At 40.1% G+C, this 268,427-nt stretch overlaps 2 protein-coding genes across 2 annotated transcripts; both read left to right on the top strand.

The window, feature by feature from the left end:
• The first annotated feature begins 38,307 nt into the window (after positions 1-38,307).
• SDC2 (syndecan 2) lies at positions 38,308-97,934 on the top strand. The gene is made up of 5 exons (XM_054632944.2): positions 38,308-38,656; positions 86,770-86,881; positions 94,465-94,598; positions 95,373-95,508; positions 96,734-97,934. Exons 1-5 carry the CDS (start codon positions 38,597-38,599, stop codon positions 96,895-96,897), a joined length of 606 nt encoding a protein of 201 aa, XP_054488919.2. The 5' UTR covers positions 38,308-38,596; the 3' UTR covers positions 96,898-97,934.
• An 11,165-nt stretch (positions 97,935-109,099) lies between these two features.
• CPQ (carboxypeptidase Q) lies at positions 109,100-254,661 on the top strand. The gene is made up of 8 exons (XM_054644625.2): positions 109,100-109,213; positions 127,353-127,809; positions 138,716-138,923; positions 161,352-161,559; positions 201,413-201,524; positions 215,710-215,801; positions 226,785-226,986; positions 254,170-254,661. The coding sequence occupies exons 2-8, from the start codon at positions 127,383-127,385 to the stop codon at positions 254,328-254,330; spliced, it is 1,410 nt and encodes a 469-aa protein (XP_054500600.1). The 5' UTR covers positions 109,100-109,213; positions 127,353-127,382; the 3' UTR covers positions 254,331-254,661.
• Positions 254,662-268,427: the final 13,766 nt, after the last annotated feature.

Raw genomic sequence — 268,427 nt, 5'->3', positions numbered from 1 at the left:
AGAGTCTAGACTTCTGCCAGCACAACACTGTTGTTCTAGGACCAGGGGTGCTTGCAGCCCTGACAAACAGGACATCTTTGACCAAGGGGCCAGGAGTCAGAGCCCTCCTGATGGGCTGTTCATGGCCTGGGCAAGGAGGTGGTCAGGGAGGCTGAGCTTACTGAAGGCAGTTTCTGATTAGTTTATAACTCATTCAGGAGTTAGCTGGGATTTCAACAGTAGGTTACAAATCCTATTCAAAGACCTCAATTCTGTCTGCTCCTTCACCTTAGAGTTAAGTGCATCTGTGCACCTCAAAGACCAGAGCCAGCCCTGGATTCAAAGGCTGAGGCAGAATTCAAGCTCTGAAACTACAGGCTGTCATTCCCATTATTATTTTTTGGCAATCCTATTCACATGTACTCACCTTTAACTGAATGGAGGATGCTCCAAGGCAGCAGTACAACACTGCATGCCCCCTCTCCATGCCATTTCTTGCAAGACCAATCTGCATTAAAAGGGGCTGGTGTTTGCCTGCTTGGCTGCCCACCCTCACTCACTGTGGGACGCTGGGTGTCCCCACACGGCTGAATGGGGCACTGTAAAGCCACCCCACCTCTTCCAACTGCACAGAGCCAAGCTCAAGATGGCCCTGCCATATGGTTCTGCTGCTAATTGTGTAAAAACTGCAGAGATGCTAGGGCTGGTTGCACAGATTTAGCAGTTTAAACATAAGCCTAGCTAGGGCTTGCACTGAGGTCCTGGCCCTGATGTAGCACCAGACACGAGGACACCTGTGGCTCTGTACCTGGGGTCCTCCTGCTGCAGAGGTGGTCCCAGCTGGATCTCTCAGTGGTCCTTCTCACTCACATGTGCTGCAAACTCTTCTTCAGTGATTAGATAAGAGGAATTGCCCATTGACTTTCATTTCAGTTGTTCGTGACTGGATCAAAGGATGTATGCTCTCTTTGCTTCAATTATGTAGTTTGGGCTAATGTAGTCCAGATGGCTATTTCATCTCAGCCTTTATATTTATTCATGGCCTTTCTATTTAACTTTCCTAAAACAAATACTCACTTGTAGGCATATATTAATTCAGGGAAAAGAACTGCCTCAATCAATATGGTGAGGTTAAGTTTCTATACCACAATAGGTCCTATGTACATAATTTCTATTTTCATTATCCCACTTCTAGCCTCAGATATATGAGCAATTTCTTTACCGTGTTTACTTTGGCTTTTTTACAAATTTACACAAATTACATCTTCTCTGATTATTAGATTTACAATATGCAGATATTCTTTCATTGACCTTTTAGCTAAACCCTTCTGCAAACTTTGGCTGAATATTAAAAAATTTACAAAAATACCAAGGAGCCCAAATGTTTGCCAACATGATATTGCACCATCCCTGACCGCAGCATGCCTGTCCAGCTGAGGATAAAATTTGTTGTTGAATTTATGTGCTATCTTGCAACCAATGTGTGAACACAAAGAGTGGAAAAGCTCAAGAGACCAACGAGACAAAAAGTTTTCAGTTAGCATTTACATCATCTTTTACACTGGATCTGCAGGTTGGGTGTTGTGAGTTGGCTCAGGGGCTCTGGTGGAGAGCCAAAGGCAGTGCCTGGCAGGAGGTGTCCAAGGAGGGGCAGTGCCTGGCTCTGGGCTCAGCAGGAGGGAGGGGACATGGGAAGCCTCAGTTTAATCTGTCTGGTATTTGATTTGGGCTTTTGGCCCTTGTCTGGATAACAGGGTTGTGATTCCTCTTGGTACACTTACAATAAAAAATCTGAAACTCAGCGGCAGCCAGGCAAGATTTTCATTTTGGGTAATCTGATTTTAGCTTAGGTGATTAGCTGCTCCATAGTCAATGGCCAAATCTAATTGTCATTGTAGTTTTTCTTCTGGAGCCAACAACTGTTGATGTCTTACAAGCTGGGCTTTACTTCACACCTTTTCTTCTTAAGCAACCTCTCCCAAAGCATTTGTAAACAGAGGAGGTGATTTCAGACCCAAGCATGAAGAAAATGGTAGCAATCGCTTATCAATTTTTCTGTTGTGTGAAAACAACACAGTGTGCCACCTTTTAACATTCTGGGTATTAATATTGCCCTGAAAATATTATATATATATTTATATTTAGCATTTGTAATATAAACATACTTTTCATGACATAGGTTAGATGAAGTTTTCCAGAACCAGATCCTCTTCAGCATTTTACACCCATATTTTTATGTGTGAGTGAGTTCTTCAGAAATCAGTGTGAAACTGGGACAAGACAGCTCTCCAAGTTTCATTAAAGATTATTTTTTTGGTTTGTAAAACAGTTTCCTCCAAAGTTTGTTTGATTTAGAATAATAATAAAAAAAAGGATGGTGAAACAATTTATGACAGCTCTTCCCTGTCCTGCCAACCCTGTTAAATCAAAAAGACAGTTAGAAATGTAGAGTTAACCTAAGTACAAATCCTAGCCTGAGAAGAAAATCCTATCCTTGAGAAGAAAAGGGAACAGCAATGATTGTATGAAGACAAGTTTTCTGTAATGCCACTTTCCTTTTGGTTGGATTTCTACACCAAATGAAGCTAAGGTTTAGATCCATAACCTGGCTGATATGAGATCAGCCAGGTATTTAGATCCATAATTTCTCTGGCTGCTCTCAGAGAAATTATTCCAGTCTTTTCTAAGGCTAAAAGCAGAAAAAAAATGTTGTGATGGCTTGGAAAGGCAGATGAAAGACAGCCTGCCCTGCTGTGTGTGGAGGGATAGCCTTGCTAACACTACATGTATGTAAAACAGCATCCACACAGCAATGCTCACCAGTCTTCAGACTCTCTGCCCATGGAGCTCCCTGGGGGAACCCTGAAAAACCAGTTAAAAATCCCTCCCAGTCCATGCTTCAGAGAAAACCCCAAAAACTCCCACCTGAGAATCTAAGTGCTTCCCCATGAAATTACCTCAGACTAATTGGAAAAGCAGGAACAGTATGCAATTGCCCTCAATGCAGTGATATTTAGAGTTTGCCTGCACAAATTAAAGTCCACCCATGTGTCAATATTTCTCCAACTTGCAGGCCAGTGGTGTGCTTGCTTATCCCCAGCTCTGAGCAGTTCCAGCTGCTGTGGGTGAGCACACCCTGCCTGTGGCTGCTGGGATGGATGGAGGCAGGACCTGCTCAGCTGGGTGCCCTCCACCCACAGCAGCCTGTGGAAGTCTCCAGGTACCTAAGCTGCTCCTGCCCCACTGCCAGCCAGCCTGAGTGAGAGGTGTCTTGTTTGTATCCAATGGCGTGGGTAAGACTGGGGCTGGCCTCAGGTGCTTGACCCTGGGCAATATTTGTCCTTTCAGGTGGGACTGCTCTGCTTACTCCCGTCAGTTCCCCATCAGGAGTAGCTGCCTCTGGCAAGGAATCATAAGTCCTGGTGGCAGCACGTGCACAGATGGTGTGGGAACAGGGAACAACAGGGAACAGAAGAGAGGATATGGGATATTCAGAGCTTAAGAGAGAGTCTTTCCAAGGAAGGATGGGGAGATTATTTCACTCCAAAGCCCCCACTGGCAAAGATCTCAGTGAAGAGCCTAGGCAAGAAATTCAAACTTCAGCTTGGTTTCAGAGTCACTGTGCATACCCTGGGCAGTGCAAATACTTTCAGTTACTGTGGATACAGGAAGAACTGCTAATTAGTCTGTTTTCTGGGTAAGCAATAAGTATAAGTATTATGATAAAATCTGGCCACAAATTTGCTGGTTTGAATTTCTGTGTCTTAAATAATATCTTTGTGAACATGTTTTCTAGATCTCTTCCCAGACTTCCCCATGGCAAACTACCCAGTACTTTGGAGTGGAGGCTCGCCCAGGGCCAGCAACATGGGAAGTCAGCACAGCAGAGCCTGCATTAACAGCTGAAATCTTCTGCAAGAATTTGGATTGTAAGTATTGATGCTTCCTGTGTTCCCCCCCACCCCTGTAATGATCACACAGAATTTTCATAGCCATTTATGTGTTGAAAAGAGGAGCCAGGTCTCTTGCTGTTTACTGTTATGCATAATTTCTCAGATTCACTTTCCTTTATTGCTGTAGTTTTCTTTCCTCTGTTTTAACTCATCCCCACAGGCTGTCTTTAGCCAGATTACTGACAACTGATTTAATCGGTGTTATAGGGATGAACTCTGAGAAGGCACAGCATGAGCTGCCTGGAGCTGGCAACCAGTTGTAACATACCTCAATAACTATCCTTTTCTATTTATTTTTGTAGTCCTGAGTGATGATGCTCTTCTTCATAAATGGATTTGTTTTGGACAGCAGAATGCTACACTATTTTGAGACTTCGTTATTGTTTTAAATAAACACCACTGAAGTACCAGGTGGGAATTTAACTAATGGTTGGAAATCAAGTCCTACACCCAGCTTGGACAGGCCGAGTCAAATCTTCTTTTGAGTACCTCTTATGGGGAAAGATAGTGTGAGTGCTGTGCTATGGAGCTGGAAACAAAGCAGGCTATTAGGAGCCTTGGGAAGGGTGCTGGGGAAAGGACTCTGCATGGGCCAGCTTGCACCTTAGGGCAGGCTGACTCCTTCTGGCAAGGTGCTGCCTGGGTGGAGTGATGCATGCGGCTGGCTCTGAGTCAGTGGTGTTACCAGCTCTTCTGGCATGACATCACTACTCAGGAAGCATTAATTTTAGCAACAGAACGTGACTTTGTCTTGAGGGGAAGTACACAGAGAGCTTTGAGTAAAAAGCACATGACTACAAAGGAGTGTGATTACTTCCGAATTGTGAAATAAATGAAAGTGGCTTGTGTATTGTCTTTGTGGTGCTGCTTATAGACAGCAGTTGTACAGCAGCACTTGAGTTTCCTTTCTGGAAATATGCTGCAGACCACAGGAAATTGCTAAGTTTAAATAAATGTGTTTATTAACTACATAGGAAAACTACCAAGTCTGGACCCCTTGTGATCACATTTCCCATTACATTCTGGTAACTGAAACTCAGGCAAAAACCCTGAAACTCCAAATAGTAGACATGGACTGTCCCTGGCTTAGCAGAACTGCATGAGGATGTGAAGAGGGACTGAAGCATGGAGTGATGCAGCCTTAGATATCTTGTCCAAGCTTTGCAGCATGGGATCTCAGATGGCTCTGGCCACATAAAATTTTGGATTGCAGCTGTCCAGTTTCCTTGCCATGTTCTCAGTTCCCTTACCTTGAATGTAGACTAACTTTGCATTAAAGAGGTAATTGCTTCTGGCAAGTTGGAATGTGGTACTTGCCATGTGCCAGAAATTGCTGCAGTCAATCATGCCTGCTTCTGAGATCCTGCCAAAATTACCTGACTCACCTTGGAAACACAGCAGGTAATGGCAGGATTGTATAAACTTAATACTGCCAGGAGGGGAAAAAGGAATCCCGCGGAGGCAGGCACAACAGGCTGCTGACCACAGGACATAATGGAAAAATATCATGCTGAAAAAAATTTGGTTTAAGGTCATTTGATTTATTGGTTTCCTCTTTGGAAATGTAAAAGAAGTGGAGAAAACTACCTTAGAAATAGAAGAGAACTTGACAATACCCATAATGAGGAATAAGGAGGAGACTTTTGTCACCATAGTGTGGGCAATGACTGACTCCACGCCATCATCAAAGGTTAATATCTGAAAACAGTACTGGCCAGCATTTCTGTGATGTACAACACTCCAAGATTCAGCTGTTTGATGCTGCCTGTCATCCTCTGGGAACAGAGCCAGTACCACACAGATAGAAAAACACAGAGCCTATAGCTTCCTAGGAACTTGGGTCTCCCAGGTTGCTACAAAGCAAACAAATTCATTCAAGTCCTTTACTAAAAGGATCAAGCTCCATCTTAAAACTCATCAGCTTATCTTGTCCCTACTGCCTGACTAGGATGCTGACCCATGACCTCCATGTCCTTGGATGGCCAGGTAAGAATTTACAGAGAGCAGCTGCTGAGGTCTCACTTTGTCAAGCTGAAGCAGCCAGCTCCATGCATTCCTGTCTATTAGGAGGAGACTGGCACAGACAGAAAGGCAAAGGGGTGGAAATGCTCTTCAGGAAGATTTTGAGGTGTAATTCCCTTCATTACCAGGGTCAAGGAGCTGTCTAGCAGTGCTGCTTCTGTCCTGAGCAGCTGTGCTGGTGACATGCCAGCTCTGTGCCATCCCGTGAGCACACGGCCATGGAGGCAGAGCCGAGCCCTGTGCCGCTGAACAAGAGGAAGTGTCTGACTCTGCCTGGGAGGAAATGAGTCCAGGCCTTAAGGACAAGAGTGGCAGGTCACTCTTCCTTTGTGGAAGGAGCTTTGGTGTGCAGTTATGATGTCCAGTTATCTGTCTGTCCGATTAAGAAGCCAGGCTCGTCGTGAGGGCTGTCCTGCGGAGGCTGCTGGCCCGAGCCACTGCACTGCCCAGATTTGCAGCTCTGGGGATGAACCCAGAGGGGTCAGCTTGGCTGACAGACACACAAACACCCTGCAAACCCCTCCTGAGCCAGCCTCTCCACCAACTTTTTAAAGAGTTGAATCTCAACGTAAATTTCAAAGAGGTTTGAACTACTTGCAATTTTGTATTAAAGCTATGTCATTGCTTGAAGGCCAAGTGTCCATGAGGGTTGTTCAAATGCTATTTTTGCTTCTGCAAACAAAGGAACCCTTGATATCAAATGAGTGACTACATCTCCCAAGTATGCTGTCCTGTCTAAATATGGAGATATTAGTAAGCATTTGTTTTCATTATCCGAAAAAGGAGGAATTGCTATTTCATTTTTTTCCCCTGAATTTTAATATAGAGAAGAAAAAAACTTCTGGATGAGGACAGTTTTTTATTTTCCCAAGAAAAATTACTTCTGTGTGTGCAACACTGGCCTTGCTTCTGCAACAAAAATATTCTTTCAGGATATTTTGATGATGTCCCCTGAGGGGACATCATCATCAGCTGTTTTCCAGATGTTTTAGCCTTTCTTAATCATACTCCTTCACTGGCCACGAGATCTGATTCAAAGCTGAAGAACGTCATTCCATCCGGCACAGCCCTTCTGAGTCCGCAGGAAGTATTTGGGTTTTGCAGCTTATAAACATGAATTTAATTAAAAGATAAACTGAAATAAACCTTTTTACAGTGTAGTTATGCATACGACACACCATTGGCAGTCTAGACCTACCAGCATTGCCACTGGGTGATGCATGTTCAGTTTTTATCTTGTGTGCTTTATGCATCAGGTTGAACTTCATAAGCCTGCCCTGGTAAAGCAGGGTGCCTTCCTATCCTCAATACTTACTATGATCAGAAAATGCCCTGTCTTGCTGCTCACCTCTCTGTCTAGATCATTTATGAGTCTATTGATCAGCAGGTCCCAACACAAATTGCTAAAGTCTGTCCGTGACCTCCATCCATTGTAAAAATGTTGTGTTTTGTTTTTTGTAACAGAGCCTGCAGTGGCCTGAGGGTTCTGGTGAGGAGTATTGTCAGAATTCATTGGTCAAGAAGCAAGATGCTCTCATTCTTTGCATCTGCCAAGAGTTAGCACACAGTGCTTTCCCCACCAGCTCCACGACACAGGGTCTGCCTTTACCCTAAACACCAAGCTTTGCCTTTTAGCCTGAAGATCTCCATCCAAAAGACTGTTTTGCCCATTGCTCCACTCTCTGTGCAGTCATTTATTCCTCCATGTAGGAGCGGTAAACTGCTCCTTAATCAAAACCGTACCCTCCACATCCATTTCCTATTGAACAATAATAATAATAGTAGTGACTTGTACATTTCTGCTCTTAAAAGTAAATTGGCTGTGTGTGTCTCAGGGAATTTATGCAGGGCCTAGTTTGGAAGGGGGGGGCAAGCTGTGAATGAGGTCCCTGGGTTCTCCCTGGGAGCCTACCATGGAGATGACAGCCCTCTGTGTGACTGGAGCCATGTCTGCTACACACATGGCCTTCCTGATGCTTTCTTTGCTCCATCAACAGATGTAGTCTCTGAATAGCAAAAGAAAATGTAGGAGAATTTTTGAAAAACTAAGTTCTGACTATTTTTACAAAGAGGCTTGGGGATTTTTTTGAAAAGTAGTTTTTTTGAAGCTTGGTGATTTTTCCATAATTTCTGTAAAAATTGAATCACTTCCTTTTCATTTTTTTTATATTGTTTCTCCAGAAATCTTTGTTTTAAGGCATGTTGAATTCAATGAATTTTTCTTGTTTTCATTCATTAAGGACCAAGTCCTACAAACATCAGAACACAGCAGAGTTTTCTGGGAAGTGGATATATCCAGCTTTGTATGCACTCTTGCTCTGGTTAGCTTCCTAGAAATATATCAGCTGATATTTTTTTCTTTCAGAGGGGAGAGAAAAAGAGAAAGATCCTGTTTATGTGGACAATGAAAATAAATATTTTTTTAATGGATGCCAAATATTAGGCTGACAACCTTGAGAGTTTGATCACACCTCCTAAAAATGCAGATGAAGGAAAAACTCTGTAAAAAGTTTTTTCATGTTTCACTCTGGATTTTCCCAGTTATCAGACTCCTGGGATTTGCATTTTTTGGAACAATGATGTGGTGTGGTCCTTGGCTTCACAGAGGCTGAGAGTGAGGTGTCCTTTTGCCAGACTGGAGACAAGACTTACCAGCTCCTTCCCACTTCCCTGGCCCCTGTGCTGGCTAGAGCACGTCAGAGCAGAAGTCACACCGAGGTCACAATGCCCCCAGCATCCTAGGATGAGCCCAGGGCTCATTACTTGCCTGTTCTGAGCACACACACTGTCACAGTTTCATCCTCTCCAGCCATCTCATTGTTTATCCAAATATGCCAGCCAGCTGGCAACTGAGATAGCACCATCTTATTTTTGTGTCTGTGCCTCAGCATTTTGCTTCTGCACTGGGATTGTGACCCCATCCTTGACCTGCCCATGACAGGCTCAGACAGAAGGAAAGAGTCCAAACATGAAAATTCTCAAAAATGTAATGCAGAATAATTTTCCTGCCATTTATTTTTTCTGCTGTCTACCGCTGCTGTGGGAGAAGTCCACAAAAGTGAACAGCAGAGTAGATGGATTATGCAAGCCCACGGGCAGTTCCTGTTACCATTGACCCGTCTCCAGGGGCTACAGAGTCCCATAGAGTCGGAACAGGAAGTTTTTCTGATGTGGGAATGCTTGAAATTGTTTAGGCACCTGTTCACATACTTCCACAGGTCTCAGTTAGAGGGAGGAAGAGCCACAAAACTTAGGATGAAAACACATACATTGGAAAGTAAGAATTGGTGGGGTCTTTATTTTTTGATTTTGTAAAGGAAGTAGATGCAGGAAAGTAAAGAAAGGAATGTGCATTCTAATTTCTTGGTATTTGATTATTCAAGGCAATAAGAGGTACCACAAAAATCCAACCTGCAGTTTGGCAGAGGACAATACCATTATTCCATAGGAAGTAGAGACCATTTATTTCAGTGCTCTCTCTTCCTGATTTGTAACTCCCATGTAAACTTTATACAGACTTCACAGAGCAGGACTGTGGCAGGTTCAAGGAGTAAGGTCTTTCCTGCACACTTACATTAAAACAAACCTTGTATTTGCCAGAGGCAGCCTCCAGTTTGTTTTCATAAAGAGGAAGTGCAGTGAACCTCTTCATGGAGACTTCACTTATGATCTTCCTCATTTTATTTGCCCTTCATATTAAAATAGACCTTTTAGGCTGAAAGTTGATGATTCCACTTTGTACATGCAAAGCAAAACAGAATGGTGTGAGATGAAAAGTAGAAGCTAGCCCAGAATAATACACGGAAGAAAACAGCTTCAGCTGCAAATGCTGAACCAGTCAGGATGTGAAAATAATTTCTCCCCTTCAAGTCGGAAGAAAAATGTAGCAGGAAATATAATGTCCCGGTGGCACGAGCAAAAGTCCTGGGACAAGATGCTTAAAAAAAAAAAAAAAGGAAATTTAAGTATATGAAGTTTGTCTTAGGAGCTGTTGGAGGGCAGAGAGGAAGGAATCATTTACTAATTGTGCCATACATTTTAGAGGTTCTCCTCATTTATTCTAGTCACATACATATGCACTCTTTTACTAGGGAGAGCTATTTAGCCTGCAGAGAACCACATTTCAGTGTGCATGCATTGTAAAACCACTATAGGAAGAGTGTTTAGTGAGCAGCTAATGACTTCCTTAAAAGGATAATACAGTTAACAGTTGAGAGGATGTACAGCTAAATATGGCCCTTGTAAAACTTAGCAGATTCCATTAAAAAACAGACATGCAGGAAGTGTCTAGTTCCTATTAGAACTGATTGTACACAGTTGCATGGGAAGAAATAAATTTAGTGTACAGAATTTTACATCACATCCTTTGAAAGCATTGAAATTCTCTGGGGTCTGCAAATCTGTGCATCTGGTCCACATACACACACATACACACACAAACAATTAACTGGTGTGCACTTACTTTGAAGGAAAATGTGCATCTAAAACTCAGTCTGCACATCCCCAAGTGAAGGGGAACATCTTACTGACTGCAGCAGGCCTGGGTTTGGGTACACCTGAACCTGTAAGTTAGGCTCTCCCTTTACAGATCCAACATTCACCCAGAGGGAGTCCAGGTCCATGTAAAGGAGGGGGAAATCCTTCCCTGTAATTTCTGTGTTAGAAAAGCAATTCCATTTTCTTATTTGATATAATTTTCTATTTTGAAAATTAAAACAGAGCTAATGCTAAAATTTCCTTCATTGGATTAATCATTTATTATGAATAGCAATTATGCATTCAATCTTACTCAAGTTAAATGATTTTATGAGACAGTGTTTATTTTCAAGGTATTTTCAAGGAAAAGATTTGGAGCCAGAATCATTTAGCATTGAAAGGTCGCTGTTCACAGGAACCTGAAAAACCTTTCTCAACTGTATTTGAAATGATTTTTTAATTCATTTGCAAGGACATCAGAGAATCAATTTGCCTCCAGCCACAGTTCTGATGCCAGCAGGTAAAGCCAAGGAAATGACCCAGAGAGCATCAAGATAAATCTGTGATGAAATCCAAGGCAAAATTGCTTACTGGAAACCTAATGAACTGGGCTCAGAGGACATTCATGGACCCAAACAAAAGCTTTTTCTTCCCCCAGAAAGACTCAATTTCCATTGACACAGTGAAACTTCAAGCTTGTAGTGTGAGGATGCCCCAGCTGAGTTCAGGACCTTAGGAAGGAGGGAAGTTTCAGGCATTTGAACAGCAAGGGCTCTCCGGTTATTTGTGCTGCTCTTCAGACCACAGTGGGAACAAAACTCATGTGGGGCTTCCTTGCTCCATGCTGCCTTGTGGTCTGGCAGCTGAGGAGTGATCAAGGAAAGAAATGTTTAAAACAAATAGTTAGAGAATTGTTTATGTTGGAAAAGACCTCTAAGATCGTTAAGTCCAGCCATTAACCTGGCACTGCCACGGGCACCATTAAAATAATGGCACATCTACATGTCTTGTAAATACCTCCAGCAGTGGTGACTCCACCACTTCCCTGAGCACCCTGTTCCAATGCCTGACAACCCTTTTAGTGGAGAAGTTTTTCATAATATCCAATCTAAACATCCCCTGGCACAATTTGAAGCCGTTTCTCTTGCCATATAGATAATTACTTGAAAAAGGAGACTGACCCTCTCCTCACTACAAACTCCTTTCAGGCAGTTGTAGAGAGTGAAAAGGTCACCCCTGAGCCTCCTTTTTTCCAGGCCAAACAAGCCCAGCTCCCTCAGCCACTCCTCACAGGACTTGTCCAAACCCTTCACCAGCTCCATTGCCCTTTTCTGGACACCAGTCTTTTGTGTAGTGAGGGCCCAAAACTGAACACTGAACTAATTCAAGTTGTGGCCTCACCAGTGTCCAGTACAGGGGGACAATCCCTGCCCTGGTCCTGCTGGCCACACTGTTTCTGACACGGCCAGGATGCCACTGGCCTTCTCATCCACCTGGACACACTCTGGCTCGCTCCAGCCACTGTTAACCAGCACCTCCAGGTCCTTTCCAATGGCCACCTTCCAGCCACTCTGTCCCCAGCCTGTAGCACTGCCTGGGGTTCTTGTGACACAAGTGCAGGACTCATCACTTCACCTTGTGGAACCTCACACAATGGCCTAAGCCCAGCCTTGGCCCTCCTACCCTCCAGCAAATCAACCCTCCACAGCCTTTAAACATCCTTTAAACACCTGTCTCTGCAGCACCCCAAAATAGTTCCCTTCCTCTGCTGCCCAATCCATCATAAACAGAGAAGTTAAAAACTCAGATTGACAGAAGAAAGCAGCAGCTATAGAATCATGGAAGGAGTCCTTCTTTGGCAGGTTAATAACAATGTATCACTGGTAGCAAATATTTTTCATATTCCAAAGAGAATATTAAACCAGCGTGGCAGAAACATCTGGGCTCTCAGTACCAGTAAGCAAGAGGCAAGTGAAGGATATCACTACTGCAAATAAGAAGGTTTAAAAATGAAGTGGACTTTTCATTGTGGGGCCTGGGTTTTATGTTGTATTTTTATTACTACAGATGGTTTTGTGGGGAATATGATGGCTATCCTGCTGTGATGGATGAATTACATTCAATTTAGAAGCCTGAATTTCCAGTCTGCAGGTTTTGAAGAAAATAAATAAACAGTTTCACACAGGAAATGAGCAGAAGTCTCTCTGTGGCACACAGCATTTGCACATCATTGATTTGTGATCTGATATTTAATGGACTGCCTTGTGTAGAGAATATGCCACTGACATAAACTTCACAAACAGCACCAACAACCAGCTTCCTAAGAGTGCAGGCAAAATGAGTGCAGTCCCCAGCATCTCTTGTCATCTGTCATCTCTTGTCATCTCTTGTACCCTTTTCCAACTCTGCTGAAGTGCTTGGGCTAACAGCTACTCTACCTATGGCTCTGGCATAGTTTATCCAGAATTGGAGTGATACACTTATGTTTTTACACACATAAAAATACAAGCAGGTTATAGATGTGCTGCTCAGAAACCTCTTTTAGCAACAGAATCATCATAGATGTGCTTCTGCTGAGTCTGAGCCAAAACCACTTAACCAGGGCTAACATGAGCTGCTGTACAAGACAGTGACTGGCTCTGGTGGGCCTCTTGTAGGGTTGTCACCAAGCTCTCCCTTGCCCTTCCCAGCCTAACCAAAAGGTCACTGACTTTATTAGCACAACAGAAATCCCAGCATGTATTAAAAAACCCTTAGAATTTGCCATATTCGTCCAAGATGTCAGAGAAGGCTCAAGACTTTCTTGCCTCTTCCTTCCCAGAATCAGAGCTTCTGGTGGGATTTAGGCTCCTGGTGCAAGGGCAGGCAGCAGCTTGCCCAGTCTCATGTCTCTGAGGTTTACCTGGTGTCACTGTGGAGGGAGTTCCTTAGCTCAGTTCTGTAATGTCACATCACTTCATGCTCTCAGGCATAAGATCACCAGCAGCCACGGCTGTCTCTGGAGCCTTCTCAGGCAGAGTGGCTGTCTCAGGAGCATTTCTCCCCTCTCCTGCAGTCTGGAGAAGTTGAAACTTTGCACACCCAAGGTGACATCTTCATATAGCCTGAGCAGGCACGCCCAGTTACTTGCTCCACTTTCTGTGAAGATGTTAGTCTTCTTTCTACTTGATGCTTTGTTCACCCTGTTTCATCATTCTCTGTTGCTCCAAAGCAGCAGCCCTTTGGGTGGGGACATGGCAGACACCCTCCAGGCTTGTGACATGCTCTTCACAATGCCCTTAATGGGTGGAGAACCTGTAGTGTCCCTTTTGTTTCACATGGCTCCACGTAGGGCAATGTGGCTTTTCCCAACTTGTACCATTTGGTGCTGCTTCTGTGTGCAATCCCAGTTCAGGCTCCCCAGATTTTCTGCCTGATGCCTCTTTTCCAACAGAGCCATAACAGTGCCTGCTCCAGCTCAGGACCAGGTCAGCCTGACCTCTGTCAAGTTAATTCTGCATTGAGTGATTTCCTTTGCCTGTCACACATTAAACAGGAGGCTTCCAGCTCCCTATTACAAATGTCTTCAAGACACAAGTCCTCCCAGTAAAGGTGATCAGAAAAACATGGGAGAGGAAGAGTATCTTTATAGCAAGGAGTGAAGAAAGAAATTACAACTGTCAGATCTGAAGTGACTTTTTCTCACAGTCATTTTTATACATTAACACAGTGGCATGTTGAGACTCATGAAGTTACACCACCACACTTTGCATTAACACCACAAAGAGCCATCAGCCCCTGTCTCTGCAGCAGTGTTTGATCTGGGAGGGTCAGTCCTTCAGGAGATGCCCATGTTACCTGCTGGCAGCAGGAGCAGAGGGAGGCACTCCTATGATCACATCATGTCTCAAGATCACACCTTGGGCTGACTGCCTGAACGATCCTTAAACAATATATAGGATGTCCCAAGTGATACAATCCTGTGGAAATCTCAAGTATATCTTCAGGGTAAGGGTGTTCTCCAGCAGCCTCAGCAGAAAGCATGGGTGCCCATCCTTCCCCCAGACTAATCCACCAAGACTGTCCCAAATCCCTCCCACAGTCTGCATGGACACTGAGACCAACACCTCTTTAGCATGGCTTCTTTTACCTATGGAGATGGACTACACCATCTCAGTGATTTGGGAAAGCTGTGAGGCCACAGGCTTCTTTTACCTATGGAGATGGACTACACCATCTCAGTGATTTGGGAAAGCTGTGAGGCCACAAAACACCTTCCAGAGGGCTGTTATCCTAAGAAAGGCTCCATCATCAAAAGGAAGAGCCAGGTCTCAGCTAGGTTCAGGACACCTGTGGTGGTCTGGAAAGCACCAGGTAGGCAGGCCTGGAGGTCACACAGAGGGGTAATAACCTCGCCTGTTACTTCCCTCCATCTGTAGCCAGCCAGAGTGGATGAAGGTGTTGATGAAACCAGTTCTTGCAAAGCTGACATAAAGCAAACAGCCCAGCTGAGAGCTCATTAGCCATAAAAAAGGATGAGGAGTGGAAAGTGCTGGCCACTGCTGGTGGTGGTCTGCAGCCCAGGCTCCAGGGCTTGGCCAAGGAGAGCCTGGCACTGAACCAGAGTCTTGCTCAGTTCCCTGATGAGCTCTGGGAGGAGAAGGAGAGGAACAATGTCTGAGGTCTCACCCAGAGTGTCCGAGACCCAGACCAACAAGCCACCATGAGTCTCCACTGGCAGTTTAGTTGAGGAGGAGGTTGGAAATGTAGTGCAGCAACAGACCGTGACTGATGACAGATATGGTGACTGTGCATTTAAGTGTGATCTTCTGTCTTCATCTTACTTTTATGCTCACTCTCTCTTGCTTGCAATCTCTGAGTGAAGCCAACATTTGTTAGGGTGGGAATGTAAATACTTATTTTTACGCATATAAATTCAAAGCCAAATCATGCAGCCATAAAACTGGAGATAAACAGGACATACCATGACAAGCAAAGAGAAGGGACTCCTGCTCAACTCCTCAGAGGCCACTGGCCCCTTGGAGGTCTAACCAAGGAGAAGCCACCCTGCCAACCACCCTGAGACATGCCCCAGCACAGCAGCATCATCACTGATGCCTTAAGTCTTTTGCTTCTATTTTTTCAGATCCTGTACTGCATTAGTGTACAACTCTGAACTCCATATAGAATGTTAGTAAGCTCTCTTCATGTTTTGGTCAGACAAAACAATCCTTCCAGGCCTGAGAACCAAGGTCACCCTCACAGCCTCAGGCCTGAAAAGTATAAACAAAAGTGAATTGGAGAGGAGCAAACTGGGGAATATGACTTCATTACCTGAAGCTGCAATTGGACAATTAACCTCTGATATGCAAAAAGACCAAACTTACAACTGTCTGAAAAACTCATGACCATTGTCCATTTTGGGTGTAGTGTCTCTGCAAGGCTTTTGCACTGCAGAGACACTACTTTAATAAGGCCTATTGAAGGCCTTCAATAAATACCTACTTTATTCTCTAACTCTGTGTAGCCTCTGTTCTAGGTAGCCATTCCAAGGCATCATCAGCCCTCATCCCCAGGTGGCTGGGGCTCCTCTCTCTGCAGAGCCACCTGGCCTCAGTGTCCCTGTGCCCTGAGTGTGGACAGCACGAGCAGTGCTCCACCTTCAAACTTCAGAGCACAATCACGCATGGGGGGGGGTTTGAGGGTCTTTCTCAGGGAACCACTAGCAGATTCCTCCAAGTGAAAAACAGCTGCAGCAACACAAAGCAGGGGCAGATCAGCCACTCAGGTGCTGCAGCAGCACCTCCACAGTCTGTCACCCACACTGAGTTCCCAGGGAGCACATCAAGGGCAGCCCTGGCTAATTACTGGTGACATCCATGCTTAACAGGGGTCAAGCCCTGGCCCTGTCTTTCTCAAAACAGGCTTAATAATTATTAACTTCAGGTTGGATGAGGAAAAAACAAATGTTAACTAATAACCTTGATTTCCTAGTACACACAAACCATGGTTTGTTTTTTTTTTTTTTAAATTGGCTCTGCTTGACTTTCTATTTGCCTGGGAAATACTGATCTGATGCTTTATCCCCTTCCTGCAGTTTTATACCAAGGGAAGGACAGAAAATCTGCCGTGATGAATCAACAACACAAAGGGAAGTCACAGATGTGCCCGAGTCAGTGGGTATGTGGCCGCACTGACAGAACCAGGACTTCCTTTCTTCTTCTTACCTTATGAATTAATTTGCCTTCATGTCAGCTCACTTGTAACTAAACTGGCTTCTTTTCATCCTATTTTTTTAATGATGTACTCTGCAGCGCTTCATATAGCCTGAGGTGCTCAAATGGCACGTAAATGGCTATTGCCCTGCAAGCTGCACTCTGCCATACAATTGCTATCGTCTCTTAAGTCTTAAAAGCCTGGGCACGATGTGAATTACAGGCTTTTCTTCTCCATGTGGGGCTCACAGCTTATAGTCCTAAATTACATTTTGTCAGCCTGTTGTCAAAGCAAGATAGAAGACCATTAAAAATAAGCTGCAGTTATGTAAGTGTTCATGAGTGTCTAAATATTAATGTCAGGATTTTGCATAATGGCAATGCTCTAAATAATCCTTTTTAGCCTTTGTAGTTTAATCTTTGTTCATATTTTATCCATTAGTTACCTCTAAATAGCATGGTTCTTTTGATAAGTAAGAGGCTGTGAATAACATTTACTGAAATTTCAACATTCTTGTCTTTCACGGCCACAATTGGAAATGACTCCGTTCCTGGGGCCGCTCATCTTTCGTATTTTAATTGCAAATGAAATACACAACCTGCAGCAGTTTAAACAAAACCCAAACACAAACCAAAATAAATTTTAAAAAAGTATACATCCCAGTGCCCATCTCCTGCTTCTACCATCTGCAGAGGTATTTGAAATCTCAGAGTGCTCACAATTATGAGCACTTAATTCACACCACTTTTCCACACAATGTTATTTGCTGACTTCCAAAGCTTACCAATAAAATGCTGCCTCCATGACAAGGTGATGAGATTAAATGATAAAAGGCAGGAATTGAAAGTTTCATATTGTGCCTAACTGCCAGTGTCCCCATCTGATTTGTTGTGTCAGTAAATTGCTGGCCTTGACTGGAGGCCCCAACAGTGGGCCCCATGGATGCTGTAGCATCCAGCTGTGGAAAAGGAGGGTTTAATTTATTTTATGTGATCTTGATATGGTACAATCCTACCCTACCAGGGCTTTAATCTAGAAAAAAAAACAAAGATCAATACCTGGATGCAAGAGGTGTAATGTGCTGTGAGCATGGTTTTGGTCAGGGAAAAATAAATTCTCTAAATACCCTAGCCCTCCCTTTCTCAACAAATGCAATGAGAATCTCATTGCTTCAGTACTTTGTAAACAGCCAACTATAATCAGCTGGTTATAAAGTTTTGAAATTTGTTTCTAAAATCCTCAGCAATTCTTTTGTTAATTTATGTCACTTATCAAAATAAAAATAACCAGGAAAGAGAGACTGAAAAAGTGCAAGAGGTCTTCCAGCAGGAGAAATGTTACCATTTAACTCACTCCATTACCATTGTCTAGGGCCATAGACTTTCTCATGTCCCCCCCACTGTCAAAGGAATGTCACACATATGGCTGAGAAAAAAGTTAAGGAATTCTTCAGCATTAGATTTGTTGACAAGGTTATCTTCTAGGCTGAGACAGTCTCATGTCTGAAGACCCTACTTTGTAAGGTTTGCCATTGTGGTTGGGTTCTAAGAAAGGTCTGACATGGGTACAGGCTGTTGAGAAAGCACTAAACACTGGTGCTGAATGATTCATGGTATCACACTGGAGCCTATTGCAGAAATAGCTACTGAGAGCAGAGCACATCCCAAACTCTGGCCTACAAAGCAGATTCTACAGTGTGAATCACTTGGGAGTGACTCTCTCTCCTTATTTCCAGATGCTAAATTATTTATAATGTTGCTAAAAATATGACTATTGCCTAATATTACCCTTACAAGTAGTATTTTTGCAATATCATCTTGCAAGCTGTATGGGGAAATTCTCCCACCCATGTGACAAATATATTTGATAACTCTTCAGAATCTAAATTTTCCACTGAAGGCATTCACTTTCCCTATTTTAAGCCAATTCTTACTACTTTGGTCAAATGGAAGTGAGCATTAGATCATGTATGAGGTGAAAAGGAGCCCTAACCTGCACTTTTTGTTAGCTCTGGAATCTGCTGATGTAGGGAGGACTTGCAGGAAGGATGGACTTCCAAGCTTTGCTTTTCCAAAGCCTCGAAATCCTGGGGCACTGGAGCTACTCAGCCCTAGCATGAAGAGTTGTGGAGCAGTGAGAGGGGCACAGCACAGGGCAGTGCTGCCCAGACCCAAAATGTCTGGGATGACTATCACCCTTTTTTGGAAATACCCACGGGGAATAGCTGGTTTTATCTTATATCAGAGCTTCTGTTCACTGTAATGACTCATAAATTTTCACTCATATTACCCTGGCTCTCTAGAGCACTCCAGTGTCCTGAACAAAAGCAGAAATAATTAGGTACCACTGCAGTGGCTAAATAGTATTTGATTCTGAACATCAACTTTGAGGAAATTGACACTAAAAATTCATCATCTCTCTAACCTTTTTTGACAAGGATTTTGGACTGCTAATGGAGTACTAAATCAAAGCAGCATTAACAGATTCTGCACAATAATGAGTAACACTAAACATTTCCTCAAACTTTGCAGAAGGATTGCAAAATTGTATATTTTTACAGTAAATGCCTACAAACTGTTTGTACATATGGTATTTGCACAAAGTTAATATTGTTTTTCTGGTTTTGCATCCACACGAGCCCCTGTACAAATGTGGGTGTGTATGCAGACACAGGAGGTCAGTTGGTAAGAGCAATCTACATTTTTAGTATGTTGTTTTAATAGCCTGGGTACAGTGGAATTTTCTTACTGACATTTTGATGGTATTTGTACCACTGTTCATGCCTACAAAAATTCCATAGAAGTTGATGATGAGCTGTAGAAGAAATGTGTCTTTGCAGCAGAATGGCATTGTTTTCTGTCCGCTGTTCTCTCCGCTTCTCTTTACAGTACTTCAGCCATCTAATCCAGGATCAGAAATGACACTGTGTCACTTACATTGCCAATTGCATTAAACGAGTCCTGAAGAGTGAGTGGCTAAACAAAAAAAAAAAAAAAATTAAAAAATTTGTGTGGTTGTGTTTGTGCACAACCCATATTCTACAAATCATGTGTTCAAGCAGTTCAATGTCTGCTTACAAATAACAAAAGCATCTGCAGAAATGGGTGGGGGCTCACAAGCTGACCTGCTAACCACCATCCAGGACAAAGGATTCACACAATCCCATAACATATTTTACTATCATGGAAAACTGGAATGCAGTACCTAGGAAATACATCTAGGGAAGTCTGCAGAGACTTCTCTGTGCTGCCTAATATTTTGGACGGGGCGAGGTTTTTGCAGTCACTTCCTATGAAGCTCTGATATCACCCTGATGTGCTGCTGCCTTGGGGAGGAAGGCTGTGGGAGAGGGGATGGCCAGACACCATGCAGTCCAACACAGCTGAAAGTGGAGGAGGGATGGTGCCCACTCCATGCCTCTGGATGTTTCCAGCACTGTGTAGGATGTTTTACTGGGAAAGGTACCTGGAGACCTTTGCAGGACACACAGAGAGGGATGGAGAGAGAGGAGGGATGCAGGGAGAGGAACAGTGATGTGGGCAGGGGAGCAAGAGCTATTGCCCAAGCAAGGGCTGAGGCACTGTACCCATACCCCAGGCCAAGGAAACTCCTCCCTTCCTTACCACCACATCTTACACAGGGCCTGCAAAAAGCATACATGAAGACACGTGGAGCAGTTCCTATTTTCAGCAGCTGCTGCATGCGTGCCAGAAATAGGCTTTTAGTTCTTTCCTGGCTTCCAGTTCATGTAAACGAAATACAATGAAAGCAATTGCTGAGCAAAGGCAGAACTGGAGAGAGATGCAAAGGGCTGGGAAACTGTAAAAAATGAATGGCATCCCTGCCCTGCTGCCCAGCAAGAACCACTGCACGGTGTCGCTGGGATTCTACCAAGTACAGTCACTGACCAGGCATCACATAGTTTCCACCTTTCTAAGCAAAAAAAAATTGCTACTTTCTCTTTGAAATCCTTGGAAACTCTGCTAGAATAAACTCTCTAATCCTGTTTGAACAAGTGTGATTTTATATTCTCAGTGTTTGCTTTGTATTGCATTACAAACTCCCATAGCCACTCACTTGAAAAAATGCTTGTGGCTCAAATACATTGAATAGTCAAAACCAAACACTGTTTACTCGTGTGATTGAATTAAAAGCATTCTATTTAAAGTGTTTACAAAATCTTCTACATGTAATAGGGATTCACTGCAAAGCCAGAACAGCGCTTTTATGACTTTTAGAAATCGTTGCTGAGGAATCAGGGTAATTTGATTATGTTAGCAAGACTGTTTAAAAATTCAGGAAATTGGGACTCTGTTCAGTAAAATGAAAATAGGTTGTAGGAAAGAGATACTCAGGCATTAAATGCTACAAGACGTTCTGCTGTAAATTGCCAGATGTTCCCATTCGGGGAACTGAACATAGTGAAACGTTTTGATTGAGGATTGCAGCATGCAGTACAGAGTCATCAAACCTCCCTCAGGCACGGGATGGAACTCCTCATACCCTGCTGGAATCATTCAGTGCAGCAAGTTCCTGTAAACTCTCAGCTCAGTGCATGGAAGTGGCTCACACAACCAACTCAGGTCACATGTTTAGAGTTTGTTTGCATCTCATCATCCTATGCATATGCTTGACAATAGGTACTGGATCTGGACATCTGCTTCTCATTCAAAGTCTGCCTGTGTGCATGAGCCATTTAAAATGAAAATTGCTGTGAAGTTCGTCCTAAGGAATTTGAGTTTGTATTGAATTTTTCACACTTGGGGTATGTAAAATTGCAGTGGATATCTATCAGCTGGTAGCAACCATACAGCAATGTTGCATAGGTAATTCTCAGGCACGGCAAATCCAGTGGGTCTGGATGGCTCTTTTATTTTGTTTAATGGTCAAAAGGAATTTTGGTGACATTGCTGAGGTTACACATTCACTCTTCTGTTTTCTAAGTAATGCCACAGGATTGATCCTTGACCTGGAGGGTGACACAGAAGTGACCTCCACCTCTGACCGCCCCTTCCTCCAAAGAACCCAGCTGGGTGATGGGCAGAGCAGAAGCCTGCCAGCCCTGGGCTGCTCTGCCAGTCCCACTCTCAAGAACAGGATTTTCTGTGATTCTGAATCAAATTTTACCACTTGCCTGTGTTTCAGTTTTAGTAGCAGATATACTGAGACCCTCAGCTGTTTGGAAAAGATGCATCACTGGAGGAAAAACAGGAGGATTTTTATGCAGTAGGCACAGCTCAAGAAGATAGCAATGCACTGAACCCACTGTGATTTTAGCCCCATTTCTTGCTGAGATAACTACAGAGCTTCTGAAATTGCTCTGCACCAGTGTGGTGTCTGAGGGGCAGCACCACAGGCAGAGGAGTGTCCAACAGGAGAGGTGCAGTGGTTCAGCTGCTCTCTTGAACCTTTCCTCAGGGTCTGGTTCTGGTACCAGAGGGCAAGTGAGGACTATTTGAGCTGGATTAACACTGAAATCCATAAACCACTAAGAAAAGGTCATTCTTCCCTGAAATAGCTGTGGCCATGCCCAGGTCTTCCTTGAACCCTTCTTGCTGGTGTCAATTTTCATGGGAGGCTGAACATTTCCCTCCCCTCAGGTGTACAGATTTTGGATCAGATACTGATGTGCAGGAAAATGTCCAGTTTCCCTTAAGTCAGCATGCCAGCACTTGTGCCTTCCTCATGTTCACCATGGTGTGAGCTGGCATTTCTGACTCCACATGATGCTCACCCACTCTTTATAATCAGTTTCTACCTAATCTGTTAATTCCTCACTTTTGTAAAATTTACTGTCAAGCTGATACAGATGTGAACCTCCACCCAACAGGTTATAACTGGTGAAAATCCCTACACTGTTTATACCTCCCAAGGGTTTTTCTTGAAGCACTTTTATCAGCAGCAAATTTAAGATCAATTTCAGATTTTTATTAAAAAGGCACACCCCTCATCTCTTGCATTGTCACTACTTGGTACAGCTTTCTAATAATCTTCAAACAGCAGGTTGAGACTAGAAAAATGGGGCTTATGTAAACTTTAACAATTTCACTATGAAGCTGTATCATGATGAGTTTAGTTTTCTTAATTCCTTTTTGTTGCTGCCGTGACCATAAACTCCAGTACTCCTGGGAGAGGAGGGCAGGCAGGGCAGGCAGCTCAGCAGAGGAGGCTGCAGAGCAGAGCAGGAGGCCCAGTCTCCATGGCTGGGCTCATACTGTGCTGCACCATGGACCATGCAAACACCTGTGAATTACAGAGGCAGCAAAATGCAGCAAGAACTCACAAACACAAGTTTTGCAAGCATGTTGTCATCACAGAGAGCTGGGGGTGCAGGATGCTGCTATTGGATGTTGACATGAGGAAAAGCATCCTTGTGAGGCATTTGTGGAGTTCAGCCACATTCTAGCCTGCCATTGACACCAGCCATTCAGCAGGTTTGGGGTCTCTTCAGAGAGAAAGGACTCACAGTATCATGTTTGGAGAAAAACTCCCTGCAGGGGCTTGCCTGTCCTCATCAAGTCAGATCCTCAGCCATCTACAGGTGGAGGGACTGAGTCCACCCTGGTCTTCTTCCTTTCCTATCAAAATCCAACATTGATCCTGGCAGTAGCTCTTTCTGTGCAAATCTCTTCAGCTGCCAGTACCTGAGCAGGGTTGAAATCAAGCTAAATGTACTCATTCAGCTTCATCTTCTCCAGGCAGGCCTGCCTGCAGAGGTTGGAGTCATGCCCCATTGCTGCCCACTCAGCACTTCACAAAGCCCTGTGAGGGTGCTGGTTCTGTGGTGCCCCATGGGCACAGTGATTTTTGCACATAGCTTCTCATGGGTGAGATACCAGAACACCAGGAGACAGCAAATTGAATTTAGCTTCTTAATAGCATTTATTTAGATTTGCTTTAGTAATGGGCAAGAATAAGGGCCTAAGAGCCCAGGAGACTATAATCCTTTTAGGCACTCAAGCTCCTGAGCAGAGTGAGGTGAATCTTCCAATGTCATGTAAAAGACTTGAGAGATGCAGAACCACAGGAAATGCAGGGAATCCTGTTGCCTCTGAACGAGGCAGCAGATGATGGATGGCTCAGAGGTGTTTTCCTCTCCTGGTTTTTTGGTACTGCTAGGCAGAAGAACAGAGGTCATAAAGACAAACTGAACAGGCATGAAAATTAACTTTCTAATACCTATAACAAGCTGTCTCTCTTCTCCAGAAATTTTGTGAGAAACAAGAGAGATTTTGCTAAAACTGCACCTTGACTATTAAGGCTTGAAGACGCAGTGCTCTAAGCTGCTGAAAAAGTATCAAATCCTTCAGCAAGGGATTTATCAAAACATTTAAGTGTACTCTTCATAATGTGAAGTGGAACTAGTATGCTTGATAACAAGCCTTCTTACCAAGTTAAATAAGAATGTAGGACTTTTGAAACAAATCAGCTCTTGGAGACTACTACTGTCACTGTGCTTTTTCATCTCAGGAAATTTCTGGGGACTATAACTGGTGAAGATTTATTTCATTGTGTACTTCTGAAGAAAAATCCATGTTAGAAAACAAGGGCTTGAGCTGTGGCAGATGGTGCTTTTCTGAAGAAGAAATTAGTGTTTAATAAGGACTGTAATAGTGCAAACCAGATGTTCATCTCACATTTTATCTTTGAAAGGATTTGGGAGGATGCCATATAGATACATATGTGCATCACAGATCTTGAAAAAATACACAACTGGATCCCCAGGGGCTCATTAAGGGAGGAGTAACTTTTTGTGAGCCATCACACTCCACTGAAACAGCAAGGTCTGTTTAAACTATGACTAAAGATCTCTTAGGAATCCCCTTTCACCTCTCACATGGACAGAGCAGCAGTCCAGAAGAATAAGGGTAGCAGCAACCTGGTTTACCAAGGAAAACGGTGATTCTAGTTTCATCAAGTATTTTTGAAAATAATAATTAATTAAGGAAGGAAGGCTCATCAAGAAATGCTACTCTTACTGGGCTTTGTCTAGCTCTCCACTGAGATGCAGATGTGACTTCCTAACCATTCATACTGTGACTTCCAACAAAACACAAAGCTATAGACACATTGCTCCTGCTGCATGACAGCCTCTCAGCCTTCAGTGCACTGTCCCTGTTTTTTCCTGGGCAGTGGAGAAGTGTTCCCCATCCTTCTCCTTCCACCTGCAGCTGAGCTACCTGAACGTTCAGCCTCATGGAAGGTGCTCCTGGCAGAGCAGAGGCCTGAGGTCAGAGCTCCCAGCCTGGTGCTGAGGTCGTGCAAGAAGACAATTTAAAGCCACATGTGGCTGTCACTCCCTGCCTGGGCCATGGACACCTTCCCACAGTGACACTTGGCCTCAGGTGCCCATGGACAGCACAACTGTGCCTGCACCAGCCCCTCCTGCCACGCATCCCCAGGGCTGGCTGGTGTGAGAATGGCTTCACTGGAAGTGCTGGAGAAGTTTATTACCTTGGCCTTGTTTCCCTTTTGCACTTGCACTAAACAAGGGCTTGCTTCCAACCAAGACTCTCTGCTTTACTACCTTCACTTAGCAAAACCACATCCTGCTGTAGAAAATCAGCCATGGATGGATAAATGTCTACTCACCTGGGAAAACTCCAATTAAAAATGCAGGTGGCAAATGCTCCAGCTGCAGTGCAGCTCTGCAGCTCCTCCCAGTGCTGGGAGCAGCATCCAGGGACAGACAGAGGCACCCATGCAGCCTCTGAAAAGAATTACTCCTTTGCTTGTGCTGCAGGCCTGGCTCCTGGCTCCTTGCAGGGTGGGCAAATTTCAGGGATTTTGTCCCGTGCTAGGGGCATGGCAGCACCCATGGCTGCTGGCCTGGGAGTGAGAGGGGCTGGGAGTCCTGCAGGAAGAGGCTGCTTCTCCAGCAGTGGCTGCTGACCTCCTTCAGTCCTTACTACTGCAGCAGCTAGAGTTGTTCTTTATTCCCAGTTTTTTAAACAAAGATTTTTTCACAGCACTGACATAATTACCAAGAGGCTGAGCATTTTAGTTGGCTCTGCAATGATTACAGGTCTCTTTCCTGCAAGCCAACAGGGAGACCAAGTGGGTACACGCTCCATTTGTTGAGGAAGCATGTCTGAGTTCCTGCTGCCCTCCTTTTTCACATCTCTGCAAGCCTGCCTCAGCATACAAACAAATTCAGAAAGCAAAGATGCTCAAGTTATGTGAGGCACATTGGAGAAGGACACAGAAAAATATCTTACCTAAGAATCCATGGTGGATGTAATTACGAGAATACTTTTTCTGGGAATGGCATTTGTACTTCTGCATATTGCTGGGACATTCAATGCCATGGTTGTTTTTGCAGTCAGTGTTCAAGATATACTACACGAAGAAGTTTGCAATATGTATTGTATTAACACAAAAAATACATTAATTAATAGGTTTTTCATTAAGACGATGAGATACATCTTGCACCCTTAAATTGTTTTATAACTGGTTTACATAAATTCCTTTGCTATTAGTAATTTGTAAGTCAATTAAATATGTCTGCACAGAGGACCTGGTTGATATAGAAGGCAAGAATGATTCTCAGATTGCTTGTACTTTCATTCCAGTTCAAGGTCTCCTCGCAGTGGGGCCAGACACTATCCCATAAACAATAGGGTTATCTTTTTCAGCTAATTGTTTTCTTATGACTCAGATACAAAACTGAACTACTGTCATTCAGTTCTGGAGGAAATGCTTTAGCTTAAAATGCTCCCACCAGAGTTCATGCTTAGTTGTCTCACCTTGCAATTAAAGCAGGTGAGGAGTGAAATGATTACTGACGTCTTTAGGAGCTCAGCTGATGCAAGGTTAGTTACTTAACTCAGTTATCTGCTAGAGCCCTTGAACTAAAATAAAGGTTATTCTCACTGACAGCATCTTTTGTGTGTGCAAAAGCACAGGAGGACTCATTAAGGACTTTTATTCTTTGAAATTCTTAGGAGTTGCACCAAAACCCTGCGGCTGCTAAATGTGTCCTTCCTGAGTTAGGATTTCATGAATTTAAAATGTTGTTCACTACAGAAAACAAGAAAGAAAGAAAAATAATAAGTGTCACCATGTAATATTAGTGAAGATTTTGGAAGGCAAATAGATATTATTTTTCTTCAATGTGAAGATATTTGCAAGTTTTTTCAGCTTTCCTGGGGTTCTACAGAAGGACAAGCAAATCCTACTTCCGTAAATAGTTCTGTAAGTTCCTGTCAAGCAAATCCTACTTCTGTAAAGAATTTCCTAAGAAAAATAGAGTGAAAGCATCTGTGATCTCAGAAGTGAGGCTTACTTTAGAGAGACCTCACCAGTATTCAGAGCCCTCCAGCACAGGCTGGGAACATGGGCTCATTTCTGACCAAGTCACAGCTGGCATTACACCTGAAAATCAGCAACATCCTCTGCCTTTGTAAGTAAGTCTCTAAGGCTTTGAAAGAACAAAATTATTCTCCTTCTTCATGCCTATTGCTGTTAACATGGGAAAATCATACCAAATTTCAACTAACTGGTTGGTTGAAATAGGAACATCCCTATGTGCTCGTTCGTCCCAGATGTGGCTGTCCCTTATCCCTGTTCTTCATTCATGAAACATCTAAACCTTGTAAAGTGAACCTTGTGGGACAGAAGCAAGGATCTTTCTTGTGCCTAAAGAGCTGTAGCTGTTGTAGCATTTCAGGCAATGTCTAAGCAGATAATTTGAATAGCATGTGTGTTTGTGATTTTCTTGGCTGCAGAAGAGCTCTTCTTCATCTTTGTTCTGGATCCTGTCCTGAAGGATTCCAACACTATGCAGTGTCCACTGCAAATCAACATGCAGGCAGAGCCTGCCACTGCAAGCCAGTGTGCAGAGGAAGGCACTCACAGAGCAATCCCAACAAAACATGTGGGAATATTCAAGGGACTTCTGTTGCTCATATGGGTTGCCATTCACAAACATGAATCTTCACCATAAAGTTTATGACTGTGCCTACTACCCCATGTAAAGAAAGAGGGGAAAGAAGAAAGCACCCACTGCCTTTGTCAAGGTGATAATTCCCACTCCAATGCACATTAGTCTTTTTTCTCCCTACTGCTTGCATCCTTCTCCCTCCCTCCTATCCTCCCATTTCCTTCCACCACTACAAAGCCCTTCAAAGATCAAAGTCATCATTGACCATGAGTTTCCACAATGTTTCTGCTTCAACACTGGCTGGGAGCCAGCTGGCATGTGTTGAAAACCATCATCAGAATCTGTTTAATTACTGTTCCCAATGCAGTGTTTTAACAAAACACTGGAACGGACACAGCTCCAGCAACCTATTGCCCAGTGATGAGACACTGCAGCAGCACAACCATGACTTTGATGTTTGCTGGTTTAATTCTTTTTTATTCCATACTATTAATCTACTTTTTAGCCTGTTTTGAAAAGATTCCTTTGCGAGAATGAAAAAGGGTATCTCTAAAATTTTCTTCAATTTAGTATAAATTTACTATTAAAATAGGTTCCACGTAGATTTGGATTGAAAATATATCACTCCCAAAAAGAGACACTCTTTCTCCTATGTCTCCTCGATCTGTGACCTGTTGTTGAATAAGGACACTCTCCTGCTAGCCTTGGAGCTGCATGTTGGTGTGATGATTGGCTGCTCCAGGCAGTGCTTGCAATTCATCCACTCGTTAAATTAAGCCCATTGTGGCTGCATCTAAGCCTTTTCCTGACCTTTGATAAATGTCAACTTCTGGTCCTTCCCAGAAGCACTAGGTGGTGTCTCTGGCTCACACCTTCTCTGGGTTCTACCCTGATCCAGGCCCACATGGTTTTGCTGCCTCAGGAAATCACAGACAAAAGGGGCCAGTCAGCCACGCTCCACCTAGACAGTGGCTACCTTCATTGAAGGACCTCGTGCTGTACCAGTGGCACTCATTTCCTTTCCCACCACAGTCTCAAACACCTGCGGTCAGCCAGCCTGGCCACATGCTGCCTCAGTGAGCAACACTGTTTGGCACCAGGGTGCTCACAGTTACCATTACCATTGCAACAGGACAACCAGAACCTCTACCTTCCTCAAACTGTGCAGCTGGACGCTCTTAAGGTCAGTCTCTGCATTGTGTCTAAGACTTTGCACCTCCAGGGACTCTGCTCGTGAGCCTCTGTGTTACACCCCCTGGGTCAGACTGGATCTCCTTGAGCATCTGCACTATTGCCTGGAATTATACTACAGGATTGACAGCTGCACTGCTCCAAACCATGGAAACCCAAGGATTAGTCTGAACTATCTGATAGTGGGAGAGCGTCCATCCCAGGGTGCAAGGGAAAGGTGACAGTTCCACTGTGCCACTCAAGATGGAAATTATGTCAGTGAGGCAGCGGCACCATTCACTGAGAGACATCATCAGAGCAGCCTCTGGCTGATGCACAAGTTATCTATCTCTCTTTTGAGGAGTGAAACTGTGTTCTCATGACCACTTTGACAATGGCTATATACCTGTTATGCTTCTTGTCACCCAGAAATTTGAACTGCAGGTGCCCAGGACTGGATGGCAATGACAAGGCAAGTCCTGCAGCTGAGGACACTGCTGTCCTGGCAGACATGTCCCTCAGCTGAGGACATTGCTGTCCTGGCAGACACATCTTCCTGTGAGCCAGAGAACCACTCCTGCAGTGGACAGCCTCTTTGGCAGCTCGAGGGACTGTGAATAATTCTTTTGAGCTCCTGCCACCAGTCCCAGAGTGTGATCAGTACATAATGACGCCAATGGCAGAGTGTGAACCTTCTGCTTTGAGTGGCTGGGTTTGAACAATAGTGACAAGAAAGAGCTGGATATAAGGGACATTCAAAGGGCTCTGTCCTCCACACAGATCTCATGACAAGAATGTAATCACCCCATCAGATTCCAGGGCAGTGTTGCACACAGGTCATATATTCGGGACATATTACCATGGCATCTTTACCTTGCCCCTGTCTCATGTGACAAGTACATCTTGTCCTGCTTCACCTGCTGCATCACACAGCTGGATGTGGAACTCAGCCCTGAGAAGTCTCACTCCCAGCATCTTGCCACAGGGTTTTTGCCAATGCCTGGAGCAAACAGACTGGGGGGAAAATGTGCCTTCAAGACAACCCTGTGGTTGGACTGAGAACCTCAGCATCCAGGGTCTGCCAGCAGGACACAGCACGTGTGGTGGCTGAGGCTCACAGCACTGTGCCCTGTGACATGATCATTTCATAACTCCTCTGCTGCTCCTTCTTGTATACTAATATGCTTCATCTCTTGCATGGTGGATTTAATCGAGGGTTAACTGCTCAGGGCTTTTGTTCAAAAAGACATCAGGATCTTCAAATCCTTGGTCACTCTATCTCAGCAATTAGGGTCTGAAAAACAATCTGGGGACTATCCTGAGGCTGAGCATAAAATCTTGCCCTTGGAGAGATCAAATGAAAATGTTACCATAGATTTTATCATATCCCTGGAGGTGGGATTTTCCCCAGAGATTTCTTGCGCCTTAACTGGGTGTTCAGTTAGGAAGACCGCACATGGTGTTTAATTTTTCTGCTTCCAAGACTTGCTTGACCTAAGATGAGAGCTGTGAGTGGAGGGGAGGAAGGGGAGACAGGCTGGGCAGGAAACAGAGTCCAGTGAACTTCTACAAACCTTAAACAACTGCAGTTGGCTGGCATTCAGTATGTGAGATGGACCAAGGTTCAGGGTGATTTATTTTATCTGGAATTGTTTCATGGCTCTGGATGTAATGTGTGGGGTTGGTCCTGCTCCAAAAGCAAGGGGTCTTCTGAAGAAGGCTTTCAAGATGATCTTTCATTTATCTTTAGTGCAGCATTTGCCTTCTCCACATTCACAAATTTGGAACTTATTCCCTGTATGACATAGCATTTAATGAGTTTGTCTCCTGAATTCTGCAAAGCATTTCAAATACTTTGATGGCATTTTCTCTTTAGTAATTAATATCTTATCAGTGAGTTTTGCAGAGAACAATGGCCTGATTCTCCCCCAATGCTGTTTTACATCTCTGTAGCTTCACTGACTACAAATGAGTTACTCCTGCTTCACATAGTGGGAGATGAGAATTAAGACCTTAAGCCTACCACTATTTAATCACATGCTTTGAACTCATTTTCTCTCATTCAGAATCTGTCCTTTGCTTGCAGCCCTGCATAATTGCCATTTTACTATCTTAGAAAGCTGGTCATTATTAAGAATGTGTGTACTAACTACCCTTTGATTTAAGAACCCTGAAATGAGGGATACTCCAGCCAGGGGAAGCCCCACACCACTCCATCTCATGGCAGTAGGTGGTGGTTCTTCTCACCTGGGTGCCAGACTTCCCTGGAGACTGTTCTACAAGCTCTGAGGGACACTGGTTATTATTTCATTTCACCCATAATAAACAGCTTTTTCTACACACCTGAGGAGTTTGCAATTAGACTCAAAAAATAAAAGCTTGCTGCAGGAAAATGAAGCTTTTCCTCTAGCACGAAAAGTCCAGCTGCATTTTCTCTTGAAAACAGCCAGACCATAGACTCTCCTTGTACTGTAGACTAATTTGTTTTGATGCTCACAGGATGTATATCCTGAAGTTGGAATAAATATGCTGAAACATGCACAACCTGGACACATCTTTATTTCATTCTTTTGGCTCTGGATCCAGTTCCATCCTGAGAAGGTAAAAGCAACACCAACAGAGAGAGAAACAGAAATGCAAAAAAACCAGATAGCTGTGATAAGGCTTGACATAGACAGATACTCTCTTGCTGTTGGAATATATGTTTATTTAAAATATATTTATATCTGAACAACAAAGCAGGAGCAGGCAAGAGGTAGCAGATACTGTTTTAAAATACTTTCATTAATTACACACAAATCTGGACTAACTTTAGCATGTTCAGTGAATTAAATGGGCAAGTACTTCAGGATCTGTTTACTCTCGTAAATTAGGAGGTGATAAGTGGTGTCAGCTAATTCTGGTGATTTTTTTCATGTGTGCAAGCATTACTCATATGGGTACAGATTTCCAGAGCCAGACAACAGAAATTAGTTAAGTGGAACACGTTGGGCATTATATATTGAGAACAATATGAAGAAAATTTTTGCTGTAAAACCATTTAAGCTACAAAACAAGGTGTTTGAAGTTGAGAAAAATCAAAATTAAGGTTGTCCTTGCAACTAATGCTTTTTGATACCATCTTTAATTATAGTCATCTGTGTCATTGTCTCCATAGCTTTTAATTTCTGCAAAAAGGTACAGCATGGATCTTGCTGCTGCATGGATATTACTGACAACATTATCTCTCACTAAAAAGCCTATTATTTATACTGATCAGCCAATGCAGAGCGTTGGGGCTGACAGACATCTTCCCTGTGCTCTCTGCTGGCAGCAAAGGAAGATGGTGCCTTACGTCTGGCAGTGTGATTTCCAGGTCTGGAGGAGAAGGCAGTAATTCAATGATGGAAGTACCCTCCCCCTTCTCCTCCCACCACCCCAGACACTGCATGGTCCTGCTTTCCTCCCTTGCTGCCCCCAAGGGTATCACCAACCATGGGCCTGATGTCCTGACATTTGCCCCTGTGTGCCAATGTCTCCTTCTACCCACACTCCTGTCCTTCTCCCTCCCCATATCCCCCCCTATATCCCCCCTCTTCTTCTTCAGTCTCCACCTCTTACAACCACTGAACCTCTTTTTATTCTTCCATGAGTAAATCAAATTCCCCTCTCTTTCCCCTTGCTGCACAGGCACACAGAGCAGACCTTGTCTCGCAAGTGCCAAGGGGAGACACTTTTATTTGGAGACCAAGCACAGAAAGATTTCTATGGCTCTGAGCTGAAACACGTTTGGCCTAGATGGGATTTTTAGATGTCAGAATTTAACAAGTCTCTACTGAGCATGTACAAACTGCAAAGACAGTAATGCTTAGACATGGTCCAAAGCTGGGAATAATTTCCCAAATGTGTTGAAAAGAAAATTTCTGGTGTTTGGTTGACTTCTTTTGCCAAATTTTTGTGCTTTCCTTCCATGCATGGAGGTAAAACATCTTCTTAGGGAAATTTTGGAGGGAATTTGTATTACTATAGACAAAATAACATACTTTCTCCTAACCTTGCTCTTGGAACCAGATGCAGCATTCTTGATAAAACTTGCAAAACAAAAATAAAATTAAACAAATGAAGTCAGCTGGAGGTTGCTATCCAGTATAGGAAATTTCAGCTTGCTGCATTAAACTTTGGCAAATGTATAAGCAACTGACAACAAGATATAATAATGAAAAAGTGTTGGGCAATCACTGCACCTCTAATTCATAACTCCTACACATTTTAAGATAATGGAAATTACTCATGTTCATCAGAAATTGAATAGATGCTTCTGTAATTACTTGTATTATTCAGTTAGTAACAGCAGCCAAATGTATGTCTGACTTTCATTAACTTGAGCAGTATACCTTGCAGTATTAAAATCTATTTCAATTCAACCCTTCTGTATTTTTCTTCTGATGTACTGCATACAAACCTTAACTATGATATCATCTTCTGGGATAATAAACTAAATCAACAACGCATTTCATTTGCAGAGATCATCACATATGAGACACTTTCAGGTATGCAAAAGTCTCAGGCAAATATTGAGCCATGGCTCTAAACAGAACTTACAGAGACAAAGAAATACTACTTCTATTTTAAAGGTACATTTTGTCCTAATTAAAGAAAAAAAAAAAAAAAGCTCAATAGCCTTGGCTAGAATTGTCAGAATGGTAAATTGGTAAATTTTACCCTGTTCAGGAGGCCAGCACAAAGTAACACTGAGTTTCTTACTGTAGTTAATGTCCAAAGACAAAGCTTCTGTACCCAGGACAGAAGTGGGTTTTGGTCAAGTTTTATAATTTTTGGTAGCTCCAGCTGTCAGCATTGTGTCATTCACTTTACTTATGGTTCTTGGTAGGCACCTACACTGGAAAAGAGATTCTTAAATCAGCAAGACACTTGGGGCATGTATTTTACATTTAAAAGATTCAGCGAGTTGCTGAATGGCAGGGAATGAGCCCTACTCCAGGAGTGCTGCCAAAGCTGGACTTCAATGCCAGGTGTAAAGGCCATCTTTGAATCTGGATTAATGACTGGTTCAGATGTTCCCCTCTAGGTAGAGGTTGGGGCTTTCTGAAAGTAGCTCTCCTGGAAAGCTGGCTGACACCATTCTCAATAAGCACAGATGACTCCAGATCCCCCTGCTGCCCTGCACATCCCCCTGCATCCCCTCATTGCAGCAAAGCCCCCAGCCCAGGTGCATGTCTCTGTCTCTTGGCACGGATAGTCACTCCTTCTGTTGCAGAGTGACAAACACAAACCAGCCCCATTTGCAGGCTACTTCTGGACTGTTTTACCCAACCCACCATCTCGGAGGAGGCTGCTGCTTGTGCTCTGCCTTTAATGCCAGCCTTTTATTTTCTTATTATGTCTCCCTACTGCTATACTTGTCTATGAAAAATTAACAAAATAAAGTTTTGTCAGCTGCATGTTTCTGTTGTCAGCTGTTGCAGGCATGCTCAGGCTTTCTGCTGCATTCATATAAAGCCTATCACTATAAACCCCCATACAGTCCAGCTGTGCAGCCCCAGAGGTGCCACAGCAGACACAACAAGCACTGGTTGCTCAGCAATGCCCTTAGCTCCTGCTGCGTGGTTGTTTCAGCTATCAGGGATGCCTGGTTTTGTGCAGACATGTTTTGAACTTCATATCTAACCAAAGTAAAACTATAGATACAATAAAAATTAAATAACCTGCATATGTCTATGATTCAGAAACTGCAGAGCAAAAGAGGCCTCTGGATCAAAGAGAAGCAAGCATGTCCTAAGGTATTCTGGGGCTGCTCAGAAGAACTACCCTTTAGAACAAGAGCCTGTTGAGGAAGGATGCATGTTCATGTAATTACACTGTTAAGAACTGATGCAGAAAAGAATCAGTCATTGATGTGTTACCAAAAATTGCTGGCACCTCTCCTGTGGTTCAATGGCCCCATAAGTAACAGTTCCATTCTACCACATCCCTGAACTCAGATTATACTACAGAAATGAACACAACTACACTTAAAAATATTACATTGAATAATATTACTTAGAAATGTTTCTGTAGAAGAGATGAGCAGTTCTATTGTTCTTAAATTAGGAGGATAAAATTTGGGAGTTTGGGGATGTGGTAATAAATCTCTTTGAACTGTCCTACCAACACATCTTACCAAGTTTTTTCAGGTCATTGTTAGTGTGGCTTCAAACAGATTTAACGTCAGCTGTATTTTTCCTTTTCACAGGTTCTGTCTTTCTTTGAATAAGTTATTTGAGAAAATTTGACCCCTCTTATGATCTTTGAATGTGATGCCAAGTCTTTCCCATCCTGGGCACAAATACAACCAGTCAAATACAACAAATACAACAAATCAGTCATTTACATAACAAACAGCTCCAGTCAACACCACCTTGTCACTCACTGCAGTGTGAGGCCCAGGGCTGTGCTTTGGGTCAAGCATTCTCAACCACAACTTGTATTACATAGAATAATATCAATAAAAAGAAATGGCATGATTAGGAACTCTCCTCCCCATGTAGATCCCTTTCCTTAGCCCTGCTGGTTGTGTAAGTCACCTGCAGGATTGGCCATGAAAAAATAAATGCTTGGGAAGCACTCAAAAAAATTGTGATGCACATTTATCCTCAATGTTGCCTCGGCAGTCATAGGCTGGAAACTTGTTCCCAAGATTTCCCAACTTGCTTTCAGAACAGTTCCTCTGTATTTCTAATCATGACTCTTCCCTAAAATTCCAGTAACACTCCCCTTAGGAGTGACCCAAAACTGAATTTCTAAATTTGCTGGACATTTGGGTCTTCTGTAGTTGATCACCACACAGCACATGCTACACTTGAGGTCTTCTTGCATCCTTCCAGCATATAACATATTTTGAAAAAAAAAAAAAAATGGCCTTTGGTGAAGTTTGTCCCTTAATCTCACCTGAATCCCACTCCTGCCTGGTTAAACTCAATGTGAGTGTGGTGACAGGGTGGCCTGTGCCCTGCAGGGCTGGGGGTACCCAGGGTGACACAAAGGCAACACAGGGAACACTGCCTGACAGTCTGTGTAGAAATGCCCAGCCCTGCAGCTGCTTCTCCATGGGACCACATGTGGAAATACTCTTAATGCTCTTCTCCGATGGAAGACTCAGGAGAGTGGGCAGGGAGTAAGTGGGATACAGGATAATATTTTGTTATTTCTGTGAACTACAAGGGTTAATTGTTTTCTATTTTTTAATTCTCATGCTCACTTCTATCTTTTCAAATCATCTGTCTGGCTTCTGGTCTTTAGCTCTCCTCCTTCTAGCATTAATGTGTTGTGTCTATCTTCATGTTTGGCATCAGACATCGTCCCCACAGAGGCTTAAGGATTTGGAGGTTTTGTAGGTCTTAGCCCCAGATCCTTCAAGGGCACTGCCCATAAGAATACTGGTGGTCCATGAGGAGCCCATTTGTTCCCATCATCTTTGCCTGAGAAAGGCCTTCTCCTTGTTTCTTGCAGATGATATTTTGATCTGTGATATATTCTGCCAAGTATGTAAAACCCTGATAATCATGCATTGTAACATTGAAGTAAAGCTAAGCTTGGTTTGTAAGTTAAAAGACATGCCTGTTAAAGAACACTAAAAAAATGTTCAAGAATGCTAAAAAAAATACTCTAATGTAGTAAATCACCTGCCCCTTGGTGTCTGATGACCCTTAGGATGCTTCCTGTATGCAGCATCTTTGTCTTCACATTTGCTCTTTCATGTTTTTTGTTTCTAATATGGTGTTCTGTTTTCCTACTGTTAAGGAATGCTTTTTCTATTTCCCCCTTGAATGGGGGCAAGTATCAACCTCTTCATTTCTTCCCTCCCTGCAGACTGGGCTGCCTGTAAGACCCCACATCTATGTGAGGTCCTACAGATTTTGCCCAAACGGAGTTTTATTCCCTTTTCTTCACTGTACTTCACTCACCCACATCAAACAGTGCTGAAAATGTTGCTTAGTTGAATTGAAATCCGTCTGCCTACAAAAGAAGAGGATACACAGAATTAGGTTTTAAGTATTTGCAACATACTTTGAAGGAGAAAGATTATATTAAACAATCTGTTTAATATAAGGAATATATTAAACAATCTGTGTGTGTGACACCAACAAGGAGCAGACCACTGAAAATCTGGTAGGATTGCAGTGGGGAATGCAGCCTAAAAATCAATGACATGGCATGTCCAGAAGGTGGATCTAGAAATAGCAAGTGTGGTAACTGCTGAGAGGTATCACGTTCCTGGGAGTGGGCTGCACACAGTAAGAGCAATCCAGGCATGGCCACCCCCCTCTCTGAGGAGAAGGGTCCTGCCTTGTCCCAGCACAGACCCAGCCACTGTGCCCACACTGGGCAGGGATCGCCAGGGATGTGTTTGTCTGGGAGAGGCTGGGAAAGTGATGAGTGGGGTGAGAGACTGCTTGTGCCAGATTATTTTATTTTCTTACATGGCATGCCTGTTTTGATAGGAAGGCAACCAGACTGGGAACTGGAGGCGGTTGGGATCTCAACACAACCCGTTGGCCAAAGTCCTTCAAAGAGCACAGGGTAAGCAAAGTGAAGGGCACGGAAAAACATCTGCCTGGGAAAAACATCTCCCCAGGGTTTCTCCCTGGGCTTTTCTTGCCCTCCCTGGGACCTGGGTCCTCTGAGAGAGAGAGATTTTGCTCAAACAAAAGAGACCATTATGGTCCTTGTGACCATTTGATTCAGGCTATAAAATGCTGTTTGCTACCTTCTGACTTGAATCACCAGTTGTAGTTTGCAAGTGAGACTGAGATATTTTGCTTTCCTGGTTATTGCTCCTTTCCCATGTCCAATGACTGATCTCATGTATGTACATGTTCAGTGGTGGTAACATCCTGGCACATGTAAGTGGATCGGACTGAGGCTCCTAAGCTATGCAAAAGCCCCATTTTCCCCAGTTGAGAAATACCATGGACTAGTTGTAGCAAGACTTCTTGTTTTGACTTCTGGAGCACACATTCTTGGTGCTGTCAATTCCTGCAATATTTATTTTGAAGACAGCTTCTGGATCCATGTAACTAGCTACAAATCGCAGCCCTCTCTTACTGTACCGCCCCTCACTCTTAAAACTTTCTAGTCTTCTTGTTCTAAAAAACTCTGAAAAACTCTAAAAAAATGAATCCTGAGGCAAAAGCTAAGTGGGTATTCACAATGAGCTGGCATGTTCGGGATAGCCCCGCTTCCCGTGATTTTTGACCCCTCCATTTTGCTGTTTTTCTGACACTAGAAGCTGCCACCGAGGCTAATCGGGGAGGGTGGCGCGGAGCAGCGGAGCGAGCCCCGGCAGCACAGCGCTAACAACACGCGGCCGGATTTCTCTTGCGAAGGGGGAGCCTTTCCACGTCCCCGCTTTTATATGGGGCCAGCCTTCTCTCAGTCGGTCCAGTCGGTCCGCGGCGCTACTCATGTTTTCCACTGGGGGGGAGGACGAGAGAGGGGAGACGAGGGCGGAGGAGGAGGAGGAGGAGGAGGGAGGGGGGGAAAGTTGCTTGAATTTGCGAGGGGCGAGAGTCGGCGGTGGCTGCGCGCTGCTTCTTTCCACTGGCTGGGGGAGCTGCCAATCTGTGTTGTAATCCTGCAGGAATTTCTGCGGGGTTTAACTGGGAGCCGCGGCGCCGCCGCCGCGCACTCGGGGCGGAGGGAGGGCGGCGGAGCCGGCAGCGCGCAGCCTGCAGCCCGCGCGCCCCAGCGCCGCGAGCACCGGGCCCGCCGGGCAGCGCCGGAGCGCAGCGCGGAGCCCCGCGGCAGGAGCGCGGCGGGCCGGATCCGGGGCGCCACCGGCCCTGCCCCGCGCCCCTCGGGCGCTGCCGAGCGCCGCCGGCCCCCGGTTTCTCCTTTGTGACCGGCCCCCGGCGGCCGCCGCGCCGGCTCCGCGGGAATAATGCGGGGCGTGTGGCTGGCGCTCACCGTCAGCTTCGTGGCCTGCGCCTCCGGGCAGCCGGTGAGTGCCGGGGCAGAGGGGAGAGGGCGGCGGCAGCCCCGCGGGAGGGGACGGGACGGGACGGGACGAGGGCGGCCGGCTTGGTTCTGCCAGCGGAGTGCGGGGCGCACAGCCTGAGCCTTGGCCCGTGGCATCGCCGTCCGCGGGCACTGGGCTGGCTCGGGGGGCATCTGTTGATAGTTGAGCGGGCTGCAAACGGCAGGCACCATTCCGTCCCATCCGCCAGAAAAAGAAAGCGAGACACACACCTCCCCCCCCCCAAGAAAAAAAAAAAAAAAGAAAAACCAAACCCCCGAAAAACAACAAAACCCTAAACACCCCCACGAAGCCGAGAGGACCACCCTGCCGCAGCGGAGCACCCTGCCGCCCTCCAGCGAACCTCGGCCGAAGTTTGCCGCGACGACCCAGCCGCCAGCCGGCCCCGGAGCCCCCCCGGTGCCTCTCTCCCTGCCTCTCCGGAGGAGGGGCGGCTGCCCGGCGGCCGTGGGGCGCCCGAGGGGCCGCGGCGCGGGGCTGGGTCCGGGAGCGGGGGCTTGTGCCCCGTCCCGGAGCAGCGCCGGGAGGCGCCGGGCCGCCCCGTGTCCGAGCGGCCGCCCGAGGACATCGCCGCCTCCCCCGGCTTCGCGGGCGAAGGTGGGAGCGTCCCTTGCAAAATCCACTCCTCACGGCTCGTGGCTAAAAAGAGAAAAAAGGCAGCAAGTACCCCAGGCTGCGCGGCTCAGGAGCTCCCAGAGCCCTCAGACAGAACGCCTTGCGCGCCTCCCGGCCAGCCCCGGTCCCGGCTCCGCGGAGCCCGAGCCTGCTGCGCACCCGGCCGGCCCTTCCTCAGGGGCTCGCCGCGAGGTGCTCGGGATAATGCTGCTGTTTACACTTTTTCCGTGCCACGAGTGTATTCGCTAACTGGGCCCTCTGCTTAATGCAATTAGCTTTGTTGCCGGGATTTGTACCTCTGGGAAAGCCTCTCTCCGGCGAGCCTCCCACCCTTTCGTGGCAGGAGCCGGCGAGGACCGGCCAGAGGGTTTTGGTCTTTTCCTCCGGTTTCCGTCTTTTCTGTGGATCTGAGATTGTCTTGAGGGAAAGGGTATGCAAATGACACTGATGCAGTGTTTGGGCAAATATTAGGAAATGATAAATTGAGGTTTCAATATGAAATTTAAAAAAAACCATGACAATTTAATCCAATTAAAAAGAGCCGCTTCACTGAACTAAATAACGTCACTAGCTTGGGTTAACTTTTGAAGTTCTCTAGCTGTTGTATAAATTAGCCAAGTCACAGCCTTCATAAAATCTGCCTCATCGTTAGGGATTTCTAAGGGTACAATTGCAAAACATTTTCTTAAAGACTGATTTAAAAAGGGTTGGGGAGAACACTGACCTTTGTTTCCGCTAAGTATAACTGTGCTGCAGAAACACCCTTGGCTAATGAGATACAATATCCTTTAATTTTATAGAAATGCTGTTAGTACGAAGTTCTCTGATGGTGGAGTAGCTATTAAACTGCCACAGTAATTAGCAGAGTATTAAGTTTGATGGGTTTTTGCCTTAGGATGAGCGCACTGTGGCAGTGTGAGGTGGTTGTTGGGGCATATCCCGTGCGGTGTGGTTCAGGGGGCAGGGGGGAGAGCGAGGTGGGGGGAGCCTGCCTGGCTCTGCTGCAGCGCCCTTACTGCTGCCAGAAAGTCGTGGAGGGGCTGAAAAAGTAAAAGGAGGTTGGTCCTTCTCCTTTTCTTTCACCTCCCTTCTTTTTCCTTTAACTGTACCTGGCAGCAGCTTCATGGTCCCTTAAGATAGGATTTTGTAGACCAGTCTCTGGGAAAAGACAGATGCCAAATCTGTGTTCTCTGCAGAAGTCTGTCCTTGTCGTAAGAAGAATTCTATACGGATGCTTAAAAAACCCTCCCAGTTCTCCGTGCCACTGTTAAATGGATTTAGCTCTAAATTTCTTCATGTTTTTAAATTCTACTATTTATCATTATCTAGGCAAAACCGTACTGTAAAAATCTTGTTTCTGATGAAGTAAATTATCCACAATAATTCTGAGCAGAGGAGCGGGAAGCTGCAGCAGATTTTGTTTCTTAAAGCAATGGGTTCCCTGTGTTTGGTCTGCATAACCACCCAACATTTTTACTGGGGTGGGCCAAGGAGATGTTAGCACTGTGTTAAGAATGCCCTGGAAGTGAGACCTGCCACGGAAGGACGCCGGGAGTGGTTTGTGGTGCTGGGTGCGTGCTTTGTGTGCCGTGGTGTGGGCTGTCGCACCGCAGCTGTGCCGTGCCGTGCCGTGCCAGGCCAGCTCCCCCGGGGGAGCAGCTGCTTCGGGACAGAGCTGTGATGGAGAGGGAGAGAGGGAGCCCAACCTGTTAATGCCAGCCTGCACACGGTGGCAAGTGTTAGCCACACCAAAGCTGGTGGATTGCAGCTGGGGCTTGCAGAGTGCTCTGCTGCCATCAGCGCAGTGTGAAGTGAGACATCAGATTACAGTGGGTTCTGGTAACCTGTGTGGGTCTGGAAGGACATGGGGGATTCACCCAGGCTTGGCTGAATGGCAAAAAATGTGCTTTCTAGCTACCTTAAAAGTTTCTTGGTTTGCTTATAAGAGAGGGAAAGACAGTGACGTGAAACTGTTGGAAAGAAAAGGAAAACTGAGTGAGAGGCCTGATGCACCTTTTAAAAGGTGGAGCCCCTGAGCCCAGTCCTGATGATGCTGGGAGCCAGCTTTTGCTGATTTTAATAGCACCAGAGAGCAGTGCCAAGTATCCAGCTGTAGTTGTCAGCTCCCATTCGGAAGAGGCTGATAAACCTTTCCGTTTCGTTCTGGTTTGCAGCAGTGGGACAAATGGTTTTCCAGAGCTTGTGTGACAGTCGCATCCTCTCTGCATGCGCAAGTGCACACTGAGAAACTTTGCTGGCTAGCAGGTTGTACTGCATACTGCAGTGTTATGGTGCTGCTCTCCTCACAGCAGGGTGAGTCCATCTCTCCTCAGGAAGCTTCTGGAGTCTGGAGACTGCTTCACATCATCAGTACATGCCTGTGGGGCTGGATTTGGGACTGTCAGTGAAACAGCATCGTGGCATCACCTGAGTGTTCTTTCGGTTTCTTGTGTAAGCATCTGACTGCTGAGTTGTTAGCATAAATATAATCATTGAACGATGACCCAAGGGTGATATTTGGTATATTTTTTCAGAAGTATTTAGTATTTGAGAACCATGATGCTGTAATTTCCCTACATTTGTTACTAATGGTTACTTTGGTTTTGGAATTTGGAAAATTGATAGTGTGCTGGAGAGGAGGAATGTTTTTTTTGAAAAAGGCAGACTTCAGAGACAGTAATTAGAGGACAAGAAGGGCTGAAGAGATAGCTGGTATTTAGATTTATATGCTGTGTGTGTCTCTCATGTGCATTAAATTTGCTTTGTCAAATAAGTTCCAAAGAAGAGAGGAAGTCTTTTCTGTCTTCATTTATTTCTACCCACCTCCAATTCACATGTACCTTTTCTTCTCACTATAGAATTAATAAATGTTTATCCATTGCTTTTTGTGGTTTGGCAACACCTGGAATCTGCCTTGTTTGCTTCCCTTGCTCTGACTGAACTTCTGGGTTCTGCCATCAAACAGCTGCCTGCACTGCCATGCACTGGAAATTCTGGGGAGCTCTGGGGTTTGCCACCAGTCTTGGGTATTACAGCCACCCCTTAGATGGATGTTCTCAGGAGTTACTTTCTGGAAATGGGTTTCTCTCTCAGGTTAGATTATCATTTAAAAATTAAAGAACAGATGAATCTTGACCCCAGATCAAACACTGAAGTTCCTCTTTTTAGTATCTTAGCCCTGAGGTCTGCATTGGAACTGACTTAGTATTGAGGCCTGAAGTGCAGAGATGTTTTCTCTGCATTTTTTCCTAGATCCTTATCAAAGAAGTAGATGAGAGCATCATCTTCAGGAACAAGTCAGGACAAATATCTTAGGGTTTGAAGTTGGGTGCAGGGATTGTGGTTCTTGGGCAGGTAACACCTCTGTGGTAGGTTTGAGACAGTTACTGCAGCTAATGGAATAAAGATGGTGGACTTTGGAGTGTCGGAGTAAGTCTGGATTTTGCTTGGAGATTTGGTGGATCTAAATTTCTGTAGTCCTAAATTAAGTGTAATCTCAGGATGACAAGATAAAGACCTAATTTCTTGGCTATTAGAGGTGCAAGGCATGAGAAGTCACATGTCAAACACACAGCCATGATCTAATGCCTCTGGGAGGGTGGGGTGGATGGTGGAGAGCTACTTCCATCCTTGGTGGGGAACGTGGCATTTTGGCAGGGCTTCCTGAGCTTGGAGAAGAGCCTGCAGAGGAGCCAGTTGTTTGCAGAGTTCTCCATTTGCACTGCTCTTTGTGGCGAGTTGTCTTTATAAAATGTCAAGCAGAGGCATATAGATGGCATTTATTAATTACATTTTCTCACCAAATTGACTTTTGCCATTGAGCAATTTAACCATCTTGCTTATGGCAAAGAATTGCAGGCTTTAGTAAGGCTCAATGGCTGAACAAAGAGCTCTTGTCTAGTTATGGAGAAGTGCTCTTTTGTCTTCGGAATAGATTTGACAGACTATGATTTTTAACATAAATGTTGTATTTGAGATTGGCAAGCTTATTTGAAGCCTCATATAAGACCCTACTTGAGTCTGAATCATAAAGATGCCCTCTGTGCTGCTGCATTTGAGAGAGGATGCACAAGTCATAAGCAAGTGATTTGGTCCACATTCAAGTCACTTTCCAGTCAGTGTTGTAGGAAGCATGAGAGAATTACTGGAGGCTGTTCTGTGAACAGCCTGTTGTTTGGTTATCTTCACTTCAAGCTTACAAGATGGTAATAAATTGCTATCTATAATCTTTTCAGGACTAGTAATTTATTCATAGGTTACATGACACTATTCAGTGATTTGGGAACATTATTTCTCCTGCTCACATTGAAGTATAATTTCCAAGCTCTGGAGTACAGACTGCATTGGTGTTTGACCCTCTAATAATGACAGTTCTCTGTATGTATGTTGTTTTCTTGATTAGCTCAGCCCTGGGGGATGCTTTCAAAAGCATACTAGATATTTAGGCAGAAAAACAGAATATGTGTAATCCTCAGAAGTACTGGAATACTGATTGCAGTGGGAGAAAATGCAGCATTTAACAGCCATTTGCAACAAGTGCATTTGCGCTGAGCAAATTATTTTTGTTGATGTCTCAAGCAGCAGTTTCATTTAAAGTGAAATAATGACTAATAGGGTGGTGATGAATCTGCAGAAATTGGCCTTGTCCATAGATAGGCTATTAGAGTGTAGTATATATAAGCTGTGCTTAACTAAACCCTGAGCTGGTCTGCTCCATCTTAAATCACTATTTTTAGTTTATCTATAAACAACTTCTTCAGAAATCTCCCTTCTAAGCTAAATTGTTTTGTTCCCAAGGTGAATTGATTTGGGGAAGTTCAAATAAAAACCTGTTTGGCTGTGTTTGAGTTGTGAGGGTGAAGATAAATACATTGTACTTTTATTAATAGTAAGGAGACAAAGGGACTTACAGAAGGTCAAATAGCCTGTGGTATACACAGGCACAGAATCAAAATGTTCAGAAGCCAGCATTGTGATTAACAACCAGAATATATTGCCTGTATTTAAATATTATGTTGTCAGACATCTTTTGTTCCCATTTGATTAACTGTAATAATGCATAATTTTCTCTGGAGGTGCTTCCACACTAATGGAAGTCACTTGTCACCTTTGAGATTGGTGTGAGGTGACCCATCCCTGTTATCTGAAGTGTATTTCAGAAGTGTGACTGTCTGTGTGGACTGAGAGGGCTGATTCTCACAGAGCTGTAGGAAAGAGTGCTGCTAAAGTAATATAGCCTGGGAGGTGAAGTACTTCCCAGGGAGCAGTTGGGTGCATGACCAGTGTAGCCTCAAGACTAAGGATGCTTCAATAGAAAACAAAAAAATGCATCATACTTGCTGCCACATGAATGAATAACCTAACCAGGTCTTCCCTCTCCCACCTTCAACAGGATCTCTTCTCGTATGTCTTTCCATTAATTGTACAAGTAGAAGCAAGCTTTCCTCTTTCTCTGGGCTGAGCTGTATTAATTCCAGCTGTGTTGATTGTTCAGTATCTGCAGAAGTAGCTGGCTGGACACAGTACCTGAAGGGCACAGCCAAACCCCACCCACTTGATATCTTTTGGCTTTAAGAGCTGAGTCCTGTTTGCTTTTTGGACTGGGGTCTGCAGGGGAAGGCTAGAAATGGATTTGAATACATTGTGTGTGTTGCAGGCTGCGGAAATGAGCGATGTCCAGGAGACAGATTCTTCCTTTTCCAGGTTGCTTATTTGTGCTCACTCTGGAGATTCCAGAATCAGGATGTCACTTAAACTGTTTACCAGGGGAAAGCATCCACAAAGCCTTTCCATTCAAATCCTTTTCAAGTGTGGTTCCATGTTCTAGCACGTAGTCACTGAGGTGTGACATTAATGCTGTTCTTATAATTCAAAATGAAAGCCTGCAAGGGAAGCAAAGCGGAAAGGTGAAGGTAGTTCACAGCAATGGAAACACACCATCTTTGGGACAGCCAGAAATTGAGCTTCTGTTGAATATAAATTTGTGACATTGTATAAATAAAAATAGAAATGCCTTAGCCCTATAAATAATAATAATGTGTAATTCCTACAGCAAGGATGTGCATAAGATAATGCTGCTGAGAAGCAAGATTCTGATGATTTTTGTGGAAGGCAGATTGCAAAACCTTTAGGTCCTGTCCTGTCTGGGGACTGAATCTTCTCCCATTTGGGAGCTCAGAGGCACTTGGTACTTGCTGGTGGTGGCAGTGCAAGCACAAAGGAAAGTTTTTGCAGCAAGGAGAAGGAGCGTCCATGAACAGCGTGTGTGGAATTTGGTTGTGTTCGTTACGGGCTTGTGTAAATGTCATTGAGGGAACGTGTAAAGTTCTCAGGAACTGCTGAGGCAGTGCCCAAAGTTAGAAGATTAATGCTTTAGAATAATTGGTAGCTTAAGCAAATGTAGCATCTGCAACTCTCAAATCTCCTTCTCCATTGTATAACAAGAAAAATGGCTAGTCCTGGAGATAGACAGAAAAAGTTATTAAAGTGCCATGTGTATATTCTAAATTCCTGTCTTTGGTGAAGCTGTTTATGATTTTCCAGACATGTGCTCTTTGATTATTTCTCATCCATGAAGGCTGATTTTTTTTTCCAATATGATATCTAAAATGTCATGAAGTGAAACCTCTTGGGGTACTTTTGAAATTGTGTTCACAGAGACTGTCTTCCACAGAGCATTCAGCACTGACCTCTCTCCAGCTGTTGCAGTTCTAGCTTGAAAGGTCTTTGAAACTTTGTGTGTTTATGTGTTTTATATAGAACTTTATTCTGTATGGAGCTCTATTTTACATACTTTTTATTTCTTTTTATTTTTTTTTATTCTGTTGTGTGTGTGTGTCTTTCAAGTGTCAGGACAAGAAATGCCCCAGAGAACATGCTTCCCAGTTAAATAAACAGAACAAAATTTCTCTCAAAATTGAGTTAATAATTTTCTTGGCCTGAATTAGTGTGGAAGGGGCAACCTCTCTGCCTTTACTTACTAGGAAGAAAAGCTTTAAACAAAAAGGTGTTATTTTAATTTTTTTTTTTTTGTTTCTTCACTTGTAATTTAATACAGCAGTTTCATAAATTTTCCCCCATGTGTCTGATTTGATCCTCAGTAGCTCCCATTGGTGCTTTTGGTTTGATTCTCCAGCACAGCCTTTTCTCTGCCCTCAAAGCCCTGGTAAGGGGACCGGCATGGTCATCACTGCAAAATGTGAATGAGATGGAGAAATTTGGGTTTAAGAAGAAAAACCAGGAACAGTGGTTAGCATAGGTCTGTATGCGACCTGACCAGGCTGGGAGGTCCCACCAGAGCTGCTGTGACCTGAATGGACTCCTGACTCAGCAGAAATTGTCTGTGTTGCAATTGAATTTGCCTTTTTATGGCTTTTGACCAAAATATTTCAGTGGACATATCTGTCTGCTGCATGGAAGCATGACAGATGTCTCCAGAAATTTTCAGGGAGTTTGGCAGTGACCAAGCCCTCTGGCAAACTGTGAGATGGTTTTTGCTCTTCTGGTAGGAGCTTTGGCCCTTCCTGCATCACAGAGCATCTGTTGGTTTGCAGAGGAGAGGAATGCTATGAAAGGTGTTGGAAGAAGGAACAAGTCTGGTAACTGACTATAAAGAGATACATTATTTCACAGCCTTAAATAATGAAGACTCATGATTGGTGTTTAGATAATGTTTTGATATCTCAATATTGCTTGATGGTCACTGTGCAGTGTTTGAGGGAGAGGAAAGTAGGTTCCCTGGCCACCTGGTAAAAACAGACTTAACCTCCTTTAAGTCTGCAGGTGCTGGAGAAGGCAGGGCCTTGAAGGGGAGTTGGCTCATTGTCTCCACTCACACTGCCTATTGCAGATGTTTTTCTCTGGTGCTGTTTAGCCCAGCCAGCCATGCCCTGTTGAGGAGCAGGGCTGTGTCTGCAAGGGGGATCTCTGCCTTTGGTGGGGCTCAGGCTCAGTAATAAAAAGCCTTTCTGCTGTGGTGGAGAGGCAGTCCATGACATTGTGTCCCCGTGACATTGGCTCTCCCTGATGGAGGGAACTTCTGAGCTCCTGGTAACACAGAGCAATTGATTCAAAATGGTTTGAGATAGTACTCTTAATAGTATTGCTGCCATGAAAATGCCACTTCTTGTCTATTTCACAACTGTAGGGCATGAGAAAAGGGAAAATAGCTTTCTTTTCTTTTGTTTTTGTTCTTACAATAATTCACAGCTTGAAAAGCTTGACCGTCTCTCTCCTGTTTAACCAAAAGCTGGTGACTTGGCATTTTGATGTTGGTCTCTTCTGGTGGACGCCTTGAATTGGTCTTCTGCCTGGTGACATAAGCTTAATAGTGATGTAGATTTTCTGACACTTTTTTGAGAACCATTAATGTTATCTGTGGGTTAAAGAAGTCTTCTGCGTTTCTGAATATTTTATGATGGTACTGACTTCATGTGCCAGTCAGCATTTAATTTTTGAGTTTTTTCCTCTGACCTCCTCTATCTGCACTGAAAGAATTTGGGAGCTTTAGGTTATGACAAAAAATCCCCTTACTTTAGAGAAAGAAATGTGGTGGTTCTGTAATGTACAGGTAGGAGTCTCTGTGATTCTTTTTTGCCATTTCTTGTTGTTTCACCGAACATCTGAGGCTTGCCTCCTCTGTATTACATGGGTAAATGTATTTGACTTGAGGAAACTGATGAGGACTGAGAAGAACTTCTGGCAGACACTGTCATTCTTTAAAAAAGTAGGTAGGATCCTTTGTCATGAAGGTTGTTGCTGCACAGACACTCGGAGCTGGCATAGTTTCCACATAGTAAAGTTGCTCACATGGCATTTCTGTATTTGTGATCAGAGATGGAGGGTCCTAAGGGAGGATTAGCAAGAGTATTTTTGGGGATTTCTCTATGGCTTCCTAGAGATGCACAGAAAAAGCTAATCTGTCTCTCTCTCTCTCTCATTATTCAATTCAGCTAATCTAATTGGAAAACCTCCTTAGAGCAGTCTCTGGCAGCTAGCTGTAGCAGCTGTACAATTAGTAGTGTCACCTAACAGGGGAGCAAAACAAGGAGCAGTAGGAAACTGGAGTAGGATGTTTTGGTGTATCTTAACAACCCTCCCAAGGACCAAGCTTGCTAGAGTGAATTCAGCTGTGAATTTTAAGAGCTTAAAAAACCTGAGGAAACATCTGAATTTTCAAAGACTTAAAATCCTGAATGACACGATGAAATAGTTTTAGTGTCTAGGCATTGTTGCAGGTTATTTATAGATTGATTTTTTTTTTTAAATTAAAACTTCCACAAACATGACTGAATATGGATCTGGTGGGCTCTACTGCCTATTCCTCAGGGTGTGAACAGTGAAGCTGAGCAGGGAAGAGGCGTATAATTAACTGCTTTATATATTTGGGGACATTTCTGTGGCCTTTTCCCTCCCTGCTTGGCTGCTGGACTGTTTTATTTGCAGATAGCCCTGAAGGCCATCAGGAGCAAGAGCTGGCATGGAGGAGAGCACCAGCCCCATCAGGAAGTGATGGAGCCATTGGCAGTGATGTTCCCTGGTTGCACAGTCCAGGGCTGTACCTAGGCACAGGAGGGGAGAGGCAGGTTTGCATTTGAATCACCAGCTTGGCACTTTCCAGCTTCACATCATTAATTACTGTGATGCTAATGCCATTTAGCCATCTCTCTATATTCAGGAAGCATTTAGATAAGAGCATGTGTGGGGCAAGTCATGATTTAGCAATCTCTGTGGAGTTACGTGGTTGTCATATTTGGAATGTGTGACCTGTGGTTATAAAGGATAGGTTTTGGAAGTGCTGTTAACCAAGTGGCATATGTCAGGGACTGGAAAATCTAGGCTATTTATAATTATCCACAGGTGGAGAGGGAAGCAGCAGTGCATAATACCAGTAATAATTATCAGCAGTATAGAAGTTCATCTCTTAAGCCGTTGGGCCTAATGCACTAAAAAGTATTTGATCTGAAGTCTGGCACAGCCTTCAAATGGAGCCGTTCAAAGGCGTCCTGACCTAATTTTGCTGCAGAAGTGTGTGAGTCTTTCTCATTCCCCTAATTTCTTGCAGAAGGTTTCAATGATAAAGTCTTCATCCTCTACATGTGCATATATTGTACTGCAGAGCTTTTGAATAAAAGCAGCCCTTGCAGGCCAGGTGGTAAATATAGTGCTCAGCTTAACAGAAAAGATATTCAGTTTATCAGAGACATGTCCTTCTCTGTTTTGCAGTTGTCAGTTAGCCTTCCTTAAGACTTCTTTTTATTTGCTGGATTAATTTTTTATTTTTTGTGGTTAATTGAAGTTCAGTGCTGGCTCTATACCTGTGAGTAAAGGCTTTGTATTATGCTGAACTTCTATTTTAGTGAAAACCTCTAAAATGTAAAGCAGCTTATAAATAAAAGTTTTGCTTTCTTTTCAAGGGAAATAAATAATGAAATTATAAGGCATTGTCCGTGTAGCTATGTAAATTTATCAGTTAAAGCATAAAGCATAAGTGCTTTGACTTTCCTCTGAGTAAATCAAAGCAGATGGAAGACATGTCTTAATGGACTTTTGTCTTCAAAAGAAAATAGGGAGAAAACAAATTTATTTTTCAACAGTGACAAAATAGAGTGTACTGCAGGGATGGGCAGTGCTCTGTGTTATTGTCTGTATTGGTGTAGACTGTTTCTGTGAGAAGATAAAAACTAACAGAGCAACACAAACTGAAGGCTTTTAAATTCTGTCTGACCTGTCACTTGTGCAATTTCTCATGCCATTATCACCACGGTGGTGGTGTAAGACTACCAGTTTCCTACCAGAAGTATTGCTTTTTGTTCAGTGTGGGGTGTTTTAATATGTGCTGGTGATATTTCTGAACAATACTGCACAGTACATGGTAACTGTAGTGCACTTAATTGTAATTTATACCTTAAGTTATTTATTTGCGCTTTTTCTTTGCAATCTCTTGTGCTTCCAACCTCATTAGACTGATTTTTTTCTTTCCCTCCTGCTGCTTTTGTGCTATCAGGCACAAAAGGTAACTGTTAGCATTGGCAGGGCTCTTCAGTCTCATGTTGCAAGTACAAGATCCAAGAGCCGAAGAAAAGGTAGATGAAAATCTGGGCTGACTCTGGGCCTTTGCCCACTCTCAGGTATCCTTCTGCTCACTCAGCTCACAGCAATGAAAAAGAGGGAGTGGGGAGGAGTTGGTTGTGAGTGACCAAAGTATTGGCAGAGCTGTTGGCAGGAAGGGGATGCTGAACTGCTGACATGTCTTGGCCAGACCTTAATTAAAGGAGAAGCCTGGAGGTGACTGGTTTGGGCTGGAAAAGAGTTGCTGTATCAGGCATGCTAATTCCATCTTTGACTCATCAGCTGTGTCCATTCGACAGCCCTGGAGCACGCAAACCAAGCGTTTAAGCAGACATGGATCATTTGAGCACTGCATCCCTCACTGCCTTTGCTTTTTGGAAAGTGAGTGTGTGGAGCCAAATGTTACAGCTTGGCATTTCTCTCTGTTCTTTGGATTTTCTTGGAAAACTTCCGTGTTCTCCCTTCTGACTGCGGAAGGATGGGAATGATGAGTGCAAATTGCTCCTCCTCTGATCTACAGCCTCGCTTCAAAACTTATTTTGTGCAAATGACCATTTGTCTGTTTAAGTGATCAGTAACTGTGTTCGCTCAGATGGAGGGGGAGCTGTCTGAAGTTGGGGCTAGCTGAAGTGTCAGATTACCGAGGGCACTATAATCAAGGTGACAGCTGCTTTCCTTATGCTATACTGAAACAAAATACCCCAACCATTCAACAGAGCCTCACCAAATACATTAACCTCAGTGTTTTTACTCCTTCCACAAGTTGGTGGATTACTTAGCACTCCTGGCTAATGAAATACAGGAGTGCTAATCTCTCTCCATGGATACCAGAGGGGAAAATGTTGAGTGTTGCTACCCCAAGAGTGCAAACGAGTGTGTGAGCTAATGACCATACTCAAGGCCTGCAGTGCAGGGAGGGAAGTGGTTTCTCCCCGGGTGCTTGTGCTCCCTCTGGAGATGCTGAGCCTGGCACAGGGAGGGCTGGGATTATCTGTGGCTCAGCAGCTGCTGTGTGGATGCACACCTCTCTATACCCTGCGGTGAGCAACCTGTTAACCCAACCCTGTCTCCCTCCCACCTCTTCAAGGTATTTGCACTTGGCCTTAAGTAGCCATTTCTTTCTTTGGCTTCTTAAGCTGACACACTTTGACGTACTCAGGGGTGAAAAATGGGAGGTGCTTCTTGAAATAGCCTTGATGTGCTGTACAGGAGAAGCCTTGTTTGAGGAGCAGGCTATGAGAGTCCCTCCAAACTCTTTTTTTACCTCCCTTTGAATAATCCCAGTTTGTTTTACTTTAAAGAAAAACTCATGTGGGTGTCTTAGCCACAGAAAAAAAAACCCACAAAAATACATTGCTGAGGTTTGGGTGCAGTTTATTTCCAGTAATGAAGGGCAGGCCTGTGTAGGGAAGATGTTTATGTGAAAGAATGGGATAAATAAGACTCTTAGAATATGCTGGTCCTGGGCTTTATCATGGCACTTTGAGTAAAGTTCTGAGAATAATCATCTGGTAAAAAGCCTTTTCTTAATATTCACCCCTTCAGAAAGAATTGATGTTTGGCCTGCCAGAGGCTTATTCCGAGAGCAGTCGGAGGGCTGTAAACTGAGGTTTCCTTTGAGGCACAGGGACCCTTTCTCTGGCACCTGAGGAAGGGTCTGCATGAGAAGAAGGGAGGTTGAAGTGGGAAGCCTGAATCTGTAGAGACAGCAGGAGTAAGAGACTTAAAAATTGCAGGGGGTAAAGCTAAGAATAATTTTACAATTGCTGAACTGCACTGTACAGAAAGCATAGTTTTAGCTGTAACATCGAACTGCCACATCCCCTCTTGGGTTAGGAAAGGCAAAGAGAAGGAGTAAAGAACTCTGAGAAAATCATCTGAGTCAAACTTGACTCACACAGGTCTGAAAAAGTGCACTAGGAGTTTCACTGAGTATATTTTAATAGCTGGCTGTAACAGGAGGGAAGCTGGGCAGCCTCCAGCTGCAGAGTTTGCAGGAGACTCCTTCCTTGCTCCCTAAATACAGCCCTCCTGGTCCTCTGCACTGCCAGTGTGACTGAAAACCCACCTTCCCCTGGCCAAAGAGCCTCCAGCTTAGGGAAAAGCACGTCTGTGTTGCTTCATTTGTGGTCAATTACATGAAATGTTCCCAGAGTTGAGAGTATGTGCTGAGCAGTGCTGATACTCCGGTCAGGGCAAAGAAAAGAGATGAGAGTTAAGTTATTGGCAGAGCATGAACTTAATGTTTTCTGGGTTTCAGCTCCTCAGCTGTTTCAAAGCACCCAGTTTATCCTTTTATCTTTTCTCAGTCACACCTAACTTGAACAAAGCCTGTGCTCTGCAGAGACTCTTGGAAGATACTCATTTTGAAGTGGAGAAACTGCTCAGTAGTGAGAGAGCATGAAAATCTGACAAACAAGTTTGGTGCCTCATAACTTTTGCTCATAGAAGATCTGGAGCACAAAGCACCCCAATAGCAAATTCCCCGTCAGCAGAAGACTGGGAGATGCATCCAGGCTTTCCTGGGGAACTATTTAACCTTTGCAGAAGGTGGCTGGGGTATGCCAAGTCCCTACTTGTGCAGCAGAGACTCCCATATGTCCATATTGTCCAAATTCTTGAGATTTTTTTTTGCTTTAAAATCCAAGCAGAATCTGAAACTGTAAGGCTGACTTACTGCATGAGGAGACATCTTCCAATGGAGGAGGAACAAACCAAGAAAATTAGAATTGTTTTAATAAGATTTTTAAGGCTGGTTTTTTTTTTTTCTTTTTCCATAATTATTTTTAATCCTCTCCAAGCAATGTAAGATGCATCAGAAGAAGGCAGTGTGTTCCTTAGGTGTGGTGCAGGACTTATGATGACTGACCAAAATGAATAGGCTTCACTGGATGGTCATTGAGTACATACTCTGGAAATAACTCCTCCATTTTCTCTTGGGATTTGGGAAATGAAGGGGGACTTTCTTTCAGCCCTTCTACTTATTTAAAATAATACACTGGCATGCCAAGCAGAGCAGGATTAATTTTTTTCTAATGCTGGGAGAAGAAGCCTGTGATTAAGAAACTTGGCAGTATGTGACTCTTAGTTTTCTTGTATTTTTGATGCTTGTGGTTGTATGCTAGGGTGTTCAGAAAAGCATAAGTAAGGGTATTTTTGGGAAAGTTGTGAAATGGATGACATTTTCCAAAAGGACAGTGTGTCTCTTGGCAGCATCATGGTCAAACAAGTAAATATGTAGTTACTATGTCATACCCTCCTCACTGTGATTGCAATTCCAGGCAGTCTTGGAAATACCACAGATATCAAATCCAAGTATATTTCCTCCATATTTCATTAATTTCAAATTACTTTTTAATTCAATGATAATGGCTGGATTGATGCACAGTAAATCAATACACTGGATTTCTAGTAAAATTAGAATAAGTTAGGGGTGAAGTAGCATGGAACTCCAGTGAAGGTATCTCAGCACTTTCTGTGAGAAAAAGGGATCAGCTTCTGTTCACTTTTACCTCACAGCTGACTCCTGCTAACAGAGCTGGCTTGGGTGTCTGTATTTCCAATATGGAGACATCTTCCCTCAATTAATAAAAAGTGTCAAACTCTGCTGAAGATTTTGTAGAGGAGATGGTGTAATGCTGTGTTACTGCTGCTGAGCTCTTGTGTGTACAGAGGGCACTGAGAAAGTCAGGTGGAGAGACACAAGGAAAGATAAGAGCCATGGTGTGACTTTACATGCTGAAAACTGTTCTGTGACTGCTCACAACTGTTAATTAATGCCATTCCAGAAGATTATGCATGTTTTGAAAGTGGCTGCAACAGTAGATAGGAGAGAGGCAGCTTTCCCTGAAAACAAGGGAAAGCCTTTAAGGCAATCTGTGTACTGTAACTTTTGATTCCTTCTACTTTTGTTTTTGTTGGGTTTTTGGTTTTTTTTGGTTTTTTTTGTTTGTTTGGTTTTTTTGTTTGTTTGCTTGTTTATTTTTGTTGCATGGAGGATGTGACTGCAGTCATTTCCTCACTCTCCTCTGTCCAGGAGCCAAGTGAAGCACTGATGGAAAGTGAGTGGGTACATGGCATTGTCATTCCCACTACCTGTGCCAGAAGGTGAAAGAGCTGACTTCTCATCAGGCCCTGAGCTGCTCACCCCCTCCAAACCCTTCCTTCATCAGGGAAGCATGATGGTGTTACAAGTTATGTGAGAGATGAGAGAGATGGTGATGGTAGAATTGTTTGTGGGACTTCAGAGGATGACCCAGGGAAGTGGGGATGTTCTTGTGTAGCTCTTGTGAAAACAGAGGGCCACCTTCACTAGGAGCAGAAATGGGACAGACTGGCAAGTTGGAGCTGACTGCTTGGGTGGAAAAAACCACAAATACCCCTTGTGGTATTTAACATCTGAACTGATATGGCTGTCATGGCAGTACTTAAGCATAATCCAAGGAATTTCTAGCTCCTTCTCCAGCAACAGCAAATCAGTTACTACTTTGTTATGCTCATGTAGGAAGTACACTACCTGTATCTCATCAGTTTTATCTTAGAAAATCTATGTTATTCAGGGCTTTCAACATATGAATTAACCAAGTTGAAGTGCATGTGTTACAGTGCTTATGGTTATAAATTCTTACTTACATGGTGAAAATTAGCTAATATTTTAAATGAGATATTAAAACTTACTTAGCTCTTATCTAATAAGTATTTATTAGCTGATAATATCAGTCATTCATGCCTGATGAATGAGGTTCTCCAGGAGGCAGCTTCAGCTGGGAAGGCATCTCTCTTCCTGCCCTCCTCTGGAATTGCCCAGAATTGTATTGGCTTGTTTCTTAAAAAAAAAAACAGAGTAGGTACAAACAAAGCAAAAGATAAGATCAGCCCCAAAATTTGAGCTGATTTTACCATGATCAGCAAAGGTGTAGCAATCTAGCCTCAACAACTGCTTGGGATGTGTTGCTGGGTCTTTTGAAAAGAAATGATTGGTAAGTGGTATTTTGCTTATGCATTAAGTGGCAGTTTGCTGCTGACTTGCCTTGAGGAGTCAAAACAAGGTAGGGACTTTACTTTTTCAAATGTGCAGTTCTTGTTGCACAGCAGTTCAGGGATTTCCACGCATCAGCATGATCTGCCTGGATTATGGACATGAATTTAATTATATACTTTTACCATATAAAAAAGTCAATGCTTCTTATTTTATTAATTTCCTTTTCAGTCAGTGTGTTCCCTGTGAGGTTTTATTTTTTTTTTAAAGAAACCACAGCATATGAAACATTGAGGATTAAAAGTAACTTTCAAGGGCCTAATTCTAAATATAAAACATATTATTATACCAATCAACCTTCTAATAAATCTATATAATTTCTTACTCAATAACCACGCCTAATTACAAGGCAGTTCTGTGCTGCATTGCACTTGGTTTGTAAACTGTGAATGTCACTTTGCAGCTGAACTTGCCCTTTGAATAAAGCCTTATGTACCACCGGAGTTAATATTTAAACCAAACCACCTGCTTAAAATTGTACCCCAGTTACATTAAATTAGAACCTCTCATAACAATGTGAGAAGGTTCTTGTTTTATAGCATAAGCTGCTTTCTACCCTCAGGCAGCAAACTTGAAGTATTTTAAGTCTTCTGCTCAGAAAAAAATAGAGTCCAGACCTCCAGCTGCACATGGCCATCTCAGCACCACAGAAATAGAAACCGGTGCTATCCGAAATGCATAATTCATCTGGTAGCTTGCAGGCATTCATGCAATGCAGCAAGCTCAGTGGCTCCTTCTTGAGCATGCTGTGGGTGAACAGCAGCACTGAGGCTGTGGTACTTGTGTTTTGGGGCCTGTTCCCAGACTCTTCTGTCTTGTGCACAGTGAGAAAGGTGCCCTATGGATGAAATGGGCAGCCTGGCAGGGTCACCTGGGTGGTCAGGGACTCTGCTTTTGGGGAATTATAGGCCAGCCTTGCAGACAGTTAAGTTATGGAAACCTAACCTGATGATGTCTTGGTTGAATGTAGAGAGAAGAGTTGTAGAAATTAATAAACTCAACTTTCTGGTATCCTGGATGAAAATGTATTGGTTCGGGCTTTGTAAAACATGATTATGTTCTGAATCTGTATAGGAAAAAACAGTTTTCTAAGCTATATACTGCTATATGATGACTTTTTTCCTTCCTTCCCTCTTTCCCACAAACCAGTATTTGTTTCTCCCCCTCCACCATATCAGTGTTAGTCTAATTACTGAAGAATTGGGATGGTGCTCAGTGTTGAATATTAGAGCAGTGCAGCATAAAGTAGCTCATGTTAATAGCATCTTTCACCTTCTCTACTTCTGAGCAAAATTTACTGGAGCATTTACTAATTTCCATTGGGATACTTAGTATTGCTTTTACTGTTGGTTGTACCTGAGCAAATGCCATTGACTTCAGTGAAGTTTGTGTTGTAGGAATTGGAAATCTTATTCCAGAGGGGAAAAAGAAAAAAAAAAAAAAAAAAAACAAACCAAAAAACTAGAGCTTTTTTTTCTTAGAGATGCTGAAGGATGGAATAACCTCAGGTAGGAAGCAGCGTGTGGAACGGTGTTGTTTTTCTTAGAGTGAAAGCATGACAAAGATAGCTGACCTGTTACTTGTTTTGATAATAAATACATGCACATCTATTTCTCGACTGCTTTGATTTATAGAGAAATAAACATTGAGCAACAAAAATAAATATGGCGTGACAGAAAAAGATAGAAGTTTAGGTGGCATCTCAGCAAAGAAAGGAAATGCTTTGAAGTATGTCCTGTAAAAGTGCATGGTGACAAGCACGCAGAACTTCATTACAATGCCTTTCAAAAGAGATTTATTTTAAATAGACTTCACCAAAGTGATTCTTAAACAAAAGTTCCTTACATGCTCACAGCTCTCTTCACTTTTCTCCCAAGCCATTTTCTGTAGCTATATCTCTGTGTGCACACAGGATGTAGATTTAGCAGAACTTCATGTATATGTGAAAGGAAGGTGCTTTGGTCATGCTCGGTATCCATTGATAACTTTGATAGATGCAAACAAGTATTGACTGTTTGACGCTTATGGCTTAATGAAATTAACCCCTAAATTAAGTTGATGCTTGACCTGGCAAAAGGGCATTCAGAGAATGGTGACCATCCTAATTTCCCAAGTACATCCTTAGTGCCCACAGTGGGGTGGACAGCTCTCTTGCCTGAGCCCTGCCACCAGCTTCCCCTGGGGATCATGCCTCAAGGCCCCTTGAGGAGGAGGGCTGGGGTGGCTTGGAGGCTCATGGCTCTGCTGCCAGCTGTGTGCTTGCAGGGGAGCAGGTGAGCTGGGCATGTGGCTGGGAGCCCCCCAGTGCCCATGGTCCCTGAGCCTTTCCTCGTCCCACGCTAGGGGGTCTGGGTGGCCCTGCCATTGGCATGTGATGGCCATGTGGGATAAGTGCTGCTGTGGGCCCAGAGGCCATGGCTTGGCCATGGGGCATCAGTAACAGAAGCCAAGATAAATTAGGATGCTTGAGGATTTCAGTCATCAAGGGAGAGAGGCTGAAATGGCAGTGATTCCTTGTGCAGGACTCTACATCTATTAGTGCACAAGCTTTGCTCTGCTGGATGATGCTCTTTATTTTGCTGGGATTTAGGAAAATCCCAGTCTCTGCTTATGACTAGATTCTGCTGAAAAAAAGTCTTTTGGTTGCATAACACTAAATATAGTTGATCCATCACCTCACTTGTATCTCTTCAGCTTCTGATGATTGTTGACCTTTAAATAAAATTTGTGTCACTATGATGGCGTTCATGTTGTGACAGGTGGGCTCCTGCTGGGCCTCATGTTGGGTGTGTGCAGTAGGTACTGTCTGGAGAGGCTGGTGGTGATGTTCAGGTTAGATGGATCCCAGATGTATACATTGAAAGATGTATTCTTTCGTTTCTCTTGCATGTATCTCATTTTTAGGACTGATCAGTTGTTGATGATGCTAAATACAAAGATCTTATGGGTTTTAAGTGCAAGCACTTATTTGTATGGTGTCCTAAAGTATTTTGGAGTTGTAAATAAGTAAATAAAAGAAAAAAATAAAGAGAACTTGTATTTTCAGAGCAGTTTATTTCAGCATGAATTAAAAATTTAAGAAAATCAGATGCAATCCATGACTTAAGCACATGCTCTAAGTTAAGCACATTGAGCAAGCCCAGATGGGGTCCCTGGTGGGACTCCTTGTTGTGCATAAAGTGAGACATGAGTGCAGGCATCTGATAAAGGTCCAAGTTCAGAGTCACAGGTGCAAAATCCAGAAGTGATAGCAAGGTAGAGGGCCAAAACTGACCAGATATGTTCCTTAGAGGGTTTGTTGGCTCTATTGCTCCACAAAGTGTTTTCACAGTTTTGGATTGATCCAAGACAGGCCAGAGCTTGCTATTGTCTGCTGCCTATTTTATTTATGAACTTAAAAAATAATACAAGCAATTTTAGTGCTCTGGAGGGAAGAGAAAATGATACAAAATTCAGTATAAATATGGAGTGGTGTGAACACTTAAAGTAACACTGCACTGGTTCCTTTATTCAGTGTTGTGTCAGTGAAAAGATGGAAGTAAGGCGAAGTTACAAAGTGTTGTGTTGAGAGGAGCAGGCTGAGCAGGAGGAGCTGAAAAATGCAGAGAACAGGCAGCTGGCTGCTTGCAAGTTTGTCCTAGGAAGTGTTGCTTCCTATCAAAAGTAAATTCTGTATACTGAAGGCAGTTGATGTGCTGTGTTTGGCAGTAAAAGTTAGGAATGCAACTGAGATGGGGGATGCAGATCGCTGCATACAAACATGGAATTATCTCAGTGGAAAAGATGAGTAACTCCAGAAGAAAGTGCTGTACAAGTGGCTCATTTACTTTGGTCAGCTCTTGAAAGGGAAATCAAAATTACAGAAGTTTGTGAGTTTTAACAAATCTTCATTGGAAGAAAGGATGTTTCTTCTGTGCTTCACATGAAGGAAACCAGTGATTGCCTGTGTAACTCTGTTAACTCACCATTCCTATGTGTGACTGAATTAAAACATGTGTCATGTTCCCGTTTCAGTTAAGTAATGCTTTCCATTCCAAGCTCTCCTAGCTAAGTATTTGTAGAGCAGTCATGCTTTTCTTACTTGGTAACTGGCAATTCTCTGCTCTTCTCGCTTTGCAGATCCTCACCCCTGCCCCAAACTCAAATTACTGAGCAATGAATGTAGGGATAAAGCCATGGGGTCTCTCCTGACTCTGGTACTGCTGCACAGGCCTAGCTGAAGCCCAGGCTTTTGGGTGGCCACTGCCGTGCTCTTGCTTAAGGATACTTCAGGGCAAGATAAGTGCATATTTGCAAGGGCTGGAGTCTCACTGTGGCATCTGGGAATCTGCAGCTGAAGACTTTGGTCTAGCACTGAGCAGGCCAGCTCACACCAGCTGTAGGTACTGGTGCACATGAACCTCAGCAGCGTTGCAGAGTGGGTCCTCCAAATCTGTGTCATATGTGACACAGGACTGAGACCCTAATTCTACTTTTACATGCTCACTGTCCCTGAAAGTTGTTGATGTTTCTGGTTCTCCTGTTTCTTACCAGAGGAGCTTTGGTGCTTTGTCCCATGTAGATCTGGCACAGATGAGTTCTAGTTTATTGAAGTCAAGCTTGAAGCTGTGCTCACGCACGTGTTCCTCTGGAGCTGGATGTTTTGCCCCTGGCCTGGGGAGCTGGCAGGATTTGGAGGCATGTACACACACACACACACACACACACACACACACACACACATAGTGAGTGCAGTAAGGGTATACCTCTGAAGCCTCACTTCTAGTTCTGAACTGAAGCAGTCTGTTCTGCTCAGTTTCAGAGGATTTGGCTTTGTCAAATCCTTCCCTCTCTGCTGTTAGGCCTGATGACAGATGAATGTGATTAAAAAGAGATCTGGCTGCTAACTGTTTGAATTCCCAGGTGGCTGAATTTTCATGTAATAGGACTTTCACCATGATTTATCCTCTTGGGGTGTATTAGTGATGAAACGCTGCCTTTCTGCAGTCACTGTGTGATTCATCTTTGCTACTGGGTTGGTTTTGCTACTGTAAAATTTGAGGTACTCTATTGAAGAGAAGCTATACTGACGAATTACCCCTTTATTTCACCTGCCCTAGTACATCCTTTCCTTCCTTCCTTGTCTCTCAGTTTTTCTCGCTGCCATGCCTGCTGCTCCTATGGGTGGGTCTGTCCTTGGCAATGGAGGGCTGAGCTGCTCCTGAGGCTGCCTCGCCAGCAATGCAGGGAGGCTGGGGTCTGTGAAGCAGAAGTAACTGGTGTAGGCTACGTGGCAAAATGATTTTTGGTTTTGGCAGATCTGCTTTATTTGAGGAATTCCAGTAGCCATGCTTCTGGTGTGACTCTTGGGTAAGCAGGTTTCCAAATTGTATTGGTGTGGTGACTTAGCTGGTGCCAGCTGATGTTATGACCTCTATTTGTCCTTCAGAGTTTGTGGCACCTGCTGGAATAATTCTGAGAAAAGCAAAATAGGCAGAGGAAGTTTTTCCACCTCGCCTTTTCCAGGTGAAGCTTCAGCTTTGGACCTTTCTCCTCTCAATTATGCCATGGGAATACACCTCAAAAAAAAAAGTGTTCTGTAAGTTTGAGAGTCCAGTGTAATCTGTAGTGTGGGATTTCTGTTAGCATGTCACCTCACTCTGCTTTACTGGCCTTTTGAAGAACTTCACAAGGAAGGTATAATTTATGGTTTATTACAGGTTTATATGGAGACAACAATATTTTACCATTGTCTCCTATTTTTAATTCTCTTCCAATAATTCAAACTACTCAATTTTAGAAAGTGTATGCATAAATCACTTATAAATCAGTTTTCTGTTTGTATTTCCCCCACATATATTTTGTGGGAACTTTTTATAAAATATACCTTTTTTAACATTGCTTCTTTCTATAATTTTTTTGGTGCTGTGCAATGCTGAATGAGCATTCCTCCTGTTTCTTGAAGCATCTTGCCTTTGTTAGTGTATAATGTTTCTGCAATTCATTAAGCTTTATATGAGTTTCTTCCTAGTGAATGAAAAGAATTGCAGGTATTTCGGGAATCTATGAATAGGTATTTCATTATAAAAGGCTAATAAGAGGGGAGCATTTTTTTCCTGGTAATCTGAGTTTCAAGAGAGGTGAGTACTGAGAGCTCAGTGTTACAGCCTCCTTGCTAGAACTTGATACTTCAACTGTGTAAAAGAAAGCTGTAGTCTTCAATGAGATTGCAAAGAGATAAAAATACAGATCCACGCTGTGTCAAGAGTATTTCTCTCCACAGCACTGAGTGAGCACTGAGGTCTCTTTATCTAAACCATAAGTGACAGCACTGTTGCCTTCAGCATGACCAAGAGCTAAGGTAGAAGGAGGAGGGCTGGATAACAAGTCCCATTTGAGTGCCTGTAAAATGTAAACAACTAAATTACTTGCAAATTCTATAGTATGCTACAAGTCCTTCTCTGTAAAGAAGCATTAAATAATTCTGATTTGGAAAGACATCTCAGGATGACCATTTTACTTTTTAGAAAAGGAATTCTGCTAGATTGCTTTGCTTTGTGTAGTGAATTGTGGTAGCTGCTGTGAGAGCCCTTCAACTTAATGCCTTCCTTTTAGGAAGTGGTATTGGTAACGGGAAGTTGTTCAGATTAGGTTATATAGGTGCCTGGTTCCTATCAAACAGCTTGGCAGGAATTGCTGCATTCTCTTCTAATAAATTTCTTCCTCTAATGGCATCTCTTTCTAAACATAATCTTAGATGAGATGCTGTAGTACAACTGTTGTTTCATGACTGTTTTTAATAGAACTGCCTTTAAAATGTGGAGGCTTATTGTGCTTCAGTTTATTTATGTTTAATTTTTAAGCAGGGGTTCTCTTGAGCTAGGTACTCAGTTTTACTTAAGGCACATAATAAGTAGGTATTAGATGTGGATGGTTGTTTTACCGGCTATGGATTTTCACAGTATAATTAAGGTTAATGTTTTCCTAAACTTATTTGGTTTTGTATCCTTTTCCATTAGTGTCTGATATAAAAGATAGGTTTGTATGCTACCTCTGCTCTTTTTTTTTTCTAATGTGATTTAATTATTTCTGAAGGAAAAAAAAATCCCTCAGGTTTGGCTTTGGTATTTCCACAACCTATAACCTTAGAAGAATATGCTAATGCCTGAACTTTCCTTCCTTTTCTTTTGTCACTGGTTGTCTGGAACAAGTTCCCATAATTTAAGGCTGCCTCTCCAAGGGCAGTAATATTATCTGTGCTTTGGATTCAGTACACACAAGATGGGGTGTCATGGTTTAATGCCATCCAGCAACCAACCACCAAGTGAGATCAGGGAGAGAAGAGAAGCTGAAGGGTAAAAGCTGGAAAACTCATGGCTTGGAATGAGGACAGTTTAATAGGAAAGCAAAAGCTGTGCACACAAGCAAAGCTAAACAGGGAATTAATTCACTGCTTCCCATGGACAGCCATTCCCAGGAGAGCAGGGCCCCATCAGGCGTGACGGTGACTTGGGAAGACAAACGCCATCATTCCAAACATTTCCCTTTTCCTTCTTCTCCCCACTTCATTTACTGAGCCTGATGTCATGTTGTGGAATAGCTCTTTGGTCATTTTGGGTCACCTGTCCTGGCTGTGTCCTCTCCCATATAACCCCAGGCCCCTACCACTGTGGCAGGACAAGAAGCAGAAAAGGCCTTGGCTCTGTGTTTAAGCCCTGCTCAGCAATAACAGAAATGAGATTGTTAAAACTTTATAGCTGTATTGTCAACCTGTGTTCAGCACGAGCTCAAAACACAGTCCCCTCCTAACCACTGTGAAGAAAACAAGTTCTGTCCCAGCCAAAACCAGCACAGAGAGTTTCATTACAGGTGCTGAAGAGGGGAGATCTCTCACTCAGTAGCTCCAACAAAATGAAGGTGGTTTTTTTTCCTGTTGCCAGAAACCGCTGTAAGAGTTTGCTGTTTAAGAAAGTTACCCCAAATAACTAAGTCTAAATTTATGTGTAGTACTTATGCTGGATCAATTTTGAAAATAATGCTTATTCCTTCCCTTAAGTAAGAGACATTTGATTTAATGTTGCTGGTTCAAGGCAATATCAGGAAGACACAAGCAAGCAAATCTTACCTGTGTATTTGAAAACAGTAGAAACATTTAGATGATGTCTTGCTTTACACAGGAAAAAATTTAGGCCCAGGTGATAGAGTTCATTGAGCAAGTTTAAACTTGGACTGTGTTTTCTGCCTATAAAGGACAGAACATAGAGCAAGCAGCTTGCTTACATACCTGGGACTGTTACTGCAGCAACCACACTTTATGGGAAAAATCAAAGAAATTTATGAGTATAGCAAGTTTTCTAAATTTCTAAATAAAGATTAAAAAAATTCCTCTGTTCCTTCCCCTGTGCCTCAGGCTGTGCTGTGATCCTCAGGCTGTTGTGAGGAGTTTGTGTTTTGTTTTTTGTTCATCACAAGAAGTACTTGTATTGAAAAGAAATTAAAAGCTCCTGTGGGAATGGCTGTTCTGTAGGAAGCTGTCCAGGCTTCCTAATTGTATATGCAGTAAAGCTTATATGATACTTGCACAAAAGTTAATTGCTCATATGTTTAATTTAATCACAGAATTCAAGCTTATAAAAGAATTAAAATCTGAGACTTTTCCTTTTCTGGTGGTGACTGGACTTTGTGAATGGGGTTTTGAATGTGTTTCTTTTGTGTGTATATGTGTACACAGGTTTTGGGTTTGTTTTTTTTTTTAATCTAAAATTGTCTTTTTATCCCCTTTGGAATAATTGCAATAAAGCAAAATGCCTGGTTTTTAATAGAACTGAATGAGGTATGGTATACAGTATTTTTTCTTTTTCTTTTTTTTTTTTTTTTTTTTTGACTGCCTGTACAAATTAAATTCTACATAGCATGCTGCAGTGTGTTAGTAGACAGCCTGATTTATGGTTGAAGAAAAATACCATTGCTAGTGTTTCTGAGAGCCTGGGAAGGAAGGAAATAGGTAGCCTTTCTGGTTGGTCTTTAGTGGAGTGCTCTGAAATGCTTGGACTTCAGTCAAAAAAACAAAAGCCCTCTTGTTGGTTTCTGTGGTTTTGGGGTGTGCCCACACCCTAAAAATGTCGTAGTAGGATTTATTTTGGAAGTCTTATTTGGAGCTTTCATCACCACCTTGATGAGGAAGGGAGAGCTACTATCGACTCCCCTGTCTGGCCAGTTTCTGGCTTAATCCAGCCGAGACAGAAAGATCAGTAACAGTCTGGGCAAATTCTGCCCAGACCTGTCTTTCTGGCCTTGAAGAAAGAATGAGATGTTCACCAAGATTTTTTGCTGATATCTGTGTAAGTATGGCTGATGATCTGTACAATGGGAAACTCTGGAAGTAGAAGATCTACCTGTGTTTTAATACAGACAACTGGTAATGGTTCACTGTGCTGTCTTCAGCTGCTAATTTTATACAAGATCCAGTTTGGGACTGCAGCTTCAAGTCCCTCCTAACATATTTTTCATTATGGCAAAGGGGAGGAGGATTGTTCCTTCTGCAAGAAGCTGTGGCTGATGCAGCAGCCTGCACTCCCACAGCCTCTGACACGGATGTGTTGGAGGCAGCAGGGGGTGAAGGGACCTTGGTGATCTCTAGAAAAGCTCTACTGGGAGAGCTCAGACATGTCCCTTCACTGGTGCAGGAGTTACTGCAGATTCTCAGGATTCTCTTGCAGATTCTCACAGAAGCAAGGATAACCAGTTTAAGCAAATCAAAGTTGTGGGGAGGAAGGAGAAGATTTGGTTTCTTGATTCCCTACTTGTTAAAGAAATTGTCTAATAGATTTGTGTTAAAAAGATATTAGTGTTCTTTTCACTTCTTGAAGCTAAAAGTTACTTAAATTAGCTTTGAAGGTTTGGAAACTTTCTGTGCCTGGCATTTTTTGTTAAAAAAAACCACCATGATAGGGAAAAAAAATCTGAGCATAGGTCTTGTATCCTGTGTAATCATCTTGCATACATGGGATGCAGAAGTTTAGGCTGATGTCTGCTGCTGTGAGGAGCAGGTGGGGATTTGGCTCTCCAAAGCTTGCCTTACAGTGCAGGGGTCCTGCCCCTGAACGGTGATAAGCTGAACTTTGTTTATGTTGCAAAGCTGAGCATTCCAGAAGTGTTTCAGACATCTGCACAACTTCATTCAGGGTCTTCTGTCTCGTATGCTATGGACCAGTCCCCAGTTCAGAGACAGCCTCCTACTCCTCCTGCCTGCTAACCCAGCCCTCCCAGCACAGGACACAGAAGACAAATAATCTTAACCTTTTTGTGATACTTGAGATAGCTTCTGGCACTGGGAGGTTTGCATGGTCTGTCCTGGAAGGTGTGATGGGACCTGCAGGAGGCACTTGTCCATCTGAAGCAGGAACTGGGAACAGGGCAGTGTGCCTGAGGCATCTCAAACTGTGCTAGGTGCCTGTTTTGAGGAAGCTCAACAGGACTCCCCTGGCCACAGCTACAAGATTTCCAGTGATTAAAATAGGATTTTGGCCATGGAGCTCAATACAAATACCTGCCTAAAAGTAGGTGTCTGTGAAGCTGAATGCCACACTTCAAGCCTGGCCCTGTGGGCAATTTGGGCTCTCTAGGAATGGATTTTAAATTCTCTGTGCTTGTTTGTGCTTTTTCTCTTTCCTTTTTCCCTGTTGCTGATGAACAGCTATGGTACTTTTCCTTGGGGCCAGGAAGCACACCAGTATCCTGTAATTGCCTCTCAGACCTTTGTTGGGAAGTTGCTCTTGTATAATTGTTCTCGCCTTGTTTGTTCCCACAGCCTCCTCTTACATTAGGACAGTTTGTCCCTTTTGGAAGGTTTTCTAAGCTGCTGTCAGGTAATTTCATCTGTGCTGACCAGGACACCATTGTTTGTAAATGCATTATATGCAGGTATCCTTAGGGGGTTTTTGTAGTGTGTGGGCATTTATTTTGTAGTTTGTGGGCCTGGGTAGAAAGTGAAGAAGGTGGCACAGGAATAGGAACTGGAGTGCTGTCTTACACTGAGGGAGTAAGTTCTTATTGTCTGCAGGTAGAATAGGCATGCATAATTACAAGAAACTTCAAGCACTTTTTAACACTGTCACAACTCCCTTTTAGAGGTTGGCTTTAGGTCAACTTTTCTGCTATGCTGTAACTGATAGGTATACAAGGCTCTTTTACATAGAAGACAACTGTGAATTTTGAACTGGTTTGACTGGTTTCTGTCCCATGGCATGAGAGATACAGGATGTTTAATTTTAAGCCTTAGTAGATTATACTTCATTCTGATTGTGCATGAGACAGTACAGTAAAATACACAGTCTGCAGGTTTTACAAACCATTGCATCCTTCTGGGATATCACAAGTCTGAATAGTTGTGTGTCTTGAAGATTTCAGTGACTGTATCACAAAGCAGCTACTCCTTTGGTTTCTTTTCCTCCAAGTGGCACATGAAAAATCTTGTTTCTAAAGCATTATTTTCAGCGTGCTTTGTCCTCTACATTTGGATGGCATTTAGAAGGGATCTGTGTTACTATTGATTTCATGACTGTACAGGGTAAAATTAAGAACTAGAGGAGAGTTATAGTTCTGCAAGTGTGGAACAACATAATTTTCATATCCATCAACAAGTGACTATAAGAAGCAGTGGGAAAGGTAAAAAGTTTACCTGGAAGAAGTTTTTTTGGCACATAATGCTGTGCTAATTATCCAGCAGAATTGGTTTTCTATACAGCCAAGTCTGCACATTTAGTTTCATGACAGTGACATCCAGGTGCTTATATAGCTGGAATAGCTGCTGTTGTACATGGCCAGAGAAATACAGCTGCTTCTAGCTGAAAGAGCTCTGCAGTCAGGAATTATGCTGTGGTTGCTATTTTCCCCCTTCCCTATAAACTGTCCAGAGAAATGAGTACTTGCTGTTCCAGCCCAGGACAAGTCGCCTACTTGGCTGGGTTATACTGTGTCATTGCAAATGAACAGAGGTCTCTTACTGAAACCATCAGCTGCACAAGTATGTGTCTGGAGCCCCAAGTCATGGGGTTTGGGTTTTTCTTCAGCACATCTCATGGCAGCTCTGAGATACTGAGGTTTTTTCAGAGTCTTGTAAATGTGCTGCTGTCACAGTAATTGTTCCCTTGGAAGATGCAGATAATATGCTGGTTTTGTAATGTGCCTCTCTACCATTATTCCAAAACTCACTCAGGCCTACTGGAACCTGATGTCATACATGCTGTTTCAGTCAGAGTTTGATTCCCTTGCTTACCATGTCTTGGAAAGACTGTTCAACTCTTAGCTGAGGAGTCTGAATTCAAACATAAAATCAGGAATGTGAGCACCCTGCTGGAGTATGCCTCTCTCCATTGATGTGTAGAAGGACCTTTTGGTCCTAAATTTAGCTGCTCTGCATAGATGTAAAATTAGGTGCTTGAAGTACAGAGTGACTTTGTCTCTCCACCTCCTCAGTCTCATCTGAGAGTGCCAAAGCTCTGAACTGGATAAACCAGCACGAGGCCAGTGGATTCAAAATTTCAAGTGAACTCTCTCTGTAGTGATTAAACCTAATTGTACATGGGTGTTGAGAGGGAAAGGCATGTGTATGTGACTCTTCAAGGACTTGCTTTGATCCTTTGTCTCCCTGTGCCAAGCAGAGGGACACAGTGAGTAGGAGTAGATGCAGATTACACTGGAAAAATACCTTAGGTTTCATCCAAGGCTTATGTTATGTTTCAGGCTGTGGAACTTCCTGTGAGGCTGGCTGAAACCCCCATCCCATGTAGGAGACACCATTGAGGTTTGTTGACTGCAGGCAACAGCAGAGCTGAGTGAGGAGCAGTGCCCATCTTCTGAGCTCCTGGTCCAGCCCACCATGTTGGGCACTTGCTAAACACTCAGAATTTATTGATGAATAAATACATAGGGCAGGGGGTGCTTTTGTAGTAGTTGTCAGCTGTGACATGTGAATTCAACCCCTGATATCCCTGTTAGGGAGAACTGTTTCACTTTTGCCACGCTGAGCTGAGTGGTGTAACCTAGTGTGTTTGTGGGACAACCTGTATGACCACTTCAGTAAAAGCAAGGGTCTCTGTCACATGAAGCCTGGCATTGGGGCAGGGCGAAGGTGTCACCTTTTTGGTATCAGAGGGGTGAGCAGGTGGTGATCTTAGTCAAGCTTTATTTACCACGTCAAAGAGAACTCTGCAACAACCTGAGCACAACAGAATTAAGGAAGGTGGAAAGGCTGAGCATTAATCCACTCTGGAAGCCATCTCTTGCATAAGAGGGCTGGCCTGGGCCTGCTCATGTCCAGCTGAGGCAGCAGTGTAATCCAGGTGTGACCCTGTCACAAGGTACACTGAGGCCCTGGGAACTACCTGTCTTTAGCTCTGGCCTCGCTCCAACCTGGGTCAGAGTGCCCATGTCTTCTTTTTGGTTTTCCCCTGCTTAAATGGAAACACCTTCAGTTTTCTTGAGCAGGGAGGTCAGCTGCTGATCTGCAGAGCTTTTCTGCATAGTGTCTGTAGCTCCCTAGAGCAAGGGACACTTATACATGATAAGTAAAATTTGTCAACACAGATTGCATTGTTAAAAGAAGTAAGCCTTTGAATCCCCAGCACCACAGTCTTAATCCCACAGTCACTACAGCATCAAGCAACAAGTCTGAGAAAGATGTTGAGTTTGATGCTGTTGTTTGGGATGGCTTCCCAAGCTGGAAGCAGCCAGACTCCATTGATGTCATGGGACCACAGCTGCATCCTGTCCTTTCTCTGAGCACTTCTCTTCTGAGGTGCTGAAGTTTCACAGAGTAGGAGGATGAGGGCTCTGATGGGTTACTTTGTTTTGTTTTGGCAAGTCCTCAGGGTATTTATTGCAATGGTGCATTCAGAGGGGATGTAAAATGCCAAATAGCTGCCATAACTGGATGTTTCACGGTACTTTCTGTGCTTTGCTTTGAAAATACAAGCCTGAGACTTGACGTGTGCCAGGATCACTGTGAATGCAGGCTGAATCTGTGTTTAATTCCTCTTTAGTGCTGGGGTATAAATAAGAAGTATGTGCCCTGGAAATTTTTCCATCTACTTGCAGAGAAGCAGTAATGGGAGCTCAGCATTGAGAGATTGATTACCCACAGATTATAGAGCAGAAATTGCAGACAGTTATACTGTTTAAACACTGCTTGGTATTAAACCACTTTTATAGCAGATTGGAAATGCAGATGTCCATTTAATCTGTTTGGCTCCTTCAGTGCTGCATAATGTCGTGAATGACAGCCTTCTCCAACAAAATGGAACCTTCAGCTGTGTGATTCGGTGGAGGAGGCTTGAAAGTCAGGGAGAAGCTCGCTCCTTTTAGCAACTCTTTCAGTGACATGAGCTTAAATTTATAGATGATAGGGCTGATTATAAATTGATAATGGCATATCCCAAGATATATAGGATACTGTATATCTTGCTTATACATCAATAGGGATATTAAGTTAGTTTCCTAAGATATTGTAAGATAGAGCAATGGGGTGAGGTATTCTAAATTATACCCTTATTTAAATCTCATGTATTTATTTTAAAAGAGAACAGACCAAAAAAAAAGCAGTACTGTTATAGCCCTCTGTCACGGTTTGACACTGGCACAATGCCAGTGCCCCCATGAAAATACATTCTCCCTGGTTTCTGCTGTGAGATGTGACCAGGAATAAGCAAAGCAGGCCCCCACTTAGAAATAAAGAAAAAAAAAACTTTATTAACTAAACTATAACTCTAATTAACAGGAAACACACAGGGAAAATGAAAACTTTCCAAAAACATCTCCTCCCCCCACCAAATTTCCAATACATCTATCGCCCAAATCACCAACTCTCGTTCCATCACCACCCTTCAGACAATCAATTCTCAGTTCATCAAGGAGTGAGGAGTCCCTCTTGTGCCATCGGCTTCCCCAGGAAACACCATTGAAACCTCCTGTGTTTCCGCGTCACTCGTGGCACTGCCCGGAGAACATCTGCCATCGTGACCTCTTCCTTCACTGTCCAGTGCTCTCACCACTGCACATGGACCAGAGCTGCTTCTAGGGTCATCTTTTTAAGGATGCTTTGTCCTGTACCAAAAAGAGCGCAGTCTCACCTTTGGGACACCTGTCCCCCCCAAATTTCACCCCCTGGGGCCAAGGGGTATCAACACTGAACCCTCTTGGCTCTGAGCCATTGTCTCCCCCTAGATGCAGTCTCTGTGTCACAGGTAACATGGTTCTGTCCATGGCTATAACAAGAAGAGTCCAGGTAAAGCCACTCCATCATCTCTTCCCACCCAAGATCCTTCTCTACTCTTCTGACATCTTTTACTTGCCCAAACCTTCACACTTGCACTTTTCCTTCTTCCATTTCATCTCTGTCTCTCTTCTAGGAAAGGTTAATGTTCTGCAAAGTTTTCATTGACCAAAAAAGGGTTAAAAGCTCCTACAAGCGGCTGGACACCTTCTTGCTGCATCCCCCCCCCCCTTCTTCTCCTTCTCAGCTGTGCTGCTGGCACATGTTATCAAGTTCCAAGGTAGCAGTCACAGGCACAGGCTGTACTCTCTCTCTCTCCCCTGGGGGGGCTGCCCAATACCTCCTGGTGCTTCTCCCACCCTTCCATGCCTGGGCCTTTTCACCTCCCATCTCTGTCCAGAGCCCCGGCCTACCTCACCCGGCTGCATGGCTGCCCCTCCCTGCCCAGCAGCAGCAGCTGGACGGGGGAGAGATCTGAACCCTTTCCCCGCCGAAACTTCCACGGGAGTGCTCTGCTTTTTAACCCCTGTGTTCTCAGACGCGTACCCATTGTCCCCAGTGGCCACACCAGGTGCCAATATTAAAATCTGAACACCTGTTGGTGACCACAGCATATCCCAGAAAACCTACTTCCTGTCAAACCACAACACCCTCCCTCCGTATGTGGTCTGTATGTATTGGGGTTTTGTGGTGGGATCTTTAAGTGCCACTTTCATCCTTTTTTCCAGCGAGTGCCAAAGGACTGCTTTTGGCTGCTCCCAACCCAGCTGCTTTCCATTTTGTGTTACCTCTGAAATGTGGCACCAAGAGTAATGAACACAGAGAGGGGAACAACACAGCCCTCTCCCATCCTCACAAAATGGGGTTTCAAAAAAGCAACTCCCAGTGGCTGGCCAGTGCCTTGCTGGGCTTGCGTTGGAGCTGCCACAAAGCAAGTGGGGACCAATTAGTGTCCAGTGGGCATGTGCCTGAAGATAGCTTGCTGGAAATCCATCCACAGCTTTCTGATGACAAAATGAGGTTTTTTTTCTCTCTGAATGGAAATGTTGTGCCACTACTGGCCCTGCTGGGAAAGTAATGAAGAAAATGCTGCTGAATTTTTCTGTAAAAGCAGGCTGCAGCTTGCCCAAAGGGACACCTTTGGCTCCCAGTGCTGTTTGCTGCCTGCCTGAATCCAGTGGCTGCTGAGATGGTGCACGTGAGAAGCAGTGGTGTTACTGTGGTGTGGCCAGTAGCTGCTGGCACTGTGGGCAGGGGTCAGGTGGGATGTACCTTTTCCTCTCCTTTCTGCCCCATGGTCTGCCATAGGAAAGGGAATGACCTCCAAAGCAGATTTTGATAATATTAGACCTGCAGAACGTGGCTTAGTCTTTCTTTTAAAAATTGTAAACCACCTCATGAAGGACATGGTGTTTGGGGAGAAAATAAAGAGCAAGTTCTGCCTTTCTGGGAGGCATGAATGCTTCTGACACGGACCTCATTCCAGAAAGTGAGACCTGAGGCATTATCCCCCTGCTTTGCGCTGTGTTTTATGTCACTTTTTTGGTGATGTTCTTCATAACCATTCATTTTCCTCCCTTCAAACTAACTTAAAAAGAATGAAATGGAGGCTTGTTAAGCCTTTCAGTTGCACACATCTGAGCTGTAAGCCAGTACTAATCGGCTCTCCCAGCCCATTAGAGGCTTCCCAGGGGATTGCTGTGTGGGCTTGTGTGTGTGCACATGTAATTAGTGGAGGAAGGACAGTCCCTGTCAGGAGCTGGGCTGGGGCTTTGGTCTCCAGAGGGGGCTGTGCTCTGTCAGGCTGTGAGGTGAGCAGTTTCAGCACAGCAAACTCGGGAGGTATCAGCATATCTTGATAAGACAATTTTTTTCTGCAAGCGAAGTGCAGTTACATATTTCACTGGACAAGTATCATTACTTTATGTGGGATGTGTCCAGTACAGAATCATGTTTCTTAAATGAAATGGGTTGATGGCTCTCCTTTATCAAATGACAGTAGGACAGTAGGTATTCTGTTCCTCTGCCTAGTGGTCCTTGTTTATAATGTCATTATGAAGTAGAATGAAGTGACATGACTTTAATTTTCAGCAGAAATGATCTTCACCTTCTCAGTTCTCAAATGCTGCAGTCATCATCTGCCCTTCTTCAGTTGTTGTCCCTGAGAAAGACGTAGGGAAGTGTTTTTCTGATCTTTTCTGTCCTGTCAAAGCCAATAATCAAATGCTGCCTTACATGATATAACATGTTGCAATTGTCTCCTTATGTTCTTCTTCCTCAACTTGCCATAAAAAGCTGCTTCCATTTGTGTTGTTTGAAGAATTGTATTTATCGACAACTTCTTGATCTAATTTGCTCTTGTATGTTTATGAGGAAACCTGATTTACACACTTCTTGCCCTGCCCTTTGAAGAGAGGTTTATTCTTGATCAGTCCTGTACGTTTTCTACTAAAATAACATTACATGAGCATTCTATACTTCTAGCTGTATAGATGCTTCTGTTTAAAGTTTGTTTCGTGTTGATTGCTGTCATTTGGAATGCAGTTCTTGACCTCTGTATTCTTAGATGTACACATGCAAGTTTGGTGCTACTAACGTTGCTAAACTATTCTGTGTTGTCTTGGAGTGGTCTGAATGTCTTACTGTATGGTCTCCCTAAGCAGAGTTTTTACACCTTCCCTCTTTGTCCCTGGATTTTTTTTAAGCTCATAGAATCCAGGGAGGTGAGCAGGCTTGTGCAAGGTCAGGTCTGTTAAGCAGCTGACATCCATAACACTTAGACTGATGAAACCCCTTTTTCTTTGCTCCATTTCTAAGTGCTGAGTGACCCTTTTCTTGAAGCAAACAGAAGCAGAACTAAGAAGCTTTCTAATACCATCAGTGTAGCTACCTTTTTTATTGCTTGCAGAGAAAAATGTGTGATTTGAATTAAAGTTTTGTTCTTAATCTTGCGATATCCTTGCAAAGTGTAATTGCTTTAGACATATCTGCAATGAAAACTGAAGGGAGTTTGTCCATTTGATTGACAGCTATATGGAGCAGATTATGTGCTGTATTTTTGAAGAAGAACTGTTGGAAATAAGGTGCAGATAATTGGAATACATCTGCACTTTATCTGGAATAACACAGGATTGACAGGTTACTTACTTGTTTTGTCTGCTATTTTTGCTAACCTTTAACCATGGTAAGTAGCAGAAAGATGTCAGTGCTGAATTAGTTACTTCCATAGGACATTGGTTAAAAGCTGTTTTTATAGGACTTGAAAGCATTATAGAATTTATAACTTATAAAACATCCGTTCTTTCCATTCTCTCCACAAGGTTTAACAAGGAAATAGGAAAGTTGATCTAATACCCAGAAACAAAAAACCACTAGCAAAGACTTCATGGAATAAAGTTCAAATCTCTTTCTTTTATTTTTCTCCCTGGGCAGCTTCCACAGTGTATCTTGGTTCTCAGCTTGGAGTCTATCATCAAGTGTGATACAGAAATTGGTATCAAATCTAAATCTTCTCTGTGCCTGTGTGGGCTGTCAGTTTAGTAGATTTTATGATGTGCCCTTGGATTAAAACAACGTAGGTCCTAGTAGTTCTGATGACACCAAGGGATAGTATGGGTCACGGGGCACACAAGCTTTCAAGATGCAAGGCTTCAGAGTAGAAGTACAAGCAAGAGCTGCTCCCTCAAACAGAATCACCAAGTAAATATTTTTGTTGGTAGAAAAGTAGAAACAGCATGGATGTTTCAGCTGTGGCTATTCATAATGGATGTTTCAGCTGTGGCTATTCATAAGTTACATCCAAGGAAGAGTGCTGTGCTAGCACTGGCCTTCTCTGTGGATACCTCCAGGCACAAGCCTGCAGAGGACCATGAGATTGCTTTTTGATGTATGTTGATATGTATCAGGTTGAGATTTGCTTTTCCTACCATGCCAAAGAAATCTGATCCTCAGGCTGGAGACCTTTATCTGATAAGAGATTTAAGAATTGACCAGAGTGTTCAGAGTTTGAGTTCCAAGTATGAGAAATTTACCTCTCTTTATTGTTCTCTTCCTCACCCCCCCAGCCAGCTGATGTATTTTCTTACTCGGGAGGTAAATGCACTTGCCAGGTTCTGTTTCTCCACTGTATGTATATATATATATATATATATATATGTATATATGTATATATACACACAAACAAGGCAAAAGAAAGTGTGCAAGTTAGAAAGTATGGTGCCAAAACCACATGGATTCAGTCTGTCTTGTCTGTTGGATGTGGCTTTAGGATGTGGCTCAGGTGCGTGGAAGAATTCCTGGCAGCAGGGCAGTGATCTGTAGGGTATTAGAAGCATAACAGGAAAGTGGAGGAAAAAAAGAAATAAAAAGAGAATTTGGCAGACCTCATTCTGGTTTCTGCTTAGTTGCTCCCTGTTTTGTGCTGTATTGTAATCAGTGCTTTAGCAATCATACAGACAAAGCCTAACAAAGAGACTTGCTTGCTGGCAGAAAGTTGCTTAAAATAACTTACTGAGGATAAAGAGGCTGCCCAGGTCAATAATGCTGTGAAATCCTCAATGTGTAACAGCTCCCGGAGGTTTTGTAGGCATATAGATTTTTAAAAGCTGTAGACTGTTGATAAGGCAGTAAAGATTGTAGAGTGGTGCTAACCTTGTATTGATGGTGCTAGGACAGATATATGAAGATTTGAGATTGGGCTATAGAAATACAGAAATCTTTGTTCCCTCCAGCAGAACTCTGATTTAAAGTATGAATGCTAGAAAGAAAGATAGAATTCTTCTTTCTTAGAAGATACTTAATACCGTTAAAGAGTCTTTGTTGTATTTTACTCTTCAGTCAGATCTATGACTGTTTAAAATCCTGTCAAACAACTTACTTGGCTTGCTTTCCATTGAATCAAGGGAAGTCAATTTGTCAAATACAGTGTAATTTATCCTTACCTTCATTACAAATGTATTAATTCTTTTGGTGCTCATTTTATATAGCATTATTTTTAAAACATTGGCTGAAGGTAATCAATATGAAGCTTATTTCAGTTCTATTAAAAGTAGTTGCTTATGAAAACTCTGAGAGATTGTTATTAGTAAAACTTCAATTAAATGAACATCTTTCTTAACCATGCTTTAAACCAAAACAATTGTGTGCTGTTTGAAATTGTCCCTTATGTAATTCCCGTTGAATCTTTAGTTTTGAGAAATTCCTACGTCTTCAGGTTTTTTTAGTCCATGTTCTGCCATGTGCACAATTCATAGGGAGGCAGTAGCATAAGGGAAAGAAAGAGGAAAGGGGAACCTGTTGGAAATCGGGTGTCAGCCCTTCCACTGCTTGTGGAGTAGCCCTTTTATTTTAATGTACCTTCTACAGTGCAGTTTCAGCTTGATGCTCTCCATGTCCTTATACATTTGTGGGGGGTTTTGAAGAAGCAGGGAAGTCAAGAGAGAGGGAGGGTAGGAGAGACAATCCTTCCTTTCTTGCCTCAGCCCCAGCTGGCTAGGAATTTGTCTGGCCTTGCTGGCAGGATGCTGTGTCCCCCCCAGCACAACCTGTCTGCTGCCTTTGGCTGGGGAGCCAGGTGGGCTTGTGTCAGTGCTGCACCAGTTCCTTCTCCCTGGTGGTGGAAGGAGGGGAATCATGCCTGAAGGGCACCATACCAGACAGAAGACTGCTTCTGAAGCCACATAGCTTGTACAAGCCACCCCATCTCTGATTTCACTCAACTGCTTTTATAGTGGAAGTTATTAGAATGATGTTATATCCCATGTGAAGTAAACTCATTTCTTATCTTTGTAGGCATCAAAGAGGATATGAAAACCAAGCCTTTGTAGCAAAAATTCAGTTAAGTAAGATGGGATCAGAGTGCTGAATCCAACAATTTAATCTTGGAAACCAGCAAGATGAGTTGACACCAGGAAATAGCAATCAAATCATCTTTGTTGTCTTTCTGTTTGGGGATCTGGAGTACAAAGAGATATCTCACACGGATGTACCTGGTGTCTCAATGCTGTCTGTATTTGCTGTTGGTGTCTGAGAAGCCTATACCAGTGGAAGGAGTAGCAGTGTTACCATTTATCCATCTGGCAGCAGAGACTGTGGCCTAATTTAACCAAGTTTTGAATTTACCAGTGCTTTTGACCTAGGACAAGCTAATCCTCTACCTCTGTGCTTCCAGACACCACCAAAGAAGCTGGAAGTAGTTACCTGAATAAATAAAGTGATTGTTTTCTTGGACTGGAGAAAGAAGTCAGCATATCCAGCATGTTCTGGCTAATACAAAATTTACATTGATCTGCAGTTCAGTTTGCATTTTGCATCATTATACAGTACCACTTTTGAGCAGATTATCTTCTCTACTAGCACCTGAAGTTATATCAAGATGATGATTTGGGTGTTTTTTGTATATTTAAAGAGTGATTAATTGTTCTTGTGTTGAGTGCCCAGTCTACATATTCTGTTGCAGTGAAACTGAGAGACCTGGTACAAAGGTGTTCCATGTAGGCATACTTACAGCTTATTTGAGCTCTAGTTACCTTAACTTAAGAATCTGGTGAGCCTGAGATATAAATGTGCTACTACCAGCATTCCTCTCTGTTCTAGAGAATCCAGGATTTCTCTGAATTTAGTGGAGTTAACATTCTGAAATAAGTTGAACGTGTTTGTGGGAGGGAGGTAAGTTCCTGCAGCTAATTGCTATAACTGCACATAATTTTAGAAAGATCAAGCAGTAGATCTGTCAGTAGTCATTTTTCTGCTTGTGGGCAGCTTTGGTGGGATGTCACCAGAAGTGCTGGTGGCTGCAGGTGACAAACAGGAGTGTCCACTGAGGTAGTCACAGAGCTTGTTGTTCAATGAGTAAGGCCCTGTTGAATAACAGATTATGCATTACAGAACTGGAATTGCTCCTTGAACTGTGAAATCTGATTCTTCCTCATCTCTGACAAACTTCAGTTGCTAATATTTGCTAGCAGTATTTAACTGCTGATTAATGTAACCATAATAATATAGTTGTTTTATATGTAACTGTCCTATTTATGCAGAAGGAATGTAACTGATTGAGACAGTTTATTGCTAATTCTTGCTACCAATGGCAAAGAGATCTTAATTTAAGTGATTATGTGTTAGTTGACTCTCAGTTCCTCACGTGGGGTTATTTTGCTGAAATCTGTGGACTGGAAAGGAATCGATATGGGGCTTCTGAAACCTGATGGAGGTTTGCAGTGCTCCCACTAAGACTGATTACAGCTGCTTTTGTAGAGCTTTAAAAAGAACAATCTGTATTAAAAACATTATTCTTTGGTATGAACTAGAACAACTCCAAATAGGTTTCCATGGGTCTGCCCTGCAATTTGACCACTTCAAGGGATTGCAGTAATCACCAGTGGGCCAGGGCAGTGAGGCAGAGGAAAGGCTATTAGGTGGAGAGTTATTGGCATGCATGCCAAAGAGTTACCCTGGCAGCTTTAATCATTCATCCACACTCTCAAGGGGAGGGAGGAAAATGTAAGTGTTAGTTGTTCTGATTGATTAGCAAAAAGGATCAGTAAAGCTTGAAAGGAGAGAGGAGGTGTGTGTGGAAGAGCCAGTATGCATTAGACTTAAAAGACTGACTGGGGCAGGTACTTGCAGTTATGACCTCTACACCAAAAGCTACCTGCTTCTGCTGTTACTGTCAGACTTGTGACTGGTGACTCAAAGACAGGCTGACCTCTGCATTCACCATTGTCAAAGGAGCGCATTTAACTTCTCAGTCTTAGCTGTGCCTTAAATTTAACCTGTCTGCACATGGGCTGACATATCCTTAAAAAAACTGATTAGCATTTTGAGCTGTGACAACAATTTGCATGGTGATTTTGATCCTATTTTTAGGGAAACCAATGGATGCTTCTTGGAAAATGTGCAGAAAATTGCTGTGCTAATTAAGATTAATCAATCTGTGATGCACATTGCTGGCTTCTGATGCTGTTTCGCCGGTATATTGCCCTTTAATATTTCAGTCTGGAGTAGCACTTTGGAAGCTGATCCAGCTGTAGCCCCTTTAAAATAGTTTCCCTGTTGCATTGTGCCTATGTCAGAGGCAAAGTTGAAGAATAAACTCTTCTTTGCACTGATTGATGGCTTGGCATGAAAGCTTGGAAGGGCTTTGAATCTTGTAATTTGGGGATACCCAGAGAAACTTTGATACTAAATTTCTTCTACACAGGGAAACAGAATTCATGTGTACTCTAATTGACTGTTAAGCAGTCTTGAGGTTTTCAAGGTGAAGGAGACTACTGCAGTGTTCGTTTCTGGGTTTCACATACAAGAAAAGACCATGTGGTGTGAAATTAGAGAACATCAAGCTGGGGGTTCACATAAACAGCACAGCAGTACTGTTTGACTCAGTTGACATCAGATTTGGCGGGCCCCTCTGTAATTTTTAAGTAACCATTTTGAAGTTGAGTAAGTTTTATGTGGTCATGGAATTAGGAAGGTCTGTTGGTCCTAACCTGTAACCTGTGCAGAACTGCTCTTCAGTGTACTGTAGTGGTGGCAAAGATCCACAGAGGTGAAGGCTGATTTTTGCAGACAGTTATTATAACTAAATGAAGATACAGGTAGCTTTCTCAGGGTAGATGATGAATATATCTTTGGAGTGGTGTAACTATGGTCTCATTCAGCTAGGAGTCCTTTAACACTACTCATGAGCTTGAGCCTAATTTAATAGCCTAGGCAGGCTGTAGGGCAACTGATGTGTAGACCATGGACGAAGTTTGATGTGTCCTTCATCACAGATCATACTGTTGGTATTCCAGTAAGGACAGAAAGCTCTTGCTGCTATTCTTGCTCATCTCCCTCCTGCATCTTCATACAGCAACATCTGTCCCACCATGGGCAAGACAATTTCTGGGTAAGGACTAAAGTTTGGTCTCGTTGTGCATCTAGTAGATAAATGATACACAGCTGGAAATCAGATGCTATGAAAATAAATGGAAAGAGAGGCTTTTTCCTTTGGAATTCATCACAAACAGTCCAGAACTTCAGAGAATATTTATCTTTCTCCTCAAGATAGGACAGGCTTCAGCTCCAAATCTGTAAGCAGGCCAAAGACACGCTGCACAGATTGGTGAGTCTGTATAATGGGAAGAAAAACATTGAAGGTTAAACAAGAGTTCCTGTTGCCATTTTAAGTTCTGTTACCACACAGTGTGCCATACGGCATGTAATTGCACATTAGGGAATATTTCTAAAGGCACAGATGACTGGTAGAAAACAGGCACATGAGTTTCTGTGGCTTCCTGAAGGGTGTGAACTCAAACATATCAACTGCAGCACTGTAATTTCTTCGGTGCATGACCGTAAGTGAACAGTTGCTGATGTGGTGGTGGCCTGTTGGTGTCTCCTTGGATGTGGTGTGGTTTTTTTCAGTGTGAGCCATGACACAGACTGCTGAAATTCCTGACACCAGCAAGAGTTGTTTTATTAATGCCATCCCTGTCAAACACGCCTCTGTTTTGGTAATTAGTCTGGCGTAACAGATTGTGTGCATCCTAAAAGCCAGCATATTTAGACTCTTGGCTCTGACATGAGGCAATCTCTGTAAATCAGCTCTTCTGGTAGACTTCTGTATTGTTGTGCACTAGCAGTAGTAGAAGCAGTTTGCAGTACTTGTGTTTATTTTGGGCTTTCTGCCTTTCCTCAACAGCCACGAATGGTCAAACCCTTTCTTTATCTGTCGTGAGAGATTGGAGGCCTAAGGCTATAGTTTTGTGCAGGATCAGGAAGTTATACATGAGGTACAAGGAGCGTGAGTAATCTTCCTGGCAGGTGCTCCAGCCATAGCAGTGGCTCTGCTGTGCACCGTCCAGGATGACAGTGCCACTGCGGGCACCAGCGCCATCGCCAGAGGCAAACGCTACCCTGGTAGGGACACCCATACAAAGCCAGTCTGCTCTTCCACTCTTAGCTGAGGAAGGACAGCAAATGTCCTCTAAGATTTTAAAAATACCTGTGGAAACAAGCTCTCCAGAATGAGTCAGGGCAGTCAAGGCTTGTTATTTAATTGGCCAAAGGCAGCAGTGGAGGAGGGGCTGGCTTTTGCAAATCCAGGCAGTTGCCATTGCAAGGTTTCACAGGGCGTGCGGATAGGCACAAGGATTGTCAAGGATTTAAAGCCATTTTGAGGTAAAATTGGGAGATGGTAACTGTCAGAATGATTTTGAGGAAATGAACAATACCGATATTGTCTTTTGTATAAAATCCTTGTTCTCAAACTTGGAAAATTCAGTCTGGGGCCTGTCGTTATGGAAAGAATATTTCGGCTGTGATCACAATGACCCAGACTGTGGTGCAGGGCAGGTCTCCTGCAGCCAGTACCTGTTCCACTAATATCAGCATTGTGCAATCAGGATGGTTCCTCCAAGGAAGAAAGCTGGGAGTCCTTAGAGTATTGTGCTTAAAGGATGTCACCAATTATTAGTATCTTCTCAGAAAATCCCACAACCATACATCCCACCAGCACTTCCACTGAAGGCTCCACTGTGGTTGGCACAGTGCACCTCAGGTGGGGTTTGCTGGGAAGATTTTGTCCTGTGAGTCCTTAAAAGTGGACAGTGGAAGGAAATGGGGTTTACTCCTTCACCTTGGAAGGAAATGGGGTTTACTTCTCTCCTTTTCTACTGTGGCCAACCGTAGGACATATCAGTGCAAGGAAAGGCAGACATCTCTACGAAAACAGTTAGTGGTAAATGTACCTTGAAACACAAAATCCTTCATCGAAATTACATGTTTGTAGCTGGATACATGTGGGCAGCATAGGAAATTGCAGACTGAGGGAGCCAGGAGAGGCAGATCTCCGAGAACCAGTAACACAATGAGAAGTGGAAAGTGGATGCTGGTCTGGTTGGCGTGCTTCTCTGGGAAAACATGATGTTTTGAGGTGGAAATCTGATTTTGAAGTTTTGTACTTTTTTTTTTTTTTTAAATCATGCCTCTCATTCCTGGACAAGGTTAACAAACTCTTGATGGGACAGTTTCACCTTTCCTAGTGTGATGAAGGAAAGCAAACAATTGGCAGACAATGATAGGAATACACCTGTTAGCTGCAAGGTCAGCAGTGCTGAGGTCTGTTAGGACTAAATCCTGTTGCATGGCAGATGATAGTTCCTTTTGCAGGAAGCCTAGAGGGAAATAGAGCTTTTTCACACAAGTGCCTTTTCTCCAGCCTTCAGTGGGAACCTCTGCAATGACTCTCAGGCTTTAGATGAATGCATTCATATAGTTAGCTTTCCAAACATGTAGTGTACAACACTTCAGTGAACTCAGACTCACCAGCTGAGCATGCTTTTATACAGGCATGTATCAAACTGCACTGTGTGTTAATACAAGAGAAAATCTGTTTTCTTTCTCTTTCTTACATGGAAGAACTCTGCCTAATCAACAGCTGTAATGCTTGCAAGTTTTCAGAGACTTCTGGCTTAGAAATTTGTAATACAACATCACTTTTAAAATATTAGTCTCTGGTTCTCCGTGTACTAAATGGGTAACATCTAAAAGAATTCCATCTGGGGAAAAAGAGAGGCAAAGTATCATTAGTAACACAGCTGTAAACCTCAAATTCTCAGTCCCATGCATATACCCAAAGACAGAGAACAAAAATTTGAGTTGTAAATAATAAAGTGTTTCCTTCCACGTGTCATCTACTCGTTGCTCCAATGTCTTGAGTTTGAACAGCCATGACAGCCATGGTAGACATTACTCCTTCATTGCTGCTCACACCAGCTTTCTTGGCTTCATCCATCTGGCATGAAAGTCTTTAATGTCTTACTCCTAAACCACCCTCATGGAATGGGAGGACTGACAGTAACAGCAGCACTGCAAAAGGGAATGGCTATGACAAGGCACTTTGCATTTTTTCAAACAAAATATGCTATCCATTCCCAAACCTCCTATTGTCTGATAATTGTTTTAAATTTTTTGTCATTGTAATTTTGATGGATGATTTATATGTTTAATGAGATTATGAGACAAGAAAAAGGGGTTTTTGCTTTGTTTCCTCTCTCAGTGTCAAAATGAGGGGTTTGGGTTTTGGTTTTTTTATTAATATGTCCTGCATAATCCCAGTTTATTGAATCAAAAATTACTGTAAATGTAAAATAAAGTAACATAAAGACATTGAGATTTCAAATTCAACATATTATTGGTATGGAAATATATTTTATCTAGTACTAAATGGGTGCTAATCTACGCTACTTCCATGAGATTTAGATTTATGCCAATGTAGCCAATAACCAGGCAGGAATCTGTGATCATTGGCATGTAGCATGTGAAGTATTTAGGTCACAGGATTTTGCAGCATTATATTCTTGGAATAAAAATGTAAGTGGGATAACAATGATAGACGAGAATGCAATGTCTGTCAAAAGGTAACAAGCAGTTTTGTGGCTTCAGGGCCAGATTAAAGGGCTGATAGCAGAGACATCCTTGCCTGGTGTTCTGCTGTTTTAATAGGTCTGAAAATAAGGCTGTTACATAAAAGTGACATGAGTGCTCTCATTTCAATTGTTAGCCACAGGAAATAGTCACTGAAATATTTGGTCTTCATAATACCTGAAAATAGTTTTATGGAACGAGAATTTGCTAACTTTTAAAAATTTTCCTCCCAAGTATATTGAAATGCTAGTACAGACCTTTCTGTGTCCAAGCCTACTGACAACAGATTTGTTTTTCCAACTTGTCTTTTGTGAACATCCTGGAAGTAGTCCATGGACCCCCATGGATTCCCAGCTGACAAGTGAGAATACATTTCTAGAGCAAATACTAAATCAAGTTTATTTCAACATATCTTAATATCAAATTGTAAAGCATGGCTTCAGTGCTTGGTACTGACTTAAACACCATAAGGTATTCCTTTCTTTTCACTATTTTTCTCTCATTTTTCTATGCTTAATCTTCACTGAATTCTTTTAATGGCTGTGGGTTTTTTGTTAACTGTCAGGCTTTTCTTTTTATTCTAAGCCTTAAGGCAGTTTTCATTCCAAGTGGCCTAAGGCATCTGTGTGTTTCTGAGCAACTGGGATAAAAGGTGAAAGCTGTGGGTGTAGAGGGGGTGCTTCTGCCCCGAGTCTACTAGCCAGCTTGCAAAGACAGTGCAGTTAATGCATTTATCTGTGCAGATGCTTGTAGATTTTAAGCTAGAATATGCTTCCTTTGCCTTTGATTTGAGAGTATGCTTGCATCCTGCCTGAGTTCCACCAGACAAGAATAATTTGTACTGAAACAAGCTGAACTGAGGCAAGGGGCTCTGGTCAGAGAGGCTGCAAAGCATCTTCCTCAAGTGGAGCTTGATGGCTGATCTGAATGCACTTGCAATTCACTGTACCATATATTTCTCCCTGTAGTAAATATTGTGCTGGTTCTGTAAGACTGTGGGCAATAGTTTGCTCATTCTGATGGAGTTGTGCCATCCACAGTACTAGATATTAAATAATTTTTCACACTGCATTCTTTGTATCCTCAGAATAAAATACAACAGATACTCAAATTCCTGCTGAAAGCTGCCCAGAGTTCTCTTCCATTTCTGTTCCTCTGTGTTCAGCTGGTTTAAATCCTGAGAACATCTCAGCATAGTGAGAAATGAAAGCTCTTGGCAGCCAAAGAGACATAATTCATTGAAAGAAAGGGAGTGAATATGATGGTGGGGAGCCTGGCTGACCAGGCACTTGCAGCTTGGGCTGGGTTGGGTTAGCTGCTCATCTGTCTTACAGAAACTGAGTTGTTAGAAGAACTGTCACGAGTCATTTCTGTCTTTTCTGTGTTCTCTGAGGCTGGAAAGAGCAAGAAAGCAGGTTGGTTGTTTTGAGTGGGGAAGGAGGAGTTGGTGTTTATTTTTTGAGTCCTCCTGATACAGTTTGCTTCTGGTACAGACAGAAGTTGGAAATGGTCTAGGGAATAAATTTATTGATAAGTTCATATTTTTACTGAAGATTAAAATTCTGGGCATGGTTGTGTGATGCTTCTCTTCTCATGAAGACTACCTTACTTTAGTAAACTCAGGCTGTTTCTCACCTTTTACCAAAAGCAACTTCCATTGCTGGGAAATTCCTGCATGTAGATATTCTTTTTTTTTTTTTTTCCCCAACTTAGCATTGGGTAACATTCACTGCCTCTGATACCGTTTGAATATTGTATGCCTTTTCTATACTCACAGCCAAGCACCTGCATGTCCTTTTAAAAAAGTTTTGTTTTTTCCTGCCTGATATTGAGGAGTGATCTGTTTTGTACCATGATTGTGTCTGAAAGCAAAACAGGGTGAAGTGGCTTGGTCCATTGTGGCAGCTGGATCAAGAGCAGGATATTTGTCCTGTGACAGGGAGTTGTTTTCCTATACGGAAGCAGCCTCAGCTGTGTCTTAATTACAATACCACCTATACACCTACTAAGGTACTTCATGACTTCCCTTGGAGACATCTTTTAAAGGAATTAAATTGTTTGACAGTGACCAGACATCATCTTGAATTTCTGCTTTGGACTGCAGGCAGTTCCAGGCAGACCATGTGAACTAACAGCAGCAGAATCAGAGCAGGTTTTTGTAAGCTTATCTTAATAACAGGGCACTTTCCCCCCCTCCTATATATCCCCCACCTAAGAGTGGCCATAGGAGGAGTAGACTTTGACCAAGAATCAAGTGGGTTTTCTTTTCCTCTGTAGAGGAGATCTACAGGGGTAATATTGTTTTAGTTCAGAGCTGTTCAGAGAAGTGTTAAGTATCTCCCAGATCTTTTACTCTGAAATACACTAATGATCAGCATGGCCTTTCTGCTTTTCATAAAGATGAATTTTTTATTGTAGATGAAACTGAAGAGCAGTGTTCTGCCATAAAGAAGCTTTAAACATGAATCTGTTGCCAGAAGAAAATCGTAAAAAGAAATCACAGATGTCTTTAACAATAATTTTAGACCTCTGAGGAAGAAGTTACCTTGTAAAGTCAGATATGAGTCTTAGCATACAGGAGTTACCCCATTCACAGTTTGGTACTCCTTTAGGAAAGTTACAGTGAATGTGGGTGGAATGCAAGGGGCAGTCAATGCCATGCAGTAATAAGTAAATTGGAAAACTTTGGGACTCAGAGCAGCAGAATTGATTGCTTATATGAGATACTGAATATATGAATTTTGGTATAGCATTTTGTTATTTAGGGTTTATTTTTACTTGAAATTCCATTTATAACTGTCATATTTTCTTCAAAATTCATGACAAACACGTTGACAGAAGTTCTGGTTAAAGTAATAGGGGCAGGTACCTTCTCAGCCATCCAGGATACCTGGCTCTCCCAAGAAAGTTTATTCTCTGTTAAGAAAGCACAGGCTGAGGTGGAGGCAGACAATTCTCAGTCTTTCTAAGCCTGAATTGTCATTTTAAAAGGTGGCTGATACCTTGCTCTATTTTGAGCTCATTTTAAAAGAATCTATCTTTAGTGGGGAAATATCTGCAGATGTAGAAATGTGGTGATAGTCACAAGAAACCTGATTTTTAGCCTGTTGAAGATGCAGTTAAATTTTAGGAGAGATATGTTCATTTAGGAATTGGAGCATGATGCTGTTTGATCTGGCTGGAAATGTCATAATCCTTAATCAATAGCACTGTCTTAGAAACATTTATAGTCATTCATTCTAACTACTGCTAGAGAGTTTAGTGAGGTTTGGCTTGATTAAACTCTGAGATAGTTTTTCATACATGCTTTTGTTCCTTCTCATCTGAGATCAAATGAACAGAATTCATGTGACAGGCTATAGATTTGTATATTTGAGATCCTGAAAGAAGGCTTCAGTCCTGGGATTTGCTTCTTGTTACAGAAGCTCTGCAGAGTATATTTTCAAATCCTATTTATTCATTCATGCATATAATGAGATGAAGTGTGGTTTGCATTGTGCAGCCTTGGATTTTTTTTTTTTTTTGCACTGCTGTAATTTTTACAAATTTCTTTAACAACTTAGATGAATGCGTGGCATAAACTGAAAGTACAAACTTCAGTGTGCCACCATCAACTTAGAAAATAGAACTGAAGATGAAGAGACTGCTGTGCTGGAGAACTGGTATCTTTTTAACCATTCCCTCTTATCTGTTTTCCAGAGAGCAGATTTGACCTCTGATAAAGATTTATACCTTGACAACAGCTCTGTTGAAGAAGCATCAGGCGTCTATCCAATTGATGATGATGATTATTCTTCTGGGTCAGGTTCAGGTGAGACAACATGTCACAAATTGATTTTTAAAAGTGTAAGAAGTAATGCAATTATTTGAGGGAAATACTCGTGGTGAATATTGTGAGTGCTTTGCTATTTACAGAGCACTGGGCACCCCTGTGGGCTGGGTTTTAAGTATTAACTTTCTGCTTTTTTCTCTTACTCCTGAGTTGCATCATTTCACTGCGTTATTTTCTCTCTGCTGGCTCTCTCCATTCCCTCTGATTTCTGTGTAGGTCTCCCTGGAGTTTAGAAATAAGGATTAGAGAAGGCTTAGTTCTCCCATGGCATAGTACTAATTTAGCACTCTGTAAGAAAACATAGCAGCAGCGTTCTTGTTTTCTCTTATATGCAGTCAGGTTCATGTAAACATGTCCATTCCTTTTGTTGTTTTCTTTTACATTTAGAAATCTAGATACTGCCAAAACTCTGAATTTTCTCTGAGGAAATTACATCCATATAATGAATAAAGAAATTCTTAAATACAACATCCTGAGTTCTCAGACTTAAACACTCATTAGAGACATGTAGCTAGCTCAAAATTTCTCAAAAAAAAGTGTCAGTGAAACCTCCTTAATAATTTCTCTTTGAAAGTCTCTTTGAGGAGTATCTTCTAGACTTGCTTGGAGACTCCAAATGTTAAAAGCTAAATGCAGGATTTTATGGTAGTTCTGGAAAAGACATTTCCTTATTGTTGTATTTGCTGAGCTTTTGTGGAAATCCCGTTTATTTTCCCAGTGTGTTTGTTATCCTACTTTTTTTTAACTATGTCTTGATGCTTATGTATAATTTGTGTACTTTCAAAGGATGAACCCTTCTTCTGGTGCCTTGTCTGTGTTACCTGTAAGGCACACATGATATTTTTCAGATGGATTTTTGGGGTTTTTTCTGCAGACATCTGATTGTGTTGCCAGGCAAATCCAGGCCCATCATCCATACCTGGATGATGTCCTGTGTTTTGGGAGTCTTATGTTGGGGTAATTTGACATCCCAGAGTGATCAGAGGCTTAATTGGACCTCCTTGATGTAGACATGTTTGAGGAGAAATTCAATATTTAATTTGAAAAGAATATATTAGTGAAACAGTGATTTCATTCAGTCCCCAGGACTGTCTGAGGGCTATTCTGATCTCCAGAAAAATGTGCTTTCAGTCAGCATCCCATTCTGTCACGTCTTCAGATGCTGGTGACTTTGTAAGCTTCGGAAAAGGAAATAGGTTGACAATAAATAGTTGTATGAGGAATGGTCTAGTGTAGTTTTTTTCCATCCCTCTGTGGTGTCTGGCTGTTTCTAATATGGAAGATTCAAAATTCAGACCTGCTTTTGAAGTGAAAAAGACTACACAAGGACTGGCTTCAGATCTTACTAACCCAGGATTCAGCAAAGGAAGTGTAGGATCCTGCACCTGAGGAGGAATAATAACTCCAAGTACCAGCACAGGCTGGGGGTTGACTCAGCTTTGCAGAGAAGGACCAGGGAGTTTTGGTGGGTGAAAAGGTGACCATGAGCAGTCAGTGTCCTGTGGCCAGGAGTGCCAATGGTATCCTGGGGTGCATCAGGAACAGTGGCCAGCAGGTTGAGGGAGGTGATCCTGCCCCTCTGCTCAGCCCCAGTGAGGCCACATCTGGAGAGCTCTGTCCAGTTCTGGGCTCCTCAGTACAGGAAAAACAAGGAGCTACTGGAGAGGGTCAGCAGAGGGGCACAAAGATGATGAGGGGTCTGGAGCACCTGAGGAGAGACTGGGGGGGCTGGGCCTGAGAAGAGATCTCATCAACTGTAGGTGTTGATGATATCCCTCCTCATACCTCAAAGGCAGATGCCAAGATGACAGTGCCAGACTCTTTTCAGTGGTGCCCAGTGACAGGACAAGGAGCAATGGCCATAAACTAGAACACCTCAACAGGAGGAAGAACTTTTTGACACTGAGGGAAGCAGAGCACTGGCACAAGCTGCCTAGGGAGGTTGTAGAGTATCCCTCCTTGGAGACATTCAAATCCCACATGGACACATTCCTTTGTAGTTTGCTGTAGGTTACCCGGCCTTGGCAGAGGGGTTGGACTGGATGATCTCCCAAGATCCTTTCCAAGCCTAACAATTCTGTGGTAAAAGTGAAGCCAAAAAGACAGAAACTACCTCTAGACTTGACCAACAGTAACACCTTGTCTTTCTTCATTCTTTTCCTGTGCTCAGCTTTGAGCCATGGGTGGAAGTTGGAGTGCTGCTGCTGTCTCTGGCAGGCTCTGTTTCTTTCCTACAAGAAAACAGGAAAGACTGAGACAAGCTGGATGCCCCTGCAAAGAGCTCATGTGACAGTATACCCAGATTTAATATTTTTGAACCAAGCAAAAAGTCTTTAGATCAGGGAAGCAAAGTAGCATCCTTTGCACCCTACTCCAGCTATACTTACTGCTCTCTGTTTTCTGTAGAAAGTGTCCTGCAGATGTACCATTGATCAATGTTTCTCATTTTATGTTCAGTCTCTCTTTTACTTGATACTCAGTGATGTAATGTAATGTTCCTAGCAGGAAGAGCCTTCCCACTCAAGAGTGGTTTTCTTGCTATGTAGCAAGCATAGTCCAAGCAAACAGATCCAAGATGACAACATTGCTGACTCCTTTCTTTGCTGTGAAAATTGTTAGCTGCCAACCAGGCCTATGGAGATAAACAGGAATTGTCAGCACCACCATTAATGCCCTTGCAGGTCTTCAAACAGCATTAACATGGACAAATGTCACTGTAGGCATGACACATTTCAAACTAGAAATTGGCTGAGGGCTTTTTGTAAGGAGTAGCAAAGGTGATGGTGTTCTGATTTTTCTTTTCTTTCCCTTCCCATAGCCTCTTCTTTTTTCTTTTTTTTTTCTTTTTTTTTTTTTTTTGTGTACATTCAGCTACTGTTGTGCATTTGCCCAAGTGTTGAACCTGAATCCATGGGTCAACAGTTTCCAGAGAAGCCATGCCTGCCTTCTGATTCTCCTGTATCAACAGTAGAATATCCATAGTGATTTAATTAGTCTGTTGTTTCCTTCTTGTAGTCTCTGTTTCTGAGGAGATGCTTCAATCTATCATCACTCTTTTTTGCATTGGTGTTTTATGTAACATAATAATAAAAAGTAGAAAGTTTTCCAGTCTATCTACAACTTGAAATGCTTTTATAACTATTACTACTTTTTCATCTGGCATAATAGATTTTAATAGAGCCTTGGTCTTGGAGATAAATGAAAGTAGCTGCTAAGCAGCAGGACTACCCATTACGTGAAGGAAAGGTACCACCTCTGTCAGATTTATCTACAAGTTCTTTGAAAAACCTTCTGTCTTGTTCTTGTGTCCTCTCTAAAATTACTCATGGTAATATATATCAGAAATCAAGCAAACTTTTCCTTCCCCTTCTTCTCTTCCCCAACCTAACATTTCTCCGTCAATAGCAGCTTGAGTTGAGAACATTGGCTCAGGATGAACTGTGTGTATTCTGACATTGTGACTGGGGACTCTTCTGGGAGAAAAGTTGTGGTGAGGTGGAGATTTTTCAAGAAACACAAGAGCAGATCTGCTTTGGCTCTTGACTGGGAGGGAAGCTGACGCTGCACTCCAAGGCCAGCAGGCAGTTCGGAAGTCCCGTGGGAGCAGGGTGTGGGGCTTGGGGACAGGGGTGATGTGGCTGGGGGTGGCTGGGGCACCATGTGTCATGGTCATGGTGCTGGGGAAGCTGCGGGGCACGGGCGCTCTGCAGGGCTGGCACTGGGTGCCCTATGGCAGCATGCCCAGCAGGCACACCTCTCCTGGTGTGCTTCCCTGCCATGGTGCAGGCAACACAGCAAGGATTCATCTTGTGTTTGCTTCAGTCCCACTCATAAGTGCCTTTCAGATTGTCTTAGAGCAAGAACTTCTTCTGTCCACATGCTAAACCAGCCCCAAGCATGCTTCATGATATTGACTGCCTGGCTCTCCAGGTCTTCTGACATAGAAATCTACTGCGATACTGTTTGAAAGTGTATTTTTGATGTGATGGACAGAACCTTATACTTCAGTATAGTTAGGACTATTTCTTTTAATCCTCCAAGTTTTGTTGATTTCTTGTTTTTTTCTTCTTTGTGTGAGAGCTATCAGAGATGTGACATCCTTGCGCTGTCTCAATTTATTTCAGCTGCAGTTCCCTAGCAGGGCACAGAGTTATGTTCACAGTGTCATCTCTGGGTGCCTAACACTATGTTGATTAAGGGTTGCTTTGGGGACTGTTCAGTGAATGGAGGTGAGATAAGTCAGCTGAAAATATGTAATTTTGGTGTGTGTCACATTGCTGACAGAGATGGAAGGCGTGAAAGAGATGGTGGTTATGTGTGTGCCCACCTTATCACAGATTTGCTTGTGGTGGTGGTACTCCCAAAGTGTGATGTGTGCAGCAGACAAAGAGGATGCCAAAAGATAAGGTGAAATGATTTGATTTTTTGATAGGAGGTGTTAATCACTGCCTGCTTTGCAAGTCAGAGTGCTAACTACTGTGGGCTTTTTCTACAAAAAATACTACTATCTATCAGTAATTTCTACTTTCTGCACAGTAATTGAAGGTGGCACAATCTTGATTTCCTGACAAGTCTCCTCAAGCACTAAGAGTGTTAAAAAGTATTCCCATTCCTGTCATCCAAGGGTGGCTAATAGACATGTCACTGAGGGTTAGATTAGGTATTTCCAATACTACAGCACAGTTTAGAGCTATTTTTGCCATTATAAAGACAGCAGTTGGACGTCCTGAAGAAGTTTATAGTGGATAAAAGAGGGTGTGTGATGGTTGAGAGCTTTCAGCTCTACCACAAAGATGGTTTTGGGTTTAATTACTGCAGGGTTTTTGTGGTGCCCTCAATAAGAGGGACTCGGGGAGGTGAATAGCCAGCACCAAAATCTGAGCTGACCAAATCCAGAAACCAGCTATAGTAACAGTGATATTTTCCAGAGGAAGAAGTAAGTTCTTATACTCCAGCCATTTCACAGTATTCCGCTTGACAACCTGCTTGGAAGTCACGCTCATGACACTGTAGGCTTTTTCTTTCAAATCTTACTTGGATTTGGTGATGCTCTCTTTTGTGCTTTTTAGGGAACATGATACTGTGTGAAATGCTGTTGCTATGTTCTGGAGAGGACTAGTGAGTAGTTTTTTTTGGTCTCTCAGTCCTATTTACAGGTAATTCTAAAAATACTACTGTCAGTTCAGCAAGGGAAGTGTCTTCCTTGTTTAGATCTATTCCATGCCAAGCAGAGACCTGTTTAGATAAAGCTAACTAGAAAGCAGGAACCATGGGGGATGTGTCTTAGCTGGTACCCAAATCAAGCCTAAATGATAGTTGCTTCAACTTTTTGGGGATTGTCAGAATTCCCCTGAGGCTGCATGGAAGAAGAGCTGGGTACCTGTGGTGCAAATCTAGTGACTAGTCCAGGGATTAGATTAGTTGCCCATTTGTTGAGAGAACGTGGATCTGCACCCTCCTTAGCCAAAGGAGTTCAGGCTGTAATGCTCTCCATTATGTCTGGCAGACACAACTATTGCCTGCAGCAAAGGTGGCATTTAAGGATTTGGAGGAGCAGTTGTGATTAAGTAGTACTTTTCATTTCATAAAAAGAAGAAAATACATTTCTGTACTTTGGAGATGTGTTTTATCAGATCTCTAATCTGATAATCAATTTTAATTTCCTTGGCCTGTGAAAGCTTTGTGTAATATGGAGGAACTTCAGAAGATAAAGTAGGTTGAGCTATCCAGTGAGCCATTATTTCTCAAAGAAAACTCTTGAATCAGAGCCAGAAAAATTTTCCTGTTGGATGCCTTTCCACACCTCTGTTTTGAAGCAGGATGTTGATTTTTTGATCTTTGAGTTGCATTTCAGGAAAATACCTGATTCTTGTTGTGAGGTCTCATTCTAGAAGTTGTGTTGTAATTTTGCTATCTCTGAAAGTTTTTTTCCCTGTACTATTCTGTGCCAGTATCTTTTTTTAATGATTCTAAATTTTCTTTTCTACCATTCAGAGATTGTTTTAGATGTTGTCTTGTTAATGCCTCTCCTTTAAATGCCAGATGTATATAATTCTTGATCATGACTTCAAAACATTATTGTGCTCAAATTTTCAGCCTGTCTTCTTTCTTTAAAAAAACAAATTAAAAAATCAGTTTGGAATGAGTGAGTCATACTATTCTGTTGTAGGACGTTTTATTTGTTAGGAACTATTCTTATGCACATTTGCTAGATTTATTACCCAGGGGTTACTTGGGCAACCGGTGCCTGTAACGAGCAGAACACATTGAGATTCCTAAGGAGTGGTCCAAGAATGGGCCAATTCTTTTTTTCTCTTTCAGGCCTTGCTAATAATTTAGTCTCTTTCCTGTGTCTTCTTCCTTTCACTATCACTAAAGGATATTTATTAGACATGTCCATTACCTTATTCTAAAGGAGCCTTCATACTCCAGCACGGCTCTGAATGTGGAGGAAATTAAATTTAAGGTAATCTTTAGAGAGTTTTTTGTCCTCTTACTCAGTTCAAAAGAAAAGAGCTTCTGAATTATGTGGAGTTTAAAGCCATGTGAATTCCTAGTGACTGAAACATAACGTAATAGTAATCTTCCTGTAGATAAAACTGCTTAGTTTTTTAGAATTCAACAGATGTGCTGTAGAAGAGAAATTCTGTTGAAACAGTATGTGACAGGTAAAAACAGTTCAGTTCATATGGTTTAAGTAAGGATAAAGAAGTGTATTGATTTATTTATGGTATGTAATTAACTAGCAATTGCTGAACTGTACTTTTAGGCTTACTATCAACAGTACAACAGACAACCACAATACCTGCCATTTATCAAATGGTAACAAGCAACTACAAATTTCTAAATCACTTTCTGTAACTGATCCTGTGTGTGTCACGTGCACACCCCTCTCACAGGCCATGGGTGTGGAAGCTCCCCCTGTCTGAGTGTACAGGATCCTCTGTTCACACACCCTTGCTGTTGGAGACTTGGGTACCTCCATATGAGCCCGAGGCCCCACCAACACCTCCTGCCATGCCCAGGAGGAGACTCTGCCCCCCAGGGTGTTGTGGGTTCTGGGGGTGCTCATGGTGGCTCTGGGGAAGCTGGAGGTAGCTGCTGATGGTAACCACGGGGTGGGGGCTGGCACTGCCAAGCTCCAGCAGAGCCCCTGATGCTGTGGGACCTCATCAGAACCCCTGGCACTGGGGTCTGCCCATGTCACACAGGCCTGATGGCTGCTGCTTTCACTCCACACTTTCTGCCCCTATTGCAAGTGTTAAAGCTTTTTTCATACCCATTTTCAGGAAGGGTTCTTCTGTTTGAAAAGTGTCATGGTAATTTCCTGGTTGCTACTTATACCAGCTGATGCACTCCCTTTTTCAGGGGATCACTTGGGGCAAGTATCCCCCTGGCAGTTTGGGTTTGCACACACATCTTTATCTTAGTAGGCATTGTCATCTAGGCCCTTGCCTAGGGAGGGCTGTGCAACCATCTCTACCTTGGTGGTGTCATAACAAAAAATGTAATTGGTCTGAAAGAATTTCACAGGTCAGTGAAGTGTTACATTTTGTCTCCAGGTGCTGAGGAAGATGAGGATAGCACAGTGGTAACAACATCCAGAACAGTTCCAAAGTTACCAACAACTAGTGATGCATCCAGGGCTGAGACCACCACAGTGAAAATGCAGACCAAGGTGCCTGCGCAAACAAAGGTGCGTGGCTGGAGAGCAACACCATTTAAAATGATTCCACTGTACATTTTTGATGGTTTGATGTTAAGTCTTCTATTTATATGGATTAAAAAGCACCCCTAAACTTCACTTACTACTACAGCCTGCTAAATGATACAGAGCTGCTTGTTTTCATTCCTGCTAGAAAGTCTGTATGGCAACATCTGGATTTCACATGAAAGAAAAGAGATATGCCAAATAATGTATCATGGTACCTTTGAGTCAGTGCTGTATGTTTTTTTATATTTCTCAAAGAATTACTTAAAAATTCTTTGTGAAACTTTCCTTCTCAAAAGAGAATGCTGTATGGTTTGGCTGTAGTTTGAACACTCTGCAGGTTCCATTAAGTATTTTAGTATTTCTTTCTATCACCATAGATGATACTGTCTAAGTTACTCTCAAAGGTGTTCTGCATATAACATTTCTGATTTGTTAATTTCAGAGTTGTTATTTCTTTCAGAGGCTGTTACTCTGATAAACACAGGCAATATTAAGAGCTGTTTGCTAAATGTACTTTTGGAGGTTTTAAACTTATGGGCAGTGTTTTTCATTCTGACATGATGATGACAAATAGATCCAGTTACAATGTCTAGACCAGCTTTCTGTGCTCTAAAAGCTTCCTATGTGTTGTGTTGGTATTGTGCAGTATGTGCATGAAGCCACAGCTACGTGACTGCCCACAGCAGGCAGTGACTGTGCCAGCTTGTGGTCTGCCCTCTCTGTAAGCAATGCTCAGTTTTCTTTTTTGTGCCACAGTCACCTGAAGAAATTGATAAAGAGGAAAGGCCGGAGGTGGATGGCAAGAAAAAGAGCGATGAGCCAGGGGATGACACGGACGTGCTCACTCAGAAGCACTCAGAAAACCTCTTCCAGAGAACAGAAGTTCTGGCAGGTGAGGCAGAGTTTGCCAAGGTCTATCTCACCAGAAATAAAATGAAAAACAGAGAGGATCCGTATCAAATAATGCAAGCTCAACATTTGAGTCTTCTTGGCAGATTCATACCATTAAACACATTAGTACTAAGCACATTCATAGTGGGTAGCCATTGGTTGATTTGATGAGAATAAATTTGGCATCTTGGGGAAATACTTAATAGTGAAGTCTGTTGCTAATTGATATGATGCCTACAAGTTGAACACTGCCAGCTGAGTATCTGGAGCTTTCACATCTGAGAAAAGGAGTTGGAATTTGATTCATGCTTGTAATGAAGAAATGTATTTCTCACCTCCCAAGAGCACATTGCTGTCTGGTTGATGTTGTGCAGATGAACACTACTTGGGAGGAGCTCATGGCAGGCATGGGTGGATGGAAGAAGGGGATGGATAGGCACAATCCATTAGGGTACAGAAATCCCTTCAGTTAAATAGAATATATTTCTATGCATAACCCAGGGAGGCACAAGCTGGTCACTAATGTTTTCATTACCTGTGAGATTTTTTTTGGCCTAAGGACAGTGTTTACAGGTGTACTTCCCCCCCATGTATTTGGAAAGGGAGTTGGGAGCCATGAAAATCACATAGTTTTGGACCACATCTTCCTATGAGAATCAAAATGCGAAATAACCTTAAATCCACATCAGTGGAGGCACATGCGTTTCCTCTTGAAGTCGGTTGGGAGTTGATACTTCTCACACGCCCACAAATGCGTGAAGTGTCCTCTCCTATTATTGATCAATAGGAAGCTTATTTCAGCATAGAGTCAGAGTGAAAACTGACAGAGAAAAGTAAAAGCCCATTTCTTAGCTAGGGTAACAAAATACTTTAATGTTGAAAATGTAACTGTTGAAAAATGAGTTTGAAAGACGGCTTTATGCTCTGGCAGTACTAGTGGTGGTCTTAGTTGAGGTTTTGAAAAAAACTTTAATAACTTTTTTAAAACTGGGTTGTTGGATCTCTGACTTGTAAGTGGAATGTAATTTTAAATGATTGCCTTCATGAATGCAAACAAGCTTTCTGACAGTATATTTCAGGATACTAATAATGAAGACAGTTGCATAATGGGAGCCCTTTCCTGCAATTTGAAAATAATAGCAAACTTACTGTGTGAGATGAAAAAGAAGTATGGTGCTAAGCTTGTTTTACTGGCATATTGTGAATCTCTGTTTCTTTGATTACAGCTGTTATTGCTGGCGGAGTTATTGGTTTTCTTTTTGCAATCTTCCTTATCCTGCTGCTGGTGTATCGCATGAGAAAGAAGGATGAAGGCAGTTACGACCTTGGTGAACGTAAACCATCCTGTGCTGCCTATCAAAAGGCACCAACTAAGGAGTTTTATGCATAAAATTCCTATTTAGTGTCTCTATTTATGAGATCACTGAACTTTTTTAAATAAAGCTTTTGCATAGAATAATGAAGTTTTTTTTTCATTAAAGAGCCGTTATGGCACCTTTATGATAAAACCCCATTGTATTTAAAACTTTTCACATATTCGTTTAAAAATGTAAAATTAAAACTTAACATTTGCAGTGTTCTGTGAATAACAGTGGCAAAGCATTATTTTATAAAACCATTGATGTTCACTGAATGATTTTTAAAACTTTATGCATAAATATAAAATAATGAAAATTATTGTTTTATCCTATGGTTCAATGAAAGTTGTTTAATTTTGGTCAGCATGTCTCAGATTGATCTTACAAGTTAGTTTTTATTTCATTAATTTATCTGTTTCCAAAAAATGCCTTTTTGTAGTTGTCATGGTGCAATTTGTCTTCAGATAATTCAGATAACAGTAACTTTTAGTGTAAATGTAATTTTTCAGCTATGTAAACTTCAACCTCCACTTTGTATAAATTTAAGTGTCAGAATATCAATTTTACACTTTGCATTGTTTCTCAGCTTACCTGTAGCTTCAGTGAGATTTGTAACAGCAATTAATGTGTAAAATTGGATTATTACTACAAACTGTATAGTCATATTCTTACTAAACAAATCTCCTGTCAGGAAGATTTGTAGTAAGCTACTGACGAACCTAAGCAAACCCAAAGACTCTAACAGTATTTTGAGAAGTTGCTGCAGATTTCTATGGCCACTGTATTTGTTAATTATTTGCAATTTGAAGGTACAAGTAGAGGTTTAAATTTTTGTTCTTTAAAAATGCATTTAAGTTGTAAACGTCTTTAAAGCCTTTGAAGTGCCTATGATTATATGTGACTCGTTGCAGACTGGTGTTAATGAGTATATAACAGTAAAAGAAAATGTTGGTATTTTATAAGCACAGACAATTCTAATGGTAACTTTTGTAGTCTTACATGGATAGACATAATTGTAATTTGGGAACATAAACACTACTGAATAAATCATGTGGCCTAATACTGAGAATTCTATTGTGATATACTTTTGTATGTTTTTCATTTTATGTCTGTTTGCTCATGTTTTAATGTCACAGAGTACATCTAGTAGATCTTAAAAATCCAGACCAAAAAAGAAAGTCTGTTGATGAGGGTGATCCTCACACCAGATTTACTGCTAAGGTGGCAGAGAGAAGTGGGATGTTTAAGTCTTGCATCTGGTGTATTAGCTGTGAGACATTTGACTTTTGCATTATGTTTAATGGCAGTGTTGACACAGGCCTGTTCTTCCTGCAAATGTTTTTTTCCCTACTGTAAAATTCAAAGGAGTACCCCAGTTCATTTACTGTGTGTATTTGTTTTTGATTTGTTGCTCGCGTTTGTTTTTTCCCTGTCTCTTTGAAGAATTTTGGTTTGTTCTGCTCAGACTCCAGCAGAAGAGTTGAGACAAGTGGAATGTCTTCATAAGAGAAGAAAGAAATATTCTGAGTAGAAGAGAGAAGTGTCTGTTGCTTAGACCTTAGATAGGTGCTGGATAGAGGGACACAGGGAGAAGACGACAGTCTGCCTCCTTATATTATGCTTTGTAACAGACAAATGGCTTCGTCTTCTGCTCTGCTGACCTCCTGGTTTTTTATTTTTGAGATTCCCAAAATACAGGTGTTCAGGATGTCAAGCTGAAGTGCTTTTCAGAAATGGCAATGTATTGTAAATAAGATCTGGTAGCTCTTCAGATAAGAGTTGTGCAACTTTTATTTGTTGCTGTCCCAAGTTCAGTGGTCATTTAGGAACCAACGAATGCTATCCTGTGCTAAAATATTTAATATATTGCTTTTTACTTATACTTAACTGGCAAGTTTTTCAAAGCCATACAAGTTCAGCAAGTAAAAACAGGGTAAGAATTTAACAGGTATATCTTGTGCAATATTTAGTGAACTTCAATTAGTAAAATAACTGCTTGAAATAACTGTGCCAAGAAAAGAAAATTTCTGGCAAATGCTGTGCCACTGCTGTAAAATAAAGCATTTGTTAAAGTGCCAAAATAAAGTCTACTATGCCTAAACTAATACTTTATTTGTATAGTCTGACATCCAGTTTTTTGAAGCTCACTTTGCTTAAGGTAGTAGATCTGAATTTCTTTCAAGGGTGCAATGAATATTGCTGTAAGTATAGCTATAAATATTAAACACCAGATAAGCTGTCTTCTCCTTGTTCATAAGCAAATTGATAATAAGTAGCTGTTTTGATTTTATTTATGTATGTTAGACTGCCTCTATATCTACTGTACAGGCCACTTTATCCAGCATAGACATCTGTTGTAATTATGCAGACTACCAAATATTATGCTTGTCTGGTTCCTCCTGCATCTGTTTACAAACAGAAGCAAAGGTCAATTTTAAGCTTTATTTCACCATTCACCTTTTTTTTCCTGCACATTCATTATCCACTCTGTTATATGCAGAAGAGGTTTAATGCTTCAGCTGTGCATGTGGAACTGAAATGCTGCAGTCTTCCCACCCTCCCTAACAAAAACCTGAAACTTTTGAACATGCAGTAGGTGTGTTAATAGGATTTATCATCTCATGATCTCTTTGCTTTTCTGTTTTCAGTGCCAAACCATACTATTAGGGAAAAATTCTAACAGTTATCATCTTAGTTATAAACATAACTTCAGTTTTCATCAGTCTGATGCAGACACTGCACTCCCAGCAACGCTGTTCAGAAGAAATTGGCAACCCAATGTGTGTCTCTTATGCTGAGGCTTCCTAGCACGAGTTGGTCTTTGGTTTCCTTTCCCTTTTGTTCTCTGCTTCCTGGATGCGTTTCTAGCAATACTCTGGCTGCTGGTGGATGTTGCTGGGCAGCTGGCAGCCTGGGTGCCAGGCTGTGGTGCTGCGCCACCTGCCCTCAGCTAGCGATGGCTTTTCCTAGAGACCCTCGGCTCTGCTCTGCCAGAGCCACTCTAGCAGCTCTGGAATTCCTCAGCAATCTGATACAGTGTCTCCTTGTGATTGATAAGCTCTAGTGTTTATCAGAATGTCATTTTGCTTTGATTTACCCTGGGTTATAAATTGTTGCTTCCTCTTAGATTCTTAGTAAAAGAAGGCAAATAGAACTAGTGTAAAGCTTACGTGAAAGAAGGCTCTCGCCTTTGCTTTATTCATGGCAAAATAACTTCAGCAGTTGGTACATGGTTCCTCTGCTTGCCAGCTTTATGAGTGAATTGTAGCTCTTGTTTACAAGCTGCATAGCTAGTTTTTTCTTCACTTTGAGCATTGCACTTCACTGAAATAGGATAAATTAAAATAAAAATTGTTCTCTTGCATCTCCTAACAAGAGAGAAACATATTTGTAGCTTTGACTAGTTGTTTCGGTTTTTTTTTTTACTTAAAGCTATGTATGGAAATGATGGTGAAGTGCAGTCTTAAATGACAGATACTATTCTTCAGCAACATATGGAATACAGGAAGCTTTTGTAAGGAAACAAGTACCCAGATAAATATTAAATAAAAGCTATTGGAGTGAGGCAGATTATATATTATGCTGGGTATTTATGTATTTTGCTTAAGTAAGCAAGGGAGGAGGAATCCAAAGAGGAAAGCTCTGTGTGGAAACCGTTATTCTTTTAGGTGGAAATAATGTAGCAAATTTTTTTAGACTTTCGATCAGTTTTATTTGTTAATTAGCACTTGCTTAATCAGATTGGCATAATTTCCTTTAAGGAAATACTTGTTGTCCACTTTTAATGAGCATTAATACTAATTTTGTTATACTTAAGCTCTTGTCTGTGTATCCCAGAGCTTTGAACTTTGGTGTGAAAGCTCTGTGCTGGGAACCTTTCGAGTATTGCCTTTCCAAAACTTCCATCAGGCTGAGGGAACACGACTTTGCTGTACAATTCATCTGAGAAAAGTCACAGCTAGTACACCACTCCCTGGCATGTCTTCTGGTACTGGGATGGTTCGTGGCTGGAGCAGGAGAGGGGGATGCTGACATGTGCATTTGATTTCCTCACAGCTCTCAGACTGACCAGGCACTGGGTTCAGCTGCGTGGGTGGGAGTGGGGGATCAGTAACCCAACCCTGCTGGGGGAAAAAAGATGCTTTGCTGAGGTTTCTTCTTCCGTGAAGTAAAGTAAGTTGTGTATTTTTTGCTTTGAAATCAAATAAATGATAAAATTTAAGCTCAGTAGAGCTAGAAATGGAGATGTGGGTGCCTGCCCTGGCCCCTGTGAACCAATTTCACATGTGCATCAGATGTGCCAAGTAGCTGCTTACGTGGGTGGAAATCTGAAAATCCCTCTGTGTACTTGCAGTATCTGAGTTTACTTTATAGTAGGAATGAGGGGGAGGGGACAGGGCTCCTTTAGAACTGCAGACATTAATTGGGGGTGAGTGGAAAGAAGGCAGGAAGAGAAACTGTCCTGACAGCCCTTGTTTTCCACTGAAAGTTATAAGGCATTTTGTTTTCTTGAATCGTTACCACTGCACTGAAATTGTCCTTCCCAGAGAGAATCTGTAGGCAGGAGAGCGAGCAGGTGCTGGTGTCACACCCCGGCAGACGCTCCTGGATGCACACAGCTTCCCAGCACAGCAGGGGTGTTGCCCATCACAGCTTCTGCTGGTGGCTCTACCCTGGAATTCTGGCTACAGCAAAGCAGGTGAAGGACCTGCAGGGTTGACCCTGCTCATATCCTGCTGCCTGCACAAGGTGCTGGCAGGCTGACAGGAGGCTGTGGTTGGGGTGCTGTGCTGCACATGGAAGGCTCTGGGTTGTCTTGTCCGTGGGAGGTGGGAAGAAAGGGATGAGATGTGCAACAGGGGCTTTGCAGTTGAGACATGCTGTGCCTATTGAAGCAACTTTCCATTTCTTTCTCATGCTTGGAAGATGTCATACTTTGACTACATCGGACTCTTGATACATCTTTTGGTGGCACAGCTTGCACTACTCTTTAGTTTTTTTTAATTCAAATTGCAGCTTTAAATCTGTAGATGTAATAGATTTCTAAAATGCTGTAGTTTTACTGAGGCTGAGCGCCTCTGTCTCTCGTGACTAAAGGTCAGCTCCAAAGAATTCCTCCATCCTGGCAGTTCTGCCCTGGCCTGGAATGAGAGGAAGTAGGAATGTTTGTGAAAAACTTCCAGAAAAATATTGCAAAACCTGTAATAGTTTGTTGAAAATAAACAGAGCCCAAGTTCTCTGTAGGGGGTGACTTTAATTAATTTAGATTTCTTCTGGGGCATTATGCAGGTTTTTTTCCCATGGATTTTTATTTGATGAAAGCAGAGGAAGCTTCTGATATTTTTCTATGTTTAATCCAAGCGCTGACGTATAAGGAACAATAATTCCACCAGGCAACCTACTTGAAGTTTATCTAGTGGTGGGAAACTTAAGCTCAGTGGAGGAAAAAGCTCTGTGTCCTAGTTACCCACCCACCTTGTATGGCCATATGTAGTCCTGGAGAGAAAACAAAGTTTGGTACCCATTTTCCTAAGTTCCTGTGGTGGAATAGGAGCTTTTTCTAAACATTGCAGGTCCCCAAAGGATACCAAAGAGAAATGAGAACAGACTTTCTTTTTGATGTTTTTGTGTCATAACCCATAATACTAACACTCATCTCCTTCCTACTCCCCTTTCTAAGTATAGCAGCAGGGAGAAGTCAAAAAACATCACACTAAATGGTACTGAAAGAATGTAAAACAGCCCAAAGTGCAGTTTTCATCATTCATCCCTATAATTTTCAATACCACAGAGCAAACACAAGAGTCTCTTATGAAAGGAACAGAAGCAGAGCATGTGCTTTCTTCTGGACCAGCCCACAGTGCCAGATGAGTTACTGCTGACTTGGGAAAAGCCTCAGATGGCAGAGGGAATGGCTCACTCCTGCTCAGACCAAAAAAGCCTGAAGGAAGGACCCTGCCTTGCTGTATTGCCTCACTGCCAGGCTGGCAGCTCTGCCACTTCTGTGCTGGTGAGCCAAGACTCCAGGAGCAGTTCTAGTGAGTCTTCATGATCTGAGCTCCATCCTGCAGGAAAAGCTTCCCTGAGAATCACTGTAAGCCTTAATTATTGACTACAATCAAAGCAGCAGCTAGAAACTTGCCTTTAAATAATCAGCTTTCACCCTGTTTTGCATTTGCTCAGATATTTTCCGAAAGAAAATTTATTTTTATTGGCTAGTAAACAAGATGGCTTGTTAACTCACAGTTTATTTAATCTTTACACTAAATTTTACTCTGCAGTAGTACAGCCTATTTTCATACTTACACCATTACAAAGCTTAACTTCCATTTCTTTATATTTTAGTTTCTCCATTCTGTTATGTTAAAATAGTAAATATTTATTTACCAGCTAATTCCGTTTATAGCTTTTATTTGTTTCAACTTGCTTTTCAATGTAAATTGAGAATTCATTATGAATGCATGAAATTAGCACTTATAAAATAAAATACATTAGGCCCATCAGAACAAAGATAAGCAAAACTGTTTTGACTATAAAGCAAATTGTGCAAGTTATTGTAATTTCTTTATTACACAGGAGCATTTCTGCTAGTTACTGAATTGAGTAATCCCAATCACAATGTTAATACTTTAGAACCAGCAACTCTCAATCTGTCTTCTCTTTTTATCATAAGTAGGAGAAGTAGAAGCTTTCCTCTTTTTCAGCTTCTAAGTGGTTTTATAAAAAAAAAAAAAAAAAAAACCTGAAAAAAATATACCCACAGAAGAGCTGTCAAAGTGTCTAAAGTTTTCTTTTATCATCTCAAAAATTGGTTACAGGTGCCCAGCCATGTGACTTCTCCCAGTTCATGGTTTGATTTTTGTAAAAGCTCTAGCAATAGAAATCATAACTTTTTCTCATCCAGTCTGTGCTTTTTATCACACACTTTCAGCCACTAAAAGCCAAGCAGAATTTTACTTCAGCCTTTCCTAATGGGACTTTTAATGCAGATTCTGAAATTGCATAGACTTGTTCACCTCAGACTCTTCTAAGAAATGCTGTACCTGTTCTTAAAGAAGCAAGATGTTATTTTAGACAATCTCTCAGTTTATAAAATTTGCACTTTTCAGCATTTATCAAAACTTTCAAACCATGATCAGACAGACTTTGCAAATTTGAATAGAAATCACACCACCTTCTAAATATATACCATAGAGGATCAGGACTCCAAAATTTTAGTTAGTCTTGGAAGTAACACATTAACTCTCTTGCAGAGTCACATTTTTTTTAAGTTTAAATGATTAATGTGTGACTTTAACAGCCTGTTCAGAGTCTTGAAGTTAAACCCAGAATGAGATATTGGGTGAAGCTAGGTCTCAAGGCATTGAGTTGTGTCTGTGCTCAAAACCTATCACAAAACATAGCACCCTCACTTTTGGGCCTGTTCAGATGATAACAAGCTATTTTAGCACTGAGTTTCTGTGCATCTGTCTAGTATCTGCCACTCCAAGAACATTTCCCTTCCCAATAAAATGGCTGGCTGAAGCTTACTGATAGAAATCACACTTCCACTCAGCCTCCCATCTGCCTGTTAGATGGAGGTTTTATGTTCACATCCTGTATGAACACTAATGTGAACACATCCTGTGTGAACACTAATATGAATACTCATGCAATGTGTTCATAGAATCATGGGGTGGTTTGGGTTAGAAGGGACCTTTAAGATTATCTAGTTCCAACACCCCTACCCTGGGCAGGGACCCCTTACACTAGACCAGGTTTCTCAGAGCCCCGTCCTGGCCTTAAACACCTCCAGTGATGGGCATGGGGTCTGTTCAATACAGTTCAATTCAGGCCAAGTCCAGAAATAAAGCATGTATTTTATATGCATTTTAAAAACTATCCATAAATTTAAACTTGTCTGGGACAAATATGGCTGGAATAAGTCACATTTGGATTTTGAGCAATTTGAACCTGGGTTTTATACTCACTAAAATACTGAGAAGAATGAAGGTACCTAGCTCTAGGGAAGAGAGTTCTTGAGAGAAACTATAATTTAATTGCTGCATTGTAGGGAAAGCTCTTTAGGGCAGTATTTAATGTATTTTCAATGCAAATATGTGATAATTGATGTCAAGACATGCAAATACCTTTGTATTTTGCTGGACCCATTGCTACCTGAAAAGTGAAAATCTGCAGGAATGAACTGGGCTCCTTGCATGTCTGGTTTTATATCAGGTGCCCATGCTCCATTTTCCCTCCATGGCAGCACAAGTCACACAGTTTATTAGGAGATTTGACAGGGAACATGTTACCAATTTTTACCCAAATCCTGTCTGTGATATGGCAAACCCATTGCCCCTGTAAGAAAACATGTAGTAGTCTGCAGGAGAAATCACCCTGCCAGACTGTGTCTTTAGTAGCAAGTTTTGCTTGCCAGAACTTTTGTGGGGTCATGAGCTGCAGACATTTTTATGTCCCTGGAGCATGTGTGTTCACCATGGCTTTTTGGAGATGCTGTGTGCCCTCCCTGCAAGAGGCTGTAACAGCAGAAGTGCTTGCAGTTGCCAGGAGCATGAGTACAGTGGCATTTTGCTGCTGGATATTTTGGCTGGTGTTATTCAGAGAGGAGACTTCACTTTGGCAGGAGAAGGCTCATTTTGCTGGCTTATATCAACTTTTGTTGGCTTATATCAGCAATGCAGAGAAACTCGAGGCAACTAAGGCTGACTTCTGACTGGGAACCTGCATTGCACTGGCCAGGCTGCAGCTACGATGTGTCCCAAGCAAGGACCCCCTACCAACCCACTGCTGGCAGATGTTCTCACCTGATGATCTGATCTTGATACCTGAAAGAAGCAAGTTTCTGACACAACAGCAGAAAAGCAAACAGACCTGTGTAGAAAAATACATGTTTGAGGTGCTTACTATTTTTCTTTCACAATGTCTCTGCTTTTTTCCCCTGTTCTGTGCTTTACTAGGATATATTTATTTGCTGCTAGGCTGCATAAATGGAGACATATAAGTCATGATCAAGCTTAAGTACTTCCTTCTACAAAGAACTGAAGAAAAATTATTCTTTGAAACTTACGAGTAATTATTTTCAACTCCTTTAACTGAAAAAAAAAAGAAGAGGAAATAAAAGCTGAAGTTTGCATTAATTAGCAATCCATTTTTACCTGCCTACAGTGCAAAGCAACAGAAAAAAACTTTAAATGACGAAAACATCTTGTAGTGATACTAAAATCCATTGTGAACTTAGATGAGACTTTTGGGAGACTGAGTCAAAAAATAAAAAATGCTATGCTAAAGTAAATAAGTGTCATAAAATGATAATTGAGAGCATACCCCTAAACAAGGGTAACTGGTGTATTGGTAATTCTTCAGTCTGGTACAGTGTGCTCCCACTTCAAACACCTTTTGTATTTGGTCCTGTGCTGGCAGCTTTTCAAAGGAATCTCATACTTTCTTCCCTCCCCCTCCCTACTTTGCATAATAATTAATATGTGAATGTGCTTGTGATTTCTTCTTATTATTTTAGTACAGTCACATTTTAGAGACTTCAATAAAGTCAACCAAGGCAGTTCTTGCTCCAAAAGCCATACAGTCTAAATGGAGTGGAAAACCAAAGCACAGCAAAGTAGCATCATGTCACTCCCCCTTCTTTGCAGGGAGAAACCTTGTACCAAGAAATTTCCATCAGAAGAGATTCAGGAGCCTCTCAGGCAGTCAGTGTTTTGTGCCTAACAGCACACTCCACCAGTTGCTTCATATGTTGTATAATAGGAGGTGAAAAAAATCCAACAGTAAGTAGTCTCATATGTCCTCATTTTAGGTTGAATTCCCTTTTCCAGGAGCTAGGTACCAGCTTATTCCTTGAAGCACCAACTTTACAATCAGATGATTCTGATTATTATTGACATTCATCTATATCCAATCCCTATCTTTAACAGTAAATTCTTGACTCTGACACTGTTTCTACCAGTATAATCACAGCAGTCTTGTAAAGATGCATCCATGCAGAACCCTTCAAGCACCTGATAGCCTTTATGAGTTCAAGAGTATGCAAGATGCATGACAAAGATGATTTCTGGATGGTGGGGCTGGGATTTTGCCCAGCATAGTAGCCTATAAAGTTTGTGAAACTGATCACAAGACTCCTCAGCTCCAGACTCTCCCAGATTTACAATTACAGTCCTGAGTAGGGAAAACCAAGCAATCTGAAAGTCCCGAGGTTGTAAACAAATCTATGTATTTAGTGAATAATGCAAAATAGAGAAAATCACGTAAGAGGTGGGTGTAAGGGAAATACCTTTCCTGAGGCTAAATGAGTATTGATGTGTTTCAAACCTGTAAACAGATTTTGTGCATGTTGCTGGCTGAAGAGGGGTGGAGCTCTAGGTTTTGCTGTTATACCTCTTAAGTTGCCTTTGTCACTCCTCTGGCAAGGACAGCAGAAGACTAAAGCACTGAGTTCTCTGCCCTCTGACCTGGGATTAATGACAGCTACACCAAGATATCTCTATCCTTCTGACTATTTGATGAAGGAGGAAAAAAAGATGGCCTGACTCTCAACTTCTTGGTATAGAAGGATTAACAAAGGAAGCTAATTAAGAAAAAATAATGGGAAACCAGTTGGGTGAAATGATTTAATTGCTAGGGGAGCAAATGAAAAGAAATCACTCTCATGAATCGATTTATATACTTTATATACTGCCAATACAGTTTTACATGAGCTTGTTCATGAAGACATGTCCTATGTTCTCTTGCTGAAAGTGAAAAGGAAGGCTGTACATCGGCAGTTAAGCTCAAGGTGTTGTGGGTGTAACAGCCAAACTTTGAGGATAGAATATTTTCTTGCATGACTCTCAGTGACATATTTATCACATTAATCACTGTATAATCTCATTCCAGAGGTACAGTACTAGATGGATACTTACAGCTTATAGGGTACTATATGTAAAGAATATCCAGAATGTGCAGCAAAGAAGGAGCCAGACAGGAAAATATCTGACAGCCTTTTCCTTGTGTAATATTTTTGTTGAAGCAGTTGTTTTGTTACCCTCAATGGAATAGGACTCTTAAGGACTGTGGCAGTTTGAGAAATATGTCGTTTCATCCCACGAGCGTGCTCCCTGATCTGTATTGCAGAGGACAAAGTTCCAGCTGCAAAAACATACTGTTCAGAGGCTGTACTGAAAAATACAAGTGAAAAAATACAAATGAGTCACCTCAAATACAGAGGTGGAGTCAGGTTGGCAGGATCAGCCATTATCTTATAATAATGTGTTTCAAACCCCTCCTCAAGGTACACACCCATGAAGCTCATTAGTGTAACAGTCATTTCACTGAGGCAGAAAGTTCATTAATATTGGAATACGGTGGTGAATATTAGAGGGAAATTCTTCAATGTCTTCCTACTACAGCAGCTTTTTGGAAATGCACCAAGGGCTTTGATCCTAAAAACCCTTACCTTTAAGCACCTGGGTAGTGCCATTGACTTAAACAGAATAAAATGAGAGCTTTAATTCAAGTGTTTGCAGATTAAGACCCGTGTTTGTATTTTAAGATCTTATCTACAGAAGAAATTGCACTCATTTACCTAAGTGTTTTATAAACACACCTTTATTTAAATGAGTGCAATGTTACTTCTGCAGGCGGCCACCGTCTGAGGAGCAGTGGCCCTGCCTCAGTTCCCAGGAGCGTGAAGGCAGCGGGAAGGGCTCTCAGACAGCTGGAAAACATCGATGAACTACCCAAGCAAGAGCTGCCATACTCTCAAATACTCAGAAGGATGCTGTCACCGTGCAGCCAGCAGGAAAGGCTCCTCATGCTTCATCCATTTTCCATGTGCCCTTGCACCAATATCACACATTCCCTATAAAAGTACAATCATAGAATCATCACAGCATCACAGAATAGTTTGGGTTGGAAGAGATCTTAAAAACTGTCTCATTCCAATCTCCTGCCATGGGTAAGGACACCTTCCAGCAGATCACGTTGCCCAGCACCACATCCCACCTAGCGTTGAATATTTCCAGGGATGGGGCATCCGCAACTTCTTTGGGAGGCAGCTTCGTCCAACGCCTCGCCATGCTCACAGCCCCTCGCACGGAAGCTCTCAGTCCCCTGGAAAGCCCGCTGGTGACGGATGATGGTTTTCAGGCCCCCGGGGCTGGGCAGCAGCGGCCGGGCGGGGCGGGGCCCGCCTGACCTCGGGGCGGGCTGCGAGGCGCCAGGGCCGGGGGCACCGGCGGCTCCTGGGCGGCGGCCGGGCCCTCCCAGCCCGCGGCGGCTCCGCCTTCCCCGTCCGCAGCCGCCCGGGGGTCAGGGCTGTGCCGGCGCCGCCGCCCGATCTGCACGGGGAAGGTGCGTGTTTGCTCTGCCCGCTGCCTCATCCTCCTCCTTTTCCTCCTCCTCCTCCGCCGCCGCACTAGGCGTTCCCCCGGGCTGCCGGCGCTCCTCCGCCGGGCTGCAGCGCTTTTTCGGGAGGCTTCTGCTCCGGAGGAGGGGCACCTCGCCGCCATTCCCGGGCCCGGCCGGGCTCAGCCCCGGCTCCTTGTCTTGCGTTCGAGCCGTGCAGCGTGTGCTGCCTTTCCCCACCCCGCAATGGGGCCTTCGCCCGCTGGGCCGCAGCCCCGGTGCTGCCGGCCCTGGCCCGGCTCGGCGGGCTGGAGCCCCAGCCTGGCAGCGCGGCTCGGCACCTCACCCCTGCTGCTGTTCGCCCTTTGCTGCAGGGGTGGCTGACCCTAGCATGGTCGTACTTCAGGAGCGTGGACGATCCATTGGTGACACAGCAGAAAAAGATCTGGAGGTGCTTGTCGACAGCTGGCTGAACGTGAGCCAGCAGTGAGCCCGGCGGGCCAAGGATGCCAATGGCATCCTGGCCTGTATCAGCAAGTGTGGCCAGCAGGAGCCGGGCAGGGATTGTCCCCCGGGACTCTGGTTGGGGCACATCAAGCACTGCATCCATTTCTGGGCCCCTCAGTACGAGAAAGACATTGAGGGGCTGGAGCGTGTCCAGAGAAGGGCAACGGAGCTGGAGAAGGGTCTGGAGCACAAGTCCTGTGAGGAGCAGCTGAGGGAGCTGCAGGTGTTTACCTGGAGAAAAGAAGGCTCAGGGGGACCTTATCATTCTCGACAATTACTACCTGAGAGGAGATTGTAGCCACTTGATTGGGGGTCAGTAGCCACATTGATTGGGGGTCAGTCTTTTTTCCCATGTAACAAGTGACAGGACTAGTGAGCATAGCCTAAACTGTGTCAGGGGAGTTTTAAGCTGGACATTTGGAGGAATGTCACAGAAAGAGTGATTAAACATTAGAATGGACTGCCCAGGAAGTGGTGGAATCACCGTCCCCGGAGGTGTTTAAGGAAAGACTGGACGTGGCACTTTGTGCCAGGGTCTAGTTGATGTGATGTTTGGTCAGAGATTGTACTCAAAGATCTCAGATCTTTTCCAGCCTAATTGATTTTGTGATTCTGTGAAACAAAATCCTTGCTCACCCACTTGTTCCTCTTAATTTGAAAACAAATATGTACTCAATGTTGGCAGTCACACAGTGCTTGGGGGATGCATTGTCAGTGTTAGGCAAAGCATGATGCTCTGCCATGATCCTGCAGTGAGCGAGGTTGACAGCAGTCATTGACCGAAAGCTAAAAAATATATAAATATTGTGAAAATAATAGATCAAAATATTAAAAAACATATTAAGAAACATGAAAAAGATACAAGTTCTGTGAGCTGAACTAGATTTGACTAAGGAAGCATTAGATGCAAAGGAACCTTTTGAATGTAGTGGTTATATCTGCCGAGTTGTACATGTGCTCGAAACTACAAAAGAACAAATTCAAGATACAAGCATAAGAATTCAGTTTGTGTATTAATTACTTGTTCTTTCCTCCAAACTGCAATATTTCGAGGACCTGACTTTCCTAAGTGCTGCATGAGCACCAGAAGTGCCTGCTTAGACAGTGCCATGCACAATGGCACCTAAAATCCTAATGTCTTGTTATTGAGCCTTAATTTCAAAATTTTGCCTGTCTGTTGTTTTTGCCCTGTTCAAAATTAGATTAGTTTTTACTAATTTTTTGTTTTACTAGTTGTTACTAATTGTGGAGATAGTTCTCTAGAACTGTTGTAGGAGTGTTGTAATCTCTTGATTAAAGGGGAGCATGTGAGCGTTTCTTCTTACAAAGCAATATTTGGCTTGGCTGTAGAGCAGACTTCCTGTGTAGAAATGGAATAACTGCTTGTATCTTCATCTATCTGTAATGTATCTCTCTATTTTAGCCTGTGAAAATTCTTAAGATTTAAGTTAAGGTGACAAAAGCTGGCCTTGATTTTGTTCTGGTTAATTTTTTGCAGGGATGAAAGCTTTTATTAGAAGTCTTTCTCATGCTTACCTGTCAGTTCTGAAAATCACTTTCCAGTCCTGTCTGTTGTTCCTTCTGTTTGATTATTGTTTTTAATAAAATCTCAAGCCCTTATTTCCTCAAACAAGCTCCACAAAGCCTGCCATATGCATGAGAGTTCTTACATCCCTTCTTTCCTTTTAAATTTTGTCTAATTCCCTTATACATATCCACTCTACATTGAATAGCATCAATCTATTGTCCCTTACCATTAGTTTTACTTTACTCCAACTTCTGTCTTTAAGATGAAGGCTGTGCAGATAAACTTGGATCAAAGCCACCACAGCTTTAGACATTCATACAAAGCCTTTGTCTTACCTGATCTTGTTTCTTGGTGTTTAAAATACATATAATTCTTTTGAACAGCAAAACAATAAGATGCTGAATCAGATAAGAACAGATTGCAAATCTGGGCTGGGGAAGAACAACCTGTCATTGACCCCTGTTGGGAGACATCTGTTAGCAAAAGCTCATATAAATCTGTATTTGTTTTACAACACGATTTTGCAAATGCCTGTGTGTCTTTAATGCTGATTTGAGAAAGGAAGCAACTTATAATATCTTGATATAATTGCAGAAACTCATCATGCACATGGGATTCTTTTATCTATTCCTGTTATATTGTATAAAACTTTCTTGTTTTAAGGTTGAAAACTTTGCCTTGTCATTTCTTCCTTTCTTCCCAATTGTGGGAAGATGAAGATGAAGGGTGGCAGTACATCTAAGAGGTAGCAGCTGCAGGGGTGAAATATTTTGCCTAAAGAAGCACTTTGTGGGTAGAAATGTACAAAACAATTACAATCTTGAAGCTCTACAGTTCTTTCTGTTCTGTCTCGACAGGAAATATTATCTGTCAAAAACTGCATTGCAGTAATCTTTCACTTTTTTGTTACCAAATGTCTGCAGTAATCTCAAAGTAGTGAAATAAATGTAAATTCTTTCTTCAGCTGACCCCAAGTCACTTACATTTTCACTGTGATGGCAATAGTGAAGTTTTAGCTCAGATTTGTAATCTCTTAAATGCCAATTATTCAATTAAGTCAGTATTTTTGCTAAAATCTTTGAAGAATGCTTTGGTCTTTTTTGTTTCGGTTTTACAGTACAAGAGAAAATTGTATGTGAGCTTGAGAAAAATGTTCACCTTGTTAGCCTGTAAAGAATGTTAGCCTTTTTTAAAAAATGGTAATCTGGGTACCTTGGTCTTACAAGAGACTTGATTTCTGATATTGAGATAGAGAGAATGGACCAATGGTGGGAGGTTTGCTTTTAAGCTATCTATCTATCTGTCTATCTATCTATCTATCTATCTGTCTATCTACCTACCTACCTATTTTTTTTTTTATTTAATGAGGAATATTCAGATGCCTGGCTCATTTGGATTCTTTCCTTTTTTTCTGTACTGGTATTAATTATAGTAACATTTTATCAGACTCTTTAGGTCTAACTAACATAGGCCTCTTCTATGAATTTTCTCCACAGTGGATGGGAGAAAAACGTAGAAATCCCTTTGGTGCTGTTGCTGCCAAGAGAGACTTGATAGAAGTGTCTAATGAATAGACATGTAGTTTAAAATACATCTCTAAGAATTTATGTATTTTGGCAAAGTGTTTTATTGTACTACACACTGCAGTCAGAGGTATGCAAAAGACTTGTGATCTTACAACCTAAGAGAATAATAATGCTGTTTTAAAAAAGAAAATATATCAGTCAAATTTATCTCAATTCTCTATCTAAGATAAATTTTAAATTGATGATCATTATGTTATAGTAAGAGGAGGTTAATCTCAGGTCACCTATCATAGACATTCCTTGCATCATAGGAGTTATAAACAACAGATTTGCCCAAACCTGATTTCTGACCCCACAGACTCATCATCTTGTCCAACTGAGAATTGTTGTCACCCTTTTAAAGCCTGTTTTAGTACTGATATAAGTAAACAGTTCTGGGTTTAAATCTGTTGTTGTCTATGTGTTTGGGCTTTCTTCTTTCTTTCTTTTTCTCAAGTTGCTGGTTAAAGTGACTGATCTTTTACTTAAATGTAGTGAAATTACATTTCCTATTTGAATATACTGTATGAAAGGGAATGAGACCACTCTTCTGTCCTCCCTGAATTTTTCTAGCTTTCATCTGCTACATGTACATTGATACACCGTGCCTTTAATTTTTTGTGAGGTTTTTTTTTCCCAGAGGAGGCACTTGACTATGAATTTACTTAAAGCAAGTGAGTCCAAAGGAATTTTATGTTTCAAGTAGCCCCACAAAAAGGGGCTTATATAATATTATGCATGTGCCAATAGTAATTTGAGAAAGAAATGTTCTTTCTGGAGGTCTGATATGATCTGAGCCAATAGTCTCCATTGGGAAAGCATCCACTATTTTATCTGTAAAATTTGCTGACCAGAACTTAAATTTGATTTGTCTTAAATGGTTTCCCCTTCTACTCTGCACACGTTTTGAGATTAGTGTTTCTGATTCTGTTTGTTTATACTGTTTTGAATCACAAGGCTGATCTAGTTCTCTCTCTGGTCATGTTCTCCTGTACAAAACACAAGTCCTCTTTTGTGGCAGACTATGGAACACTTCTTGGAGTTTCAGTTTAATGAAAATCTTTATTGTTTTGGAAGCAGAAAGAATTGTAAGCTACTAATTTCTTTGGGATTGACCATATGATCAATCTTTAAGAATGATTCTGTATATTACTGCAGTGGGCTATTAATATTTTCTCCTATGACAGCTAGGTAAGGCAGACAAGTGCAATACTAATCTCAGGTAATCTGTTCAGTGCTGTTGAAAAATACACAGAGCAGACAATTTCTGCCTCAGCAATGCATTGTGAGATACTCAAGAAGGAAAACCAAGTCAACTTGGTTTTAATTGTTCAGTTTGGTTGTCTTGAAATAGCCATTGAGTTAGGAATCTCTAGAGGGTTTTCAGTCGAAGAAAGTCTCAGGAATAGGTGTGGAAAATTCTATGCAGGCTCTGGGTTACTGCCCTTGTGCATTTTACCTGCAGCAGCTGCAGAGTTTTCCACCCCAGCTACCCAAGTGGCCTTTGGTCAGCCATTCTCACCCAGTGGCAGTGAAAAAGCAGAGCTGTCTGCTGCTCAGAGCACAGGGACTTCTGCAGTGCAGCCTTCCCTTGAGTAGTACATCTTCATTTTCTCTTTGGCAGTAACCTTCCAGTACTAATGCTCATTATTAATTTCTGCAAACAAAGCAAAATTGCTATTTATGGATTGGTTCTCAGCTGCTAGTCAGATGGACAAGGTTCTGGTGTAAGTGAATGTCAGTTTGAAGGGCAGAATGATTGTAGCTGGGATCTAGATGTACTTCAAAATCCAAATCCAAATCTGTATCCCACTGGTAAAATACCCAGGCTGGTAAAATACACAAACATTCATTTTAATATACATTGCTCCAGCAGGTAGAGTCTGTGATTCATGCTTCATTTTGGACTTAGGTCTTACAGCTGAGGAGAAATCTTGCAGAAAGAGTGGTAGTGAGCAGGAATGTCTTTGTGGCTTCAGAGAGTAACTGAATGAGGGCAGATGGTGCTTCTCTCCAGCAACCAATGCCACCCAAGTCAGCAGATATATTTTGTTTGCAGTGTTCTCTGGTGTACTCTACAGTTGTTAGAAGACCTGTCATAGCCAAATGCAATGTATCCAATACAGATGGATTGTACTGGGCTCTTTGGTAGTTGTACAGAGACTGTTCAAGCAAAGCTGGCAATGAAAGAAGCTTATAAGAAATATTGAGAGAGACTTTAATAGGGCATCTTGTGATAGAACAAGGGGTAATGGTTTTAAACTAAAAGAGTAGAGTTTCACTAGAAATAAAGGAAACATTTTTTATACTGAGGGTGAAGGAACTCTAGCACAGGTTGTCCAGAGAGGTGGTAGATGCCCCATTTCTGGGGACAGTCAAGGTCAGGTTGGGTTGGGCTCTGAGCAGCCTGATCTAGTTGAAGCTGACCCTGCTTGTTGCAGGGGGCTTGGACTGACCTTGAACATGTCTTTCAACCCAAACCATTCTATCACTGTGTAGTGACTTTCTGAAAATCCAGAGCAAGAGCAGTTGAGCAGTTGAAGACAGGAATGGGAGCATAGCAAAGTTCCTTTGAAGAATCTTAAATAAAAATAACTGTTGGAAGCTTATCAGTATGTGAACTCTAAATTAAAAAAAAAAAAACAAAAACAGATGCATACTGGATAAATAAAAATTAGTTAATGTTACCTCCCAAAATGATCAAAAAGAAACATGCTGTCTTACATTGCCTGTCCCTACAGACAAGTGACATAGGAAGGATGAAAGTCAGCTATTTTCCCTGGAAAACATTTTCAGCTGTGATGTAATAACAACTGGGCTGTTTGCTGCAAGCATCACTGCAACTGTGGGTAACTGTCTGTGTAAACTCAACTGCTCTTCTGAAAGCAAAACGTAGCTGCTGTAAAAAAGGCCTTAATCTACGAATTAAATAGGATGGTAAACTTGAGAAATGTAGGCTTCTTGCTGACCTTGCTTGCTCTCCAGGTGTTTATATTTAAGTACTTTGTGCTCAACAGGTATGACTTGTTGGTAAAGGTGGGTTAAGGGGTGTAGGGTTACTGTTGCCATCAGATCTGTTTCAGGGAATAACTGGGAAGTTGTCATAGAGGAGCAGAACCAAAACATAAGTGTAGTCACACGTGGTGAAATCATCATCCTATTTTCACCAATTGCCTCTGCTTGCAAGCTGATGTATGTGCTGTGTATTTTCGATAAAATCAAAACCAAGTGTACATGATCCTCCAGTACCGGTTCCATTTTAACTTGGAATTGCTTTTAATTAATCAAGAGACTGACATTTGCAACATCTGGATTTACTGAAGGATGCGGAGGCTGCATTTTTAACTCACACTAGTAACAGTCAGAGTCCCAAATGTTTGATAGTTGCTTTTTTCATGCTGTGGATGAAGCCCTCTGAATTTGATGTAGTTATGATTGAGCAATTGTGAGGGTTTGAAAACCAACATTTATAGCTAAATCAAAGTAGACTGCTCCAAGTGCTTTGTTTCTTCAAGCTTTTCTCTCCTCAATGGTTGGTCTTATGACTAGAAACAGTTTAAGGCCACATTCCCAAAGTTGTGCTTGCAGAAGGCTATTTTGGAGGAATAACCAAAGCCAGAGATGTCTTAATTCTCTGAGCTCTCTGCTAATTTTGGTAGAACTGTATATAAATATCAATTTAAAGAGTGTCAAAGTAGTTTCACTTTTTGTTGTGTACCAGGCATAACTTGTCCAGCAAAGCCAGGAGGAGTTTGTGGCTGTCACCTGGAGTAGCAGAAGGATAGGAAGAGCAGTGGGGGTATGGAAGTGAAGCTGTGGGCTCTCTGGACTCTGTTTGGCTGAAGTCCCTGTGTGCTTCCTGAGCTCAGGTGCAGTCACTTACCTGAGCCCGGTGTGTTCTTGTCAGTGCTGATGGGTTGGTTTTCTCAGAGGCAGGTACTTTGGAGTTTGGGAGCTGGCACCTGTGTGTTCACTTTGCCTTATGCAATCTGAACTGTGCAGAAGTATTTAAGATCTAGGGAAAAACTCCTGTCTGTTTTGTTTCCTCCCATAATTTCTTGACATAATCTAATCTCTGAGTATTATTGTTCAGGTGCAGTATCAGAATCAAATGTAAAGTCAGGGAGATGTCTTAACATTTGTAGAGAAGGTTGATCACATTTTGTCACTGTCCTCTCTATATAATTAGTGTGTTTACTCTATGGTATGTTTTGGGAGTTGCTTGGGCTTTTTGTTGGTGGTTTGTTGTTTGTTTGTTTTTTCTTTTTTCACTTTGATAGCCAGTTGACATTTTGTAATGTGACCATTTGCTTCAGTGCAGCAAGCTTTTGGTTGTCTGCTCTTGGTAGTGTCAGAAGAAAGGGGCTGAGTGGTTATGCTAATGTCTTTTCTGTGGCAGCTGAAGCACTTGGAGGTGTCACTTCTGGGTGCCTCCTTTTCCAGCTGTTGGTTCTTTTTGTCTGTAGTTGTAAGGCATGTTTCTGTTAGCGTGTCTGTGCAGTGAGTAGCACGGGGTACCCTGATAGCAGGGCTGTGTTGAACATTGCTCAAAATAAAATTTTTTAAAAAAATTAAAAATAAATTAATAGTGGTATATGTCTGTTGTCCTAGTTGGCTTTTTCATCCTGCAATAGCAAAATGGTTTGATAATTTTTGTCTTTTAAATGGTAGTAAAAAATAATTAGAAGTTAAATACAGAGTCAGATCTGCCATATGCATAGTAAGTGTAGTGCTTGATGATCAAATGTGTGCTGCACTGGAGAGTAGCTTTGATGAAAAAGTGGTGCTGGAGCTTTCTTCCACATCAGAAAAAGGTCTGGTTTTGCTAATTTATTTCTCAAAATTGGCCAAAACCCAGATTTCTCTCAAGCTCTTTAAGTAAAGTGTATTTATCTTGCTAGCAGTCTGTTACATTCAAGCTTTTTAAGATTTTTTTTCTCTTTCTTTTTTTTTTTTTTTCACATTTCATTGCATTCTGCAGTTGGATGGTGGCCCCAATTGTACATTGCCACTGAACTGTAGCCACTTGTTTCTAATGCTGATATGTTGGAATACAGGGTGATATTTGAGTACCTGTATTATTCTCTAGTGAACATGATGAAATCATAAATTACATACTTCATAATATATCTCATAGAAATTAATATATATTTTTTGCCCTTAATATAAGTAAAGAAATATGTGCATCATAAAGATAATTTTTCTGTCAGTTGTAATGAGAAATCCCTGATCCTTCACTTTTTTTGTATAGTTGCATTTACAAATTTTTGTTGTTTTGGAAGGGGAAGATTCAGTGGGTGTATCCTACAATAAGGAGGGGAAAGAATAAAATAAAAGTTCTTAACAAATCTAGCAATAGATTTGACCAGACTTCTCAGCTTCACAAAACCATTTTATTGCTTTTTACTGTAGCAGTATGAGGAACTTACCTTTTCTTGTGACTAGAGAAAGACTGTATGAAAAAAACATGACAAATGAAATACTCAACAATTGCAGTTATTTTAATCTAGAAATTTTGTTTATTAATATTCTTAGATATCTTATATTCAGCATTGCTGAATGATTATTGACATAATTTGCAATTAATATGCTACTTATAGTTTGTACACTGGGACTGTAGATGTATGAAGTAAAGGTGCTAAAATGGTTGGATACTTTTGAAAATGTTGGTATTGCCCTTTTTTGGTCTTTTTCTTTAAGGTGTTTCATGTACGTAACTTTTGTCTGAATCCACTGACTTAAAATGAAATATTTTGTTCCATATGCAAAGCAAAAAGTGCTTTGTAGATGTGTGGTTGTAGAGGCATATTATTCTTGTCATATATGAAAATGTTAAGAATTTAACTTAGAAGTTTCTAATTGTGGGGTGGTATATAATATATATGTAGCTGCAAACATCTGGTGCAATTTTTGTTAAAATTCAGTAGAAAAGTTGGTCTGTTGCACTCCTGTTACACATTACATAATTAGTAACAAAGGTTGCTTAATTTGGTGATTCATTTTGGCAAATGTCCTGACCGTTAGTAGTGTAATCTGTAGTTGTCTTTAAAACTGAGATTTAATTGTGGGAAGGAGAAACTCCAAGTATTTAGATTTTCTGGCCAAAATCTAGAGCACACACGTGTTCTGTAGGACTGAGCAGCCTTCTGCTGGAACGCTGCTTGGAGGCACATTGGGAAGTACCTGCAAGTGCCAGATGCATGGCAGTGGGATTCCTTTTGGCTTTCACAGGAGTGGCAGACCAGCCTGTGTCAGTAACAGCCCTGTACTGGCTGCTGCTAACAGAACTTGGTTTGCTCCTGTTACAATGTCTGTCCATCAATTTTAGCAGCTCTTGCTATCCAGAGGTGTGGATGGATCATTTGCTCATGGCTCATACCTTCTGTCATAGGCTTCCTCCTGGTAGGGAGATAGGTTTCATCATTTGGCTGGATGCAGTCTGCTAGTTTTTCAATAAAAACTCAGAAGAAAAATATTTAACATCTGATTTGTAGGAATGATTTAACTTAATACAGGATGGAAGATGTCTTGTTGAACATGTTTTCAAAAAGAAACTTAGTTTAGAATTTTGGTTAAGCATAAGTACTGAAGAGGTTGTGAGAGAAGATTTCTGTGGTTATGCTGCTTCCTTAAAAGGGGAGCCCTTTTCACCTGTAGGAAACGCTGACACAAAAATATGCAATTCTGAAGAGTTTGTGTCTCGATAGTTTAGGAATTTTGTGAAATGGTACAAGATACCTGTCTGGCTTTTTACACTAGGGCAATAGTGGATTTGAATGAAGTTGCACATAAAAATACCAGATAATTGTAGCCCTGTTCTTGTATGTATTGATTTATTTGTCCAAAATCATTCCCTTCTCCTCCCCTCAGTTGTCTTTCAACATTATCAGTTGGCTTTAGCTATACGTTTTGGCATTTAATGTAATATGAACAACACTGTATTTTGGTGTCATTGTTTCCTAACTGCCTTCCATTCATTAAGTATTTCTCTTCAATTCTCATTTAAAAATCCCACTGAATTCCTATCTTTTGCCTCTGAAAAGATAATGTACTCCCTTGTGAGAACTATATTTTCCATGCTTATTAAGAAGAATAATATCAGCTGTTGTGTGGCTGAGGCATTGTTCAGTGCTTGTGGGGTTTTTTTGTTATTCTTAACTTAATTTTTGTCTGGACCACACCACTTAGAGAAGTAGCTGGCTGATCATTTCTGTGGTTTTGCTGATACAGAATTTGGATACAGTATGCTGGATACAGTATCCAGCACATGGATTATGGTGTGATTCTTCAGGATTATTGCCATCCATTTCAGCAGCAGTTATGGAATAAGAATATATCAAGGTAGCCTGTTACTATTCTGAGGCTTGGAGGTGAAGAGAGAGGGAAGAGTGGCTCCTTTTGCTGCTTCCTTTCTATGTTAAGCTGTAGTACTTCTGCCATACTGACTGTAAGTAGGGTATGAACTTCTGCCAACTGTGGCTGCAGTGTCTCTTGGAATGTTTGGATTTTCTCAGTCTTAATCTTTACAGAGTTCATAAAACTTTTCACTTCCTATTATGTCTGCATAAGTCAGTATCACTACTAGAGCCTATATGGTCATAGGTCACGCATTTCAGTATGTATCTTCAGTTGCAGAAAATCAAAATAGTTCTTCTGAAGTTGATAAAAGTAAAACAGCTCAGGTGTTTCCTTCAGTATTTTAGACTTTTTGGTCCAAGTAATAACATTATCCAAAACCTTATATCCTTGTTGTGTTGTACTCTTCTTTACCTTAGTTTTATGATTCAAAAGGCTAATTTTAAGGGCTTTGTGATGTAAATGATAGTTACAACTGCGTGTGTTCCCCAGCCCAAGATTTTCTAACTGATTAAATGTTCCCAGATGAGGAATTATGACAATTCTGAAAAAGCAGTCTTTGAGGAATGTCTGCTTTTCTGCTTCACTCTTCAAGATCATAAAGCTTGTATTTCCCCCACCTCCCATTCACCCCTCCTCCTTATCTTTATAAGTGATGGAAGAACTCTATGACTTTATTTTTAGGCAGAAATCTCCGCCTCGTTTTGCAAGTTCACCTAGCCTCCCAGTCATCCTACTCCACAGCTGTCACAACAAACTTTTTTCCAGTGCTATTAAACGTATCAGACATCACTCTGCAGCATGTTAGTTTGTTACCCTGGGGCTTTTCAGTCTATTCTCATGTCATCAAAACCACTGTGTGATTTCAAGATTTCCTCCAGTCCCTGAAGGAAAATCAAATGGTGGTTAGGAAACTGATAGATACTCTGCAGATATAGCAGATGTCTAGCAATTAAGTGGTTAATAGCCTCAATTTATTGTTTTCATTCCTCATTTCCCATAACCATGACTTCTGTGAATTCTCTGTATCCTTTTGTCTGTATTTTCAACTGGGATTTTGGGAAAACCTTGCCACACTGGAGAAGAAGCACTGCTCTAGCTTTGTTTATCCTATTTTTATGCCCTCTGCTCCACTTTCTGTTATCTGATTGCTGTAGACAGTAATCAATCAGATAGTAATCAATCTCTCATCTGAGTCTTTTTTCCTCTTCCTTTTATTCTTTTCCATCTGTAACATAAGTAATTTATATTGTAATGTTTTTAATGGTGGAAATGCCAGTTAGCCTGATTAAAGTTTGGATGTGCCCTTCTTTTATATAAGGGCACCATTGAAAGATTAAAATCTCAATGAGCTTGCACTTTAGCATCAGCAGTTAGGTACAGACAAGTTGGCCACACAATAAGTGGAAGTATCCTTAAAGTAACTACTAATAAATGTATCTTCTGACACCCTCTGCGCTACCTGCATTGTATTGTTTTGTACATTTCATTCTTTCATACTAATTTGAGCTGGAAAAGACTTATTTTCTGCCTTCAGATTATCTTTTTCTTCTACATATTTAGAACCTTTCTTCCTTGATTTTTTTAAACCCTTTCAGCTTGTGTCTCTGGTCTCCTTTCATTTTCCAAATTACACATTTAGTTTGAAGGATATCTTTTGAGCTCTAGTCCAAAGTGCCTTTTTAAGCAGGGTCAGCTGAAGCCAGTTGTCCAGGCCCTAGACAACCATGACATTCCATTCCTAGACAGGTTTGGAATATGTCCCTGTATTGACACTTCACAACCTCTCTGGGCAACCTCTTCCAGTGTTTGACTACCCTCACTTAAAAAAAAAAAAGGCAAAAAACAAAGGTGCCTTCGGTGGAATTTCATATATTTCATTTTGTTTCCATTGACTCTTGCTCTGTTGGTGGGCACCACTGGAAAGAGCCTGGCGCTGCCTTCTTTGTTCCCTCCCATCAGGTATTTCTATCCACTGATTAATCCCTCCCTCTCCTTCTGGAGAAGAAAATAATATTTTCTTCTCTAGACTGTACAGTTAAAGCTTTCTCAGCCTTTCCTAATAGGGATACTGGATACTCCAGTCCCTTAATCATCTCTGTGGCCCTTTGTTGCACTCTTCAGCATGTCCACATCTCTCTCATCATTTCTCATGCTGGGAAGCCCAGGAATGAAGAAATAATCCAGGTCTGGCTTCTCTAATGCTGACTAGAGGGAAAGATCACATCCCTCTGCCTGCTGGCAACACTCCTGATGTGCAGCCCATCAGGCTGCTGGGCTTTGCCAACATGAGGTTTTCCTGACTCATTCTCTGCCAACTCCTTTCCAGCTGGGTATCCCCAGCCTGTCTTAGTGAATGGGGGTTAGTCTTCCCCAGGTGCAGGACTTGTTGAATTTATAAGGTTCCTGCCTGCCTGCCTCTTCACACAACCATCTACACAGCCACTCCTCCCATCTTCCCATCATTGGAAGCCACACTCTGTCAAAGCATCCAGATTATTAATGGAGATTTATAAGAGTTCTGGACCAGGTATGGACTTTTAGGGATCACCACTAGCTACCATCTGCCAGCTAGATGTCACTCAGAATCCTCTGAGCTTGGTTGTTCAGTTGATTTTTAATCCACCTCACTGCTCATCCAGCCTATACTTCATCAGCTTCCCTGAGACTTTTATGGAGACTCTCAACTGCCTTACTAATGTAAAAGGGAAACAAATCCACTGCTCTGTTCTCATCTACCAAGCCAGCAATTCTGTCCTAGATGGGCATCACTTTCATTATGCAATTTCCCCTTTGTAAATCCATGCTAACTATTCTGAGTGACCTTCTTGTCCTTCATATGTGTGGAAGTAATTTTCAGGATTTTTCTCCTGTCCGCTTGCCAGAGCTTGATGTGAGGCTGACTGGTCTGTAGTTCTTATTGTAGCTCATTTTATTTCTTGCCCTTCTCAAAGATAGGAGCGAGGTAACAAGAGTGGCCTCACAATGATATCAGCTCTCAATATTTGTGGGTGCAACCCATGAGGCCCCATGGATTTATATATGTACAGTTTGTTTAAGTGCTACTTAACTTGGTCTTCCTCACTCCAGACTTTCCCTTTTAAATGTTCTGCTAGTATTTTGCAGGGAAAAATCTCTCTTCCTGTGAACTATATTCAGAGCATTCCCTTCTTTCTGTATGGATCCAGGTACTGCTATGGCTGGATGCTCTCTTTCTGCTTCATGGACAATAAAACACATTGAACAATTTTGATTGCCCTGTTATTTTTTATTAATTCGGCTTGCATTGTGAGGTTCATTTGCTGAGTCTTAACTAGTTAGATGTGGAAAAATAAGTAATCTCCTTTGCTAGATGATTCACTGGGGTGATAAAGTTGCAGAGACTGGGAAAACAGATGTGTGATTCTTTCCCTGGACTAGCAGTGGAATGATTCTCTATTGCAGTCTGAGTATGATGTTATTTTACCCAGCAGGGAAATATTTCAGATAGCTGCTTTTGAACAGATTATGCTGGAGTATTCAAGGAAAGCACAATAAATTACATTCCTTTTTTTTTTGTTCTTGACCAGGGTTTGAATTGAGTTATGTTCCTCTTACAATGCATTGGAGGCAGTGAAATGCTGTGCAACACAGAAGTGTTACATCCACAAAAGTTGTGAAAACATATCTGTTCTCAGTGTTGAGTGGGAAATTCCTGGAAGAAGTATATCTCCTAAATGCAGGTCCTCTGGGGCAGTCTTTGTGCTGCTGGTTTTGAATGAGGCTAGGAAGAATAAAGAAAACATTTCTTATTTGAGGGAAATGTGATAACTGCAGTCGCATCTGTCCATTGGAAAAAAATGCATGAAGTTGGTAGCTGGGGGCTCTTTGAGGTGGCCAGTGCTATTTAGATAATCCCTCTGTGTCTTCTGTGTAACAGCTAAGTGTGTCTGCTTTTTCTGGTAGATTTGGCAAACTCTTAAACAAACAGACCCCCAGACATTAAGTTTTTGAAACTAAGTCTACAGAATTGTGTTACTTCAGTCAGCACTTACCCATTTTTTATGCTGGCTTCTTTATGCATGATGAACTTCACAAAAATCAGGGAACAAGCATGGTCATCCTGAGAAAATGACTGATGTCTCTAGAGGAGGATGTCTAAGAGCATGTAATTAACTGGCTAAGGGAAAGTACATGAAGAAAGTGCAGAGCATAGCAATAAAAATACACCAATACTCTCTGTGTAGTATAACCACAAATAAACAGTAACTCAGACTATAAAAGGCATTTTGCAGTTCTCAGGCAGTGTCCTGACATAACCCAAGTCTTCTGCTCCTGATTGTGTAAGACCTTTGCCCTGTCTGTCTCAGAGAAATCTCTGTGATAGATTTATTGTTCACAGATGAAATCAATAATGATTTTTTGTAATTTTGCAAAAAATGATGCTTCACTGTGAATAACTTATTACTTCCTTGATCTCAAGCTTTGGGGACATTTGAATAGTTAAGGAGAATACCTTAGTATTCCTCTATTGCTAAAGTTAATGTTTAAATTGCTGTTTATGAAAAGACCCATAAAGGTCTATGGAAGGCTGGCAGTTTGTGTTGGTTGTCATATGATCTAGGCTTGGTGACTCCAAAATGATTGCGTGAGTGGTTTTTTTGTGGGCATTGGGGTGTTTTAGTTTATTTGTTTATGAATTCTGGTGGTTTATTGATCCTGGAAATGTGGTTAGTATTTTGACTCTTTCTGTGTTTTATTTCTGCATTGCACAGCCAGTGTTTCAGATGGCATCTTATGGGTGCATGCCTGATGGATTATCCCCCCTTTTTGGGAGCTGATCAGAAGCTCTCATAAATGCTTGGGTTGCCCCTTCCCACAGACAGCACAGGGAGACAGGGCATGGGGGTTTTGGTCAGTTCATCACTAAGATTTTCTTCTGCTGCTCTGGGAGAGGAGTCTGTCCCCTGTGGGGCCGTGGGGTCCCTCCCACAGGAGACAGCTCTCTGTGAACTGATCCAGTGTGGGTGCACTCCATGAGCAGCAGCCAAACCACACCTGCTGCACCGTGAGTCCCTCCCACAGGCACACAGTCCTCCCAAAACTGCTGTGGTGTGGGTCTCTTTCCATGGGGTGCAGTCCTCCATGAACAGGCTGCTCCAGCCTGGAGCAGGGGCCTGCTCTCTCCACCAGATCACCCATGGATCACAGCCTTCTCCAGGCATCCCCCCGCTTCGGCATGGGCACCTCCCCAGGGGCTGTGGGTGGATCTGCATCCCCCATGGATCCTCACAGGGGCTGTGGGTGGATCTGTGCATCTCCCATGGATCCCCAGGGGCTGTGGGTGGATCTCTGCATCCCCCATGGATCCTCACAGGCTGTGGGTGGATCTGTGCATCCCCCATGGATCCCCAGGGGCTGTGGGTGGATCTCTGCATCCCCCATGGATCCTCACAGGCTGTGGGTGGATCTCTGCATCCCCTGTGGATCCCCATGGGCTGTGGGTGGATCTCTGCATCCCACAGGGGTCCCCAGGGGCTGTGGGTGGATCTCTGCATCCCCCATGGATCCCCAGGGGCTGTGGGTGGATCTGCATCCCCCATGGATCCCCACAGGCTGTGGGTGGATCTCTGCATCCCCCATGGATCCCCAGGGGCTGTGGGTGGATCTCTGCATCCCCCATGGGTCCCCAGGGGCTGTGGGTGGATCTGCATCCCCTGTGGGTCCCCATGGGCTGTGGGTGGAACTCTGCATCCCCCATGGATCCCCAGGGGCTGTGGGTGGATCTCTGCATCCCCCATGGATCCCCACGGGCTGTGGGTGGATCTCTGCATCCCCCATGGATCCTCATGGGCTGCAGGGGCACAGCTGCTTCACCTTGGTCCTCACCATGGCCTGCAGTGGAATCGGCTCCAGTGCCTGGAGCAGCTCCTCCCCTCCTTCTCCACTGACCTTGGTGTTGCCATGTTGTTTCCCTCACATGTTCTCACCTCCTTCTCTGATTAGAAGCAAAAAACCTGTGACTTTGTTTGGGTTTTCTTCTCAAGAATGTCATCACAGAGGTGTTACCAGCCTCTCTCATTGGCCCAGTTTTGGCCAGCAGCATGTCCATCTTCAGAGCCATCAACCATTGGCTCTGCCAGACATGGTGGGAAGCTTCCAGCAGCTTCCCACAGGAGACATCTTTGTGGCCCCCCTGCTGCCAAGAACCAGGCCATGCCAAACCAATACAGGTAAAAAAAACCTCGTGGGTTCAGGTAAGAACAGTTAAGTAGATGAAAAGAAGTAAAGTGTTATAATAATAATGATGATGATAATAAAAAAATTAAAAAGCCCAAGAAAAACAAGTGATGCACAATCCAATTGCTTACCACCTGCTGACCAATGCCCAGCCTTTCCCTGAGAAGTGATCAGGCCCTTCCAGTCAACTCCCCCAGTTTGTGTACTCCACTTGGTAAGGAATATCCCTTTGGTCAGTGTAGGTCAGTTGCCCTGGCTGTGCTCCCTCCCAGCTTCTTGTGCAGCTTCTCATTCACAGAGCATGAGACACTGGAAAGTCCTTGATTTAGAGTAAGCACTACTTAGCAACAACCAAAACATCAGTGTGTTATCAATGTTATTCTCATGCTGAATCCAAACCAGAGCACTGGATCACTTACTAAGCAGAAAATGATCTCTATCCTAGCTAAAACCAGGTCACTGGAGGCATCGGATCTAAAGCTTAAATCTTTTTAGTACAATAGAAAGTACTTTTCTGATTATGAAGATGGAGATCAGGAAGAACTTTTATTCATGAATGGTATAAGAAAAGTTTTTGTCTGGATGTTTTGTGTAAAGACATTTGATTTGACACTTCTGAAAAGTCCTGCTCCTAACAGAAAGGAGATGCAAAACTCCTTCGGCATGGGAGCAGCCCTGGGTTTTGATGCTTTGAAGAATGTGTTTATTTAAAGAGATGCAGCATTCCTAGGATATTTCTAAAGACCACAAAGTTTGTGTCCAGTGGTCTAAATATCTTTTTCATTTGCTTTCAATAACTCTGTCTTCAAGTTGAGTTTACTTTTCTGCTAGTTCTGATCAAAGCATTTTCATGATAAACTAATTTCTTTTCATTTCATTTCTGTCTGCCAATCCAAATAACTAAAAGTATTGCTGATAGGTGTATGGTTTTTTTAACTTTCTTTTTTTTTAAATTTTTCCTCTCCTACAGGCCATCTGTGGAAAAGAAGAAAGAGAAAAAATGAAGCACTTATTCTTAATATTTCTCATTAATTTATTACACCAGTATGCTGGGAAATCTTTGAGAAGAGATGGAAGTTCCCTGAAGTCATTTGAAGACATTAAAAATGAGATAGCTGGCTATACTGATATTGCTAAGGCTATTATTGATCTTGCTGTTCATGGAAAGGCTCAGAACAGATCCTATGAAAGATTAGCAGTTTTTGCTGACACCATAGGACCTAGACTCAGTGGTTCAAAAAACTTAGAGGCAGCCATCAAATATATGTTCAGTGCCCTGCAGAAAGATGGGCTGGAAAATGTGCATCTAGAGCCTGTGAAAGTACCACACTGGGAAAGAGGAGAAGAGTTTGCAGTGATGCTGGAACCAAGGAATCATAGCATTGCTATTTTGGGACTTGGGAACAGTATTGCAACTCCTCCAGAAGGTAACACTTCTTTTTGGAATTACATGTGACTTGCTTTTTAACATAAACTGTATTGTACCCCTGATAACTTCTCTCAGTGGTCAAACTGTGGTTTTCTTCTTGCTATAATAGTTCTGCAAAACAAGGTGCTGTTTTCCTAGGACTTTTCTATATGGCATGGTTGTGACTGGTGCAGTTTATGTTAATAGAGTCTGGTTGAACAGACTTATAACATTAGAGTTGATTCCTGGAAGAAAGAACTTTCCATTAAATTTATACCCTTTTTTTTAACACTGCTGAACATCATTTGCAAAGATTCTGGTCCTCCATTGTGGTTGGTAGGAAAGAAGTTCTCCATGGGGTGTCAAGTTGACACATGATTTTTCCTTCTCTTCATATGCCCTATTTTGCCAGGCTCAGCCCTTCACTCCATTGAAAAACAAGGCAGCAGGAAAAGGAGGTGAGCTTGGAGAGTTCAAGCCCCTCACTAAACATAGCAGTTGGTATCTGTGTCCCTTCCTTCCCCTTCCCCTTCCCCTTCCCTTCCCCTTCCCTTCCCATCTCCTGTCATGCTCAGCTTGTAAGTTACTGTTCACATTGTTTACATGCTCACTTTGTCCTTTTCCTGTCACTGAACTGTGTGCTGCCTTTTAGATGATCATGTGTGATATGTTACTCAGGAGCAAGAATAACCATTAGCTGCACTTAACAAGATTCTGGTCTTTTAAACCCCAAAATATTAGATTGCCTACAAACAAAATGATTTATAAGATTCTCTATTTGTACTTATTGATGTGAGGCTTTGAGGATTGTTATTTAAAGGCCAGATGAGAACCTTCTTCTGTGACTGCTCTCCATAAAAAACAGTATACTTATTCCTAGACCACTTCAAAAGCATTTGTATTCCTTTATAAGAAAATAAATTTAGTTTAGGAAATAAAAGGTAACATGATACTCATAATTGTTTTTATGAATTGTAAATGTTTGTGATAGAGAGCTTTCTGTTTGAAATGAAACAACACATAAAACTGTTAGGTTTAGAAAAAAATCTATAGCTTGTCAAAATACAACAAATAAAACTGGGTAATTTAAGATATGCTTGGAATGAGTTATACTTGGTTTGCAAAACTGCTGCTGTGAATTTTATCTGAGATGGTTCTGTTATATTGAGGTAAACACATGCCTAAAATGCAAAGCAACTGGAACCATTGCTATCCGTTTGTCCCATTATATGTGCAAGGTTTAGTGCTTTGATAGGAGAAAATTTAGAGGAAATTTTAAGCCTACAACTTATTTTGTATTCTTTCCAGTCTTATTCCAAGCTTCCTAAAAAGTAAGCTAAAATTAAAAGGTCTTTTTTGGTGTTTAGCAAGTGTTGCTAAACCTGAAAAGAGAACCTGCAATTTAATTTTGGCAAACATCTTCACATCCTGAAAAGTCTGTTTTTCACTTCTCTTTCTTACTTGTGTAGTTATTTGCACTTGCCTGGTTTTACTCCTAGGTTTGCCTTTTTTTTTAGTGATATACTGAATTAACATGTTAAAAATACTCAGGCTAATTATGTCCTTCTCTTTCATCTGTAAAGATCCTGTATCATGAAAGATATGATTGTATTATCCAGTGCTGGTTCAAAACCCCCACATTATTCTTTCTCACAATTTCACTTTCCTCTGAGATCTGCCATGTTTCTGAAGAATTATTTGTGTTGGTACTGGAAGACTTTATGGCAATGAGATCTCTCACAAAAGACTGGGTCATTTCTCACACTTCATGGAATAATTTTGATTAAATTACTTACCTTCTGACTCTCCTACCATTTGTGCCTGTTCTGATTTCTGCTGGTCTCATCTCGCTGTATGCAAACTGTGACAGGTTTTTTGTGCTTGGGAAGGTTGTGTGGGGTAGCTGGTCCCTGGTGAGCACTTGGCTCTTGTTCTGATCACTGGACCATTCTCCTGGCTGATGGAAATGTCTCATAAGAGCTGCTCATCACCAGCCTCTGCAGGCAAGAGAATGAAAGGCATGCTGTTGGGAAAAGTGCCTGTCCTAAAACTCTCACTCATACCAACCATGGAATAAAAAAATGTGTTTATTATTATTAAAACCACTGCATTATCACTTCTGAGGAGTGTCACAGTGCCTTATTCCTAATAAAAAGGAATAGAAGGCTGCCCTAAATGGCATCAGAAATAGTTGAACAATTTCCCTCATTGAGGGATTATCAGCAGTTCTGATACATCTTGTTCTAGGCATGAAGTTGTGGGGGTATGACTCTTCCTGTAATCAAAATAATGCAACTCAGTATGAGATGCCTGATGCCAGTTATCCTGTTGTTCCAGTACTGTTGTTACATGGGATCAAACTTGGGAGATCTGCTGCTGTGCTGAGCTTTGGCAGAGGGATGTTTTAAAGGCTGAAGGCTGTCCTTCAGATGTTGGCTCTATGGTGATTCTTTGCCTCTAAGAATTCCGCATCTGGAATGTGCAGATGATTCCTGAAGTTGTTTGCTGTTAGCTTGATAGTTACTGCTTGTTTTAAGTCAGTGTTCCTGTCAGGATATGTTTCAGATGCCTCAGTTTCCAAACCACTGTCTCAGTACACCCCAAACAGATCCCTTCCTTGACACTACTGATGCCTGTTAGAGACAGAGTGGGACTTCTTGTCTTTTAAGGTCTTGGAATGGGGTTAAAATTAGAGGGGCTGACTCTCCCATCCCAGCAGGAGGTACAGGAGACCATTTCTTGCTTTTTCATCTTTTCAGCTATGTCCTGTATTCCTCTCTTCCCATGATTTGGCCCCAGGCTTGTGGCCCAAGAAGCTAAGAAAATAGGAGACATTGGCAGAAGCTTAAAACTTGGTGCTGGACTTGGTGGCCTTTGGTTCTCTCAGAGCCCCTCCTGAAGCTCAGCACCCCAAGCAGGTGCTCAGGAGGGCTCTTCATTACCATAGCAATAGCCTAAGGGCAATTAGAAACCTGGTGTCCTTGGGGGTGCTTTATGATGCTGTATCCCCAGTTGTCTGTTCTGTTTGTGCTGGATATTGAGTTCTGCACCTTTAAGACTGGTTCTGAGAGTGAAGAAGGGGGAAAAGAAGTGCACAGTTTGTTTTCAGAAACTGCACTCACTCCTCGGCATTCCTGCTCCTGGTCTGTGTTGTGTGCAGCACAGACAGACAACCTGAGAGAGCTCTTCTTTGCTTTTTAGTTAGGTTTTTTTTAGTTAGCTGAGGCAGAGAAGTTCCTGGACTGTGTTTTTTCTTTTTCTTGAAACTGTTCAAACCTGCTCTGGACTGAAAACCCAGAAAAACATCGGGAGCTCACACCTGTGGCCCATCAGTGGCTGGGACACAGCATTCTCCAGTGCAGGAGATAAGCACTGATAAGAGACTGAGCAAGCTGAGTTACACCCCATGACAAGGACTTTTCTCAATTTGCCATCTCTTCAGAACAGCGAGAGGTTTTATTTTTTAATATTATTCATTTTTTATGCTTGTAAATAATTTGCTTGTTAAATAAACAGTATCTTCCACTTTTCTCCAAGGAAATATTTTCCTGAACCAGTTGGGTGAGAATTTGCTTTCTAGAGGGACCTCATTCAGAGGTTTCCCCCCAAATTTGCCCTAAACCAGGACACCTGGCTTTGGATGTTGGAAATGCAGGGTTTAATTTCCCTTCTGTCCATGGAAATTCAAACCAGTGTTTTCTAAGAGGAACCCAATGGCTAGAGCACATGCTGAGGTTGGTTACTTTCCATTTCAGCATACACCATGCAAGTGTAGAAAAAATCTGCAATCCTTCAGGGCAGGAACAGGAAGCCCTAAATAGTAGCAGTATTTTTAGCTCTGAAGTCCAAGCCAGTCCATTGACTCCAGGATACCAGGAGTGTCTCTTCCTGCAGGTCTTCTAACTCATGCCTATGGCATTGAAACCCTATTGGGATGTGCACAGAGCTTTTCTCATTTACTTGATTTTATGAGATTTGCCCACTTTGGCTCAGATACAGAACAGTTGGATGATGTGCAGGAGGCTTTTCAGTACCTTGTGATCTTGTGGATAAAATCCTACTTTCTTCTTCATGACTGGGAAATATGCCAAGATGTCAAGTTCCCAGATTCCATCTGATTTACACAGCAAAAAAGGAGAGTACAGAAAAGGTTAGATTTTTCTATTGAAGAGGAAAAACCTCCAACATTCTCCCTCTACAAGTGTATTCCAAGATATGAAGGTGTTGGGTCAAAGAGAAAGTTTTCACTTCCTTTGATCTCTTTACGAGGAGGGAGTCACTTCACTGCCTGCTTTGGTGACAGGGAGAGAAGAAACATAAAAGAGAGTGACCTGGATTTCCAGAAATCAGCAGGGGCTGAAAATAGTCATCACCTTGAAGGAATGGATTCCTAGGTAGCAAACAGGATTGAATGATAGAAAGTGCTTGGTTTTGGGAGCTGGAAAACTGGAGATTTACCATATTTAGTCAATGGCCTTGTCTCATTTTCAGTTTTTCAACATTGGCAAAACATAGAGATATATATATACAGAGAGAGAGAGACTGTGTTGATTTCTGGTGGTACTGATTATATCCCCCAAATATAATTATTGTTTTGAGAATCCCGTAATTGAAGGAAAGTGGTAGTTTAGCAGATGTTTGACCATAAAGTATCAAAGAGTTCATTTTTTTGCATGTGTTTTAAAATGCACATTTTTTTTACCCTGATGGGTGACCATGCCCTTTAATTTTAAAGAAATACTGACAAGCAGAACCAACTTCAGAGAAGCATGCCCTGAAATGTCTCCTCAAAAAAAAAGGAACAGTCTCTGTTTTTTTATATACTGTTGGTTGCAGCAAAACTGAAATAATATAAATATGAAAATGATCCATTGGCAGACTTTTTCCTATTTTTTGTGTTCAAGTTATGGGGATTTTTTTTTTGTTTAACTGTCAACATTTGCTCCAGCTGTGCTCTGAAGGCAGGATTTAAGTATGATTTTCTGCATGTGTGGGGTATGCAGACACAGCTGGATGGCCACATTACCTTCATCCCAAGGGATAGCCAGCAGTGACTGGCACCTTTGGCTCACTGAGGAGAAAATGGTTGTCCTCAGCTCTTCCTGCCTTGAGCACCTGTGTCCTCAGAAACTGATTTTTGTGGATCTTAGTTTTGGGTGTCTGATTCTCCCTACACATTGCACAGCCTGTGCTCTGTCCAGGGCTGCTCCTGGGAGCACCTAACCTGTTACCCCACTCTTTTGGTATCCAAGGCTTTGTGCTGGGGATTGGGACAAACCCATTTTCTCCTAGGATTTGTGCTGCACAGTAAGCTACATGTCATTGAAACCAAACTGTTCAAAAGAGATCCAGTACTTGCTGGAAATTTTAAGTCATATTTGTAAAAAAAACCTAACTATTATATAGTGTATATTTTTCTCTATGTTCTTAAGGAATGGTACAATATGTTTAGTCTCTGTACAAAGCATCAGAGCTGAATAGCCTCATATCCTTTTTCATAACTGTCCTATGCAATTTTATTTTCATGAAGTATTTCTCTTTGCTGTTCCACAGAGTAGGACAGTCACATTTTCTAGAAGTAGTGTTCATATTTTACGAAATTCTTTTTCCTGATAAAACCCTCTTCTTCATTTCACAGTTCCCTTAAAATATTTAGTATTTTCTTCATATTATAATTATTATATTAGTACGTATTTATATGTGTGGACAGAGCAAATGTGTTTCTAGGTGTTAGAATATTTCAGATTTTCAATACATGATAATAATTTTTGAGTGAGAAAAAAAAAAGGAGTGATGATATTAATCTTTCATTTGCTTCAGCCTGACACAGAGCCTTAATTGGATGAGGTCATTACAGACAAAGAATTTGGGTCGGTTTTTCTAAAAATCTAGTTGAAGTTTGTGGAGCATTGCAGGAAAGTTGAATGAATTCCTGGAGAGTTTTAGAAAGCAACATGTTTTTAAAAGTGGTATGTTAAAAGTTGAGGAGGAAAATGTTTTCTGAGCTGATTTTAGAGGATGTTGAACTTAAAAAAGGATTTAATGCCAGGTCCCTAATCTTACTTAGCTTTGAAGCATATATTTGCATTTCCCCTCCACTCCCCATGACATTCTTTCCTTTGACCTGTCCCACCAACTGCCTTATCTCCAGACCTACCTACCTACCTACCTACCTACCTACCTACCTACCTACCTACCTACCTACCTTTGTATCATATGACCCATGCAAAAAAATTCTAGGCTCTGTGAAAGAAGCTACCTTGCAAATGGGCACCAGACAGTGCTTGTAGGCTGTGTCTGAAAGAAGCAGGGGCATGTTACTTTTAATCTGGAGAGATAATCAAGTCTGAAGGACAATGGGAAGAAAGGTAAGAAAGGGTAAGAAAAGCTTGGGGCTGCTGCTTGCATGTATTCAGGATCAGCATAGAATACAGGGTACCTGATGAAGCAGCTCAGGGCTAAATTAGCTTTGTGGGGAGAGCTGAAGTAGAAACAGAGAAATCTGGGATGCTGCAGGAGATGAGGCATGAGAGTGGCTGGTGTGTGAGGCAGGGCTGCAGTCACCACATGGGGGTCAGGCACTGTGGCTGTGGTGTGTTGTTGCCCCTGCTCTACCATGAAGAGCTGTCTTGATTTCCTGTCCTGATATCCTGATGCCTGGTTCTGATGAACAGGGAGGTAACAACCTGTCTCCTCCTTGCTCTCATGACTACAGAGGCCAGGACATGTTTCAGATACATCTCCTCCAGTTTCAAAGTTTCCACTGTTGTCAGAACAATTAGATGTGTTGTTGACTTTTTGTGTTGATACTTCTTTTCTAGATTTGTCTTGTCTAGGCTTAGAATTACTGTATTTTAGTTGTTTTCAGCAAAAATTGCCTTGCCTATCAGCTTATTTATTTGACACCGGTAACTTCAGTGCATTTGGGTCAATAGCATCACTGTTCCATACTGTGATTTGTAGAAGAAATAATAATTCTTACTTTAGTGTGAAGTAAATGAAGTTTAGGAGGTCTGTAGGAATGAGTTGTTTGCTTGCTGCTATTGAAAAGAATTTATTGTCAAATTAATGATGACTGCATTTGGCTTTGTAACTGGATCTCTAAGGTACTGATTCTATTACCTGAATGACAAAAATAAGAATGGGGGAAAAAAAGAAGAGAGTAAGGCCATAGTTAAGTAATGAGGAAATTGGTATCTAATAAGATTAAGCAGTATGCAAATAATATTTCTTTCTGGGTTTACTAAATATAAATTCTTTTAATATAATAATAGATTATAACTAACTTGATTGAATTTCTTTGTGTTGTGGATGAAGTGTTTCTGGGATAAGTAAAAATATATTCTGTATGAAATTTCATTGATGTTTTAATGAAGATCCACCAGTTTCTAAAAATCTGATCATAGGGTTTTTCTTTTCCCTTTTTTTCTTTCTCTTCACTGAAACCTGTTACTAACACAGACAGATGCACATCTCTAGATACTGAAATGACTTAAGTATTAGCTGCAGTTCATCTTGGGGAGAAGTTATCTTGTGAGGAATCCCCTTTGAACTAATCTGCTCCTTCACTGCTGGCAGGTAAACAGCTGTGAGGAGGTGACTCTCCAGACAGAATTGTTGATGCCAGGAATCAGACTTCTTCTATATAGCAGTATTACACACAGCTGATTTATGGGTGCTTTTATATATATGTGTGTATGCATGTGTATATATAAATATATATATACATATATAAAAATATATATGTATATATATTTTTATATATACACATTTATATATATATATATACACAATCAGTCTTGTGTTCATCCTGCCTGTGACAGATTTTAGATTGCTAATGCATACCATACTATTATTTCAACTGGCAGTGTGATCCTCAAAGTTGTGACATATTCAAGTTTTGAGATAGAAACACACATTTCAGTGTACAGAGGACTTTGTAAAATAAAATTTTGTTGATAAAATTTTGTTGCTTGTTCCCACCATTAATACCCTTCCTATACCTTAATTCTCAGAAAGAAAAGCATACAATTTTCTGTTTAATATGAGAAATGAGAGGAAACCCATAGTACTACCTAGATTTATTGTTCAGTCACCCAACCCAACAATATGTTTCATGTGATGAGATCAAATGAATAGTCTTCAGCTTTACACACTTAGCCAAGTTGGTCATGTTTGAAATTCTGCTATGATTCATGCCCTTTACTTTGCTAATTCCCCAAATACTCTGTATTCATCTCTTAGACTGTCTGTTTTATAATCTTTATATCTTGCTTAAGTAAGCAGGCAATCTGTCTCCCTCCTTACATGGGGTTTCTGAAGAATTCTGTTCAATTACACACAGCCAATAAAGTACTGATAAGTGTAAGAGACAGTATCTTTTAACATGGGAAGCAGAGCCATGAGGCACTGAATTGGTAGGAGATGTTAGGGTAGATTTCTATTAATTTGCTTAAAGGCTCAGTAAGGTGAGACATTTCTAATTTCTAAAGGAAATAACTCATTCTCCTTAAACAGGTAAACTGTTGGGATTTTTGTTTTTTATTTCTCCTTTTGCACAAAGGTTTAAGAGTGATTTGTGCATGTATGTCCACATCTTTGTTTAAGATAAACATTGCTCTTGTAACTTCAGTCAAAGAATCTGAAATGGTATAAAATGGCACTAAAATGCAAATGAGTAATTGAATTAGTCAGAAGCTACACAAGAGTGAAGTTTTACGTTGTTATGGAAAGTAGTGTAATTCATGTTCTATGTATACCATGCTGCCATTAAGTAAAACTTGCAGAAAGAACGTTTGTTTTTTTCATTTTATCAAAGGATGGCTTTATTTAGCTTCTTTGGGGGCATTTGAGGGTAGAGATACTGAGCTGGAATTTGCAACTCTGTGTTCTTTCCATTAGCTTTCCCTTAGCAGAAATTTCCAGTAATTCTCACTGTACAAACTCCTGATGCCTGTCATCTAGGAAGGGCCATAAATCTATTTCACCATCGTATTTCTTAGGAATTTTAATTAGGAATTATATAATTCCTAATTCTTAGGAATCCTTATGATTCCTATTTCTTAGGAATCATACTTACTAGCTGTGTTTAGCTTTCTTAAAAAGCTTTGCAGAGTTGGTGTTTGTTCATGTGTGCAGTAATGCCCAGAAGAGTTACACTCCTTGCTTCCCTTGACAGCCACCAAGACATTTGTCCTTCCAGTGCCTGCTGCATGATCCAAGTGGAGCACTGGGGAGAGATAAAATGAAATAGAGATTGCAGTATCAATCCGACTTCTCTCGTGGAAAATGAAATTTTGCAGATACCTGGATTTATTTCCAGTTGCATGGTTTCCTACCCAAAATTATCCTGTTGCTTGGAGGTTCCTTAGCTAGGTGGCTGAACCTGCCATTAATTACAAGCAGTTGGAGTCTGCTAGTATGCTCAGCTGCCTGCCAACAGCAGCTAGTAATATGTGAAGGTGATTCTTTGGTTTGCCTTTCTAAAACATTGCCAGGTTAAGGTAAGAATCTGAATAGTTAAAATTTTGATCCCTCTCACACTAGGCTATTTTTGTAGCTGAAACTCACTTTTGTTGTAGCAGTCTGTCCTACTCTTAGTGGTACATTCTAATGAAACCAAACTTCTGGAATGGTTTCTTTAAGGTTTTGAAGTGTAATTTCATTTTAAAGAAGCCGTGAGCCTGGGCACACTGATGCTGGGAGACATTACCTTCCTATTTTTCTAAGAGTTTTTCTTGTTTATTGTGGTTTTAAATACAAGTCTTTGAAATCCTCTAAATAATTCTTATTTCACACACAAAAAACCAACAACCAACCCACGGGAAAAAAAAGGAGAATAATTTTGTTCTTATAAACATGATAATTTCACTTCATTCTGACAAATCCTTGCTAGAGGATTTGTTATTAGTTTCAGTTTCCATTTATGTATTTTGTGACTATTGGGTGAAATGTAGAACACAAAAATTTCAGACATCCATTACTTCTTCTATATTTAGAAGCGAAGTACCAGCCCGCGTTGTTAAGCAGTCTCTACTTATCTCTGTAACCAATCAACAAAATTGAATTTTCAGCATTGTGGTCATTTTAATGAATTACTTCTCAAATGCTGTGAAATATAGTTCCTCAATTAATGTCCTTAAAAGTTAGAAGGATTCTCTGGCTTATCTGTAACATTCTTTGTTTTTTCAAGTAAGATAATAGAGCAATTTAAAACTATTCCAACTATTAAAAACAAAGATCGGGGTGGGATCTAAATGTGTGTGAATTGTCCTGCACAGGAGCCTGCCTGTGTTTTCTGTATCATGAACTGGGAAGTGTAGATTCCTAGAAAAACTCCCCAAAGGAGATCCAATAGAACTGTTATATTCTCCTGATTTAAATATGAAGATGATATTATTATTATTTTTATTAAGCACATTGCAAAATTTGTTGACACTGCAGAGCTTTAATTTAATTTAATTTATGGATTAAAGAATTTTAGAGGAGTTACAGTCTAAAAAGATGGGCTTCCAGCTGTCTTATGTTAAGCTAAGTTGTTTAGCAACATATCAAAACATTTCCATGAAAAGATTACTGTCTTTTTTAAATTAATCCCATAGGCAGCTTTTGCAAATGTTTTGGTACTACAAATGATTACAGTAAGACATTAAAGCCTATGCAGAGAGCAAATTCCCCCCACGTATCCTTCTTGCCCTTCAAGTTATGTTTTAATTCCAGCCTGATAGCACAGTTTACAGGGTTCTATTGCATCTGTTTAGTACTGATCCCTGATGAAGCAGTTCACATCATCTTCCTTCCTCAGGAATAAAACCTAATGCTGATTTCCTGAGTTCTGCACAGTCCATGCTTTTCTGTCTGTTAGAAGTGGCCATAGGAGAGCTATAGGAAAGCATTGCTAAAACCACTGTAATACTTTCTTTCAGGAATTACAGCAGAAGTCATAGTGGTAGCCTCATTTGATGAACTGCGCAAACGAGCTCAGGAGGCCAAGGGGAAGATTGTCGTCTACAACCAACCTTTCATCAGTTATGGTGAAACTGTGCAATACAGGTTACAGGGAGCAGTGGAAGCTGCTAAAGTTGGAGCAGTGGCATCCCTCATTAGGTCTATTGCTTCTTTTTCTATTCACAGGTAAGCATGTTTTCTTTTCTTCCTGCAACTCACATTTCAATGTTAGCTGACATTTCTGGGCAGGAATTTTTGTTCTCTGTGACTTAAACCATGCCAGTTATGAGGGGGTGTTTGGTTTTGAAACTGTTGCCTTCACAATAGTTCTTTTCCCCTGTGCTTTGTCATTCTTTCAGAATGTTTTCATTTTTTTTTTTTGTTCTTGATCCAAGTTTTGTATAATATTTGTTTTAAAGAACTTTCTGCATTCTCAAGGCTGCCATAAATATTCTGAGAAGAACCAAAACCAAATGTCTTTGGTGACAACAGGCTGTCAGTGATGACTTGTACCAGATAAAGGAGTAGTCTGCTTTCAACATAATTATTTAGAACTCTTTAGCAGCAAGGTTTGTAATTCTCACACTGCTTTTTAAGTAAGGTATGTGGAAATACTGAATTTTTCAAAAATGTAAATATTTTTCAATTTCTTAGTACATCATTTGTTTAACACTGTAGTGTTATGTTACTGAAATTATATATTTTTGTTTTCTGATTGGTAACAGAATTCCTTTTTGATCTGGGAGTTTTTTCCAAGTCTGAAAGCTTACACTTAAAATGCTTATTTATTGTGAAAAAGACTAGTTGAGGAGTAGAGAGGAAAAGGAGAAGGGCTCAGCCATACAGTGGAATGCTGACAGATGCACACTGTCCTTTAACATAGTATTTGTAAAATCTTACAGTGTTATTGGTGACCTTAATGCCTGCAGTGATCTTTGTGTAGGAGCCTGCTGGCTGTGATGGGAGTTCTGGTCAGGCAGGCCCAGGCAGCAGAGCTGGACTGAGGACTGGATCAGGAGAGGCTCATCCACCTGCCCACCATCCTGAGCTGCAGCCTGAGCAGGACTGGCAGTGCACAAGTGATGCCACACACAAAGCTTGAGTGCTTAAACTGTAGAGCTCTGTTAATAAAATCATTTACATAAGAAAATATGAAAGATACACAGTTTATACAAGAGGTGCTATATTTTGTAGCATTCTTTCTTTGGCAAGTACATGTTTAGAGCAATACAGATCCTTTATTCCTCCTCTTAGTTGCCTGCCCAGTAACTCTAGCCACAGAGGAGTCATTGGCAGTAGCTAACCTGTCCCTGAATGTGTGCCACAACATAACCTGGACTTGTGTTCTGTTTAGGTAGCACCATGGCTTCTTTTTGATCTCTGCTCCTAGGTTTTCTTTCTGCAGAAGTCTGGGCTGGTAGGTGAAAAGCATGATATAGCTTTGGGTCTTTTTTGAGGCTGGGGCTGAGAGGTGATTTGTGGGGGCATTTGGAGGCATGCATGAATCCACCTCTTCAGAGAGAACATGAGTGGTCACACATCAGCAATATGAAAAGTGTGCAAGCTTCTCCATTTGTAATGCTTCAGAGAGTCAGAAAAGTCAGTAAAGCCAACTAACTGTATTGGAACACATGCAGAGAACAGCGCTGCTGCCCCTGTACTTGCTTGGTAGCATTTTTATATGCTTGTCCTGGTTTCAGCTGGGATAGAGTTCATTTTCTTCTTAGCAGCTGATCCAGTGCTCTGGTTTGGATTCAGCATTAGAATAACATTGATAGCACACTGATGTTTTGGTTGTTGCTAAGCAGTGCTTACCCTAAGTCAAGGATTTCCAGTGTCTCATGCTCTGTGAATGAGGAGCTGCACAAGAAGCTGGGAGGGAGCACAGCCAGGACAACTGACCTACACTGACCAAAGGGATATTCCATACCATAGGATGTTGTGTTCAGCATGAAAACTGGGCAGGGGAGGGAGGAGGGGAGCTTGGCTGGAAGGGGCCAACCCCTTCTTGGGAGCAGGCTGGGCATCAGTCAGAGGGTGGTGAGCAATTGCATCGGGCATCACTTCTTCTTCTTGGATTTACTTATTTGCTGTTGTTGGGGGGGGGGGGTGTCATTAAAATTATATTTTTTATTACAATATTTCACTCTGATTTTTCTGAACTGTATAACTGTTCTTAGCAGTGCTCAACCCATGAGTTTTTGTATTTCTTTTTCTGAGTCTTCTTCCCATCACACTCAGGGAAATAATGAGCAAGCAGCTGCATGGTACTTAGTTGCCAGGTGGGGTTGAACCATGAAAATGCTCCACATTCCCCTAAAGTCAAAATTACCTTTTAAAAGTGCTTTCTGAAATGTGAAGAACTTGAATTCAGATACTATCCAAACTATTACTAGTGTATTTCTTGGTGTCCAGCAAATGTGATATTTACAATGTATTTTCTAATACTTGGAATTTTCTAATAAAGCTCATAATAACGAACAGATAGTGGAATGTGTTTCAGAAACAGTTTTACAAAAAAAACCTATGGTTTTGAAATAGCCTTAGCTGGTATCATCAAATAATATTGCAATGTGTTGATTTTCTGAAAACCAGATGATGATCTCTGTCCTGGCTGTAGTTATGGGGCTATGCAGAATTGTTCAATTGAAAGTTACTGTATCTTCTGTTTGCTACAGTATTTATGGAAGTGCATTTAGTATGGAATGAAAAGATTAGAGGTAAGGAACAGAGGCGGAGGCTGAAGGAACTGGCATTACAGCTATTTGAAAATTGAATGGAAGTACATCCCAAATGCATATTTATTTAGAAGTATTGAATCCTTAATTGATACTGGGAGTAGAGGTGACATTCCCAAAACTAATTTCAAATGTAGATGCTGCCATGAAGCATTTTTATGGTGCACTTTCTGTACTCTCTTCATTTACCTTCACTTAGGGTTTGGTTGTTTATTCGTTTGTTTGTTTGTTTGTTTGTTTTTAATATGGAATGGACTGGTTAATGTATTTTTTCCTATAATACAGAAGGTACTCAGGTCCAGTCCCTCCCTTCAGTTACTCAGTGATGACTAGATCTGTTTCTCTTATTCTTAACAAGTAGGTACTGCTGTAGGCAGGATGGATTTTCTTATCTCTATGCATTCTCCTGTGTTTTCTTCTAATCATCAGTGGAGTGTCTCCTTGTTTGTCCTAGCAGTGTGCTCTGCTGGGTGGACTATGTGCTGGATGTGCTGCTTCTTATCTGTCAGTGTCTGGGGCACTCTTTGTTCAAGTGACTTGCCTTTTTAATTGACTGGTGGAAAATACTGCCTTGCTGCAGGGAGTAGTGTGTTAGAAGGGTGAAAGATGAAAGGTAAAAAGATAATAAAAGGTTTCTAAATATTGTGAAAGTAAGTCTTGCATTCTTGCAATTTGTATGCTGCTGCATTGTTAACCAGAGCCTTTACTTCTTTGGCCTGTGTGTTTACATGTTCATTGATAATACAAATAAATGATAATGGGATTGTGGAGCTTTCCAAAAAATCCTGGAAACATCTTAGAAGAAAGTATCCTCCTTCTCACACTGCACTATCCCAGTTTAAGGTAAATGAAAGATGTAATTTCACAATTTTTCCTAAACTATATCGAGTTTGGTAGATGGGTTTTTTTGTTTCATTTCTTTGCTTGATTGTTTGCTTGGTTTTCAAATTTTTCAACCCCTTTTCAACTTATTGTTATTATTGCTTATTGTTATTTAGTTACTCAATTTGCTGTAAGCCAACATGTAAGCCAACTTTGTGGTGTGATTTCTAGGTGATCTTGCAATATGAGTAATATTGATAGGTTAAAACTAGGTACTGTCATTAGCATCCTAGGCTTATTAGGGCTCATTATTAAAGCTTACTTACAAGGTGGAATTGGTGAAATCCCAACATGACTTAAATCACTTTTTGCTGGTAACTTGATGTTCCTTTTCCCAGAAATGGCAAGTGGCTGCCAGTTTGTCAAGGCAAAAAGTGTGAAGGGATTCTTTGACCTGGGGACAGTTTATTTTTCTTTAAGATGTGGTAGTATAACTGTGGAGCAATGAGACACCTGACAACCCAAGCATCCCAATTCTTAATAAGGGCAGGAAGGGATGAGTGTCATTATACTCAGGAAAACTTATTGATGTGTTTGTACAAGGACTCATGACGCTCACTGGTGACAAGTATTTGCTGTTGAGTTTCAAGGAGTTGATTCATTCATTTTGAACAGCTTTGCTAAGCAAATAGGAAATAAAATTAGCATCCATCTTGACCTATGAAGAGATGGTATTAGTTACATGGTATTGCAATGTTACAATGTGCCACAGTTATGTCTCATGGCATTGTCTGCCTCTTGTGTTAAATGATTCTCTTGATTTTCTTATTTCTCTTCTCTTCTCTTCTCTTCTCTTCTCTTCTCTTCTCTTCTCTTCTCTTCTCTTCTCTTCTCTTCTCTTCTCTTTTCTTTATTGGTAGCATGTAAGAGTGGGGTTTTTTTTATATGTAGGAGAAGGTAACTGTAATTAATAGTTAATTTGTGTAAGGGGCACTCTCCACTAGACCAAGCTGCCCAAAGCCACATCCAACCTGGCCTTGAACACTGCCAGGCATGGAGCATCCACAGCTTTTCTGGGCAACCTCTTTCAGTGCCTCAGCACCATCACAGTGAAGTTCCTAACATCTAATCTAAACGTTTTCTTTTAAAATTTTTTGCAGAAAAGCCATGCTGTGAAATGCCAGTGTCCATAAAGGAGACAGAGGAGTCGTGCAACTTTATTCTAATAAAGGGAGAGAGTCAACTAGGCCATTCCCCCACAGGGTCTCTCTGGAGGTTTTAGAGGATGCAGCCTCCTTTTATCCTAAACTCTTGACCACATCTTGCCCTCTTCCTTTCCACGCTGATGAAGGTACAGCCTTCCCAAACTGCCTACCACACATTCCCCCAAAAAGATGTATTGTCATTTTCCCCTAAAGTTTGGAAGGATGTCTGGATTTTGCAGATCCATCAGAAGTTCAGACCGTCTGGGCTCTGCAGTAGATTTGTGTGGACTCGTTTCTCCTATTACCCTAAAGTTAGTTGTCTGGGTTCTCTAACAAACTTGGTGGCTTGATTTTTGTAGATCTATTAAAACCCATTTCAAAGACATTAACACCCATTTGCTCTAAATATTGCCACAGCCATTCTGGTTGGTTCTTTCAGACCTAGTCATTCTTGAAGACATTAACATCCTATTTCTGCTATTGTTAGGGAAGACTCCCATCCATTGACACCTATCCCTCCCTCTTTTGTGAAGATATTAGCACCCATTTTTTCTCTCAGTTTGAAGCCATTCCCCCTTGTCGTATCACTACAGACCCTTGTAAAAAGTTTCTCTCCATCTCTCCATCTTTTTTGTAGGCTCCTTTTGCCAGTAACAACTTTTCTGAAGCACTGGCAATTTGGTGGTGAAATATTTAAATGTGGGTATTAGGAGTTAAGGGTAACAGAACTATTTTTAATGAACCTTTTCAAATAACATGCATTATTGTAGTAATTCAGCAGTATCTATAATATTTGACCTTTTGTAGAAATCTGGGTACATACTTTTTTTTCTGCTTTAATAACTTAACTGTGCTTAGATTAATGATACATACCCTTACTGTAGTGTAAAACAAACCAATGGGTGTTCTCAGTTCATAGTGGATGTTTTTTTACAGTGAAAATACTCAGTTTACAAGGTATGGTTGAAGTGAGCAGTAATGTGGATGACCAGTCCCATGCTAAAACAGGCAGTGTTACTGAAGAAATGGTGATGACAAAATTATTTTCTGCTAACATAGGCTTGCTTTTTCACAGCAGTTGTTCTGTTCATTAAATAATCAAAGTGAAAGAAGATAGGGAAAGTGAAGTGTTTAGCTGTAAGGCTCCTGAAATTGTATGACTGTAATAAGCTAGCCATAAGTCTAGCTGTACATTTTATAAATAAAAAGGTGTCCTTTAGCTATTGGTCCAGTATTTATTCTGCAGTGAATGTACTCTTAAGAATTTAAAACTCTCAGTAAATCCTTCTGTTCTTCAAGAACCACAGATTAGATAATGTCATTACACTGTATCTTGTAATAATAACTCCTTTAACAGCTCAAGAAAGAAGGAAAATTGAGTGCTTTTCTGAGAACTCATAAAGGAAGTTCCCAAGAATCCTCAGGATAAATGCCAAGAGCCCTATTATTATGGTTTTTTAGATGCTGCAGAGCAATCTCTCCAAAATGCAGTTTCAACAGGGAACATATTACAAGGCCAAAATAGACCAAGTAGTACTTTGACACAATCTAGAGATTCTTAACACGGACACATATTTGGTCAAGTTCTCTTCTTTTTGGACTAAATTATCAGCATCTTATACTTACCTGAAGTAAGTGATTTCCTTCACTTTTTCCTTCCTTCTTCAGTCTACAGGTGGCCAGGACACACCACCAGCTTGTGAAGCTCCAGTAACTCTAATCAAAAACTTTGTCTGCATGAAAGCTGAAGTCATTAATGCTATGGTGCAACTCAAAATTTATGACTGAGGTTGCATTGATGATCCATGTCATTACATATGGCACAAGGCTAGTACATCATCTCATGGGGTGTCTGTGAATTTGAAAACCATATCTTTTCCATTGCATTTCCATTATCTTAATTTCCCCTTTCTGTAATCTCATTTCATTTATTTTCTCCTATCATGTATAGTCATGGATACCTTTTTGTATATAAATTGTTTCCCATTGTATTCCTTATGGCTTGTTAGGCAGGTCATGCCCTTCTCAATCTTGCTGACGAAGTGTGTGCATTTTTTAGCTCTCAGGTGCTTTCACAGAGACTTTTTACCACATCACCTCTTCCAGTGCTTGGTCTGCTGCCTTTGGTTCCAGACATGCGAATTGCTTGCTGAGATCATCTTCCTTCCCCTAAAACTCCATGTCCAAGAAAAGTAAGGGCTTATTCACATCAGTAGTGACAGATTCAGCTTCCTCCTCTTGCCCTGACATGTTTTCTGAATTCTGCGATGATACAGTACTTTTACTAGTATTTATTTTGCTTTTTGGTTGGCTTTTGTTTGGTGGGTTGGTTTAGTTGTTTGGTTTTGGTCTTGTTTTAATTGCAAAGAGATGCATCTGGCCCTTAAAATGAATGTTCTGTCTTTGAAAGTGTATCGTCCTGTTGTGTCCTGAGACCTGAAGGCTCCTTTCCCTCCTGTTCTGCCCTTTCTTCCTCTATGAATACCAGTATACCCAATTTTTTGCTGCCATCTGAGGAATCTTTCTCGTGACCTGTTCTGCTGTCCATAGAGGAGAAGCAGTGGCATGCTGAGTAGGCAGCATCTTCCCATTCCCCAAGCTTTGCACAGGCTTGGGGAATGGTCAAAGCCTAAGGGCAGCAGGAAGCAGTTTGGTGATTGTAGAGATGCAACAGTAGTGATGTAGTGTGAGTGAAGAAATCAGGAAGTGCCATTGGTTATTTGTGATCACTTTTCACTTACTGGATTAGACTAGGAACAAGAATTGATCATAAGAAACATCTCAATGGCAGACTGTCCTAAAGCAGTAACATGTGGCAATGGGATACAGCAGTATTGCCTCCTGTTCTACTAAGGGAGCAGGAAGCAAAGATAAAACCCTTATTTGGGGTCTAACAAAAAAAAAACCAAACCAAGAGCAGCCCATGTTTTATAAGTGTCTGGGGACCTCGTGGGAAGATTCTAGTTACGTTTTATAGCACTGTGCATGTTGTCTTGCTGCCCTTAGAGATATGAATTGGTGGTGTGCTGTGGGATTTGCTCTGCACTTAGATGCATTCCCTCTAGGATGCCTGTAAATTTTGTTGACTGACAATTTGTTAATTTTTACTTTGCTTCTTATGTTCCCTTCAGACCAACATTCCAGACTGAATTCTGCAGTGCAGCCTTTGTGCTCACTTTTGGGCAAAGCCTAGCTGCCAAAAAGAGACTTAAAAGAAGTTGTTAGAAGAAACGGAGCCTATGTTTTAGGAGATTATTGTGTTATGCAATGGGTTCTTGCTATTTGCACAGCAATTAGGAATCTAATTTCAAGTAACTTCATAATAGTGAGAAACCTGTAGATGTTTCTTCAGTCCCAATCTCTCTTTGGCTTTTACCAAACTTTTTTCCTCTTTTTGCTTTGAACTGCATTACTGGGTTTTGGTTGTGTTTCCAGTAGATGGGGCCTGATGTGACATCTGCAATCTCTGTGTAATTTCATACACCTGGCATATTTGTTGTCTTACGAAGTCACTGAAATGGTGATGAGACTCATGAGAGCTTTCACTGCCTCCTCCTAATTTTGACTCCTCCTGTTCAGGAATTGTAAAGAGTTTCATCCATTTAGTCGTACAAGCAGTATCCTGTAACTTGCTAGAGGTAAGAGCTAGTAAAATCTCTTTTGATAGAGTCTGTTCTCTAGAAAGATGCTCTGAGGATAATGGCTCTATTGAAATCCTGGATGCCTCACCAATGACTTCCCAAGGCAAACCTTTAGCAATGTAGTATTCCATTGGTTTTTTTTTCCTTGTCTTCTAGCCTTTCCTAACATTAATGAGTCATACATAAATTGGGGGCTGGATGCCCACCCATATCACAGTTAACTCTGATCTTGTTTGAGTACCATGAGCACCCACTGATTAGGTTTGGTAGTATTCTGAAGTTATAAAGTTTTATTCTACCTTTGCATTACTGGTTCATGTATGTAAAGATGTTCAGTGTATAAAACTTCCAAGTTTTGGCTTTCATGTACTGGGCTATAAGGAGTTAGAGCTGTGCTTGTTGTGGGTTGAGCACCAGGATCTTCAGCAATTTCCCATGATTTCCTGTTTCTCCCTAATCAGCTCCATCTTTCTTCAGTGCTGCCAACCTCTTCTGAGTCTATATGAGTTGTGGTGCCTATGAAAACCTGTTAGTAAGTTCAGAACCCTCTGACATGATTATAATAGGTTTTGACCTATCAACTTCAGGTTTGTTTTAAAGTCCTCACAGTATTCGGTTTTCTTGATTACACCACCAAGTGTCTCACTAGTCTGTGATGATCATATTTTTGGAGGATTGAGGGAAAACCTGACAACACAAAGGCAGATAATGATCACAGAGAGGTGTCCAGCTTAATACAGTGCCAGTGAATGTGTTCCTCAATCTATGTATTTCTTTTCAGCTGCTGATAAGATCTGAGAAGTATGTGGACTTTTATTTTGTTTTCCTGTAATTCTCTGTGTTTCTTCTGCAAAAGTGCAGTAACTGTGGACTTTATCTGGAGTGTTCATATCCAGAGCACATGAGCATTTGGCCCTGGACAACTGGAAAAGATTAAATAGTCCCAGAATGTTTGTGACAGAATGTTACAGAATTTGTGTGTTTGGGGTGTCCTAGCCTAATATTCTCTTTTTTTTCATTAAAAAAAAAAAAAAAAAAAGGAAAAGAAAGAGTAAAGCCTCTGTTTCTTCATGTATTCTAGGATTACTTCCAAGAATACACAGTACCAGCACCTCACTTTTTAAATTTTAGTCCAGACAATGCTGAAACAGCTTGTACAGAGGTCTATTATATAGATTCGCTTGCCTATCCAATTTTATTTTTTCATGTCTTTTTCCATTATTTTCATGGTTTTACAGTTCCTATTTCTCACTGAGTATTGTTTCTACTTCCTATATTACTCAAGATACTTTTTCTGAATCTGTTTGGCATTATTCTTAATTTAATTATGTTACTAAAATTTATCTACATATTGCAAAACCATTTCAGCTTATATATATTGAAGTTTTATTTAGGAAACATGTTGTATCTGCTCTAAAGCTCCTGAAGTACTCTTCTACTCTTTTTAAGGTTTACTGCTGATTTCCAAAAGTGAGCAGAGATTTTTGCAGGGACTTTGGCTGGATTTAAATGCATGTATACAACATAAAATTTATTTTGATATATAGCTTTTTACTTATGTAAAACAAACAAGTAACCAAATATAGGTGCCAATTTTAAAATATATTTGATTGCTAGTCAACTGTTAACACAGTTAATCTCTCTGGTCAACACCCCAGGCATGCAGAAGATTTGGAAAAGCTAATTCCTCATTTTGTTTTGCCTTGTTTGCTTAAACATATGATCAAATGTGTATGGTTTATTCCAACATACTGTGATTTCTCTTTACATGAATGCTTACACTGTTTTCCAGAGGGCAGGTGGCCTCTACTTTCTGCTGTTTCTTCTGCTTCCCACATTCTTACTTGTGGCTTATCCATATGGTAGGGTATTTCTATGTTCTTTTATTAGATGCTGTCTTCTTATAGGATGGTCTCACTCTGCTGTTATCTTTACTGCTGTGTATGTCAGACATTTAAGTATGATTTGCTAGACCTATTTGTGTGATGAAACCCCTTGTTTATGGCACACAAATTTCGACTTATGTTTTTAGGAGGTCAGAGCCAATTGTTCCACATCTGTCCTTTAGAATTGTTTTCTAGATGTAGGCTGGTGTTGATGGCCAACAGTAATAGTGGGTTCGTCCCTGCAGAAGCAATGTCTTGTGCCTCAGAAGTGTAACCATTTCAATTACTTTAATCCTTTTTCTCTGATTGGTTTTCCCCTTCAAATCCAATCAGTCACCCGCATTTCTCTTACTGTGTCCATCTTGTTGCATCAAATACTAATGCTTTTGTATTGCCTCCAGGTTATAGCTAAATGGTGAAAATCCTTCTCCATCTGGTTTATTAAATGAGAGGTGCCAGCTCCTGTCTCTGCTCTGCCAGTGATGCCAGCTTTGATTACTTGCCTGTTGTCCACTCCTTCAGGCATCTGATACTTTCTTTCTTTTTGTTTCTTTATTTAGGATGATGGTACAAACCTAAAGCTGTAAATTTATTATCTTCCAACTTTGCTTTTTAAATCTGACTTTTGTTTGGTATTTGTAGATTGCTTCCTTTAGCTGGTTAGGTGAGTAGTCTGTGACTTCTACTAAACTGTTTCACCTTGCCTTTCTTTCCTGGTCACTATCCACAGTACTTCTGCCTTGGCTGTCTAATGTGAATACTGCAAATACCCTGTGAAACAGAGAGGGGCTGACTTTTATCTGCTTCTGTTCATTATTATTAAGCAGGATTAAGCTTTGACTGCACTTCGTGGCTTTTTAATCCATTGTGAATGTAAAATAAGAACTTTTCTTCTAAGAATAAAGAGAAGAAAGGTACCACATCATTTCTGACATATTTCTATTTGGATTTCTTCACATTAATTTGCTTGTGACTGTGAAGCACACAAAAACACCTCAACAAGAAATATTGAAACTATGTACTGTTTAGCTCTGAAAAATCCAGATTGATTCTAGGCATTTGTGCATTGAAGAACAAAAGGATACTTTTGTCAGACAAGGGAGAGTAATCAAGTGAATCAATTAAACCCAGGGGTTCTAAAGTTCCATTCATCACTCTGCCTTGTGCCCCTGTGGTGTGTTGAGAAGGTCTCAGTGCTATCTCTCTTTCTCTGTTTACAAGCAGTATTAATAGTTCTTGAATATTACTTTAGGATAGCATTTGCACATTGTTTACTGTAAAGAGGACAACATTAAAAGTCAACTCTTCTAAACTGTGTTTAAGTAGTCAGTAGGAGATTCTGCAACAATTTGCACGTGCCAATACCAAGTAACTGTTGGATTACCACGTAACAGTGGGTGACTGCTGCTGATAAATAATCCATTATATAACCATGGGGGTTTTTATTAGGTTGATTGTTGAATTCTGCTAGATTGAGAATCAGATCTGTGGGAAGGCTCTGGCAGGAGATGAATAGCAGAGAATACAAGTTCATTACATAGGAAAATTGTATTTTCAAATCTGAACATTTAAAAATAATTTGTTGACTGTATTTCAAAGGATTTCAGTTCAATTCAGTATTAACTCACCATGAGAGAATTAAACCCACTGAAAAGAGCACAAAGGAGTTGAAATTTCAAAAAAGTAACAGGCTTTTTCTTCATAACATTTTTATATCATCAAGAACGACATGAACTTTAGAAATCAGGTTCTGGGATTCAAATGTGATTTTTCCAAAAATCTGAGTTTTGGAAAGAGTGAATTGCCAGCAGAGATGTAAGGAGGTTTTAGTTGTTCTTCTGTAATCCGTGTATTGCATGCAACTCTTCAGGGAGTAGTTTGTGATCCTTCTTTGAGGACAGTTTGTGTCTCCTTCCAAGTATCTCTATCTGCAGTCTCTGTAGAAAGAAAGAAAAACTTTCAGGGCTCCCAGTCTGGGATTTTGAGAAGGTTGCAGTTGCTGTTGGGGGGACATTGGAATGCCAGAAATTATGTGAAGGGACCAGGCAACTTCAGTACATGCTCTCTATCTCCATAAGGGGCATTAGAGGCCTGTACTTTTGTGCTCAAGCTCAAAGCTCTTGAGAAGGGACCCAGCACTGTCCACATGCAGCCAGAGTCCTGGGCAGTCGAGTTCATCTGAGAGACCATCCAAGGCTGTAACTCCACAAAACTATGGGGATTTTTTTCTCCCTCTTATTTTACTTAGTCTATAATGCTGACACTCTAGGAGAACAGAAATGGTGTGCTGCAGTGGCTGAGAGAATGCTACCATTTCAGTCTTGCCAGAAATGCCACGTGAATAGACAGACCCATGAGAAAACTTTAGCAGAGCTACTTGGAATAACAAGTGCAGCTGCAGCTTATGTTTTTAGAAATGTAACTGTTTTTCAGTGCCTAAAATTAGGTTTCAGTCATTCTTTGTACTTCTGAGTGACAATCAGTGATGGATTCCTTTAACTCTTCCCATATAGAGTGGTATTTTTTTATTCCTTCACTATTTTGATTTTACTTAATGGACTAGCTTAACAGTTAGTGAAAAGATGCCAGAATCCAGGCAATTGCAATAAGATGACAAGGAATTGGAGAACACCATTGGAAAGCATTAGACTTGTAGGTGATGTTTGTCCATGGAAGTTTCTTGAGAAAGAAAAGGAGAATTCCATTCAGTCCTCTAGGATCTCCCACAAAAGGTATCTGAAGCTTTTAGTTTTGTTTAGTTTTAGCCCAAATATGTTTGGAGCAGAAATTTTAGCCACAAATGCACTATTACTTCCACCTCCACATGAATTTTTCAGGCCATTACAAAAGTTAACAGGGTGCAGAACTTGTGAGCTGGACAGTCCAACTGTCATGGTTTCATAAGGATGGTCCTAGTCAGGTCTATTTCCCCCAAATGTTTGACAAATCAGAAACTTCCAAGGAGAAGTTGTTTTAGCAGCATTTTTGCAGCAAAAAGTGCTGCCCTGTGATTTGCAATGTATCCTGGGTCACATCAGCCATCAAGTGTTCATTGCAGGTCAAGAGTTCTGTGGTTAGGTCAGGGATCAAGCACTGTCCCCTTAAAACTGGAATTTTGTTAATTTTGGTATTAACCAATATTAATATTGATTACTATTAATAGTATGGGCTACATCACAAGATTCACCTGCAGGCCAGTGAAACCTATCTTCATGACTTTACTAAAAGCTCACTTTGAGAGCTGGGTGTACAAAGGCTCTGCAAACTGCAGGTGATCTTTGGGCTGCACTTAAAGAACAATTGTTTTAAACTATTTGATAAATAGTTATGAATTGCAATATTTGGGTTTGTTCTGTAGAATTCGGTACCTGTTTATGTCTATAAAGTTAGATTTATCTAAAGTTAGATTTGAAACAAGTACAATTTCCAGCAAATAATTTAAGTAGCCCCACTACACTTACACAGAAGTGTAGTATGGAGTATTTTAGAGGAAGAAATTTTAGCTTGATAGCTGCGAAGTAATTCAGCCAGTGTATATTAGCTTGTAAAACACAGTTCTGCTTCTAAAAATTATATTATGCACTTCTTTCTATGTAGGTATAGTTTTTTTCAAGATTTCCTATTTATATTATTCATGAATATAAATACACTGAGACATACATGGTCTCAGTATTAACAATCATTGACAATCAGGAAGCTAATTTTCTTGTACAGTGTGCCTTGTGGGGTGGGGGAATAATAACTACTTAGTACCTGAACATCGGGAAGAAAATTCCCAATTTTTATTCTGTTACTGTCCTTTCAGTGTTGCACTGAGTGATCTTCAGTGTTTTCCTGTACTGAGCCCTAAGGCTGTGGGGTGCACACAGGGCTGAGTGCAGGTGCCTTGCTGCATGCCTCTCCTCAGGGAGGCTACCTGAGCACGAGTGAGACCCTGGACACATGGATGAGGAGGAAGTGGGGAAGCCTGTGGTCCTCTGTGGCTCTCTTCTTCTCCTGGACCTACCAGGGGTGGACTTGGAGAGCTCTGGCATTCTCACTGCTGTCACTTTTCAGGTAGTCTAGAATCTCATCATGTCCCTAAACCTGTGTCACTTTAACAGTTCATCTGATCTGACTGGCTGCGTGCCTGTATCTCTTGGTTCTGGTCCAAAATCATTTGGATATTTTAATTTATGTACAGGCTGTAAAAGCAATAATCATTATTGTACCAGCCTCCAGCTTGCTACCTTTTTTACAACATTTTCCTGAGCAACATGGAAATGCTGCTCAACTAATGAAAACCGAGAGAAAATTATGTTGTTCCAGATAGTCTCTCTTCCAGCACAGACTCTCATAGGCACTCTTTATTAGATATTAAAGAAACACATAAATTGCAAAAGTGGAATTCTTTTCCATTCAGAAGATGATGAAGGAATTGCTATCTCTAGGATTAAATGGGAAAAGGAAAAACTGTCAAACATCATGCAAAACAAAATGACTATATGTTGTATGTTGCAGAGCACAACAAACTTCATAGCAAAAAAAAACCAGTGAGAAAGTGTTGCATTTTGTCAGCAATTTCTCTTTTCCTTCTGAGGAAGGAAAATTACTTCAATTCTCAGTCTGAGCTACTTTCTCAGAAAACCCCTACATTAATTTCCTTTTGAAAACTGCTGTGTGCCAAGTGTTCTTCCTGCATGCTCCCGAAGAAACCTGTAGCACGCCAAGATCCCCAAAACTTATTCATTCTCTCAACCATGGTTTGTACTGGATTTTTTTTTTTTTTAAGCCTGACACTCCTCATTTCCCAGACACAGCTGATTGCCAGGAAAGCATCTGTTAAGAGGAAACACATACCTATTGGGACAACTTTTATATCATCTGATGTAGATTATGAAGCTTTTGGAAGAATCTGTCATGATTAAAAAATACAGCTGGGTAAAGAACACTCATGTTAGGCATGACATTTTGTGGGGCTGCTTAATATTTAGTTGTAGTTCACTGGAGTTAAAATATTATAGTGAACTTTAAAAATACACTCTGTTTCTAAAAAGAACTTTTCTGCTTACAGTGTTCAGGTTCAAAGATGAAAAATTCAGGGTGTCTGTAAGCTTGAAGTGACAGGCAAGACTTGCCTGAATTTTGGAAATAAAAATATACCATTTATTGGAGAACGAGTTTATCAAATAAGTGTAATACACTATAAGATAACATTTACTTATCACTTAGGCATTTCTAGTGCATTTTACATTGCATAAATGGAACTGTATAATGTGTGAACTAGATAACAGGCAAATGTAGTGATCAGGTGTAGTTAAAGCAATCCCTTTCAAGTGACACTACTAAAATTTCTCAGTTGAGAGAAAAAATAAGTGGTACCCTCTGTGTGTTATTTTTACTATTTTTTATTATTAAAACATATTTTTTATTCTCTTTTTTATTGAATGGTAAAAGTATTGGATTGTTTAATAGAACATCAAAAAGGTGTTAAGTATTCTATAGCAATTAGAAGTGTGGGAGTGAAAAAAGCATTTATGTAGTGAAGATTTTTCAGAGTTTCACTTTTCTTCAGAAAATATTATGGCTCACCAGGACAAGTGTCTTGCAGTGGCTTTTTTTTACTCATTCCCTAAAATTGAATCCAGCCTGTCCCTTCACTTTCTTTTCATATCCAGTTAGGTTTTAAAGTCTTCTCCCCTGTTGTCCCACCCCCTTCTGTTGAGGTTAATGGAAGTGTTTCAGTGGAAAAGCTTTTACTCACAAACAGAAAAGATAACTATTTTCTTCTATTTTACTTTTGGGATTTAATTCCATGCTATCTGAGATAATAATAACTATGTTATTCTACTGTTGAGTTTTTTATTTTTAAAAGTTCTCCTCTTTAGTCCATCCACATAGTTGCCTTTTGTACTAAGATGTTTTGTCTCCTGCTGCCTTGAGAAACATTTACCCTCTGTCACTGCCATTTCTATCTTATGTTTTTTTCCTTGACTACCTTTGTATTCCTGTTGATACTTGTCTTATTTTTTACACTTTAAAAGTGTATCTCCATGAGGCTTTGTTTGCATTGCCACAGCTTGTCAAAGGGAGATGTTCCTAAATGCATATGAGTTTAAGATTGGTTTGGTTTTTATGGAGGGCAGTGTCCAAAGAACATGAATGGTGGGCTGCTCAGAGAAGGAAGGAAAGAAGAAAAGCACCATCCATATCCTGTTCTGTGAATCTGAGACTTTCTTCTGCCTCTTTTCAGACTTTGCTCCCCTCTGTTTACCTCAGAGGTCAGCTGATTAAAAGGGAGAAGTTTTATGGTGGTAAGACAAATATCCTCTATCCCTACCCTTTTCATTCAGCTGAGTGTTGGCTTCATGTTACCCTTTCCCATGCCCATCCTTTGAAAGGAGGAGGGAGCTTCCTGTGCTGCCCCATGGTGTATTCAGCTCATATATTATTATACTATATAGTATATAGTAGTGCCAGGGCTGACTCGTGTTTCTGGTGTGTATGGATATTTCTGTGTTGACCCTCTCTGCTACTTCCTATCTCTAATGAATCAGAGACTTGGAAGGACTGATACGGTCCCCTGAAAGCTCTAATACCTCTTCACACCTATTTGTGCTTGATAATTTTGATATAAGAGGTAATTATAACAATGAAAAACATCATTAATTAGAGACCGTATGGAAAGCAGGTCAGTATTCTTGCTCTTAGTTTGCTTTTGTATCACTAGTCTTGTGATGCTTCTTTGTCTGATTTGCTGCTTTCCAAATAAAGAAAATGAGGGGGGTTGTTGTTTTGAGTTTTGATTTCTTTTTTGTTTGTTTGTTTGGATTTATTTATATCCTTCCTGTAGGTGTAAAATATAACATCTGTTCTCAGTGAGGTTTTTTTGAATTTGTTCTCTGTGCACATTGGTCCTTGGTGGTTGAGGAGGTCATTAAAGATATAAATAAGACTTGTGCTCAAGGCTGAGAAGCTAGGAATTCAACAAAAAAAAAAAAACAAACATAGTCTATGAAGCCAGAATCTTTGCAGCTGCTGGCAGTTTGGGTTGCCAGTGGTGTTCACTCCAGGAGCCTGCTCCTAATGTACCTATTGTAGCACACAGCAGGCAGCTGCTTTCTCACAGGGATGTAAACACAGAAGGACAGAGCTTGGTGATTTGTACTGAGCAGAAGGAGGCCAAACAGGTGTATGACTTAAATAGTTCCCTCAAGATGTCAGCTGCTGGAGAGTCATCTTCATGTCTGTAAGATCCAGCAAGTTTCTTTTTCAGTTGAAGAGCTTTCATTTTCGACAGATTCTTGGAAAGCTGTTTTTCATTCCCAGCAGTTGGATAGTCCCAGGGTAGAATGCATTGAACTTCATTTGATCATTTTACTATTCAGAGTTGCTTTCTGCTTCTTGTTTGGCAAACCATATCTAATCCATGCTATTTTTAAAAGATTCTGTACTTATTGAAGAATTCTCTTGGGGCTTGTGTTACTGAATATTATAGGGAAATACAAACATGTATGTGTAAGTTATATTCTGTAACCTAAGACATATGTGATAGTGGCAAAGCTATTATGCTTGTTTGATAAAGCCTAATTTTATTGAGTGCCCAGCAGCCACTAAATGCAGTTTTCAAAATGTTAATTTAATTGGAGTCCATGTGGTAACAGAATAATGCTGTGTTCTTCTTCAAAGGTAACTTTCCTTGGTAAGGCTCCATTACACTGCATTATTTATTTATACTATTTAATTCCGTATTTGTACAGTATTTTTCTCTGCAGTTTCGTAACATTTTCTGTGCATATTCCTTTTTGGTTTTGAATTTGACAATCTTGATATCTTTTCAACTTACTGTGAACCAACAAATCAAATGCCACCAAGACAATCTAAGAAGCAAACAAAGCATGTGAGTCTTGGGACAAATGATGACAGAAACACAAAATTAGGCTGAATCTATTTCTTTTATGTTTTGCCAAGTGGTTGTAAATGGGGAATAGTCTTGATTTTATTTTTATAGACCTAATTCTTCTGAGAAGATTAACAATACTTTTGACGTTTTGACTAGTTGCAACTACAGTTGGCCTCTCTATCCAGAGATTGGTGAGAATCTTGGAAGAACATGCCCAGTTGGAGTGCACACAAGGGCAACTTTTCTTTTGTAAGGAGTTTGTGGTGCTGGAAAAGGGGGTTTACTTGTGTGGAGTTCAGGCTGTGCCATGCTGCTTGTGATGCAGAGGAAGTTGCAGGAGTGAGGCACTCATGAATAGCTACTCTCCATAGATAACTGTGAGAGCAAATTTAGTAGTTTTCCTCCTGTTTTGCTGCAGTATGTTGCATCACCCCCTTTAAAGTGAAAAGCTTTGTATGTGATGAGGGAATTTTCTGTGCTATGTAGAATATACAAGTGAAAAAACAACAGCAAAGTGTGTGGAAGACATGAGCCTGTTACCGAATTAAGGCTCTGATCTTGCCCTGGGTGTAGCTAGTGATTAAAGTAGTCATAGCTCTACTCAGGAATGTATGTTATGATTTAAGTCAATATTAACAAACTAGCTGATCTGATATGAATTTTTAGTTTACATGTGGTTCATACAGAGAATTTTACATGGGTCCTGTAGAAAATAGGTGGTCACATACGTAATTAGAGTCTTGCAATGTGTTTGAATTAGCAAACTTGGACAGCACTGGCAATTCTTAGACAACATTGATATTGCATTTCCCAACTCAAGATTGCTTGTCTAGGTTGATATGAAGAATAGTGCACTGGGGGTATGTGCATACACATTGTGGCTGAAATAAATCTTTCTAAGCTTTTGCATAATCAAGTTTTAATTGGTTGGGTTTTTTGTTTTACTTTTAGCCATGTTAGAGTTCTTGTAATGTCATGCTTACTTCTTCTCTTAGGAGATTGTGTCATTTTCCAAGGCTTCAACTTGAGATCTGTTTTCTATCAGAGCATCCAGTTTAGCTTGAAGCACTGGTTTTTACACAGTTTACTTTTCCCTGGGCATTTTTGCTTATCTTAGAGATAAGGGTTGGAAGTGCAGGAACAAGGTAATGGAGCACGCTAGGTCAGCTACCACAGTAAGAAGAGTTAGAACTGACCTGACACCAGCAGCACATCTTTTAATCCACATTTTTTAGTTTCTCCACATTTGATTGTTTTACTCAGAAAAGAAACTATCTAGCTGCTTTTTGAATTTTTTAGTCTCCCTTTACACTTTTGTGTAAGATACAAGCCACATCTGTTTCTTACTAGCCATTTGACATGTACCACAGAGAAAATGTGGGGGTTTTTTTGAGCCTTTTCTCTGCTTTTAGTCATACCATGACACTTCTCTTAAATACTTTCCAAGATGTGAAATTTAGGGGTTTATCAAAAGCAAAACTCGACCACTTTATTTATCTGAATTTCGTCAGCTGTTAATCAAGAATGTCAGGACCAAACGACTGTGAATTTGTAGTAACATTAATATGCTTTCCATTAAATATGGATGTGAGGTGATTCAGTAGATCTAAAATCAAAAGAGATACTTTTGTTAAGTAAATAAAAAATAATGGGAGAACTACTTACCATCTCTTCTGAACACCATATTATGGTATTGAACTGGGGTATCATATATTAAATAACCTAACTACCCTTCAAGTTTTGCAGAATTAATTTAGGGTTTGTGGGATAACAGCATTTTTCAGAGAGTGTGTGTTTGAAGCAGATGCTAACATCACTCCCAGGTGTTAGTGGGAAATTCCAGAGGTGCCCCTTGCTTGCCTGTAGGTACCAATGCTTTTAATTTGAATGCTGATTCGGTCAGGGTTCTTTGTGATCTCTACAGCTGCTGTTATGTGATGCTTTCCTTTCATTTCCTTTTCAAGGTGCAAGGAATGGTAAATGCAAGAGAGTTTAATTATTTTTTTTTTAAATAAGACCCTTCTTCTTTTGACACAATAGTCCCAAAATAATGTTTGTTCAGAATCAATGAAAAAAATCCCTTTCTTGTCATCCCCTCTGCTTCCCCTCCCCCACCAAAAAAAAATTCTTTCTCCTGATTTCCCCAAACTATGTCCTGTTTGCCCTATTTTGAGCCAAACTGAGAAATGCTTCTCTCCATCTGTTACACAGAGTCTGCTAGTAATTTCTATTTTGTTAGTTCTTGCTCAGGTCTTGCCATATGGTCAGTAGCCTTTCCAGTTCTTGATTATCTCTACATAAAAGGTACTTAATTTGCAGTGTTTACATGTTTTTTGATGTACTCTTTGGCATTTTATAAAACAATTTATTATGTAGATGATATACTTAAAACATGGCATGTTTTGCATGCATGTAAACTTTAATCAGGTGCATCCCAGGATGCTTAGTGTCTGCCACAAATGTTTTCTATGTGAGTTCATCTTGCAGCATTAGGAATCTACAGTACTGTGGTATTGCTTTGTGTCTTTGTACCAGTCATGCTTAGGGTCCATTTCCCTTTTTGTAGAAATAACTTGGGCAGTCGTCCATTCCTGTCAGATCCTGGTGTCATCTGAGCTGTTGCTGGCTCTGCCAGCCCATGCCAATATGGTTTAATTTGGGTAATAGGGTTTACTTTGTAATCTTGGCAGAGTGGTAGTTTGAGCATACAAATGGCACTTCTAGGTAACTTCAAGGTTTATTTTTGGGCTAGCTGGGTAAATTTTGTACCTGCAAATGTTCCTTTACTTGAGGTGTGTAAGCATTGACAACTGTGTGAGTTGTCAGCAGCCTTATCTACAATTGTGGTAGAACATCAGGATGGAGCATCTGCAATAAATGTGCTTGCTGCTTAAATTGGAGAAACAAATACAGTTTAAGGAGTTTCTTTTGTTGAGCATCTGAGAAATAACAAGGACCTTGAAATCAGTGATAAAACTTGAATTACTGCAATTCAGCATACACACCATGTTAGTACTAAGACATAAACCTGCCAGAAGACACAGGCAAAAACATTCATTTAAAATTACCAGAAACAAACAGTTTCTGCTCAGTTGTTGAATGTAGGGTTTGGGGTTTTTTAATATTAGTACATGAAACCATCATCTCTCTTTTTCTTTTTTTGCAGTCTGTTTATTTTACATTGTTTGGAAAGTCTTTTGGTTAACATGCTGGATTTATCCCCAAACACTCAAAGAAATATTAAACATATGCAGCAAGTTATTGCAGTTTAAAAGTGGGGATGAGGGGTGCCCTTTTTTTTAATCCGACAAAGAGAAAGAAAAAAAAGGAAGAAAAGGTCTGAACTTATAAGTCTACATGGGTTTATCCCACTCAGGGAGTATCATATGGAGCAGGAAATGCAGAGTTTCAGGTTAAATGTTATTTCAAAGGTGAGCTGTGGGTCACCTGACCTGCAAAGCTGATGGGAAGAGACACTGGCCTTTGATTGAGGTTCAGCTGTAAACAACCAGGAGCAATAATTTCCTGAACTGTTGTCACTTAATAGACTGATCTGTCTATACTCTGAGGAAGCTCCTGTAAGACTTCTGTACCTCGTTTTTATTATTTCCATGTGAAATAAATGTTTATACATATCTACTCTACAGATTATGTTATTGATTGCAATATGACTTGTTATTCTTGAGAAGGGATTATTCTTCTCAGTAAATATAATTGAATAATCTCTCCCATTTTACTTAATCTATAACCTTACAAAGTAGGTTTCTCCTTTCCTCCTTAATATATCTCCTCCAGGAATTAAATAGGGGTTTTTATTCCAGTTTAGAAGACTTAAAAGTAACGCAATTTAAAATTTTTATTGTTTGTTTAAGTGTATAAAAAAGTGTATCTGCTACTGTGAGAAGGCTCACAGGTGAAGATTTTCATGCATTGTGTGTGGTTCTGGGCAACTGGTTTTGGGTGGCCCGCTCAAGTGGGGAGGTTGGTCCAGATGATCTCCAGAAGTTCCTGCCAACCTCATCTGTTCTGCAATTCTGTTATGTGGAAAATAGCATCAAAATTTAATAGTGAATTTTAATTTCATTACTTGCCACAGGAAAAAAAAATGCACTTATGCTAACCTGTTTATTTAGACTTTTCATTGCTTTTCTTTCTGGTAAAGCAGGGAATGGAGTGTGATATCAAAGCATGGCAATGACCTAAACAGAGCTGACGATGAATAGAATTCTAGACATATTTAATAGTAACAGATATTCTGATTAGTTTAAAAACATTTGATGTATTTTGTCAAAAGTTTTATTAAGAATTGTAGCTATATCTCTTTTGAGAGTATGGCAGGGATGGTCATGATGGTCATTCTTTTTAATAATTCTACAGTAATGCTAAAAAAATTGCAGAGCAAAGTTGTTAACATTGTGTTTTGTTGGTTTTTTTTAACAGTCCACATACTGGGGGGCAGAGTTACCAGCCTGATGTACCCCAGATTCCCACTGCTTGCATCACTGTGGAAGACGCTGAAATGATGTCACGAATGTCTCTCCGCGGCACCAGGATTGTTGTGCACCTGAGGATGGGAGCTAAGACTTATCCAGACTCTCTGTCCTTTAACACTGTGGCAGAGATAGTTGGAAGCAAGTACCCAGAGCAGGTGGGTGAAAATATACAAAACTCCCTCATTTTTTCTTTAAAAATATGGAAGAAACAACCAAAAACCAAACTGGCCCTTTTGGAGAAATCCCTAAAACAAGTAACTTTTATTCACACACTCTTTTATATTTTAGACGTTTTACCTTTTCAGTCTTTTACAAGTAACAAGTTTCCTGGCTATGTTTAGGAGGTGTATATGGTTGGAATAAACTGTCTGCACCACAAATTCTGTTTGAACATTTCCTAATTCTACATTGTTGTCTTCCATTTGTAAGACTTTTGTTCTTGCTTTCTCTTTTCTTCCAACTTCTTAGCTAAAAATCATACAAACCAATCTCTTGGTGCTGAAGGATTTGTGCCTGGTACAAGGTCTTCTGTGTCAGCTTACAACAGGGAATTACTTTTCTGGTAGTATGTTTTATTGTGAAAATGTTGATGAAACCTCAATTACAGCAGCACTAGAAATTGCTGTTAGAGTACCTACTGAGCCACAATACTTTGTTAAGCACTGTACTTTTATGGCTTCAATGGAGAAGAAAAATGACTATCACTGACCTTTAAACCAGGCAAGAGATTTTATATATTTAAGAGATTTTATCTTTTCTGAGATGACAGTTCAGTAGCTCTGGCTTTTGGTGTCAGAGATTCTCAATGTTAGCATGAGTCTTCAATTTCAGCAGCTTGGTCACTGGGCAGGGAAAGAGTAACTACCCTGATGGTTGATTGGTTTACATAACATCACCTGTGAGTCTAGCTTCATGAAACACATATTTACCAAGTTAAATGTTCCAACTTTCTAATTACGGTTCATTTAATTTAATGTCATCTGCATTTTAAACAATGTTTCTAACCAGTTAATTGGCTATCTTTCCTGAATTATGTTTAGTATATTTCAAAATTTGGCATTTCAATTCAGGTTATGAATTGTTCAAATGTAGACTTCAAAGATATGTTAAGGTGCTTGCCTGGACATGATTTTCTCTTTGCTGTCCTGCTCTGTGTCTTTAAGTATTGAAGTGGATTGGGATCTCTCCACTACGTCTACTGACAAGCTCATTTTTCTTAAACGCTGGGTAAAGGCTTATTTACAAGCCCCCTGCTGATGATAATGGGAGAGGTAATGGACACACTTTGAAAATGTAACCAAGAAACAGAAAAATAAAACCAGTGAATGTTTAGGTTTTTTAGTACTCAGTCCCTGTTAGAGCCTTAATGGGTCCTTCACCATGCTCATTCCATTGTGTTACTCTGGTAAAAATGGGAACCATCTCGCTATTTAGGCAATAAAATACATGGCAGAACCAAAGTCTTACAATGCCCTCTATGCCAAAGTTAAAATGCAGTATGAATCCAGGGGAACAGAAAGGTGCCATTTCCACGGGCCAGAATTTCAGTTTAAGTTTTGAATTGAAACAAACCCAAATCTGGATCTCTAACTCTGGGTGAGAAATTAACAGTGGGTGGTATTGCTCTTACAAAGGTCTAAAGCAAAACAGTTTAAAATTAGGTAAAAACCTCTGAAGCATAGCTGGTCACAGGTATTGCAGCAAATATGACTTAAACCCCTGAAATGTAGTTGAAAATGAGGAGTTCTATAGGACACTGAAGAAAGTGTGTGAAGTCTGGTGAAAAGTGATTCAGCTCAAGTTATAACTACACATTTAGGTATACTTATGTTCATCTATATATTGACCAGAATTAAATATACTGCTTGATTTATAAATAATTAATTGACTCCTTCCATGAGATTTTAACATATTTATTAAAAATAATCACTATGAACTGAAATAATGTGTCTGACAAATTTATGCTACAAACAATATTTATTATTATTAAAATACATTAAAGGAGAAAATTCTTTTTTTCCATACCTCTTTAGAGTTTTTTGGGGAGTTATTTTTTGTTTTGCTTTTGGGGTTTTTTGGGGTTTTTTTGTGTGTGTGTGTGTGTTTGTTTGTTTTTTTTGTTTAATCTGACCACTTTTGCAGCATATCCAGTTCTGTTCCTCCTTTTAAAATCATTTTTCCAAGTGTTTTGTGTGGATTCTTGCAAATAGCAATTGGGGATTGGGGGGTAAAAGTAGAAAAATGTTAAAGAAACCAGAAAAATAGTAGTTGACATATTTTTGATATATTTCCTAAAATTTTCCTGTATTTTGGACTTAGCTTTCTGAAAGTCATTCCTGCCACAAGAAATGTTGAAATCATCAAAATGGATACTCAGAATTGTTTGAGTTGCAAACCTTTGTTTAGGTACCTATGCTTAACTTCAACACATTTGCATTTCCAAGTAACCTAAAGCAGTAAAAGAAGTGTGACTACTGTTTTGTGAAGCATCAAGCTCTCAGGGGTACATTCATCTTTAGGGGTGTGACATGATGTGACATGAGCGCACATGGCCTGTGTCCTTTCGAGGCATCTTTGTACCCAATGTGCAAATACTTTTGAAAAATTAACCCACTGATACTTCAGGTTTCCTTCCTGCTTTATGCTTTCTGTTTGGCTGGTCAGTAGGCCGTAAGCAATTGTTCCAGCTAGCAAAAATGTATGGTGAAATCTACTGCAAGCTGCAACTTTGCAGGACTGAGTTTTCAGGTGATGTAGAAAGTCTCTGAGCAGAAAAAGGAAATGGATTTTGTAATTCTGTCAATAAAGTTCAGAGTCTCACCAATGTCTCTGTTCTGTTCATAATTGTATTATTCCCTCTAAGTTAGGAGAGGACTATTCACCCCAGACAAGACTCTTCCTGTGTCAGAGCGGGTGGGATCATGCGTGGTCAGAGCAGAGACATCCACCATCCTCAGGGGAGTTGAGGTCCTTGTTTAGTGCCTGCTGAGGCCTGATTAACCTGTAGGTGCCTAAAGGAGGTGAGCCTGTGCCTATAAGATAATGAATTCAAGATTCACCTTTTCTTCATATAAACAAATAGGAAACAGTGGGACCAAGCATGTTATGACTTGATGTCCTGGCAACCTTTCTGAGCTTGAGATCCTGTTCTCACGGTGCTTAGGACAGCAGTGAGAGTAAAAAACCTGTGGTTGTGGGACTTAACATATTTAAGCTGGTATGACTGCTGACAACTGAGCCAAAGAGTTTGTGAAATGACAAATGTATGGTAGTAGAACCTGCCGAGGTCCAGGCTGTTGCAAGTTAGAGACATTTGCAGTCCATTCCTGACTTTTATTTTGGAGGAGTATTTGAGAATTCTTTTGCACCTAGGCCCATGCTGCTAGCATCCTTTTGTGTTGTGTTGTGTGCTGGTGAGATGTTTTATTTAAACTATGTAAGCTGACACTGGAGACTGACTGACTGACTGACTGAGAAATTCACAAGTTAACTAATGTGGTTTTCATTTGAAATTCTGGCAGAGTTGGCAGTAAAACATGTTTGTCTTCTCATTTTAATACAGATGTAACATGATTGGTCTTAAAGCACAGCAGCAACCATTCCCATCTCTGGGGAAATGCTATAAATAGCAGCTGTTTGTTGTTAATCTGGCTTCAATGTACCTAATGTGCCAAACATGGAACCACAAAATATGTGATTAACTGAAAAGGTATCAAAATGGATAAAGTTATAACTCTTCTGCAATCTTGACTTCCAGTGTCTTTTCGTACTCTGTGTTTCTTGGTGTGCAGTGCTGTTTTACTTATCTTACAGTTACTAAGTGATGGAAAAACTGTTTCCTAAGTGCCCTACAAAGTACATAAATTTGCTGCTCATTATTCTGTGATCCAGGATAAATACTTCAGAAACAGAGGAGCTTATAAGTGGCCTTTTCAGAATCTCGGAGAGCTGTTCCAGGAATTTACTCTACAAAGTTTTTTGGCCTCCTGGCTTTATGGAATGTCATGTCTGCAGTTTGTGCAATTTGAAAATTGTCTCCATTTTGAACACCAAGAACATTAAAGACCATTGAAGAATGCACTGTAGCTTAAAGCCAGGTTTGATCAGCACTTTGAAAGTAGCAGTCCTAGGGATGACCTGAGAAACAGAGATGCTAGCGTAGTAGCATGGATTGTGAGGTTCTTTACCAGTCCGTGATTGATGTAACAGAACCTGTTCTGCAAAGGATATAGATGCTTGCTTATTTTTTCATTCTTCTTCCTTTCCCAGTTTCAAAGATCAGCCCTGTCTCAGATTTTGTGATACTGGGCAAAGATCCAGGGAACAAGAGAACATAAAAATTGTAACAGGCTTCTGAGCCTGTTAGGCATTCATGCACATAACGGAAGAAATAATTTGTAGACCAAAAATCCACCCCAACCTCAAGAAAAAAAAATCAACAAAAACAACCAGACTTTTCTGAAGATGTGTAATACTCAGTGCAGTGTTGTTTTATGGCCTGGCATCAGTTCTACATATGTTAACAAAATGTCTATCCATTAGGTCTTTGATGTGGCTTCCAGATATCCCTATGCTCAAAGTAAATCATGCATACAATAGAGCTTTGAGGAGAAATATTTTAAGAGCCTGATGCCATCATGTTATGGCTCCATTATCACATTTTCTCCATGTGGATTGTTTTGCTATTCATTCCAAAATGTTGAATGGTTTCTAAATACAATTCTGTGAACCTTTCTCCTGTGACTGTAAGCTGATCCCTGTTGCTGCTACAATTTAAGTGAATTTGAAAGAATTAGAAGATTATTATGGAGATTTGGTTTTGAAAGTTTTGAGTGCCAGCCCATTACTTCATGACAGTGAACTGATGGGCAAGAGAAGTAGAAAAAAAAATGGTAAAAATGAAACAAGAGAAAGGGTGAAGAAAGAACATTGGCAATATTAGGAAATGTATTTTCTTTGAAGTACTTTTTTTGATATTTGCTGAAATAAGTAGTACCTCTGTGTGTGTTTGTTTTATTAATAACTGGCTTTCGTACTATTAATTGGAGGCTGTCTTTTATCCTGTGCCTTGTGGGAGTGGCAATATTGCTCCCATTTGTTCTAAAACAGAGGTCTTGTCATGATGAAAATGGTCAAATTAATATGAGACTGATAGGGAGGAATTTTTTATTTGTAACATGATTATTTTACTTTTTTCTTTGTTTGTTTACTTAGTTATTTTAACTACCAGAAGGCCTATCAGATTTTAAAACTAAAGGGTATGCTGGGTTTTGTGGTGTAAAGCATGGCAAATATTCTAAAACCTGAATCACCTATTTAAAACCCAAGAGCTGACTGAAAGCATTTAATTCTGCTAGGGAAAACATGGCAGTAGTTCCCCTCCTGATTAAATGGCCATTGCACCCTAATGTAATCATGTTTTTAGAAACTTCAGTATCTGGTATGCAGTAGCTACAACTTAAATTTCATTTGTATATATGGGGTTGGTGTTGTTTAGTGGCAACAGTTGAAAAACATTGTACTACTTAGAGCTGGGTGTCTGAAATATTGGTGGAACAAGTAAATGTTTATATGTGGAAGAAAGATTCAAAACAACTCAAAAAATTTCAAAAATTATTTTCCTGATACAATTTTTCTGGAAGGAAGTCTTGAAGGGTCACCAGTGTATTGTGACCTTTATGAAGTTCATGTGTTTTCCAAATAACCAGACCATGTCCATATGTGGGCAGGTGAGAGTGGAGGGGATGCAGTCTCTGCTGATCCTGAAGGCACCCAAAGCTGCTCTGTGTCCCAGCTTGGTGATACCAGAAGAGGACTAAGGGATGTTCTCCACTGGGTCTGGGCAAACCAGCAACTCTTGGAAAGGGTTCTCCTCTTGCCAGCTGAGGCACAGTTGCTCTCACTGCATATAAACCATTTCAATATGAAGGAAAAATGTATTAGCTTTAGTGACCACCAATGCCTGCTCCACAGGGAGCAGCACCTTCTTAGAGTCTCAACTCACTGGCATACAGCTGCAGTGTCCTGGGTCATTGCAGCACCAGGGTGACAGTGACAAGGGATGAGGACGTGTAGGTAGCCTTCTTCACTGGAGTCAAGTGGAGTTTGGAAGAATTGAATGGCACTGTCACCCTTCTATATATGTTCTATTTTTATTCTCCTGATGTAAGTCTAGCCAGTGAGCTTCCTGCCTTCCACCTGAGCGTGGCCATAGATATCACCTGTACATGACAGCTGGCTGCCCACCCAAGCTCCTTCCTTTATTTGAATCTAGACTGGTTTCTGCCCAAAGCTACTTGCTGGACCTTTGCTCTGGGCACTACTCTTCAGAGTGTTTGGTTGTGTTTTAAATTCTTTACATCCTAAACTGTAACCAACTAAATTCTGACACCAGAAATTAAAAAGTAACATTTAAAGTGCTTGTTCTGTTGGCCAGCAAATGATTGAGAGCATGCAGTTTTGTAGTCCTTTTGATGGTGTGAGTATAAACAGATACGCTATAATATTTTTTCTTTCCAACCATTCTTTTTTGTCTACTCCCACGCAGCAGTTTAAAGAATTACTGTGGGATTTTATTTCAGTAATAATTTACAAATACACACAGGATTTACAAATGGTTGTGAAAGCTCTTTTCCTCCACGTTGCAAACGTTATCTTCTAAAATTACACTGTGTCTTTCTTGCATTCTGATATGCAAGAATGTCTAAAGGGTAGTCCTGCGTTTGGCAGATGTAAAACTTGCCTGAGGTGTGAAGTAAAAAACACCACAATACTGAGGAGAAAGGAAAAAAGAAACAATATTTTTCTTTTCATTATGGATAAGTAGGTGCCAGAAAGACTAGTGCCAAGTGTCAAGGGTTAGTCTCAAAACAATTGTTCTCTACAGGGGTTTTCAAATACCTGTACTTGTATGTTTGTATTTTTTAGCTGCAGACTATATGCTTAACCTTGTACAACAGAAGGAGGACTACCAAGACCTTGTCTTTTCATGAATGTCATGTTAAAAAAGTACATATTTTCCATGCAAGTTTAATGGAAAACTGCTTGTCTAAAAGTATGTGGGCTGGATATTGAGGGCTTTTCAACACAGTTTCAGAGATTCCCACATGCAGGACCAAGGTGGAAGATCTGACTGTGAGATTTTTACCTAGTGGACAGAGCTAACATTGTTGATGGAATGGACAGAGAAATACTAAAAGAAGTGAAATGAAAAATGGTCAGGTTGGGACTGAGATGCAAGAGGGAAAGAACTTGGTCTGCTAATCACATTGAGATACTGACAGCAGAGTTGTTACTCTGAGAACTGTGTGATTGCAGCAACTGAGATGGTTACTCAAGGATGTAGTGGAGTATGTAGCAGAAGTCATAGTTTTGGTGGACAGAGAGAGCTGGTGAAACATGGAACCAGCTCCTGAATTGTGGGTAGACTTGTAGGGTTTTAGACCTCCCATTGCTGCTTCGTGAGATCTGGGAGTGGGGAGGGGTAGTGTAAACAATAAGCTGATACAGTTGGTGTGGTCTTTAATGGGCCACATTAGATGGAATTGTTCTCAAAACCTTGGTTTACTAACAAAGTACATTATAAAAATATTACTATCATTTGTTCTTTTTCTTTTTAAAAGCTTTTAAAAATTCTTTACAATTCTTTTTCTATTGTCATGTAGTTTATACTTTGGTCTAGAAGAAGGCCCCCAGGCTTCCAAGACCTTAAAGGTCTTGAACTTGGCTACTCTGGCTTTGTTGAAAATGGTACAAACATATTTGCTATGGTTTGGCAAAGCAAAATACCCTGTAAAACACATAATACCAGTAAAATCTGTCCAAAATGCTTGTTATTAAAATGTTAAAGATCTTGTGTCTGGCAGGCATAGATCTTAAATCAAAGAATAAGTTTTGTTCATAAAGTTTCTCAATTATTGTCAGTACTTATACCAATATGTCATGATATAATATGTAAGTTATCTAGAATTTCATTGTGCAAAAATATAATTCTAATTCATTGTAACAGGTAAACGGAACTTTGGACAAAAATCCTCTTGCCTCTTTTCAATAGTATTTGTCACAAATGTAAACTGATTTATGTGGTTAGAACTGAGATCCCATTATTTTTTACTGAAGTCGCAAAGGATAAAAGGATGTTACAGGGTCTTTAACTGAAAATGTATTCTGTACTACAGGTTTTATAGATTTGCTTCTTTATACATACTGAAAAGCATGTTCCTCATAGTCTGCATTGGCTTTTCACATTTGTCATTTATCCCATAGACTAATTTACAGATTTGAACAAAAATATACTAAAATGCGTATTCTTCTGTTAGTTACATAATTCCTTGATATCTGAATTCTTTCCCAGTGTTTGAATTTACAACCATCATTGTGAAATATTAGTCTCAAAAACAGTTTACAGTTTTCTGGTATAAATTATTCAGAAAAAACACCTGTGTCCCAACTCATTCAATCAGATATTATCATGTAGAGGGTGAATGGAATAATATCATGATGTAAGATGAAATAGTCTGAAAACTATATTGCATTAGAAATTGCACCACATCAGTGGGCTTTTTTTTTCCCTAGAGTGCATATAAGGAAATAGAGATAGAATTATCTGTGTATTTTAAATATTTTAATATGAGGAATTATATTAATGTTGTCACACTACTTCCGTAATTCTGGGCTTTATTTTTTTAATCGTGTACCTGGCCTAATGATCATTGTGCTTCGTTTTTACTTTCAGTGGTGTCAGCTGGACAAAGATTTTTCTCATCCTCTTTGTGTGCCAAGTTTAATATGCTGCTTGTGTGAGAAGTTATTTAATGAAATAAAATTTAAAGGAATTTGTTGCTGTAAGATGTGTGTATATATATACATAAGATCGTTTTAGGACACTGCCCTCTGTGGCATGCTGCTCAGAAGAGTAGAGCATATTCTACCATTCCAAGAAATCTCAATCATCCAGCTTCTTGCCAAGAGAAAATTACTCAGGTCTGAAATGTGATGTCCTCCATCCTCTTCTTTCACCTTTCAAATAATCAGGAAGAGGACCTGAGGTCACATTATTCTTTGTGAAGGAAAGGAGAAACAGAATCTTTAACTGTTGTCAAGAATGTTTCTTTCTGTCTTATCTTACAAGCAGATAATACAGCTCGTGGTCTGTTCTGCTTGTATGACTTTGTTTCTTGGCATTGTGAACCTAAAGTCATGGGTTTATATTCTCCACTTCTGCCTGAAGTCCACTGACCTTAGTTTATATGTTCAAGTGCTCCAGGGATCTGTTCACTTAGCTGGAATTAACATTCAGATGATACTTTGTTTGACCGTCTCTTAACACGTTCTGCAAGTGGTTCTGCGGGTCCTCCTGGAAGACTGCAGCTGTGCATATAAATAGGCTACAGTTAATAACCCTATTTATAGCAAGCCCAAGTCTGATGTTCTTTCTCACTGATTAGACTTTCCAGCCTTCAAGTAAGTTCAACAAAATAATTGGATTGCACCCTTATCCACTAAGTACAATACATTTACTTTTTCATTGATTAATTTGGCAGTTTAAGTTAAAATTGCCTAGACTAATTTAAATTATTAGTTTCAGGAAAGAGATACAGATAAGTATAAAGAAATATAAATAAGATGTCTTTGATAGACTGGTTATATTTCAACAAAATTAGTAAAGATAATATTCTGGATTGTATGAAAATACAAAAACTTTCTATTCTTTTGTCTCTGGACTTTGTTATGCACACAATGTCCTGCTAGGGATCAACATAACAGCCCTTGTTGTTCCTTCAAAATCCCCAGCAAGCCTTTCAGAATGCTTGAGAATGCTTTCAGAATGCTCCAAGTCAGCAATGGTTAGGACTCAAATTACTTCAATTTTCTTTAATCTCTAACAGGGTTTTCAGTGAATTAAGAACAATTTGAGCTAAGTTCACAGTCACACTTCATTGTGACCTTCTGAATCTGGTAGTGACTGGACCATGGTGAGGGAATGTGATTACAGGTGTTGCCAGGGTCAGAAACATGAAAGTACTAAGTACTCTGAAGAAGAAAACAGCAATTCAGAATAGTTCTGGCAAATTCGTAGGAATCACTCATACTCATCAGAATGAAATGGAATCTGTTTATCTTTTAGAAAGCAGAAATGTAATGTACAATGTGCCCCTGGCAAGGTGCCTCATACCTTGGCCCTATTCACTGAAAGCAGTTCTAAAGTACTTACAGCTTAGCAGGCATGGCACAAATTGTACAATGAGGTTATATCCAGCTTTTCCTTGGAAGGTCTGCCCTGCCCTGTAAGAAAGCATATTTTAGATGCATTTACAATGTGGAGAATTGAAGAGTGACACTTGAAGAACATGTTTGTACAGGGACAAGTGGAGGCATCTAGACAATCTTTCAGGAGTGCCTAAGTTCCTAAGAGAGCATCTGGTTGGACATGCTGTAATTGCTGCTGTTTGTGTCAAAAGTCTCTGCATGAAAGAGATGGCTTTGTTTTCTAATGATCTGTGTAGCCCATTTAAAAATCTTTTAGTGACCTTTCAGCATAGGATTCTGCAACATCACAAAGCAAAAATCTTAGTTATTTTAGATCCAGACAGTAATACATAGTTAGGAAAATACAGAATTTGCATGTCTGTCAAATTAAATAATTTGCTATTAAATTCAATGTTGGTAAAGGGTAAAGGAGTCTAAGTTTGTGTTGAAAAGGACAGAGACCACTCATCTTTGGTTTCTAATAAGAAGCTTTTCTTTAATTGGGGAAGGCTGTATATGTTTAAAGGTGAAACAAAAAGAAAATTCCAACCAAACCTTCCCCTGCTTAACTGAGGATCTCTTAAGGCGTTTAATTAAGATGATCTCTGAAAGCCACTAAAATGTTGAAGAACGAGCAGCTAACTTGCAGTAATTTTAGCTGTTAAAATCTAGTGGCATAGAAACTGTATAAATTGCTATAAAAACAGTTTTAGTGGTTTGAACAGATCTTCTTTGTCTATAATTGCATTTGCATTTAAATGTATATTTTTTAGGAATAGATAAGGATTTCTTCTCTCAGGGTGGTACAAAAAGATACTAGCATGGTTTCAATAACTTCATTTTGCTTCTTTGAGCACTTTATAATCTATTGTTGAATCTTTGAAGCAGAGAACTGATTTTTTTTCTCTTCCCTTATCTGAAACCACATATTTGATTGTAATGTGAATCATAATTGCTAATACCAATTTAAAACTGGGCTGTTGAAACAAGCAGAACCAGAGATCAAAGGATTATCTGCACTGTGTCCAATAAATACAGCATGTTGCTTTATGGATGCAGCACTGACTTGGGATATGACTGTACTGACTCTGATAATGTTGTGTCTTTTCTATCATGTAACTCAAACCATCCATCTCTTGTGGTGTAGAATAAAAGACATCTTTGTCTCCTTTTTCGTTGATGAACCAAGTGCAGATAGAAACTTTGTTGGATGATAATTCACAGAAGTTATTTTTCTGAAACAATTAGCATAATGTGCAATTGCTCTAAAACTGACCTACTGAATTAGTGATTAAGAAACCTCCATTTATCTAAAGTTCTATAGACAGTCCAGTGAAGAACTGCCATTTTTCAGACCTCTGTTCATTTTCTCTCCAGTGTCTCAAGTTTAATTAAACCTTTGCCTCTAGAAGAAAATAAAATTATTTCTGCCACAGGTTTAACAAACATGCATGCTTAATGATTTTGTTCTGCAGTTGAAATTGGAATTGATTTAATGTGTTTATCCATACAGAAGATCAATATTTTAAAATGTGATATATATAAAATGTTTATCACAATTTTCTTTGAACCTTGGAAAAAGGATCTTTTCACTCCTTGTTTTAATTCTTTTTGACTAGAAAAAAGGGAGAAATGGTAGCATAAATAGCAAAATTGACTCAAACTGTGAACAAAAGAATGAAATAATCCTACATCACTTTTTTCACATGCATAATAAATGACACAAAATATTTAATTGTGAATAGTGAAACCACTTTGTAGGTAATTCAACTATCACAAATTTACAAATCCGAAGCAAATGTGAATTCAAGATATCATGATATATCTCCTGCTTCAGTCTTGGACCTGGAGTTGCAACCTTTACTGCTGAAACACTTCCTACACAGCAGATATTGCACTGCATTGTGTTGGTGGAGTGCCAGATTTCTACCTCTCTTTGCCTCACATCCTGTCATCATAAACCAGCAGCCATCCCCAAGATGTAATCCTCACCATCTGGCTTACTGCAGTCCCTTTTTGAAGTGGTGTGGACTGTCTGTCGTCCTTCTCCCATTTGTTTGAAATAAAATGCAGGAATTGTTTAGCTGTGTGCTACAGCCAGATTCTCACACTGTGCCCTGCAGAGTACCAAATGATGGAAACCTTATTGGTGGTCGACCAAACGAGTCAGCTGGTGGTCAGCTGCAGTTTTGGGGAGGGGAAGGAAGTGTTGTGCAGGTCACGAGACTGTGACCCTTGTGGTGCTTTGGCTCAGCTCAGCCATGAATGGGGTCATTTTGTGGGCCAGGAGCAGATTTTTGAATGAAGAGGTGTGCTGAAATACCCATTGTGTTTCTTGCTGTCATTCTTATTTATTTTTGTGATGCTTTAACTGTGTGCCTGCTTTGCTGTTCCTCTGCTGAGTGCCTGCATGTGTGGTGAATGTGTCTTCCCCAACTCCCCCAGCTGGTTTGGCCTGGGGGGAGTGCTAACTTTGCAAGGCTGGTCTTGGGGAAAGGCAGCTGGAGGTTGGGAGCTTTCACTGGGTGTTGCTGAAGAGATTTTTTGCCTTCAGTTGACCACTTGATGTAATCCATACAGTGCTAGCATTTTGAGTGAGGCACATTTATTTTGATTACAAATGTTAAGTAACTGCTCTCTGAGTTCAAGGTAACCTACAAAGGATTGCTTCTCCTACCCACTTCCAATTTATGCCTTGAAAGGAAATGGGGGAAAGAAGTATTAAGAAAAAAGTTTCTGCTTTTGGGTATTTATGCATTAAAGTAACTCCAGAGAAACTGAATGTGCTAAATACTATTCTATCTGAAGCTCTACTTCACAAAGAAAACCACGGAGGTACTACTCAAAGGCTGCTGTAAGTTTGTCTGGTGGAATTTAGCCTTCTAGAGTTGGCATGGTCAGTGTCCAGGTCAGAAGATAAGATGCCTGTATTTCAAAGTTAATGGTTAAAAAAGAGAACATTCATGGCTTCCCCACTTCTCTGTCAAAATGCTTCTAGTCCTTCCTCCAGCAGTCCCCATGAGTGGTGATGAAACTCCTGTTGTTCAGTTCTCTCTTCCTACTTTTCAGCAACCTCAGAGAATTGTGGGATGAGCTGTTAAGAAAACATAAACTCAGGCACCAATAACATGACAATGAGACAAGTCTACATTTTCTTTTTCCTCACCATGGATTTCAGCTGTAATAGGACCAAGATTGCATTGGTCTGGTGCTTAGATGAGATCAGTTCACAAATGAAGAACAGATAGATGAAAGTGAACTTCACAGAGGAGAGTTCTAGTGGGACAAAAAGACATGCTGAGAAACCCACAAAGCTGGTACTTCTGTCTTCTGCTGAAGATACGTACCTTATATTGGTAAATTTTTTTTTGTTATATTTAAGGTAATGATCATTCTTTACTGCTCTTGAATTTTATGGGCCTATACTACCTAAAAACACAGAATGAAAACTTTACAGTCAGTAGGTATTCTTTTCTTGCCCTTTGTCAGGGCCACCTTCTGACAAAGCTGTTGTAGGAGATGTTACTTCTAAAAGTTGGTCCAAGCCTGTAGAAATAAATTGCTCAGGAAATAAGGCATTCACTAACCTTTTGTTCCAGAGGAAGGCAACCCTCTTTGGCCTCACTTTCTCTGCTCTAGAGGTACAGCTCCATGTCCAGCTGTAAACACTGTTTCTCCAGAAAAAAAATAAACAAAACTTTTTAGAAGACATTCCCATGCATAGTTTTGTCTGCTTGAAATAGATTTAGGACAAACAGCATATGACTACTGTGTCAACCCATCACAACTGCACTGGGGTGCAGTCTGGCATTTGATCTTGCTCATGTAGAGAAGTGTATGTCCATGGTGGGAAACAGCGCAGAGCAGCCCTCGGTTCACACACAGGACCTGTCAAGAAAGAGAAACCCAAGTTCCCAGTCCAAGAATGCAAGTTGTGTTCTTGGATGAAGTAATTTCTTTGCCTGGGGATTCTCTTGGATTTCATAGTCCTTGCAGATGCCCAAATATTCATGATGCTAGTAAACACTGGCTTAAGCTTAGTTTGCTCAAAGATAAAGTAGGCCAGATCCATGACTCATGCTGATCTGTATATTTTTTTTCTTTCTCTCTTTCTTTTGCTGGAAGTTAAACAGCTTTTCAAAGATTCAGCAAATACCAAATAGGAGCAGCCTGTGTGCTAAGCTCCCATCTCAGTGTACTGCTGACTTCAGTAGTTTTCTGCTGAACAGAGTCAAGATTTGATATTACTACTTTAGTGCTCTACATGACTTCACTGTCCATTTTTAAATTTACTGGTCAAAATCTCTACAGTCAGATTGTCTGCCAATAGGAGACAACTACCAGAAGAAATGAATATAGTTGATGAAGTGGATTCTCCCAAGAAAAAAAAAATCTGACCTTATATCCATTTATTCGGATTTTAACTTTCCCTTCTGCTGGTATCATTCTTGTCCCAACCAATCAGTCATATGCGTGAATGAAGTTATTTCTTTACTTAGTCTCAGGAAAAGGAGGACTCAGAGATTTCTATTTTTACATTCATGGGAATGTGTTGGCACAATCATGAGGGGGATCTTAGATACCAAGGAAAATGTCTTCTAACTTTATTTCTATTTTTTAAAAAAGTAGCATATGATGAATCCTCCTTTTTTGCTGAAAGTTTTGTTATACAGCCTGACTTGCATACTTTGGGAAAAATCTTTGGCTGGAAATAAATGTTCTGCACTGCAATATGAATATTTTTATCCACTAAAACCTGCTTATTCCTAGAAGACTTGGAAAACTTTGGAAGAAATTTATGCTGTGTAAGATGCTTTGGTTCTGGGTGTGACAGTGCACAAATAATATATATCTGACATACTTGGGTATGGAGTTACATTGTTCTTGGCAATCTAATCAGGAAGATATTTAGTGAATGTTGTCAAAGCTGGGAATGGACCAGAACACATACTTATAAAACAATAACGTAAGAGCAACTCACTTTTCCTTGGAATTGTAATCCAACTGAGTTTCTTTTTGTAGAGATTTTTTTAAAACGATATATAATATCTGAAATTATATCTAGGATCTCCATTTTGATTAATGCTTATACAGCTATTTATTCAAGAAGCTGTGTGAAGGATAAAGGGCAATGACCAAATCCAGCAGGTTCACTTGCTCTTTCTTAGGCCATATTTTTGCTCCATTTGCTGTCTCAGTGGTAACCCATGCTGTGTACTTTTCAGCATAATTCTGCATTAATTGAACATAATCTCAGTACTTAGCTGTATAGACATGTCTTTTGAAACATGTGACGCTGTTTTCAGCTTTTTGCTGTGTCTTACAAGAATGAAAATCCTGTAACTGAAAGTAGATTTGGTAAATTTGATTTATTGTCTTGTTTGAAAGTGTATGTGAAAGAGCTTCCCAGTGATGCTGCACTCAGAAACCCTAACTCTTCTGAAGATAAAAGAAATTGTAATAATCCTTTCACTAGCTAATTTCTACATACTGTAAATGGATTGCTGTCTATCCAAGGAAAATTGCTCAAGGATAAAAGAGTTTGTGACTTTTATTTAGTGCATTTTCTCCAGCAATTCCTAGACTAGATTGAATGATTAATGAATGATTGATTTAGTATCCTGTAGTGAATCACTTTAGCTGTATCTAAATAAGTAAAAAATCATGCAACAACAAAAAAAGGTTTTTACAGAGAAATTAAATATTTGGAACAGTGCTTTCAGTACTTGACTAGCTAATGCACCCTTTTTTATTGGAATAAATCATTTTACTGTGGGTTAGAAGGGGGACACATACAGATACCATACAGAATTCAAACATTGTGGAGTACTATATTTATTAAGATGCCACAAGTGATTGTGCTGGAGAAAAACATCCCCTTCTTTCTTTTTCAATGAGGTTTTAGTATTGGAATGGTTGTAGTATGCTCCTGCCTACCCTGTTGTGCTGTGACAGCAAGTCTGTAGGGTCAACTTAGTGAAGTGGAACCTGCACCCTGTGAAGCTGAGCTGTGGCAAGAGTGAAGACAAGTGGAGCTGCTCAAGACCCAGTGGCACCACTGTAGTTATACCCAGTCTGCCCCAGTTCTGTTTCCTAGAAGTCCATGGTATTGAGAGTATTTCCATGAAGGTGGAAAAACTGAGGTAGATGCTGAGGAAGCAACATGGCAGTCCTGCACCTGGAACATCCCACTGGTTTTAAAGCATAATTTGATCCTTATTTATTTTTCCTTCCTGATTTAAAGTGTAAAGTTTCTCTGACAAGGGTGTAGGTCAAGTGTTTCAGGATTCTTACTAAGTGTTCCTAGGCTAGAATATCAGTTCTGCCATATTTTCCAGGCAGAACATGAGGCATTCTGTGTTTGATTTTCCTAACTTGGTTTGTGTCCTTTGTGCTCATCAGGTTTCCTCTAGGCTTTCAGCCATCTCAGCTAAGCTCTTTTGTATGTACAGAATACTTAACACTTACACAGGCTTGTTTTTTAGAGGGGTTTTTGAGCATGTTTTTGTCAGTAGAAAGCAGACTTTATCATGAGCTGTGCTTTTGGTGGTACTTGGAGCGAGCAAACAGGGTTCACAGTTCACACAGTTTACTTCTGTGTTCAGCAGTTCCGGCACAGAAACCAAACAGCCGTATCTGTTTAGACTGCCTCCATTCTGCTGAGCCTTTGTAGCCCTGCCAGCGTTCTCCACATCACTGAGCCTCCCTGTGAAAACCAGAGACCACTTCACTTTGTTAACAGGGCTGAAAGCCACTCACAGTGTGGGATCTGGGCAGCAAAATTCTTTCAAGAATGAGTTACACTCAACCAGTTAGAGTCGACAGAGGAGTAAATCAAAGGGATTATTTGTTTTGACTGGTGCCTGATTTGTTTTTGCCAATAATCTGCTCAGTCAGAAATTTTTTAAAAGCCCCTTAATTAAGTGTGATATTTTTATAAGCAAAAAACAAGCAGAAGAATCTGGTTTAGCTTTGACTGTGCCCTCCATGCAGAAACTTTATCATCTGAACCATACTGGCTTTTTTCTGTTAAGTCTTATAATGAACAAGAATCATGCTTTAAAAATTGGGTGAGAAGATTACAGTTTGTATAATAAAGGGCTTAAGCAGGGGGCAAAAGATCATACTTATATCTAAAAATCTGATCATGGGAACTGCTCTGCTTCTACAAATTGTTTATAAAGAATTAAAACAAAGTGACAGAAATGTAGATGCCATGATATAAAGTGGGCAAAGCACAATCATTTTAGGGGAAAAAAACCCTTATCCTGTTTTTCAGTTTTCTCAGCATTTGAAAGGAACTGTGAAGGAATATAACTTTACTTCAGAATTATTAGCAAAAATCCTTACAAATAAACACTGAGGAAACTTCACCTCATCTCCAACCATTTTTTAGCAGGTTGTGTTTGTAAAACTCCTTAAGGAGACTTAAGGGAAGATAATAGGAATGAACTATTGTTCAACGTCATTAAAGTTGTTAAAAATTAGATTGATACAGTGAATGCTACTAGCTCAGAATTCTCATTTGTAGCTTGTTGAGCTACAAGTCATTAATTCTTTTATTATGAACGTTAAAAAAAATTCAATTGAACTAGTTAAATAGGCTATATAATGGCAAGTGAAATTTATGAGGAACTGCCACTGTATAATCTTTGCTAAAGAGATTTCAGGAGATAAAGCAGATAGATGTCTTTATAATTTTAGCATTAATATCAGATCAGTTGTACATGTGATGACATGGAAACAGACCTAAGCGATATTAAGGAACAGCATTCAGCTAAATTACAGTGTTTATAGCTGGAAAATATTAATACCGTGAGTCCTGCAGGATTCAGAGTAGGCTTAAACACTTACCATAGCTATATTAAATGGGGTAAAATGTTCTTGAGAGAACACTTGAAAATTTGATATTTATCTAACAGCAGGCCTGAAGGAGAGGATCAGAAGAATCTGCAAGTTAAAGATGTGATGGATGCCAGCTCTGACTCTACACACTAGATATAAATGTATCTATGTGAAATTACTGTGTTCTCTCTCTCATTCAAAACTGTGTCTTTTGGAGATTCACTTGGCAGTGAATTTTTTTTAGCTTATGCAAATTTTTATCGGAACAGAAAATGCTTTGAACAGAGTTTATAGGTGACACTGCCACTTTATATGCCTGTTCATTATGATAAATGTTTATAGTGTGTTAGTTACAGCAGCAAATAACAGAAAAGATTTATACTCATTGCTACTTCAAAATCAAATGTGATGACCAAAACCTCTTTGCATTTGCTGGATCAGGCACTTGGACTCATTTTTTTTTGGAGGAAGTATTTTTTCTGAAAGTGATCCTGTTGACTTGTGCAAATTTAATCTTATTTAAGGAGTCAGAAGTTAGTTGCATTTTAACCAATACAGTGTGTTTCACCACACTGAATGTTGGTGGTGACACCACCTGTGACCTTGACTGTTCTGTTCCTTCCTCTGCCACAGGAGCTGCAGCTGTGACACAGCACTGCCTGCAGCATTTTGTCATCCTTGTCAGTTTTTAGGTACAGGTCACTGAGCACCTTGCGATGAGGACTGGTAGGCTGAAGCTGATTAGATGTTCTAGAGAAATGCATTAAATGGGTTTATTGCTTTGACTTTAGTCCATGTTGCTGAAAAGGTACCATTTGTGCTGGTAGTAGGGTAGAATTTCACGGGCACTGAAAAGTCTAGGGTGTGTTTTCTCAATCTTGAAATCCAGATACAGTTATGAAGTTACTCCCTGTGGGAATATTTGATACTTGCCAAATTTACAGTCCAATAATAAGAAGGGGAGACTGAGCTTTGTTCTCATCTAGAACAGAGAATATGACTGCCCTCCTAATTTTGCTGTATGCAGATAGCTGTAGTTGTGTCCATAATATTCCAGCTTTTCAGAACACTTAAATACAATAATAGGGTAGTTACCCTACCAAAGATTTTACCACTGAATCTAGGGATTCAAGAAGTGGATGACACATTGGGAGCAATTAAAATACTGCCTTGTAAAAAGTTTAGAAGTTTTTAAAACAGATTTTAAAATAAAACTTCCAGAAGTTCAGAGCAAGTACAGAAAGCTGTTTGACAAAGTGGGGGAAGCTGAGGGATTAAACTCACTAAGAGGATTTTGAGGCATGGGGAGTGACATGGTTGGGCAGTAGAAAGAGAAATCCTTTACTCTGTCATGTTTAACTGTGGAATTAGGATAGTCAGAAAAAAGGAGGTTACAAAGGGGAGGTAATGAATAGGATGGAGGGAGGTGTGAATCATGGTATGTGCACAGGGAATTAAAACAAGAATGACTTCACAGGATAGTAAAAGACAGAAGACCCAAGTTTTTTAAATCCTGACAGAGAGAGAGAAATGAGAAATGTCAGATGATATATTTGACAATCTCTAACTATTCAGCTCTTGTGAATTGGAAGTCTATTCTCAAAGCCAGCATTCCTTGCAGGCTGCTCTGGCTCCTAGAGGTGTCTGCCAGCTGGCCTTCTCATGTGCTCACAAACTCTCCTCTTCAGATATTTTGTTCTTGATGGTTGCATATAGATTTAAATTCTCCAAATGTAGTAATTTTTTGGCCATTTCTATTACTAATATTTTCAAGAACAGGTAGTTCTTTTCTATCACTTCTTTTCTCAGACTAATACAGAAGTTTTCTGACGTTGAATTGACTTGAGCTGACACACCACCACATAATGAAATTGCAAGGATTTGTTGCCATTTTTGTATCTTAGATGGGACTTCATCTGGAAGCCCATCTTTAGCTTCCAATTTTCAGTCCTGCAAAGGAATAGTATTTATCACTTTAAAGGAATTCAATGGAAAGAACACAAAATGTAGGTACAGGATAGGGAATGACAGAAAAAAATGGTTATAGAATAATTGTTTCTGTAAGTGGGTTGGTGGGAGAGGAAGAAAAATGACTGCACATAAGAATAACTGCTAGGGATAACCTAAGCAGGGAATATTAGATGGAATATCATGAAAAGATTCCTGACCATGACATTTAGCTGTATACAGAATGGCTGATCACTTAACTCGCTGAGTTAGCTTGGTTTATGTTTAAATGTTTCAAATGCTGCAAAATACTGACAAAGAGAAAAGTTTGCTGTCATATTCCATCTCTCCTACCTCTAGATTTTAGTCTGTTTTTGTTAGTTCCACTAGCTTATTAAATTAAATTCTACTTTAAAGGCAGAACAAATTCCAATGTATGAAGAAATTACCTTTGCTCAGCTGTCTTGTTACTGGAGAGGCCTTGAGACATGCCCAGTCCAAACAGAATTGTGGGCTGTCATTAATAAATCAGGCTTGATGTTGGGAACTGTTGCTTGTTCTCAAAGCTGATTTTTCTCTTTTTCTTACAGCCAGTGGTTTTGGTTTATCTCCAGTTAGTGAACATGACAGAAGCATGTCAGAGTTAGTAAGAGATGTTTTCATTTATTTAGTGTATGATTGTTTCCATGGCCTGGAAATTTTGGGAGAAAAGCATGAAAGAGAAACAAATTAGTTCTAAAATATCTGCATATGCAACATGTGAAAGAGTGATGATTTTCATTTGATAATTGCCCATTTATGTAGCAGATAGTGAATGAGCCAAAGGTGGCAGTGGCAGAAGTTACACAGCTGTTGGGAGCAGAGTCATTGCAGTTGTCTTTGTAAGACACTTTGGAACTGGCTGAACTTCTTGGCCTTGCATTTGCAGCCTTGTACATCTTTGATGCTGCTTTGGTATTCAAAATGTGTAGTTTAGTATGTTTTTCTCTTGCTCATCCAATCCTTTGATCACTTCTGTTTTGATGGAAATTGAAACTAGTCTGGACTATTTGCAGCAGTTCTCTGGAGATGATGACTTCCACCTTCTGAAATAATCCATCTTTTCCCAATGTGTGTTTTAGGGACCTGCTTTTAGGGCTCCTTCAGGTGCTTTATGGTGTAGTAAAATCTAACAGGACAAGGTATTCTGTCTATAGGGTGATGTTAACAGTGACTTATCCAAAATGGTACATTTTGCTGAATTATGTGAAAGCTACAAGAAAATTCTTTTAAAGACACTTTGTCCAACTTGGGGATCAAGGCAGATCTGGTTATATTCACATCTAAGCCTCTCATGGAAAAGAGAGATTAATTGACTTTCAGCTGTCTAAGAAGTGTTACATCATGAGGGTACTGAAAATTTGAGGACATTTGCTAGACATTGGTCCTAATTGCTGGCTATTTGCATGGGAAGTTAATGCATGGAACACATTCTATAAACCAAAAGAAATAATATATACTGTAAACATTGCTTGTTTCAGAAGGATGCAGCCAGACTAATCAAAACTATATTTAAAGTGCATTAGCTGTAAGTGTTTAGACAAAATCCAACAAATTGTTTCTTGGCTGCTGTAGAAAAGGCTTATACACAGCTTCAAAGGCTTTCACACAGGGTCAGAGTTTCCTTGTATCTTCCTTCTGTAAAAGCCATGAGTAGAAAAACTGTCTCCTTCTCTGCTTTCCTGCACTGTTGATATGAATGTACATTAGTTGTGTTATACTTTTCCTTTCATAAAATTTAAGGGGCTCCCACCTTCAGCCACGCTACTCAAAAGAAAAATGCTTGAGATTATTTACATCTTTTGCTCAGATTTTATTCTTGCAATCTGTTAGCACTGTCCTCTGCTGCCTTTATGCTTTTATTTGTTTATTTTTAAAAAGCTGTCAAAATTTGCCTTTTTTTTTTCCCTGCAGGGCATGTTATTTAACATGCCATCCATCACACAATTTAGGTGTGTGGCTAGTGCTCAGTGTCAGATGTATACTTACAACAAGCACTGGGAGAGGAAGAACTTCCACCAGGCATACACAATGGTTTCTTTGTGCCTGTGTTTAACATGTTCCAACTAATAAAGCTAACTAGTACTTTCATTTATAATGGATGCACTGCCAAAGCCCCTGACACTGAAAATAGCAACTTTTTAAAAGTAAGTATATATGAACAACAATTAAAAAAAAATTGCTACCCCATTAATAGAATGTGACCCTTGCAGAAAAAAAACCCCAAATGTCAGACCATGTTCTTTGTTTATTGACTTCCTACCTACAGAAAGTTGCTTAAAATTATTCTCTGTAGAGACTGATGTTTCTCTGGCAAAACTTGCAGTCTATTGTGGTAAGCACCAAACTAGTGTAACATGCAAAGAGTGCTATTTAATCAGCAAGCGATTTTACACTGTCATAGCATCCTATATAAGGGACAATATAGGAGTGCTGGACATGTCAAGAAACACCATGGAAGTTGTTGAGGTTTTGGGATGAATTCTGAGAAACTAAGTGAAATTAAATAGTCCTTGTGTGTAGGTTTTGAAAAAAACAACCTAAAACCAAACCAAAGCAAACAAAACAAACAACCCCCCCAACCAAACAAAACAACCCCAGCAAAACCACACATAACCACTCCCCCCATCCCTCAGAATATAATCCAGACCCTGCAGAGTACATGGAAGGGAGAATTGGCTCACATATTAATTTCTTTAAATGTCTCTTCCATCATATGTTTCCTGGATTAAAAACATTTGTGTTGAAAAGGTCTTCTGCTTCCATCTCTAAACAAAATACAGGCATATGTTCACTAGAATTTCAACATGGTCACTGTTAAATACTCCTGATGTGATAGTAATACACTTAGTAATGTCCCTTCTATTGAGACCTTTGGAAAAACAGTTTTCTTGCTATGTTTGATTGCCATGAAGGAAATGCCTTTAAGATTTATAATAGTAGTCTGGAGTCAAGAAATATGATTTAACATCTAGTAAATTGTGTTTTTATGAAAAGCTGTGTATAGTGTCCTGAATTTAGGGAGAAGGCAACCACTGCAAAAACAAAATGCAGAATCATTGAGGCTGAGTTCTTCATTTTACTTTGTCAGATTTGCTATTACCAGCCTAGATAATAGCACAATCAATATTTCCCCTCAAGTATAGGAAAAATGTGGTTCTCTGGTTTTTGTATAACTCTGGGTTCCAAAATATTACTTCAGAAAAGAAATTTGCTACAAATGTTATGTGAAATGAACTTTCATCTTGTAACACTCTATTGTATTTTGTATCTGCATGCACTTTCTCATATTGAAAAACATGTGCATCTCATTTTATATATAAAGTTGTTGTTGATTTGAGTCTTTCATGATCTGAGATAAGATTCTGAAAACTAAAAATTTAATAACTTGTGGGACATTTGAGGACAATTGAAATGTTACATTTTCTGGTTAGAATGCACATATGCCATACCTGAAGATGTATGGCCTGTTACGAAGTTCTAAATATGAACAGTGCTTTATGAAGTGTTTTCTGGTTTTCTTCTCTGTATCTTTCATGGTGGTCAAGTTGTCAATAAATAGGCTCTTTGGTTGAATAAACTGAAAGGAGATTCAAGCTGAATATTGGAGAGGCAGGAGAAAAGGCTGAAGTTGAGTGATGGAATATTTTTCCAGCAATGTGATACAAGTTCTGCATTTCTACTCTCTCTGGTTGCCAATTTAAGTTACCCTCTCCCTTCTGTCCTTTATTTGATTATTCATTTTCCTGTCTTTCAGACAAAGTTACTCTGATTCAGCCTGAGATGGGTAGTGGGAGAGGAAAGGAGTATCTTTAGGAGATAAATGCTCTCTCTTTTGATTTGCTTGGTAGCCAAAGTAATCCACCGAAGAAGACAACCCTTCACACCTGTCAGCTGTGCTGGGTTCCAGATTCCTCCCTGAAGTTTAAAAATTTGGAATGGGGAAGATGGGAGGGAAATTTTAGTTACAACCAGGTACTTGGGCCTTTGAAAACCAGAGTGTACCTACAGGTGCAACTGATGATCAAGATAGTCTGGAGGCTAGCAAATGAAAGTCTCCAGATGCTGTAAGGACAGCTATGGTAAGGATGGTGTGTGGTGTTGCCAAGATAATCTGGTGATGGAAACTCTTTGGGATTCTCTAGTGCAACTTTTGTCATTACATGAAAAGTCTAATGTGTTTAATACCCACCTTTTGCCAGTACAGTTGTTGTTCAGTGTACCTTGAGCTTTTATTGTGCTTTGTTGTTCTTTCCAGAGGAAACTCAGGTCTCTCATAAACACTTAAAAGTTTTTCTGTAACATATTTATAGCCTGGTTTTCCATCCCGGTTTTATTTCTCAGTGTTTCCTTGGGACAATTTGAGGATATTTTGTCCTTAGTACAAGAATCTGCTGTTGCTCAGTGGTGATCTAGCACACCTTTTTTGTAGATGTTCATGTGTGTACTCATTTATACTTTCACTGGTGATATGCACAGAACAAAGAATATGTTGCAACAACACCAGCCAATATCTGTTCCCAGGGAGCAGTTTCTATCAATCTCTTCACCTCAAACTTATGCTGTTTTGATGATACTGGCAACAAGTCATATTCTCTTGATATACCTGAATTGGAGTCAACCCTTTCTACAGAATCCTGGAAACTTTTTATCTGCAACTTTCTCTTTACCTCATTTGACTTCTTTACTGTCTCTACTAACTTCTTTCCTTGTATGTTTATAAAGAAATTAAATATTAGTTAGCTTTTTTTAAAAAGCATGTTTATTGGACCATGTAGAATAACTGAATCAGTTGTAGAATAGGAAGGGTAAGGTTGGTTGCAAAGTCTGTAGGCAAAGTCCTGGAAATATTTCAGTTCTCTGTCTATCTTCCTTATGTGTGGCTCTGCTACAATTACAATGGTGTAATTAGATAGATTTGTACTGAATGTCCTGCAGCTGGGAAGAGTAAAAGTGAATTACTTGAGTGAGATCTGTAACTACAGTCTGAGTTTTGTGAATGTAGGTAATTTCAGAAAATGATCATGCAACTCATGTGTTTTGGGGATATGGGCATTGCAGAGGACTTGTTTTTTGGAGTAGCATTTTCCAAGAGGATGTTTGACACATATTTCACTATGGCAGGAGTAGCACCTGCTAGCAGAGTCATTTTGTCTTTTTTTATTCCTAGTAATAGAACTAGTTAATTTGCATTTTGTTTCATTTGTAGAATGCAAAATCCAGGTGAACGCTTTTACTTATTCTAGAAGATCAGTTAAATAAATGCTTAAGTTTCATTGCTGTTCTGACCTTACCTTGGAATCAACAATTTTTAAAAGCCCTCATTCAAATGTCCTCACCTTTGAACAAACTGGTGACTCACATTCCCTTTGGTCTGTCCCTGTCTTACATGGTTAAAAAATGTCTGCCTGAAGACTTCAGTCTCTTGAGAAGAACATGATGGACATAAGAAATGCCAACATTCAAGCATATGTTTTTGTTTCAACAGGTATGAAGCTTCCAAGAATGGCTTGGAAAGGGAATAGTAAAGTGTGTAAAACATCAGTGGGAGGAGAAAAGTTCAAAAATAGCTACAGATTCCTATCAGTTATTCTGAAATTGCTGTGTTATTAACACTAATATGTGGGAATTAACATTGCTGAATGCACTCAAATAATTAAAAATACTAATTTTTCATGCAGTTATGTCTGATAACAAGAACTGGAGTGGATGCATTAGGAGAAACTTGTTCTTTGTGTCTCTATTTCTCTCTGTGCAATCTTGCCAGAAGTTTATTTAAAGGATAGAATAAGTTTCTTTTAACATTCACCTGTTAAAATATTTAAGCAGGTACAGCCCTGATAAAATCTTAACTAAACATGCCTTTCAAGCTTATTAATTCAGGACATATAATCAGTTTTGTGTACTACCGTGATAACCATTGTGTTTAATTTTAAAAGTTAGAGACACAAAACCTAATAAAATTAGAATAGAAGCATCTAAGAACAGTGCCTGAAGGGAAAATTAAATTCATTCCAACACAAGGAGATATGAAGTACAAATAGAACAGCAGTAATAATTTTAGTATGACACAAAGTTTCATTAAAAATCTATTTTGTTGCATTCAATGTCAGGGTTGTGGAGGCTGACTGAATGTAGGGTCTTTTCGATATTTATCTTAGAGGAGAGACTAATGTCTAATAGTAGTTTGTGGTGCTTGCTGTCTGGTTAGCCAGTGCTATGTAGATGTCATATTTTCTGTAAGCACACATTCCTCTGTCATATGTAAAATTGGGGAGTCCAGGGATAGTTAGGTAAATAAGTTATTTCAGCTTGCAGACATAGGAAGAGAAACTAGAGGGAGGTGACGTTGGCAATGCGACAGAACCTTTCATGTGAAGGTCAGGGATTTAAGTCTAAGGTGAAGTGACAGGAGTATTAGTTAGTACTGATAGATTTTATGTGGCCTAGAGACATAAATTTGATGTTAAGTCCATGTAGACAGAAACCCACATCACACAAACCTATCTGTATAACCGGGATCTAGCTGGTGTTTCAGATGTTCTTTCTTTCATTTCCTCTCTGTAGCTGGACATGGGGAAAAAAATCACAAGCTCAAAAGATTTCTCATGCTATGGAGAACATGAAGAAATTTGTGCCTCTGAAAATGCAGAGATGATACCAACCTGCAGCCATTCCTTAGGGAGGTGGATTCCATGTACAAAGCACAGCTCAGTTTGATTCCAGAGTGTGACCTTGAGGACAGCTTTCCCACTTTTTGGGGAAATGCTGTAATCACTCCACATATTCCTTCTAAGGAATACTCAAATGTTTCACATATGCTGAACGAATTCCAAGTGAGATAACTTCCATTTTATGGTCCCCCATCTGTGGTAATCACACTGTGATTTGGAAAAGAGCAGGACAAGGAACCTTTGTATCTCCTCCCTTTCTCTTAATGCAGTTGACTTGTTTTTCACATTTCTGCAAGGCTCTGAGTTACCCATCTGCTTTCTATTCTGTGTTGGGAAAGCATTGGTTTGTGTCTGGCATAGAATTATCAAGTCATAGAATCATTTAGGTTGGAAAAACTTTTGAGATCTTGGAGTCAAACTGTTAACCTGGTACTGCCAAGTCCACCACTGAACCATGTCCCTAGGCATCACATCTACATTCCTTTAAATACCTCCATGGATGCTGATTCCACCAGTTCCCTGGGCAGCCTGTTTCAGTACTTGACAACCCTTTTGGTGAATGAAATTTTCTTACTGTCCAATCTGAATCTCCCCTGGCACAAGGTGAGGCTGTTTTTCTTGTCCTATTACTAGTGCTTGGGAGAGGAGGCCAACCTCCACCTGGCTACAGCCTCCTTTCAGGTAGTTGTAGAGAGCCATAATGTTTCCCCTGAGCTACCTTTTCTCCAGGCTGGACTACCCTGGTTCCCCCAGCTGCTCCTCATAAGACTTGTGCTCCAGACCCTTCAGCAGCTCTGTTGCCCTTCTCTGGATGCATCTGTGCATGCTTTAAAAGATAGTAACAGGCAGCAGACATACAGAGCCCAGGCAACTCATGCACTTGACCTGTCTTTCAGCCTTGGAGTAGGCCAAACATCTTGGAGTGCATATTGTCTTTTTTGTTTCCTGCTTTGCCACATCTGTACTTTGCACCAGGTTTACCAAAGTCCCCTGCACTCTAAATGCATTCCAGAGCCTCTGGGTTACTGCTTCCAATAAAGCAAAACTCTTTTAACTTAGAGCAAAAATTCCACCCTGGAAATCATCCTGACAACAGTTGTCTCATCTGGTCTTTTGCAGACATTGTTTGAGTTTGAAAATCAGCCTCTTCTCTATCTTGGTGAAAACTTGTGTCAAACATACTTTAAGTTTCACAAGAGTATATAAACAAAGAAATTAGGGACAGATAAACATGTAGGGTGTGCTATTGCTTTGTATCAAAACTCTGGTTTTTTGAGATACATGAATGGAATTGAGTAGGGAAATCTGCCAGTGTTACTTGCAAGTACTTCGCTGTGTCTTTGTGAATGTGACTTTGGTAGGTACTAGAAATTGTGGACTGAATTCTTGCTTGTGTGAAGACATAGAGTTCCAGTAATTTCTAGATAAGACAGGGGTTTCAAGTCTCTATTTTTTAGTATTTTCCATGGAAGCTGTCATAAATGGAATAAATGTTAATCTTCACTCTATTGCTACATAATAAACAGTTGCTTAGTCCCATTTTACTGACAAAGAGATCAATACAATATAATGAACTAATATGAATGTAGAGATGAGAAAGAATTATTTTTTAAGTCCACAATTAAGCCTCAGTAGAAGTGCTGTTTTAATGATCAGCAACAAAAAGAAACTGAAAGGACTACCATTGGTGAAAGAAGACTTGTAATTTGAAAGTTATGTTGATACTTTGAAGACATGTTTCATACAATATAAAAGTAACTATTTTTATGGTCAGTGTAAGATATTTCATGTTGCAAGCCAAGTAATGTTCTGTTTCTGTGGATTCATTCATCAGTTCATAAAACTTTTAGAAATGAATTGCAAATTATTTAATAAAATGGATTTCATAGCAACTTTAATTTTTACCATGATTTTGACTACCCTAAGTAGAAAAGAAGTCTTTTATCTTGTGCTAGTGAAATACTATATTGAAGATTACAGTTTTACTTTATCCATCTGGATCTTGAAGGACATACTGGGCTTTGGTAGAACTGATTTCCAAGTTGTGTTCTGCTTTTTGTATCTCTAATGAAATTTTCTGAGCAAAAGAAATGGGGATTATATATAGATCCAGAAGAAAATGTGAATTAGTCTTTCTGGAATCAGTGTCATAATTACAAAAGGTGACCTCAGGAGATCACATAGCCTGACCCTGTACTCAAAGCCATGTCAACTAAAGCTTGGTTGTGTAGGGCTTGGGTCTTGAATATCTTCAAGGACAGAGACCCCACAGACTCTCTGGACAGAAGTTTCAATGTTCTACAGCCCTTGTAGCAAAAAAAAAGCTTTTTTTTTTATTTTTAAGTGGAATTTCTTCTATTTCAGTTTCTGCATGGTGCCTCCTGTTCTGTAAGTGGGCACTACTGACAAGAGTCTCCCTCCCTTGTTTACATCTTCCACCAAGAATTTATACACTTTAATGAGATCCTGAAGCCTTTTCTTCTCCAATCCCAGCTCTTTGTTGCCTTTGTTGGAAATTATCCAATTTTAAAATTTTTTTAAACTAACTTTAGTCAGGGGTTTGTTCTTCTTTGCACAGGGAGAAGGGTATTGAAGTTTCTTTTCAAAAGACTCTCTTCCCTGAGTGAGGCCTGGTGAGCATAACACCTCAATGGACTGGGAGTTGCCAGAAGATGCACAAGAAACAAGTGACCATTAACAAAGATTACCCTTAAACATCATCCCCTGGTGTGTTGGAGACACTTGGTCTGGGAAAAATTAATAAACGAGTCAAAGAATGAGAACCAAATTATCATCAAAGGTGAAAGGATCAATAGGAACCCAAATATTAAGAATTGTGTAATTTGGGACCAATGAACATTGAACTAAAGAATTGCTTTGGGTTTGTATGTATAAATGTGTGAAAAATCTAGTAAAGAACCATGTGTGATGGAATGATTTTCACTGCACAACCCAGGCATATGTGGATGAAATTATTTCTATTGCACATCCTGGTCAGAACAACATCCTGGCCAGAATAAAGTAATGCCTTAATTCTCTAACACTGAAAAGATGTTGTTGGAGAGTTTTTGTTTTTTGTGCAGTTTCAGTGACACGTCCATCACGTCTGTGGTCCAGTGTAGCCATGTCATTCTTGTTCTGGGGAGCTCCAAGCTGGACACAGCACACAGATGTGTCTTAAAAATGTGTTAAGATGTGTCTCTCCAGTGCTGAGTGGTGGGGAAGGATCACCCTCCTTAACCTGCCAGCAGCACTCTGCCTGATGCAGCTTGGGTGCCATTGGCCTGTTTATGGCACAGGCACTCTGCTGGCTCATGGTCAATTAGCTGTCCACCAGGACCCTGAGCTCCTTCCTCTGCCAGGCTGCTTTCCAGCTGGTCCCCAGCATGATCCTTGAAACACAGCCAGCTCTCCTGGACTCTTTTTTTCTCTCCAGCTCTGTCTCCCATAGGATTCTTACAAACGGGTCCTTGAACAGGCTAAACACTACTTTCCCCTAGACCAGAGTTCACATCCTGCCATCCTGCCTTACTCCTTCTTCTCAGGATCCTGAGCCCCACCATCTTATATTTACTGCAGACCTTCACTGCCTTCCCAATCAGTTCTTCCTTGTTTGTAATTACCAGGTCTAACCGACCATCTCCCTTTGGATTTATTTCATGGTGGGTTCCTGCAGTTCTGGGAATGCCTGAAGTTAGTGCTGCATTGAGACATTTTTTGTACTGTTTAGAAGCAATGTGTATTGGAAAGAGAAAATATGACATGCAGATTAAAAAAATCAGTAATGAATAATGAGAATCTTAGAAAAAACCCTGTAACTAATAAGAGGATAATCTCAGCAAAATTCTAAGAAAATTTGTGCAGGAATGTTGGATAAGCCATAAAAATAAAAAAGGGTTATATTAATCAAATGAAAGACTAATTGAGTGTTTGAACATACTAGACAATGAAATCCTTTGGGCATGGAGGAAATGGCAAGAGCCTAACCTTTGTGAGGTTTTGTGGAGTAAGAGGGAAAGATCAGAAAAGCCTCTGTCACAGGCTGTGAACACTGGCCTGTGAACTGTGAGAGAAAGAAGTCTTAGCTATCACAGGAGAAAGGCCTGGACCCACTATCCACTAGAAAGAAACAAGGACAAGTGTCATCACTAGCTCTGATAGGTCATTGTAGAAGTGGGACAATTCTGGGAGAATGGATTACATTATTAGCACTCTTTTTAGTATGTGTAATGGAGAGGGACCACAGGGTAATAAGATGCAAAAATTTTGTTGTGTTCAGTTGGTGGTGATGAATAATAAAAGCATCTGGAGGTGTGGCTCACAAGGCATGCTTGTCAGCTGACAGTGTTCAAAATCCAGTTTGATTTTTGAATGCTGCAGTGATAGCCCAGCAGGGCACATTTTTTTAAAAAGGCTTGTGTTATAATGGGTATTAGAAAAAATATTTTCCTAAGGGTAAACACTGAAACAGTTTTTCCAGAGAAGTTATAGCATTTTTAATGTGAGAAATTTCAGAACTTGACTGGACAAAACTCTAACTGATCAGATACAAGTTGATCCTGCTGTGAGCAGGATATGGAAATCAATGCACAATCAGAAGTCCCTTCCAACCTCAAGTTTTCTCCAATGCCTGCTGTCTGCACAGGGACATAAGTGTTAGTTTTTAAGCCTCCTCTCTTACAGTGCTCTGCTGTTCCTACAGCCATGTAAGAGTTGTTTTGACTTGCTTCCATCAGCGTTCTTCTTGGGGGATCTGTAAAGTCTATTTTATTGAGGACAATTGAGGGGTAGCTACTCAGGATGGCTTTCAGGGCATTTTAGGTCATCACAATGCTCTAAAGCAGCGCTAGTGAGGCAAGGTTCTGACTTATTAGGGGTCCTCTAGTGTTCTTGAGAGGAAAGAATATTTGTAATTTCTTTTGGAGAAAAATCTACTGTTTTTACAGTTTTAAAAAGGGAAGCTTGCTAGTAATGCCTAGTATCACTGCGTACAAGTAGGCTTTGTAAATGCTTCAGCAAAAGAAGTAGTATTGGATGTTAGTGTTTATTTTAGCTGAGATTAATTTTGATATCTGAAAAAAGGAATTTCAGAGATAGAACATTTGGGGACATTGCTAGATCTGTAATAATGTGGAATCCTTTATATCCCTGAAGTGAAAAATATACAAATATATACTCTAGATTATACAAATTATCTACTATATATTGTATGGGAAGTCTTCCTTTGATAAGTGTAGAAAAAAGAGAGCTTCTCTCTTCACATCAACTCAGATGCCATTTTAGCTTTCCTACAGGGGTATTGCAGAGATTCTTTGCTGATCTTTGAACTATCAAAAAGCAGATACAACATCTTCTTTATGCGAGGGTAAATGATATTTCAGTGATACCTGATTTTGTTTAGAAGTAGTTCCTGCTACAATTTTTCCTCTTAAACCCTCTAGAAGTGGGTTGAAATATGTAATTTTATATCCTTATTTTCAAAATAGAGTATTATGAAGAGTGGTATGATTTCTGAAATGTCACAGCTCAGGAATAGGAAATAAAAAACGCTGGAGGACTTATATATGGAAATTCTAAGTCTTAAAATCCAACATGTAATCTGAAAATGGTAGTCATTTCAATACTTGGTTATCTTTTGAATGCTCATACAGTTTCTATGTCTTGTTACCTTTCCTACAGTTCCCTTATCAGTAATAATTTCTTTTCAGACTAATTCTCTCCTTCACTGTCATACATGCTATAAATGATACCAGCTCATTTACTACTACTAGTTATTAACTACTCAGTGGTTTTGAGATTCACTTTAAACAGGGAGGTTTGATTGCAGTACTTTCCAAGAACACTTTAGTTTCAATCACTTCTACAAAGTCGAGATTCAGCTTTATAGAGTTTATTGTATGTTGTGACACAGGGGCTCTTTGAAGGTTAATCAGATTTTTAGCAATAATAGGGTTGGATTCTTGTGTGACTGAGTCACTTCTGTTTCATGTGCAGATCTGTCATTTAATCAGAAGCCTGGAAGTTAAGACTTAATACACTGCATATTAAGTAGAAAAGACAGTTGTTGTTTTAATCTTTTTTTTTTCCTTCTGAACTTCACTATATCTTTAGGACTGTAAATTAGTTGAGACAGCTAGACTGATTATTTAAAAACCATTCCTAATGTGTGTAAAATCTAATAAAAGGAGCTGTACAGTGAAGTCATATTATTTGGACACCAAAGCTAAAACTAATTTGAAGAAATATCCTTATATATACAAAATGAAATCCACTAAATGTGATGATGTTCCTGATTTACATATAGGGCATGATTTAATCTAATTGCAGTTTAACTGGGGGCAGTTAGTGTTTTCTTAAAAGCAAGTACAAACACACACAAATCTTTGTAGCCTAAAACAAATATTTGGGGAATGGCCAGAGTAGACTGTCATAAAGAGTTTTAATCAAATAAGTTTTTTTACAACTGAATATCTCTGATACACCTCCATGCTTGAATTTAGCTGTTGAAGTTGATAAAATTACACACAGTAGAGTAGGCTTGTGTTTAAGCATTACTGGACAAAGTATTTTTCTTCTGGTAGCAATGCCCCAGACAGGAGAGTTTATATTAAAATATGTGCATTCTGTGTATAACTTACCTTGCATGTTAGTTTAGCTCTAATTCCATGCCATGTGTACTATGTTACAGTACTCAGTACTCTGTGTTGCTGATGGGCACTCAGCTTTGTCATCCTGTCTTCCTCAAATGTTGAAATGCTGAGCTTGAATAATGATAGTGTATACAAAACACAGTGTCCCAGCAAGAATTGTTTAAATGGTTATCTTTATGATGCAGTGCTTGAGAAGTTTTGGTCAAGTATTTATCCTGCTCTTGGAAGAGCTGGGTTGGATTCCAGAATGGAAGATGATGTGTGATGTGTTTGCTGCAGTCAGTGTGGTGCTACAGCACACAGGATTACAAATTCAGATTGTTTAGGTTTTGGAAGGCCTTTGATGGAAAAGCCAAGAGACTGATTTACAGAATCTTGCTGCATGATACAAATTAAATAACTATTATAAATATTTTAAAACTTGAGGAATGTTGGTTTACATACAGGAATGAAGTTCTGCCTGGACACAAAATATCAAGTAGGAAGAGTTGCATTTGTTTTGCTGTGTGACTTGAAGAGAGAAAGGTTTGAGATGGAGTAGGAAGAGAATGAGTCAGGGCAAAAAAAGCCCCCATAAGAAGGGGGAAAGGAAATATAGTCTACAGATTAAGTGCTTTAAGGAAGGATGCTGTGAATACTGGTGCCAGCTTTGCTATGTGGGTAAGGAGCAGAAATGCTATTGCTTGGTGTTGCCATTTTCCCAAATATATTTGGAAGCTACTACTGTGGATAATACTAATACGTCCTAAAATTGCCATGCCATATTTACTACTTTATATTTGTAAATCTGTGTATATGAAGACTTTATCTAGTCATAGTTTTGAAAGCAAGTTAAGCATGATGGGCTTAAATTTAGTCCTGCCAGCTGTTTTATATGCCTACTACTTAGGTACATGATATGCTGCCTTTCTTTTTTCCTTTATTCTCATGCTGTTAACACAGTCCTTATAAACTGAAGCCATCTGGCTGTTCATAGCTGTAATGCTATCCAAATGTGTAAATTACTAAAAATGTATTTCCTTATGCTTAGGAGCACAGGCCTGAATTTGGTGCTGGGTTCTTCTGTCTAGAGAAGCTGGGATTAAGAGTTTTTTAGTCATGGTTTATTTAGTGCCATAAATTTTATTTGGACTAGAGAGAATAGGAAATTGTTAAGTGAGAGAATGTTTGTGAGAATAAAAATGAGTAATGAATATGTGGGGAAAGAGATAAATTATAGGCAATTTTTAAATTGGATTAAATTTGGGGTGCTAATTCTTATCTAACTTCTGTTTTCCTCTGATTTTGGTCCAAACACAAATCAACTTTATATGCTGCTTATACGTTTAAGGTAAGTATTGCAGAAATACCCCTGCACTGGCAGAAGGTTCATGCACGGAAAATATCCAGTTAAATAATGTAAGACCTTGTTTTGGTACTTAGAATTTCAGATGGACCTACTTGGAAGCAAACTGGAGAAAGTGAACCACAAAAATTAGAATAGAAATGTTTTAATGGGTTTCCAGGTAATTGTGAACTGGATGGGAACACTGTAAACCTTTGTTGCCTGAGGAAACAACTAACTTCTAGCATTATTTAACTGAAAATGCACATGAAGAGTTGAAAAGAATCCGAGTTACAGTTTAGAGGACTTCACTGTTTAAGCTTGGTGTTTTGGCATACAGATGCATGGGGTTTGGATTGTGACTAAAGCTGCTTGATCTGGTTCTAATATCCTGTTTAGCTCTTGGTCATACCCCATGCAGAACTACTGGCTGGGGATGGAGTGCCTGGACAGGAGCCAGGCAGGAAGGGACCTGGGGGTGCTGATTGACAGGCTGAACATGAGCCAGTGTGTGCCCAGGTGGCCAAGGCAGCCAAGGGCATCCTGGCCTGAGTCAGGAATAGTGTGGCCAGCAGGACCAGGGAAGTCGTTCTGCCCCTGTACTGGGCACTGGTGAGGCCCCACCTTGAGTGCTGTGTCCAGTTCTGGGCCCCTCAATTTAGGAAGGATGTTGAGGTGCTGGAGCATGTCCAGAGAAGAGCAACAAGGCTGGTGAAGGGGCTAGAGCACAAGTCCCATGACAAGTGGCTGAGCGACCTGGGGTTGTTTAGCCTGAAGAAAGGGAGGCTCAAGGGAGACCTTATTCTCTGCAACTGCCTAAAAGGAGGGTGTGGGCAGGTAAGGTTTTGTCTCTTCTTCCAGGCAACCAGCAACAACAAGATAGCACAGTCTTAAGCTGCACAGGGGGATATTTAAGTTGGACGTTAGGAAGAATTTCTTCACAGAAGGAGTGACTGGACATTGAAATGGGCTTCTCCAGGGAGGTGGTGGAGTCACTGTCCCTGAAGGTGCCTAAGAAAAGACTGGATGTGGCATTTAGTGCCATAGTCTAGTTGACATGGTGGAATTTGGTCATAGGTTGGACTTGATGATCTCAAAGGTCTTTTCCAAACTTACTGGTTCTGTGATTCCATGATTCTGTGGTTATGTGATTCTTTGTACATGTGATGCTTGTTTAAGTTTGCTGTCCTCTTGCAAGTTAAGGTGCTCCTTATCTTCACTGTCTGCTGAAGGAAGATGTAAAGAAAAGTACTTTTCAGTGTTTTGAATATTGAAAGTTATTGCTATGCTTTTCTACAAGAAATGTTTTGATGGGCAGATTCATTCAATAAAGATCCAATTCTGTGAACCCATGGAAGTCTTCTTCATCCATGAAGGGCAAAGATGAAGAATCATTACTCTTCCATTACTCTTGCATTACCTCATACACATCTCTCTCAGGGATATGAAATACCTCTGCATGGTGGTTTTCAAAACTTAATACAAATGTTATTCTAGATTAAATTAAGTGATTGAAAATGCTGCTTGTAGTTCTTTCCTAATGTTTCATATTTATGATCTCTACGGTTGCATAGAAAGAAGCGTTTGCTTTAACTAGAACTGGGATAGACATTTCTTAAAATTCTTTTTAATCAAGCAGAAGGTGGTTCACCTGCATTTTATGAAGTTGTTGCATGACAAATGCAATTGGCCTGTGTGACTACATATAGGATGGGAGATTATTTTTTAGTGCATAAACCATCCTGCTTAGAAAAGGATGACATATGCACATGTATGTGAATGTGTGGTTCCTCTTCTTAATTTTCTTGTGTTTAGAATATTAATTTTTTTTCAAAATATTTCAATATGCTTGATTGAAATGCTGCACATGACCTAAAAGAGCCTGTAGAAATCATCATGCTGATGCAGAAGGAAATAGACTAAGAAAGATTAATCTTAAATTGTCACGTTGCATGCAAGCGGTCTTACTCCAAATTTATTTTTAATCAACTTGGCAAATATGTATTGCTGTATTTGTACTGTCCTGTACAGTTACTTGTGGTTTTTCTGCATATTTAAAACAAATACTTATACTTACAGATACCTACAAGCCTTGCTTTGCCATGCTTGTGTTCTTCTGGCATTTCTATAGGGTTGTTTTATATAAATTATTAGTGTCTGTGTAGATTTGGAGCTGAGAATCACTTAACAGCTTTGAAAGCAATGTGGAAAATGCAATAATCAAATGTCCTTGAGAGCTTTAACTGCCTTTGTTATTAGCCCACACATACAGAGTATTATAATGCTATTATTTTATAGTATTACTTTAAAGAATATAGTGGTTTAGACTGAACTTCAGAAATATTTCCATTCATTGCTGAGACACATTCCATCTACTTAAAGACCAAGATAAACACAGCAGGTTTTGTTATTTTATAACTGTGTCTTATTTTAAGAATGTCTCTGGCTATCAGCATGATCAGTGAAACTTTCATTTCAGCAGCTGCTACAAAAACATCATAGTTTGAAAAAAACAACCATTTTGAAGAAACTTTCACATAGAGGTACAATGGTTGTATTTATGTAATTGCTCTTGGCAATAGCTTCAGTAAATTTAAGTTGAAGTTCATCCATAAAATTAACTGACTTTCTCAATCCACTTGAACCTTGATCTGTTTTGGTGTAATGTTCTGGAGTTGGTGAAGAAGCTTTACAATTGGAGTCTGTAACCCCAAATGAGATTACACCACCTTCTTCTGATTCAGAATTTCCTGCTGTTGCCAAATGTGTTGTTCCACAGAAATGAGGAGTAATTCCCTCTCAGACACTGTTGAGATTGCTCCCAGGGAACAGCGTTAGTGATGTATTCTTTCAGTGCTAAAGAAAAGGCATCCTATTGTAATCTTGGTTGTTTCTCATTGAGTTTACAAACTTGTTCTAAATAATTCACTTAATCTTGAGGCTCTGTTTCCCAGGAGACAAAATAGTTATTTTCTTAAAACCAATTTTTGCTTTAAGAACAAAGAAACCACATGGTGGTTTTGAAGCTGTGGAATAGACGTCCTTTATACCACAGATAATTGTGTTTTCACTCAGAGCCTTTTCTGTTCTTTTAAAAAAATTATTATTATTTCTGGATTCCTTATTGACTGCACTGCATTGAATCTGCATCAGTTGGCTGCAAAGTGTGGTGGTGTTTGAGCTCTCCCCTGCATAGGCAGGTTGCAGTGGGGCTGCATGCTCAGGAATGAACAGAACATAGAGCAGAATTCCTTCATGCATTGCCCTCACTACCAGCAAGTGTGAACATGTGCACAGTCCTCCCTTAGAAGAAAGCAAAAAGAACAGTCACAGTGAGAATTTCTCTTCTCTGCTCTCATTTCAGGAAGATTTCTACCTCCAAAGCTGGTATTGCTTTTCTCAGATGGTCTGGTTTCAAGCTATGTTGCTATTAGTTATTTCTACTCCAGGGCAGTGTCCCTGGAAAATGTGCTGTTTGCAATCTTTTGTGTTGGCCCTTTGAGGGTCATGGCATTAAATCACAAAATCACAGGAATACCCCTGAGAAATTCTGAGGCTTTTACAGAGGGGCCATCCATCCAAGTTTAAGCACTTTTGAAGGTGGGGACATTTTGGAATAAAGATTGCAGCATGTCTATTTTTTACCAAGAAAATGAGTCTGTGCTGGAAAGCAAACACATGTTAAGGCTGGATAACCATAAAAAGGAGTTGACACATGAGAAGGAAAGAGTAAGCTGTTCTTCAGATTTTAATCAAAAGCTTTTTCTGCTTCTAAGGCATGACTGTTCTGTTTCTTGTAACACACACATTTATAAAGATCTCTCAGTCTATTTTCTAAATTTAAAGGGGTTCGGTGCATTCTGGTTGGACCCATGGTAGTTCAATGGGTATGATTATGACCTTTTCATGACTTTTGTTTAATACTATGTGTATTTCAGTTATGTTACCTGAGTTTGTGCTTGGTTAGATGAAAAAACACTGATGTATGATGCGTACCTGATACTTTTTATCTTGCCATGATAGTTCATTAATTTTAATAACCAGTGAAAACATACATAGATTTATCTGACATGAAGAAGAAAATAGAGATTTTCATGTTTGGGCTCCAAGTTACTTCCTTGCAATGTTTACTGCATACAGCATAGACTCTTGCCCTCCAGGAGTTACAACAGGAAAATGCATTATGTTCTCATTTACAGTGCTAGACTAGTTGTCCAGTGATGAATGGTAGATGAGATAATATGCCAGGAGATCCTCATCCCTTGGGGAGAAGAAGGTGGAAGAAAGAATTAATATTTTTTACATTTTTTTGGATCCCACAACTCTGAGACTTGCTCAACAACAGCTAACCAGAGAGTGGGAAGCATCCCTTTGTGTATGGCCAGTTCTGAACACAGAACACAGATGGATGCTCCAGTTTTCCCTTATTGCTGAGTTGTTATAGCAGGAACATATCCTGCTCTTGGTTTTGTGCTGTTGTACCATTTTACCACACCGCCTGCTTGGCTCAGAGTTTTAGTCCCTCCTTGACTTTGCATTGTAATCATAGATCCATCAGCCCTTCAGCTCAAGGCCCAGCTGGGGAACTGTCACACTTGTGGTATTTGTCTGATGCTACTTGTCAACATTTGAAGGGTTCAGATCTGCAAATAGATGTTTCTGGAGATGCCCATACTACTATACTGTAGTTGCAAAACTTTCTTTGCAGAAAACCCGTCTGGGACTTGCTACCATGTTTTAAAATACCCTCATGACTAATGAACTATAAAATATCTTGTCATTGTTGTAGCACATAGGGGATCTGTTAATAAATTAGAGATCCTCTGTGACAAATACCATAGATATATAATAAAACAAAAACCTCTGGGAATGCTTCAGTCTAAGTTCATATTTTTTCCTTATGCACCCAAAAATAGGATTAATCAAATTTCATGCCTAAGGGCTTAAACAGATGGAATATGAAATAAAATTTCACCATTCAGCAGTGTAGTAGTCCTGCATCACTGGAAAGTATGCACTTTCGTAATGTACGAGATAAAACCTTTCATTTAAACATTTCTCACAGCTTATCTAGTTTTTCCTTAGATAGTGGTTTAAAGTAGTAGAATCCCAGATTAATATTCAGCAACTAGAGAACAATGTTTAATTTTATTTGAAATATTTCTTTCCTCCTGTTCTAAATGAAAATGCCAACTTTGTGACAAGATCATTAAAATGCTTAAATGCTAAACAGAATTTTCTGATTCAGTGTTTTCATGTCTTCTCATAACTACTTTTACAGGTTGTATTGGTCAGTGGACATCTGGACAGCTGGGACGTTGGGCAGGGAGCTATGGATGATGGTGGTGGAGCATTTATATCATGGGAAGCACTATCACTCATTAAGGATCTGGGTAAATCTTTAATTTTAAAATATTTTTAATGCATTACATTTCCAGGACATTTTGTATGATGTCTAAACTGGATTTTCTATTTTATCTATGTCTCTGAGCACAAATATTAATTTTGTCACTATACTAAAACTAGTATAAAAAAACTAGTTCAAAACAGACTTTTTAGATTGTTGAGTTGATATCCAACAACTTTTCCTACTTCATCAGATGGAATCTATTTTTCTTCCTTATTCCCTTTTTCCACAAATGTAACCCATGGTCAAGAGGAATGCCCAACGTATTCATTAGAAACTAAATTCAGCTGCTGCTCCTGCCCTGGCAGCTTTTAAACAATAAACTATCTTTCCCTGCTTCCCAGTGGAAGGAGTTAATGCACTTCAACAGTCTCAGTCTTTCTTGAAGAGCTCTTTGTAGACAAGCTCTGTCATGTGATTAGCTGCTTGCATACTGCAGTCGTGAACATCAGACATCCCTGTGAGTTCCTATTCCTTTATTTTGCATTGTTTGAACCTCTGATCTCTCAATTTCCCAGCTTTGGAATGATTGGATTATCAATCTGTAACCAAAATAAAGTGTGCCCGTTTAAATTTTTTTGGTCTTTTAAAAGCAAACTAAATAGGATTCTTCTACAAAGAATCCAAGTGTACTTCTTCTTTCAGTGTTTTTTAATTATTTTTTCAATGATGCTTGGAAAAATTGGCTGTATTTCTTCCACCTTCAAGGACAAGAAAGTTATTCTGCTGTGTTGGGTACTCTATTCCATTCAAATTAAACTGTTGTGTGTTGCTTAAGGGCAAGTTCATGGTGGCATTGTATAATTTTTATTCACTGGGTTTCCCTTCACGCATGACTGAAATGCATCACTTTCTTCTGTTTAAATATTTGATTTCCTCTGGTAGCAGCCTGTGTGTTTGCTGTGCAACCTGTGGTGAAATGCTGTTCTCTCAGCTGGGAAATGCTGGAGCCTTTGCTGATGCCCTCTGTTCTGGGCAGCTGTTGTGTTCTGCCCTTCTCATTGTGCCCATGTTCTGCAGGAACACAAGGCTGGAGAGAGCTTCTGGTCTTCATAGCTGTAGGTAACCAAGGGGCCTTGCACAAACTGGCCTCCATAGTAGATTGGTTAATGCAGATTTAATATCTTTTGTATTTAAAATCTGACCAAAAAAAGAAAAAAAAAAGGAGGACAGCAAAATAAAAAAAAAGCGAAGATTGTGTGAGAAACAAATTAATGACTTTTATTTAAAATGTGTTTTGCACTGTGGAGACTTTGCTTGATAATTCTTTGGACGCTGATAAATTTAGTCTCACACTAGTTCACCAAATACATTTGAAATGAAGATAAGTCAACTCAGTTGACTCTGTGCATGTGTAGAAATTTTTTACTGTGTCCTGGGAGTCTTAAAGCCATGGTGCATTGTGTAGCCATAAAACTGTGTCAGCATTTACCAGAGTATAACTGATCTTACAGCTGTGGTGATACGATCCTCAAGCTGAAATGAACATTCTGAAATATGATTTCTAGAATATTAATGTATATTGTGCAGCAAGAAATAACACCAGTACTTCTGCCATGGTCCTTTGGGTTAATGAAAGCAAAATACTATTGCACTATTAAAGCAGGGTTTTCAGTGATGGTCTAATAACATTTCATCACGATATATCACTGTGACCCTTGGACATGACTTATGGACAAGACACAAATTATGCCTCTTAATTTGGATTCTGAAAATTTCATATAACACTTGAAGAATATTATAGTTTAAATGCACTTCCATACTTTCAACATAGCCTCCTCCCAAAACCATTTAATAGCTATTGGCTTAAGACCAAATACATGAAATTACTTGAAAAATCATTAAAATTATGGTATAGGATAGTAAGATTTTATTTTAAGCAATACAGTTTTTTTTCTTACCTCAAGTAAATTTTTAATAGTTCTTGCTTTTATTTTTAAGTAAATCAATTACTTAATGTATTGACCTTTATACTTCCTCATATTTCCTGAATCTTCAGTGTTAGCTTTTGTTTTTATTTTTAATTGAGGTGGCAATTTTTGTGCTATATTGGTATATTTTTTTCTTTTAGTTTTGTTTTACTTTTGGGTTTTCTAGCTTTTCAGACACATAATAGTTACACACTCCCTACAAGGACATGTTCCAGTCCAGTGCAATCTGGAGTAGTTTTACATAGTCTTCAAGTCTTCAAATATTTGGTAGCTTTTTTTTTTTTCCATTTCCATTTTGGCTTCATATGAATGTTGTTTCTTTTTGAGGAAAAGGCAACTACATGAAAGTCAGACTGAACTGAAACTGTTTTGCATTATATTAGCAGAGAGTGGAATGAAAGTATTTCATTGATATAAAATCCCATGTATACATTTCAGAAGCGTAGTACCTTAAAAGCATAGGGCCAATTGTGATCTGCTGTAGTTTTTGAACACTGTTTAAAGTTATAACCATTCAGTTAGCTCTGGAAAGTAAAAGAGCTAACAAGTGGGAAGTTTCAGTCTGTCTGAATACTTTACTTCTAATAGCTGTAATATCTCTCTGCTCAACTTCCACAGTGGGATGTTGGGAAGGGGGTACCTGCTGGTGGTGTCATTCCCTCCATTCCCTCTCATCCATCTTCAGGGAGGAAGCACAGACAGAAAATTCAGAGCAAATTTCAACTTCTAGATGTCTACATTTCAACAAGGTGAATCTTGCTATGTTTTCTGTGCAGCTGCAATTTCACTCTCAAAACATCCTCCTCAGCAGGGTATAGTTAAAGTTCAGTACCAGCTTGTGCACCTGTTGGTGCCATGCTAGCTGTAGACATCTCCTGACCAGAGTAAAAAGAAGCATTTTTCCTAGTGCATCCATATCAAGTTCTCTGTATCAGCTAAACTCTCATGGCTGCTTGCTTTGCTGGTAGCTAATCTCAGAAAAAATCACTAAGCAATGGTCATACTGACTATTGGTGCTCAAAGGGGTCTTTTCTCACCATTAATAATGAAGTGTAATGAAGCACAAAGGAAAGAAAAGCGTGAATTAAATTCTTGAAGCTTACATATGCCACAGATAGGCATGATCTGTGGCAAGCTGCTTCATGGCTGATGTGCTTAAAAAAGGAAGAACTGGAAATGTTTCCACAGAAGTTGTTCATGTGAAGAAACACGAACATTTCAGTTGGTTATTACTCCTTATTCCTTTCACTGGGAATAAAGACGTTTTTAGAGTCACTGAGGCAGTTTGTGATCTGGTCTGAATTGCTAAACTCCCTTTCCTTCAGGGAAGCCAAGGCTGTTGTGATTAGCTGAGGATTTCTGATGCGTAAGAAATTACCCTTCTACACTTGCAGGCAGAGTGTCCATGGCAGTAAACTTGTGCAATGTGCAGTTTGTCTTCTTTGATGTCTGGCAGCAGCTGCCCTGCCCAGCCCTCTGCAGGCTTTAATCTTTTGATCTATTTTAACTAATTTTGATGGAGGCTTAGAAATATTTAGAAAAGGAAGTTATGATGTACTCTTCAAATAGATGACTGAGGAGAGATGGGCAAGTGCATTTATGCACTTGCCCATCTGAGAAGAGGCAGGAAGAAGGCACTTTTATTTTTCTTAAAGATGGCAAACACCTGGTTACCAGAACACATGTAGCATTGTGGTAATCACCAGTCTCTTTCCTTTTAATCTGTCTGAAAAGTCTGTGTGATAAATTGCAAATATCTCCATGACAATATTGAGAGCGTTATTTGAGGTAATTAAGAGATGATGGGAAGACACTGGAGGTGTTTTAGAGAGGAAAGGCCAACAGGTTCCCATCATTAAGCTGAGGGAATCCATGGGGTGTTGGATGAGCTGTAATGTAGTGTGATGAGGGCCTTTGGAAGCTGTAGGAGAGACAGCACTCAAGTAAATTGCATTTTTCTAAATTTACAGAACAACAGCTGTGCTGCTAATTACAGCCTAGAAATCTCAAACCAAACTTGTTTTCAGGTCCCATTTATAATTCTAAACTTTTGTTAGTTTGTTAGTTTATGTGCAAGGAAGAGAATCTCTGGAGCTGGCCAATGCCATTTGCCTCATCATTTTCATGTTGGTCCAGTTAGTGCTCTGGTGTTGTTTGAAACACAGCTTCTCATGTCCCTCTCTCACACAAGGTGAGATAAAAGACTAAAAATGCAGCTACACATAGAACATCACCATAAAATCACACAAAATTTATTTTGCTGCCATATTTTGTTGTTGGTTGGACAGTTTGCAGGACTTGATCCTGCTTTGGATGTTGGTTGTCAGTTTCTGTGGAGGAGATATTTGTCCTCCTTTCCCACCGTTTCAAGCCTACAGCTCTTCTTGCTCAGGAGTCACTTGTGTACAGGGTATTTGAGCAAGAAGCAGCTCATATGTGTCCAGTGGATTCAGAGCTTTAGTTAGTGCTGCCTCTTTGCTCCTAATCCAGCTGTGCTCCCACACTGCTTGGCTGAGGGGCATTTCCCAGCTGAGGCTGCAGGTGTTCTGCTCTCCTCCAGCCCTGCCAAAGCCACCTCACATTCTAGGGCTGAAAATGTTGGCTTTTCATCCCTAAAGGAAGCTTGAAGGAACTGAATAATAACAATAATAGAGAAAGTTCTTCAGAATGTGGTTGTATGGCAGTGTCGTATTTCCAAACATAGTATTTTAAGTCTCCTAACAGCAGTAGGGAACCAGAAATCCAGTTGATTTTGGTAGATGAATTTCAGTGCTTTCTTCTGAAAAACTTCAGAAATGATAATTGTTATGTCTTTTTTTAATTAAAACATCTGGAATCAATTTTTTTCCTGTTGAGAATAGAAATTGATGGGGTGTGTTACTTGACACTACAGTCTAGTTTGTTTTCAGAGTCCCATCTCTGCTAGCACAGGAGGAATCAAACAGTCAACAGGTTCTTTGTTCACATCCCACGTTTCTTTCAGCAACATTTACCCACAGGCTCTCTTTCCTTGTTCAAGAAATGTGTTTTCTACCTTTTCCTGGCTGTCTTTGTGTCTCTCTTGCTTCATTGCTAGCCAACTCTTGGTGCCCTGCCAACCCCAGAGGTGCATACCTGTCCATGAGCTACTGCTCAATCTGGGTACATCTTCAGAAGTCAATGGCTGAGCTGTGAATTTGTCAAATGACAAACTTTTCCTCTTTCTCTTCAATTGCTTGAACTGCAGCCAGTGTAGGGAGTTGTCAGTGAATGCTATCTGAACCCCTGCTTCCACGGAAGCAGTCAGTGCAGACTCCAGGAAAGGCTGCACTCCAAAGACCACCACAGTGGTGGCTTGTGATGCAGAGTGGACAGTTCCCTGCTCGTGCTGTTGTGCTGTGCACTGAGCTCATGTTCAGTCATGTCTGCCTGCTGCCTCAGACCAGGAAATCTCTGCTTGGACTGTGCTTCTGAGAGTCCTCTTCTTCCATGTAAAAAACACTTGCTAAGGGGAGCTGCCAGAGGCAGTGAATACCAGCAGTCAAGTGGATGAACAGGGAACATTTTCCTGTTTCACAGCCAGGGTAGGATGGTGATAGAGCTGGATAGCTGCTAGAGTAGCTTGATGAAGGAAGAATGATTGTTGACAAAGTCTAATCCCAGTCATCACACCTTTTACACAGCTTTCCTGCATTCCTAGACGATGATGAAACATGAAAAAGGGGGAAATGGATGGTGATAGATGATAGGGGCCATTTCTCTTCTTTGTCTATTTGCCAGCATTAAGCTAACTGAGGCTTCATAAATCAGCTTTCCTGTAGATGTAGACACGGATCTGGCACGACCAAATTACTGCTTTATAGTAAAAAGACACAGAAAACTACAGAAATGTTTTTAAAACAATGCATGTAAGAATTTTAAGGTACTAATTGAGTTATTATTACTCATAAGGAGTTGATTAGACAGTTTTGCCCCCTTAAAACTTATTTAAAATTGAAATTGTAACTCTCATCTGAATTACACCCATGACTAATATAACTGGAAAACCATTAGACAGATTTTTGTACAGTTCACTGTAGTCTTTGTATGAAGCTACATTTCTCCAGTCCAAATTCACTGGCTAATATATGAGGACTAAAGATATGTTTTATTAAAAACATGATCACCAGAGTAATTCCTTTTCTGTTAGCTTAATTGAAGTCAAATAAATGCAATTTTAACATGCTTGCAAAATATTTTGTTAAACATTTTTCTGAATTTCTTGTAGTGGTGTAATTTGCTGTCTATGAGATATGCTGTGAAACATAATTAAATGACTACTTTTACAGTTTCTAAATGACTACTTTTACAGTTTCTGGAGTTTTCTCTTTAATCAAATATGCCTGATATTAGCTTCTTGTTCTTACATTCTTTTCACTTTCCCAAGGCTGAGTGTTTTATTCTGACCTTCACGTTTTCAATTCTATTAAATCTTCTTGGTATGAAATATCTGCATATGCTGTTACACTACAAATACATTTATTCCTTCATTTTAACATTTGGTTGAGTGCATATTTAGCAAGTACTTAAATCTTCAATTTTCATACTGTGTTGACATAGTACAGGGGTGACTACAAACATAAAATGTTGCTAATCTGATGGTAAATTTAGATATACAGCCCTCCATAGCAATTTTGCTCTTTGTCTTGTGGACTGCTGCTTCTCTGCAAGATTTAATTTACCCAGAAAATTAAAGAAAAAATTGTAGCTTTGATTATCTGTAAAAATCTTTTAAAACCTGACAATGCTAGCTGTTGTGTGTTATTGGTTTTGTTTTTCAAGTCTCTAACATGGTTGACATGGTGAAGTGCTGAAATCCTTCCCAAATGAAGTAAGGGGCATCTTGTCCTTACTGTCATTTTTTTTAAGGTATAAATTTTCAGTATGGAGACAGAAGTGTGCCTGTTTCATTTTCTGACTCATCAGCTCTCAGAATAGCCTAACAGATTTGTTTTCTAATCCAAAGAGTGGGACAGCAGAGGCAGAATTCAGACCACCTCTCATTAAGATCAAACCATGCCTGATATTTGTAATCCCATAGAGTGTGGGAGTGGGCCCCACATTGCATTTTCTGCTCCACAGTTTTGTGGGATCACATATACCCTTAAGGAAGAATGTGTTTTTGAAGAGGAATAAAGTGTATTTTAAATGTGGACAGTGTCTTATTCCTTTTGTGGGACTCGGAGAACACGTTTACAGGACCAGAGCAAGGCATGAGGTGGAGGAGTTCTCTGCTGTCTCTGCACTTGGCTTTTTTACACTGGCAAGTTTCTATTTCCTTTTCTTTTCTGTTTTTTCTTTCCCCTCTTTTTTTTTGGTACACATGATTTGTAATGGCTTCATGACACTACACAAAACAGTTCTTAGTTTAAAACCCCATGTGCAGACAAGCACATTTGGCAGTACTTCCCATCTGAAGTGGCCCTCAGCTGTGCTGCCAGGTGGCAGGAAGGTGTCCACAGAGATACCCTTTCTCTGGCACTGTTGTTGCCTGACTTGCAGCCCATAAGCACCAGGCTCTGGGCTTGGCTTCCCTCTTCTCTCCCTCGCCCCCCCAGTCAAAGGGCTTAATCCATGTTATTTTTAGTTACTAGACTTGCAAACTATTCACAGATTTCCCCTCCAGTCTTGGATACCCAGCTCCTTCCTTGACATTTCCTCTTGGATATTGCATTGCTTTTTAAAAATAAATCTATCTAAAACCTCTCCCATTTCCCTTCTCCACTCTTCTGTTAATCTTCCCCTCTGTCATAAGATCATCAGCCTCCCTAAAAACAGAAAAAGAAAATTGCTTATGTAATCTCAGTGTCTTGCTGCCCTGCTGTTAAGGCTGCTGGTGCTCTGCAAATCCAGTCTTTCCCTAGGCTGGCTCATCTTGGGCACTGCCTTGCCCCTGTGCCCTCTTTGAAAGGCCTGTCCAAACAGCTGCTCACAGTCTGTGCCAGTGGCAGTCGTGTCCTCTCAAGCCCCAAAACATGTTTCTGAGCAAGCTGACAGCCCCAGGTGAGGCTGAGCTGCAGCATCCAGCTTGGCTCATCACTCCACTTTGATTTTCCCTCCCCAGCCACAGACCTGACCATTTTCTGTCTTCTTCCTGCAATGCTTCATCTCTTCTGCTCCAGACCTCATCTCTCCTTACTCCAGACTTTCGACACACAGAGGTTTTCTTGCTTCCCAGTGCTATTTTTTGCAGTGCTTTGTCCTCAGTGCCACAAAAGGAAGCTATCAACAGACAAGAATCAAGGAGATTGCACTGCATTAGACTGGTTTAAGAAGAAAAGAAAAACAGTTTCCGAAGCTGAAAGCTGTTTCACATGTCTAATTTGAGCCTCACTAGGGAATTAGAAATATGTTATAATCAAGGTTTAAGTAGTACTAAAAGGGTTTTTTTCAGCTGTTCTTTGCCTTGTTTTTGGAAGCTTTTAACTTTGAAGCTCTACGAAGAAGAACTTGAGGGTACTGATTGGTGAGAGGGTGGACATGACCTGGCAATGTGCACTTATAGCCTAGAAAGCCAAATATGTCCTGGGCTGCATCCAAAACAATGTGGCCAGCAGGGTGAGAGAGGGGATTCTGCCTCTCTGGTCTCCCCTTGTGAGACCCCACCTGTGCTGCATCCAGCTCTGAGGACCCCAGGATAAGAAGGATGTGGACCTGCTGGCGTGAGTGCAGAGGAGGGCCATGAAGATGATTACCAGGACAGAGCACCTCTCCTATGAGGAAAGGCTGAGGGAATTGCAATTTTTTCAGCCTGGAGAAGAGAAGGCTTAGGGATGACTTGATTGTGGCCTCCCAGTACCTGAAGGAAGCGCACAAGAAAGATGAGGAGAGTCTATTTAGAAGAGCATGTAGTGACAGGGCAAGGCGCAATGGCTTCAAACTTAGAGAGGAGGTTTAGATTAGATGTTTGGAAGGAATCCAAATTCCTTGGGTGAGATGGTGAGGGTGGTGAGACACTGGCACAGGTTGCACAGAGAAGTTGCAAATGCCCTGTCTCTGCAAGTGTTTGAGGCCAGGCTGGATGGAGCTCTGAGCAACCTGACCTAGTGAAATGTCCCTGCCCATGGCAGGGACGTTAGAACTAAATGATCTCTAATGTCCCTTCCAACCCAAACCATTCTATGATTCTTTGATTTTCTCTGTGAAATCATTATTTGTCACTCAATTAAAAAAAACAATTTCTTCTTAAATAAATGAATACACAGGCACTTTTCTGCCCAAGTACTGAGATAAATTGTTTAAACCGTAGAGAGCTGTGTTTCTAACAAGAGTGAAAGCCAAATTACGTCTGATTTAGAATGGAGATTTCTTCTAGGTCTTCAGAGGAAAAAGTCTGGACATCTTCAATTAACTGTGTTATTACTATCATCCTATTGATTACAGTTTATTTCTGTACGTATATTCTTTGAAATTAGGCAGGGAAACAGGTTGCTAGCATTAAGAGCTTTTTCTCTTTCTTGCCCGTACCACAGGATACATAAATCAGGTATTAGCAGATTGTACCACTGTTTTTGATGATGAGTTCTTATCTTTAGCAAAATGTGGAGTACTAGTTTTATTTTTATTTTATGCTGTGGCAGAAATGGAAATTCCAGGTATTTTATGAGAAGTGCATGCATGATAGAAATATCCCGTCTAATGACACCCAGTAAATCCCCTATGTCTAATCATCTCCAAACTTGAAAAAGGTAGGGAGTGTAATAAGAATTTAAAGAATGTCAGCAACATCATTATGTATCTTGATGTTTTTTGTATAAATACTTGTAAATATTTTTGTATAAATACCTTTTAAAGAAATTAAAAGCCACAGGGTAACAATGCAGAAAAGGCCATAGCCCATGTATGTTCAGCACAGCAGAGGACAATGTTTAAGGATGATATACCTGTATATACCTCCCTAGTAGCTCCTAAAGCAAGTACATTAGTGACTTAGGGAGTAAGAGAACATAGAGAATAGTTTGGGTTGATAAACATCATTAAAGGTCATTTAGTCCAAAACCCCTATAATGAACAGGAACTGCTTCAACTTGATCAGGTTGCTCAGAGCCTGTTGCATCTGACCTTGAATTTTTCCAGGGATGGGGCATCTACAATATCTCTGGGCAACCCGTGACTGTGTTTCACTGCCCTCACTGTAAAAAGCATTTCCTTAGATCTAATCTGAATCTACCCTCCTTTAGTTTAAAACCTTTTCTCCTTGTCCTTATTGTCATGGGCCCTGCTAAAAAGTCTGTCCCCATTTCTTGTTGATTCCTTTCAGTTACTGGAAGGCTCCTCTAAGGTCTCCATGGAGCCTTCTCTAGTCTCAACCTTTCCTCATAGGAGAGAAGTTCCATCCATCTGATCATCTTTGTGACCCTCCCCTGAACCCACTTAAACATGTCCATGTCTTCCCTGAGCTGAGGACTTCAGGGCTGGATGCAGCACTCCAGGTGGGGTCTCACCAGGGGAAGTAGAGGGCAGAATCACCTCCCTCGATTGACAGTGCAATTTATTCTACTTTATGCTCAGATCAAGGCTTTTCTAGGCCATTTATGCAGGGTCTTAGGAATGCATTACTTCCTTGTTTTGCTTTGCTTCTGTGTACAGTTTTTGCTTTCCTTATTAAATTGTCTTTATCTCAACACATGACTTTTTTAGCTTTTATCCTGCTGATTTTCTCCCTTATCCCATTGGTGAGGGAATGAGCAAGCAGCTGTGAGGGGCTTGGCTGCCAGTTGAGGTTAAACCTTGACACCTGTTAATCTACTCACATCCATTTGCATTTTGCTTGTATGCCACATAAAAGCTGAACAGTTATTTGATTTGCTTGTGTGTCATCCCAGTGCCTTGATTTGCAGGGAAAATATCTGTTTTTACAAAGGTGGAATGCTTTTTATGGTTTTGTAAGCTGGTCAGTCTTAAAATGACATTGAAGAAGCCTGTTAGCAATCTACATGCTGTCTTCTTAGAAAATATTTTATCTTTGTGATCCTCCCCATCAGTGAGGATTTATGGTTATAAAGTAGGAAAACAGTTACTGAAGGAAATTTTGCATTTATAGTACTGATCTCTATTTTGATTTTAGAAAGATGATTCAAGTTTTCCTTCCTGACTTGTAGGCTATATTGAGAATGAAGTGGGTTTATTTTTTTCCTTTACATGTGACAGGCCATTATGATTTGTCTCTACATGTACAAAATGTTACATTTCAGTTTTGCTATGTGGGAATGTCTCAATTCTGTCAAGCACGAGCAAGACACGTAGGACATAAAATTCAGGTCTTGCTGCTGTTATCTATGAATGTGGGCAATCTATGATGATTTAAAAGAAACAGAATATAGAGTCAGTAAGCGCTGCACATTGGTATGACAGAAGTGTTTGTGGTACCCAAGGAGAAGGAAAGGATAGCAGCCACTCCAGCACAGAGGGAATGTAATAGAGCAGGTGTCCTGCTGTGCTTGCTGCAGATGTATCCTTAGTCATAGATTGACCATATCGATGTTTTTATTTCATTCATGATTCCACATGCCCATAGTATCTTTTATGCTTGAGATAAAGCATAAGAATATAGAGGCTGATCACCAAAATGTTCTTTTGTGGTAAACTATGATTTTATTTCAGTTAAGGGCAAGGTAGAAGGGAGAAAAAGAAATAATATGTTTTTCTAAAACAGTGTGGAGATTTGGAAATTCGTCTGTATGTTTTTTCTTCTGATAGCCTCTTTATTTTTAATACTATGTAATAGGTCATTTATTCAGATAACAAGGAAAGAGGCACAATTTTATTTGTATAACAGTTTTCCTTCATTTAAAATTGCCTACCCAACCCTCAATATGTTGCACCCATCATAAAACAGTTTCCTAGCCCAATTGCTATTTTATCCTGTCTTTTCAATATATATATTTGGGCTGCAATCTGAAAGACTTCTGATTTTGTGAAGATGATACCTTGCTGAGGAACCAGTAATTTTTAAGAAGCAAAACAAAGTAGTTAAACTTACTTTGAAAAACTTTTGTAAATTGAATACAGTACTTCTTTTTTTTTTCTAATAAAAACATGCATTGAGAATATTCTCAGCAATTTTACTTCTGGATACTGAATTTGTTTGCTGTTCTTTGGTCAGATTAGCTCTGTTTTTAATAACAGGTAGATAAATAATTATCATTTTCAGATTAAGATAATGAGGAAATTAAATTTTCCTCTGTAGACTTTGTTTGTATTTAAAATAACTGCCTCCATAGCTTATGTATTTTTATTTTTTTCAAGTTGCCCATTTAATTTCAGTAGAACACACAAATGAATTTGCTGACAGGAATCTGTGAGATGGGAAGAGCTGATACACCACATCCCAGACTGGGACTCAGCAGGGCTTTTTTATTTCCCCAGCTTCAATGGACAGATGCAATGATGGGCTGGGGATGGGGTGGGGGGAGCCATAAGAATCTCAAATGTCTTTTCCACAAGTGAGTTGAGATCATCTCCAGCCCCTGGAGAGGAGGAGTTCAGGTTACAGCCCATCTGAGCCAACCATGAGGATGCCCTGATCACGGGCCCAAGTCCCCCTTAGGGCAGCAGTGGCAGACTAAAGCAGCTTGATTTTTGCCTGGGAAGAGCCAGAAGATGCTGCTTCCCTGTCTTGAGCATTTCCTACCAAATCTACACTCACAGGCTTGGTGTGGTGGGCTGGAGATTGGACTTCACTTTGCATTTTGTGATATGACAAATAAACCTCCTTTTTCCACTTAAACTGCAGTGCTGCTGGAACCATACTACAGCACTGGCCTCTGTGTTTTATACCAGCACTTCTTTTTCACAGCCACCTCTTCTAACCAAGCTGCTGACATATTTGGGGTTATTTTGGGCTTAAATCTTTCTGACTTCAAATTGGGAGCTATTTTATCATCTCAAGTTTGCCTCATAACCCATCTGACTAATTTGAAAAGCAAAGGAGGCTAATCCTTTACTATTGTGATTTAGGAGAGCAGGGAATCTACTGGGAGGTCTGCAGAAAGTTGTCTTTAAAGTAATGAAGTTTGACAGCCTTTCTGTTTACAGTCAGCACATCAACATTCAGAAAATACACCTTTAAACTTGTTTGCCCTTCTTTATAAAAAATTGGAAAATGCAAGCTCTTTTGTTCAGATTTGGGGTATTCCTTCTATATTCTGCCTTCAGTTTGGAGAATTGCTAGCATGTAGTTTCGAGAAGAAATGCGCAGATCATATTCATTGTGTCAAAAGAAAAAAATTAATGGAGGTCAAGTCTATTGGCAGTCTTCATCCATTTCAGTTAGGAAATGAAATAAGTTTTGACAGTGATACTGATATTATTTCTCTTCAGCACGATAGTGTGTGTGTGGTACTTTATCACTTGTGATAATCTTCTCATGTTTTTTCTTTATTTTTTTTCTCTAACATAATTAGCATTCCACTGCACAGAGAACAATGTTTTCTTTATCTGTTTGCTCTTCCATGCGCTCAAGTTTCTCTCAATGTATTAATTTATGAATAGAAACAACCAAATAAATAGAGGAAAGCAACTTCTATCTGATCAGTTCTACCATGGCAAAAAATGGCTTCAAAGTATATCTGAGAACTTATCTTTCTGATTGAGCTACCATAGCAAAATAGAAAATGGCTTCATGTTTGCCTTGTTTCAGAAAGTCGTGCATACATTTAGCAGCTGACTCTTTCAGATTCCAAAGTACAGATTACTGCTTTTCATTTCTCTGATTGATAAAAAGCAAAATGATATTACATAGCCCCTCAGTTCTTGAAATTGATAAAAATTTCTCATAAAAATCCAGCAGCTCATTTTCAATTAATTGTAATAAATGAACCATGACAAAGCAATGGTAGTTTTCATGAAAATTTGATTTGGATCTGCTACGAGCAGATATGTATTACTTATTGCAGACCACCCCAATGACAGCAGCATGTTTCAGAAATCTATCAAGGTAGTTACTTTCTGGTGTGCTTTTCAGACACTTTCAGTATGTCCCTGAAATGTGCTTTTGTGCTACTGCAACTGGGAGCAGTACCTCAACTGCCCACTTCTTCCTCATGTGAGCTCTCTCCCCACACCCCAGTCTTTCATAGAAAAACCCACTCTTGATATAGGTGGTGTTTGGTTTGTGGAAATACAGGCTTTTCATCCAATGGAGGCTGGAGACCAATGCAAACAATGCTCAAAATATATCTGTATTTAATACTAAAAACAATATTAAAACCTGTGTTTTAGGACTTCGTCCAAAAAGGACACTGCGCTTGGTGCTATGGACAGGAGAAGAGCAAGGAGGAGTTGGTGCCAAGCAATACTATCAGTTACACAAGGTAAATATGTCTTTTCACCATTTTCTTGACAGTGCTTTTCTCCCCAGTCTTATGACTTGACTAATATTTTTGTCAAGATGTTCAGCTTAATATCTCACCAAAACCAGTGATCCCAGTTCTGCCTGAAAGTATATTTTCTGGTTTTAATCATAAATGTAAACCTAATTTCACATTTAACAGTAAGCCATGCAACCACACATGTACATGTTCCACTTGACCTAAGATACTTTGTCAGAAAAGTGTTCTGAAACAGATATTTCATGATGATATCTGCCATAGCTTTCAAACATACCTAACCTTCTGAAAATGAATGATGAATGGTGCACATATGTTTGCAATATAAATAAATTTTGTTTGCCTTATGTATTTCTGCTTCATTGCATTTTCCCATAATATTTTAAAATGTAAAACATAAAATAATACAAAGAAAAGTATTTTCTACCTTATCTTGATAGTGCGTAGTCTATAATGTACTTACCAATTGTAAGTTTTGTGGGATCTGGAACATCCCAAAAAATTGATTTCTGGTGATGCAAAGAACACACAAGCTCTATGACTTATGGCTATGAGGATAAAAATATAACATCTATCTCTCCTGCCAACAGCTGCCATTTCAAAATACATCATGAGATAAAGGGCAGTTGCCAAAACTATTTTGGTGATGAGTCTTTGGAATATGTGTGTGTTTGGATGTTTTTTCCACAGAAAAATTATGCTTGAATGATTATACCTGCTTAATAGGATATACAGAATAGTTTATACCTGTATAACTATTCTAAAGTAATCCTTTATTCTTCTCCCTAATTAAGTAGTATAATCCTCAACAATGGCTAATACATCCAAGGCAGAGTCAAGGTGAATGCAAATGTGCCTAGGTAGTTACCTTTTCTACAACAGCATGAAAGCTGACTTGCAAGCAATTCTTAAGAGCATTTTTTAATGCTAAAAATGCTAAATCAGAACAAATAAATGGAAACCTCTCTTTGAATCAAATTCATTATGATGAACCAAATTAGATCAACTTGCATCTGCAATAGAGTTGTCAGATAGGTTTAGAGCAGTTAGAGTTTTCTGACTAATTGATGAACAATCAAATATTTCCCACTAACTAGTTTCATATTGTCAAGAAGTTTAACTAGATATTTAACTACCAGATATTTAACCAGATATTTAACTATTATATACCAGATATAACTATTTAACCAGGTATTTAACTACCCATATATAATGTTGTACCTCCTTGTATCTCCAAATTAGAGGGATAACTCAGCTCTGTCATTTATTTTGGAAGAGATACCCAAGAGCTTGCTTTCTCAGCTTCAGGGAGGTGACAGGTTGCAGTTCAGTATATGTTAAGGATTCTGGATTTACCACTGGTACTCTGATATTCAGCAGGATTAAACGCGAATAAAATATTCTGGAATAAGTAGCACATGAAAGAGATGCTTCTTATGTACAGAACTGCATTCTGGAGGAGCTGGAAGGATGGTCTGTACACACCACTTATCAGAAATGTATCTGAAGGTTTACCTCTGTAGCTGTCCATGTTGGACAATAAGATCCATCCTGTGGTGATGATGTCAGCAATGCATGAAATTGTCTCATGTGTGTCTCATCTTTTGCCAAGATGGCTTTGTTTCACTGTTGTCTCAAAGATTTCTATTCAGAAATAATACCAAAAAGCAGACCTAAGGATCAAATAGGGAAATATAAAGCAGGCTGGGTGTTGCTTGCAAGATATTTGGTTACTTTGCTTTTAGAATGTTGAGACAAAGATGTGTCTCAGTTCTTGCTCTGCTGGTGAGATTCCATCTGGATGTTGTGCTCTGCAAAGAAAGCCCTGTCTGACTTTACAGTTTGTAATTTACATGGAGAATTTAAGCAGAAATGACATCCGTCTGTTGTTTGTTGTTCTTGTTTCCCCCCTGCCATGTGATCTGGCATAATTATAAATCGATTTGACTATAGGATGTTACATTACTCATAATAATGAAATAAAGTTGATTAATACTGTACATTAAATTCAGCATGAAAAATAACCTTTTAATGATTTACTTGCTCAAATTTCTGGCAATTAAGATAGTATGGCACACACATTGCTTGCTGATGGTAATGAGTACAAGTTAAATAAGAGTGGTATTTAAAGATGCCTTGTAAAATGAAAGACAGCCTGTATGACTCATCTACATAGCTGGACTTACGAGTTTAGTTCGATACAAACAAGTAGAAATATGAATGCAGTAATTCAGCACAGGCAGACATGGATTTCCTTGGCATAGTAAATTACCTCCTCATGCCAGTGGAAATGTGGCAAGGGAGAAGAAATGAAGACAATATAGTACTGGACAAGTACAGATGCTCTTTCTTTGTCACTTATTTATTATATCTTTCAATTTAAGTTCAGGTCCTTCTTCCTCATCCATCATTGTAGGTTGTCACTGCTAGAAAGTCGATAAGTTACTGCAGAAATAACTGAGATAGCATCATAGTGGTTTTACTATGGTGCCAATAATTAACACATATCCCCATGTAATAGCCTTATTTATAACACTCAAGTTTTTCTCTAGATCCCAGTATTATAATTTCTGATTATTAAAACTAGTGATGGGGTAGATTAGCTGTACAGAGCTTTATGAGAATGTAAGAGCCATATTTGTTGATCAAAACCTCTAGTGCTTTAGACTAGTGTAGTGCTGTCTCCAGTTTCTGATAGCATCCAGTAAATATGTGCTTAGGAAAAGCATATTTGTCCAACTGCAGTCAGGTGAAGCTCAGACACATCCATTACCCACACAACCATGCTTTTGGTTTGTCAAATATTTTTCTGGAGAGCATCACATGGTCCTCGTCCATTGTTTTCTTTGCATGATTTTTCTAAGCCATTTCCAAGAGTTGAAAGCCCTGTATATTCCAGCAGTTTTAGTGCTTCCATTAGTGCAAGGGTATCTCCCACCCACCAGGACATCACAGAGCACTTGCTCAGTCTTGACCATGAGTTAGAAGCCTCTTGGGGGAATTACCAGCACCTTTGCTTCCAAAGGAGATACCTGTTGAAGTGTTCACTGCTTTTAGCTCTCAGCCAATAATTAGATTTAATCCCAGACTAGAAAAAGAGTTGATTTTCCTTAACGTTAAAGATCCTTATCTTGATAAAGAGCAGTGAAATTAAAGTATCTAAGTTCAAATCAGACTGCAGGGCTTGGAGTTTGACACTGCATCTGAAGTCTTCTTCCAGTGCTTAGTGTTGTGTGACCCAGTTGCTGAGTAGGGCTCTTCTGTACAGACAATACAGTAAATAGCTTCAGAATCATGAAACATTGCAACACCACTTTCTCATACAAGTCAAATTGAAAAACTAGAGTAACATAATTCTAGAAGGCCTCATGATGCAACTCTTCAGTACAGATTCTGCTAAAGCCTTTACCAATGAAGTGCCCTCAGCCAGGGTTAAGTGTGTTGTTTTTTGTGTGTTTACTCTTATGCTGTCTTTGTGAAAGGAGAAAGAAATATATGTAATGAAGGGTCCGTAATCCTTTTCATTGCTTTGGACTAGATTCTGTGAAAGGTCTGTGTACCATGAAACAAGGTTGCAGTTATTTACCCAGCTGAATTTAAGGGACTATGAATGACTGATAATATTTATTTTGGAATAGAAGTATTGCGTACAATCTTTTGGGAAAGCAAATATATTTCGTAATGAGAAGACTAAGAGATCCTAGGCCACATTCAGATTTAATTTAGTAACTTGGTTGTGATCACTGGAGGCATTAATATGTTATTAATTCAATTCAACCCCATTACAGAAGGCATTCTCAATATTTCTGCATGTTGGTATTCTTATATTAATGATATTTACAGTACTTACCTCAATTTCTGGTGCAAATACCATACAGTATTTTAACTTTTTAGTAAAGGTTTAACTACATTTAAAAAAATCAATCACCAGTGTTTACTATGGTTTCTTTTTTGTATTTATTACCAAGATCTAATATTTTGCTGGAACTGTGTCTGCATGAAAACAGGACTTTCTGAAATGCTGGCATTTATTTCATGCTAGTTTAAGTACACTTTGTTGATGATCACATAAGACTTCGACTGTGATTTGCTAATGAGTTGCTTTCTCTAAGAAGCAAATATCAAAAAAAATAATCTTGTCACTTTCAAGTGAAATGATTCTTCTCCAGAAAATATTGTCTCCTTAAAACCATAGTTTTCAGAATACTTTATATCCTGAGGTACTAAGTATTCTGGTGAAATGTAAGACATGAATTTGTGTCTGGTCTGAACCAAACACATAAAGGACTTTATTGGGGATTCTTTTATGCCAGGAAAATGTGTTGACCATTAGCCTTTTGACTTTCCTCAGGCAATACTCTCTATAATCAAAAATTACATAAAATTACGCTGCTTTTTTAGGTCACTGATGTCCTGTTGATTCCCTTCATTGCAAGGAGAAAGAAATGCAGAAAGACTGAGATGTCCATCTGCAAAACTACAGAAAGCAAGTAATCACATTGTGTTCTGCAGTATCACAACAGGCAGTAGCACTGCTGATTGTATTAAGCACAGTATAGATAGCATAGTAACAGAATTATCTTATACACCAGTTCTAGGTCCATGGGAATTCCTAATTCCCTAGTATTTAGGAATAAGCTTTCTTGTGAAAGCTGCAGAGAAATACAGATTTTGCTAAAGTACAAACCCAAGTTTATTCCTTACACTGCCTGAAGGATGGAAGACCCCAAATCAGTCATGACAGCTTGTCTCCTGGATATCTAGTCTTCGTTCCATGTAGATAATTCAATCACATGTCTAGTGATAGAAAAACTTTCCTCTGTGCCTTTCTTCTCTTTCTCTCAAGCAAATCTTCTGTGTGTATCTTGCAGTCTTTATCCTCTGTGCATCTTTCTTGTCTTTCTCTCAGCAGAGCTGCCAGTTGAATCTGGTAGAGATTCTGATAGAGAATCTTCTGAGGATTGCTGCTTCCAGTGCATGCTTCAGGCAGATTCACCCATCCACAGGTCCTTGGTCCATTGCGATGTTCAATTGTAAGAAAGTTAGCTTCCTCCTATCAAAACTCCCTGCAGCTGTGAAGGATGTAGAAAATTAAATATGTGCTGTGATAATTTCTAAGGTGCTGCAAATTTGTTTTCACTTATCTTTTGTTGAAAGTTGCAGAAATATTTGTTAGCTTCCTGAAGGAGTAAACATCATCTTTGTTTGAAAGATGTAAACTAAAATTTTTAATTTTGGCATTGCTGCCTGTTTTCTAGTAAAAACATAAATCCTGTCAAAAAAGGACAATGGTGGGATGGTCATTCAGAGCCATAGACATTGTTTTGATACCTTTGCATTTGAGCACTAAAAGGCCTAAAGTTATGGAACGTTTTCCAAGAAGAGAAGTTATCTTTGATATGCTCATTTGTCAAAGGAAAAAAATCTTCCAAGACAAGACTTCAGGTATACCTTACTTAGCCTGCTGCCATGTTCAGAACTCTCTGCTTTCTCTAGTCTGTCATCCCAGGGAACTTACAATAACTTACTATACTGAATGGTCATCTCTGTGAGTGCTGGCAAATCATTATAGAGGAAACAGTTGTGGTATTGTACAAGGCAAGACATGGCAGTAGCGTGTTTTTACTGAGTGAAGTGCTAGTAAGTACATGACCAAATTGTTCCAGGGCTGTTGAAGTTACTGGGACTTTTGTCATTGGCTTCTCAGAGGTCAGAACTTGTAACTGTCCTACAGAACAAACCCCTAAACCTGTAGACTTTTTTACATACTGCTTTCCCATAAAATGTGGCAGAAGAATATTTTATCTTGTAACAAAAGGATGAGTCTTTTTCATACCTTGTAATCTAGGAAAAATTGTGCTTCTAAATCTTCAGCTTTACATCAACTTTCTCCCATATAATGATGGGATAATTTACAAACATGAATAACTCACAGTGTTCCCGATTTTCCCTGTCTTCATTCAAAAAGAGTGTAAATGATACGATCATGCTTGTGGCTGGTGTTTATTATGCCTTGATGCTGGTGCATCTCTGCTTCCTAACAGCTGCTGTGGTGTTTTTTCTCTAGTTTCAATTTATCCTGTTTTGCTTCATTGAATTATCTTCATACTAAACAGCAACTCAAAATTACACTACATCATGTTTATATATTATTGAATACTTAGAGGATATTATTTATTTTGCTTTTTTTTTATTTTCTAGCTGTCACATGTACTTAGGCGCTTCCAGTGTTTTTTCTTGTCTTTCCTGTAGTCTAAGTTGCCAGTCTAAAAAATCTGGATGCTGATTTAAACCTTTTTTTTAGTACTGCAAGTGGGATGACCACCACTTCCCTGTGAGTTCTATAACATGGTTACCATGCTGTACTTGTTTCCTGACTGCTCTGGGACAAATACTGGAATACAAGTGTTGTTGTTTCTTAAAGTTAAGTGTAAATCAATAACAGAAAGCTGAAAACACAATGTCAGATTAACTGATGTCTTTTATCACTGGAGCAAATGAACCATTAGTCAAGTGCTTTGTCCTTACAGACTTTGGTATTTTTCCTGTAAAGTGGTGATTCTTCTCAGTGGAACAAAAAAGAAAACCAGTAAATGAGTTGTTGGACAAGTAATACTCTATTTTAAACAGCCCCAAAGTACTGAAGGCTTTTAGGATAGCTGTTCCCTGCATTAAACTTTCAGGTATGTTCCTGCTTAAGCTAGGTAAAAGGGATTGCCATCCATGACTCAGTGGATTAGTCATGAGATGTTGCAGTCTAGTTTAACATCTGGTAAGAATTAACAATTGGGATTTTGACTGAATAAGTAACTACTGTAAGGTATACCTGCTTGGGATTGCCAGTGGCTAGTCTAGAAGAAAGATGTTTCCTACCAACAGAAGTACCACTTGTATATATTACAAGGGTTTGTTTTCTTAATGGAAGGAGTTTACTGTAATTACAGGCTAAATGACAGACCCCAGAGGGTGGGACAGTAATCAGTGTCACAGGGTCTGGTTGGAGGCCTGTCACTGGTGCTGTCCCCCAAGGTTCAGTACTGGTCCCAGTATTGTTTAGCTTTTCACCAATAGCTTGGGTGAAGGGGCAGAGGCCTCCTCAGCAAGTTCCCCAATAACACAAAGCTGGGAGGAGCGGCCGATACCCCAGAGTGCTGAGCAGCCCTTCAGAATGACCTTGGCAGGCTGGAGAGATGGGCAGAGAAAACCATCTGAAACTCAACAAAGGTTCTGCACCTGGGGAGCAATAACCCTATGTACCAGTACAGGCTGGGAACCAACCTGCTGGAAAACAGCTTCATGGAGAGGGACCTGAGGCACCTGATAGACAACAAGCTGTCCATGAGCTAGCAGTGTGCTCTAAGAAGGCCAAAGGTATCCTGGGGTGCTCTAGGATGAGCACTGGCAGCAGGTTGAGGGAGGTGATCCTGCCCTTCTATGCAGACCCGGTGAGGCTACAGCTGGAACGCAGCATCCAGTTCTGGGATCCACAGTACAAGAGAGATGTGGAGCTCCTGGAGCACATAGAGGGTGGAAAAGATAACGTGAGAAGACAGCTGAGAGAGGATCTCATAAATGTCTATCAGTCTCTCAAGGGAGGGTGTCAAGAAGATGGAGCCAATCTCTTCTCAGGGGTGCCAAGCAATAGGACAAGAGGCAGTGGACAGAAAGTGATGCACAGGAAACTCTACCTGAATGTGGGGAGGAACTTCTTTACTTGTGCAGGTGTAGTGGAACAGATTGCCAAGAGGCTGTGGAGTCTCCTTCACTGGAGATATTCGAGAACCATCTGGACACAATCCTGTGCCATGTGCTCTGGGATGGCCCTGCTTGAGCAGGGAGGCTGGAGCAGACCATCCACTGTGCTCCCTTCCAACCTTGTCCATTCTGTGATTCTGTGATTTCATGTTATCAGGTTTTTGCCTTAGAGATGACAAGTACTTTTATTTTTAGTTTTGCTTAGAAAAAACAAAAAATAAATTGTTTATAGAGAAAACAGAAATAAAATGAATTAAAATAAAAAACTTAAAATAGGAGAAGTATTAGTAAGGATTGTGTCTAATTATGTATTCAATGAGAATAGCAAGCTATAGAAAGCCAATTTTCCCATGCAGTATTTATTGTAATGTTTCATTTAAAAATTCAATTGAAGAGCTAAAGATGACATAATAAAGACAGATGACCTCCTCTGCAACAGAGTCATAAGAAGGCAAAGGATAAAAGTCTCTTTTGATGTTCAGAGAATTAGGCAGCAGGTTACACAGAGAAGTTTTAATTTTCTGGTACATACGAAGAGAAGTGGCACAATGTCAAGATGCAGCAGATGAAATTACTTTCTGTAAAAAATACCTGCTGAGTTTAAAATACTTATGTAGATGGTACATTCACTAGGAGAATGACTGAAGTAAGCAGCTGAGCCTGCAATTATTTTTTTAAATCTTTCTGGTTTGTTTGTTCCTTTGAATTAGTGAAGGGGAAGGTATGGTCTCACCTTACTTTGTTAGTGGCAGTTATTCCTGCATCATAGATGGCAAATGATGACAAAGCATCTTCACTATTTTTAAGCAATATATTTTAAGCATGTTTTCCAGCATGTGTTTCTCTCTGTGTAAGTAGAAATGCCAATGTAGATGTACAAAAATGGGAACAGGGAAACCAATCTAACTTTTTAAAAGACTGCAATTTCAAATTTGATGGTGAATAGCTTTATAAGTAATCCTATCTTCTAGTGGAGAAAATATGGAGCAAGCTTTCTCAAGGACACGTGATATTTCAAGTAGCTGTGACCTGTTTCTTTTTTGTTCCCCAGTGAAGTCCATTTCTCTCCCTAGGGTGTCCAGTTTTTGTGTCTCTCCAGCACATTCTCAGAACTGAATAGCTTTCTTACAGAACAACAATATGGTGTAATGTATTGTGGGTGGTTTGTTTACTCAGTTTCATATTAGAAACACATGCAAACATTTATGTGAGGAAACACAACTGAAGAGCACAGCAATTCTGCAATGGTAGCAGTTTATGAAGTTCTTGAACTTAGGGATTCTGTTGTTTTGAGTGATAAGAGAGACTTCTTTTAGGTGTCCATGTTGTTCCCATGCTCACTCTTCTCCTTACTTCACTGCCCTTCCCCTGGCCTTATTGCTTTCCTCATTTCAGCTGCTCTAAAAACAGACAGAAGTCCTGCTTTGGAAACTCAACCAAAGAGTTGAGTTCCACAGCATCATATTTATGTAGGGCTCGTTGTACTTAAGTTAGCTTTCATTGGCAATTCAGAGGCACACTAAAATGTGTGTTGTCTTTATTAAGTCTTCCTCTTTGGACCTATGATAAAGATTTACATTTTGAGACATTCTTTTTATTATATCTGTGGCATTGGAGCATCACTGGTCCCATTTAGCCTGCAGTGTGCTTTTCTTGGCCTGCTTCTCTTCCACTATACTCAGACAGTCTGTGAATCATGATTCATGTTGAAGCTCATAACCTCAGGACAGCATGTGATGATAGGCCTAGACACCATATGTAGCCTAATTATTTACATTTAATCTTTCACAAACTGAAGATGTGTTTCGCTGTCTAAGAATGGTGATTGCCAATGAGGTGACAAGATGGGTTATTTGCACTTTGATTTCCAGTAGTTAAATGGATGGATAAATTGGTTATCTTAAGCTATTACAACATCTATAGTTTCTTTATCATGCAAAGATTTTATATTAAATTTTTTAACTACTGGATATATTTCTAAGTTAAAAGTAAATAGCTCTGCTCTGTTAGAATTGTTTCACTCAAAAGAAAAAATGTTTTGGGAAAGTGTTAAACAGTTCTCTGCAAATTCACTTATGTGAATTATTCACAGCTACCTGTAGTACATATCTTGGTTTAATACAGAAAAATGTAAAAGAATTATTTACTGAATTGTATGCTTATATATGCTGGAAGTGACATGGATCTGTCAGTTGCTGCTATCACATATCCCTTGTAATGATTTTCTTGTAATAAATAACCCATGGCAGCCATAAAATCTGGGTAAAAATAGGAGTAAAACCTGCAGCAGGTTCTCTTAGTCACATTCAAGGAGGTATGAAGTATAACTTTTTTCTGCCTGACATGACCATAAACTCTTTTTAAAAAGTTATGTGCCTCTCCAGATGCCATTTTTAAATGAGATCTTGATTTGTGTAAAATCATTATATATTTAATTCCAATTAGATCTTTGTAACTGAGCAATCTAAGCAAATATGGTAAGTAAATAAATTGCTAATATTTGTTCTTTTAGCTTAAAAGATTCTTCCAAGTACACACTAAAAGCAAATGTTATTATGCTACTTGTACACAAAATCTTACCTTTCATGTTTCTTCTGAGTATTTACCTTGGAAGCACAATTTTTCCTTAAAATAGATATTATTCCTTCAGGTCTGGGTGAAAACCTTGGCATTTCAATCCTCCAATCGATATCAGAATTGACTATATGCTATATTGAAAATAATGTGTTTCTGAACAGGCAGCAGCTGGCTTTTAAATAGACTGTTCCTCACAGTCTATGAAGGCTTTGGATGCCTCCAGTTTTAAAGCCAAAGGACTTTGTACCCTCTCCACTGCAACAGAATTTCTGAGTCTCAACTCTGAGAAGAAAGGGAGAGCTGCAAATGCAAACTGCAATATGTTGGTGATGATTTACCTTTCTAGGTGGCATTTCAGAAGTCTGAAAGAAAGTACTTGGGAACAGCAGACCAATCATGTTGTGGGTCCTACAGAATATTGGTGCCTCAGAATATAATTTGAACTGTCTCAGCCATTTCCATACAGAAAGATAGGTCCCTTCATTTATGCTTGCATACACATTTTCACAGGAAGCATTTCTCTGCTTCTGAAAACAAATTTGTTGCGGTATGCTCACAATGACACCTAGAATCCAGTTTATGATGCCAGCTAAAATAACAACCACAGCATAATACCTTCTTTTCTTACGTGTTTAGGAAAATATCTCCAACTTTGATATCGTTATGGAGTCTGATGAGGGCACCTTCCAGCCATCTGGACTGGGTTTTTCTGGCAGTGCTGAAGCCCGGGATGTTGTGAAAGAGATCATGACTCTGCTGCAGCCCATCAATGTTACGGATGTATTCGACCCTGCAGATGGAACAGACATCGCTTACTGGATGAGGGACGGGGTGCCTGGTGAGTGTCCCTGGAGCCTGGCAGGGGACGCTGCTCCCACTCAGCCCTGCCACGCCAGATGTGTGGTCCTGTCCTTTCAGAGTACTAAGAAATTCTTTCTCCCTGGGAGTAAAATTTACCATAGGTAAAATGCATAAATGTTAAAAGGTGACCAACAGAAATAGGACATAAAGTGCATTTGAGCTGCAGTTTAATAATGGTATAGATTATACGTAGAATAAAATGCCTAAAATCTTCTTTTCGGCTTTAAGGATTTATAATAATTAATCCCAGACTGGTGGTTTATAAATAGTAAACCAAGGCAGAGGGGAATTCTCCAATAGAGAAAAAATATTTTTTAAATTATTATTAGTTTTACTTTGAAATTCAGGGCTTTTTCTCTCTGTTTTATATGCTGGAGAAACAATATTTTTTGAGATGTGACATTTAAAAAGCTACAAGTCATTAGGGTGTGATAAAGGGGTAGAATTCTGAAAAGTTTGAAGTATTTTAGGGGTTTATTTTGAGGATTTTATCTGTCTCCAAATGAGGAGCAGCTTCTTGGCAAAGAATCTTGTGAGCTGTGAGAGAGATCCACTACTGGCAGCACCTCCATGCAGGAGACCCCCACACTAGCACAGAGGCTTTCAGAGCACAAGAATCCCAACCAGAGGCCAGCCTGAGTGAATTTCCATTTGAATAATAGTAGAAAGGAAAGTTTCATAACAGTGGTATTAAAAAAGTTATGATCAGTTTTAAATTTTAAGGTTTTCTCCTGTGTTTTATGGCTGAAATAGGCAGGCACATTTCTCATGCTAGTTTTACTACTTGCTACTATATGCTTAGAATCTTTTAATATTTAATTAACTGCTGTTTTTTACCTTGTGGAAGAGAGTGAATCACAGAATATATTATTCTTATTTATGATCAGAACCCCTTGCTTCACACTCACGGTGCACAGAGATACCATAAAATTGACTGCTTTGATAAATGTAGGGATGTCTAATTTTGAAACCAAAATATCTATACTGGGCAAGAAGTATGGATGCATGGATATTATTAAACAGTTAGGAATTCAGCTTCTGTCCTGCTCTCTGGGTGAAGTGGCATTAGTTCAGTACCATGGCATGCAGCTGTGACAATGGTGTGCTGAGTTGATTGGAGAGACTGTAAGCACTACTGAGCGGCTGTGGCCAAGCATCATCCTACACAGCCTGAACGTGCCTGTGTAAAGATGTCTGGTCCAGAATTTCAGACCAACATATCTGTGTTTTAGGTGCAATATAAGAACTCACTACTCAGCCTATGTTTAGAAAATGCAAGGGTATCAGAAGTATTTTCTAGGCAAGGTGCTGGGATCATTCCAGGGGGTCCTTGGGGACTTGCCTTGTGCTTCCCATCTGAATGTGACAGATTATGGAAGAGAGAAAAATATAACATTCAAATGCCTTATTTTCAGTTGATAATATGAGTGGTGCTTGTGATGGCAGTGGGTATTGAGCTCTTGCACACCACTTCTCATCAGCTGTGGTGCACCTGGAGCATAAGCAGCTACAGCTTGCCATGGTCCTCTTGATTAGTCTTGTGCTACTCAGCAGGAGCAATGCAGGAAAAAGCCCTCTCCCATGGACATCTGTACTCCTCAGAAAGCATAAACTATGAAAAATATAAACATTGGGAATCTAAGCTCAACCTTGGGAAAACACAAATACACCAGAACCAAGACCTGAGTTTTTAAATAAATCTGATTTGTTTACCTATTAAGAATTTGTCACATTAATTGATGGTGGATTTTTTTTTCTGTCTGTAGCTTTGGTTCATTTAACTTCCTGTTAAGCAAATAGCAACGTGTTCTTGCAGCATAAAGGAACACTGATTCTTTTCTTCATAAAGCTCCAGTGAAAAGAAATTAGCTCCAGTAAAAGAATTTTGGCTGCTTTAGATTATATTTCATGCTGTTCCAGGGAGAAGTCTAAGACATCTTCTAATCTTCATGCTTTGTCCACACTATTCTCCCTGCTTGAATGAGCTTTTATGATATATAATAACATTGAAACAAATTGAACACTCTGTAACAGCTTTTATAATTATGTTCAATTTAAACAAGCAGTCAAGTGTTGACACTTCATCAATTTTATTTAAATATTTTCTTGAAAATATACTTGGTGGCTTTGTTTCTGCAACAGGGAGAGAAAATATGGTGTACTTCTTGAACAGTAAGAATGGTTTCTGACATAATTTCTTCTGAGTTTTCCCCTTTTCAGTGTGAACTAGATTCTAGGATTCACCTTATTAGATGCTCTTAATATTTTTCTCCTCCTACATCTTTTGGTCTGAAAGATCCTCAGAGGGCAACACTAAATGTGTTTTTCAGAACTGTTCATAGCTGAGATAGGCAAAGAGACTGTAGCTTCTTAATCTCTGCTATTTTGAGCATGTTTATTTTTGATGGACATGCAATGAAATGCTACTAAACAGCAGTGATTATTCTGAGATTTTAGGATGAGAGAGGCCATGAGTTCAGAGTCCTTAGCAAACCATAGACTGAAGCCTAAATAATACCTCTAAAGCACAAGCAATGTGATCTGCACCAAACACAGCTCTCTAATTCTTTGTGACTGCAGAATGTCAGAAATATTTGTCAGTGGCCTTTACATTGGATTGTTTTGAGAGCAGTTCAGCCCAGCAGTGAGGAATGTCTGTAGTTGTGGTTTTGCCTGATAGCCAGTTTTCAGCTACTGAAAATATTTGTATAACATTTGTTTTGCCTTTTCATTAAGCATAAATCAGAGGGAAGGGGGGGGGGGTTTGTGGTGTTGTATTTTAAGATGTGGTTTTACAGTTTGAGGTGACCATTGATTCTAAGACTGCTTATTTAATAATTATGCAATTATCTTCCTCATCTTTCTTTTAAAGGGTTCAATTCAATTTTTTTTTATTAGGGATGTATCCAGATAATGGCACATAAAGCTGTTCCTTTGCAACACTAAATCCCAATTAAGTTTGGCTAGAATTTGCAGATATAAGTGGGAAGATATGTTGATTGGCTTTATTTATTTGGTTTGTTAGCATACTTTTTCACAACAGGTTTCCTCAGTGTCTGAAAGGGTTAAAAAATTATTAAGCAAGCCCTGCTAAATCAGTGCTGGGATATTCTTGTTGAAAAAGTGAAGTATCTGATGGTCACAGATACTTGATGATGACCAAAATGCTTTGAATGTGATTTAGAGCAGTTCCTAAGGTAACAGTCCTGGGTCTGGATCAGCCTTCCCTGCAAGAATCTGAGAAGGGGGGATGAAGTGGTTTTATTTGTATTATGGAATCCAGTAAACATTAGTTCAGCTTTAGGTGTTTGGGGAGATGAAAACAGGTGTTTTTGTATTTTTGCAAAGGAGTGGCTGTTGTGACACATTATTTCCAGGAAAACTGGTTCAAGGATGCTCCTTTCTGCTTGTCAGGGTGTTTATCTGTTGCTGCAGTGCTTACAATGGGAACACTTGTCTGTTAGGAACTAAGCTGTATTTGAGATCAAGTTGACCCAGGACATCAAAGAACTCCCCAAAGGCATGTTTCAATTCCTCTTTTAAAAATCAACCAGTGGCCTAAAGGTGAAACTCCTTTTACACTATCACTTTGAACCTTGATGTTTGTTTGTGTTTCTCTGTCTCCACAGTGACTTGATTTTTCGTTACACTGCATAAAAGGAAGAATAGTTCTTCCAGAAATTAATAAACCAGTAGTCCATTTAATTTTAATGTTTCTTCAGAAATCAAAAATTCATTGCTAACCAAATCGATTAGTCATTCAGATGTGGCAAACAAAGGCTATAATATATAATTTCTCTCATTTTTACATGTTCATAGTGCTTTTTTATTACCTTCATCTAAAATATGCTGTATTTTGGCCTGAGACACCGGATTTTGACTCGGATTATTTCCTTTTCTATTATGTAAGAGGTTAAATCTACCCCTTTTCTGGAGCATGCTGCCCTCTCTTACCCCTGTCCCCATCATCCCTGTAGCACCAGACTCAGGTGCAAGCCTGCTGCCACGCTGGTGCCAAGCCTGCTCCTCTGCTCAGTGTCAGCCAGGGACAGGTCTGAGAAAGCAGCATAGCAGGAAAACTCCTGGACTTGAGCTTGCCAGCTGGACATGAGGAAGTGAGCAAACTCTCTTTCCCAAATTATAAGTGAATAACCTCTGTTCATTCTTGGCTGTGTCACTGTTTGGAAGTGATTCTCCACTGTGGTGCTTGAAATGCTACTTGTCAGATTACCTGGTTTGTACTGCCCACAGGCTTGGGCAGGGTCTTTGGATCCAGTTTTAAGCTTCTCTTTATTTCCAAAAGAGTAAACCCAGAAGAAATATCAGATGTACAGTCTAGGGCTTCATAACCCAATGCTGAAAAGCCTTGGATTTGATGCTGCAGGAGTAAGGGGCGTTGCACTTGACAAAACCTTCCTACAAGATGAGAGAAGGGGGGAGAAAATATCTGAACAGGAGGCATTAAAATTCCTCACTTGACTAGGAAGCATTTTTGTCTCTTGCAATCTGAGATTTTTAGCACAGGAAATCACATGTAGGGCTCCAGGTATTTGACAAAGTGACAAACTCAAGGCAAATGTCTCCTCACTTGCAAAAAGCAAAAAGCTGGACAAAACTCCTGAACACTACTCACAGAACTAAACTTCAGGGACACTGTTATAAGTACCTAGGTAATCTTAGGTACTCCATAGGTACTACATTTTTATATTTGCTGAGTTCCTGCTGCTCTGACATCTGTTGAGCACAGTGCCAACACAAACTACTGTTTGCATGTGCAAATGAGGGCTAAAGGACTTATGGTGTACATGCATGTCTTGCCTCAGTCTTGATCTCAATAAGTCTGAGATATACCGGAACTGTTGTCTCATAATTAGCAATATGGTATTGCTTTGTCCAGGGCACTCTTTTCCTTTTAAATATCTTATTTTATCATTCATAAATTCATATTTATCATCATGGTGAATGAGTGTGTTCCATTGCAAAAGCCAAATCATTTGCAACTTGGGTGGTATTAAATTAAACCAGTATGCTAAGAGAGCAATTATAATTGCTTGGCACTTAAAGAACCTACTGTTAGTGCTAAGGCTATTAGACCCATTTAAAATCTTGATTGCAGAAAGAACTGTGTGTATTAATCTGTAAAATAATTCATCTATTCTCTAATTTATCATTGTTCCAATAAAATGGGCTTTTGAAATTAGAAATTACTCTGGAGTAATTAAATAAATTTAATATGTTGCAACTTTTTATGAAGGTCAATTCCTTAAAAGGCACATAGTTTAATATAGTATCTCAGTTATATTAGCCTTTCATATGACCTTCTCTGTTTTTAATAAAGTCTTTGAGAATAATCATTTAATGAAAGGAATAGTCTGTAACTTATGACATTTTCTTATAAGTTGTGCTCTTAGATTACCAGACAAATTTTACAATACTTTACATACAATTCCTTCTGCCTTTGCTCTGCTTGGTTTAGTCTTGTTTTGGCACAATGGAGTATTGTCTACTTCTAATCATTAACAGGAAGCATCAGATTTGCAAGGGTATTTTTGTTTCACATAGACTAGACACAGACCATGCAAAAATGCATCTGGGATAATAGTTTTGGAGAGAGGGATGGAGTTGGGCAATTAGGCACAGTGCCTGAATGCAAATTTTCCTGGTAGTTTTAAGAGGGCTTTTGTATTATATTTCCCATTAGCAATTCAGGCTATTTGAGTCTAAACAAAGTCAAAGTGGATGAAAGCAAACCCCTTCTTCCAATAACGTTCGCGAGCTCGAGAAGAACATTGCAAACTTGGTGAATTCTCTGTCATTTTGATGTGTAAAAAAAGACTTAGGTGTCCTTCAAAAAGTACAGGGTAATTCAAGCAGAAGGGATGGGCTTGATGCAGTAGATAGAAGATGAAATTCTCTGCCATGTGTTACTCAGAAGGTGTGATGGTAATGGCTTTTGCTGACCTTAAAATACCTGTGAATCTGCCAGTAAATATTACAAGCATTTTCATAATGAAATGCTTCTTTCTTATTTAAGCCTCACCCATTTCAGAGTAGCTTTTTTAATATCATAAACTCTTGTGTTTCATTTGTACAACATTTAGATAATCCTAATTACAGTTACAAAAATAGAACTATCATTAACTTGCTGATCCCAGAGGAAATTTGAACTGTGAAACCAAAAATATTTGCAAAATGCTATCATACATTGCTGAACTTCTAAACAGATTGCTGAATTTCTTATTTTATTTGTAGGTATTCTTTTCAGTATCTGTGATGCATTTTATCTGGCAAAGTTTTCTTGGTGGTCACAAGTAAAGAATTACAGTACATGGGTGAAGTAGCTGGTATTCCATGGCTCTTAAAATTTGTTTTTTAATAAACTTAGGCAAGACAGCTTTAAAATAATCTTGTACTAATATTACAATAAATTAGTTTGAAACACTGACATTCTGATTGGCTTTTAGGATCCTAGAAGTAAAACTGTCCCAGTGCTTTCAACCTGGTACTAATATTATATAAGCTCATTAATCTAGTAATGAAAGTTTAAATTGGGGTGTTAAAAGTAAAATCATAAATTGTAATGGTTCTTGCACTTTTTGGCTGGTGGACTTCTTTCTCTTATTTTGTCACTCTTCTTCCTTTGAATATCACTAAGTTTACTTCTTCTTTCCTTTTAGATCACTTCTTCTTTCCTTTTAGATGCTTACTCTTCAAAAACTTACATGAGATGGATTGGCATAAGTGACCCTTTTAATAAATAGATGCTTCCCGGAAGCATATGCAATTCCTAAACATCTCAAAAAACATCAATAAATTTGCTTCTCCAGCTCACCTTTTTAGTATCAGAATATACTTTGTCTCAGAAAAGAAACACTGAAAATATCCAACCAAAGATCTCATTTGGATGTGGGGTGTGGTTGTTTTTATTCTGGCTGTGTCTCTGAGAGACATCTTAATTCTCTATTGTTTGCTGCTTAGGAAAGCTGAATTCTGTTTCTGTGGGCGGGAATATTCTTTTTCAGATGGAAGTATTTGCCATTTGTTGATCCTAAAAAACAAGTGTTCTACATTAGCACACAGAGCTCGGCGTTAACATGTTAAATAGGCATTTCGGAAGTACAAGTTAGTCGAGCCTTATTCCTAGAAATGTCCTTGGCTTCGGTGAAGCTTATGCAAATAATTAAGTAAACAGAAAGAAAACATAATAATAAAAAAAGAGTTTAGTCAGAGTTCTGTAAGGAATTTGGAGATGTTTGCCAATGGAAAAAAGTGAGGAAGTAAAATAAGATCCTCTCCACAATTCATTTATTTTTTTACCTTTAGAAATTTTACTGTATGAAAAATAAGACACATTGATGGTATGGAAATGTTGTGAGATTTCTCACAAACATATAATGACCTAGAATGGTTGTTAGTAACAACAGTAGAATTATCTGTGGATTCATAGATTTCATTCCTGGAAAACAAATTATTATGCCATCAGTATTAAAAGCTGAATAAAAATAAAGCATTCAGTAGCATTCCAGGAAGACCACATGTATACTACTCTTGTTGGGAGGGACAGAGGTTGAATGTATTAAGGTCTGGCTTGCAGCTCTCCAAGTACTTTCCTATATGAAGTCATATGATGAGTGTTTCTAATAGGATTCTTCAGGGCTTGCTTCATCCTCAACTATTTAGAGTTTCCGTTGGTTTGGAGTCAAGTTTAAAACTAGAGCAGAACACAGCTGATGTAATTGCTATACTGGATTGATAAAGAATTATGAGAACAAGCTGATCAGCCAGCCAGGGTGATTGTGTCTCCTCTGGCCAGTTTGTTCACACCTTTCTTGCTCTGGAGTCACAAATAGTGTAATATTTAGAAAATGTCACTTCCTTGGACCTGTTGGCTGCCCTGTTTCCAAAGAGGCCCCTACGTTACCTCATTGCCACAAGATTTTGATGGTGCCTCTTGCACAGCAGCTCCTGTTCTGCAGAACTGATGGTGCACCTCTCACCAGTTCTGTGGCCATGGGTTAATACAGGTTTGGTTTTGTCTTTGATGAGTTTTCTGAAGTCCATGTCAGGCCACTTCTGGATTTTGAGCTCTCTGAGCAGCAACTCTGCCTTCCAGCATACAGAGCTGCTCCTTTCACAGATTTTAGGAAGACACAGGCCACCCCTGTCATCTGGATCATTGCTGAGGATGCAAAGGTGCTGACCTGGCAGAGACCCCTGCACGTCATGCTGCTCATAACCAGCCACCTCAAACTGTTGATGGCAACCCTTTGGGCCCAGCCATCCTGGCTGTTTTCCACCCACTTTTATTCCACTCCTCCAGTCCATAGTTTTCCTGGGGACTGAGTTTTTCAAGTTTATAGTTCATAGAATCATCACAGGATTATAGAATAGTTTGTGTGGAAGGGGATCTTAAAGATCATCAAGTTTCAACCCTTGTGCCGTGGTCAGGGACACTTCTCACTAGGTCAGGTTGCTCAGAGCCCTTGAACACTTCAAGGGGTGGGGACATCCACAACTTCTCTGGGCAGCCTGTGCCAGTGCCTCACAACCCTCAGAGCAAAAAGAATTTCTTCCTAACATCTAATCTAAACTTACTCTATTTCAGTTTGAATCTGTTCCCCCTTTTCCTGTCACTACATGCTCTAGTAGAAAGTACCACTCCATCTTTCTTGTAGGCTACCTTCAGGTACTGGAAGGCTGCAATTATGTCACCCCAAAGGTTCCTCTTTTCCAGGCTGAACAATCCCAATCTTTCAGCCTTTCCTTGTAGGAGAGGTGCTCCATCCCTCCATTCAGCTTTGTGGCTGCCTCTAGACAAGCTTCTGGATCCTGCTGCTTTCGATTTTACTACAGGCATAACATTTGCCTTTTTTCAATCATTGGGGTCTTTCCCTAATTGCCACAACTTTTCCTAGATGATAGGGAGCAACTTCCCAGTGGCATTGGCCAGCTCCCCCAAGCAATGCATCCAGCAACACTGATTTTTATTTGCCCTATTTGGCTAAGTAATCCCTAACTTCATTTTCCTATACCATGAGCAGTACCTCTTCCCCTGTCTTTCCAATTCTGCTGCCATGCAGAGATCTGAGAGTTTTTAATTTTAAGCTACAGAAATTGCTTTCTTGATATTCTTTCATTGCTTATTATAGCTAATATAGCAAGTAATATAGCACTTCAACAGCAGTTTTCTCACCAAAGTTCCATAAGTTTTATATAGAAAGGAGGCTGTAGAGACATCTCAGCTGACTGTGCAGAGCACACTGGAGATTTGAACCAAGTATGATTTTGATTCAGGATCTGAATACTTTTTAGTGACAGTCTTAGATATTAATCAGAAAACTTGTTCCTTCCTGAAGCAGCAAACACAACACACTTTCATTTGCAGGTGACATTATAGGTGTAAATGTCTGAGGTCTTTGAAGAATGCTTTTGATAGTAGTCCAAACTGAATGAGTACAAAGCTCAAAAATAATTTATAAAGACATCTTCTTCAAAAGAGCAGGTTCAAAATTATTCCAGTGGCAGCCTTTCCAGGACATTGTTAACATTTATAAACCACAGAATTGGAACCTTTCTAAGTGTTTGTCTTCAAAACTCATTCTACAGGTTGGGCCTACAGTGCAATTGAATTTCTGAAGAGCAGAATTTATTGAATACCAATTTATTTTTCCCATAAATCCCTTTCCAGTGATATTATATGTGTTTTAATGTAACAATTTCAGTCAATTCAGACATGGTCAATTCAGACCACAGAAAAATACTAAAGTGTGAAAGAAACTGAATATACATTTGTATTTTGCATTGGCAAATCTTCAAGAAAGGATCATGGGCTGCATAGGAGAGAAGGTACAGAGTTACTTTTCTGTCTCTGACATCATCTGCCATAATCACTGAACAATTTATAGTTCCTCGGTTTCCCTAATGGGAACAGCTACCCAAGGGCTGCTTGTGAGTTACCTTCTGTCTGTAAGGTGCAATAAAGAGGAAGGAGTCATCATTACCTTCCTAATTAAGCTGGTTCATCTTCTGCTGGGTTCATCAGACCTTGCAGCTATTTAGCATAAGAGCTTCACCTGAGCAAATGTTGTAGAGTGTAAAGAAAAGAGCAGCCTAGATGGAAGCATAACATTCCTATATATGTATTTTAGTGGCATAAACATAAACAAATCTCTCTGCAAGGACAAAGCATGAATCTCAACAGGAGAAGCAGTTTATTGGAATTCCCCATTCAAGGAGGCAGAAAACCTAATTAAGATTTACGTAAACATCAGGGCCAGTCTGTTCACAGCTCTCAGCTGTTTTCAGTGCCCATGACAGAGCTCTGTCTCAATTGCCATGTGGGGCCTTGGAAATCAACCAAAGAAAATAGGCACTTTTCCTTTTACTGTTCAGTTCTATCAATTATGTTAAACACAAGCAATGACCTTCTGAGATAGAAGAATTTTTGTAGTTGTTGCTGTTGTTTTTAAAGAAAGCTGAAGTAAAGAAAGCTAGGGATTTTCAGACTCTGCTCTCCAGACTCCTGAGAGATTGTGGATTACTCCTAAAAATGTACAACCTCATCTCCTACTAGGAGCACAAGTTTGTTGTCAGTGGACTTGGTTATCCACTTGTTGTCAGTTGGGACAATCTGTGTGTTAGAAAATGATTATGGATTTAAAATTGGAAGCAGTTGAACACCATTAATGTGGCATTGTGGAGGAGAAAGAAGTTGAGCAGCTTGATTTCTCAATGGGTAGATACTCTGTCCTACAAGTAAGACATGGGAGTTTAGAGCATTGGCATTTTAAAGCTATCCCAAATTCCTTTGGGGATATGCACAAGCACCTCACCTCATGAAAGATACTGAAAACAACTTAGAGTTGTTAATTAGAGATAGGAGACAGAAAAACGTAAATTCTCTGAGGACAAAGGTTATTATGAAGAATTCTAAAGCAAGGTAGTTTTACCTAAACAAGGGTTGTCTTGATTGCCTGCCTGTTTCCCCCCAAATCCAAGCCCATAGCAACAACAACCAAAGCACGATGGGAGTTGATGGGAGTTGATGGCTGGGAAAGGACAGTGCTCAGTTGTCCATCTCTGATCAGAGACATGTGAAGAAACAAAAAACAAAGCTATCACTGATGAAGTCACAGAAGTGTTTTTCAAGATTTTTCTTGCCTTACATTCCTTAAATGCATAACTCCTAGAGGAATAACTTCTAGCGCTGTTTTTCACACACATATGGATTGCAGTTCATGTGAAATATTTAGGAGTGGGACATTTTTCTGATGTGAAGCTCTTGTTCATGAAATAGAACAAGGTTACTCCAGAAATTTGGTGTCTACTTGCTATTTGCAGGATTCACTTGGAATAGTGATCTTGAATTTCCCTCTGCCTCACAGGCCAAACTTGGCTGGAGCCATGGGTCAAGCCAATTGCAAGAAAAAGAGGATCTCTAATCTGTTCAGCAGCTATTTCAGAAAGCCACACAAACAAATGAGATTTCAAAGGACCACAGAACTGACAAGGAGGTTTCTAGAGAATCTCTAAATATTCTTGATTCCAGCATGGTCTTGCCAATGTCCCTGTCATTTCTTTCACATTTGTTTAAACTGAACTTAAAGACTTACTCTAATGGAAACATTATAGACCAGATGGCCTGTCCCAGTGCTATTCTTAGTGCTTAAGGTTTTTCTCCTATCTACCCTATTCCTGCTACAATTTTAGAGCTTTAACTCTCATTTCTTTTCATTGTGAACCTAAAGACATGGTTACTTCTTTCCACTTGCAGCAGGTTTTTATGTGAAGTTGATTTTTTCCTTCCTTGGCGAAGCAGTTAATGCTTGCACCCCTTGATCATTATCCTGCATTGTCTTTTCAAGTATCTCATTGGTGAACATCACTTAACAAATTCTCATCATGCCATCAGTGCCCCTGCCATATGTCCCTGATTAGTGCCATCTCATAGTGTAGGAAGACTCTACTCCATTGCATTGGTCTATAATGAAAATAGAAAATAGTCTCAGATCCATATGATGTCCCAATCTAAAGATCCTTCAGTTTTTTACTCTCTGAGTATATTTTTCATGCATTTGGATGAACCTTGCAGTATACATAATTTCCTTTTTCACTTCTGGTGTCCTTAGTGATTAACATAACTTTGAACTTTTATACATATTTTATAGGATCAGAAAGTTAGTTCAAAGGGAGCTGTTATGTACACCAAGGTTCTGGATCATCCTATATTCTGGTAACATCTGGAGATCACAGTGCTTTGGTGCCTGACATTAAAGGCATTGATCCTATGTGTGTGTTTTGGGGCTTCTTCATAGAATGCATTTCAGAAGTAGTTTCTCTCAGTAGATTAGCTTTTTTGTTCAAGAAAAAAGATACTGAGATGTGTTCATTTATATAAACAAGATCTATTTTGATGAAATTAGAATAGAGAATAACAGAATTGTGAATACTTCACTAAGAATAAGCATTTAGATAAAATATAGAGTGATGATAAATGTTAATTTTTTAAGATTTGATTTCATGTAAGTATCGAGTCAAGAAAATACACAATTTGAGTATTTGTTTTTGCTGGTTTATTTTACTTTATGAGAAAAGTTTTGTGTGCCTTTTTTCATTTGAGTTGGGAAAAGAGAAAAGCAGAATTGTGTCATTTGCTACAAAATGGAAAGCCCAGTGTTTCCTACTTCTGCTTTTCATGGTCTGCCTCTCCTATGGATTCCAGGAAGCTGCAGTTTTTGCATCATGTATCACTGCAACAAGATAATACGGGTTACAAATTATTAGTTTAATCAAAGGAAACCCATCTTTATCTTGTACAAGCTGCTGTCTGGATTTTGATGCAGACAGGAAGCAGGCAAGTTCCAGGTTTTATCAGATTGACCATTTAATTTAAAATCCACCAACTAAATGATTATAATCTCTGGGGGAAAAAAAAAAAGAAAACTATATGAGAGATAATTGTAAGCAGCACTGTTATATGATAGAGAGTAACTGTTCACCTTTTGTAATGTAACCAGAGGATCAGAGCATCAGCAGTAACCAGCTTTAAGACACACTTCCCTGGACAGGATATAACTGAATGGAGATATCAGCATCACAAGATGTTTTGAAGAGCAAGATCAAACACATGTTTAACAAGGATGGAATACTGCATGGGAGAAAGGTCTGGCAAAGGCTGTCCACCACAGAGATACGAAGGCAAGCTCCTATCAGAAAGTCCTTAATCTGTTGATGGCTGGACAGGTGTGCTGAAGGACGAGACCCCTTTCTCCCATTTTTTCTGAAAACATTGGCTTCTACCAGAGAGAGGGAAATAGGCTGACTGAATCTTTGAGGTTTTGCCCAGTTCATCTGGTTTTCTGTTCTGTGTAGTGCTAGTCTGCTGAGAGACAAAGCCCTGCTAAGTAATCTGGGTAGCCAGGCTGACAATAGATGTTACAGTCAGTACCCTTTTAGATACAGGAATGTTCTGTGAGTTAGTTAAAATGTTAGATGAATTAGTTATGATGAAGTCTTTCCTTTGAGCCTTTGTATAATGTAAATCCAATGTTCTCATGCTGCAGAGAGGCACCTGCAGCTTCCTGCTTGGCTCAAGCAGAAAGGGTAGTGTATGGCAGATGGGAAAGGAAAAGGATAAGAGGGAAAGTGAAGTGACAGGCATGGAGCTGTGGAAGGTCTTGGACTTTCAGCTTTCTAGGATAACTACTCTTAAACAAAAGCATCTTTTAGTTGGTTTTCAGATTTAAGCCAGAGACAAGCAGAAAGTGTTAATGATATCAGTTACTGTTACTGACTCCTTGTGCATTATTTCTGTTCTGTGCTTTAAAAGTGCTAACTGAATCTATGGGCAGATAATACATTGCGGCAGCAGCCCTTCGTTTCCAAATTACAGAGACTCTGAAATAAGCTATATGGGTTTGAAACTTACTTTAAAAAATAATAAAAGACGGTTGTTAACCAGTTGTGTTTTCATTTATATTGCAGAGCAGAATTAAGGGCTGTTGTGTGTGCTACAACAGAATACTGCTGAAGGCTGGGCAGTTGTAATGGTGATTTTTATTGCACCCAGGCATTGGCTGGTGCATCCTGACCATGTTCTTGCATCCATAGCAGCCACTGGAGAAAGAGGCACAGTCTTGTGGGCTGCTCTGTGCACTCACACAGTCGGTGCTGGACCCTCATTTTGTTGTCAATTCCAAAGGTTGCAGAAATAGATGATCACTAACAGCCAAAATCCCTTGTTTTGGCAAAACCTTGATTTGTTTTTGAGGTGGGTTTTTTTGACCATGCAGAAGGACTAGGGAGGTTCCTAAGATATTTGCACAGAATTGCCACTGCCAGCCTTGAAATTGGTATTAGTGCTCCAGCTACCATTTCTCTTGAGCTTGGAACCACCAAAAACATGAAAGAGATGGGGTTGGACAGGGCAGCTCTCAGTCTCTTGCTGAGTTGCAGTGTGAGGATCACAGGCTGATCCTCTCAGGGCTTCAACATCCTACTGCAGCAGCTTGTTTTCTTGGCCTGAACAATTTTAGCCCTTCTGACTTCAGCTAAGAAACAGATTTCATTGTGCAGCTAAAACTAATCAACGAGTTTTAAACATCTCAGTCTTGAAAACAGCCCAAATTATACACATCTTTAATTTTAAATCCCTAAGATATGCTAAATGGGAAGCATTGAGAAAACTTAATTAGTCTGCCTGCTTCTTCCTAGAGTTCCTAATTACTGTGGGTACTTTTCTTGTCCACCAACACTGCTGGCTAGATTTTAGGGCAGATGTTCTTGTGCAGTCATCATTAAAAGCACAAGTATTGGATGCTGTTGAAGCCTCCAAGTGCTCAGCATTTATGTCTTTTATTTCAGGATGCTTGAGGGGAAGAAGGGATCATCACACAGTTAAAAATGTCATTTGCTTTCTGTATCTTTTCCATGCAGCTTCTCTCTTTTGGTCAGACAAACAGCTGCCAGGAAATTTGTTAAGGGTATAATGTTTTTGAGACATAGTCCTCTGCTTTTGAGAGCATTATCTCTGTTTAAAAACTTTTACACTCAGTATACTCAACCCAATGACAATTTCATTATCCCTTAGCCCAAGCAGTGACTTCAGGTTTCTAATTAGAGAGCAAGAGGGAAGGGACTGCCTGTGGTTCCTGGAGCCTGAGCTAAGAGAGAGCTAAGAAACAGTCATAATTTAACAGGTATGAGAGCTCCTGCTTGCTGAGCCAGTTCTCCTGCATCTGTGGGAATGGGTAGGACCACTGCTTTGCCCATGGCTTGTGTCAATCCTCCCCAGCTAGACCCATTTTGGTTTCACCTCCCTGAGCTCTGTGAGTTGTGGTTTGGCCCTTGGCTCCAGCCCTCATTACATTTACCTGAGCAAAAACATCTTCCCCCCAGTTTTAGGTGTACAGCATCATTTTTGCAGAAAAAAAAAAAAAATTGTAAGTGTTGAATACATGTCCCCATCAGGAATAGCATTATTCCTTGCCTTTTGCTGCTTTTTTTCAGATGATTTACTTTTTCTTTTGATTTGCATTGTGTTTTAAATTCATTGAGATAGGGAAAAGTGTGCTTGCTCTTCTTCTGTTTCAAGGAGTGAATGTTTGGCCCCTCCATTTACTAAAATAGACAGTGGTAAAGACAATCTAGGTGCCTCATCTAATTCCACAAAAGCCTTGGGCTCTCGATACACAGCACAAGAATCTAATTATTAAGTGGTTATTGTTGTCTTCTCTACTACACCCTATTTTTCCAAACCTAGAGCCACCTTTGGAGCCACAGCAGTGAGCCCTGCTGGCAGTGGTGGGATGTAATGGCAGGCTGTCAGCCTGGAAACAGCTTGACTGTACTTACCTGGAATGAGTTACTTATTTAAAATCTCACTTGTGTGCTTTTTGACCCTGAAATGAATATGTGGCAGGGGAAATATTCTCTTCTTCACTCAATGCTTTCTAATTTCAGTGGCTGCATTTCCAAAAAGGTTGTGCTTTTTCTTTGCCTTTTCTGACGAATCTGATAATAGCTAAGGCTAAGGTTAGACTACCCAGGAATAATGAGATCTACCAGTTTTTCTTCTTTTTTAAAGTGAGGATGTAAAAGTAAAGGGAGGATGTCAATGTAAAATAAATATTGGCCAGAGTGTAAAAAATTTTCATTCAGTTTATTTTTAGGTAAGGCTTATAATCCCAGTTTTACTGAGTATTTGTTGCAGTCCTTTGAATCTGTAGCATGCCATTCTGTTTTGCAAGTGTGCATTTGGCTCCTGAAAGGTTTTTAATTATGTGTAGGTTGGTAGATATATATGTATATAGATGTTAATATTTATTTTTATGTATCTGCTCTGTAAAAAGAGCCTTCAATTTATGTATTTGAAAGGAATTAATGGACTAATGGTATTCTGGTGATGAAAACTTGTATTTGGGGAGCATGTCTTTCTCCTGTGGAAGGCAAGCATAGCAATGCAGAGATTAAGGGGGTTTTAAAATGAATGTATTGAATTCTAGCTTCTCTCAATTAAAATAATTCTAATCATTTGATAATAATCTTGCTTTGGGCTGCTAACCATCATCATCACTGGGTCTTTTTGCCCCTTTGCATTAGTCTGTAGGTGGTATCTGAATGTAGCAACATAAACAAGTTTAGAAGAGTGTGCTTGTGCTTGATTTCTTTAACTAAATCCAAATTGAAATGACTTCCATTTATACAGCTGTAAATATTGCTTTTAGTTTTAGCATGGACACAATATATCAGAAGGATGGTGGGTAGCATTTAAACTAATAGAGGTGTATTTTCCTTTTAGCATGTAGAGTTTGGTTACTGTCATCAAATTATCTGCATTTGTTGATTATATGTAAAACATGGTGTCTTTTGGAGTAAAAATTTCTGTAAAAGTATATAATATTAAATAGGCCTTTGCAGGTTTTTATTAACAAATGGAGAAAAATATACAATGGTCCTTGTTTTCTACAAAATTATGATTGTGATGGAAATAACCATATTGATTCTGGAGGAGGATTTTCAAAGCTGTACTCAGCAGCTTGGCACTCATGGCAGCTGGACTCACTAATGCCTTGTTCTGTTTCCAAACACTTTGACCAGTCAGTCCTTGCTTTCCATGTTTTAAATGAGGCATTCAACCTTATAGGTTTAATTTGAACAAAACCAAAGTAAAGCCCAACTTCACAAGAAAACAGCATAGTAAAGCATAGAATGCAATAAGCCTGTGCAAATGCTATTTGCACTTACTGAAGTGACTGATGATCTTTCAGTGAAAGCAAACAGGTGAAACTTTCAACTTGAAATAATTGTCAGCTTCTCTTAGTGTTCTTCCTGAGCTTATATGCTTTTTTTTTCTCTTAATATATTAGCATTATGACAAGTGTGTTTGGTCTGTGGCACAATAGCTATCACAGCAACTCAAATTTACAGGCTGGAAGAGTTGTGCTAGTTAGGGTCATTGCTTTATTTGCTTTGTCTTCTTCTAGGATTAGTTCTGCTCTGTGGATTAGCCAGAGCCCACGTACAAGTGGTGATACACTGCCAAGTCAGATTAGGTGTGAGGAATTTCTCTACTTCCTTACTTTAAAGGACAGAAATTCTTTAATTTCCCCTTTCTTTCCCTAATGAAGCCCCATGTAATTTCATGGAACATTAAAATGGAGAGATTCTGAGATTGGGAAGAACAATGTTGCAGCAGGTGTCTTCACTGTACCTTAATTATTTTTATATTTCTTTTTTTTTTAAGTGTGTTTTCTTTTGTAGTTTTGCTGACAAAGATATGCAATCTGTTGCTTAAAAAATTGAATAAATATTCATTCCTGCTACTTTGTGTTCATCACCCATTGGATAACATGATTTTAGACTAGAGCAGAAAGGTTTTGGGGTTCTCTGAACCCTAGTTCCAGTGGTGGCTTGCAGCTGAGGTGCTCTGCACTATGGGTGGGCCAGCTGAGAAGAGTATGAAGGGAGCAGTATTGGTGCAGTGCTATGCTCCATTTCACATGCCTTTTCACATGCCCAGAAAGTGTCCCTGCACCTGCAGGCTTTGTGGCTCTCAGAACCCCAACCCTAAAGACTGAAAATGCCCACATTTGAATAGTCCTGAACCTAGCAATAAACTTTGAACTTCATTTCAAGAACTTCTCAACATTTCTGTTACTAATGAACTAGTTAAATATACACTGTTTTGGAGATCAAATGCAAAAGATAATTCATCAACATTATCTGGAGCATCTAACGTGTTATGAAATAACTTACTGGTTCAAAACTCAGGTATGAATTACTCAAGTAAACACAGATATTTTAAATAATATTTTATTGTTGTAGGCATAGTATATTCTTCCAGCTCTGTATAATGGTCCTACATCTAAAATCCACCATGAACTTGAGGAGTTTGATAGTCTCAGTGGGATGCAAAAATAGAGACAGTAAAACCATGCTCATCTTGTGGGTGTGGTTGAATAAATGCAGTTTTGATTTCTGTGATATAAAATACAACAGACTTGAAGTGTGCTTAGGATGTGTTTTACTTTAATTGGGTGACTGGTTTGGTGGTTTGGGATTTTATTTTCATAACTAGTTAAGCACCAGAATGCTCATTAACTGACTCTTTCACCACCATCTGGGCAGAAGGGAGCTCTGCTTAGTTGGGTCCTATGACCATTGGCATTTCCAGTAGTGGACTACTTGGTGGGAAGGCTCCTGCAGGAACTTTGTGATTAAACATCCAGCTGTGATCGTATCGAGGAGGGAAGGCTACAGCAAATGAGAACCTGTGTGTTTCCTCTCTGTCTTCAGCATCCTCTAGAAAAGCAGGCCTAAAGGCTTGCTTTAAACTGGTTTGTGAGTTTGGCTTAGGAAACAGCTCCATTTCTTGTAAAATACAAGGAAGCTTCTTGAATGGATTGAAAATGCAAATTAATGCAGACAATTACTGCAAATAGAAATGCTACTCAGAATCTTAACAAATGGGTCATTTTCATATTTCTCTCTCCCCACATGTGACTTCTAAACAGTCTAGGGGGTGTCCCTTTCCACAGCATTTCTGGAGTGATTTTGGAAGTTGTTGGAGCAGGGTGGAGCAAGAGTCTAGCCCTGGGTATTAGCAGGAAGCTCTTTGGCTAGCAGAGAACATTGAAGAAAGCACTTCAATAGTTTGGGTTTCTAAGCAACCTTATAATGTCAGCTACATGGTGCAGTTATACAGAGAGTATAGAAACACAGAAATGCATTTGGTCAGGAAAAGATGGTTCAAATGGGTCCCAGTATTCACTTGACCCTTTTGTGTGACATTTAAAGCTTAATGGCATTAAAATAAATCACATGCTCAATATTTAACTGCTTTACTGAGCTGAGACATAAACAAACACATGAAAAAGAATTCTAAATTAGAGAAACTGCTGATTTTGCAATGACTTTCATTCCACTTACAGTGTCTAAAAGAGAATGCAAAAGATAAGGGATTTATAAATCCAACAATCACTTTTACAACTTTTAACTTTTTAAGTAGTCTCTGCATAACATATGTAGGTATATACATAATTTTAAAGAAATCACAAATTCAGTAAATTATATTAAAATATACACAATATCTACAAACATAAACAGGCATGTAATACAGGTACAGAATCCTTCTAAATTTATATGCTGTAAGTAGGGAATCCCCTAAACAGGGATCTGTGTTTTAGTTAGCTAGGGTGGTCACAAAGCCAGAACACAAAATACAAAAGTAATTCAAGAGTCCATGTTGCTTTGGAAGAAGGAAGTCATGCCTCACCAGTCTAGCAAGGCATTTTCAGAAGAGTTTGTAACCATTTCTGTAGCTGGATCTGGTCACTGAAGTATAGCTGAGTCTTCAAAAGCCCCTGGATCAAAGACTATAGAGGAAGAAGGTACTGTGAAGTGAGAGGTATTTTCCTCCTTTGTGGTAAATCCCTGATTTTAAAAAGGTAGAAATAAATTGTCAGTCTTCTTAAGGGAGAAAGTGTTTATTAGGCTGCCCAGTCACCTTTTTTTTGTCACTTTGGATGTTCACAAGACTCCATGTTAGCTGCAAAGGGAGTGAAGAGCAAGGATAGCAAGTTGGCAAAGTTTGCTTCAAATATTTGATATCACAACTAAAGCTGACTGTGAGAATGTGACAGTAATCTTATAGTAGAAAATATATAAAGAATACAACAAGAAGTGACATTTTTGTGTCAATAAATGCGGAGTGATGCAGTATAGGAACTATGGATACAGAGCAACAGGATGCATGTTATCTTCAAGAAGAATGATCTGGGCAATCACTGTGGATAATTGTGTGAAATTGTCAAGTCAATATCCAGGGAAGGTAAAAAACATTGTTTCATGCAGCTGAGGAAGGAAGGAAGAGAGAAAAAGCAGAGAGGAGATCATGCTGTAGTCACATCACAAGTCCATTCACGTGCTGGTGTTTGCAGGCAGTACTGGGCTTCTCATCTCAGGAACGGTGAAACACATTGGGTGAAACTCCCTTTCCCTTAGGAAAGGGAGAAGAATCACCAGAAGCCTGAAGAGATACTGAATAGTTTCTGCAAGAGGAGGATTATTCAGCTTGGGGAAAAGCAGCTGAGTTAGGTGCGATTAAACTGTATTAAGCCACCAAGGGTAGGAAGCTGAATGAAAAAATGGAGGGTGCTGCTCCTACAGCTCAACTGTACTGAGCCCACAGGAAATGCTCAGGCACAGGGAGCTGTGGGCAGAACTGTAAACAGGTTCAGAAATCAGTGATGAGTGGGCCTGTGGAGGATCTATCCATCCCAGAGAGTGAACCTGCAAGTGGGTCATGTTCAGGCAGCACAGGCTAGGGAGACTTACCCTTTTCTCTTTTTTATTAAAAAAAGAACCTTGACAATTTAAGACAGAGGTTGGATGAATGGAGGAAGAACTTCCAGTGCTTTTTACTGTTGAAGGTTTATCTGGGGTTTTGTGGAGTTTTTCCCAGTCAAGGGCTGTTTAGGATATTATTTTAGACTCTAGTCAGCCTGTGCTCTATGAAGTAGAACTGCTTCCTTCCCTGGCACCTCATTTCACAGCATTTCATGCAAGTTTAGGTTGGATCCCCTGCTGTCACTGGTCTTCTGATGCAATAAGTGAAAGGTTAATGCATTGCAAAAGTAACTGTGATAATCCTGAGCTGTAATTTAGTCCGTTTAGTGTATCCACAGGACTCATTCTGAAATGCATTAAGCAAAACAAGAAGTAATGCAAACTTCATATTGTCTCCCTTATGCTATAGTCTCATTTAATTAGTCACTGAAACAACCTCCTGAAAGCTTTCCCTCTGTCTTGTTGTTTGAATCATGAATTTTAAAGACTTTTGAGAGAGTGACTCAGGAGGTGAACCAGCAGGGCTTCTGATGTCATATATAAGCTCTGTACTGGAAACTATTTCAGTGTCAGTAGCCATGAAACTCGAGCAACTTAGCCTGTAATTTCATCATTTGAGACTAAATGACAAGAAAACTAATGCTGTCAGTGCCCCACTAAACAGCATTAGCATTCTCCATTGCCTCTGCTTACTTGGAAAATGGATAATGAAATAAATGGCATTAAAGCCAGCTGTCAGCTACAGGTTATCCCACAAAGGAATTGGTTCATATGACCACCAAAATACATGCAAGAGATGCCCACAGTAATTGGGTTTTCATTACAGTAGTGGTTCTGCAGACTGAGGTTAGGCAGGGACAGCACACAAAACATCTGTCCAACACCTAAAACAAGTAGTTAAGCACTCTACAGGGCTTGCTGCAAAAGAGATGTTGAGGTACCTATGGAGCATTCCAGCCACAGCTACCATGGCAGCAGATTTACTCCTTACCCACTTGAGATTTGTGACCTGTTGGGCTTTAGAAAGGCACAAAACAAAAATAAAATAAGAAATTGTGTTCCTGTTTCTTTCTTTCATCAGATTTTCCTTTTGTAGGTCTTTGGCACATCTCCTTTGAAGGAAAAGCCATGTGTCTTCTTACTTCTGCCCTGAAGTTTTGACCTTTCAAAATGTGTGAGACAGAAATGCTCCAGCTATGAGAAGGGAGGCTATTGATTCTATTACTGTGTGTGAGGAATAGAATGCCCTTAACTTCTGTGTTTATGCTTTCCTGGTACATACCAGTTTTTAACTGCATAGGAGATTGTGATATGTCCCTTTGCCTCTTATCTCATTATTTTTGAGTACTTGATGTAAAAGAAAAAGACGTGTATTTCATCATGGATTTGCCTTATTTTTAAGGCATTATAGACATTTAGTACATTCCTGAATAGTGTCATTGGCATGAAAAAGGTCTGAGATTAGAATAAACTTGAAAATTATTAAAAGCATTTTCCCTGTTTCTTAAAGAAAAAGCAGGAAACAAAATCAGTATTTAATAGATGGAATAAAAAGAATCTGTCTTTTATAGCCAGGGAAATCACTGCAGAAATAAAAATAAGGTTTCAGAACAGGCATCTGATATCTTGACATCTTACTAGAAGCAATCAATACCTTTGAGAACATGTAGGTTTGTCTTGACACAAAGGTGAAGCTCAAACAGGTACTTGGAAGATGCAAGCAAAGCCCATGTTATAACCCCTTTCTGTTTGTAAACTTTTGGAAACATTGATCAAATTATGCCTTGTTAAGGCATTTCCAACTTTGCTGTTAGGAGGTATGCAAAATGTTTTAAGATGTAAAATTACTCTGAAGTTACTGCATGCTTTGCATGCTTTCTCCCTTGAAGATATCTGTGTTTTATGGAACACAGTTTTATGAAAACTGCCATTGTAATCATTCTGATAATCATTATCTGCTTTTCCAGTCCTTTTTTTTTTTTTTTGCACAAATGACAGTAATTTGAATGCTCAAATATCTGGCAACAGAGTTTCATTCTAGTTTTGACTTGTGACAGCAGTGCTTATGAAGGCAATAGTGCCTTATAGAGTGTGACAAGAAGCAGTGGTCATCATTGACATGCCCATCATTCACTTTGTGGTTCACGCATCCTTTCACATCAATAGCAGCATCTCATCTTCTTAGGCTGGCAGTAAGACCTTTGTCAGTTTATTAATGTATGAAGAATTGGTGTTTGATATGAACACATTGCAAGGAAATAATATCCTTATCACTCAAGCTAATGAGTGCTTGCATTGGGCATTTCATGCTAAGATCAGAAGCTAGAAAGGGATGGAGTGTTTTTCAGAATTCCTCAATGTGTGTATATTTTCATCAAGTTCATTTAGTAATCATAGCTGATTACTAAGAATACATGGTCAGTATGAATTACCAAAGCAGCTGCTTTTACCTGCCTAATGCAGTGCATCAAAACAAGTATGACATAGCTGGTTATGCAGAGAATTGTAAAATGAGTTCAAGACAGGAGTGAGCTTGAATTGAAGAAAATTTTTAATGTTGTGTGAATTCTAAGAGATGTCTGAAAGACCCAAGGCACCATGGATTAGAGTGCCACAGGATGGCTGAGTTTGGCAGGCACCCCTTGAGCTCACCTAGTCCAACTCTCCTCCTTAAGCAGTGTCAGCTGCACCAGGTTGCTGAGGACCATGTTCTGTCAGGCTCTGAATATCTCAAAGGATGGAAGCTCTACAGCCTCTCTGGGCAACTTGTGCTAGTGTTTGACCCTGGGGGATCACCAGTGACACTAGATAGCTGCTGATGCAGTAACATGCATTAAATTAGGTAACTAAACTGTGCTAAAGAGGGTTTTCTGTCACCTTGTAACGGTGCTATGAATTATCTTTGTATTATTTTATTGAAGCTGTAATTTTTTTTTTCTTCAGTTTTTAATTTCCAGTATTTTTGATGCACTCTAGTAATACATATGGCATTTTTGACAGCAGTTTTCAACATTCCCTCTTTTCATGCCACAGCACCGATTATATCCAGCTAGAAGCACTTTCTCACTGATCTCATTTTTGGTCAGCAGTGTTCCTCGTGTGACTTGCATCACTGTAAAAGTGAACAGACTGGAAAAGGACAATTAAAGAGGGTTCTTTGGCAGACATCACCTTTTTTTCTTTATGGCTGCTCTGCAAATGCAGGAAAAAGAGCAAAGTGCATGAAATGTGACAGCTTAGCACCTAGCCCATCTCTTGGTTTTCTGTTCAAGTATTGGTTCCACCTGGAAATCAGAATTACATATGTGGTACACACCTTCATAACACCACCCAACTGAGGGGTTTTAAGTACTTAAGTAAAACTTATGGGCTCTTTCAAGGCTGTTTGCCATTCCCTTTCTAGGTGGCTAGCATGGATATAGGTGAATAATTTATAGGTCTGTGAGCCATGGCTCTTCATCTCTGCTACTTTACTCCTAACTTGGTAAAAATAAGCCCCCATTTGTTATTGACTGTTGTTCCTGAGACAAATATTACATAACAACAACAACAAAACAACAACAACAACAAAATTTGTGCTCACAGCATTGCTTCCTCTGTTAGATTTTTAGAAAAGAGGCTAAAGGTCCCTATGGACTTTATTGAGGTAACCCAACATGACTGCAGTCTGCAGGACCCTGCAGAATTTCCCTCTTCATGGTCATCTGCAAGGGCTGGTCTCATGGATGCATTTACTGGTGAAAGGGCACTTGTCAGTGTCTCACTGAGCCTGGTGACCTCTGGCAGCAGAAATGTCTGCAGGCAGCTGCCATCAGCATGGAGGAGTCTCAAGTTTGAAGCAGGAGACTTGCTTGCAATGAAAATTGCTTTCAGTCATATCTGTGTCCCAGAGTGCTTCATGTCCAGAGGTTTGTGTGAAGCCCTCGGGTGTAAACTCTTCTTGTACTCAAAGCCATGAACATGGATTTTCACTTTAGTTTCCAATTACAGAGGATAAAACGATTTTCTTAGGGTTTTTCCTTAGTCTCTCAAGATGTTAGCGGGTCACTGGTTTCAATGCTAACCCACAACATGACAGAGACTGCATGGCCAATTTGAGAACCTTTTGATTTTCTTGCACAGTAATTGCTTGATGTCAAAGTCAGTAATTTTCTGATTTATAGAATCAATTCAGAGAAAAAAAATCTTTTCCAGTGTTTCAGAGAGTTAAACATGACAAAGCAAAGGGTGTTTGTTTTTGTTCCACTCACAGGAATAAAGTGCTATTCTGTAAATCCATAGTTACTCTGATTAGTGAAATTTCTATGACAAAATCTGGGCAATTTTTGCCTTGAGTCTTACAGAAGTGTTCAAAAACAGTAATGGGGTTGCCTCAACAGCTTAACTTGTAATGTGTCTGAAGTCCATTGGTGCAGAAGTCCATTGGTTAAAGAATTTACCATTGTTCAATCCTTTTATGATTGCATATATTTAAAAGGATTTAGAAGAAAATTTTAAAAGTGACTGTGACTTGACATAAATTTAATGCTAAAATTATTAGAACATAATTCAGCACCTGTAACCTACCCAGTGACTTGTGTTGGATAGCAATACTTCAAGTCAGGAACAAAGAGGTCATTTAAAATGAAGAAGAGCTTCTTAAAATAAAATCAATCACAATACTGTATAACCTTATGCTGTAGCATTTGGTCTTTCTGCTTATCATACTTCTTGTGAAGGGATCTTCACCTTAGGTGGAATTAAAATGCATTAACTTTCCTTCTCTCTAAAACAGCAGTGAACTGAGCCATCCAAGTCAGTCCCCATTACAGCAAGAGAAGCCTGCCTGTTACCCACAGGGAGAGCTGGGCTCTTTGAATGATTGTTTGAGTGATCAAAAAATATGTATTACAGGAATGTACAGTTCTGCTGTGGGAAATTTTGCTTTCATTCTCTTCAAAGGCTTCAGGCATCTCAGGAAAGCCAAGAGAAATCGTAACAGTACATCTTGCAAGCACACATGAGTTTATCAAAGAGTTCCTCATCTGATCCTGATTTCCACTGCATGTAAATAAATATATCAATAATTTATGTACTTCATCTTTATAGTCAAACAGTCCTGGGTTTTTTTCCTTCTTACTTGGTATGGAAGGAGTATCCTCAGTCTGTGTTTCTGCCTGGAGCCCATAGCTCTTACTTGAGAACTCACACAGTTCTCTGGGTTTGTAGACCAAGAAAGGAGTGGGTCTTGTGCTGAGTCCTTCCCTGGGAGCTGTGCACCTCCTAGCCCTGGTCAGGGAGCAGGACAAAGGAATCAGTGCAAAGGAATTGCAAGCAGTGACTGAGTGTGGTGGGGGAAAATATCAAATTTACTTAAAATTTGATGTGGAATTCTATTAATGGTGGAATGGTTGTTGACATTACAACAAAGCTGAAGGAGGCTGATAAAATTGGAGGAGAGGCAGAGGTAATGAACTGGGAAAGAAGGAAATTCAAGGGAATAGGGGGTTAGAGAGGGTCAGTGGGTACTGGAGCAGAGAATAGCCAGGGTAATAATCCTCTGCCAGCATCTCTGCTGCAGCTCCTAGTCAGGTGACAGCTTCTCCAGCTCATCTTGGCTTTGGTCTGCCTTGAGTGATGCCTTGCAAGCACTATTTGTGCTCCCTGAACCCACCTGGCTTGGAGAAAAGTAGTCCTTTCTCTGCCCAGGTGCTCCCAGAGGGAATCAGTTGTTCCTGATTGGGAAGAATTGTGATTTCACTCAACTTCCTTCTGCCCCAGCTGATGAGGACTCCTGACTGTGAGAGGAACATAGTCTTGGGCTACCTGGGGTACCCCAGATTATCTGGAAACTTGTTCTAAAACAGCACATCCTTGTGATGTATTGGGGCTCAAAAGCAGAAGCTAATTCCAAAGTGTTCCCCAACACAAGTAACAGCAAGGAAAGGATTTATAAATCAGTTGTAACTCATCAGTGGAGAAGAGGGGAAGTGCTGCTGTGGAGTTACTGTAGGGATTTTCCTGCTTGAACTCTGTTAGTTTCAGAAGAAAATGGATGCATAGTGTTGCTGAGGAAACGAGACTCCCAGGGGAAGCTTGGCTTTTCCCCAGTGTGAATTTTTGCTGCCTCATGCTCACAACAAGTCAATTAACCTAAAACCTACAAACTGCACATGGCACAGCTCTGTACAGTTATTTTATTTCAAATGTATTATGAGTTTTATACAGTTGCATGTGGCTTTAATCATTAACAGCCAAGGAACAGATTCAAGTTTATATTCCTCTTTAAATATTTGTATTCCTATAATGGAACTTTGCCCATTTTTCTCTGTAGGTGCCAGCTTGCACAATGACATCAATAAATACTTCTGGTTTCATCATTCTCAAGGGGACACGATGACAGTTCAGGATCCAAACCAGATGAATCTCTGTGCTGCTGTTTGGACTGTTGTCTCCTATGTAATTGCTGATATGGAGGATATGTTGCCAAGGTAATAAAACAGCAAGAAAGAAGATTTTTGTTCTTCAGTAAAGATTGTAAGTCCACTAATGCATGTGGACTGCAGCTGTAGTAAATTTTGCTACCCTTGGTTTTCTGCTTTATTATTATATCTGTTTTCCTCAAAACACTTTTTTTTTTTTTGCATTCCTGCTTTTTGCTGTTTTGATCTCTTCCACTTGTGATTTTCACTTAAATGTATTTCTTTAAGTACTTCTTATATTTCAGATGAAGATATGATACCTCTTTGACTATGATATAACCATTTGTATGCACAGTGATCTTGTGCAGCAGGAAAATTATACCAAATAAATTTTTTGCATCAGACTAGTGTATTGATTTTGAGTACATGTTTATTGCTTTTGTTTCTGTCTTTCATTCTATGCATTGGAATTATGTACTATTAACCAAACAGCTCTTTCTTTTCACTGTTTTAAGGTAATACTGTAGTTTCTAGAAGTTTTCTGGTTATAGGACAAATCAATCTTGTCTTTTTGGTAATATATGGTAGAATGGTCAAATTATAATCAAAATGCTTAAATAGTATAATAGCTTCACTCAGGTCCATTTTTAGGTCTTATGAGAGGTTCACCAAAGACTTAGATAAACCAGGACACAGAGATAGAAAGCCAACAGAGGATTCCCAGCTCTCCTGTGGTTTTTTGGGCACCTCCTCATGGAAAGTCATGTGTGTCTTTTTCTTTCTCACGGAAGACTCACCATTGTGACAGGCAGAGAATTTTGTGTGGCAGTTTTTCTATGAAATGCCATGTTTCAAAAACAACACACTGCTGTGATTTGTGACCTTCAGTACTTGCCAGCTGATATCCAAACAAAATGTAAGAGCAGATTTTGATTCAGAATCCTGAAGCCATTCCTAGCTGCCCCTTGCTTGCAGGGATGGTCTCCCATGCTGAAGCTGGGCTAGAGGATGCTGGTACCAATTTACTTTGATGGGGGAATTAACCTGGGAATTTGATTCTTATATACTTTGTTGGTTTGGGGGTTGGGGTTTTTTCTTGCTTAGTGAGATTATGAATATTCAGATGAGTTTCAGGCATATCTGTAGAGAAGGTATAACTGGTCTGGGGGAATATTTTAAGGCAGATGATTTCTACTCATTTCCTTGTGACGTGATCCTCGTTTGTGATTTTAAATTTTACAACAAGCAAACTTAGTGTGTGGATAACTGCTGCAATGTAGTCAGCACCAAACAACTACTGTTACAAACATGGAGCATTATACCAAATAGCAGGCAGTCCTAGTGCTGTTAATCAGTTTGGTGTTGAGCAATAGCTGAATCGTGAGCAATTCATTTTTACAGAATTCATAATCATGGTATCTGTTTACTGTGATAATAGCTGTTTTCCATCAAATTTATTAACTATTCAATATTCCTTCCAAATCATTTCAAGAGCATAAAAGCTGCCTGGAGATATGCCTCTCTATCTTTCTAAAGAAATAGTATTGAAATAGAGTTAGCAAAGATTTCCCCTGCTTTCAAGGCGTGATGCCCGTGTTTCTTTTTGCTTGACAAGAGCATACTTGGAGGTGCTCACCACTGACAGATCCTCAGCTGTCTCCAAATCCAGCTTTTCGTCCTTCACACAATGTGACTGACTGTTTCCTGAATAGTTGTTCCATATTGTTTTCCCTCAGGGTATGAGGCTTTGTACATCAGGAATTCAGAAGGATGTTCTGTGAAGTTGCCTATATTGTTGCAAATCTTAACCTGTGCTCTCTTGGAAATGGTGTTTATTTGTGTTTTTCTCCATTGCCTCAAGTCAAACGGAAAATCTCCAGAGTCAAGAACACTCCTCTGCAGAGGAGAATAACACTACAAGTGTGCACATGGCACCACAGCACATGTCAAGATGTGCTTGTCAGCTCCTAAGTAAAAAAATTAACCATTCCCAGGCCAAAAGCAGCACAACTATGTACGATAGACTGTAAAAATTAAGACCATGATGCCCTTGAAAAAAATGTAACCTTCAGATACACAGGTCTAGAGAGAAGCATTGGTTTTGGAAAAAAAATGGTCAAAAATCAAAACTGCCTTTCTTTTATTATAGAAATAATAAAAAGAAAATATTTGATTTCTGAGATTGAAAAACAAAGATTTTTTTTAACTTGTAAAACCAGATTTCATTAAAATAAGACATTGTCTCTGATTTTCCCTTTGTTTTCCCTGATGTTTTTTAGTTCTCAGACCTATTTGTCCGTAGTATTCTCCTGGTAATCTGCCTGTTCAGATGCACCTCCCTCCAAACTTTCCATAAACAAGGAGATGCTAATAAATTTCTTTTCTTTCCAGTGGGATTTTGTACCATCTGTGCAATAGCTTATCTTTACCACTGCTCAGTGTAGCAATTATGTTATTCCAATTAGTGGCCATTAAACATGGATCACTTGGTTGATTTTCAATTCAAGAGCATTTCTGAGGTGATCCAGGTAAGCCAATATAACTTTTCCCTCCACTCACATACCATTAATCTTTGAGAATCTTTCTCAACCTTTAATTGAGAAAGTAGTAGCTTAGGACATTATTTATAGTATTATTATTGTGAGGGTCACCTGCCATAAATCTGTGCTTATCATAAGTAATTTCATAATGTTCTAGGTCGAGGGAACCATGGGTCCCCTTGGGACATTTATTGGGACATTTCCCTCCAATAAACATTTGGGGTTTTGCCTGCAAAGATCTGTGAGGTGAGAGCTGAAAAAACAGCACTAGTATTTAAAAATATGTCAAAAATTTAAATTTCAAATAATAATTTTCCTCAAGGTATTAAAAATCTCTTGCATCTGCTGAGAAGGGAGGCCCTTGGCTAGTCATCCTTTCAGCTACAACTTGAAGCTTTCAGACATAGTTACAGAGGGATGAGGCCAATACATAATTCATTTACCTGACTAGACTATAGTACAAATGCTGATGAAAAATCTGTTTTCAATACTGCATAATGTAATGTAACTAATTTTGCCAGTAATAAAAGAAGAATTGTAGGGTAGGTTTGCTTTTGTCCTTCATTGTGCCAAGACAACAGTGACATTTCACTGTCTCTTTGAATGATTCTGTTCTTTGTGATCTCACAAGACTTTTAGCTCCCTTAAAATAATTTAAAACAAAGAGAGAGTTGAAGCAGGGCTGATTCTGCTGCTCCATTACAAACATCCTTGGCTGTGTATTTAGTTAGTATGCTTCCCCCATAGCGATTTGAGACACTTCCATTTACCATAAGTAAATATCAAACTGATCTTGATATCTATATCTGTCTCATGAAATATACATACCATCTAAATGTGCCCAGATGATTAATTTACTGCTGTGTAATGATTAGCATAAAAATCTCATCACTGTAGAGGATAGAAATGTTGCCACTAATTGCTGGTTGGAGTGAACAATGTTTTCTGCATAGAAGTTAATGATGCATTGCAGCTCTTGAATGGAAAAACTCAAGACTTTTTGAGAGAGAAAAGTTTTTCTCTTTTTTTCTGCTAAATGTTAGGAGACACTGATCATATATAACAAAAAGAAATAGATATAATGTGATAGATATGTATAATAGAAAGGAAATTACACCTTTTGTAGTCTTCTGTCTACTGCAAACACATGGAAGCACTGTCCACACACCCACACTATGGACTTTTTCATGGTCACTATTTCTGGAAACTCCAGCTGTTTTGCACAAAGGCATGGCCAGCTATGGGGCTGTGATTTGTAGTTACAAGTGTTTAATAAGTCCATTGTGCTAGCACCTGGTTGAGGTTTCAGATGCCTCTCTTCTTGATAATCGTGTTTGCACCTGGAGGAGGGGCCTTGATGATGGCTTCACATCCAACTCTGTGTCCAGCTTGCAGTTTGATTTCACTGCAGGACAGGTCAGCCTCCTGTAGTTTATGTTAAGTTTATGTCTTCTGGAGGGTTTTTTATCTTTCCCTTTATTTCTCAGCACTTGTACTGTTCCATAGATAATAGGAATGACTAACTGACTGAAAAAATATGTGTATTTTGTGTATTAGGGCTCAGGAACTGTGAGATGCAATTGAGATGACACAATTGCACATAAGCATATAAGCACATGGTAGAGAGCTCCATCAGGGCCAACATTTGCCAGTATTACTGACCTCTGTTGCTGGCAGACAAAGCTTTGTAACTAATGCAGTGAATTTTTTATCACTAGTCATGGTTGTCTCCATAACTGTGTGAAATCAGGCTTATGAAAACTAAAGAGGGAAGGTCTGGAAGAGGGACCACAAAAGCCACAAAAAGAGCAAGATTATATTGACTCAGGAACTGTGGCTTCAAGTACCAATGTTTTACTCTGCTTTGCTGTGTGAGTTGGGGAACACTGCCTAAACCTCCCTCTGTTCCACTGCTAAATGCTGGTACTGGTGTTTGCTGCTGGTGTTTGGTGTAGCCTCATTTAACAACATTGTTTAAAGACATGATGCAAGTGAAATCTAAGTTCACAGCAGAGGTGAGGTTCAGTTGGAGGAGAGGAATAAGAAGTAAACACCTTCCAGCTCCATGAGAATTCACCTGTAGAATGTGTCTTTTAGTAATTAGTTTGCATTCACAATACTTGCATTATTTACATTATTTGCATTTACTATTTGACATGAAAAACAAAAAGAAATTCTCCTCCTTCAGATACTGCTGTTTTGAAATACACTTTCTTTGGTCATCAGGCATATCAGTTTTAAATTAATGGTACTTTGCATCCAGCAATGATGTGGCACAATTATGTGTGCAAAATGGTCACACAAAATGCCATCTATATATATATCATTTCACTACATTGAACTATCACACACATGATAAGTATTTCACAGAATCAGGGGCCAGACACTGGGGCAGTTTGGGAAAAGGGATTAGGTTAAATGACTCCCAACAGCCATGCAGCCAGTCAGTCCTAAAGCTAAGAATAGTTTCGTTTCTGCTTCAGCCAATCTGTGCTGCCCATAAATGAGTTGCTACTTTCTTTTTATATTACTGAGAAAACTTTGTAGCTGAAGTGTAAAATTTTGTGCAAAAATGACACTTTCGACTGATTATGGGCAATGTATGTGGACTGAACTCTAGGGAAAGTCTTCAAAACTGATTTCACTGAGGTTCTTTGTGACTGAAGATATAATCTCTGGAATATGTCAGCTTCAGCTTTGTGAGTGTGATTGTGCAATATTTTGCTTATTCTAAATTGTCTATATATTTTGCTTCTTCCAGAGATATTATGTCAGTAATACAGCTGCAGAGAATTCATATAATTATTGGTACTTAAAAGCAAATTTCACAGTTCTTTTACACTTCACCATTTTTTAAATTTTGCTTTAAATTTCTGTCACTGGGGCAGAAAGGTTTCACAAATTTTAATACGAGACACATTGCAGAGACTACAAATCTCATTGCAGAGATTGTTCAAAATCTAAAAAATCGCATTTCAGAGACTAATCTCATTGCAGAGGTTGTTCAAAAGCAGGTAACAAAATATTCATAGCTTTTATTAAAGTGTCATGCTGATAATTCTATGGCTATTATTGAGCTTTAGCTCATCAGGAAGGTGAATTTAACAAGAGGAATTGCTAGAAAGGGAGTCGTGAGACATTTAACCACGTAAAGTTAAATGTTAATGCTTTACCCCTCAAAATTGTTCATTGTAGAAGTAGAGAAAGCTATAAATACCCACAAGAAAATGCTTGATTGTCTTCAGCAGCCATTCCCAATGCTTAGTCCTGTGTAGAAGCTATTTTAAGGCTTTTTATTGTAGCCTGAACTCTTAATATGAAATGCTGAGATGCAAACACACATTAGCTGTGAATTCCTATATTCCTTTTTCTCAATGTAAACAGGATGCAGCTCTACTGGGAATTCAGCTCAGCTTTGGTATTGCTGTCCCTCCAAGCAGGACTGCCACTGGCTATGTAGCAAGACTATTGGAAGGATAACTACAAGGAGTTGAAAAAATTACTTAAAATATTGGTCTTGTTAGATCTTTTTAAAACAATAAAAGTATGGGGGGGTTAATGCAAAAATGTCTTTAGTTTGTTAAACAGCTGAACTTAGGTTTCAGCATGTGCAGTTGTTGGAACTCTTTTCTTTCATAAACAGTATGTCTTTATAGGTATGAGAAGATAATAAATGAAGTCATTCTGTAGGCTCTGTATAAGTACCACAAGTATTAAACCACAGCCTAATAAGTTACAAAAAATGTAACTAAGATCAACATTTGTCAACAGGAGCTAACTTTTGAAGAGAGGATTAATTTCCAAGTTGTTAGAAGGAAACAGATGTGATGGAAGGAAGTATAAACTTTTACTTTCAATACAGTAAAATCTCATTTCAGGTGTTCCACATAGTGTGTTTGCTAGAACTCATAGGAGGAATTAGAGAGGATGTGCACAGCCTTCCCTGTTGAACAAAATTCCAGGAGTGCTTGCTGGCATCAGTAGAGGCTGCCCCTCCAGAGACCCTCTGGTTAGGGGCTTGTCCATCCCCTGTGTATTTAATAACACTGGGTGTGCAATATTCCCAGAACTATGTAAGTTTGAATTTATGGGGTGAGGACCAGAAGCATTTATTGGGAATGTTCTGCAAGCAGTGTGTGACACAGCTGTTCTTGACACAACATCTTCATGTGACAAGCAAAGAGTGAAGCAGCTGTTGGCAGCTCAGCCAGCCCTGAGCCCGTGTGGCTCTGTGGGATGTCTGAGCACTCCAGGCTTCACTTAGAGGAAGGAGAACTGAAGATTGCTGATGAGAGTCCAGGTGTTTGATTGACCTTTTTCTATACCAGGAATGTGGGATTGTCATAGAGAATCTTTCTGTTCATCCCCTGGATGCAGAGGACCTTTGCATCCATGCTCCCATAGAACTAGAATGAGCAGCTTTCATACTTGGGGACCATCTGGAGGTGAGTACATTTTTTTTCTCTCCAAAGTCTCAAAGTTCAGGAAAAGCTTGTGGTCTCAAGCTCTTTTTTGCCTCCCAAGCTGCAGTACTTGTATATCTTTTAGATTTGGATTTGAAATGGTTTGTAATACACAACATTGTCATCACACTGTGGAATCACTGAAGTCTCTAATACTTTTCATGTTCCATATCTCTGCCTTTCAGAGCTGTGTCTAAACAAGCAGGAACAGTAACGGCTGTCAGCAGAGTGCTTGACAATATCTTCAAAGCAGAAGTGCTGAGTAAACATTTGCTGTGTGTGCTCTATTAGGTGTCAACAAAAATTTAATTCCTCCCTCCCTCATCTGTGAAGTGATGGAAGGGGAGAATATTACTGCTCTGTGATTCTGCAACAGTTAGAGTGGCTGCTACAATGCTACTAAATCAGTTTGAGGCATAAGATTATATGAGACATCAGAATTAGGCAAACTTCAGGGAAATCACAGATGTAGCAACATTGTTTATTGCATAGTGTTTATTCACACAGTAGTGAGTGATCCTTTAAAACAGAAATGTAAGTGGCTTATGGTATTTGCAGAAACATTCTGGTGACAAACTAAACCTTTGTAAGACTGCTGTTACCTTATTGTAATAAACTTACAAAAGTAAAATTAATACCTGGGGTTTTGTAACTTACACTTTTAGATTCCTCTATGGAATAAAACCCATCAGTTTAGCTTAAAATAACTATAGAAAGAGTTCCCAGGTGTCCTTTGATTTACACTGGCTTAAAATACCAAGAAACAAAGATTGAAGCTCCAGATAAGCATTGGTCAACTCAGTAGGAATTTCTTCAAAAATATTTGCAAATGTGAGCATATAGTGTTGGGGTTTTCCGTAGAGTTTAACAGAGAAAGCAGTTATATTACACATTTTCTTTTTCACAAAGTTATCCTGATTTTGACAAAAATCCTATTGCTATTAATCCAAATATTCTAACAAGCTCTAACTTTACTACCATGTTGTAAAAGTTTACTTTCTGCCCACTTTTTTTCCCCCTTTGAATAAGCTCAGTTTAGTGGTTTTAACTTTAGACAATAAACCAGGAACTCCCAAGTTCTAATTCTGCTGTGGTAACCAGCTTGTTGGGTGGTCTTGGCACACCCTAAAGGTATGCCTTCTGTGTAGACTTAATTTTTTACACACTGAAAACCCCCAAAAACCATCTATTTCCTAGCCTGGATGCAGCCAGAAGTGTGGGCCACTGTTTTGTTCTAATGAGATGTCTTTTCAATTCACTCAAGCTGAAAACAGTTGAGATTTGGGCATTTTCTAATTTATGCTCCTTAGGTGAATTAACCTTTCTGATGAATAACACTACAGCTTGGCTGAAATATGAATATAGTTGTGGTCCATCTTCACTGTGGCTGAATTTGGAGTAGAAAAGGCATCAAAATGTGGTGGATTTTTGACCTCAAGACCAATGAAACCTTGGAGTTTTGGGGTATTTTCTGTTTATTAAAAAACAAACTCTCTGTACATGAAATTACAGTTCTTTCCCTTCAAAGTTCTGCAAAGAGACTTCTAGAAAATAATATTAAGGGGAAAAACTAGAAAAAAATTACAATAACTGTCCTGTATGGTAATATCATGAGCCTGAAAACAGGGAATATATTCCAAACTTGTGGAAATGTTGAGTTTGCTGAGTTTTTTTCTCAAAGAGCAAGAGTTAATATAAGTGCAAAGTAATTTTAATAAAGCATCTAATTTATTCTTAATTCAAATTCACTTTCTTATGGTTACAGGAAATATGCCCTACTGTTGTCAACTCAGACAAAATTCAACAGGAAACGTCCCACCCCTCTTCATTATCCTGGACAGAAATCTACACAAATCACAGAGATTCTGCTTCTGTAGCTGATGCTTACTGAGCCTATAGTACAAGTAATAAGGAATTATCCCTCATGAAACAGTTGGAAGCTAGTGAAATGTCTGAGGATTCCCCTCCATGTTCAGTTTATTACAAATTCATGTGCTGTCCTCTCAATTTTGCTTAGTGGATACAATTAATAACACTGAAGACTTCTCAGGGTATAAATTAGGGATTAAATTTGAAGTAATGCCAGTGGCTTAAAGAAGACAGTTTACTGATAACTTGGTCTTCAAACTGCACAATATATCAATTATTCACTTTCTCATCTGTCAACTCTGGCTCTAGATTTGATACATGGTTTAAACAGCATCTCTTTGGAAAAGGAAATTGCAACAGAACTTAGTCATATAAAACAGTTCTTCTTTGGGCTTTAAGTGAAACAACTTTGAAACCAAAACTCTCTTTAAAATACCTATTGCCCCCAATTTTTTTTTCCAAATACCTTTTTCTAAAAGTCAGTTTCAGTTTCTGTCCCTAGTAATATACATATTCACAATCCACACAGCTGAAATAAATCAGAGCAGGGAGGACTCCCTCTTTTTGCAGCCACTAATGTTAGCAAAAATAGTGATTTAAAAAGTAGAAACAAGCAGAAACTGTATACAGAATTGTATACAGTATGTCTGAGATGCTGCTGTTCCAGGAATGAAAAATAAATTCTTGTATTTAGAATGGAAGAAAACTAAACATCTCTAGGGAAATGGGATGCATAGGCTAAAATAGCAAGAAGTGCAAAAGGGAGGATGAGAAATTCTTATTATGTCCGAGGAAGGTAAAGTAGTGCCAAGTACCTGAATCACTTAAATATTATGGTAACTGGAAATAACAAATGAGAAGCTGAAGATAAAAAAGTAGTCAGCACATCCAAATAAAAATATGAAAATCATAATCCAGGAAACTCTGCAGTTGTCTCAGATGTTGTTGCAGGACCAAGAGGTGGGCTATACCCATGGCAGGAAGTTGAAAGCAGCTTTGAGCAAACCTGAGCCAGCTGGATGGAAGAAATGTGTAACTTATTCATTATCTTTCATCACCCAAGAAGGTGAAACTGGCTGATCTCAGTGCACTTATATTAGAATTTTGGTTCAAGAGAAATTTGGATCAACAGTCCCTGATACAAGAGAATTTTTGGGTGAAGCTGTGGTTGGAAACTGCAGTATGTATCACGGCTGTAGCAGGGCTTTTCAACTTTTTCCTTTTGCTGGGGATTGTTTCATGAAGTCAATGCTGTGTCTCATCAAGGCTTAATTTAAAGTTTGAAATTAATTGTCATCTGATGATGTCCCCTGAGCAAGTTTTCTTTGCAATGAATCTTCTCTACAAACTCCTTTGGAGCTTGTAGCTTACTAGTGTGATAAAACTGGCATTCAATGTTTTTTCACAAATTTCAGGCCCAAAAAACTTCCCTTGAATATGTCTTCCAGGAGAAAACTATGTTCATGCAACCACAGATGTTGGTTGTTTGTATTACATATGAGGATTCCTAACTGAAGAAACAAAGAAAGCAAACTCAACTGTTTTGCTGCTTCTCCAGCCTTTTGAGGTGGATGCCTCTGTGGAGCCTCAGCAGCAGCCTGGGAATAGCAGGCAAAAAGAAAACTGTGGTGTGGAGAGTGAAGGCAAGGCTTGTCAGTGACTGCTGTGCTATTGGCCTTTGGTATGTCACTACATCACATTCAGAGAAGCTTTCCAAAAGCCAAAGGGCATTCATGTTCTCCTTCCTTTATAAAGGATGTTCTGAAACAGCAAAACCTGCCTTCCTTCCCCACAAAGGGCTTTATGTGTGTAACACTGCTGTCTAATGCTGTAGGTTGCTATCTAATGCATGAATGTAAACAACAGGAATAGAATCTCACCAAAAATTGTTTTTACACTTTAATCTTTAGAAGAAAATGATTGTACATTTTTGTACATAGTTGAAGCAAAGGTTCTGCACAGAAAAAGTGAGACATTTCCTGACAAAGGAAGGTGTAGTTCCATGAGATGAAAGGGAGGTATATGTTTTCTCACCACTGAATTTGCCTGAAGATATGTCTTATAACAAATTTCCCCTTAATGTTGTGACCATCCATAAATTCAGGTCAATTTAAATGGCCAGCCAGTCTGCATTTTAAATAATGGTTTCCTTAATAAACAGAAAATATCTCAGAGAGCTCCGATGTATCAAGTCCTCTGAAAGTCTCTTAATGGCAGTTAATAAAAAGAACTTCTAAATCAACACATCAGTTTCCTGGAAGCCAATGGAAAGTCATTAAATCAGAAGAACTCTAATGCAAACTCGCATCCCTGAAAGATTTCAAGCACTCACATCATGATCACTTTGTGTCTGGGGAAAAAGATCAAAACTTCTGTGAAGAAAATCAATATGTTATAACACACTAATTTCTTCAAAACCAGAGTTTTCACAAGAAATTCAAAATCATTCCCTCAAAGTAACTATATTATTGGCACCTCTTCACAAAAAGCTGCATTTTCTCCCTAACTGGCTGCAGAAGGAAAGATTGTTTCATTTGGTCTTGAGAAAAGCCCACTACTATCTTTCCTTTGTAATATGTGAAATTAAAGGACTGTGCCTGGCACAAATACAAGCACTCCTGTGAATGCATTGCAGATTGTTTTCATTGTATTGTTAAAAGTCTTTCTTTCTAACCTGTCCCTGTTTCCTAGACCTGATTACCAAAGCTCAACAAGACCTCAAACCAAACAAGGATTTAACACAACAACAAAGAAGACACAACTGTATTTTAAGAGTTCAAAATACTTTTCTTTCCTCTTTCAAACAGCTATTTATTTACCTTTAAACACAGACAGCCTCTAAGGTTGAAGCTGTTTGTATCAAGAGACTCCTCTCCATCCCCATCCTACAGTAAAGCCTTCTGAATGTTTGATATAAACCATGACATATTTATGCAGCTTTGTGGTGCTTTGTTCTGGTGGTGGTTTCACTAGCACTTGGCAAAGCTCCTGAAGTTTCCTTTTCCAGAGGGTTTTGTATGTTTTTCTCCAGCATCTTGATTCCTTTGGATTTGGATGCTGACAGCCTGCAAGCATCCCTTTAATCCTGACCATGTCTTGGGATAAGAAATTAAATATGAAAAAATTTTTAAAAGCAGAGAAGAGTGTCCCTTGAGACCTCCCTATAGACAAGTGTGCTGTTTCTTTTGGCTTCATGAAGAAGATATGGTAGAACAACCATAAAGTCCCTCAGTGGCTGTAGGTTGTTGCTACATGGATCCCTGGTTTCATGTAAAGGCATAGGAGATTAGGAAAGCTGGTAAAGAGATAAAGAAGTAGATGTTAAGGCACAAAGTCAGTTACATTCAATACAGCTTCATGTTTTATAGAGAAGACCCTACAATGTATTTTATAGAGTGCATAAACCTGGAAATGTAATAAATTCAGACATAGATCTTGAATGCACACAGGTAGTCTGGCTCCACTTACAACAAAATTCAAATGCACTCTCTATTAGATCTTCTGAACACAGGATCTTGCACCAACTGTGAAACACTCAAAGCTACATTCACAGAAATTGGTATAAAAGTATACTAACTTCTCTGAAATTGAAACCTAAGTGAATTAGACCGGCCCAAGATTTTGCACTTATTTGCACTGCAAATTTTAAGTTAGTGTGAGATTTTCTATTCCTGATAAGCCCCCTAAGGTTCCCTGCTGCTGCTGTGCTCATGGTCTGTAGCACTAGCTGCCCATTCATGGGCAGGTGTGCTCGTGTTTGATCAGCAAACCTTATCTGATAAGGGTGAAATAACAATACTACAGCAAAAAGGGTTTCAAAACTGTCCCTGGTAGCACTGAGAAAGGACCACTGGTGGCACATGCCCATGGCCTGGGCTGTTTCTGAAACAAGAAGAGTTGTTCCAACATTATTTCTCAGAGGGGATGATTTCCAAGTGTGTTGTCCAGGCATGCAGGACTTCAACAGCATCCAAGTGACCTGTTGGATGGTACAGCTGTGGTGAAGCAGGGGTTTGGCACTTCCACTCTCCTACTTGATTGCTGGAAGTGGAAACTCTCCAAGAGCCCACAGAAAGTGTGCAAATGTTATTTGCACTGAGGGCAGACTGCCCCAAGGCACAAGGACTGCTCAATAGGGTTTTTTGTGCTTCTGGCCAGGGAACTTGTCTTCCAGGAGGAAAACAACTGCTGCTGCTGCTGCTGCTGCTGTGGCTGCTCTGGCTCTGCACGAGGGGGCAGTGACAGCAGAGGGTCCTTCCCCTAGTCCTGAGATAACCTGTGTCAACACTGTGACAGATCAGCTGGTAAAGCAATAGTGTAAAGTGCACTCGTGAGAGACCACTCCAATCTACTCTTTCATAATCTGGAAATTATTCCTTGGCATCCTTTCTTCTCCAGCACTGGTCAAGGACTCAACCCTTTGCAATTTTGTACACAGAGAGATGGAAGTGAGTAGAAACACATACTGTAGAAACACATAGGGTAATCTTTGTTTACTGTTTCGGTTTTTTAAAAGGAAAGCAGTTACAAATGATCTTCAAGGACAACTCTTATGATATTAAAAGAAATAAAGCTTATTTGCCACTGGAATAAAAAGATATGGGTGTGAAAGTATTCCACAGCTCATACCAGGCTGGGAGAAGGGGCAATTACTGAGAACCACAGAGAGGGAAAGCTATTTAGCTCAGTTAAGCCAATGCTAACAAAGTGCATATTAAAGCACTGTGTATTTTAAGGTGATGTTGTAATATGTGGGGGTTTTATATCAAACATATTAAATGGAAAACACAGTTTTTGCTTGTAAATTAATATTACAAAGAATAGAATGTTTTTGATCCTATGAGAAAAGTCATTAGATGTATAAAGGATATGTCTGGAGGCACATTCCTGACTTACAGTTGCTTAAGAGCAGTTGTGAAGTCTAAAAATATCAGATCACATAATCTGAGAAATTACTAATTGCCTTTAAATTAAAGTCAAGGCCCAGTGTTTTTTAGCAAATAAAAAATAAGGTTATGCTTCTTTTAATGTTTAGGACAAAAGTAGCTGAAAGTATGTAGCAGATGTCTTGATTGAACTAGCAGACCCTTTTCCAAGTGTAAAAGGCAGTGCACCAAGCAGACTGAGGGTGCTTGGAGGAAGCAAACTGGTGGGGACAAGTGCTGTGAAAAGGATCTAAACAGGGAGATGAAACTGAGTTTATTCACCCTGTTCATTTAGTCCTCCCAGCTACAGATTCCTGTTTTCAGGTAAATAGAGCTGTGCTTTAAGAGCTTTTCTATCTTTGTTGCTCCCCAT

Source organism: Agelaius phoeniceus, chromosome 1 (genome assembly GCF_051311805.1).
Source record: "Agelaius phoeniceus isolate bAgePho1 chromosome 1, bAgePho1.hap1, whole genome shotgun sequence".
Lineage (NCBI taxonomy): Eukaryota > Metazoa > Chordata > Aves > Passeriformes > Icteridae > Agelaius > Agelaius phoeniceus.
Note: the sequence above shows the minus strand (reverse complement) of the source record. Positions and strands in the feature narration are given on the sequence as shown.

Bases quoted from the DNA above. Each gene is read 5' to 3' on its own strand.
- SDC2 (XM_054632944.2), top strand. From the start codon at position 38,597: ATGCGGGGCGTGTGGCTGGCGCTCACCGTCAGCTTCGTGGCCTGCGCC. The intron at 38,657-86,769 runs GTGAGTGCCGGG...TCTGTTTTCCAG, and splicing joins CCTGCGCCTCCGGGCAGCCG to AGAGCAGATTTGACCTCTGA. The intron at 86,882-94,464 runs GTGAGACAACAT...TTTTGTCTCCAG, and splicing joins TTCTTCTGGGTCAGGTTCAG to GTGCTGAGGAAGATGAGGAT.
- CPQ (XM_054644625.2), top strand. From the start codon at position 127,383: ATGAAGCACTTATTCTTAATATTTCTCATTAATTTATTACACCAGTAT. The intron at 138,924-161,351 runs GTAAGCATGTTT...TTTTTTTAACAG, and splicing joins GCTTCTTTTTCTATTCACAG to TCCACATACTGGGGGGCAGA. The intron at 161,560-201,412 runs GTGGGTGAAAAT...CTACTTTTACAG, and splicing joins GAAGCAAGTACCCAGAGCAG to GTTGTATTGGTCAGTGGACA.